Source organism: Crocodylus siamensis, chromosome 6 (assembly GCF_052110815.1).
Source record: "Crocodylus siamensis isolate JL-2025a chromosome 6, ASM5211081v1, whole genome shotgun sequence".
Lineage (NCBI taxonomy): Eukaryota > Metazoa > Chordata > Crocodylia > Crocodylidae > Crocodylus > Crocodylus siamensis.
Genome location: NC_143400.1, coordinates 17,921,419 through 18,197,164, shown reverse-complemented (window position 1 = coordinate 18,197,164; position 275,746 = coordinate 17,921,419). Strand labels below are relative to the sequence as shown.

Below are 275,746 nucleotides of genomic sequence, written 5' to 3'. Positions count from 1 at the left end.
AGAGTCTGCCCGGCAACTAGTGATGTATTTCAAATTGGTTGGCCAACAGCCAACAGGTGCTGGCTGTGGCGGGCCAGTAGGGGGCGCTCCTGCATTGAGCCGCCCACCTCCCTGCGCCCGACCACCTTCCAGACTCCGAATGCCTCCCTAGGGGCGCCTTATGCTTGGCCGACCCCTCTCCTGGAGCACACTCGCTAGTCTGGGGGTAACGTGCCGCCACCACACCGAGAAGGGACTGTCTCGGCCCTGTGTCCTCAGGGAAACACAGGCCTAATAGTCCGACGGGTACTTGACCCGGTACAGGCACTTGGGGCACTTCCTCAAGTCAAGGGGGCAAAAAGTAAAGTCTCCCTTAGTCTGCAGACCTAAGGGGTCTCTCTGGCGTAATTTAGACCCACCCCTCAATAAGTCTCCCACACCAGTCACAAAGGAGAACTTTATTGATTACAGGGGGTAGGGGAAACTAGGGTACAGGGTTGAGTAATATCTTAGGAATCCTAAAGAGCAAACAGTGTGGCTGCGGTAGCCTTTTGATCACGCATCTGTGTTACTGCCAGCTAGATATCTAATCCGACTGAGCAGCTTCCTCACATGCATCTTCCAGAGTTCTTCCGTTTCCCCTCTGGAGCCTAGGGGTGAGAGAGAGAGCTAGGTCCCGATGGCAAGGCTCCTCTGTCTCCCCTGCTTGGCTGCTGCTTCACCTCATGGCCGAAGAGAGAAGAGCGAGCCTCCTCCCCCTCCCAACCTATATAGCCCCTGTGACCTCATTCACCTGGGCCAGTGGAAGTCAGCCCCAGTTGGCTGTCAGCCAGCCAATTTGAAATGCATCACCTGTTACCAGGCAGATTCCAGCTCCCCAGGTAGAAACCCCCCACCAGGTAATTGATGCAAGTCACGTAGGCAGAGGGAGCAGGTTCCCCCTCCCTCAGGACTGCAGCCAGTTCAAGTTACCTAAAGAGACCCGCCAGGGTGTGGTCCCCTCCGTGCTGGGCCCACCCTCATCAAATGGTGTCACAGGGCAGAGATTTTGGGGAGAAACAAGGTGGCTTTCTGCCACACTTCCCCCCCCTGCTTTAAAAGCTTGTATCCCTGGCTTCACAGAGGTATGGAGACAAGCGTGCTAGTTTGCAGGGGTCACCTGTTAGACCCTACAGAGAAATTACACCCCACACGATAAACTTATAAAACATAACAGCACATTCAGGAACTTCCCTGCCCGAGCGCTCTCAAGCACGTCTGAGTCCATCCGACCCACTACCCCGAGTCCTTTCGTGACAGGGCGTCGTTCTGGCTTCCCTTGATGTGCTCGACGGTGAAGTTGAACTCCTGAAGCCGCCAGGCCCATCGCTGAAGCTTGGCATTGGAGTTTTGCATCGTCTGCAACCACTGCAGCGGGGCATGGTCCATTAAAGACAATTACCCTGGGAAAACCTCCATAGGAGGTCTATATTGAGCAGATTCTTTTTGGTATTGGGTGGTGGAACCGGAGCGTGCTCCATCCACTCCATGCATTGACCTGGTATTGCAGTGCTTCCAGGACCGGTGCAAAAAAACAGAAAAAAAAAAAAGGGGGCATGGTCCATTAGGACAGTGAACTGCTGCCCCCATAGATAGGGCCTCAGCTTGTTCAGTGCCCAGACGATTGCCAGACACTCCTTCTCGATAGACGACAGGTTTTGCTCCCGAGGGATTAACTTCCGGCTGAGGTACACCACGGGGTGTCACGTCCCTTGGTGCTCTTGTAGGTGTACAGCTCCTAGTCCTGCGTTGGAGGCGTCCGTGGCGATGGGCCAGCACACAGGCTTCTTGGCACCCCGGCCTCCAGACCACTGGATCAGGGCTGCCCTTCTTGGTCAGTTCGTGTAGGGGTGCCGCCGTCGCCCCGAATCCCGGGACAAACCGTCTGTAATATCCAGCCAGGCCAAGGAAGGCTCTGACTTGCTTCTTGGTTTGTGGAGGCGGCCAGTCCTTAATGGCCTCGATCTTGTCCCACAAGGGAGCAGGGAGGAGCTGTAGGGGAGCCTTTCTCTTGTCCCCACTTTTGCCCTTCCGCTGGCATATCTCGCAAGATCTGCAATAGTCCGTCACATTCTCGGCAATTCGGGGCCAATAAAAGTTTGCCTGCAGCCGCTGGCATGTCCGTTCCCTGCCCATGTGACCAGCACACGGTAGATCGTGAGCCATGGAGAGCAATCGTTGTCTGTATTTGTGAGGTACTATGATCTGGCAATGGGGTTCCCAGGTCTGGGTGCAGTTCTTGGGCACCCACAACCGGTAGAGAAGTCCCTTATCCCAGACCACCTGTTCCCTCTTCTCTGGGGTAAACTCACTCTCCTGCTCCTGAGCTATCTGCCGGAGGTCCTCCAAGCTGGGGTCCGCCAGAACCCCCTGCTTGAACTCCTCTCGCCCGGCTAAGCTGTCTGCAGAGAGTTCGTGGGCTCCTTCAGGAAGTGTATCTTCACCCTCAGGGACTTCGCTGGACTCCTCCCTGAGAGGCTCTCCTTCCTCTGCCACTGACGGAACAGACACTTCCCTGGGACTGTTACTTAACCCACCCTCGGGGTTGCTAGTTCCCTCAGGAACTGGTGGGCTTTTATTCTCCACTGGGGACTCTCCCAGTGCAGCCAATGGCGTGGCTGTCTCTTGGGGAGTTTCTAACCCTCCCCGCCTAGCCTTTTTGCTCTGCAGACGTGTCACCGCGTTAACGCTGTAGGGCTCTAGCTCTAGGGCCTGGTCCGTCTCTCTGTGCAGGATTTCTCAATTAAGTATATCCCGTCCCACCAGGATGGGAGCTGGAGCCCCTTCCATCACACCCATTTCTACATGCATCGCGCAGCCTCTCCACTCGATGGGTGACCGGGTTACTGGTATCTGGAATGGGGGAGACCCCACCCCTTGAATGGTAAGGGTCTTCCTGGGGATTATATCTGCAGGTGAAACTAAGTTGGCAATGATTAATGTCACGCTGGACCCCGTGTCCAGTTCCCCAATAAGGGTTCTCCCATTGTCCGTTATCTTGTTCCGGTGAGGGGCCATCACCTCCTCTGGGTTTGTGATCCTGTAGCAACAGGCACACCCCTCAGAGGGGCTCGGGCCTTCCCCCTCACTGCGTACAGCTGTTGCATGTCTGACGGGCTTGGGTTTGTTGCTTAACTTTGGGCAGTTGGGCTTGATGTGGCCCGGCTCTCCGCAGTTATAGCACCCCCTCTTTTCCGAATTGGGGCGTTTGGTCCAATCAGGGGCCTCCTTACGCTCGTTCTGGGATGGCCCCTTTTCCCCTTTTGGACCTGGCCCTCCCCTCCCCCCTCTTTGGACCCCTTTATGTTCCTTCCCAGAGTAGGGAGGTTTTTTGTCTGACCCTTCACAATTAAGCAACAGCTGATCCGCAATTTCAGCGGCCTCTTGGACTGTTCTGGGGCCCCTGTCCTTGACTAGGGTTTTAACCTCCCTTGGACAGCAATGATAGAATTAGTCCAATGCCATGAGTTGGTACGTTTTCTCGGCAGTGTCAGCCTTGGCTCCCCCTACCCATTTAAGGAAACCATCCCACATCAAGGCCACATAATCAGCCATTGACTTCTCCGGTTGTGGGCGGAGATTCCGGAATTTTTTCCGGAAATAGTCCGGTCCCAACTTGAACCTTGCACCACGGCCTGTTTAAATGTATCATAGTCATCAGCTGTATCTGCGGGCAGGCTGTTCAGGACCGCCGCCAGGTCGCCATCTACCAGAGCTGCTACGTGCAGCATGTACTCCTCCTCAGGCACCTTCAACCGTCGGGCTTGCTTTTCAAAGATGCTGAGGAATACTTCGGGGTCATCTCCGGGTCAGTAGTGAGCGAAGGCTGAGGAGTTCGGTTTGGGGCGTTCCCCGGGCGCTCGCGGAGGGCCCGCATCCTCCCCGTTGGGCCGCAGACGGAGTACCTCAAGTTCGTGCTTGTGCTTGGCCTCTGCCTCTCAGGCCTCCGCCTCGCGCTTGGCCTCTGTCAGCTCCATCTTCCGCAGCTCCATCTCCATCTCCATCTTTGCCTTCTCACACTCAGCCTCCTTCTCCGTCTTTGCCTTCTCATGCTCAGCCTCCTTCTCCATCTTTGCCTTCTCATGCTCCATTTTTTTCAACTCTAGCTCCATCTTTTTCAGCTACTCAGTCGGATTAGATATCTAGCTGGCAGTAACACAGATGTGTGATCAAAAGGCTACCGCAGCCACACTGTTTGCTCTTTAGGATTTCTAAGATCTTACTCAACCCTGTACCCTAGTTTCCCCTACCCCCTGTAATCAATAAAGTTCTCCTTTTTGACCGGTGTGGGAGACTTCTTGAGGGGTGGGTCTAAATTACGCCAGAGAGGCCCCTTAGGTCTGCGGACTAAGGGAGACTTTCCTTTTTGGCCCCTGACTTGGGGAAGTGCCTGTACTGGGTCGAGTACCTGTAGGACTATTAGGCCTGTGTTTCCCCGAGGACACTGGGCCGAGACAGTCCCTTCTCGGGGTGGTGGCAACTACTTTACCCGCAGGCTAGCGAGTGTGCTCCAGGAAGGGGGTCAGCCGGATGCGAGGCACCCCCAGGGAGGCACTCAGAGCCTGGAAGGTGGTCGGGCGCAGGGAGGTAGGTGGCTCAAAGCAGGAGCACCTCCTACTGGCCCGCCACAATCCCAACCTATTGATCAACTGAGTGAGTTTTAATTGGGACCTGAACACGCTGATTGTATTGCTCTGCCTTCAGTGAGCTTTGTAAGGCTGTAGCATATTAGCAGAGTAATGGTTTTGCTTATATGACTATTTGCTCACTTGTCCCTTTTTATAAGATCAACAAAAACTCAAGGGAACCCATTTAACCTGTCCAGCTGCAGCCTGGGTCCAGCCTGGGCAGCTCCAGGACAGAGTCTGTGTCCACACTTGGCTCTGTGTCTAGATTAATACCTGAGCTGCCTGCAAACCCTGTGCTGGCCATAGACTCATGTACCCCAGTGCTGGAGAATGGCTCCAGTACAGGGTTAGTCACAGTGACGGATGTCAGGGAAAGATATTAATGTAGAAGGGAAATCACAGCATGGGCCTTTCTTTATATCTGGGGGCAATGGGGACAAGCCTGTAGGTGGAAGGTCTGCTGGGTGAAGCACACAGGATCGGGCCATCAATCTGATCCTGGGTTGATGGCCCAGAATTGACCCAGGATTGGAGGTGCCATGAGCTGCTCCAGAGTCACTTGCCTGCATGTAGTGCACACCAGGGACAAATGTCCCTGTTGGCTGGGTGGGCAGGGAGGCCATGGGGAGCTGGGAGAGCCCCTGGGCTAGGCTGGGCTGGGTTGGGGCTGTGAGGGCTTATCTACACCACTTTGTTTTTTGTTTGTTTTAGTCAATTTTTTCATGTTCCAGGCCAAATCAGTTCGAAATCTGTGAGTCATTCAAGAGCCATAGGTGGCCTTACTACCGGCAAACATCAGCCACCCTCCCCTGGGGTTTCACATGTTTTCAGATCATTTGGCGGGGATCCTATGTGCAGGCCCAAGCCTGGAGGCTTGGAGTTCGAATGCCCCCGGGTTTCACTCGCCCTCAGCCGTACGGCCTCAGGAGCAAGCTAGGGAGGAGTATCTCATTTCCATAAAGCGGGCGTAAAGCCAAGATCTTCCCACGGGAAATGAAGATGGGAGGTTAACTATACATTACCTCTATGAGTACATCCCCCTGCTAGAAAGACGGTTATCCCCAGAGACTGGGAAACCTGCCTTAACGAACACTGCATTTCCCGTGTAATGGCAGGGGCCTCGCCCTCAGCACAGCTCCTGGCACGTCCTGGCATCCGGCCTTGCCCGAAGGAGCCAGCCCTTCCCCAGGCACAGGAGGTAAAATCTGAGCACCCAGGCCAGGTCAGCATCCCAGCCCTTGGGGGCACTGCGCCTAGGGGAGAGCCCGCGGCTCCATTCAGTCCTGGCTTGTTGAGCGACCTGGGCAGGACAGACGCTCCCTGCCCTGGGTTTCAGCCCCCCCCCGCTGGGAGACGGGTAGTGCCAGGTCTCCGCGAGGCGCTGGCAGCCTGTGGGGATTTGCAGTGCGCAGCAGCCAGGTGGTTGGGTTAGAAGGGCTGGAGAAGGGGCACGATGGCCCAGCTGCCAGCCAGAGGCAGCCCCACCACCCCACGCTTGTGCCAACGCCTCAGCACGTCCTTATCAAGGAGGCAGGAGTTGTCAGCAGCAAGCAGGGCAGCAGTGATGGCGGATCCTCACACGCGTTTATCTGTCTGGGTGAAGTGAGCCGGGATTATCGGCTCTCTGCTGACGGGTGGAGATAAACGTCCTGTCAGAGATCAAGCGGCAGGGATTAGGTACAATATACATGCGTGTCACTCCCCTGCCCTGGGATTCAGGCCGCATTTCCTGACAGGTGCTGAAAAGTGCAGGGACAAGGGGACTCGCGCTGTCTGGCTACATGGCTCCCCCTTTAATAATTTGTCAGCTGCTCCGTCACCCATGAAATAGCAAATGGCTGCATGATGTACTGCCAGAAATACCAGCAGACACTCTTTGCACGCGCACTCGATGAGAGCGGGGAGATGAGCAGCGCAGCAGGCATCCCACCTGGGACTCGTGCTCTGAGCTGTCCTGTGCGGTGCCTGTCACCCCAGTGTCTGGTCATGAACACTCCCAGGAGCGGACCCCAGAGCAGCCGTGAGCCATCCCATCACCCCCGCCATCTTCCTGGCTCTGACAGGGGGAGAGGTGCATGGGGTTGCGCTGACTTAACGTGCAGTTAGCTCCATGTCTCTTATTAAGCAAAGAGACCTAGGCATGAATTGCAAATCACTCACCACAGAGGGCTCCTAGAATGGATTGAACACTGATGGAAAAATTCAGGAGTGTGGAAAGGAATGAAAATGACCCTGCGAGCATCCCGTGTGCTTAGGCAGGAGGCTCCCGGCGTGGCGTGTTCGCTCTGGGACCACACGCTGCCCTGAGGGATCACCCCGACCTTGGCCAGGCAGCCTCTTTCCGAGCTCACTGAAGCTAACCACAGCTCATCTGTGCAGCGGGCCCCCAGGGTCGCTCCCTCTCTCCCACTGGGGCCAGGCCTGGTGGAGCTCCCAGTATCCAGCCTGGCCCCAGCACAGTCCAGGAGAGGCTGGGAGGAGAGCAAAGGGCTGTGCTGCCTGTACATAGCACGGTCCACTGTGGGCCGCAGAGGCAAGGTTGTGTCGTCGGAGAGGAAGAGTGGGAATGTTGCTGGGCAGGAAGATTCTAGAGAGGGGGCGGTCCCACTGCCGGAAGGGAGGCGGAGCTCTGCAGAGAGCAGTAAAGCTGCCCGGAAGGGCCCGGAACCTTCCTATTGTTTGTGGGAAGAAGGAGACCCCCGAAGAACGCTGAAGCTGCGGGTCAAGGCCACTTTGACTCCAGAAGGGGTCAAAGGAGAAACAACTATGTTGAGAGCAGACTTTATGACCAGGGTGCTTTTTGAAGAGTTGCATGTGAACCCTAAAGATTTAAGTTGCATGGTGGCTTTTGATAACTTCCGCCACTGGAATATCACCTTTTGGAGGCGAGAGGCGTACGCTGCCTTCTGGGCCCGCTACGCAGAAGTAGCAGACAAGGAGGACTTACGGGGTCTGCATTTTGAAGCAGGCCAGAAGGCACGGGAGAGAGTTTTATATTTTAAAATGTATACAGATGACCTAGAGCATGCAGATGTCAGAAGGTGGCTGGAGGGGCGGGTCGAAAAGATCCTTGATATTCAGCGGGTCCTGGATCAGTGGCAAATCTGGACCGGGGCATGGAGAGCCAGAGTCCTCCTGGACGAAGACCCCAGACACCCCGGCGGGGTGAGACACTTGCCCTCTGTCGTGTCCATAGGGCCCTACCGCGGATACGTGACTTATCACGGCCAGCCGAAACTGTGTAGCAGGTGTGGCTTGGCGGGGCACCTGGCTGCCTTCTGTAGCCTGACAGTCTGCTACCGGTGTGGTGGCAGGGGGCACCGGGCACAAGCCTGTAAAGAGGAACTGAAATGTACCGTTTGTGGAGGTGAGGGGCACCTGCAGCGCCAGTGCCCCCGGTCCTACGCGAACAAAGCCCGAGAGGCCTACGCAGCAGAGGAGAGGGATCAAGAAAAGCCAGAGGAGGCGGAGTCCACCAACCCGGATGTAGACACCTTCCTAGTGGAGGAAACACCGGAAGCGGAGCAGAGACACGACGTGATCGAGGCGGCTGACCAGCTTTTGGAGTCGGGAGGAGAGGAACACATGGAGGAGGAGCAGAGCGAGGCAGCGGGAGAAGGGGCACACGAATCGGATTCGGCAACCATGGACTTGGACCTGTCTGGGGAGAAGGGGAAAGAACCCTCCCCTGTAAAAAGAAAGAAGAAGCGGAGGGTTAAACCTATGAAAAAGAGACTAGAGGAGGAAGGGGGAACGGTATGGGGGACAGAAGGGACTGCACAGAAAGGAGACAAGGGGAAGAGCGGGAAACTGCTGGTGGAGGGACGAGAGGTTGAGGAGTCTGGGAGGGCGGATGTTTGTGGCTACCTCAGCCCGACTGCTATCGAACATCTGGCTAGGGCCACGGGGATGCGGAAAGTGGGGGAAGACAGCTCAGATCCCAGTAGCGGATCAGATGTTTAACGAGGTAGGCTTTGCCTGAAAAATAGCCATGATGGCGTTGACTATAGCATCCTTAAATGTAAGAAGTGTATATGGGAGGCAGAGATGGGAGTCAATGTATAGCACCTTACAAGGTCTGGACGCACAGGTGTTAGGCCTACAGGAGTGTGGGATCCCCTGGGGGAGAAATTATGGCTATCTGGAGAAGCGCTGGGAGGTGGGACCGTCGTGGTGGGGGGGCTCAAACGAAAATCGAGCGGCAGGAGTAGGGTTCTTGATGAGGGAGCGGGGTTTGAAAATCAAAGGGCAGCAGGTCCTGGAAGAAGGGCGACTGCAAAAGGCAGTGGTTGAGGTGGAGGGTGTGGAGGTGACGTTGTACAACGTCTACGCCCCGGCCGAGAGAACGGAGAGGGTGCGTTTCTTCCGCAAAATGGGGATGTGTGTGGGGGGTGGAGGGCCGCGGATCGTGATGGGGGATTTCAATTGCATACTTGAAGAGGGTGGGCGGGTAGGGGTTGGGGAGAGAGTCGGGATGGATAGTACAGGGAAGTGGTTGCGAGGGTGGATTCAAGATGAGGGGCTCCAGGATATTTGGGCAGGGACAGGAGTCTTTACTAGAGTGGATCCCGGTGGGCGGGGCCAATCGAGAATCGATTTTGTGCTGGTGTCGGAGGGACTGGCAATCCGTGGCAAGCGACTGATAGATGTCAGCTTCTCGGACCACCGCGTGCTGTGGGTGGAAGTGGGCATCGGGCAGGGGCTGAAACAGGGCAGAGGGGTCTGGAAATTAAATGTGTCCTTACTGGACGACCCAGAGGAATGCATGGCCTTTCAAAGGGCGTATCGCCAGTGGCAATCCTTACAGCCCCTTTTCCCAACACGCTGGGACTGGTGGGCAGAAATCAAGCAACGTGTGCGAGAGTGGTTCACTGCGGTGGGGAGGAAGCGGGCGTGGCAGAGGAAGAAGGATTTAGTGCGTTTACAAGGGGAAGTTCAAAGGTTGTGGGAAGAGCGGAAGAAGGGGGCAGCGGTACAGGGAGAATGGGAAAGGGCGAGGGAGGGAGTGAAAAATTGGTTCCGGACCAGGATGCAGGAGCGGATGTTCCTGGCCAAGGCGGAGTGGGTGGAGGAGGGAGAGGAATGGGGCAAGTTTTTCGCCTTGCGGGTGAGAAGGAAGAAGCGGGTGATGGGGGCGGTCCGCACGGCCGAGGGAGGGAGGGTAGAGGCCGTGGATGGGGTATTGCGGGAGGTGACTAGGTTCTACGGAGATTTGTTTCATAGGAAAGCGGGGAGGCGAGAAGACCTGGAGGGGCTGGTGGGGATTTTGGAAGCCAAAGTGGGAGAAGACGGGAGACAGGGGCTGATAAAGGAATTGACCGAAACCGAGATGCTGGGGGTCTTGAGGACAATGCCTTTAAAGAAGACCCCGGGAGGCGATGGTATCCCGGTGGAATTTTATGGGAAGTTTTGGGAATTAGTGAAGGGGGACCTGTTGGCCCTGTTTAAGGAAATTATGGATCGGGGTCAGGTAGGGGAGGGCTTTGCCCAGGGAGTCGTGGTCTTGATCTATAAGAAAGGGGGACGGGAAGACATTAAGAACTGGAGACCCATCACCCTGCTGAATTCGGATTATAAATTATTTTCCAAGATCCGAGCGACAAGGATGGGGGAGGTGTTACCGCAGGTGCTGGGCGGGGAACAAATGTGCGTGGTAGGGGGGCGGCGGACGACACACGCACACTGGCTGCTCCGGGATACGCTGTCGTACATTACCGACCGGAAGTGGAACACGATAGTGGCGAGTCTGGACCTGCAAAAGGCGTACGACAGCATCGGGCACGAGTTTCTGTTTGGGGTTCTGGCAGGCATGGGGATGCCGGGGGAATTTGTGGGGTGGCTGCGGGCGCTCTACGGGAGGGCAACGAGCAGGGTGCTGGTGAGGGGCTTCCTGGGAGAAGCCTTTGCAGTGGATTCGGGGGTGAGGCAAGGGTGCCCGCTGTCGCCGGGGCTCTTTGTTTGTGCCATTGAGCCGCTGGCACAACGAATTAGAAGCGATAGGGAGATCAGCGGGGTTCGAGTGCCGAGGGGCGGGGAATTAAAAGTCCTCCTGTACATGGACGACGTGACATGCGTGGTGAGGGACGAGGTGTCCTTAGAAAGAGTGGTGAAGCACGCTACCGAGTTTGGGGAGGTATCTGGAGCGAGAGTGAACACAGACAAGAGCGTAGTCCTGGCGGTGGGGAACTGGGGGGATTTGGGGAAATTTGGATTGAGGGTAGAAAGGGAGGAACTGAAAATCCTGGGCGTGTGGATGGATACCCATGGAAAAGGGAAGAGGGCTTGGGAAGTGTTAGAGACGAGAGTCAACCAGACGGTGGGGTTGTGGAGCACCCGGCATTTATCCGCAAGGGGAAAGGTGCAAGTGATCAAACAGTGCCTGTTGCCAAAGATCTTGTACACGGCGATGGCGTACCCCCCGTCCTGGCTACAGGCCCGGCGGGTCCAGCGGGCTTTGTGCCTCTTCTTTTGGGGGGGGAAGACAGAGAAGGTGGCCAGGACAGAGTTATATAAGGAAGAGGGCTTGGGGGGATGGGCTCTCCCGAATATAGAGGTTTTTGTTTATGTGCACTTTCTGAAGATGGTCGTGAGGGAAGCGAGGGGCGCAGCGGGACCGGTTTCCAACCTTTGCGTTTTCTGGGGGGAAGGCTCCTACAGAGGCTGGGACTGTTTGGGAGCGGGTGGCGGGGGGCGTGGGCTTGGCGGATGTCACTCCCTTACGCACGCCTTGGATCCTTTGTCGCCAGGGAAGGCTTGGCAGGGTTAGGGATGGAAGGACTGGCGGATGCCAGGAAAGTCCTCAAGTTCCTCAGGGGGAAGCAGAGAATGGCTGATGTCGGAGAGTTGAGCACGGACAAGGTCAGCAGGGTGTGGAGAGGGTTGGTGGGGAAGGAATGGAAAGGGGAGCACGAGGAGCTGGCCTGGAGGGCCGTGAGAAACGCACTGCCAGTGCGACAAGTACTATATCGATGGGGACTCACACGGTCCCCCAAGTGCCCAAGAGAACTTTGTGATGAACCTGAGTCCGTGGCGCACGTTTTGTGGGGTTGTTTTTATGCACAGAAGGTGTGGGGGAGGGCAGGGGTTTTTTTGAAGGAGACAGGGAAGGCAACGGGGATCACGAGTGAAAACGTGCTCTATGGTTTGACAGAGGGGACGGATGGGTCATGGGGTGTGAGGGTGCTTGACACATGTATTAAAGTAGCAATTTGGAAAGTGCGTTCCCTCCTAGCACTAAAGGGCTCGTGCTTTTCAACGGTAGAGTGTCTGCAATTAGCTATGCACGAGTTGTACTTCTATAGAGGAAGAGGAAAGCAGAGAACGCAAGGAGGGGATACAACGCCCTGGGAAGGGCTGGACTTCAGAGGGTTGTTTCAGCCCCGCGTAGGCATAGGATAGTTTAAGGGACAGCATATTTGCCAGCAAGGGTGGCGGGGGGGCCTTCAGCAGGTCGTTTGCGACATTGAATATGTGAATATTATGTAATAAGGTGGGATTCTGGTTCCACAATGTGTTTAATAGTGCCTGTTTTTGTTTTTTTTCCCCTCTGATAAAATGGATAAGGGGCTCCAAGAGTGGGTGAAGGAACTTGCAATTATATAAGAAACAAGTCAAATGATTTCTAAATGGGTTTTCAGGATTTCACAAGTGATTTTATTTCTTCTGTGAATGTTAGGAAATTTTGTAAAAGTGATTTTGTATTAACTTTGTGAAACCTCAGGTGCGTTTTGTTTACTTGAAGTTTTTTTTATTAATGTGTTTCATAGTGACAGCTTTTTCTAATAAAATGATTTTAATAAAAAAAAAAAAAAAAAAAAAAGCCTGTACATAGCAACTCCCACCGAGAAGAAAGCACAGGACAGGGGAGTCCTGGGCAGAAATGGGGGAGATGGGCCTGGGACGCAGCAGCAAGGGGGTCCCCAGGCAGTGTATCAGCCCCTCCTGGGCAATTTAGACCAGCGCCAGGCTCCACACAGGGCCATCGAGTGCCCAGCTGGCCTCCCCTCCCCACACCAGGACACAGCAGCAGGACCCACGCCGCCGGGGCTGTTCCAGTGGCTGGGAAGTCCAGCCCCGGGAGCTAGCGAGTGCAGAAATCGAGGCTGCTGGGACCCCGCACTTCCCTGCTGCTGCAGCTGCGTTACAGGGCAGTTGGCCCCGGCAGGACCTCATCCAGGGAGCAGGGGTGCCTTATTGCCCTGCCCACCCCCTGCGCTAGGCCTCGGACACGTGGTCCCAGAACGACTCATTCCATCCCAGACGGTCACCATGGAAACAGAGCACTTTGCAGGCCCTGCTGGGAAGCTGAGGCCGAGGTTGGCGGCTCACACCGGGCCAGAGATTTTGGATGTTCTCAAGGGACCAGGAGCCCGGTGCGGACTGTGCTAAGGGACAGGGACCAGGACAGGGACAGGGACAGGGGCGGAGGGCAGGGGGCAGAGCCAGCCTGGGCCGAGCAAGGTCAGAGGTGTGGGCTGTGCTCTCGGTGAAGGGACCTGCCGTCGGCATCTCCGCAAACGGGCAGCGCAGGGCTGGGCCTGGGAAGGGAAGGGGGAGGCGCTGCCTGGCGGGGGCAGCAGGCCTGGGGGACACCGGGGGAGCAATTGTTACACAAGGGCCGGCCCGCGGTCTTCGCCCGCTTCAGCCCCTGGGCAGAGCTGTGCAAAGCTTTTTATTATTTTTTTTTAAGGGACATTTTTCTTGTCCCAAGCCAAATCAGTCAAATCAAGTCCAAATCCAGGAGTCAGTCCAGAACCGTAAGTGGTCCTACAACCAGCAAACATCTGAAGCCCCTGGTGGGGGTGGAGGATATTTCCAACGTCTTTTGGCCGGCATCCTATGTGCAGGACCATGCCTGGAGGCTTGGGGTTCAGATGCCCCCAAGTTTCACCTGCCCTCAGCCGTATGGCCGCAGGAGCAAGGTAGGGAGGTGCCTCCCATTTCCATAAAGCGGACCTCACTAGTGGCCTGAGCATTAGGACCCAGTGCCCTCTGCCCTCAAAGTTTGCATCTCAGCATTGCTCGGTGCTGGGGGCAATAATAGAAGAAGCTCCTCGCCCCAGCAAAGAGGTGCCCCCACCATAGTCCAGCGGCACAGACAGCAGCTCAGCAGGCCCAGCCCCTTCCCTGCCCCGCAGACGTCCGTCCCCCTTCAGACGGCGCGCGCACCCTGGCCAGGGGTCACAGCTTGCTCTGCTCCCGGGCGCAGCAGCATCCTGCCTTTCGTGACTGCTCGGACGCTTGCAGGCTGGTCCCGTCTCTTGGAGGGCTGCTGCTAATCCCCAGAGCTGCCCCTCCGCATCTCCAGCGGGGCAGGAACCTGCTGATCTCTGCCTGCTCAGGGTGGGCAATGGGTGCGGGAGAGGCACCGCTTGAGGTTTTCCTCCCTGTTTACTGGAAGAAAGGGAAAGTCCTGAGGCAGTGCCGTGGGACACGCTGCTAGGTGCTGTGTTAGCCGCAGTGGAGCAAAGCAGCCGTGCCGCGTGCCCTCTGCCCACCCAGCAGCCCCTGAGGCCGCTTGTCTGTGGGTGACCTGCTGCTGCCCTTCCTGCAGCTTCCCTGTCCTCGGCCGAGTGCTCTGTGTCTCTCCCTTGTTGGCCATCCTGTGCTGATTAAGGCTCCCAAGGGCTCAAATTAGAGGGAAATTCATCATGGCAGAGCAGCTTTCCAGCCGATGAGTAGGAAAGGCTGCTGGCCAGCTCTTCTCTGTGCTGGTTAGGGCAGCACCAGTCCCCGTCACAAGACACACAAGGAGAACCGGCACCGCAGAACGACCGGAGCCTGGGCTGGGTCGTCAGCCGCGTGCAGCTGAAGTCAAGCAGACGGCAGGCTGGATTTGCACCTTACAGACTCACCAAAGGAGGTATAGGTATAGCACAAGCTTTTGTGGGATGAAGCTCATTTCATCAGATGCTGTGAAAGGATGTGCACAAAGCAGCATGTAGGAGAGAGAAATTAGACTGCAAAAGAAAGGGGGGGGATAGGGAAAGAGATGGGGTAGGGCTCCAGGACCCACAGCAGATCTGGGGCCTGCTGGAGCATGAGCCTCCATGCGCCTGGCAGGGTGAGCCCAGCCCTGGGGAGCCCGGTCCCCTTTGCAGGGCTGCAGACAGACAGGAGAGGAGCGCCCGGCGCTGAGGCCTGCAGTCAATGCTGTTTGCTGCTCTGAGCACTGCAAACCGAGGCAGCCCGGGCACCGCCCATTTCCAGTTCACTGAAGGAGCTGCCTGCAGAGAGGCAAGCTTGCTTTTGATCCTGCTAAACCCCACAAGCCTGCCAGCGCCCGCCACTGAGCCCGCCGCACGGGGGGCTGCCTCTCTAGGCTGGAGCAGGTCCTCTCGGTGGCCCAAGGGAGCAGCCTCCTGCAAAGCCGAGATGCACGGTCCCTGGAGTCCGGGCCTCTCCCACAGGTACGCACTGTTGATGCTCTGTTCTTTCTCACTCCAAATCCTCTCTTCTTTGGCCCTTTCGGCTATCTGTAATGACCAAGTTTAAGCAATGGATTGAAAAACGAGGGAGATGCAGGTATGAGTACAACAAGCTGTGGGTTAAAGACAGGGCTGGGGTCTACCACACAGTAGCTGCTCCGTGCGCCTACATTTACCCCATGTGCATGACAGCTAGCCCCTGGCATCTTCAGCCTGGCTCAGCTGAGGAGTTAGCCCCTGCCGCACGGCTTCTCCTTCTGCTTAGCAGGAAGCTGCTAGCTCGTTTGTGCCCAGACCTGCCATTGCTGATACATGGGAAGTGCCAGTATCTCTCCCTGGCCTCCAGTGCATGCAGGCTGACCATGGGTCTGTAATGAAATTTGTGTTATCGCCTTCATCCCCCTGTGAGGTGATTGCTGAGTTTTTAATCTCAGGGATTAGTCTGGCAGCAGTGACCCGTGCTCCCATATCCCTGCCGCCAGACAGAGACCGGGGCAGCCTCCAGCTTGGCATCCCTCCTAACAAGCCTGACTTATCTCCACGTTCACATGCTGTTGGCCGCAGCCCTGGAGGCAGGGGAATTAGCCACGCTTCTGCCAGCTTCCCCTGCGTGGCCCGATCCGTTGCCAGGCGGGTGCTGCCACGGACCTTGTTTCAGCTGTACAGCCCCCAAAACAGGCACTCAGTTACCACTCTGGGGGCAGGGGAAGGGGATGCTGCCTCCGCCCAGGGCACAGCATCCTTCCCTGACTGGGAACCAGTCCCTCGCCAACAGACTCCTGCACCGGGTGCTGCTCCCCGAATGGGCTCCCACACCTCGGGCTCCTTCAGCTGGGGCTTGCGGGAAGGTTCAGCTCAGTGAAACTTGGGCACGTCGGCGAGGGCCCCCTCCTGCACCATCCTGGGGTCTCCCAGGCCCCCCCACACAAGGCGGCATATTCAGCAGGGTTCAGCTCCAGCCCTGGGCTCTCAAGGGACCCACCGGGGAGAGGGGCTGCAGGCAGTGCACACAAAGGCAGGTCCCAACCCTGGTTGCTCCTGGTCTGGGCAGGGCTGTGGCTCACTGACAAGCTGGGGGTTGTCCTCCTAGCCTGGTGAGGCTGGGGTTTCCCTTTGACCCCAAGTCTCTTGGCAGCGGCTGCACCAGGCCCCCACGGTGCCAGCACCGCCTGCCTTCATCTGAACTGTCAGCCACGTCTCCCAGTGACCAAGAAGGAGGCAGCTGGCCTCTGCCCAGGGAGAGATGGAGGGGGAAGGTTTTGCTGGTGCATGGGGAAGGCAGCAGCACATCTGGGCTGTGCCCGGGGTGGGCAAGCCAGCTGTGGATGGGGACCACAGAGTTAACGCCCTGGAGCTGGTGCTGCTGTGAGCAGCATCCTTGGGCAGCAGCAAACCCAGCAGACACCAGCTCCCCAGCTGCAGCACAGAAAGTGCAGGCTAGGAGCAGCCCCTCTTGACATCCCTGCCTGCAGCCCAGCCCCAAGGAAGTGAGTGCCGGTTCCCTGGGCCAAGGCCCTTTGGGGCTCCACCCTGCAACCGTCAAGCTCCCAGCTTCTCCCCAGAGCGGGCGCTGCCCTTCCAGCACCCCAGCCTGCCCACAGCTGCACAGGCCAGCAGCGTGGGCTTGGCAGAGTTGGACCGGAGGGTACGGTGCTCGGGGGCACAGGGCTGGGCCACAGGGTGGAACCCAGGACAAGTGACAGACAAGCCACCTGCAGACTTGGCTTCCCCCCGCACACCCAGGTAATGACACGGGCCTGCCTGTGGGCTGGGAAGAGCCTCGGGAGGTGGTCGCCCCCAAACTGCACCCTGCCCGCTCCAAGGCAGGAGCAATGTGGCCTGCGCCTGCCCTTCCCAGCATGCGTTTATCCATAATGCTTGTAAATATGCCTGTGCAGAAATCTCACAGCACTGCCCTTCCCCAAGGGGCCTCCCCCTGCACAGGCCTCTCCTGGCATCTACAAGTTTTTCCTTGTCTTGCCTAAACCTCCCCTGCCTGGCTTATGCTCATTATTTCTTGCCCTATCCTCCCTTTTTGCATATCGAAGGACTGTTGATCTTTCTCCCCTTTCTTGGGCCACACACACTGAGCCCTAAAGCATTTCCTCATTGGCCAGCTGCCTCTTAGTTGGCTAGTCAATGTCTTTGCTGAAATGTGGTGCCAGGAGCTGGGAGGGTCAGCCCCAGAGCCACGTGATGGGAGCAAGGGGGTCAGAGGCAGCTGGATGCTGCCAGAAACGCCTTGCTGCTGCCGCCTCCCTGCACAGCTGTGCTCAGAAAGGCACCAGCATCTTTCAACTCTGGGCAGGGGCTGCGGCAGGACTGGGTTTGAAGGTGGTGCATCACTATTAGCCAGGGCAGAGAGACCATGCTCCGGTTCTCCAAAGGGCACGCATTCCCCACGCCTGCCTCCAGATGCTCTTCATGGCTCTGAGGCCAATATCCACCACCCTGTGCTGCTGCAAGCACTCAGGGGGTCTCTCCCTTCCTCTTGTGGCATCTGGGCAGTCGAGGGCAGCCAGAATGGGCTTCCTCACTCACAGAGCCCAGGCCTCTTGCCAGCCAGGGGAGAAGCAGAGGCCCTTTTCTCCTGGGGTTTGTCAAGAAGGAGCTGAAATTCAGATGCGCATCACTTATCCTGGGGTCTCTCCCTGCCAGACCAGGCCAGGCGGCAGGGGTGGGAGTGATGCACACACAGTCCATGGAATCGGGTTGGTTCCTTAATGAGAAAGGCCAAAAACACACAGGAGGCTGTGTGTGTGCGTGCGTGCATGTGTGCGTATGGAGGGTCTCTGCATGTGGGCAGAGCTGGGTGCACAGGGGTCTGCCCTGCACAGGAAGGGGTTAATAGTGGTTGCCACCCCATGACAGCATGACATTGGCATGCATGGGCATGTCCCAATTCTGTCCCGAGACGGGATTGGGGGAAGGTGTCCGCCCCCTGCCCACCCCTCCATGCGGGGATAAATGGGCCGGTGCCAGATCCCTGAGCCTTGTCTGGAGCAACACAGGCCAGGCTTTCCTCTCCCTCCTCCATATCCCAGCCCTGCTTTGCCCAACAGCCCTGGAGCATGGAGATGCAGCTGCTGTGGGTCATTGTCCTCGCCGGGCTCTCAGGGACCCTTGCGCAGACAGGTAGGGCATAGGGGTGCAACTCGGGGTGCTCCAGGCTCAGCATCCACCCCAAGGGAGGGCACAGGTGGGTGAGCAATGGCTGGCACAAGGGCAGATCCATAGAGCAGGAGTGGCCAACCTGCAGCATGGGTGCCACAAGTAGCACGAGTGGCCTGTGTGTGGCGCGTGGCAGATGGAGAAGGGGGCAAGCAGCACAGTGGTAGAAAGGGAAAAGAAAACAGAGCAGCTGATGAGGCAGGGGAAGGGGATCGGAGTGGCCCTGGGGGAGGGCACAGGCTTAATTTGTTGCAGGCCTGCAAAAAAGGGTGGTCCCCACTGCCCTAGAGCACCTGCAGGAAGATGCCCTGTGCGGCAGTGGAGGAGCCCAGGATCACCTGGTTGTCTCCAGCCCCAGCCCATCAAGGAGGCTGGTGTCCCCAAGTCACAGCCATCACGAGCCAGCTGACCAGGAGGGAAGAGGCTAAAACACAGTTGTGAACAACAAGGGGATTCTGGTGAGAGCAGTTCATCAGACCCCCAGAAAGCCCCCATGGCAGGAGCAGCACCCGGCTCCAGGGGAGGGGGAACAGCGACCAGGGTGCTTACTGCCATGTCATGGAGGGGTGCAGGCACGTCCTCACCAAGGTGCGCAGCGTGGGCACTCCTGGCGCTCTGCTCCATCCAGACCCAGCAGCACAAATTTGGGGGCCCTCAGCCAGGGGCGCCAGGCCAGGGATCGCCCACCAAGAGAGTGCTGTCATTGCATGACGTTCTTCACACGTGCCATCAGCTCCGACGCTGGGCCTGATGTGCACTGAATTCACCTGATCGGTGGGGACCTCGTCTAACATGCAGCGCCCGATTCCATGTCGATATGGAAGCAACAGTTACAAAATCAGTGAGCAATCAGCAGACACCCATGGCAGGGGCTGGGCCCTGCACTCACATACTGGGGTGAGGCAGGTCGGATGGGGCACTGCCTAGGGGACAGCTGGGCTGAGCAGACCGGCTCTGGGTGCAGGGGCTCGGAGCACCTTTCAGAGGCTGCTCCTGTGCACCTTTCTACTCCGACCATGTCCTAGGAAGCTGCCAGGACCTGCTTTTGGACTCTAATCTCCAGGTGGAGGCAGGGCCAGCAGTAGCAGCTCCTGCCCTGCCACCACTCGGGTTCAGTCCAACTACACGTAAATGCTGATGTTGCAAAGCGCTCTCAAAATCCACGCACAAGAGCCCATTTGCAAATGGCCGTGGCGCTAGGGGTAGGGAGTGTGGAGGGAGCTGGTTCTCCACAAGAAAGTGCAGGTTCTCTGTGCGCGGCTGTGATATGCTGTGGGAAGTGTGGGATCTGAGGACGTTTTTGAAGAAAATGTGTCAAAATGAGTCATTCTCATGTCTCTTCACTATGGGGAAAACATTTAGCTTAGATGCTGCCATTCCAACTCTCCAGGTACAGCACTGAGTTTAACATTGTATTTATAGATGCGCTGTGATGCTGGGGGTTGGATGCAACCCTGCTGAAGCTGGTGGGCAGAGCAGCTGCTTTCCCTGTGGGATCAATAGAAGCAGCCTTCTGGAGTAGGGTGACAGCAAGTGTGGGAGCCCCATCACATAGCACAGACCGCACACAAGGCAGCTAGAAGCAGAGCCGGAGGGGGGATGGGAGGGCTTTCACTTGGAGCTGGGTCTTGTCTGGATGCAGCAAGAAACCCCAGCTAAATACTCCTGGAAGCGCTGCGGGTAGCCAGGAAGTGCCAGACGAGGCCCCGTAGGAGGACGCTGAGAGCTATGAAGCAGCGCTCTGGTTAGAAAAGGAGCTGGAGATGCTTTGCAGACACCCTGAGCCCTGTTCATTCCTACAGTGGCAGGGACCCAGGGTGCTGTGTACGTTGTTCAGGAATAAAGAGCACTGTGCCCAATAAATGCCCAGCTCCATTAGCCATTTCTCCCCCTAACAGCAGCACGGTGCAAGACTCCACCAGGGGCCCCGGTACCCGCACCTGTGCATGCAAAACCAAATCCCTGCACTATTTCTGACTTGGCTCCTCTCAGAGTTTCCATTCCAGGGGAAAGCTTCATCTGCCTGTGACAGTCCAGAGACACGTGTCCAGACCTGAGACCTTCTCTTGGGGTGGGAGTGGAGCCCCCTCCTGACCAGCCCAGACTGACCTGGTACCCTGGGCTCCTGCCTGATGCAGGTGCAAACCCTGTTCCCTTTCACGTGCCTACATGGCACTGACATGTTTGGCACTTCGTCAGCGTGGGTCTCAGCACAGCTCTACTCACCCTGTGCATCCCGGCTGCTCACATGCAAAAGGCAGCACAGATGCCTGGGAAAGCAGAGCTGCCAGGCCCACACATCACGCTGGGGAAGGCCCACCACTCCAGCTGCCGTCAAAGCACAGCTTGCTGGTGTCGGAGGCTTTGGGGGGTGCTGCCCACTCCAGCTTAGTGGCACAGGCACATGCCCAGGAAGCATGGGACCCCACGTTCACCCAGAGAGAGTTTGAAGCTACATCCTAGCAGAGCCCTACTCACTAGGCTATGGGCTAGGTGCTGCCCAGCCTTCCCTTGGCACTTACTGGGCAGCCTGGAGGCAGAAACAGGTGGGGCACAGAGAAGGCAAGCAAGGCGAGGGAGACAGAACTGTGCCCTGGCAGGGAGGCAGCTTTGGTTCTAGCTGGCACCCCTGCTCCTCATGTGCTGCACCCCTCTGCCCCCCCAGTGCTGTTTATCTAATGACCATTACAGGTGCAGTGGGGCAGCTCCAAGGGGGGCTGGTGGGGGCTCTGGGCAGGGCCTAGCTATTGCATGGGGTCAAGGGTCAGCTCCATGCAGGTCCAAATCCCATGTGGGTAGGAGGGACCTGGGCATGGGGACCTGGGCATGAGGACTCCTGTCCTCTCCAAGTGCCGGAGCTCGCAGGTAGAAGTTGTGGGCCCCTTGCACTTCCAGCAGGTCCAAGCACAGGGAGCTCCTGACCCTCCCCAGGCCTGGCCAGGGAACAGGTGGTGGAAGTGCAGTTGCAGAAAGGTTTGGGGCCAGGAGGCGGGTGCACTGGTGGCAGCATCGGGCTGTGTAGCTGGCTCTGGATGGGCGGGCTAGATGCACTGAGGCCCCTGCCACTCATTACATGTATTATGCAACAAACTGTTTAGTCATACAATACATTTAGACTGGCTACACATGCCAAATAATCATGATGCCATTGCCATAAGAAGGTTTATCCAGCTACAAAATGAGCCGACTGTTGCTTGCAAATGCGTAACCATGCTAGAGTTGGTTTCTGTCCAGCTTCCATCTGAACGTGGGGCACAACCTTAAAGCTGGGAGAGGCCCCGGTGCTTCCTGCCCCTGGGTAACCGCCGGCCATCTCTCCTCTCCCCCAGACCTGTACCAAAAGGTGTTTGTCTTCCGCAATGACCCGAGCGATGCCTATGTCTGGGTGCGGACGAAGCCAGAGCAGCCGCTGCAGAACTTCACCGTGTGCCTGAGGTCGTTCAGCGACCAGACCCGGCCCTACGGCCTCTTCTCCTACGCCAGCAATGCCCACGACAGTGAGATCCTCATCTTCAAGCCGAAGTCCGGGGAGTACCGGCTGTATGTGGGGGGGGAGTTGGTGACATACCACGTCCCAGAGAACCGCATGGACTGGGACCATGTCTGCGCCAGCTGGGAATCCGATACGGGCCTTGCTACCTTCTGGATTAACGGGAAGCCCCTGCCCCGGAAGGGGCTGCAGAAAGGCTACTTGGTCAGTGCTGAGGCTATGATCCTGCTGGGGCAGAAGCAGGATGGCTACGGGGGCAGCTTCGACCCATACAACTCACTCACAGGGGAGATGGCTGACGTATACATGTGGGAGTATGTGCTGTCACCAGCACAGATGAGGGCTGCCTATCTTTCCCTGCGGCTGCCTCCCTGTGCCCTGGGCTGGAGGAACCTGCAGTATGAAATCAAAGGGGACGTGGTCGTGAAACCCAGGCTGAGAGCGTCCGTGGTGCTGTGAAAGCAGGATGGGCCCAGGGGCTTTGCAGCCTACCCCCTCCCCTTCTTCCCCAGTTCTGCCTCGTTCCAGAGGCTCTGTCCCCGCCAGATGTCTGCCCGCCACTGCACCCTGCTGCAATCAAGCATAAGGGAGACCGTAAGAAAACAAGGAGCGCTGTGCTGCATTAGACCAGCGGCCCATCTGGCCCAGTATTCTCCCTCCGACAGCGGCAGATGGATGCTCTAGAGGGAGAGCACTGAACTGGACAACTCTGGAGTCATCTCTCCCCTTTCAGTGTCCTCCCTGGCATCCAGCATTATTGGGTTAAAGATGCCAAAGGAAACATCTCCCACCAGTCTGTTCAACAGCCATTAATAGATCTACCAGCCATGAATTTACCTAGTCCCTTTTGAACCTGGCTTTGCTCTCTGCCTCCACTGCCTGCTGTAGCGACGGATTCCACAGGGTAACTGTGTGTTGCATAAAAAAGTCTTTTCTCTTGTTAGTTTTAAACCTGTCACCTACTCATTTCAATGGGTGCCCCTGAGTCCTAATATTCTGGGACTTGGAGAACAACAGCTCCCAGTTCACTAGGTTGATACCCATCGTGATTTTATAGACCTCTATCATATTCCCCTTCAGCCTTCTCCTTTCCAAACTAAACAGACCTACCCATTTTAGTTAACAGCCTTTACAGCAGCAGGATGTCGGCTGTTGTGGTCCTCCTGCTTTACTTGTGGCAAGTTTGGGTGCGCTGTCTTGTGTCAGGGTTGACTGCGTTGTTCAGTTAAGATGGTGGATGATGGATGTGTCTGGGCAGAGGCAATGCACAGGCAGGGCATGGTGGGGGCCCCCCCCGAGATTGCCCGCCACTGAAGCTGCCTGGCTTCTGCGGGTGGTCACCATTCACCACCCCCCCCACCACCAATGCAGCCATTGGCATCTCTGGGTGGTCCCCACTAGCTGCTCACCACCCCGTGCCCCACTGCTGCCAATACCTGGGTGCAGGTGGTCCCCACTTGCCACTTGCTGACCATGACACTGAGGGCACATGGTCCCCACTTGCTGCTGCTGACACTGGTGCTGGCAGCTGCAGGTGGTCCCTGCTAGCTACTCGCTGGCATGGTGCCCCTCCAGTCTCAGGGGACACCAGTCGTTCATGTGTCAGTGATGGTTTGGACAGGGCTGATCCTGCCACAGGCAGAAGGCTGGACTAGATAACCCATGGAGGTCCCTTCCAGCCTGACGTCTCTATGATCCTCTAAAGTAAATCAGTTTACATTTGGATGGACATCAAATGTAACATTGCTGTAGCCTGAGGTGACCAGTCCAATAACAACAGCCCCCAGCTCCCTTGGGCATCCCTTTCTAATTTTGCTGTTACTTTAATCTCCCCCGCATTCCCAAGGCTGCATGTGAGCATCCGGTCAGATGTGAACAACAAGTGCAACAGCTGTTCATTTGGCTCAGCCTGGGGCTGCTCTGGGGGATCAGGGCCTGAGCCAAGTCACTGCTGCTGGGACTACGTGGCCCCTGGGAAGCTTGCTGGGAGGGAATACCTGTGCCGCAGGCATGAATCCAGCTCCTTGTTGCTGCAGGTCCTGGCCAGACTTGGGTCTTGCCTGGCCCCTGGCCCCACTCACCACAGGCTCTAGCAGCAAGCTGCTCTGGGAGGGAAGTGCCTGGCACTTCCAGGTCCTGCAGTGCCCACTGGGATTTTTAGTCTCTCTTGGTGTGGTAAGTGCTGCAGGATCCTGATCATTATGGTTGCCCTTCTCTCTACCTCTTCGAATTCTGCTACATCCTTTTGGAGATTTGGAGACCAAAACTGCGTACATTCTTCAAGATGCGGGTGCACCATGCATTCGTGTAATGGCAGGATGATGTTCTCTGTTTTATTTTCAGCTTCACTCTTAATGATGTCCAATATTTTATTGGCATTTTTGGTCACCACTGCACACTGAGCTGATGTTTTAAAAAGACTGTCATCTATAGTGACTCCAAGCTCTCTTTCCTGAGCCATGACAGCTAGTTCGGAGCCCAGCGCTGTGTATGTATAGTTAAGCTTACTTTTCCCCAAGTGCATTATCTTACACCTGTCAACAGTGGAGTTCATCTGTCATTTTTTTCCCCATTCACTTAGCTTGGTGAGATCCATCTGCAGCTCCTCTCCATCACCTTGGGACTTGATTCCCTGGAATAATTTGGTATCATCTGCAATCTTGGGCAAAAAACCTTCCCTGCAATTCTGTGGCAACACGTGGGGTTTTTTTAAAGCCCTTGGTAAGGGACCTTGTCAAATGCTTTCTGAAAGTTCAAATATATTATGTCAGCTGGATCCCCCAGGCCCACATGCTTGTTGACACCCTCAGAGAACGCCAGCAGATTGCTGAGGCAGGATTTCCCTATATAAAAACCATGTTTGCTCCTCCCCACGTGACTGTCATGGCTGGAGCTCTGCCAGCTTGCAAGGGAAAAGCCACGGTTTTCTCCTTTAAAGGAGAATCCCGTTTTTTGATCCATTTTTACAGTTTGTTCGTCAGCCTTTTGTATATTCTTGCAACCCACTTCTGGGTCATGACCCATGGGTTGAGAAAAGCTGCTCTGGAAGAATCTGAAAAACAGCAAGTCATTGACTGTGGGGCTTCACCTCCCTCTGCAGCCTGGGCAGGGCTTTTCCTGGGCATCTCTGAACCAGCCCTCCCTGTATTGGAGGGGCAGGCACTGGCAGGGCCTCGTCTCCCTGCTTTTTCCCAGGGCACAGGAGAGGGTCTTCTTGGGGTTGCATCCACTACACCTTGGAGGTGGGGGGAAGGCCAAGAGTAGTGATCTGGGGATTCCTTGGATGTGTGGCTGCTTGTGAACAAGCAGCCAGACTCACTGCCTAGGGGCCGCTTCCTGCATGTGTGCCATGACAAGAGCATGCCCAGCAGCGATGCTCCTGAGCACAGTACTCCCCGCCCTGCCCGGCCCTGGACGTGCTCCAGCAAAGTGGCTCTGGGGTCATGGGTGCACGCAGGACTGGGGTCTGGGGAGTGACCCCAGAGGACGTCCCGGAGCAGCTTCTCCCATGTGTCTGAGCTGGGGCGTGGGGGCATGGTGTGTGTTGAGAGCCTTGCAGAGGCATGCCTCCCCAGCACATGCAGGCCTGCAGGGGGGCTGTAGTGGGAATGTCGAGCTGCCTCTGCCATGGGCTTCCCTGCCAGCCCCCTGCTCACGGCAAAGCAGCTGGGACTCAAGGAAGCAGGGAGCTTGGTCCCAAAGGCGACCCAGACTGCCAGGGCCCCACACCTGCCCCTAGCTCTAAGAGAGTCTCCCTTTCCCACCGTCCTCCAGCCTGTGTTTTCTCTCTGTGGACTGTCTGTGCTTCCCAAGCCTCTTACTCACCTCCCCACTGGGCTTCCCTGGGCTCCTTCAGAGGAGCTTGGCCTCATTATTTGATCTCTTTCTGCTCCCCAGGCCACGTTGGTCCCATCTCTGCTGCCCAGTGCTCCTGCTGGCTCCCTTGTCCCCCTCCTTGCTCTCTGATCTCTCTGGACAGGCTGCTGGGTCATGAGACTGGGGTGGCACCGTCTCAGGGCTTTGTATGTGACTTTACAAACCGCCTCTGTGCCAGAGGACCGGTAGGCTGCCAACGTAACACACATCTTCAAAAGGAGTCTAGAGCCAATCCTGGGATCTACAGACCAGAATCTCACTGCCACCCCTGGCAAGTTGGTAGAAAATGTAATAAAGAAGAAAATCAGCAGTCGCATGGACAAATAGAAAATCAGGAGTTCTGTGATTCTAGAAGAGTCTGAAAATAACAAGTCATTGACTGTGGGGCTTCAATTTCCTCTGCAGCCTGGGCAGGGCTTTTCCTGGGATCTCCTGGGCATCTCTGAACCAGCCCCTCACTGTGAGGAGCTGCTTGGGGGCCCCTGCCCTGTGCACCCACCCCCGCCCTACACACCAGGGTGCTGGAGCTTGGGGGTGGGAGGAGGGGCACTGAGTCGGGACTGGCCATCAATGTTTACAAATGGGTCCTGGTACAAAAAAAGGTTGAGAACCACTGCTCTAGAACAGGGTTTAACCAGCATCCTGCAGATCGTACCCACCAGCGAGGGGGCACCTCAGCCTGTGGGCTCCCGCATGGGTGCCACTCTCCCCATCACTCTGGGTGCTGGTGTGGCTGGGGTCCCCCTCCCTCCTCCAGCTTCTGCTTCCTACCCCAACCTCTGTGGGGTGGGACAGCACAACCTGTGATGCCCAGGGTCTGGAGATCCCACATGGTAGAGGAGCCCATGGGGGAGGAGCCAGGCAGTGGGGGAAGCCCACGTGGCATGGGGCCAGGGAGCTTGTGGTATGCACAGGTGCAGCCCATGTGGCATGCAGCCCCCAGCTTCTGGGATCAGGCAGCCCTCCATTAGATCACAGACGATGATGGATGTCTGCAGGAAGACCCAGTGAGCAGCATGTTTGAGCTGCACCATCAGTGGCATGACAATGGGAAAATGCCAGAAATAACTGGCTTCTGGCAACACCTTTACTCCTTCCATCAACGGCTAGTCAAAAACTGCAGCCAGAGGACTCCCACTGTGGCCCAGCCAAAGACAGACAGCTGCACCTTTTTTTCTGTGGGGAAAAAAGGCATTTTCTACTCTTTGTTGTGGCACAGACTGGATCACACAATCTCATCCCAGTGCTCAGTGCAGGGGACACAGTGAATCCAGCCAAAAGCCACAAGGAGGAGTAGATGAGGCTGCTGGGTTTGAGGTCAAGGACTGGGGTCAGGGGCTGGGTCTATACTTGGCTTTGGTGCTCCATGAGAGAAGTTTAGGGGATGAGGTGGAAGCTGTGCCATGCTGGTGCATGAGTGCAGGCTGCCTCTGGGGTAAGTGTCCAAATCCCAGTGGGCACTGCAGGGCCTGGAAGTGCCAGGCACTTCCCTCCCAGAGCAGCTTGCTGCTAGAGCCTGTGGTGAGTGGGGCCAGGGGCCAGGCAAGACCCAAGTCTGGCCAGGACCTGCAGCAACAAGGAGCTGGATTCATGCCTGCGGCACAGGTATTCCCTCCCAGCAAGCTTCCCAGGGGCCACGTAGTCCCAGCAGCAGTGACTTGGCTCAGGCCCTGATCCCCCAGAGCAGCCCCAGGCTGAGCCAAATGAACAGCTGTTGCACTTGTTGTTCACATCTGACCGGATGCTCACATGCAGCCTTGGGAATGCGGGGGAGATTAAAGTAACAGCAAAATTAGAAAGCGATGCCCAAGGGAGCTGGGGGCTGTTGTTATTGGACTGGTCACCTCAGGCTACAGCAATGTTACATTTGATGTCCATCCAAATGTAAACTGATTTACTTTAGAGGATCATAGAAACGTCAGGCTGGAAGGGACCTCCATGGGTTATCTAGTCCAGCCTTCTGCCTGTGGCAGGATCAGCCCTGTTCAAACCATCACTGACACAGCCATCATCCAACCTCTTGAACTACACAGTCAACCCTGACACAACCCTGGTCAGCCAAACCAACAAGACATTGCTCCCAAACCTGCCACAAGTAAAACAGGGGGACCACAACAGCCAGTGTCCTACTGCTGCAAAGGCTGTTATCACAGGCACAAGAGAGTCCAGGCAGAGGCCATGCTCTCCACAGCAGGAGAAGGCACCCTCCCCCCAACTCCGTACTGATATCACTAGTCGGTAAAATTACTTTACGACCTCAAATACTGCATCAGTCTCACCCTGAGCAGAGGGGAAGACCCTCAAGCCAGCAACCTGTGGGTTTGAATCCCAGCAGAGGCAGTGGTACAGCCCAGTCAAAATCTCCACCCGTGGCTGCAGCCAATACCCAGTGCCCTTGAGGAATACTTTCATAGAGTCGTAGAGTCACAGAGATGCAGGGCTGGAAAGATCATCCCTATCCAAGCCATGCCACGCAAACCATAATCTAAACTCTACATCAGACTGCCAGCAGCCCTGATACAACACCCGAACTGGCCACAGGTAAAGCAGCAAAACTGTGGAAGCCAACGTCCTGCTTCTACAAAATGTTGTCAATATACGCTCAAGAGGTCCCAGGCAGAGGCCACGTGTGACGGGCCTGTATGGAGCGCTCCTGCGTTAAGCCACCCACCTCACTGCACCCGACCACCTTCCAGGCTCTGAGTGCCTCCCTGGGGGCGCCTCACGTCCGGCTGACCCCTTTCCTGGAGCACACTCGCTAACCTGGGGGTAATGTTGCCACCACCCAGAGTCTGGACTGATCTGGGACCTGCGCCCTCTGGGAAACACAGGACTATTAGTCCTTGAGGGTACTTAACCCAATGCAAGAACTTGGGGAGCTTCCCTCAGTCTGAAGCACAAGTAGTGGTGTCCCTTAGTCAGCCGAACCAAGGGGACCCTAAGGCACAATCTAGACTCTCTCCCAATAAGTCTCTGACACTAGGTACAGAGCAGATCTTTATTGGTTACAAGGAGTAGGTTTGGACCAGAGTACAAGGTAGAGCAATATCAGAGAAATCCCTTAGAGCAAAGTGGCATGGTAGCTTTTGATCACGCATTTGAGTTACTGCAAGCTATATATCTAGTTAGAGCTTAGGTAGTTTACTCACACGCTTCATCCAGAGGCAGGTGAAGATTCCCTCTGGAGGCAAACAGTTGACTGATCATAAGTTGAGAGAGAGAGAGGGTTTCAGATGGTCCAGCTTCTCTCTGAGTTTTCATCATAGCTACTGCCCCTCCTCTTGGGCAGTCCTTAACTTATATAGACCTTATGACCTTATTTATTTGATCCAATGAAGGCCAGCAACTGCTGGCTGCCAGCCAACCAATTTGGTATGTATCACTGGTTGCCAGGTAGACTGGCAGGCTCTTTAGCCCCCTCCCAGTCATGCTGGCATTGCTTAGAGCAGGGGCGGGCAATTATTTTGGGCGGAGGGCCGCTTACTGAGTTTTGGCAAGCCGTTGCAGGCCATGTGACTGGCAGCCAGGGGCAGATTAATATTAATTTTTTAAATCTTTTAGGGGCCCCGTGGACCGGATAGAGTGGCCTGGTGGGCTGCATCCAGCCCACAGGCTGCATTTTGCTCACCCATGGCTTAGAACAATAGGGTGTTTAAGCCCCCACGCGGGTATGTGATGCCAGTCATGTAGGCAGAGGGAGCAGGTTTCCCCCCTCCCTCAGGGATGTCTCCAGCTCAGGTTACAACCCAGGGTTACCTGAAGAGATGGGATCAGAGGAGTCTGCCGTTCGCAGTGACCATGATAACCAAATTGTCAGATAGCAGAGTCTGGGGAGAGACAGAGATGGTCTTCTGCCACACCACGACCCTGCTCAGAATAAGGCAACCCCCCCTACAGTCCACACCAACCTGACCACAGGGTAAAATTCCTCCCTGACCCCAAATATGGCATCAGTCTGACCCTGAGCAGAGGGGCAAGACCTTCTAGCTTTGGCCCCAGCAGAAACATTGGCACAGCACAATCAGTCCCCAGCCTTGGCTGGAGCCAATAGGTCTGTATGAAGTGGCTAGTATTCACTTCGGATTCAGATTCAGCCGATTCAGGGGACAGTGTTTCGATTCGGTGATTCGAATCACTGTCCCGATTCGATTTGGCCGAATCTCCAAATCAGCCAGGCCAGGCCCATCCCCCGCCCCTCTCCCAGCGCAGCAATGGCTGCCCTGCCTCCCCCAGCTCCCGGCACTTGAGGAAAAAAAGCCCTGGCTCAGTGGGTACTGCCAGGTGGGGGGGGGTGATCCCCTCTGCCCCCCATTGCCCAGGCTGCATGGGGGGCTCTGCATGAGCCCCTGGACCTCCCCTCCTTGCTCCCCCCAGCCCCCGCCCACAGGTGCCCTGCCTGAGCCAGCTCCAGTCCTTTAACCCCCCCGAAAAAACCCTGGGATTCACCGCTTGTGCCAGTGGGGGTGATCCCTGCCCCCCATTGCCCCGCACCATGTGGGGAGCTCTCCACAAGCCCCCGTAACCCCAAGGCCACTGCAGGAGCCTGAGTCCCGGGGCTTTTCTTGGCTTTTTTTTTTCTTAAAGGGCTGGAGCTGGCTTGGGCAGGGCACCCGTGTAGGGGCTGGGGAGCAAGGGGGGGTCGGAGGGCTCGTGGAAGAGCCCCCCATGCAGCATGGGGCAGTGGAGGGGCAGCAGGGATCGCCTGCCCCCCCCCCAGCAACACCTGCTGAGCACTGGAGCTTTTTTTTAAAGTACTGGGAGCTGGGGTGGTGGGGGGCATCCATGGGAGGCTGGGGGACCAGGGGAGGGTTGGGGGGGCTGGCAGGGGTCCCCCCATGTTCCCCTTCTCCCTCCCCCATCCCTAGTACTTACCAGCTTGGAGTTGGCTGCATCTCTCTGCTGCAGCCATCGAGGACTGCCCGAATCATCAATGCTCTCCGAATCTTTTCCGAAGATCTGGAGAGCCTCGAGTCAATTCGGACCTTTAAATTGGTCCCCTGATTTGATTCGGATTCAGAGATTCAGCCACTGAATCGGGGCAAATCTCCTCCAGATCGAATCACCACCCGAAGCTTCACACAGTCCTAGTAGCCAACATTTGATGCCTCTAAGGAAGGCTTATAAACACCTTGATGTGTAGCAAAAAGGCAGGGGCAGGGCAACCAGCAAAGCCCAGAATCATGGGAAGTATCTATAGGAGAATATAGGTATCACCATGCCTAGATCATCCCCAACCAGTGTCCTGCAATCTCTTCTTGAACAGCTCCAGTGATGGAGAGTCCACAACTTCCCTCAGTCTATTCCACTGCCTCCCAGCTCTAACAGTGATGTTTGCAAGCTATTGTTCTGATAGGTGTGTTTCAAATGTGTTGCTGGTTAAGAAGTGGAGATCTTCAGTGGCAGGCTCGAGCAATGGCAATGTGAATGGCCGACCAACACCCACTACTGTAAAACCTTGAAGGGTCAGTGAGAGGCCAAGACTAAGACTCTTGGAAGCTCAGTAGCCCTTCGAGGTCAGTTGGATTCCAGGTCAGTGGATGAGATGCACTAGACAATGGCATAACCAGAAAGGGCAGCACCAAAGATATCAGGACACCCATGAACTGTGAATCACCCGTGAAGTTGCCCTAGCTGGTGCTTGGTCTTCTTGAGGCACCAGGGAGCGCTGCACTGTAAAAGCAGAAAACAAGGAGCAAACTATGCATCTCGCTTAACCTAAGTCCTGCCAAGTGTGACCTAGGCTCATGCAGGCCTCTGTCAGCTGGAAGGAGGCAGGTCACCGTGACATTTTCCATGGAGTGCTGGTAGATGGGTTGCATGGGGGGGCTCAGCCTCCAGCCCAAGGAGCCATGTCATCTGGTCTGTGGGGCTCCCCATGGGTCTGGAAAAGTGGCAGCAAGGAAGCAGCGGCACTTAACACTGGCACTGCTGCCCTGCTGCCAGATTTCCAAACCTTGCATGGCTGGATCAGGCCCCAGACAGGCCTGGGCCATTGCCTGGTAGCTGGATAGGGCCTGGGTCTGAGTCAGCCCATTGCCATGAGGCCAGATTTTCTGTTGCTGTGCAGCCAGATCAGGCTCCTCCTGCGCCTATCCAGCACTCTGGATCAGCCCTATGGACCGGATCTAACCCATGGACAGACCTAGTACCACTCTTCTGGCCCACAAAGCAAAAAGGTTGAGCCCCACTGGGTTAAAAGTCTACCAGCAAGGTGGCTGCCACAACCAGGGAGGCTTGGTGCATGTCCAATAAAAAAGTCCATGCTGGCCTGAATGGCCATGTCCAGAGATCCTGCATCACCACAGACAAGAAACAAGCAACAAGAACAACACCCAGGGACCCTTTCCTGCCCCCATAAGGTCACTCTGGATGCCCTGAGGCTGGTTTCCTGGTCTTAAACCACTGGGATCTCACTTCCTGCATGCCTGGCTTTATACCAGTGACAAAAATAGATGCATTTCCCAGAGGACATGTAAGGTCCTTCCGATTTCCATATTAGAACAAACCTGCTTCATATCAATGATGACAGGGGATACGCAGCACCACGTCATAGCATTCAGCCAGCTGCAAAATAGTCAAAAAGGGCTCCAGACCACCTTAGGACCTCAGCTTCTCAGCCCTGCAACTGGGCTTTGTTGACTCACCCAACTGCAGTGACCCACGTCTGTGCTTCCTTGAGACTTCGGCTCCTAGACCCTGGTAAGAAGCCCATTTCCCTGGCCCATCAGCCATCTCCTAGTAATTTTTGAGAGTTTAGGATTCAGCACATTCAAAGCCTATTTGAGCTCTCTGTTTGGCTGGGATCAGCTCCCTGAGCCCCCTCATATCCCTTGGCCCCCAGAGCACTTGGGGTCTGTGCAAGAGGCGTGCAGGATGGGGCCAGGCTGCCAGGGGAGCTGGGTGGGGCATGAGGAAATCTCTCAAGACCAACTTTGATTGTCCTAAAAGAAATTCCTACAGTCCTGTTGTGGGGAAACTCCCCTTGTCTTGCACTACAGCTAAGTCCCGGGCACCCTGGGGGGAGGCGCTATATTGGGACTGTCTGTAGCTGGCAGCGTTGTCCCACTGTGGTGCTTGGTGCTGTGGCAGCCCATGGGGGCTCAGGCAGCTGCAGTCTTCCCCTAGCACCAGGTGGACACAGGTGGCACGTGCTGCTCCCTCGGCCAGCTGGCCTAGAGGGCAAGGGGGCCATACCTCTGCCCATCTCAGACGGGGCAGCCCAAGCATCTGAGGTTGGCAGTGACAGGGCAGATGGCAGGCAGCTCTGGGGAGGAGCAGGTTTCAGTCCTGCCCCCACCCCTGGGGCCAGTCCTGGAAACCTGCAGCCGGCTCAGGAGCCTGCGCTGTAACAGGGGCATTGCAGAGCAGGACAGGAGGCGTGAAAATGCTGTGAGGAAGGGCCTGGCAGTGAAATGCAGCAATGCACACAGTCGGGTTTGTGCCCTGGGCCTTCAGCCAGCAGTGATGGGGTTAACTTGCACTAGCCTGTGAGTGAGGGACATGGAAACCCTTATTTTGGCAGTGGGGATAGGCAACTCAGCCCTCTGGTTGCTGGCTGTGCTGACCCGGACCGCTCCTCCTGCAGCAGTGGTGTCTCCCCCAGGATGGGGTGGGGGATGAGGAGAGAGCCCCTGGTCCCCTTGCCTCTTCCAGCACCCCTTTACCCACGCCCCGTCGCCTACTGCTAGAGACACTGCTGGTGAGACTGGAAGAACTCAGTCTGTTTAGCTCGAGGGTGTCAGATCCGGTGCAGAATTGTTCTGGCCCCAGATAGTCTGCCGGGCTGCTGGAAGTTGGAGTGTGGCCTGCCGCAGAGCTGGGGGTCCCTGGACCGCCCTGGACATGGCCAGCAGGAGCAGCCCCATGCAACCGCGCTGCTGCCCAGACATCACGCCACTGCCTGAGCACACCTTGCACTGCTGCAGGCCCCGGACCTGAGCTGCCTCCACACTGCTGTCCAAAGGCAGCTGTGTCCTGCCCCCCAGCCCCTCACCCATGCTGCTGCTCAAACGCAGCACCACCACAGTGGCTGCTGGCCCCATGGATCCAGCCCGGGAGGAGCCCCCGCAGTCTGGATCCAGCCCAGGGTCCATGGTGAGTAAGACCCCTGGCTTAGCTCATTAAGATGATGCGGGAGTGGCTTGATGGCTGCGTTTATGTTTCTTTTTTTCTTTTTCTTTGTTTTTGTGGGGGGGAGGGGACACCCAGTACTAAGGGGAACTTTAATCCAGCAGAAAAAAGCAGAGCAAGAGCCCGTGGCTAGCAGCTGAACCAAGTGAGAAATGAGGCAGACACTTTTAACAGCGTAGGTTGGGATCAGCAACCTAAGCCACAGGATGGAGCAACCCAGCCCCAGTCCCTGGGCCCCCACCAGACCCCTGCAGCTGGGAGCCGTGCCAGTACTACCACTGCTTCTCCCAGCCCTCCGCACCACAGCTGCAGCGTGAGCACAGCTTGTACCCGGTGGGCAGGTGCCCCAGGGTCGGGGAGCTGGAAGATGTCTGCGGCCTTGAGGAAGTGTGGGGGGAGAGAGGGGAGTGGAGAGAAGCAGTGGGGCAGCATGGGCACAGCTTCCAGCACGGGCACCCGCACAGCCAAAGCTCTGCAGCTTCACGGGCCGGACCAGCCACGGGCTGTACGTTGCTGACCCATGATGTAAGTGATGGACCTTTGGAATAGCCGCCAGGCTTGAGCTGCAGCCTGCACTCTGGGCCAGATGGGCTGCATTCAAATTGGGGCCATGCTCGAGCCAGTACTTGGCTTCATGCTCCATGCAGAGGCGAGTGGGTGGCATTGTTGGACCTCAGAAGACCAGAGGAAATGATGTGATTGTGCCCGATAGCCCCCTGCTCTCCATCTCTGAGAGCACAGAGCCACACGCTGCTGAATGCCTTCCAGCACGTAGGATCGTATCTGGTCGTCTGAGTACATCAGGTCCGAGGCTAGCACATCAGGTTGGTGTCAGCACCACTGTAAACACAGCGTCTGACCTCACTGCAAACTAGACTGAGTCTCCATGACCCCTGGCCCTGGCACAGACCATGCTGATTTCCTCTCGTTCCCCATGTCTTTCCCATGAATCAGCCTGTTTGTGATATTTCCCTGGCTGGCGGCCAGGCTAATAGGTCTGGCCTTTCCCAATCCATCCTGTTTATCCTTTTACCCAGGGACACCACACCCATTTTTCCAGGGTTCAGGAGCACCTCCAAGACTCTGTGCTTTGTTAACAAGCAGAAGTACTTTGTTTGCATCATTCCTAGAGATGGTGGAAGCAGGAAGCGGCTGTGAGGCCCGAGTGCATGACAGCCTCTTGCCAAGGACAAGGGCAAAGTCCTGCACTTAGGACAGAACGATCCCATGCACCAGTGCAGGCTGGGGACTGACGGGCTGGGCAGCAGCTCTGCACAAAAGGACCTGGGGGGTACAGAGGACAATAAGTTGAATATGATCTAGCAGTGTGCCCTCGTTGCCAAGAAGGCTAATAGCATCCTGGGCTGCGTTGGTAGAAGGGTTGCCAGCAGATCAAGAGAAGAGATTCTTCCCCTTCATTCAGCAGCAGGGAGGCCACATCTGGAGTCCTGTGTCCAGTTATGGGCTCCCCACTACAGAAAGGATGTGGACAACTTGGGGAGAGTCCAGCGGAGGGCAATGAAGATAGGGGGCTGGGGGACATGTGAGGAGAAGCTGAGGGAACTGGGCTCATTTAGTCTAGAGAAGAGAAGGCTAAGGGGGGGATCTGACAGCAGCCTTCAACTACCTGAGGAGTGGTTTGAAAGGATGCAGCTGGATTGGTCTCAGTGGGGGCAGATGACAGAACAAGGAGCAATGGGCTCAAGTTGCAGCAAGGGAAGTTTAGGTAGATATTAGGAAGAATATTCTCACTAGGAGGGTAGTAAAGCACTGAACAGGCTACCCAGAGAGGTGGTGGAGGCTCCATCCTTGGAGGTTTTTAAGACCCACTGGACAAAGCCTTGGCTGGGATGATTTAGTTGGTGCTGGTCCTGTTTTGAGCAGGGAGTTGGAAGAGATGTGACCTCCTGAGGTCCCTTCCAACCCTCGTTGTCTACAACTCTGTGATTCAAGGACACAGCGGGAATGTTTAATGAACACTCCCACCCATCTGCTCAGCCCAGCAGCCTTGCACCCAAGCAGCGGGCAGCTCACTCAGAGGGCAGTAGTGTAGCAGTGGGTGGGAAAGTCCCCAGGTGCTACCTACGTGGGGGAGGATACTTGAATGGAGTTATGGGGGCCTCACTCTCCTACCTCCCCTGTACTCCACTGCACCTTGCACCAGCTCCAGCTCCAGCAGCAGGGCAGGTGGAGCAGAAGTGGTGCCACATGGTGTCCTGGGCAGTTATGGTGCATGGTACAGGAGCAGGCACCAGAGGTTTGCTGCTGCTGGGAGGTGGAGACAGCTACGCTTGTGACAGGGGCCTGGGGCTTTGTTCCTGGGGTCAACACAGAATCATTTTACTGTCCACAAGTCTCTCACTATCACACCCCTTTTCCCTGCAGCCGTGGCTCTGGCCTCAGCTTCGGTCAGCGAGCGAAGAAGATGGAGAGGATGCTACTGTGGCTCCCTGTCCTTGCTGGCCTCTTAGGCGTCGTCTCCCTGGCAGGTAGGTGACTGAGGCAGCCCTGGCTGTGACATCCCTGTGCTGGGTGAGGGGTTGCTTCTCCCTCTGGAGCTGAACGGCAACGATTGCCACTTGCTCGGAGGCTGCCCTGTCCCCAGCCCCTGCCCCTGCAAGGGGCTGGCTGAACCGACCCGGAGCAGCGTGTGAAGCCAGGGGAATCCCCTAGAGCTCAGGGGACACCGCAGGTGCTTTGAGAGCGGGGTCCCAGGTGCAGCCCACAAGCCGCAGGCACAACACCTAGCACCAGCTGCTGCTCCGCGCAAGAGTCCCGTGCCGTACCAAGCATGTCCGGTAGGTGCTGCCAGTGACCAAGCGTTGGAGCATCAGGAGCATGGGGCTGTGCTGCGGGATGAGGAACCCCCCCTCAACCAGGACTGTCTTTTCCCCACTTCAGGTCTGCCAGAAGCAAGGATCCGGGCGCACCCGCCCCACCCCGGCCTGGGCGCAGAGATGGAGCTGATCTGTGAGGTGTCAGGGGGGCTCGGGTGAGGAATCTCCCCAGCCCCGACGCCTGCAGCTGGGCAGCTCTGGCTGCACCTCTCACAGCTGCTCGGCCCCCACTGCTCCCCCCCACACTTCGCTCCCCCCTGTGCACCGAGCCCCCTGGGCCCAGAGCACTCCCAGGGCACGTGCCTCAGCTGCTTTCCCCACCAAGCTCATGCTCCACCTGCCAGCAGTGGGGCCCGGGGGCAGTGGGACAGCTGGCATGGTCTCTGCAGAGCCCCAGGGGATCCCAGACCCACTGCGGCCAGCCTGCTCCAGGTAGCGCCACCGTCTGCATCTGCCCCACCACTCGGGCGCTCCCAGCCTGCCCTGCCCATCAGAGAAGGAGGGCGAGGCCCATAACGGTCCTGCAACTTCCCCAGCCACAGCCCCGGTGTCCAGGGAGTGCTGCAGGCTTCCCTGTTACCCTGCGCCCCCGTGCCGCCAGCAGAGGCCTTGGCACTGCACTTCCCGGGCACCAGCCTCCTCCCTGCAGAGCTCCCCTGGGCTGAGCAGGGGCCAGCCAGCGGGATCGGGAGCAGGCGGGCACTGCACCATAGGTCCTGGCCCCACTGCACCCCTGGGAGGGGCTGCAGGTGCTCACAGCTGGTCCAGAAACACAGGGCTGGCCCTCACCCCCAGTGTGAGCCCACAGCCCCTCCTGCTGCGCATGGGAGCCAGGAACCCCAGGCCCCACAGCCCCATGGGCCGGGGCTGGCTGCTGGGCCAGGGCAGAGGTGTGGGGGGCAGCAGCTCCTGCATTCGGGGGCTCTCTCAGAGCCGAGCTTCTGCCCCTAGCGCCCAGCTGGCCTGAGGTGTGGCCCTAGCCCAGCAGTTGCTGCCGCATGGGCTGTCTCAGCGGCTCCAATCTGTGCCCCCACTGATAAGCCCCTGTCCTCTGCAGGCCATGGGAGTTCCTGTGGGAGAAGGAAGACGTCCTGCAGAGGAGCTTGGACAGTGTTTTCTTCATCCCCTCCTACGGCAAGAATGACACTGGCACCTACACCTGCACGGCCACCAGCCCCACAGGCAGAGCCATCGCCAAGTACGACCTGGAGACCACAGGTAGGTCCCTGTTGGCTGCAGCTGCCACTAGGGCACATAGCCCTGCACCCTGGGGCTTTCACTTATCTCCAGCAGGGCTGAGGTGCCGAGCTGGGCATGTCCAGGGGCCTCGTTCAGACTGTCTCTGTGAACAAGCCTGTCCGTGATGGAGCATGGGGGCAGCCAGGGGATGGAGCAAGCTCGCCCAGGTCCCCAGAGCTGTCTGGCATGGATTGCAGCGGCACCGTTCCACGTTCAGCACTATGGGGCTGCCCATTGCTGCTCTACCCACCTCTCCTCCCCATGCCAGTCCTTTCCTCGCTACCGCTGGAGCAGGGGCTGCTTCTGAATGGGACTTTTTAAGCGAAGGGCTGATGCCACTTCCCCATTCCTGAGCCACATGGTTCATACCAACCACTGTCATCCTGGGCCCAGATGGAATTATGCCTCCTCTTGTTAAGAGCCGGGCTTAGGGCACTGGCCTGGGAGTGGGGCTGGACTAGACGTGATTGTCTGAGGGCCCAGCTAGCCCCACTTGTCTGTGACTCCATAAGCAAGATCACCCTGTGCGCAGGAAGAGGAGGTGCCCTCCCACCTCCCAGCCCAGCAGCCTGAGGGCCAGCACAGGGCTTGACCCACCAGCACCTGGGCTAGGTACTGCCCAGGAGACCCTCCCCACTGACCCTTGCATTTACTAGTCACTGGATAAAGAGCCTGGGGATGGTGCTGCTCAACCATGGGTGCAGGCAGCTAGGGCAGAGCCTCAGGTCCCCCCTTCCAGGGCCTCAGCGCCAAGCCACTCAGCCCCTGGCTTGCCCCTGCCCTCCCAGCCCCAGGTCTCCTTTGTTTGGCTGCCTGGTGGGCCAAGAGGAGGGTGGAGGAGAGGCTTGGGGGTGCCTAGCTTGTTGCCTACTGGTCAGAGCACATTGCTGGGACACAGGGGTCTCAGAAGCTGAGTCTCCTGCCTGGCAGAGGAGCCTATCTGTGCCCCTTTTCTCCCAGACCTGAACCAGCTGGCCTTCATCTTCCCCAGAAGGAGCAAAGACTCTGCCGTGCTCGTGAAGATGGAGGTGGATGAGCCGCTGCGAAACTTCTCTGTGTGCCTGAGGTACTTCACGGAGCAAATCAAGTCCTATGCCCTCTTCTCCTATGCCACCAGGGGCCAGGACAACGACATCCTCCTCTACAAGCACAGGCTCCAGAATTACCGCCTGTACGTGGGTGGGGAATTTGTGTCCTTCAATGCCCAAGGCAAGGAGAGCACCACCCAGGGCTGGGTCCATGTCTGTGCCAGCTGGGAGTCCAGCACGGGCATTGCTGAACTCTGGGTGAATGGGATGCCTCTGCCCCGGAAAGCTCTGCAGGCAGACTATGCCATCAGCCCCGAGGCTGCGGTCGTGCTGGGGCAGGAGCAGGACTCCTATGGGGGCAGGTTCAATGCCAGCCAGGCCTTTGCCGGGGAAGTCACCGACGTGTATATGTGGGATTTCCGCCTTTCACCTAGTGAAGTACGTACCGTGAGTGAAGGCTGGGATATCAACTCCCCCGCCATCCTTGACTGGAGGAACTTCCCTTATGAAATGATAGGCCATGTGTTTCTGAAGCCCAGGCTAAGCTGAGCCCCACTGGTGCCAGGAGCTGTGCAGACCACCCCAGCCCTGCTGCCCCATTGCAGGGGGTGCTGCCTGCCCAGTGGCCTCTGCCACTGCGCACCGCCATGCCTCATGCATCATATTTAAAGTTCTGGGACCGGTGTCATTCCCAAGCATACATCTCCTCCCCTCCTACCCCAGGGCCAGCTCGGGCTTCTCCCCCATTTAGTCCAGCCAGCTGTGGATGTCCCCAGCCTCGGGGCATGCGTGGCTTTCACTTGGCCAATATTGCCCACAGGAAGTCCCACATGGCCTGGCTGGGCCTCCTTGTGCTACAGTTTAAGGGCATGTGCACATGTTCATGGTACCCAGTCTATGATCATGTGGCTTGCTTTAACCTGCGTGGTCAGAGATTGAGTGTGCCGTGTACACACGTTCACCAGTGCCAGGAGCTATGCCAGGAACCTGATCTCAGTACCATAAGTTGAGGTGGGGGGAGGGGGCTAGCAGGTCCACAGGGGGGTCGGCAGGATCCAAGGTGCTGGTGGGTCTGCAGGGGGTCACCTCCTCAGGTGAACTAAGATGAGGCTAGCCCTTTTTTACCCAATCTAACCTCCCTGCACATCTGTACAGTTTGGTACTTAGATCGACCCTACCCTAGTTATGTCTCCAAGTGTAAGGGCTGCATGTACCTAAAGTATTTTACATATAAGACCACAGGACTGGCCAGAGTTCCTGGGCCAGCTGTGCGTGCTCCTGGGCACTGCAGCATAGACTTGTGTTTGTGTCCTGACCCCTCTTCACCCTACAGGACCACTCACACTGAACCTCCAGGGTCCTCCCACCACTCCCCTCAGCTCCAACGACTGGAAACCTCCACTGTTTCAAACCCAATTTATTCCTGAGCAGTTTCTGTCCATTTGCTGGCGAAGCCCTGGGTGCACACAGTTGCTCCACCTAGCAGGTGCCTTTGGTCTCGCCCTCCCTCCCAAAACATCTAGCGCCACACTCCCCCATATTCACGCCGCTTCGTAGTCCATCCCCTCTCTGCATTGTTCCACCAGCCACAGTCATTAGCTGTGATTTTCGCTAATGCCGTTCATTCATCCTCTTGTTTCATGCCCCTGGGGCATTCTCCATTGCTTAGGGACTGGTCCAGATTTTTGGAGCGTATAGGAAGGTCTGTAGACTACAGCTCTTTTCTGTCTCAGCCAAGTAAGTGCTTGTGACTGCATCATCTGAGAGTTGGGGGATAGTTTCTGTGTGAGGACCAATCTTCCTGATGCCATAGCTGGGTACCCCCACCCAGCACCAGGCCCATATTTGGCGTCTCAGAGAAACAGTGATGGAAGGGACGTCCAGACATCATCTAGTCCACCCCCCTGCTTTAAAACCTCCCAGCTCTTCCCTATCCTGCCTCCCAGAGTCTCTGGTGAGCAGTCACTGTGAGTTTACCACTTGCTGCCCTGTTGATGTGCGGGACCCACCTACTCAGCACAATTCATGATGGGGCTGGAGCTGCTCCCAGCTGGGACTGTCTGAGGGGCTCCACACCTAACCATGGCTGCCCCCATGGTCTCTGCTCAGCTCTCCCCTGGTCAGGGGGCAAAGCTGACACTCTGGGCTTCTTGACTGCTCCCTCTCAGTGTTGTAGCTGTAGGGCACTTGTGCAGGGCACTTTGCCTGCCAGGGATGAGCACTCAAGTGCATTTGCTGTTGCGAGCTGATCACAGGGTGCATTGTATCGACACCGGCATGTACCTCCATGTGACTCACAGGTATTGCAATATAAAAGAAACTGCTTGCAAAAGGAAGCAGGGGTGTTTGCTGCCTCTGTCTGTTCTTCCTAGAGCCCCATGCTGTGCAGGGGGCAGGGCCAGGAGGCCTCTCATGCAGCGGGGGAGAATCGCAGTCCTTCAGCCCTTCCTACCTGTTGCAGACATCTGTCTACATAAGTGTCACCTCCCTGGGGCTGCGCTGGCTCAGAGGGTTGTGGATGGCTGGTGCCATGGCCCTCTTTCACCCCACCTTCAGGCACAACCTGAACACAAGCCTGGGTAGTATCAATACGTGAGGCTCTCGTAAGAGCCAGATGGGACCAGCTATTGGACTAGCCAAGGTCTCCTGTTAGTAAGTGAACTCAGAAAATACCGGGAGCAGCAGAATGGAGAAATTAAATTCCTCTCTGAGTTCAAGCTCTCTAGAAACGCGGGGGCTGACTGGGGCCTGCTTAGCAGCACTTTGCACCATACCTGGCAGCAGCCTGGCCAATGAAAACAAACCCAGTAGGTAGCTTGATCCGGACCTGAGCTAATGCTCAAGCGCCCAATGCTTTGATTGTTTTAGTTAACTCAGGTAAAGGAGGCTGCGCGTGTAGGACAGCCCCGCTAGCAGCACTGCGTTTTGCTGGCAGTCAAACGAGGGCTTGGAAACAGAGCGCAAGGGAGGTGAGAGCAGAAAAGCTGCTGACTGCTCCAACCCTGCAAACCACACTGGCCATCAGGACCCCTTCTGTAACCCTCCTTATGTTGTATGTCCTCCGTCATGCTCGTCCTTGGGACAAGACCCGAGTTATCCACAGCCACAAGCATGCAAGCTCCTGCAAGGTGAGATGCCGAGTTGCAGGACAGCCACAAGAAACCCAGCTTTACTAACTAGGGAAAAACCCTGCCACAGAACTGGGGAAGACAGAAGATAAAATGAAGGTTCGAAGCACACTAACTCCTCACACCTCTCTCCTCCCCCCGGCCAGGGCTCAGTGCCCAGCTGGTTCCGGTGGCCGGCAGAGATCGCCACTGTCTCTGCATCGAAACTCCTCTTCCCACAGGTCTCAGCTTCTCTGTTGCCCTCCGCAGGTGGCATCTGCCCCACTACCCCAGCCTTTCCAGTCACAGTCTGCACGTGGCAGACTCCACTCTGTGGGGCTTCACGCCAGCAGGCTTTGTGGACTCCAGCAGCCTGCAGGCTAGCAAAGACTCCCACATGCACACTCACATGCACTCTCTGGCTCCCCTGCTTCTAGCTCCTTCTCTCCCACCAGAGACAAGAAAGAGCAAGAGTTCTCAGGAAAGGGCCTTGCCAGCACCATCCAGAGTGCAAATAGCCCCTCACCTCCCTCCCTGCAATCCAGCCATTAATCCTTTCCCCACCAGAACAAAACCCATCCAAGAAACACTTTCAACAGGGAACATCAAAGCAAACAATACAACCACATAGCCATCACAGTCCGTCTTGGCACGCCCTTCTTGGTATGTGTGTTCGGAGGTGGAGGGGCTTGTGCCTTCCTTTACTGTTTGTGAGCAATGGATTTGAATGTGAAGGGCAGAATGACCCAGAGTCCTATGTTCCCAGGCCCTCCTGCTTCAATGGTACGATGGAGAGGGGTGCAGAGGCACTGAGAGTTGGGCAAAGGGCACTGAGGGACCAGCACCGCCGTGCCCACACAGAGGTCTGCAGTGGAGGTCTGTCTTGACATGGGCACATGTGTGAGGCAGCAGAGGCACCAGGCAGCTCAAGGCCCACAGGCTCACAACTGCCCCAGGGGCCAAACTCCACTTGCTGCCCCCGCATCCCTTCCAACTGCCAGACACCTCCTGCACTCGCCTGCCACACCTTAGACCCTCAGCTCAGCCAGAGGCAATTGCTCTAGGTGCTGCTCCTCTGTCACGTCATGGGGCCCTGGGCCCTGGCCAGCTCTTGCCTTCTCATGTGTGCAATAGTCACAAGGGCCAGCTCGCAGACCTGCCCTGAACAGCTCACCCAAACGCCATCAGAAAACAAGCCTCCCAGGAAGGAAAACAGCCCACACCACTCACTGGTCTCAAGCAGTCATGGAGTGTCCTAGCTGTACCCTCCCTCCTTGCTTGCAGCCACCCCCTGCCCCTTGGCTCAGGCCCCTGCTGCCAAGTTGCCTCCAGGTTCAGTCAGGTTTTGCTGGACCCCCAGCTCCAGCGTTCCCCCAGGCCTCTTCCATCTCTGCTGGGCTCTTCCCGCCTCCAGCTCTTCCTTAGGCCCCTTCCCTACTGCAGTGTCCAGGGTCTGGCCTGCCTAAGCACTTGCCAGCAGATCCCACCCGTTCTGCCGCCACAGCTATTCTGCCAAACTTTGGTGGAGCTGCGCTTATATAGCCACAGGCCCCGCCCCTTCTGGCAGATGCAGCCCAGCCCTTAAAGGCCAAGGCCCCTTCCAGGGACTCCCATTACAGGGTGCATACTGCTGCAGCCAGCAGGACTCTGGGGCTGCCTTTCAGGACCCGTGGCTGCCTGAGGGCAGAGCAGGAGGGCCCTCGCTGGTGAGGAAGAGCAGCAATGCTGCCTTCTGGTGCCTGCTTCATACCCCACAGAAGCAGAGGCTGTTGGCCAACATGGCACTGCAGCCCAGGCTACGAATGGCCAGGAGGGCAGGCCACTGTGGGGAAAGCTTGTGCTCCGCATGATCACATCCTGGGGCTTGCTGTGCTGCTGCCAGAAGCTGGTAGGACTGGGCTGTGCCTGAGGGTGGCAGGTCACATGCCAGGAAGTCATGGCCGTAGTGGCAGACTGGGCAGAGCAAGTTCTGGGCTGTGTTACTCTCAGTTGCATGAGGAACAGGGTGTGTTGACGGTCAGACAGTGCCCTGTGTTCCCAAGCAGCAGCGAGGCAGGGGGACGCAGCAATGGGGACTGCTACAGGATGAGAGGACCTTCTGGGCATACTTGTCCTTAGACATGGAAAAACGAGACCCACAGCAGCCAGCCCACGGTGCTCAGAGCCCTGGGATAGTGCCCAGGGAATGGCAAGAGAAGACAGCCTGGCAACAACCCTCCCAGGGAATGACAGGCCCCCTTGGGGGTGCGTGGAGGTGGGCACCCATCTGCACTGGGATCTGCAGCCTATGCCTCATGCCCGGAGCTCAGCACCTACAGGAGCACCCCCGAAGACCTTCAGTGCCAGTCCCACCTCCCAGGGCAGTCTGCTCCTCTGCCTTGCTGCTCTAGCAGGGTCGTCCTGGCCTGAGTCCTGCCCAAACCTGCTGTTTCATGAGAGTAAAGCCTCTCCAGGAGACATGCGATCCAGGCAATAGTTTGGAAGGAAACACTGAGAGACACGTTTCAGTCAAAGCTGTGAAATTTATTCTATGTTCCCATTTACACTTGATTTCAATCTTGCGATTCCTTTGAATTTAACTTCACATTTATGTCATGATGAGCTGCAGCTGCTGTTAATCCTGATGATGATGAAGGCCTTTTTTCCCCAGTAAGGTGTGTATGTGTGCAGCTGGGCCTGGCATGCTTGGAGGTGCACTAGGAACACGGGTAGTTGAGACCCAGCTGCGCCCCATGGATTTTCCATACGGCTGGTTTGTAGGAAGAGCACTGGGCACAACACAGATGCATGCTGCAGCACAGAGACCGCAGGGACACCGCTTGTTGTACATATGAAATTCAAGCACGCATGTGCATACTAGGCCCAGATACACACAGTCACACACCTCCAGCCCTTTCACAGTTTCCCATTCTGTGCAGCTCGGAGGACACGGTACATTGAGGACAGACTGGGTTTAAGCACTACATAATGCTTGATTTCATAGGCCAGGTTTCTCCAATCAATGGCGTGTGGAGGCAGGGCCTCGTTGTTCCTGACCAACCGAATTTCAGCTGGGGTGAGAATACGGTCCCACATGTGCACATCAGTGATTTCCCCTACGAAGGACTGCGTCTCGTCGAACTCGCCCCCATAGGTGTCCTGATCCTGCCCCAGAAGGATCATGGCCTCAGCCTTCACAGAGTAGTCCTTCTGCAGCCCTTTGCGGGGCAGGGGCTTCCCATCCACCCACAGCTCGGCGATGCCCGTGGCAGACTCCCAGCTGGCACAGAGGTGGACCCACTCAGGGATCTCTTTCTCCTGGCAATTGTAGGCCACAAAGTCCATGGCCACAGAGAGTGTGTACGTCCCGGGGTAAGCTCTGAAGAGGAGGATCTCATTGTCATGGACCTTGCTGGCGTAGGAGAAGAGGGTGTAGTTCCGGGTCAGGTCAGAGAAGTATCGCAGGCAGATGGTGAAGCTCTGCAGTGGCTGCTTGTTCTTGGTTCCCAGGAGGACGTGGGCAGTTGCAGATGTTCTAGGGAAGACAAACACCTGGCCGAAGAGATCTGCCAGGGCACAAGAGCAGCAGTGAGCTTGGCTGTGAGCCACGGTCACTGCTTGACCTCGCCCAGCCCCTCACACTGCAGGAGGGCTCTCAGCAATGGCAGCGTGGTGTAAGGGTGCAGGGGGTGATGCATGCGCTTCCCACTGCCCCCCTGCACCAGGAGGGGACTCCAGCAGGGACAGGCGTGTTCCCCCAAGAGGATGCAGAGAGCCGGGAAGGGACAGGGTGTCAGGGGCATGGTGCAGCGAGGCTACCCTAGTGACAGTGTGTGGTCCTGACAGTACCGCTCCACGTTTGCCGATCCCCAGAGGAGCAGTGGCTCTGTGCCCCTAAGATTCAGCCACTTCCTGAGCCAAAAACAGCTCCTGAGCTGCCGGCACTGCCCTTCCAGCCACTTCCCTTCTTCGGTGCCATGCTGGCGTGTGGAGTAGGCAGCAATGGGGGGTGCAGGTCCCAGAGTTTTTCTGGGACAGGAGCCAGCTCCCACTCTGTCGCCTGCCAGGGTCCAGGGCTTTCTCTTTGGCAAGCACACCTGCACACACAGCAGCACAGCTTGGCTTGTGCCCATCAGTCCCGTTCCTCAGCCCCCAAGACACCAGTCCTAGGCTCCTGTAGCTCTGCTGTTGCTCCTTCCTGCAGCCCTCGGGATCTCCCCTCACACAGCTCTGCCAGCGCCCCTCACTCCAAACCCACTGCCTCCACTCTCCCTCACCCCAATGCCGTGAGCTGGCTGCTTCACCCCTGCCCCAGCCCCAGCCCCAACTGGCCCAGACCCCTCTGTCCCCTACCTTGCTGGGCAACAATCCCCGAGAGGCCAGCGAGGACAAGGAGCCAAAGCAGAAGCTTCTCCATGTTCAAGTGCAGGATGAAGCAGGGACAGACTCTCTGCAGCAAGGAGGAGGAGGGAATGGGAGCTGGGCCACTCTGCTGGGGGATGTGAACCCAGTGATGCCAGTCCCTGAGTGCGGGGCCCTCCAGACTCACCCACTTTATATCTCCAGCAGCAGAATCAATGTGTAAATGACCTCCCAGTCAGGTGGAGCCAGGAGCTGCTGGGGCACGGGCACCCAGGCAGGTGCTGGCACTTGCAAACCGATGGAGTTGATTACCACGGCTTGGCATGAGCCTCCGCCCCTCCACTCCGAGTCAGACTACCTGTCACCACTGGGACCTGACAGAATTGTACCCCGCGGTCACAGGCACGACAGGCTTTGCCTTCCTTGGTTGCTGAAGCATGGTCCTCTTCCTTGGATCTCTCTTGGATTTCTAGCTCTTAGGAGAGTGAAGATTTGGGATGGTCTGAGCGGAGTGGTTGGGGGAAAAAACCCAAATCACTTCCAGATAGTGCTTGCCAAGTCAGCAGGAGGGGACCTGTGGCAGGACGCCTGTGCCTGGACACGTCGAGTAGCTGCCGTCCCTGTGTCAGAGTGGCGAGGCAGCTCTCGCTGGTCACCACCGATCATTTGCCCCCTGAATGCATTGGCTTCTGGGTGTGTTTTGTTGTGTGTTCTTGATCCTTCCCCTGAAGCAGTGGGCTTTGGCCACAGCTAATGGGGCAGAGCAGATTGGGATGTGCTGCGCTCTTGCTGGTACTTTGAAACCTAAGTTTAGGGTGGCAGGCACCTGCCATGCTCCTAAGGCAGACTCTCCTGCCCCAGAATGATGATTTGCTATGATCTAGGGGTCCTCACACTGAGTGAGCCACTGGGGCCTCCAATATCCCGTACTACCATCTCCCACATCGCAGCCCATGCCCCACTGCCCTGCGTGCAGGGGGTAGAGAAGGCCGGCCCAGATGACTCATGGGTACCGGGCCTGGAGTCTTGCACCTTTATGGTCTCCCGCTGCTCCGGGGCCTCCAAAATCGGGGGGGGGGGGTAGGGAGAGCCCAGCTGCACAAGAGTCTCTCTGACCCCAATCCTGGGGACAAGGGGGAGCAGAGTGGCTGCCCCTTAAAGCACCTGGGCAGAAAAACCAGGCTGCAGCCAGCGTGGGTCTGGAAAAGGTGCAGACAGCAGGTGAGAGGGACCCGCTGTGTCCCAGGTGGAAGGCTTGTGAGAGCTTCAGCAGCGCAAGGAGGGAAGAGGAAAGGAGGGAATCTGGGGGACAGGGAGGCTGACAATGGGCCCTCCTGGGACAGAGAAAGGCAGGACATTTTTTGTTAGACTTCAGTTTCTTCTTATCTGGGAATAAATTGTGCTGAAGAAGCTGCCAACAGAACCAGAGCGTGGCTGTCTGCTATGGCCTAGGGTGGAGTGCCAGCCCCCGGGATCCATATGTGGGGAACTGTACCTCGAAGGAATCCTAGAAGAGCCAGCCGGGTCTTGCACAGTCCTGGGCCTCCTGTTACCGCTGGATGGCTGGTCGCAGCTCACAGTGAACCAGCAGCGCAGACCTCTCCCACTCTTGGCTCTGGACAAGCAGCAGTGCCAGGAGCAGCATGAGCTAAGAAAGTACCCACATGGGTAGGATGGAGACACTGAAGCCCCCCAGAGCTGGAGCTCTGCATCATGTGGAGGATGAAGGGAGTGGGCTCAGCAATGTTTCACACTGCACCTCCCAGCAAGCAGGCCAGAGAAAAGAAACCTGGCAGCACCTGACTTCAGCTGGTCTCAGGTGCCCGATGCTAACCGCTGGCCTCGTGCCCATTATCAGGCACTCCTCGGCTGGGTAGGCTGTGCCTGTGAAAACAGGTGATGGACGTACAAGCACCTGTTTAGTTACTGTAGCCTCCAGGAGAACGAGCTTAGAGATCGGAGATGGGCTGCTAGGACAGGTACTTGGGGTTTGCAGCCAAGGAAAAGCTTTGCCTGCTTTACTCCAATGGGCAAATATTTCCTGGGCTTGTGCTTGGCTTGGTCTGCTTTGGCATCAGTAGCAGGCCAAGAAGGTATTAAGAAAAATAGAATTGCTCCTAGGCCATAGCTTACAGAATATAGATTTTAGTGAAGCAAAGGATCTGGGCTGAGAAAAAGCCATCCTAGGCCTAAAAGTAGGAATACTGAAGACAAAGGTATTATGAGTTAGGCTGCGGATATGAAGCAAAGGTAGGACAAGGCATGCAAAAGTGTAAACGACTCCAGGGTTTCCTCAACAAATGAAATGAAACAGCTGACATGTTGTTTCTGCTTTGGGTGCAAACTGCTGCTGGTTTTTCTTGCTTGGATTGCTGCATATTTGACGTGCATTGACACATACTGAAAGTCTTGTTTTCAATATGCCACAAAGCTAAGTTGTGATAGGCCAAGAAAGTATGTTGGGAGATAAAATAAGGAGTTACTTTGAAATCAGAGTCTCCGATGGAAGTGTCTCCTGACCCTATCTGACTCGACTCTTCTCTGTTTGCAGCAGGAAACACTCACCGGCCTGCACTCCTGGGCTTTGCTAAGGCGATGGATTACTCTTCATGAGCTCATCATCAGTCTTTGATTTTGCTATAACCATGCAGAAACTGGGATGTAGCAGTAGCAGTGATCTAATAATGAGTCTCAGAAGCATCTTTTCCCCAGGGCTTCTGTGGCTTTTCTACATCTGGCTTCTAAGATTCACTGGAGGACCAAGCAGCGCAGGGACAGCTTCTGCTCCTTTGAGAGCAGGCTGCATGGCCAGCTCCTAGGGCCCTTTCTGGCTGGGGAGCATCCATCGCACTGAGCCACGCTCCTGGCTTGGCAACTAATTCCTAGCCCCTAGGAGCCTTCCCCTCCTGACTGCCCAGTGGGCCAACTTCAAGAGGAGGGCTGGGCATTGCCTAGCCTGTGATCTGGTGCTTAGAGCACTTGGTTGGGAAGTGAGACATACAGCTTCAAGCCTCCTCTGGGGAAGGTGGGGCTAGAACAGGGGCAGGGAAAATACAGCCCACGAGCCCGCAACTGCCCCTGCAGTGCTCCACATGGGGCTGAGCCCCACCACTCCCACCCGGGGAGTGCATGCCCACACTCCCGCCAGCCCCAGCCCCAGCCAGCACAGGTCCTGGCGGGGCTGTTCCCAGGGCGGCTGCAGCAGGAGACTTCAGCAGGAGATGGGACAGGCAGGGCTGTGGCCAGCCCCCACCATAGTCCCAAACACCCCCCCACCCTCCCACAGCCCCCACCAGCCCCACCATATCCACACATCTACAGTTGTGTTTGGAGCTTGGAGACAGAGCAAGCCCATGTCTGACTCCCTTTCTACACTCCCAGGGCATCTTTCAACCTCTCAAGCCACCCCTTTCCCTTCAGTGCGGAAGAGCCGTGACAGATTCATCACAAGCCTGTTTGCACAGAGCCCCAAACAAGGTGCGACTTAGGGAGCGCAGCAGACCAGCCAGCCACAAACAAGGGGTGTTTGCACTGAGCTGGGCTGTGCAAACAGAAGGCAGTGCGAAGGAGCCTGGCTAAGCCAAAGCAAACATGGCCGAGGTGCTTGGCAAACAAGCACGTTCAGTCGGCTAAGGCAGGGTTTAAGGAACAGGCTCAGTGCCAGGAGAGGAGGCAGGTGGAGCAGCACCAGCACTGTGTGCCCCTCTGTGACCTGCTGCTGTATGGGGGCACTCGCCCTCCCAGCACCGGGCCATATCCTGCTCCCTTCTGCAGCCTTCTGCTCCCGACCCTGCTCCTGCTCCTGCTCACGCAGCTGTCCGTGGTTGTCCTGCTGCCAGGGCATGCCACACCCTGTGTCAAGATTGCATCATGTGCATCCTTCATTTTATTTAATTTTATGAATTTCCTGAGCCTTTTTTGGGGGGGGTGGCATAGAAATCAAATAAAGAAATAGGAAATTTCTGGATAGTGGGGTGCGCAGCTCTGCTCAGACTGTAACAGTGAACCACAACGAATTGTTTCCAGCGCTTTATGGCAGCCCCTGGGTGCTGTGCCATGGCCTAGCAGCAGCAATGCTGCCAGGCTCACTGCTCTGTGGGGAGCACGTTCCCTGGGGTGAGGTGTGGCGCAAGCCCCTGGCAAGGTAAGCCAAGGCCAAGCTCCACCCCGACCTCTTCCTCCCTGGCCAGCCACCAGGGACCTGGGAGCTGCTGGTGGCTGCTCCGGGCCCCGGGAACCTGTCTCAAGGGCTGTTGGACCATGCAGCCCTCCAGTCCAGAGCGTGAATGACCATGGGATCAGGCCGCCGTACAGCTTGAGGACACAGCAATGGGGGGACAATGGCCTGAAGGGCTGCTTCCACCTGAACTGCATAATGTGGGGCGACTGCCCTGCAAGCTGTGTGTGTGCAGAGCAGGTCACAGGCTTGGAAGGGGGCAGTGCTGGCTAGCCTGGCTGGATGTGTCCCTGATGTGAGGACCAACTGGGCAGTGAAAATACTGGGGCCAGTTCTGCACCTGGCCCTGCACACACCGAAGCGCCAGGGGTACCACAGCCAGGTCACAGTGCTGGGAGTCCCTGAGCCAGCACCCAGGGAATACCACAAAAGCAGGGTCTGGCCACAGCCCCCAAAGGGACCCACACAGAGCTGCGGGGAGGTGCACGTCCCCAGTGGGAGCCACAGCCTGCACCCAGAGCCGGCACCTGCCTACTGCAGCATCTCCTTGGAAACATGGGCAAGGGAGGAGGCCACCCCCAGCTTCTGGGATCAAGCACATGCCCTGGACATGGGAGGTCCATGGTGTCCCTGGGCCTGACTGCAGCGCAGGGTCAGGGCCCTCAGGTGGTGGCAGTCCCTGATCCCCTGAGCAGGTGAGGGCTTCGCAGCACCAAAGGGACTCCCAGCACCCTGTGCCTGGCTCTGGCCAGTGCAGGGCACCCGTCTGGTGGGGTGGACAGGCACTAGCACAGGGGTGGGCAATTATTTTGGGTGGAGGGCCGCTTACTGAGTTTTGGCAAGCCATTGAGGGCTGCATGACAGGCAGCCCAGGGCAGATAAATATTAATTTTCTAAATTTTTTAGGGGCCCTGAAGGCTGGATAGAATGGCCTGGAGCGCCACATCTGGCCCATGGCTGCATTTTGCCCCTGCACTAGCATCATCAGATCCCAGGTTGGAGGCAGTTGCACAGGCCAAGGAGCGCTCCTCCTAAGCCAGCCTGGTTCAGCACTTCTCCAGCCTCCCCCGGAAACCCCCAGTGCCCGTTCCATGCCCCCCGCGCCCCACCCAGGGCAGGCAGCTCCCCTGGCTCTGCTCTAGCAGGGCCAGCTTGGACCAGGCCAGACAGCGATCTCTGCCTGGGTAGCCTCTGGAAAGAAACACTTCACAACGCATTCAGATCAGGCCAGTGGCATTTATTGCGATTCTGCACCATCATGTCCTTTGGGGTTTTACCCTTCATTTCAGCTGTGATTTACCCTTGAATTTCATTTTACCAGGATGCTGAGATGCACTACTGCTGCTGACGATGACGACGATGTTGATGGAGGCTTGTCTCTGATAAGATGAAGCTTCTGCTAAGATGTGGGTGTATGTGTGAGTATGTGTTTGAGTGTGGGTGTGCATGTGCGTGTGTGTGTCTGGGTGCAGCTGGGCCTGCAATGCTTGGATGTGTGCAAGGAGTATGGGCAGCTGAGACTCAGCTGTGCCCTGTGGCCTTTCCATAACGCTGGTTTTGTGCAAAGGGCACTGGACATGACAGGGGCACAATGACAGCTTAAATACTTGCATAAGCTACATACAAACACACACCTGCACACTAGGCCCAGCTGGACCCAGCCATACATGAGCACACAGACAAACATCCCCAGAAAGGCCATGGGCCCAGACCTCCGGAGCTGCCCCATTATATGGTCACACTGGCACAGAGGAGCACCGGCTTGCCTGGCCCTTTCACAGCTCCTCTTCCTGCGCGGCTTGGGGTGCCCGGTACATGGGGCACAGGCTGGGTTTCAGCAGGACATAGCCTTTGATTTCATAGCTCATGTTCCTCCAGTCCAAGGGGTGCAAAGGCAGGACCTCGTTGTTCTTGATCAGTCGAATTTCAGCTGGGTTGAGAACACGGTCCCACATGTGCACATCAGTGATCTCCCCAACAAAGGACTGGTTCTCGTCAAACCCGGCCCCATAAGAGTCCTGATCCTGTCCCAGCAGAATCACAGCTTCAGCCTTCACAGAGTAGCCTTTCTGCAGCCCTTTGCGGGGCAGAGGCTTCCCATTCACCCACAGCTCGACAATGCCCGTGGCGGACTCCCAGCTGGCACAGAGGTGGACCCACTCAGGCGGTGCCTTCTCTTTCTCTGGGACTCGGAAGGACACTGCTGCCCCCCCCACATAGACCTTGTACACGTCAGGGAAACTTCGGAAGAGGAGGACCTCATTGTCGCTGGTCCTGCTGGCGTAGGAAAAGAGGCTGTAATCCCGGGTCAGGTCAGAGAAGTATCTCAGGCAGACGGTGAAGCTCTGTAGCGACTGCTTGTTCTTGGTTCCCAGTGGGGTATAGGCAGTTGGAGAAGCCTTAGGGAATACGAGCACCTGGCCAAAGAGATCTGCCGGGGGAACAAGAGCAGTGGTCACTGCCCAACTTCACCCAGCCCCTCTCCTGCACTGCACTGTGTCCACCATCAACACCTTGAGCCCAGGTGGCTGGAGCAGCCCAGGACCAGGAGCCCACAGCAGCTGAGCCGAGCAGTACGGGATCTCCAAGTGCAGGGGGCTGTTTCCAGGTTGACCCTGCACTGTTGGCACGGCCCCATTAGGGAGGACTGAGCCCAGTGCTGGCCCTTTGGGCTTGCTGCAAGGCCCCAGAGCCAGCTCCTCATCACATGTCAGAGGCCTCCCAACCCTGGATGGCACAAGTGCTCATACGCATGCACATGAGCAGCCCAGCTGCTGCCCTGCAGCCCTCTGCTACCCCCAGGCACAGCTCTGGCTGAGGTCCTCACTCCCTACCTTCCTGGGCTGCGATGCCGGAAAGAGCAGTCAGGACCTGGAGCAAAAGCAGCAGCTTCTCCATGTTCTTCTGGCCTTTGGGAAAGCAGCAGCAGAGTCAGGGCAGCAGGGAGGAGTAGGGATGGGAGCCGAGCTGCTCTGCAGTGGCCCAGTCGCAGGGCCCGTGATGCTGGCCTCCTTATATCCCAGCTGTGATGGCAGCAGCAGGAGTGTGCAAACAATGTGCCAACACTTCCTGGTCAGCTTGAGCTGGAGATGCTGGGGCAGGGGCACCTAGTGGTGTTGACAATTGGAGATCGATGGAGCTGATTACAGCTGCCTGGCAAGAGCTGCTGGTGGGGGGGGGGTCAGGGTCAGAGACTCCAATCTGGGCAGCAGGTAGGGTGGCCCCCCGTCCCTAATTGGGCGGGACAGTCCTGAAATGTGAACATCAAGTCCCAGTCCCAGGCTGAATGACTCCGGGACAGCATTTGTCCCAGATTCGCCTTGACACAGTCAAATCATAGTAATTATCGACCCAGTATCATGTGCAAGGAGCTGGGTTTTCTGTTCACCACGGAAAAACCTGAGTAAATGCAGGTTTTCTCCTTTGAAGGAAAAAAACACGAGAAACTATTGGTTTCCCCCCAAAGGCTGGACGTTACATCCTGCAAGAGGCTGCTTGGGGCTGGGGGTGGTGAACGCAGGGCGTGCTGTTAGGGTTACCACCCGTCCCTGATTGGGCGGGACAGTCCCGAAATGGGAACATCAAATCCTGGTCACTTGCCCCTAGCAAGTGGCCAGTTTCCCCTGGCAGGTGCTTGGGGCTTCTGGGAGTGGTGCTCAGCGGGTGCATGCACATTCCTACCCACGTGCACATGGCCAGGAATACAGCCAGGCAGTGTGGAGAGCAGTTCCCTAAAGGTAAGTTTATGGGGGTGAGGGGGCTTAAGGGTGAGAGTTAGGGCACAGATCAAGCCCCCCACGGTGAGGGAGGCAGAGGGGCTAGGGCAGTATATGGTGCCTGGGGCTGGGGTGGGAAGAAGGACTGAGCCATGGATATCTTGTCCAGGGAGCAGGGGCAGTTCCTTGTCTCTGTGTACACTTCCTAAAGAGGGGCTTGTGGGGGACCCCCCCACCAGATTTGTGCACAGGGTGGATGTCAATACGGGCTGCCCGCAGTGGGCTCAGTGCTCCTTGCCCTGCTGCCCTCCCCACAGGGGCCCTGCACCACCATGGCAATGTGCCTCCTGCCTGCCCAGCCTCAGCAGCCCCATGGAGTTGTGCCCGCTGCCCCCGCTGCTGCCAGGCAGGCAGAGGTGCAAGGCCAGTGCAGGGCTCCTGGGGGAAAGGCAGCAGGGTAGGGAGCCTCAAGCCTGCAGAAAGCAGCCCACATCTGCCCCACCACTGTGCTCAGATCTGCTCTGGCTGTGCCACCAGTGAAAACTGTGGGGGCTGTGGCAGGAAGCCACCTTTGTTTCTCCCCAAAATCTCTGCCCTGTGACCATGTGATGAGGATGGGCCCAGCAGAGGAGACACACCTTTGCCCTATCTCTTTAGGTAACCGGAGCTGGATACATGCCTGAGGGAGGGGAAACCTGCTCCCTCTGCCCACGTGACTGGCAACAGCTACCTGGGTAAGGGGCTCCTACCTGGTGGGCTAGAGTCTGCCTGGCAACTAGTGATGTATTTCAAATTGGTTGGCCAACAGCCAACAGGTGCTGGCCTCCATTGGACCAGGTGAACGAGGTCACAGGGGCTATATAAGTTAAGACTGCCCAGGAGGAGGGGGCAGCAGCCATGAGGAGGACTCAGAGAGGAGTTTACCATCTGACACTGGCTCTCTCCCCCATAACTCATGAGCGAGGAACGGCCTGCCTCCAGGGGGGATCTCCAACAGCCTCGGGATGATGCTTGTGAGTAAGCTACTCGAGATCTGGTTAGATATCTAGCTGGCAGTAACTAAGATGTGTGATCAAAAGGCTACCTCAGCCAGACTGTTTTGCTTGATGGGATTTCTAGGATATTGCTCTGTCTTGTACCCTATTTTCACCTTACCCCTGCAATCAATACAGTTCTCCTTTGTGACCGGTTTCATAGTTTCATAGTTTCTAGGGTGGGAAGGGACCTGAGCAGATCATCTAGTTCGACCCCCTGCCATGGCAGGAAAGAGTACTGGGGTCAAACGACCCCAGCAAGATGTGCATATAACCTCCTCTTAAACACCCCCAGGGTAGGGGCCAGCACCACTTCTCTTGGAAGTGGGTTCCCAATCCTAGCCTTCACCCTGACCGTGAAGTCGCACCTCCTGATATCTAACCTAAACCTACCCTCTGCCAGCTTGTGACCGTTATTCCTGGTCACTCCTGGTGGTGCTCGGGGGAACAGTGACTCCCCCAATGCCTGCCTTGGGAGTTTACTGCTCCCAAGTGCTGCATTTGCACATGCGCCCAGGACATGTTGAGCTGGTGTGGAGCAGCTCAACATGTTGAGCTGGTGTGGAGCAGCTCCAGCTGGCACGGGGCCCAGGGGATCAGCTTGCCAGCCTGGGGCTGCTCCATCCTGGCTCGATGTGCTGCAGCGGGGCTGGCTAGGGCACAAGGGAGCTCTAGTGTGGGGCTAGCTGTCAGGCAGCCCCCACACTGAAGCACCCTCATGCCCCAGGCAGCCTGTCACCATCTACACATGCGTTGCAGTGCACTAAATAATGCCTCCATAGGATAGTACTTGTGCTGTGAGCTATTATCTTAGGGCAGCGTTAATGACTTTACTGGGTGTGTCTACATGACACGCTACATTGCTGTAGCTATGGCAGGCCCCAGCCATGACATTGACACTACTGTGCACAGTAGCATTGGAAATGACCCATGCAGCGCAGGGTAGATGTGCCTATTGTGGCCTAATAGGGTTGCATGTATAGATGCTAAGGCTTTACTGTGGAGCTAATTAGTCAGGTCATTAGTAAACATCTCATGTACACATGACCCATGTTTATTAAAGCCAATGATCACTGCACACATGAAAGGAAGAAAACAATCCAAGGGCCACTGTGAAGCAGCAGACAGTGAGCAAGGCAGTCGTGTGGTCCTGAGAGGGCATGGAGATAATTCTGGGGACCCTTACCTGGTAGGAGAGGCTGGTCGAAGTACCAAAAGCAGGAAGCTGCTTCTGGGTGCAGGGAAACAGGACTTTGGGCTTCCTCTAAGCAGGATTGCACTGGAGAAAACTGCCTTGTGACAGGGCCTTCTCCTAGGCCCGGCAGCACCCGAAGCTCAGGATATGGTGGGCTGTTCAGACCCACAGCCTCATTCTCCTAAACCCTTGGGCTTCCACTAGACTCTGCTAACTTCTAAGTCTTCTCCACGTACGAGGGCCGGGCTCTGCCCCTGGGTTCCTGGTTGCAGACAGCTTCAGCTGGAGCTTGTCCTGAAGCTTTTGATGTCATGCATCCAGAGGGTTTTATGAGGTCAGTAAAATGAGGGGAAATGACCAGAATATTTGGTTGAGCGAGCAGGGGCAGGGCACCAGGAATGCACCGTGTCATACCCAGCAGGTCCACTTGGGCGCTCTGACCCATGTGCTGTGGGGTCCAGACCAGCATACCTAGAGCAGAAGCCTGCAGTCGCTTCGGTCCCATGTTGCTCTCCTGGAGTTTCCTGACAGCAGCCGCAGTCCTAAGCGGGAGCTGATTCGAGGTGTGGGAAGGAGTGGGGCCTTGCTCCCCTCCTGTGTGCAAACAGCCAGGAGCTTATTCCCTGTTCCTGACTGCTCACCAAAGGAGCTGGGGCACAGGGCTAACTTCTTTCCAAAAGCAGTTGTGGGTGCGATGCCCCAGGGGCCCTTCCAAGCCCATGGCACTAGGCTGCGGTGGGTTCTCAGCTAGTAGACTAGGCATTTGGATTGCATTGGCTGCAGTCCAGCGAGGGTTTGGCCCAGATGACCCTTGGGTTCCTTCCAGCCCAATGAATGAATGAATTCAGTGTGGATACATGAAGCTGTGGGCTGGCCTGTGCAGCAGTGGGGAGTGCGGCAGGAGGAAGTGCTGGTTGCAAGATCAGAATTTGTTTTCTTCAAGGAGTTTCTTCCACTTGCCTCCACCAGCACTGGGTTAGTAGATCAGGCACCAACTTAGACACCGAGCAGAGGATAGGAAGGGACTTTCTGGATGCTGGAAAGGCCAGTCAAAGGCAGGACAGCAAGTTCAGCAGCACACTTGCTGTCAGTGGGGAGATCCTCAGCTGTCCCTATGCAGCGAGTCCTTCCTCCTTGCAGTCGAACTGGAAGAGGCATCTGCACAGGATCTTAAGCTCTCAGTGAGCCACCGGAGCCGGCACCCATGCCCGCTCCAGTCCCAACATTGATCCAACAGTGTTATCAGTCCCTCAGGGCTGGGACACAAGGTCCCTGTAGCAGTGACACAAGTCAAGCTTTGGGGAAGCCAAGGGCAGTGCACCTTCTGGCAGTAAGCTGGCATTGGCAGCTCATGTCAGGACCACACTGACATCTGCACTGAACTTTGTGCAATCGATTGATCAAGGGATCGCTGTCCTTGGCTGAGAGAGAAAGCGTCTGAGCACTGGGCCATAGCCTGGATCCACTGGGGGCTCAGAAAGGCCCCCGGGGAGGTGCCCGGCCCACGTGCTGTGCTGGGCACTGCCCTGGATGGCTCCTATTCAGGGGCATCAGCCAGAGCAGATGGACAGAGAGGAGCTCCGCAGGGTGGGACATGTCACAGACGAAGGCCTAGGTAGGGTTGGGTAAGACTCAATAGGGACCTGAACTCACCGGAGGGGGAAACTGATGGTCACGTGCACCTGGAGAACGTGCCAGGGCAGGACGTGTGTTGGTGGTGTCAGAGGTGCGCTTGTTGCTGGCAAGGGAGGCCATGGAGCTCGTGGCCAGGGAGGGGTGGGAGCCCAACCCCCAGGGCTTCCACACTAGACTCTACCAAGCACACCGAGCCGTGCAAGGGGTAGGAATTGACCCTCACCCCGGCCCTGGCCCTGGGAGGTGGAATGACCGCTCTTGCACATGGCGGGTCCCATGCAGGCCCTTTGCATTACTTCTGCTCCTGGCTGCCCGGAGAGAGATTTATCTCCAGGACATGGTCGCCCAACCCACTCTGCGGTTTTAACGTTTTAACTTTTTAGAACCGCAAAGACCAGCAGTGCCGGACATCATGTTGTACCTCCGGCCCAGTGTTTCTTTTTAGTTGATGTCTGAACGCCTGGGCCGCTGAGACCGACAGCGGCCCCTAAGAGACTGCGGCATTGAGCCACACACCTGATGCATATCAGATAGTCCCCTCTGGTCCAGCCGTCCCAGTCTCCATCTGAGGGAAGGGGCACTGGCTTATACTGCATGAGCTTTCTGGGGCTAGATCCTAAGGTCCTGGAGCCAACAGGAAAATACTGATGACAGAGGAGCCCAGGAGTGTGGTCACTGAGTCCAATTGCTTGCAGTGACTGACAGCTGTGCAGCAGGCTTTGGGCTGGACCCTACTGGCTTTGGAGGAAGAAGGGATTTGCCCTGGGGGAACTCTGGGAGCATCGGCTCAACATCGTTCAGGATCTCTCGGCCTACTCTGAGCCTGGCCCTGGGCTCAGGAAGCCCCCAGGCTGGCAGTACTTGGACCCTTCATGGAGCAGTGGGATGTGCTGGGGGCTCAGCTTGGCACATAGGACAGGAGGGTAAAATACAGCTCCACAGGGCATGGGACACGGGCTGTGTGCGTGCCTGGGGCCAGATCTGCAGGAGTCCATGTGCCTGGGAGGTGACCCCGCCACTACAGCGGTGACCCAGACCCCTAGGTATGAATGTGGCCCTGTTCTTTAGATTCATAGACAACGAGGGTTGGAAGGGAGCTGAGGAGGTCACATCTAGTCCAGCCCCCTGCTCAAAGCAGGACCAGCCCCAACTACAGCATCTCAGCCAAAGCTTTGTCTTTGTCTAGCCAGGTCTTAAACATCTCCAAGGATTGAGATGCCAGAACCTCTCTGGGCAACCTGTTCCTGTGCTTTAGTACCCTCACAGTGAGAATTTTTTTCTTAATATCCAATCTAAACCCCCTTTGCTGCAATTTGAGATTATTGCTTCTTGTCCTGTCATCTGCCACCAGCCCTGAGGGCGCAGAGGACTGCATTTGAGATCATGTGCCCTACACAGTTGGCTGGTTTGGTTTGCGTATGACACATTTGCACACACAGCTGTGCAGGCACAGACACACACCTGCACTTGCACCTGTCCGGTACCGAAGCTTGCCAGGCTGCCTGAGGCACTTGGCAGCCTTTGGGAGAGGAAGCAGCATCTGCATATCTCTCTGGCCTGGAGCTCCTTGCCTTGGGCACCCTGTAGTAACCTGCACCTTCCCTTGGGGTGAGCTCCAGCCCAGCTGCCAGCAGTCTGCTCAGAGCAGGCCCAGTCCCCCACACTTTTCCCTGCCTCCCCACAGAGCCTGCAACTCCACTGGCTGCCTGCAGACAGGTTAAATATTTGCTCTGAGAAACCCTTACTTATTAACTACACTGGCCATGAAGGGCCCAGCAGCCCTGCAGGGCTCTGAGCAGGTGGAGAACGTGCAGCCCTGGGCCCTCATCCTTGTCAGCCTCACGGGAGCTGTCTCTCAAACAAGCGAGCAATGTGATGGGCTGAACTAGTGGGGGGCTCAGCCTGTGGGCTGTCTGCCCATCCGTCTGCATCTCCCAGCTGGCAGCCGTTCTTCCAAGTCATAAATGACCGAACCCCTCACACTGATGAGCCTGTGAAGCAGACTACGTGCCACCCCTGGGTTCAGGCCTTGGGGGGTTGTTCTTAGTGAGACCCCCCAAGAAGTGTTTTCTCACCACTGGGGAGGTTGGTGAGGGGCAGAGCGTCCTTAGGGGGAGTGCTCCCTCCCTCCTGCAAAGGGGCCACGTGGCAGGGGAGTGCTGGTTCAGCTGAAGCAGGCAGCATCTGGCTCCTGCAGGCCAGTGGCTCAGGGGCAGGCCCTGCTTGGGGCGAGGGCTGTAGGAAGCACGTGCCCAACACAGTGCAAAGATCCCCTGACCCTTCACAGGTGCTGGGGCAAGCCTGTTCAAGGCAGGGTGTGAGGGAGCACTGGCAGGGAGCACTGAGCAGGCCCCTTGTCACCGCAGTGTGGCCGGAGCTACGGTAGTCCTAGTGGGGTGCAGGGCAAACCGCCTGGCTGGCTGGGTTCCCCTAGGGTTGCCACGAGCACTGCACCCCCTTGCTGAAAGGGGCTGGGGGCTGTTCCCTGTGGGGCAGTGGCCTACCCAGTCCCATTCTCAGGAGTGCATGTGGCCTCATGGTGGGGGGAGGCTACTAGTGCTGCAGGGTCTGGTCTGACTGGCAGCAGGTCCCCTGGGCAATGCAGAGCACAGCTGGCTGTGTCCAGATGGGTGCTGTGTTGTTCCCCAGACCTGGCTGTGAAAGTCTTCATGTTCCCAAAGCAGCTCCTGATGCCTACGTGGTGCTGAAGCCCCGGCTGGGCCGCCCACTGTGGCACTTCACTGTGTGTCTGAGATTCTTCACAGACCTGGGACAGCCCCATGCCCTCTTCTCCTATGCCAGCAGGGACCAGGACAAGGAGATCCTACTCTTCAGGGAGAGCCCCACCAAGTCCAAGGTCTACATGGGCAGGGAGGTGATCTCCTGGGTGCCCCACGTGGCAGCCACAGTGGCCAATGGGAATCTGTCTGCCTGGCGTGGGAGTCAGCCATGGGCCTTGTGCAGTTGTGGGTGAATGGGCAGCCCCAGCCCATAGATTCATAGATTCATAGATGCTAGGGTCGGAAGGGACCTCAATAGATCATCGAGTCCGACCCCCTGCATAAGCAGGAAAGAGTGCTGGGCCTACATTACCCCAGCTAGATACACATCTAGCCTTTGCTTGAAGACCCCCAGGGTAGGGGAGAGCACCACCTCCCTTGGGAGCCCGTTCCAGACCTTGGCCACTCGAACTGTGAAGAAGTTCCTCCTAATATCCAATCTAAATCTGCTCTCTTCTAGCTTATGGCCATTATTTCTTGTAACCCCCGGGCGGGCCTTGGTGAATAAATACTCACCAATTCCCTTCTGTGCCCCCCTGATGAACTTATAGGCAGCCACCAGGTCACCTCTCAACCTTTTCTTGCGGAGGCTGAAAAGGTCCAGTTTCCCCAGTCTCTCCTCATAGGGCCTGGCCTGCAGGCCCTTAACCATACGAGTGGCCCTTCTCTGGACCCTCTCCAGGTTATCCGCATCCTTCGCGAAGTGCGGCGCCCAGAATTGCACGCAGTACTCCAGCTGCGGTCTGACCAGCGCCCGATAGAGGGGAAGTATCACCTCCTTGGACCTATTTGTCATGCATCTGCTGATGCACGATGAAGTGCCATTGGCTTTTCTGATGGTTTCGTCACACTGCCGACTCATGTTCATCTTGGAGTCCACTAGGACTCCAAGTTCCCTTTCCACTTCCGTGCCACCCAGCAGGTCATTTCCTAGGCTGTAGGTGTGCTGGACATTTTTCCTCCCTAGATGCAGCACTTTGCATTTCTCCTTGTTGAACTGCATTCTGTTGTTTTCTGCCCACTTGTCTAACCTGTCCAGGTCTGCTTGCAGCTGCTCCCTGCCCTCCGGCATGTCCACTTCGCCCCATAGCTTAGTGTCATCTGCAAACTTGGACATAGTACATTTCACTCCCTCATCCAAGTCGCTGATGAAGACATTAAAGAGTATCGGTCCAAGGACCGAGCCCTGCGGGACCCCACTGCCCACACCCCTCCAGGTCGAAACCGACCCATCCACCACGACTCTCTGGGTGCGCCCCTCCAGCCAATTCTCCACCCACCGGCCTGTGCGGTCATCCAAGTCACAGCCCCTTAACTTGTTCACCAGTATGGGGTGGGATACCGTATCAAAGGCCTTCCTGAAGTCCAAGTATACGACATCCACCCCTCCTCCTGCGTCGAGGTGTTTTGTAACCTGGTCATAAAAAGAGACTAGATTGGTCAGGCACGATCTGCCTGCCACGAACCCGTGCTGGTTTCCCCTCAGCATAACTTGCCCTGCCGGGCTCTCACAAATGTGAGCCTTGATAATTTTTTCAAAGACTTTGCCAAGGATGGAGGTGAGACTAACTGGCCTATAGTTGCCCGGGTCCTCCTTCCTCCCCTTCTTGAAAATGGGAACCACATTGGCCCTTTTCCAGTCCTCCGGGACTTGACCCGTGCGCCACGAGCATTCAAATATTCCCGCCAGTGGCTCTGCAATGATGTCAGCCAGTGCTTTCAGTACCCTCGGATGGAGCTCATCTGGGCTTGCCGACTTAAAGGCATCCAGTTCTTCCGAGTGACCCTGCACCACCTCAGGGTCCACGCATGGAAATCTGGTGCCTTGCTGCTGCCTCCCTACACTCCCAGTGAGAGACTTGTCATGCCTCTCGCTTAGGAACACTGAGGCGAAGAACTCGTTGAGGAGTTCAGCCTTGTCCCCTCTGTCCGTCACCAATTGTTTCTGCCCATTTAGCAGGGGTCCTATTCCTCCCTGGGCCTTCCTTTACTCCCTATATATCTAAAAAACAATTTCTTATTGTCTTTTACTTGGGTTGCCATCCTCAGCTCCATGGTAGCTTTGGCCTGTCTAACTGCCTCCCTACAAGCACAAGCAGAAGAGGTATATTCCTCTTTGGTGATCTCTCCCTGTTTCCACTTTTTATGTGCTCCCCTTTTGGCCCTTAGTCTGCCCTGGATTTCTCTGGTCAGCCAGGGAAGCCTCCTGGCCCCTTTCCCTCTTTTACCTCTCACGGGGATCGTCTCGCTTTGTGCTCAAAGGATAGTTTCCTTAAGGCACAGCCACCCTTCTTGGGCTCCCATCATTTCAAAACTACTACTCTGTAGCGCGTCCTTCACTAATCGCCTGAGTTCACTGAAATCAGCTTTCCTAAAGTCCAGCACGTTCACCCTACTGGTTACCTTACCCACTCGACGCCTTATGTTGAATTGTATTTTTAGGTGATCACTGTCCCCCAGATGGCTACCGATCTGTAGGTCCCCTACTATGTCATCCCCCGTTGCCAATACCAGATCCAGTAAGGCATTCCCCCTAGTGGGACCATGTACCTCCTGCGTCAGGTGGAGGTCCTGTACACAGGTTAGAAACCTGCGTGAGCGGTGGGACTTTGCTGTCTGTGTCTCCCAGCAGATGTCCGGGTAGTTTAGGTCCCCCATGACCACCGCCTCTTTAGCTTTTATGGTCTCCGAGAGTTGCCTCAGGAGCCCCAAATCTATTTCTTCCCCTTGATGTGGGGGTCTGTAGCAGACCCCTACCACCAAATCCTTTTCTCCTTGCCCCCCATGTAGCCTAACCCACAGTCCTTCTACTTCCTCATCCTTTGATTTTGTCTTGATGAGGGTTGATGTATATTGCTCCTTAACATAGAGCGCAACCCCTCCCCCCTTTTTCCCCACCCTGTCCTTTCTGTACAATCTATAGCCCTCGATATGTACCGCCCAGTCATGGGATGAATCCCACCAGGTTTCCGTCAGCCCCACTAAGTCATAGGCGTTTAGTGCAACCAGGAGCGCTAGTTCATCCTGCTTGTTCCCCATGCTCCTAGCATTAGTATATAGGCACTTGAGCCCTGCGACTGGTGCCTTTGCTGCCCCCCCGCTCCAAGTCCCAAAGGGCTCTTTGTCTCTTACCTTCTCGTTCCTTACCTGTGCCGTATTGCCCCCAGGAAGGGGGCTGCCATGGGTTGCATGCTCATGGCAGATCCAGTCGTCATCTTGGGCCAGGACAAGGACTCCTACGGGGGCTCCCTCAAGGCCAGCCAAGCTTCATGGACTCCCTCCTTGATCCGGTGCTGGACTGGACTGCGCTCAGCTACGAGGTCCAGGGCTATGTGGTGAAGGAGCCCATGCTATAGCAAGGCCAGGGCCCGTCTGTGCAGCCCAGCCAGCTGCTTGCACCACACTGCTGGACACGTTGCAGATCCTGTCCATCAGTGCCCTCTGGTCTGTGCAGTGGAGTTTATCCAGAGAGAGGCAGCAACTGGGTGGCAGCTGCATTATAGTGCTGGGGAGGGCTGGGGAAGACATCACTGGCACTTGCATGTGTGGTACCGCTGCCAAGACCATGTGGACTGAAGCAGGGCTTGGGAGCGGTGGGAGGGTGACATGCCCGTGGATGGTGGAGGAAAGGGGATGTTTGTCCCTGGCCACGGAAGACTTGGCCTTGCTGGGCCGCTATCACACACATCACAGGTACAGCACTCAGGGAACATGGCTTCTCCTTCGCCACTGTGGCCCCACACAGCTCCCCACACTATCGCTGTGGCCCCGCATAGCTGTCCCCCTACCACACTGACCCCCCACAGCTCCCCCCCCACTACACAGCTCTCTTACTACAGCACTGACCAAACAGCTCCCCTAGTAGGTCATTGACCCCACATGATGCCTTCCCACCTCCCCCCACCACTGCCCTGTGGGACGTGGCAAGCTGGCTCCCTCTGTGGCAGGCTGTGCCTCACTGAGCCAGCCCTGTGCCTTTCCCTGGCCCCGACTGCATGTCTAGTGGGATGGGGGTCCTTCTGCTCCCTCCGCCCCTATACTGAGCATGGAGCCAGTGCTGTGGCAACATCTGGCGGCCACATGCAGAAAGGCCATGCCTGGGGCAGCTTGGGGGGCCTGGCTGTGGTGGCCTGCATCTCCTGGCAGTGTGGGCAGACAGGACAGCTGGCCCCTGAATCCCAACCCCCTTCGTTGGGGCAGGGAAGGGCCTGGCACAAACAGGCCCCAAACCTGCTTTGTGCCCAGGAAGGCAGCAGGATTAGCACATTGCCCATGTGCCACTGCAGAGCCCAGCTCCAGTCCTGGGGACAAGCAGATGGGGATCCGCTGCCCCCATGCCTTGTTTGGCAGCACGTGCATGAGTGCATCAATCTACCCCTGCATCCCCAATACCCCTTCTCCTCCCACTGACTTACCTGCAGGCTGCTGGGGGAGCTGCTCTCCACCTCTGCCTGCAGCTGTATTTCTGTCCATGAGCATGTGTGCTCACACACATGCACGTGGCATACGGTGACCACCATTTCAAAATGGAAAGGTGAAACACATACCCAGCTCACCCCCATTCCCCTGTGGCAGGCCAGTAGGGGGCGCTCCTGCATTGAGCCACCCACCTCCCTGCGCCCGACCACCTGCCAGGCTCCGAGTGCCTCCCTGGGGTGCCTTACGTCCGGCTGACCCCCTTTCTGGAGCACACTCGCTAGCCTGGGGGTAACGTAAGCTGCCACCACCCCAAGAAGGGACTCTCTCGGCCGTGTCCTCAGGGAAACACGGGCCTAATAGTCCTACGGGTACTCGACCCAGTACAGGCGCTTGGCCCCTGACTTGGGGAAGTGCCCCAAGAAGGAAAGTCCCTCTTAGTCCACAGACCTAAGGGACCTCTTAGGCATAATTTAGACCCACCCCTCAATAAGTCTCCTACACCAATATTCTGGTCATTTCCCCTCATTTTACTGACCTCATAAAACCCTCTGGATGCATGACATCAAAAGCTTCAGGACAAGCTCCAGCTGAAGCTGTCTGCAACCAGGAACCCAGGGGCAGAGCCCGGCCCTCGTACGTGGAGAAGACTTAGAAGTTAGCAGAGTCTAGTGGAAGCCCAAGGGTTTAGGAGAATGAGGCTGTGGGTCTGAACAGCCCACCATATCCTGAGCTTCGGGTGCTGCTGGGCCTAGGAGAAGGCCCTGTCACAAGGCAGTTTTCTCCAGTGCAATCCTGCTTAGAGGAAGCCCAAAGTCCTGTTTCCCTGCACCCAGAAGCAGCTTCCTGCTTTTGGTACTTCGACCAGCCTCTCCTACCAGGTAAGGGTCCCCAGAATTATCTCCATGCCCTCTCAGGACCACACGACTGCCTTGCTCACTGTCTGCTGCTTCACAGTGGCCCTTGGATTGTTTTCTTCCTTTCATGTGTGCAGTGATCATTGGCTTTAATAAACATGGGTCATGTGTACATGAGATGTTTACTAATGACCTGACTAATTAGCTCCACAGTAAAGCCTTAGCATCTATACATGCAACCCTATTAGGCCACAATAGGCACATCTACCCTGCGCTGCATGGGTCATTTCCAATGCTACTGTGCACAGTAGTGTCAATGTCATGGCTGGGGCCTGCCATAGCTACAGCAATGTAGCGTGTCATGTAGACACACCCAGTAAAGTCATTAACGCTGCCCTAAGATAATAGCTCACAGCACAAGTACTATCCTATGGAGGCATTATTTAGTGCACTGCAACGCATGTGTAGATGGTGACAGGCTGCCTGGGGCATGAGGGTGCTTCAGTGTGGGGGCTGCCTGACAGCTAGCCCCACACTAGAGCTCCCTTGTGCCCTAGCCAGCCCCGCTGCAGCACATCGAGCCAGGATGGAGCAGCCCCAGGCTGGCAAGCTGATCCCCTGGGCCCCGTGCCAGCTGGAGCTGCTCCACACCAGCTCAACATGCTGTGGTCCTGGGCGCATGTGCAAATGCAGCACTTGGGAGCAGTAAACTCCCAAGGCAGGCACTGGGGGAGTCACTGTTCCCCCGAGCACCGCCAGGAGTGACTAGGAATAATGGTCACAAGCTGGCAGAGGGTAGGTTTAGGTTAGATATCAGGAGGCGCGACTTCACGGTCAGGGTGGCTAGGGTCTGGAACCAACTTCCAAGAGAAGTGGTGCAGGCTCCTACCCTGGGGGTGTTTAAGAGGAGGTTATATGCACATCTTGCTGGGGTCGTTTGACCCCAGTACTCTTTCCTGCCATGGCAGGGGGTCGGACTAGATGATCTGCTCAGGTCCCTTCCGACCCTAGAAACTATGAAACTAACTATGAAACTATGAAACTCTGGCACAAACTGCACCAGAGTTTACTGCTTTGCATTAATAGCATGTGTAGACGTGCCTACTGACATGTGAATGAGAAGCACTAAATAACGGACTTTATTGTGGAGCAGTAGATAACTTATGCAGACCCTTGGCTTCTACCTAGCTAACAAGCTGGCTGTTCTCTAACTGAGGGGCCACCTCCCCATTTCCAACTCCTTCAGTCTACTTTAGGTAGCATCTGTAAACTATAACATCCCTCGGTGCAACATGTGATGGATGCAGCTAGTACTAGTTGATACCCCAAATGCCTGGGCTTGTGCAGTAGCATAACTGAGTGGGTGGGGGGGAGGGAGGGGGCAGTCAGGGCAGCAGCCCCAGGCACCAATTTATGAGGAAAGGAGCAGAAAATTAACAGCTACCACTGCAGGCGCATAGCCACGCCAGTGGCACTGCAGCAGCCATGCTGTCCCCATGCATCGCTGCTGCCCCGCAGGCCTAGATGGCCTGTTCCACCTCTGTGCCAATGACTAGCTTCACTTCTGTAGATGAAAGATACATTGATTGAGAAGTGCCAGTAATACCTCCCATATACCAGGATGGTGGAAATCACTTTTTAGTGTAGCCTAGACCTCAGTGGCTGCTCCAGGGACTTGGCTGCAGAGCTCACAAGATGCCCAATGGTTTGTGCTGTAGAAGACAGTGGGGTCTGGCACTGAAAATCACTGGAGGACATGTGTCCAAATGCTGGGGCTGAAATGGCCCATCCTTAATAGGTGGTTCCACTGTGTTGTCATAAGGTAGCACTTAATGAACAGAACACCCTCAGGAAGAAGATGGTCTGGCTCTCACCTGCCTCCATGGCAGAGCCAAGAGCCCAAGTATTTTACTACAATCACTGAAAAGATTTGGCTCGTGCTGTTTGGTAAATAAAGTATACTTTTCGGTTGGCTCCTTGCCACATCTCTGGCCCCTGCCTTCTTTGCCAGCACAAAGCAGAAGCATTTATCGAGACCTTCTGCATCTGCTGTGTCATTTCTGCTTTTACAGTTTCTTTCTAGTAATACACCCAAGCACCTTGTCCCTGCTCAACTGAAAATTCTTTCTAAGTCTTCAGTCCTGTTGGCCGTATGTTTTTTGCTGATACCCAGCACTTCATGGTTATCTGCCTCTGCTTATTTCCAGTTTTTATATATTGTTTTCTAAATTGTTTTTGCTGCTTCTTTAAGATGGATGATTTTTTAAGTCTAGGTAGCTTAATCAGAGGACTTAAGATGGTTGCAGCTGTAAAGTCTGACGACCATGGATAATGAAATCTGTAACAGATTGTAAGACTTCCAGATACAAATCCCACTGAGAATTGTCTGGCCATGTGAATGCTGAACTGGGGCTTATGCTAGTCACAAACTTAGCAATGACAAACCAAAAGCCACATGTCCCTACTATGCAATACTATCCTCACTTCACTGCTCCACCTTTCTTACCACATGATGCACTGCAGCTCCCTTCAGAAGAACGTGGGACCCTTTGCCAGCACTGGATGGCTACAGGAAAGGCCAGGCTCAGACTTAGTGGTTTCACACAACAGCTCTACCTTGGCCCAGACCCCAACCCAGAAATGTGGGAAAGACGTTCCCCTGGGTGCTCCAGAGTGAGCAGGCTTCCCCTCCTGCAAGCAGTAGTGAACTGCAGTCGGGTTTATTAATGGGGACAAACAAGCAACCTTAGGGAAACCTTAACAGCTAGTTAATAACTGGTCCCAACTAGTTGCCATCAGTCTATCCCAGTCACCACTGACAGTCTCTCCCAGTTCCACCCTGGGAGACCCTGGTGGCTGGTGAGTGTGGCTGGTAGCCCCAACCTGTCCCCTGTCCCTTGGGATGGCACCGCTCCCCCCAGAGCTGGGGCCAGTCCTGCAGCAAGGGGCTCTCTGGCCAGCTGCAGAGAAAACCCAGAGGTGCTCCACTACCTCACCCAGCCACCAAGGGTGGCCACTGCTCTGTGGGGACTCAACTGCCCACATCAGATGAAGCCCACATCAGAGGCCACAGTACTCACCAGTACCAAGCCGTGCACCCCTGGCCACTCTTGCTCCTTGTCACTAGGGGCGTTTTCCCAGCTGGAGCATTGCAGCCACTGCATCATGGCCACTGCTTCCCCCAGGTTGCAAGCATGAACCCATCAGCTCTTCTCAGCCTTGTGCTGCTCAGGGCCAAGCTCAGGAATAGCAGAGCTTCTAGGAGCCAACAGACCCCAACCCAAACCTGCTGGTGGCAGCACTTAGCGTAGAATCACACAAAACATGGGCTGGAAGCAACCTCAGGAGGTCACATCTAGTCCAAACCCCTGCTCAAAGCAGGACCAGCCCCAACTAGCCGGTGGGCGCTGTCCGGGGTGCTCTGCTCGGTGTCCCCCGGGGGAGCACTCATTTTGAAACTATGATCCGCATGAGCACACCCTTTCTCTTTTGTTGTCCTGTAATTTATTGGTGTTTTTACAGTGCTGGTCGCCCTACCCAGTGGCGGCCCCGTGGCAGTTTTAGGATTTTAGCTTTTTATGCTTTTAAGCTTTTAGCCTTTTTAGAACCACCAGAAGACAGCGAGTGCCAGACGCCAACAAGGATCCCCGATCCGGACTGTTTTTAGTTGATGTCTTCTGGTGCTGGTCGTCCCTCGCCACAGCAACAACTGACGACGACAATGACCAGCAGGACCCACCCCTTCGGGGGTAGTTTTACCATCAGATCCCTCCCCGCACGCCATCAGGGATGCGGGCACTACGTTCACCGCTGGCTGCCATCTGCAGGCGGCCCAAAGAGACTGTCAGCACATGCCGTGACATTTTGAGGACATCAAATAGTCCCAACTAGATCATCCCAGCTAGGGCTTGTCTAGCTGGGTCTTAAACCTGGTACTGGCTACGGGGGACAACCTAATCGGCGACCTAGTGATCGATGGGAAGCTGGGTGACAGCGACTGCGAGCTGATCACCTTCACCATCCTCCGTAAAGCTGGCAAGTCAGGCAGCAACACAGAAGTCCTTGACTTCAGAAAAGCCGACTTTGACAAGCTCAAGAGGCTAGTCGGTCAGGCCCTCAGGGACCGTGACCCCAGGGAGATGGGAGTTCAAGAAGAGTGGTTGCTTCTCAAGGAAGCGATCCTCAATGCACAAGCTAAATCTGTTCCAACACGGAGGAAAGGTAGCAAGAAGGCACAGCAGCCCTCCTGGCTCTCCAGGGACCTAGTGGACCTCCTGTGGCTAAAAAGGAAAGCCTACAAAGGATGGAGGACAGGAATCACCTCCAAGGAGGATTATTCTGCGCTGGTCCGGTCCTGCAGGGAGCAAACCAGGAAAGCCAGGGCTGCAACTGAACTCCAACTAGCTTCAGGCATCAAGGACAAAAAAAAGTCCTTTTTCAGATATGTGGGGAGCCGGAGGAAAAGCAAGGGCAACGTTGGAGCCCTGCTAAACCAGATGGGGCAACTGACAACTGACGCCCAGGAAAAAGCCAACCTATTAAATAGGTACTTTGCGTCAGTCTTTCATCAGTCCCATGGGACGCCCATGCCTGCTATGGGACAGGGAAATCTGGGTGAGGGGGATCCCCTACCCTCCATCAATGCTGACCTCGTGAAGGAACACCTTGAGAAGCTGGATACCTTCAAGTCAGCCGGCCCTGACAATCTGCACCCCAGGGTACTCAAGGAGCTGGTGAGCGTCATAGCCCAGCCCCTGGCATGGATCTTTGAAAACTCCTCGCGCTCTGGTGTAGTGCCCGAAGACTGGAAGAAGGCCAATGTGGTGCCGATCTTCAAGAAAGGGAGGAGAGTGGATCCGGCTAACTACAGGCCCATTAGCCTGACTTCTATCCTGGGGAAGATCTTAGAAAAGTTTATTAAGGAGGCCATCCTTGAGGGACTGGCCCAGGCTAACATCCTAAGGGATAGCCAGCACGGGTTTGTTGCGGGTAGGTCTTGTTTGACCAATCTCATTTCCTTCTATGACCAGGTGACCTATCACCTGGACAAGGGAGAAGAGATTGATGACTTCAAAAAAGCTTTTGATCTGGTATCCCATGATCACCTCTTGGCCAAACTGCCCAGTTGTGGCCTTGGCTCCACCACGATCCGCTGGCTGGGAAACTGGCTCCGTGGTCGGACCCAGAGGGTTGTAATTGATGGCAGTCACTCATCATGGTGCCCTGTGACCAGTGGGGTCCCTCAAGGCTCTGTCCTGGGACCCATACTGTTCAACATCTTCATTAACGATGTGGACATTGGAGTCAGGAGTGGACTGGCCAAGTTCACCGATGACACCAAACTTTGGGGCAAAGCATCCACGCTAGAAGATAGGCGGGTGATCCAGGCTGACCTGGACAAGCTCAGCAAATGGGCGGATGAGAACCTGATGGTGTTTAACACCGAAAAATGCAAGTTTCTCCACCTTGGGAGGAAAAACCTGCAGCATCCTTATAGGCTCGGCAGTGCTACGTTGGATAGCACTACAGAAGAAAGAGACTTGGGGGTCATCATTGACCACAAGATGAACATGAGCCTGCAATGCGATGCTGTGGCTAGTAAAGCGACCAAAACGCTGGCGTGCATCCATAGATGCTTCTCGAGCAAATCCCGGGACGTCATTCTCCCCTTGTACTCGGCCTTGGTGAGGCCGCAGCTGGAGTACTGCGTCCAGTTTTGGGCTCCACAATTCAAAAAGGATGTGGAGAAGCTTGAGAGAGTCCAGAGGAGAGCCACGCGCATGATCAGAGGTCAGGAAAACAGATCTTATGATGACAGGCTGAGAGCCATGGGACTCTTTAGCCTGGAAAAGCGTAGGCTCAGGGGTGATCTGATGGCCACCTATGTTTATCAAGGGTGACCACCAGGATCTGGGGGAACGTCTGTTCACCAGAGCGCCCCAAGGGATGACGAGGTCAAACGGTCACAAACTCCTGCAAGAACGTTTCAGGCTGGACATAAGGAAGAATTTCTTTACTGTCCGAGCCCCCAAGGTCTGGAACAGTCTGCCAGCGGAGGTGGTTCAAGCACCTGCATTGAACACCTTCAAGAGCAAATTGGATGCTTATCTTGCCAGGATCCTATGACCCCAGCTGACTTCCTGCCCTTTGGGCAGGGGGCTGGACTCGATGATCTCCCGAGGTCCCTTCCAGCCCTAATGTCTATGAAATCTATGAAACACCTCCAAGGATGAAGATTGTACCATCTCTATGGATAACCTAGTCCAGTGTTTTACTACCCTCCCAGTGAGAAAGTTCTTCCTAATGTCTAACGTAAACTCCCTTTGCGGCAACTTGAGCCCATTGCTCCTTGTTCTGTCATCTGCCCCTACTGAGAACAGCCCAGCTCCATCCTCTTTCAAACCACCCCTCAGGGAGTTGAAAACTGCTATTAAATCCCCCCTCAGTCTTCTCTTCTCCAGACTAAATAAGCCCAGTTCTTTCAGCCTCTCCTCATGAGCCATGTCCTCCAGCCCCTGAATCATTTTTGTTGCTCTCTACTGGATGCTCTCCAATGTGCCCACATCCTTTCTGTAGTGGGGGCCCAAAGCTGAACACAAGACTTCAGATGTGGCCTCACCAGTGCTGAATGATGGGGAAGAATCACTTCCCTGGACCTGCTGGCAACACTCCTACCAGTGCAGCCCAGGATGCTGTTAGCCTTCTTGGCAACAAGGGCACACTGCTGGATCGTGTTCAGTTTATTGTCCACTGTCACCCCCAGGTCCTTTTCTGCAGAGCTGCTACCCAGCCTGCCAGCCCCCAGCCTGCATTGGTGCATGGGATTGCTCTGTCCTAAGTGCAGGACTTTGCCCTTGTCCTTGTTGAACCTCAAACATGAGATTCCTTTTGGCCCAATCCTGCAGGTCACTCTGAATCTCAGCCTAACCCTACAGCATATCTACTATTCCCTCCAACCTGGTGTCATCTGCAAACTTGCTGAGGGTGCGCTCTGTGCCATCTTCCAGGTCACTGATGAAGACATTGAACAAAACCGGTCCGAGGACCAACCCTTGGGGCACTCCACTTGATACCAGCAGCCAAGTGGACATTGAGCCATTGACTACTAGCCTCTGAGCCTGATGCTCCAGCCAGTTTTCTATCCACCCTACAGTCCGCTCATCCAGCCCAGACTTCCTTAGCTTGCCTGCAAGAAAGTTGTGGGAGATTGTATCAAAAGCCTTGCTAAAATCAAGGTGCACCACAACCACCGGTCTCCCCACATCCAGAGCCAGTCACTTGGCCAGGCATGACTTGCCCACGGTGAATCCATGCTGACTGTTCCTAAGCACCTTTTTCTCCTCCAAGTGCTTATAAACAGATTCCTTGAGGATCTGCTCCATGATTTTTCTGGGGACTGAGCTGAGGCTGACTCGTCTGTAGTTCCCTGGACCCTCCTTTTTCCCCTTCTTAAATATGGGCACTATGTTTGCTCTTTTCCATGCATTTGGTACTTCTCCTATTCACCATGAGTTTTCAAAGATGATGACCAGTGGCTCTGCAACCTCATCAGCCAGTTCCCTCAGCACCCTCGGGTGCAGCCCATCCGGCTCCATGTACATGTACATGTCCAGCTTTTCTAATAGTCCCTATCCTGTTCTTTCACCACTGGGGGCTGCTCCCCTCCTCCCCAAATTGTGCTGCCCAGCGCAGTGGTCTGGGAGCTGCCCTCGCCTGTGAAGGTGGAGGCAAAAAAGACATTGAAGGGTTCAGCCTTTTCTGCATCCTTTGTAATGACGTAGCCTCATCCATTCAGTAAGGGACCCACACTTTCCCTGATCCTCCCCTTGCTAACAGTGTACTTGCTACTGGTACACGTATCACATCTACCCTCATAAATTTCACAGTTTTTCAGGGGAGAGTCTGGGGAATGCAGAGACCAGGTTACCTGGCATTTTACCTGTAAACATTTTTGTCTCAACACAGCTAAAGCAGGCATAGGGAGCTCCCAACCTTCTGTCCACGTATACCTGATACAGGGTGCTGGGCGTGCAGATAAGGGACACTCAAAGTGTGTCACATGCAATGCAGATCACACCAGCAAGGTTTCAGCCAGCTCCCAGCAACATGCCATGAGCCCTAGAGAAATCAGCACGTTTCACAGGGTTCATCCACAAATCATCTTTATTCCCAATTCCAGTGTGGAGGGCTGAACTTTTGTTGGTAGAGACACTTGCCTTGTGCTTCAGGGATGAACATCCGGTATCCCCATTTTTTTTTTTTGCTTTAAAACCTGTGAAGAGAAGAGAAAGCCCATTATCCCCATAGAGGCAGCTGGCTCCACGCAGGTTAAGGTGAAGAGCTCTCAGTCTACCTGCCTGCCTGTTCTCATACAGCCCCCATTGCTGGAGGATCTGAATATCTTTCAACTAGTTAAAGCTACAAGCAATAAGAATGGCCTCTTTTTCCTTTCCAGCCTGCAAGAGAAACCACGCATTGTGTATAGTTAGTGTGTGTGAGCAAGTGCATGCATGTGTTTGTGAGCGAGGGTCTAAGGTCCTGGGCAGAGAGGCCAAGGGTGACTCTGCTCAGAGAAGGAAGCCTTAGGGGACATGTTCAGAGCAAGGTGCAATGGGACATGGATGAGCTGCTGCATTTGGTACCAGCTGGAGCCCTTGTGGGGCTTTTCTCTACACACCCCTGCAGGCCACTGCTCTGCATGTCCTTACCAAGAGGGAGAGGATGAATGTGAGGCCTGCTCTCTCAGAGAAAATGGGCATCAATCACACAAGGCCCCTAGTGCAGAATCCAGCTGTTTTGTGGCTGGAAATGTTCAGGGCTTTGTCAATTAAAAACAAAAAACCTAGAAAAATGTTTTTAATTATTTTTGAGAGAAACTTGAACTTCTCTGCAGAAAACCTAAGTCTCCTCTGCCAGGTTTACTATGAGCAGCTTATATAAGTAGGATCAGCTCAGTGTCTGCAGCTGCTCCAATATGAGGCTTTTATGATATCAGAGGAACCTTAACAGATCACCAGTCTGCTAATTTGCCCAGTGCAAACTAAGAGCTAATTTGCCCAGTGCAAGTCAATGGCATGAAGAGGCTGGCACACGTGGGTCGAGCCTTCCCCTTGGCAGATCACACTCTCCCAGCTGGCTGTGTTAAAAGCTCTGTGGCTGTGAGCCTGCTAAACAGAAGCCAGACTAACAAGCTCCCTTTGCTGCTTTTCACCATCCTAGTTTCGCATGTAGATACAAATGTGCAATCACTGCCGGTGTTGTGCTCCTCGGGGGCCCTCACAGCACCCTGGTGAATCTGGCCTTACACATTAAAAGTTGTACAAAAATTATTCCAGGCAGATACTCCATAGCTCCAAAGGCACAAAGGCAGTTAACCATTGCCTCCAGATGTTAACTCATTCATCTCAGCTGATTGAGGCAAACCACTTATTACCTCTTTTAGCCCCTCTTCTTATCACTTTCCCTTCTACATATAGAATCATAAAAATGAGGGAGGGAAGGGACCTCAGGAGGTCACATCCAGTCCACCCCCCTGCTCAAAACAGGACCATCCCTAACTATATCATGCCAGCCCAGGTTTCATCAACCAGAGTCTTAAACACCTCCAGGGATGGAGGGTCCACCACCGCTGTGGGTAACCTGGTCCAGTGCTTCAGTACCCTTCTCATGAGAAAGTTTCTCCTAATATCCAACACAAACCTCCCTTGCTGCTACTTGACACTATTGCTCCTTGTCCTGTCATCTGCCCCCACTGAGAACAGCCCAGCCCCATCCTAGTTCGAAGCCCCCTGCAGGGAGCTGAAGGCTGCTAGTAAATCCCTCTTCAGTCTTCTCTTCTCTGGATTAAATAAGCCCAGTTCCCTCAGCCAGTCCTCCCAAGTCATGTGCTCTGGGCCCAAACCATTTTTGCTCCCCTCTGCTGGACTCTCTCCAATTTGCCCACATCTTTTCTGTACTGGGGGGGAGGGCAAAACTGGACACAGGACTCCAGGTGTGGCGTCATCAGTGCTGAATAGAGGGGCAGAATCACTGCCCTCAATCCGCTGGGAAGGCTCCTACTAATGCAGCTTAGGATGCTGTTAGCCTTCCTGGCAACAGGGGCAAACTGCTGGATCATGTTCAGCTTATTGTTCACTGTCACCCCCAGGTCTTTTTCTGCAGTGCTGCTGCTTAACCAGTCAGGCCACAGCCTGTAGCAGCACATGAGATTCTTCCATCCTAAGTGGAGGACTTTGCACTTGTCATTCTTGAGTACAAACCTGTCTTTCTGCCAGTTTATTCTTGGTTTTGATAAATTATGAAAGCTCATGCCTCTAAGGTGCTCCTCTGCCCTATCCTCTTCCTAAAGTCAAAGGCAGCGTTCTTTTTGGAGTTTCTGTCTAGTGTTTGTGCATAAGTTTTTAACAAGAATTAAAAAAAGAAAGTCCTAGCAAAAATATCCCTAGGTTAAATTCTATGTGCACATCTCATCAATAACCCTGACCCTAAGGATAAAAGGTTGTGCAAGAATATCATAATTCTCTCCCAAAACAAGCAGCACATACTTAAGGGTAAAGGTAGAAGAAAGCCAGACCTGCTCAGTACCACAGCATGCACTTCTAGCCCCAGGCTACCCTCTGCAGCAGTGCCACCAGAGGAAACAAATTTGCTGCTGTTTGTTCTGGTTCTGGGATGATCCTTGGCCCTGCCAGACAATCCTGCCTCTTCTCTGAGAGAGCTCCTTCATTTGGTTGGTGCAAATGGAAAGGGTCCAGCACAGGGCAACACAAATAATGAGGATCCTGGGAGGTACGACTTATGAGGAAAGGCTGAAAGAACTAGGGCAGTGGTCACCAACCGACTGGTAAATCTCAGAGCCTCTTGGAGTCATCCCAGGAGGGGTGGGAGATCCCAACCCCAGCCCAGCAGGTCAGTCCCTGGGGGGGGAGGGGAGGGGAGGGGAGGGGAGGGGAGGGGCGGGGGCCAGATCAAGATCAGGGACAGTGCTGCAGAGGCAGGAGCAGGGGTAAGATGAGTGATCCTCCCAGCCGAGTGGTGGGAGGATCAAGCCTGGGTGGCTTGATCAGGGGTGTGGAGGGGCTCTTGCCACTGAGCACACCCTGGTAGAGGCCTCGTGGGGCACATGACCCCCCCCCCCCATCTGTGGACAGAGGAGACAGTCGCTGTTGTGGGTTGGGCTTTGTGCCTGAGCCCGGCTGCAGCCCACCCAGGAGCGGCCTGATACCATGTGATTCCTGTCACTGGGTGGGCAGGGGACAAGGCTCAGCCCAGCGGCTGGATGTACGTGGTGTCGGTTTGCTCTTTGGTGGGCTGCAGCCAGGCTCTGGGCACAAAGCCCAGCCTGCAGCAGCAGCTGCACCCACCACGCACAGATGGGGGGGCACATACCCTCCCCTCCAAACGCTGGGCAGCGTGGGCAGCTGCTGCAGCGGTGAGAGAGGTAAGGAGAGGAGCTGGAGCAGGGGCAGGCCCTGCACAGCTAGGGCAGGGGATGAACCCACGAGCGGCTTGTCCAGGGACCATGAGGGGCCATGCAGCCCAGCAGGGCATGAGGGGCATGTGCATGTCGACTGGGCTGGCTGCTGCTGCAGGCTGGGACCAGGTGTTGGGGGGTGGGCGCAGATCGAGGCCCCAGCGGTGAAGGAGGAAGTGCGGCTAGGGCTGGGGCCTCAGTCTACCTCTCCCCGCCCCAGGCCCTTTCCCCAACAACTTACCTGCTGGAGTGGGGGAGGGTGCACAGAGTAGAGGTTGCTTTTAAATGCCAACGGTGATCTCCAAAAAGGTTGGAGACCACTGAGCTAGGGTTTAGTCTGCAGAAGAGAAGTTTGAAGGTGGGCATTTGATAAGTTTTCAAATACCTGAAGGGCAATTATAGAGAGATTGGAGATGGGCTTTTTTCTGTGGCTGTGGGGGACTGGCCAAGGAGCAATGGCCTCAAGCTGCAGCAAGGGAAATTTAGGCTGGAGATGAGGAGGAGCTTTCTGACTATGAGGATGGCCACTCATTGGGACAGGCTACCTGCTCCCGAGCTTGGAAACTTTCAAGAGCAGGTTAGACAGACCCTTGGCTGGGATGGTTTTAGTCATGGATGATTCTGCCTTGAGATGACCTTGTGAGGTCCCTTCCAGCCCTGCTTTCCTAGGATGCCCGTGATTTCCCTGGACGCATTGTAACAAGCAGGGCCGCATGTGTTAAGCTCGCCGAGTGAAAGCTTGGGATAAGGGAAAGAACATGCAGAAGAGACCAGGCAGTGTTTAAAGCACTGACTACAGGGAGCAGGCAGGTGCTTATGGTGGGGAGGTGCAGGAATTTGGTGCTGTTTCTCAGCAAGCAGCAAATGACCACCCTGCCTGGAGCATGGATGGACACACCGCGGGCTCTTCTCAAAGGCTCTGCTGCGCTCCCCCCACCACCATGGCCTCTGCCTTTGTGGGGTAGAAGTCCAGGGTCTCCACCAAAGGATTTGGAAGCATCTGAAGGCCCAGGTGGGGTCTTGAATGATGCATGAATTTAAAATTGATTTGGATGATTTGACTAAAGACACAAAAACATTTCTTTAAAAAAAAAGGCGGTCAGGGTCTCCCAGAGCCAGTGCCGGTCACTCTGCAGGGCCCACACACCAGCTAGGCTCCTGCCTGGGCACTTCCACATGCACTGGTCTCATTAGGAAGCCAATAGTAGAAAGGGCTGTGCAGCTAGGGCAGGGGTTTAGTTCCCTAGAGCTGTCCCTTGGAGTGAACCAAGCCTGAATCACCTACCTGGATTCGACTGTGAGTTTCCGATTTGAGCTGTAATTTAGAGTCAAACACATTTGTTTTGAACCAGGTGAGCTGGAGTTTGTCGCCCTCTGCTGCTTTTGTATTACCCACAGCACCAAACGCCATGACTTCTATTTCTCCTGTGTCATCTGTCACTGTAAAACGGGTGTAATCTTTTCCTTGCCATATCTGCAAAACAAAGCCAGGCAAGCCTCACATTTCCCAGCTTCCTATGATCCAGTATAAAAGCATCAAGCTCCTAGCATGGGCTACCTGTGCTCCTGGCCACACAGGCTTCTGCCCCTGAGTAGCTCTACCTGCCTCAGGTTGTGTCTGCACTCAGAGTGCAGAGCAGGTGGGGACAGGCAACTGGTGAAACCCAACCAACCTCACTGGGGCTACGTAGGATGGAGAGGATGCTGGGGTAGCACATCTCGCACCCCAGCAACAATGAAACCCCCTCCTTTTTGGCCAGGTACCTGCAAAACATCACTCAGTCGACTGTTCTCAGCAAAACAATGCTACTGCCCCATCACAGTGCTATTAAAAAAATGAGACTGCAAAAGCTCTCCAACAATTGTCTAGGGCTGAAGGGACCATTCTCACCATTTGCACTGAATTCCAGGCAGGGCTCCAGGATGGGCTAGAAAGGGGTTGGTAAACCATGGTTGGGATGGCCAGAGGGTTTGCTCTCAAGGATGCTAGACAGCAAAGCCAGAGAGAGAGGTGAGCTGGACTTTTCAAGTGCTGGGGTATCATTTGAGGAGTCTACTATTGTTTTTTAGCTGTGTGTTGTTTCCCATTTACTGTACACCACTCTGAGCCTTTCTGGATAAGGCAGGATCTAAATCTAAAACTAAATCTAAATCTAAATAATAATAATAATAATAATAATAATAGAAGTGTATTTGAATAGAGACACTCAGTGCCTGGTAAGTTGTCCAGACCCTGCTAAATCATTTCAGAGATGAATTGTCTTCACTGTTAAAAGCATGCCTCATATTTCTAGTAAGAATGTTCACTGAAAACAATGGAAAACTTTGGTTCTCAAAAAACCAAAGTTCTTTGAGAAAAAGTCTGAAGTTTTTGCAGCATTTTTCCCTCCAGGTGATAAGCTTATGGTAAAAAATAGCAGTCCTCTCTCAATTATAATGCAATAGGCCACGATTTTGTCTTTGAAAAAATAAAATAAAATAACAAAGATGCTAAGTACAGGCTTGAATTTATGGAGAAAAAAAGGTACTTGCCTCTGTGACTTTACCTGCTTAACTGTAAAAGTTCCATCCACATAGGACTGTTCTGGCATCTCCTGTATGTCTTTAATCCTGGTTCTTTTCATTGCATTTTTATGCATTTTCTTTGGAACGACACAAGCAGAGACACAAGTTTCTCTCTCACAGACTGAGTGTTTCACTACTTGCAAATACCCCTCTTTTTTATAATAATTTGATATTTTAATTGTTTCATTTTTTTTAAAAAACTGGTTTTTTTCCGCATCAAAAATTTTAATCCGTGTTATTCCAGATACATTTACCACAACAGCATGAAACATCTTCTTATTTTTATCAGCCGAACCTCTGTACTTCAACGGTTTTGTCACTTTTATTACTTTGGCTACAAAGGGCTCTTTGATCATCTTTTCATTTTCTGTACATTGATTTTTCCAGGATCCAGTTTTTTTTCCCTGGACAAGACAAAGAATAACAATCCAGAATGAGGAAACAAAGCCCCCACTGAGAAAAAATATAGAGTTTAACATCATTAAGTTGGAGAGGTATTCATTTTTTTACACTGAAGTGGGAGAGCTGGGGAAAGTTTCTGCAGCACCTGTATGAGTCTTTCCTTTGGGGAAACTCACAGTGCATCTTCTGTGGACAGAGGGGGAGACGGTTTCCCAGAGGCTCTATCCAACACCTCTCACCAACAGGAAAGGTGACAGGAATAGGGACAGATGCCTCGTCAGCATTATGTCATTGCTCAAAAAGAGACGTGACATATTTAGCCCCTCTTGGCGGCATGCTGCTCCTGGGGTGCTCCTGCATTGCAATCAGAGCTGTGACTGCAACACGTGTGGGTATTTCCAAGCTAACTGCAATCTAGCTGGCAGGGTGCCTGCAGTAGTGGCCAGGCCACTTACTCACTTGGAGACATTGATACACACTGGGCATGTCTACACATATGCCTTAATGTGCATTAGCCTATTCTAATATGCATTAAAGCATCACAGAAAAAACACAGACTTTCACTAAGACACATTAAAATAGGCTAATGCACCTTTTTGTAGTACCTCACAATAGGCACTTTTACATGTGCTGCAATGGTAGGGGGATGGCAGGGGCTCCTTGTTCGACAAGCACCCCCTCTGCCATTTTGAAGCGTGGGGACACTGATACATGAGATGCAGGAGGCTGCTGGAGCGCGGTAATCAGCACACTACAGCAGACTAGATTAATTGGAGGATGGGTCTGCTGTGACGTGCTGTAATTACAGCGCATCAGAGCACCCTCCACGTTCCTATATAGGCACCCCATAGAGGTACTAAATTTAATGCGCATTAGCAAAAGCGAATTAATGAATGTGTAGACGCACCCACTTAGGGCTAAATCCTGTTTCACTTTATGTACCTAGCACACGGACATAGCTGCACAACTGCCGTTTGTGGCACCAGCACACCGTCTGGGATCTGCTTTCTCTTGAGGTGAAAAAGAATCGCTCTGAATGTGGAGCAGTCAGCAACTATGTGGAGGAAAAGGGACCTCCTTCCTATATTACCTGCTCCCCAGCACAATACCACAGGCACTGGGCTTCAGGCTCCCTCTCCAGCCTCCTCTTGAAGCTGGCCCACTGCACCTGGCATTCAATCATTGGGTAAAATGGGCAAACAGCATGGGGAAAGTCTCTGCTCTGTAAGGAGCAAAGATCCAGGCTGGAACTGGGGCCATGTTGCTCCAAGAGAGCGGCTACCTTTCAGAGCCAAACATCTCCAGCCCAGCTCTGCAGGGGTCTGGGCCACACCTGACCCAGGGCCTGGAGGTTGCAACACTTCTCAGGGAAGCAGGAGATACAGCTTCAAAGACCCTCCAGGTGAGGGAGGTCTTGAGCCATGGTCTCTTGCTGTCTGCACCAATGCCCTATCCCCTAAGCTGGGCTAAACAGTGGGAGGACATCTCTCCCCACCACTGATCATGTAGTTTGTGCAACTAAAATTTCAGGAGTCACTTGGCCTTGTGCGCATCCTAGGACGAGCCTGTTCTCCCTCCCAGCTGGCCAGGCAGAGCACAGCCCCGCCGAACAAGGTGGCATGGATAACAGTGAGACACAAGCTGTGCCAGTAGTTATGCGGTGTAAGGGGGTGGACAGCCCTAATAAGTTATGTCTGCTGTGGGGCATTTGGGTTACGAGGGAGTGCCCCCAGCACACAGAGGCAAGCTGTGGAGAGAAGCAAGGTAGCTGTGCAAGGGGAGAAGCTAGAACAGCAAGTGGCTCTTCTGAGCTTGGAAGAGGATTGAGACATTTGTTTTGTTCTGGTTCTTGTTAGACTGATGTTTTTGTGGATCTAGCAATAGGGCTTGCTCTTGCACATGGCAGCGGGGTCAGTGACTGGCTTACATGCAGCTCAGGGACAGCAACGTGGGTTGCAGCCCTTTGTGAGTCTGCAGCGGATTCGGAGCTGGGCAGGGAGCCGGCACTTTGGAGGATACGGCTGGGATTCAAAATCACCTTGACAAATTGGAGGAAGGGTATGCAAGTCATTGGATGAAATTCAATAAGGATGAGAATAAAGTCCTGCCCTTAAGACAGACCAATCAAGTGCATAACCACAGACTGGGGATGGGTGGCTTGGCTGCCAGGGGCCAGTAAGCCAAGCACGAGGTCAGCAGTGTGGCAGCATTAGACAAAAAGCCAATAGCATACTGGGATATCGTAGCAGGAGTGCATGGGCCAGTCGCAGCACGTCATTCTACTCAGTTTAATGCGGGAGAGGAGAAACATAGACAAACTGGACATAGTTTGGAACAAAAATGATTAGAGAGGTGGGAAGCATGACACCCAAGGAAAGGAGGGAAAACTGTGATGATTTAGTCTGGGGAAGAGAAATTGGAGGTGAAATTTGATAACACATTTCAAATGCCAATGGGGTTATTATACGGAGAAAAACAATTGTTTGGTCTGTGCTCACAGAAGACATGACAAGGAGCAAGGGACTGACGTTGCAACCAGGGAGATTGAAGCTGGATCTGAGGAAGAATATTCTCACTCGAAGGGTGGGTCAGAGCTGCGACAGAGCCTGGGGGGTGACAAATCTGGCACTGGAGGTTTGTAAGTTCAGGTCAGATAAATAGATTCATTAAATGATCCTGCCTTGAGCAGGGACTTGGACTAGATGTTGCCTGAGAGCCCAGCTTGCCTGATTTTACTAGGATTCCTTGAAATCTTTGAGCCTGAAAATTCCCCGGCACAGACGCCAGTACAGAGAGCTGGCTCTTCACCAGCGCACTGACTGGCGTGTCTTACCCACATTGGAACGCAGTTACCGTGTTCTTTGCTGGATGGCTCTTTGGTTTCTTCTTCAGAGGCTTGTTTCCTTTTGCCTTAGCTACTCTTAGAAGAAGGAGAATACGGTTCAGTGAGCTCCCCAGACAGCATTCCCAGCCCAGAAGCCAGCAAACACATCTAAGGAAGCAGGTCAGGGATGCACTTTCCCTACACACAGCACGTGTCCACTTCCAACAGCATACACCCAAACCCTCTCCCTCTGGCACACTGAAATCATAGAAAAGTTGAACTGGAAGGGACCTCCGTAGGTCATCCAGTCCAAATCCTGCCTGAAGCAAGATCATCCCTATCCAAACCGTCCTATACAAACTATAATCTAAGTCCTACGTAAGCCTACCATCAACCCTGACACAACACAGACCTAACACCCACAGGGAAAGCAGGGGTACCACTATTCCAAATGCCAGCAACTGAGCATATATTAACAACCCTTGACAGAAGCAGGAGTTGGGGGAGGCATGGGGCAGTGCACTCAGGGACCCAGGACTGCGCCCCCAGCCCTGACTCCGTCCCCAGAGGGCAGAGCTCTGGACCAGGCCTGCCGGGTCACCATGGGTAAGTCATTCAGCCTTTTTGTGCCTCGGCTTCTAGTCCTGTAAAGTGAGGACCATGGCACTGACCTCCCTGTGAGTGGCAGAGCTGTGTGTGGCTATTAAATTACCTTTCTCTTTCTCAATCATTGTGTTAAGAGCGTCTTGTAAATGGAGGTCTTTTAGGATGCGCTTTGCTGTTGTCACTGCTGACTTCTTGCCGAAGCGCTGAATCATGAGACTGGCTAATGTCGCGGCATCAGCATTTTGCAGTTTGCTTCGGGGGATTTTCTCAGAAGGCTCTGCATCAGACAATTTTCCTTTGAATTTTTTGAAATCACTCTCTACCAAGTCTTCCAGGCCACAGAGCAAGATATCAAAACAATGCTCTTCTCCTACTTCCATCCTGTCCGGGAGTGCGCTGAAATAATGACATGAGGAGCAGAGTTGAGTCAAAGCCAGAGGCTGACTGTATTGTATCTGTTGGTCACATGTAGGTGGACAGGGAGAACCCAAACATTGAAGACGTATGCATATTTTCCCAAAGGCATCAGTTGAATCAATCAGGTTCTTACCCGGGGCATCACTGATTCATAAATGACAAGGTCAAGGAAGGGCCACTGTGATCACCTACCCGAGCGCCTGTAGCAGCCCATTGCACTTCCCTGGCAGGGCTCCTCCCAGAAACAGAGTGTCTCTTTTAGAAAAACATCCCAGTTTGATTTAAAATGGACAAGCCAGCCCCACACAGAGATGCACAAAGAGGTGAAGACCCTGCTCAGAGGGCCCCTGGTGACTGCAATGCAGTGGGAGACAATGCCCTGTCCCTGGATAAAGTGGGCAGTTGGGACCTGCCATTCATATGCATCCAATCAGCCCAGGGACAGGCCACAGATGGAGTGGCTGGTGCTGGGGCTGAGAGCTGAAGCTAGATACAACCCAGTTAAGAAGAAGGTACAGCTGTTAACTGGGAACAACAGACCAAGTCTGGGGGAGTTTTCCGCTGCAGGCAGCAGCTGGTGCTTGAAGCTGGCCAGTCAGACACTGCATGGGGTTCAAGTAGTGTCCCCCAAGCAGAGCACAATCAGCTGTGGATTCGCCACATCATGGCTGCATTGCACCTCAGACTGTCAGCTGCATGGGCTTGGGGCTGGCTAGCTGTCTGGAGCAGAGGCTGATCACGGGGAGACGGGATGGGAGAGAGAGGTCGCAGTATGCACCAGAGGGAAGGGGCTGCTGCCTGTGCTCCACTGTGCAGCAGTGTCAGTAGCAGGAGAAGGGCTAACTGGGCATGGCATGGCGCTGCTCTGAGCTCTCCTTCCAGCCCATGCCTCCCATCCCTCCACAGCACCATCTCCACCATCGGCAGCTGGGTGCAGCTGCCCTGGTGTGAGACAGAGGGGTAGCAATCTCTAGGCAGTGGGTGGGATGCTCTTTGCAACCCCTGGTACCCTGAGCAGCCAGGATGGGAAGGCTGTGAGGTCTGAGGACGTCTGGCACAGTGAGATGGTCTTGCTCCCACTCAGGGGGAGCAGTTGTCTCTCTGCTGCCACTCCATTTGACACAGTTCCCTGTTAAAAACAGGAAGGATCTCTTCTTTTTGCATCCCCCATCCCCATCCAGACGTATGGCTCAGCTCGCAGAGCAATGCCTGCCCACCTAGTGACTGCTGTCTCCCAACAGCCTCAGTCCCTCAAGCCTGTGCAGCACAGATAAGGCTCAAATTGCTTCCTTGTTCCCAGTTCCTCAATCCCAGTTCCTGTTTCCTCTCTCAAAACTAATCTTTTCAAAATTAAAAGTTGTTGGCAATGACTTAGATGTGCTAAAGAGTTCAAATTTAATCAAAAATGTATATTTCCTAATTAAAAAAAAATATTGTGTGTCAGGTACATCACCCTGAATAAAGATCTGAGATAAAGCTGGGATTACAGGGCAACATCCTTTTCAGGTCACCCCAAACCACACACCCCTATCACTGGGGGACTCTTCCAAAGAAGACTGGACAGGCACATCCCAATACCAAGCTAGGTTTTCGCATGCCAGTCTGCCAACAGACAGCCCCCACAGACCTGTGGGTCATGTACATTGTCCTGAATTGGGAGCTGTGTTTGGGCTGGGATTATGGGGCAAGAACCTTTTGGAGTCACCCCAAAACATACTGCCGAAGAAGACTGGGCAGGGTGCTGCCAAACTTGAAGCTCAGTTTTCTAGACCAATCTGCCAATGTCACCCCTAAGGAGCTAAGTTTGGGCCTTGGATTATTGGGCAAAATCCTTTTCAGCTCACCCCAAACCACCGCCTCCACCACCAGAGGACTGTCTTGAAGAAGTCTGGGCTGGCTGCTGCCCGACCTGAAGCACAGGTTTTGCATGCTGACCTGCCAACTGGCAGCACACCAGGCCTACATCCCATATATATAGCACCATGCAAGGAGCTGAGTTTCGGATGGGTGCAACAGGGTGAGAAAGTGAGGGGGAAGGATGCAGGGAGCTGGCTTCGCAGCTGCCAGCATTGTGGGCGACCCAGCCCTTCATGCCAGGCACAGGGACTGCATGCTGTGTCTGGCAGGGGAAACCCCAAGCAGGGGCTCAGAGGACGTCGGTGGTGGGCCTGAGCTGCAGAAGCCCCAAGCTCCCGGCATTGCTGGGAGCTCCCCTAACTACACTGAACTCACTTGCAGGAAACTGGAACGTCACACGGAGGAAGCCGTCACTGATCGGCCGAGTTCCCTGGGAAGCTGCAATGAAAGAACTGCAGAAATAAGTGGTAAGAGCTCTGGCTGGAGACGGAAGGACACACCAGGAAATGGAGAGGGGCAGACATCCTGCCCGTGTTTTCTTTTGCTCATGGAGGACAGACTCTTGGGGATACTGGGTGGGAAGCATGGAGCCTATTGCCAAAAAACACCTCCAGACTGAGACTGGAGGTCCAGTGAATTCTCCCAGCCAAAGCCCAGGAACTCAAGTGACTACATATAGATATGGAGGTTCATGGCAGGAGTGCAGGGGTGCAGGAGCTCCTAATAGTACCCCCATCTGGGGTTGTGCCAGCCTGTGTGGAGTAATGGGTCTCCAGACACTGTTTTGAGGTACCAGTGTGCTATACCCTAAACTGCTATAGTCTGGACTAAGACCGCAGAGGATTTAGCAGACTTTGGGAAGCCAAGAGAGGCTAGAGAAATAAGCCAGGCAAGGTGGAGGTCCCGCTGAGAATACTGCACCATTTTCAAGCAAGATGTGGTGAGCGAGTCTTAAGTGGGGACCAAACCTTTGCCCAGAGAAGATAACAGGCAAGCTAGTTTGACCCCAGCTGTGGCCCCAGTTACAATGAGATTATAAAACAAATCTTTTCTGGGTCACCCCATGTCTGTGCCACCAGGGGACGCCCCTGAAGAGGCCTGGGCAGTCCCCTGTCTGATCCAAACCAGTCTGTGTGTGCTAGCCAGACTACTGCCGGACCCCCAGGCCTGAGTGCTAAATACATTGCTATGATTAAGGAGCTGATTTTGGGCTGGGATTATGAGGCAAAACCCACTCTGGGCAAACTCCTTTTTGGGTCACCCCAAACCTCACATCTCTGTAACTGGGGGTCTCTCCTGAAAAAGTCTGGGCAAGCTCCTGCCCTGCTCAACCCAAAGCTCAGTTTTCCCGTGCTAGATTGCCAACAAACACCCGTCCACCCAGGCCTGTGCTATGCACATAGCCCAGAATAAGGACTTGAGTTTGGGCTGTAATTACTGGGCAAAATCTGCCTCAGGTCAACCCAAACCACATATCTCTACCCTGGGTCCCAGAAAAGCCTGGGCAGGACACTGCATGACCCAAAGTCAAATTTCTGCATGCTAATCTGCCGCCTGTCAGCTCCTGAAGCCTGTGCGCCAAGTAAATTGCCCCAAATCAAGACTGAGTTTGGGGCAGGATTGTGGGGCAAAATCCTTTCCAGGTCACCCCAAGCGGCACGTCTCTGCCACTGGGAGACTCTCCCAAAGAAACGCGGGCTGCGCACTGCCCAACATGAAGCATGGCTTTTGAGTGCCAGCCTGCCAACTGATGGCTCCCCGGGCCGTCATGCTATGTGTGGCAAAGCTGAAGAAGGCTGCAGAGCAGCCTGCGGGTGCGGGCCAGGGCTGATGGGAGGGAGTCGTCTGACCCAGGAGGAGGGCCAGGATTCAGGTGGGGATGAGTGAAGACCCTGAGCAGAACTAGTAGTACAATCGTGGAGCCTGCTGAGAGAATACCACCTTGGCAGGATGGATGCAGCTTCAGAAAGTCAGCATGGAGGGCAACATCTTAAGCAGTCTGGAGGAAGTAAAGGGCTGGATGAGGTTCCTGGGGGCCCACTGAGGGGTCCAGAGCCCAGAGAGAGGGGCTGGATGCATGGGACCTAATGAGGGGTTCGGGACCTAGAGCAAGGGTCGGCAAAATGGCAGATCCAGCTGGTAGCCAGACTCCATTTCCTAGCATCCCCATGGAGCCCCCAGTAGTGGTGGGGCCATGACAACATGGGACCACAATGGTCTCACGCTCCCAGGGTCTCCATGCAGACCAGCCTGGAGCAGCGCTGGCAGGGTGCTGGCAGGGCATGCGGTTAGGTGGGGAGCTGCTCTGGGGCTGGGGTCTTGCAGTGCTGACAGTGTGGGGCCAGAGCCAGGGCAAAGCTGCGATCCACTGCCTGTGTGCCCCTGCCCATGCAGCCCGTGCTCGTTGGGATGACCTGATGAGAGGTCCAGGACCTGAAGAGTGGCCAAGAGTGCAGGACCTGATGAGGGGTCCAGGGTCTAGAGGTGAAAAGTGTGGGACCTGAAGAAGGATCCAGAGGACCTATTGAGGGGTTTGGATGAGCCCAGAGAGCTCGGAGGCCGGGAGAGCTGCAGCCAGGGGGGCTGGAGGTGAGAGCAATCTGGGGCCAGGGGGCCCAGAGGTCTGTAGTCCAAGATGGGCAAGGAATGAGGCTGGAAGCCCATGGCCCAGGAGGAGCGGGGGACATCAGTGACAAAGCCTAGGGAGCCTGAGATTAGCCATGACAGGCGAAGTGCCCATGCAGCACAGCAAAGCCCTAGGGACTGAGGCCAGGGCCCAGGGTTAGTCCTGGGTAGGAATAAAAACTGCCCCACCCCAGAATTCACCTTGGAGCTGGAAAATAGCATGAAATCCTTTCCACACCAGTGTCAAGAAAACTGCTTCTACTTATCCCCCCACTTTGCCGCCCCAGGAGTTTTCTATATACTCCCAAAGATCCACAAGCACGGTAACCCTAGCAAACCCATGATATCCGATGATGGTACTCATGAAGATGAAGAGCGAACAGGATTCATAGAAACCATCCCGAAATCACTCATCAGTCCCGGCTGCCCACGACCTGGCATGACACAAGCTTTCTCTGGAACACAATCCCATGCTAACGCCAACCTGGGTGCAGGAAGAAGTGCAACTCCCAGCTGTAATTCAGGTTTCTGCAAAGCGTGCTGAGTTACAGCGTTACCCCCGCCCATGCAGGAGTTCACTGCTGGCTCCAGGGTGCAGGGGAACCTATCTGAGGGCTGGGAGCCTGCAGGCGGGATCCCTGAGCAGGATCCCAGGGCTCTCTGCCAGTGCTCACTACTTTCAGAACGGGAGGGGAAAGGCAGCGGAGGGCTGGGGTGGGTTAACTGAAGCCTCCTCCCCCACCTCAGGGGGGCTCCAATACATCTGCCCCACCCTCGGGGAGGTTGAAGCCCCCCCAGACTGAACTCCAGCTGCTCCCTTTCCCCCTCCTGTTCTGAAAATGGGAGCTCAAAGACACAAGGTACAAAAGATGCCACATTTTGAAACGTCTTTATCTGCTACCTCAGGCGATGAGGGGCCAGAGTTTCACCCAATCAGATCGGCCATTTTTTAAGCTGATTTTTTGTCTGTGGCCATGCACTTGTACATAGACTTCTTTCTGTGGCCAGATGGAGAGAAAACCATCACTCCTGTCTGCACCCCTAGATACCACAATCCATATCCAGAATGATGCCCTACAAACCACTATATGCAGAAAACACGGAGACCGCCATACCTATGTCCACAAGACCAGCAATCTTCCCAAGTGCACACAAAAAAAGCTGTAATCTAGAGCCAGGCCCTCAGATACCACCGTGTCTTCTCTGAGAAGAACATGTGCGATTGCCCCCCTGCCCGGCCTAAAATCTGCCTTTGTACAAGGACACTTCAGTAGAGAGAGAGACACAAGATTTGAAAGAGCTACCCAAATACCGCGCAGTAACCTGCCACAAGACAAAAAGAAAACCCACTGCGAGCACACACCCTGGTGCTCACCTCCACCCTGCACTGGCACCAGTCAGAGGAATCACCAAACAACTACAACCTATACTTGACAAAAATCAGACCTGGAAAGAAATATTTCTGGCTCTTTTGCTCCTGGATTTCAAATAACCCCCTAACTTTGACCAGCTCATCATCAGAAGCAAACTCTTCACTGCCCAGCAGACATCAAATGGGACACAGCCTTGCCTTGGCAAGACATGCTTAACCAGCCAGCAATTCTCCACTGGCTCTACTATCAACGCCCCCATAAACACCCCATCAGCATCCGTGGTTCCCACATGTGCCTTTCACAAAATGTGATATACCTGGTCCAGTGCTCCAATTGCCCTCGTGGAAAATATGTGGGTGAAACGAAACAAGAACTAGACACCAGAATGAACTCTCACAGAAAAAAAAATAAAGTATGGAGACGCGCGCGCACCACCAGGAGCCTGTTTCTCCCAGAACGACCACTCCCATGCCGGCCTCGTTATCCTCGTTCTCAAGGGAAATCAATCTAGCACCTTTAAAAGGCAAACTTGGAAACAGAAATTCATAAACTGGCTGGGCACTAAGAACCAAGGATGAACATTGATGCCGGTTTTATGGCACGTTATATTTTACCCAGCTCCTGGATTCTTTCCACACAGACAAGGTGAGAATGACCCTCCTAAACTTTTGATGAGGCTTGATATTCCAGTAATCAGTTCTTTTTTTTACACTACTTGTGCGTCTGCTGCCCCTGCAAATTTATCTCCACCCCACCCCCACCACTGATTTTTGCTTATGCAGTGCCTGGCTCCCTGCAGTCAGAGACCTGAGGGAAAATGTCTTGCATTGAAAAGCTTGTCTAATGTAAGAGAAGGCTGAGAGGAGATCTGGCGGCCATCTGTATCTCAACAGGAGGCACCAGCGGAAAATAAGTGAGGCTCTGTTCCCCCAGGCACCACCTGGGATAACATGGAATAATGGCCACGGATTGATTGAGAGCAGGTTCAGGCTTGATATCAGGAGAGATTACTTTACGGTGAGGGCTGCTGGGCTCTGGAAAAGGCTCCCAAGGGTGGTGGTGCTCTCTCCTACCTTGGGGGTCTTCAAGAGGAGGTTGGATAGATATCTGGCTGGGGTATTATGATCCCAGCACTCATTCCTGCCCATGGCAGGGACTTGGACTTGATGATCTGTTCAGGTCCCTTCCGACCCTAGAAACTATGAAACTTTCTCCCAACTACACCGTTGGTCCAATACAAGAAACCACCCTAAGAAGCCCTTGCCTCTGGCATAATTTCTGCACCGTCATGGCTACAACATCACCATTTTACCAACATTTATTATAACATTTTATTTCAATTTTATAGTATTTTTTTTATTTCAGGTTTATTTATCTCTGTTTTATTTCAATTCCAAGTTATTTTCTCTCTTTTACTTCCATCCTTATATTACACCTCACTACAAACATTTTCCATATAAAATCCACATATGTTCTGGTGGAACTTAAGAAAGTCATCTCACTGGTGTCCTTATAGCAAACAAGACTGATGACATTTCCAAGGAAGAAATTTTAATTATGGTCTTTAAAAGGGTTTTTCCTCAGTGATTGAGACAAAAAAATAAATGGAAAAGACCTAATCTGTGTGTGTCTCTCAGCCCCAAGATGACTGCATTACCCCCATGTCTCCCGCTGGGTGCTCAAAGCACCTCTGACCAGAGACCAACTACTGTGCCTGCACAGGCTGGGCTCAGCTTGGGACAGTGACAGCAGATGGGTTTCCTGCCTGTGGTGGGTGCACCTGGACCAGGTGCTGGGAGGGTGAACACCTCCTGCACCACTACTGCTACCACTATCCCCAGGTTTTGGCCACTGTGTAGCGCAGCTGGAGTAAGTGGAAATGGCTCTGAAGCTTTCCACACCCCTGGGACAGAGGGGAAAGCAGCAGCAGGGAGGATAGAGGAGGAATTGTGTCACTGAGCCTGGATTCTTAATTGTGTTGGAGACTTTAAAAAGTCCCCAGAGGCTCTCTCGGTGCGGTCATCCACAGAGGTGGGTGGGAGGAGGTTTGGAGTGGGGTCTAGCTACCTCTGCAATGTTTGCTGCTCCTACACCCCACTTTGGGAAATCCTGGATCCTCCCCTGGAAGAAAGTACTTGACACCATTGCTGATCTAAGACCTTCAGAGCTTCTTACTCAGCAAGAAACACGGAATAAATGTCCACATTCAACACCCACACAGCGCTCTCAGTATTCGTAGGCTCCTCCAGAACAGAAGGAACACAAATGTTGGTTGCTCCGTCCTCCTTGGAGTGGCAGTGTCAAATACAAGCAAAGAAAGTTTACATTCACCAGTAAGTGCACAATGGAACCTTTTATACATCATTCATTTGATATTTTTAAAATAGCAGGCATGAAGAACTGAGATTAAACTGCTTCAAAAAGAGATGAAGTGCTACAGCATTACCTCAGAGTGAATGAGGCATTTAGCAGCAACAACTGGAATGAAGGGAAAGGGCTGGCAATGGCTGACACAGTTTAAAAAATGTGCTGGAAAGAGCACATGGGACTGCGATGGAAATGAGAAGATACAGTGACATCTCTCCTCTCCTACCTTTACATCAGAGGTGTCAAAATCATCTGGTCGCACAGGCTGGATGTGTGGCGCAGGACCAGTCCATGGGTTGAATGAATGGTGTGAAGCTGGCCCTGCAGGGCAGATCAAGCCTATGGATTGCTCGATCGCATGTCAAATCCAGCACACGTGAGGCCTGCTCCAGCCAGTCCAGGAGCTGAACTGTGCACGGTGCCCTCCCCAGCTGGCCCAGGCTGGCTGCCATATGAAGCATGGGTCCCAGACCAACTGGAGTGGGTGCCAGGCTCAGTGCATATCCTGGACAAGCTGGGGTGGGTACCAGTGTGGCACAGCCCCAGACTGGCTGGGCTGGGCACTGCATGTAGTGCAGGTCCTGGACCAGACAGAGTGAGCACTGCATGCAGCATGGGACCCGGACTGGCTAGAGTGGGCATTGCATGTGGTGCATAAAGAGAGTTTTTCCCCATAATCCCAGCCCAAACACACAACTTTATTCAGGACTATTTACATAGCCCACAGGCCTGGGGAGCAGTCTTAGTTTCATAGTTTCTAGGGTCGGAAGGGACCCGAGTAGATCATCTAGTCCGACCCCCTGCCATGGCAGGAAAGAGTGCTGTGGTCAAACGACCCCAGCCAGGTGTTCATCTAACCTCCTCTTAAACACCCCCAGGGTAGGAGCCAGCACCACTTCTCTTGGAAGTCGGTTCCAGATCCTAGCCGCCCTGACCATGAAGTCGCGCCTCCTGATATCTAGCCTAAACCTGCCCTCTGCCAGCTTGTGACCATTATTCCTAGTCACTCCTGGTAGTACTCAGGGGAACAGGGACTCCCCCAATGCCTGCTGATCCCCCCTGACTAGTTTATAACAGGCCACTAGATCCCCCCTCAGCCTTCTCTTTTGGAGGCTGAACAGGTTCAGGGCCTGTAGCTTCTCCTCGTAGGGCCTGCCCTGCTGCCCCCTGATCATGCAAGTGGCCTCCTCTGGACCCTCTCCATGCTGTCCACATCCTTCCCGAAGGGCGGCACCCAGAACTGGACACAGTACTCCAGCTGCGGCCTGACCAGTGTCGCATAGAGGGGGAGGATCACCTCCTTGGACCTGCTCGAGATGCATCTGTGGATGCACGACAAGGTACAGTTGGCCTTCCTAACCGCATCCCCACACTGCCGGCCCATGTTCATCTTGGAGGCAATGATGACCTCAAGATCCTTTTCCGCCTCCGTGCTGACAAGAGGGGAGATCCCCAACCTGTAGGTATGGTGCCGGTTGTTCCTCCCCAGGTGCAGCACTTTGCACTTGTCAGTGTTGAAACCCATCCTATTCACCTCCGCCCACCCTTGTAACCTGCCTAGGTCTGATTGTAGCCTGTTGCTCCCTTCTAGCATGCCCACATCCCCCCACATCTTAGTGTTGTCAGCAAATTTGAACAGGTGCTTTTCACCCCTCATCCAAGCCACTGATGAAGATGTTGAACAGTGCAGGCCCAAGGACCAAGCCCTGCGGGACCCCACTGCCCACATCCTTCCAGGTTGGGAAGGACCCATCCACCACCACTCTCTGGGTGCAGCCCTCCAGCCAGCTGGTGACCCATTTGACTGTGTGGGTGTCGACACCACAGTCCCCCAGTTTCTTAATGAGAACGGGGTGAGAGACAGTGTCGAAAGCCTTCCGAAAGTCCAGGAAGACGATGTCCACTGCTACCCCTGCATCTAAGGATTTGGTGACCTGGTCGTAAAAGGCCACCAGGTTGGTCTGACAGGACCTGCCACTGATGAACCCATGTTGGTTGCCCCTAAGCATGATCTCCCCTGCTGGCCCCTCGTGGATGTGTGCCAGAATAATTTTCTCAAAAAGCTTGCCCAGGATCGAGGTAAGACTAACTGGCCTGTAGTTTCCTGGGTCCTCCTTCTTCCCCTTTTTCAAGATGGGAACCATGTTGGCCCTCTTCCAGCCCTCTGGCACCACACCAGAGCACCATGAGTGCTTGTAAAGCTGTGCCAGGGGTCCTGCAATGACCTCGGCCAATTCCTTTAGAACTCTAGGGTGGAGATCGTCCGGACCGGCTGACTTGAATACGTCCAGTCCCTCCAGAAGTTCCCTAACTAGTTCCTCACTGACCCTTGGCCCAGGTGTGCCTCCCCTGGGGCCCGAGGGGGGCCCAGCAGGGAGGTGGCTGCTCTGGTCCCTACTTAGGAAGACGGAGGCAAAGAAATCATTAAACATGTTAGCTTTGCCGTCTGGTGTGACGACCAAATTTCCCAACGCGTCCTGCAGGAGCCCCACAGTACCCGGAACCTTCTTTTTGCCCCCTTAGTATTTAAAAAAGGACTTCTTATTGTCCTTAATCTGGGAAGCTAGTCCCAGTCCCATCTCTGCCTTGGCCTCCCTGACTGCCCCCCTACATCCCCGAGCGACTGCAGTATAGTCATCCCTGGTGATGTCCCCTTCTTTCCATTGGGTGTAAGCCTCCCTTTTAGCTAGGAGACATTCCCGGATGCTTTTGGTGAGCCATGGAGGCTTGTGTGCCCTCCTGCTCCCTTTGATCCTCATTGGGATTACCTTCCTTTGGGCTTGGAGGATCGCCTCCTTAAGGAGCAACCACTTTCCTTGGACACCTGGCTCCCCTCCCCTCTGGGACCTCAGCGCTTCCCCAACTATCCTTAGCTCATTGAAGTCTGCCCTTCTGAAATCTAGGGCTGCTGCCTTGCTGTAGGCCTTTGCCACCTTGCGCTGGATGGTGAATTCCAGCAGACGATGATCGCTGTCACCCAGGTGGTCGAGCACCCGCAGCCCCCTCACCAGGTCATCACCCGTGGCCAGCACTAGGTCCAACAAGGCATCCCCCCCGGTGGGGCTGTGCACCTCCTGGGTTAGATGGAGGTCCTGCACTCTGGCTAAGAACCTACATGAGCGGTCAGACCTGGATGACTGCTCTTCCCAGCAGATGTCCGGGAAGTTCAGGTCCCCCATGACTACCACATCCTTAGCCTTGACTACCTCTGTGAGCTGACCCAAGAAATCCTGGTCAAGCCCCTCTCCCTGGTTGGGAGGTCTGTAGTAGACTCCCACCGTTAAGTCTCTTTCCCCTCGACTGCCTTGTACTCTAACCCAAAGCACTTCAGAGTGCCCTTCCTCTGACTCCTTGCTAATTGACGAGGATGTGTATTCAGTCAGCTGGCTGGCTAGTATATGAAATCATGCTTTGGGCCAGGCACCACCCTGCCCAGGTTTCTTTGGGAGATTCCCCCGGCAGCGGGCCAGCAGAGGGTGCTCCTGCGCTGAGCCACCAACCTTGCTGCGCCCAACCGCCTGCCAAGCTCCGAGTGCCTCCCTGGGGTGCCTCACGTATGGCCAACCCCCTTTCTGGAGCACACCTGCAAACCTGGAGGTAACGCTGCCACCACTTGCGAGTCTCGGTGTCTTAGTGGCTCCGTGCCTTGTGAGGTACACCGGCTTTATAGACCTGAAGGGGGTACTGAACCCACAGAAAGAACTTGGGGTCCTTCCCTTAGTCTGAAGCACAAAGAGTGGTCTCTCTTAGTCAGCTGAACCAAGGGGAACCTAAGGCATAATCTAGACGATATCCCAATAAATCTCCCATGCTAGGTACAGAGTAAAACTTTATTGATTACAAGGAGTAGGTCTGGAATAGGGTACAGGGTGGAACAATATCAAAGAACAACCTTTAGAGCAAACAGTGGCATCGTAGCCTTTGATCACGCATCTGAGTTACTGAAAGCTATATATCTAGTTAGATCTCAGTAGCTTACTCACAAGTATCATCCAGAGGCAGGTGGAGATTCCCTCTGAAGCCAAGCAGTTCATTGCTTAGAACAAAAGGGAGCTTAAGCCCCCTCCCAGGTGTGTGGGGCCAGTCACATAGGCAGAGGGAGCAGGTTCCCCCCTCCCTTAGGAATGTCTCCAGCTCAGGCTACAACTAAGGGTTACCTGAAGCAGATGGGGCAGGGGTGCCTGCCCTCTGCAGGGACCATAGGAACCAAATTGTTAGATAGGTAATAAGCCTAATAACAGAGTTTGGGGAAGAGATTGAGATGGTACTCTGCCACACCCCCTATGGTGGAGACATGCAGCTTGGGGTGACCTGAAAACAATTTCACCATAATCCTAGGCAAACTTGGGTCCTTATTCAGTGCTATGTACAAAGCACAGAGGCCAGGGGCTGACAGCTGCTATTCAAAAAATGATCTTTGGGTCAGGCAGCGGCCTGCCCAGGCTTCTTCTATAGTCTCATGATGACAAGGACTTGAGTTTTGGGGTAACCAGGGGCTGATTTTGCTTTGTAATCCCCACTGAACCTCAGATCCTTATTCACGGAGATGTACATAGCACACAGGCCTTGGGGGCTGTGGGTAGGCATGCTAGCATGCAAAAACTACACTTCTAGTCAGAGACGGGACCACCCAGGCTTCTTCTGGGGAGCCCCCCATTGATGGTGAGGTGTGGTTTGGGATGATCTGAAAAGGATTTTGCCCCATAATCCCAGCCCAAACTCCACTCATTTGGGGCAATGCCCAAGCCCCTCTGCTCCCCCTGCATTTAGAGCTGGCTTTGCCAAAAATGTGGGGTCTTCTGAGCACAGCACCCCAGCACAGGGATCACCTGGGAGACACAAGAAGCCAAGCCAGTCTAAATGGGGGAAGGGAAGCTAAAAATACTTTGAAAAACTTGTGAGAATAGAAAGTGAAACCCTGGTGCGAGACGTTGGTGTTCCCGCCTTGGAAGCATTCAAATGTTTTTCTCCATCTTGGGCGGCACTCCAGTGGCAATTGCTGTTTCTAGTTACGCTGCATGCTACCAAAAGTGGCCTCCAACAAAGTCACACAGAGGATTGCACAAACTACATCCCAAATCCCAAGAGCTCTGATTTCCCCTTTCCCCCTTCCTCCAACCTCCACCCCCCACCCACACAAGCAAACCAAGGCGAGCCCACCTCCCCCTTGCATCCAGCGGCAAAGAGCCCTTTTCCCACCCCATGCACACACCCCACTGCCCTGCCTTGACCCCCAGATTGCCCCTCGCCCCCCAGCAGCCTCGCCTATCTCCTCCCGCTTCCTCAGCGAACACATCTCTGACTTCCAAAGTCCTTAACAAACAACACTGCCTTTCTGCGGGAGACCCAAGTGTCTTGAAGACTATCACAGGCACGCAGGGTCCAGTGCAGTTGGGAGTCAGTCGGGCTCCATCCCAAACCTCCACCTCCCTCTTACCGTCTACAGCTGACCAGATAAAACAGACTTCCCTCTCTCCCCACGGCTCACTCGTGGCCAGGCTGTTCTTGCGTGGCCAAGCAGCGGCAGTGTTCGGAATGAGAAACCCCGGCAGTCGAAGCAGCCTGTCCCAGGGAGCTGAGCCCAGGCAGCAGAGCTGAGCGGGGAGGGATGCTGGGGGCAGGAAGGAGGCGTGACAGTGCGAGAGAGTTTCATCTTTCCAGTCCAGCCAGGCTTGGGTAAGGTGTCAGGATGGTTTCAACTGTGTCCTCAGTGCTTTATTGCAGGTGAGTGAAGACCGTTTCTGTGTCTCATGAGGCTTTCCTTCTGGGGCCAGTCTGCTGCCTCCAGTCTTTCAGTTGGCATGGGCAGCTGGGCCCTGGCCCAGATATGGCAGCTCTGCAAGCAGCTCTGCCATGCCACATGCTCTTAAAGCAGTGATGAGTATCACACTACACGCACCTCCATTTCTGCCTGCCCTGTGGCAATGCTGTCCCTGCCTTGCACATCTGTTTTGCCCAGGCAGTCCTGCCTGGTCCTCAGTCCTGCCCCGCGCCACTGCTTCCCCCACCCTGAATCCTGCCCCCCTGTCCCTTCACTCCTGCCTCACCTCCCCAGTCCTTTCCCTGCCCCGCGCCCCTGCCCCGCGCCCAGTCCTGCCCCAAGCCAGTGCTACCCCCGCCCTGAATCCTGCCCCCGTCCCTTCACTCCTGCCTCACCTCCCCAGTCCTTTCCCTGCCCTCCTCAGTCCAGCTCCCAGCCCCTAGTCCTGCCCCCACCCCCTCAATCCTCTCTGCCCCCTTCAATGTTGTCCCCACTCCTGCAGTGCTGCCCCAGTCCCCTCAGTTCTGACCCCCACCCCCCTCAGTCCTGCCCCATGTCCTCGGTGTTGCCCCTCACCCCTCCTGCAGCCCCCCAGGTTCTTTGCTCTCTGACCTTTCTTGCAGACAGTGGGCGGCAGCAGGGATCCCTCCCCTGCCCCCAGGCTTCAGAGCTCCTCACCCCCTTGACCCTGCCCCAGGGAAGGGGCTTCTGGGATGGAGGGGGAGTAGACCTGACACCCCAGAAGCACGGGCCAGGAGGGTATGAGCTCCCTTCCGCTGATGGGCTCTCCCTACTCCTTCAGGCCAGCCCCACCTTGAAGGAGGTGCCTGGGCTGGCCAGGACGCAGGCAAGGAGAGAGGCTTAGCTTCAGCTGCATGCTTAGCTTGAATTGCAGTTGAGACTTGCACCCAGTGAAAAGGAGCAGTTGAAAAAAAAAACTGTCCCTGACTTAAACTGAGAAATTGGCTAACCAGAGTAAATGTAGCCCGAGCAAAAAGGAAGTCAGCACAAAACCTACCCCCCCCACGAATGAAATGATTCTAGTTAAGGGTGACCATATTTGGCAAACAAAAGCAAAATTATTAATATGCATTAGGAGAAAGGCTGGAACTAATTGTATGTATGAAGAAATGCAAACTATATGGTGTATAAAGAGAAGACGTACCTGTCAGTACCTACTCCTGAAAGATACGGTCATCGATCCAAGATGCAGAACTCAGACAAGGAAGTCGGGAACCCCGGACAAGACCGCCTGATCAACCCAGGACATTCAGTCTTGGGGTGGTGAGCATGTATTGCTTTTGACTAAGTATGATATTAAAATTGTAACTGCTAAAGGCTTAATAAATGTATCGATTAAGGAGTAACTGTGTCCTGGTCTTGGAATTAACAAGGCCCAAAATAAAGCTACTGGATGTTAGAGTGGGGTTTCCCCCTAGGCCTCACAGGAGGGCTGCCCATGCCAACAGGCCAGACCCCAGGCAGACGGCAGGGGCTGCAAGCACCCCAGCCTCTCTCTCTGGCCTGCTGGAGATGCTGCTGCTGTGAAAAAAGTACAGGTTGTCCCTGGAGTAGCCTGCTGAGATCAGCTGGACTGTGGGGACCCCTCCACTGTCCAGGCAGTAATGGAGCCTGACCAGGGCTCACTTCTGTTTGATTCCTTAACTGCTGAGGACCCAGTGGGAGCATGGCTGCAGCCCTGACTGCCCTGCCTAGTCAGAGCTAAAGGTAGCTCATCCCACGAGAGTCGGTGCTTCACCCCTCTTGCTGCAGCTGGGCGTTGTGGAGGGTTGGACAAACTTGTGGCTGTCCCGCTGCCCACAGCCCACCTGGGCAGGGCAGCTCCTGCATCCAAGTGGCCCTTTTCAGTCACCCATGGCTCTGGGTCCTGCTAGAGTGACAGGGTTTCTGTACTGAAGCAGCAGAGAAACCCGTTGATGGTTTCAGAGCTTCACACAGCCCAAGGGCAAGAACAGGGGAAGCTGGCAGAAGGGATGCCAGGTCTAGGCTCTGCCTTTGTGAGCCAAGACAGCCCAGGCTGTTGCACTTAAAAACTGAATTTCTAACCTAGTGCTTTATGAATTGACACACCACTCAGTTGATGAATAGCAGAAAGGCTTGCTTTAATAACTACCGACAAGTTACAAAACTAAATGACGGAAAAGACTCTTTCCCAACATAAAATAAGCTATTAGTCCTTAGTATTATCTTACCTGCACCAAGATCTTTACCCAATGCAGGGAGGAAGCAGTTCTTGTACAGCCTCAAAGCCTGGGCCCTTCATTTGTTGGCTGGGTGGCTTCTGGTCTGGACTGCACACCACCTGCTGACAAATCTCCTTAGTTCTTAGACTGTTTCTTCAAAGCATTTTTCTTGATGGGTGGCCAATTAAAGTCCGAACAAAACAGGGAGGAAAAGGTTGATCATCATATCATAACTGCTAATTGCCTGGGTCCTGTTCTTGATTGTCTAGGTGTAATGACTGTGTGTATTTGCAGTCTCTGCAATCGTAGCTCAATCACAGATGATGGGCCTCGAGTGTCAGACAGGATACTTAGAGGTGTCACCAAACTTGTTTTGGGGTATTTGTGTATCAGTGGAGTATATTTGCAGTAGCTCATAACTTGAGACATACACTGAATGGTTCAAATATTTTTAACACCTCAAAGTGACGTTGGATGCCTATTTTGAGGCATCACAGAGGCCTCCTCTACCCGGAAGTGAGCAGAAAAGTGCAGATCAACAGTTTCCTGAGTGCCTGGATCTCGGTGGAGTTGGGGGTCCAGCAGGGCTGCCCACTCTCCCCGATCCTGTTTGCCTGCGCCATCAAGCCCCTGGCACAGCACCTGAGGCAGGACCGAGGGATCTGCAGAGTCCACATCCCAAGCAGCAGCAACCGAGAGGACAAGGTCCTGGCCTACATGGTGTGGCGGGCCAGTAGGGGGCGCTTCTGCGTTGGGGCACCCACCTCCCTGCACCCAACCACCTTCCGGGCTCCGAGTGCCCCCCGGGCCGCCTCGCATCTGGCCAACCCCCTTCCTGGAGAACCTCGCTAGCCTGGGGGTAACGTGTGCTGCCACCACCCCAAGAAGGGACTGTCTCGCATCCCTGTGTCCTTGGGGAAACACAGGCCTAATAGTCCTACGGGTACTCGACCCAGTACAGCCACTTGGAGCACTTCCCCAAGTCGAGGGTCAAAAAGGAAAGTCTCCCCTAGTCCGCAGACTTAAGGGGCCTCTTAGGCATAGACCCACCCCTCAATAACTCTCCCACACTGGTCACAAAAGAGAACTGTATTGATTACAGGGGTAGGGTGAAAATAGGGAACAAGATAGAGCAATATCATAGAAATCCCATCGAGCAAAACAGTCTGGATGAGGTAGCCTTTTGATCACACATCTGAGTTACTGCCAGCTAGATATCTATCAGATCTCGAGGAGCTTACTCATAGGCATCATCCTGAGGCAGCTGGAGGTCCCCTCTGGAGGTAGGCCGCTCCTCGCTCATGAGCTATGGGGGAGAGAGCCAGTTTCAGACAGTAAAGCTCCTCTCTAAGTCTGAGTCCCCTGCATGGCTGCTGCCCCCTCCTCCTGGGCAGTCTTAACTTATGTAGCCCCTGTGACCTCATTCACCTGGTCCAGTGGAGGCCAGCACCTGTTGGCTGTTGGCCAACCAATCTGAAATACATCACTAGGTGCCAGGCAGACTCCAGCCCACCAGGTAGGAGCCCCTCACCCAGGTAGCTGATACCAGTCCCGTGGGCAGAGGGAGCAGGTTCCTCCCTCCCTCAGGACTGTAGCCAGCTCAGGTTACCCAAAGAGAGAGGGTAAAGGTGTGTCTCCTCTGCTGCGCCCATCCTCATCACATTGTCACAGGACAGAGATTTTGGGGAGAAACAAAGGTGGCTTCCTGCCACACATGGACAATTTGAACATCCTGTGCCAGAACTGGTGGTCGGCAGAGAGAGCCCTGGCACACATGCAGGTATATGAGGCAGCAGCGGGGGGCTAAGCTCAATGTGACGAAGAGCACCTGCCTGCTGTGGGCAAGCTCAAGGACCTGGAGTCCCTAGGGGTCTCTGTCCCCCGTGGGAGTCAGGATAGATTTCAACCCCAAGCTGAGCAGCAGGACAGCGTGGGAGAAGACAGAGGCAAAGGTAAAGCAGAGACTGGGGCTGTGGCACATACGCTCCCTTTCCATGTGGGTGTGGGGATGCATCACGCTCAGGAAAGCAATGTTGTTACTGGTGCTTCTGTACACCGCACTGGTCTTCCCCCCTTCCGAGCATGTCACCCAGAGGGCCACGTGCATTTTCTTCTGGGCCTCCAGATGGGAAAAGGTCACCAGGAAGACCTCGTACAAGGACAAGTGGGCAGGGGCATGCCAGACATCCTCCAGTTCCTGTGGGCCAAGTATACAAGCCAGATCTGCAAGCTGGTGACAGACACAGAATCCAAAACTGCCTGCCCGGTGAGATATTTTGTAGGGGACATCCTGAGATATTGGGGGGTGTTCACCCTGACCAACCTCGGATCACGGATCATGGGCTCACAAGAACAGACAAGTGGAACCGGGGACAGCGACAGCAGCAGCAGGTCCGCCAGTAGGAGCTGGAGCGACAGCAACATGAACAACAGGTGAACTGAGTATGTGACCTGGCAAGCGGGGTGGGGATGAAAGGAAGGTTTGCCCGGTCTGAGAGACCAGAAGTTTCTAGTGTGCAGCACATGATGCAGATATTGTAACGGGTTTTGGTGGCCAGCAGGCGTGCAGGATGAGCGGGTACAGTTTTGTAACAAGTTAAGGTTTTCTTTGTGGAGTGATATTTGGAGCGTGTATATATATATATATATATATATATATATATGGACATACATTTTTACCAAAAAAAAAAATCCTTATCAAGGCCAAATCAGTTCCAATTCTATTGGGGAAAGCCCGATAGTCACACTCCAAAATTGACTGAGTAGAACTTAGTTGTCAAGTCCATGTGGCTTTACCCCCAGGCAAGTATCCTCCCTCCCAGACCTGTCCATCTAGGGCTTCTGATAGTCCCCAAACCCAGGCACCCCCTGCCTTGCTTGCTCTTAGCCAAAAGGCCAAGAAGCTCCTAGCTGAGGTTGTCTTTTTTATTAATTGTTTTTAATTGCGTGTTTCCAAATCAGTTTTGAATTCTATTGACTAAACAAAACTCCATCGTTGAGATCTGCATGGTGCGACCACTGGCAAGCTTCCTCCTGCCCAGACTCTTCAGACACCCCCAGATCCATGGTATCTTCCTACAAGCTTTAGGGTTCAGATGCCCCTGAGTCTTGCTTGTCCTGAGCCAAAAAGTCAAAGGAGCAAGATAGAGAGAAATCCCCCATCTCCATAAAAATAAAGTGTGCAGCGGAGCTCTTGCCATCAGAAGGCTCCAGTAGACTCTCAGAGGGAGGGTTGTGCCCAGTGCACTGGACACGTCTCCACTCTTAACCACACAACAGCATTCAAGGTGATCCCGGCCTGGTGATTGTGGTATCTCCCCTGCCTGAACAAGGACTACACTTGATGTGAGCCAAAAGGCCATCCTTAATTACACCAAAATACTGAGGTCTTCTGCAGCCAAAGCTTGGGTACGTACCCAGTGGCAGGAGCCTGCTGGGTGCCCGGGCACTGCCCAGTGCACGCTGAGAAGGGATGTGTAGGGTGAGCGTCGCAAGCAGCGAGGACCAGAAATGCAGCTACAGCTCCGTACGACTCCAGACATGTGGCTCACAGAGCATGAGCAAAGGGATGAGCCCAGCCGTCCTGCCCGGGGACAGCAGGACTCCCCCAGGGTGGCTAGGACGAGCGCCAGGAACCGTTTCAGCCAAACAGGAAGAACTAGACGGCTTCGGGAACCGGAGGCCGACTGCCACCTGCCGCAGGGGTTTGCATAGTGGCTTCACCCAGGGACCTGGGAAGGGGCAGGCTGCAGCGACAGGCCGGGGTTTTGGGGGGCTGGGGTTTTGGGGAGAATATATATATATATTTCCATACATAAAAATAAAGGAACACATCCACCTACACCTACCACAGACACCCCTGAAGCACGGACGAGGCCGAACTTCAGCCGGTTTGGGAGGATAAACTTCACTGCCGAGCAACCGAGGAAGATTCCTCCGCCGGGGGAGCCCTGCGTGCTCGACCCGGCAAGGCGGAACCGGAAGTGCGTGCGGGGCCGCGTGACCCGGCGGGGCGGGGCGGGGCGCCGGGGGCGGGGGCGGGGCTCCAGCACCCAGCGCCGGCGGCGGGGGGGGCCCGGGTGCCGCGGCGGGAGTGGGGCCGCTCCTGTAAGCGGTGCGTCGTTTCCTCGTTGGTGCTGCGGGCGGCGTCCTGTGGCGCTAGGCCGCGGTGCCGCAGCCCCGGCGCGGGAGGCACGTCTGCCCTCGGCGGCACGGCTCGGCGTAGGCCAGGGTCCGCAGCGACCTCTGCGCCCCGGGGAGGGGGCGGCCGTGAGGCGCAGGGGTGCTGTGGCTGCTGTCGGCTCCAGGCCGTTTGCCGTGAGTGAGGCTGGGGACTCGGGGTGGCTGGGCAGCTGTGGCTATCCTGGGCCCCGCCAGAGAGCTCTGCAGGGGCTGCCTCGCTCTGGTTGCGCTGCTGGGCCTTTTCCCTGGGCTGGGACCCACCAGCTCCATTCCTGGCAGTGCAGAATTGGACACCAGCCTGTTTTCCAGCTCCCCTTGCTGCTGTCATTGGTCGCAGTGTTTCTGCCTCTCCTCCTCCCAGCCCTGCTGTCGTGCAGGCGTTGCAGTGGATGCCGTGACAGCAGGTTACACAGTGGGTTTGCTCTGGCCTCGAGGCTGGGCTGGGAGGAAGGAGCCAGGCTGTGCAGCTCTGGGACAGGGCGGGGCAGCATGGGGCACATGTCTCGAGGGTCCCTGACCAAGTCTTCTGCCTCTTCCCAGCCTACAGGGAGCTGCTGGGCCAGCCCCTTGGCCAGGCAGTGGGGGCTGCAGTGTGCGTGCAGTGGGGTGGGTGCCACCATCCTTTCCACCCCAGCAGGAAGCAGCAGGAGTTGGAGCCACTGGGTTGTGATACAGGAGCCAGGGAATGGGAATCGCGGCCGAGCCCTGGGGGAGGGGATCCTGGTGAGAGCTGGGCTGGGACTGTGGTGGGAGGACCTGCAGAAAGTGTGCACTCAGCGGCTCGGTCACTTGCTTCTCTCTTGCTGCAGCTGTGATGGCATCAGCCGTCCCTCCAAACTTCTCCTGGGTGGTGCCTGATAAGCTGGCAGGGCTGGCAATGCCGCGGCTGCCTGCACACTACCAGTACATGCATGAGCATGGCATCCGGCACCTGGTGTCACTGAGTGAGCGCAGCCCTCCCTACCACGACACCTGCCCTGGCATCCAGGTCCATCGCCTCCGCATCCCTGACTTCTGCCCCCCGTCCGTGGAGCAGATCCAGCGTTTCCTGCAGATCGTGGAGGACGCCAACACCAAGGGGGAGGTGCGTCCCAGCCAGGGCCTCGCACACATGCACAGGCAGCAGGGCTGGTGCTCAGGCACTTCCCCACCAGTTTCAAAACAACATGATCTATCATGTCATGATTATGCAGGCTGGTCCTGTCCACTACGCACGTGCACAGAAAGGCACCTCGGGCCAATCTCCTTACCGCCCCAATGGTGTATACGTAGTGGAAACACTTGACCAGTTTGAATAATTGAAATAGCTACTTGTTTAAGTGGGCAGTGGGGTGCTTGTATTGATGCCCCAGCCTGGGTAAAAAGCTATTAGGAGGAAGGCGGAAGACAGGGCGCCATGTGCAGAGACATGCAGCAGCCCCAGGCAGCCTGCAGAGCAGTTCCAGCAGGTGAGTGGGGGAGAGGGGGATTGAGGCTCCTGTAGGAAAGGAGCTGGGCAGGCTGCTGCCCAGCCAGGTGGGGCTTGGGGCTGGGGCCTCAGTGTGCGGCTGCAGGGAGGGAGCAGGACGGGGCCGCAAGTGGCTCGTCCAGGGGTGGGGGAGGGCCAGCTCCCCGCTGCTGCATGCATAGCAGGGGAGTTGGGGCACATTTCCCCCCTTTTGCTCCCCTGCGCCATGGCCCTGGATGACCCACGGGGCTCTCATTGTCCCACAGCCCAGCCTGGCGGAGCTATGTTCACAGTGAATGGAGCCCCGGCCAGGTCAGGTCATGGGACAGTTGGAGCCTGGTGGCACAGGGCACCAGCGGGCTACAGCTGCAAGCTGCGTTCTGCCTGCTCCATGCCTCGCTACTGCCTTTGAAAGTGGTGCGGCTCGGCGCCATGTGCCTCACTGCCCAGCCCGCCCAGCAGTGGGACTCACGTGGAGCCACATTGCTTTCAAAGGCAGCAGCGAGGCATGGAGCAGGCAGACTGCAGCTCGCAGCTGTAGCCCACCGGTGCCCCGTGCAAAGATTGGGGGACAGTGGGTCCCCCTTGGCTGCTCAGTGTTGTATCCCCAGAGGAGTCCCTCTTCCCAGGGACAATGTGGGGCAGGCATGGGGGTCCCACGGGCTCTGTCCCCTCTGACCTGGCAGTACAGCTGAGGCTGGTCCCGTTCTAGGCCCCCCCGGCGGTGTGGGGCCAGGGCCAGTGCGAGGCAGTAAATTCACAGGGGCCACCAGCATCAGGCAATGACTCCAGGTGTAGGAGAAGGGACAGGCACAGTGGGCCCTGGCCCTGCTGCAATCCCAGTCCCATTCTCCCCACAGCCCTTCCCCCCCCTCCCCCTGTAGACTTTCTGGGGGGAGCATGCATGCATGCACACATGTGCATTCAGACCCCCCCCCCCCAATGTTTTTTCTCCCTTGGCCTATTCCACCCACTCCACCTGTCTCCAAGTTCACCAGCCACGCCTGCCCCAGCCCCAGCTGGTACAGACTCCGCACTCCCTTGCACCCACTGTCCAGACTGAGCGCTGTGGAATAGTGTCCTTGGCTATCAAAGCTTATGAAGGGCCGCTGTGCTATTGTTGTCCCACTGGAGAGAGGGCTGCAGCATGGCCCTGCCCGGGGGTTGCGGGCAAGGCTGGGGAATCCCCAGGGCCAGGGCTGGCAGGGCCGGGTTTGCCCCCATTTCCTGGGAAGGGCCTTGTGCTGTCCTTCTCCAGAGCCGAGCACGTGTAGATGGCACAAAAGTGCCTGCCTGTGTGGGACAGCTCAGTGCCTGCCTTGGCCACTGCCCTGAGTGCCTTAGTAGCTACTGCCCCAAATGCAGCTTGTGCAATGAAAAATGCTGGGTAGGATAGGGGGGTTGGTACAGCTTCGGCCTGTGCCTGAGCATTTCATGCTGCTCCCTCCCTGCAGGGAGTGCCAGGCACAGGGCTGGCAGAAGGCAGTGACAGCTTATGGGCAAACCCTGCCAGCTGCACACAGCAGCAATCGTTAGGGGCCAGGGCCAGTGCAGTTATGTCCTGGCTGGCCAAGGCACTGGCTGCAGAAAGCCTGGCCCTCCTCTAGGCTGCTGCATCACTGAGGCCATGGACAGGCCCCTTCCCCATTGATCCTTGCTCTGGGGAAGCTGCATGTGCCCTGTGGAGCCAGTTTAACTCCCACCTATGCTCCTTCCCCAGGCAGTAGCAGTGCACTGCTTGCTGGGCTTCGGCAGGACAGGAACCCTGCTGGCCTGTTACCTTGTGAAGGCCAGGAAGATCACAGGGGTTGATGCCATCCACGAGATCCGGCGGATTCGGCCCGGCGCTATCGAGACACATGAGCAGGAGAAAGCCGTGATCCAGTTCCACCACCGCATCAAATAGTGGACGCTGTGGGCCTGCCCAGCCCACAGTCCTGCTGCATTGTGGGCACCAGAGACACTGAACTGCTCGGGCACTGGCACTGCAGGGTGGGCTCCTAGGCTGGGGAGGGTGGGGGCCCTTCCCCATGGCTGTGGCAGAGATGCTGGCCTGTGGGTCTTGCTGAGTGCCTGTGCCACCTCCAGCCCCTCCTGGCTGGGGGGTGGCACCCCAGCCTGTGTGCTCTGGACAGAGCTGAGAGCAGGTGCTGAGCACAGCTGGAGAGGAAGGGAAAGGGGAACTGTAGGGCAGCATCTCCCCAGCCCCTTGTGAGCACCGTGCTGCATGAGCCAGACAGTAGAGCCCAGGACAGTAGGACTTGGCAGTCCCCTGCACTGAGACCTGCCCAGATCCTGCCATGAAGCCCTTGGAGAGAGAAAGCCATGATCAGGAATCACGAGCTGAGAGCTTCCTGCATAGAGCAGGCCCTCACGGGGAGCTGAGCCAGACTGGGCTGGGCAGTGTGGGGGATCTTGAGCTGCTGCAAACACTCCTGCCCCACCCTGAATAAAGACAGCTGTGTGGTCTGCACTGGTGTCTGTGTAGGGGCCCCTGGCTGTGTGGTCTGCTGTGGGTACTGATCCCTCTGCACCCCCATCTCATCCCAATCCAGCTGGCACCAGCCCCTCAGCTGCCCCCGGCAGCTATTACTAGGTGCCAGCCATTCTCCAGCCCTGTTATTTGCCCAGAGTCCCAATTGCTGGTTCTCCTGGACAAGGCACTCAGAGTACTTGCACCAGGCACCACCACTCTGCATAGCTACTGCTGTCCCAGGATCCTAGTGACAGATCATGTCTGGGTATGGCCGGGAGATGTTCCCAAGGCAGCCTGGGGCCTAGGCAGCAGGGAGCGCATGTGGGCCTGGCCTTGGGGAGCAACACTGGCTGCAGGATGTGGCAAAACTGCAGCATGAGGGACATCCTGCCCTGGGGCCTCCTGAGCTCACTGCCCAAAGGGAAAGGGAGTAGGGCCAGGTTTGGAGAGCACTGCGCCCTGTCTGCTGGGAGCGCCCTTCTCCAGCCTCCCTGCATGTGAGCAGGCGCTGTCCTGACCTGCAGCAGGCCTGGGCTCTGCTCGCCCTGGTCGTGCCACTGCCCAGAGGTGCTGTGATGCAGTGGCCTCCACAAAGAACAAGCTCCAACCTAGGCTTGGGAGACAGGCGAAGTCCTCCTGGCCCAGAGCCCTGGGAGAAGGGAGGCTCCTGGTCCACACTGCTGCAGAGAGCAGCATCCCATCCTGTCCCCCCCGTGCCCGTTGCATCTGCACTGTGAGCGTGTCCCTTGGACCCCTGCCTACCGACCTGGCACAGGGCAAGGGCAGAGCCTGTTTGTCAGCAGCGTGGCCCTGTCTCTGTGGGAGGGATGCCCCAGGCACAGGGAAGGGACTGCCCTCTCCTGTGCTCCCGGTGGTACTTCTGCCATGCGGCTGGGGTGGAAAGGCCCATCCCTGCCCCACCCTGTGCTTGGCTGCAGGCGGTCCGTGCCGGTGCATCCTGGCAGAGGCTGCGCTTGCTGCATCTGGGCTCTCAAATCCAAGGGAGTGGCTCTGGCTGCTGGGCTGAACAAATCAACAGGAACAACAAGAGGGGAGGCCAAAGGGAGGGCACAGGGGCTGCCTGGGCGAGGGTATGTGCACTGCTGCTGAAGATCGGTGCTCCACCCAGGGGATTGCTGGAGCACTGAGCCCCCGCCCCTCCGTCCTGGGCCTGGGTCTCCAGCCTGGCACAGCCAGCCAGGCAGGGCTGGGCCTCCCCAACCACAGCCTGGGCACTCAGCCCTGGGTGCTGTCTGGAGATCAGAGCCTGCCTGCATAGGGGCTCAGGCCCTGTCTGCGGGTGACATCCCTGCAGGGTCTGAGAGACCCACGTTCTTGTGTGCGAGGTCCGCGGGTGCAGATATTGTAACGGTTTTGGGTGGCCAGCGGGCCTTTGTACGGGTGCATATATTGTAACAGGATTGTGGTTTTCCTTTTGGGGTGTTGCTAAGAATGTACACATATATAACCTTGTGTGTGTATGTGTGTGTGTGTGTGTATAAATATATATATGTGTATATATAGATAGACAGATGTTTAATAATAACCACGCCCCCCCGCCCTGCAGGGGCTGTGGGCTGGGCTGTGCAGTGACCTATGGCCAAGGCCTGGGAACAGGTGTTGAGCTCTGGGGCCACGGGGCCACTGGCTGACCGGGCACGGTCTCTGTCTGCTGCATGTTCCTCCAGGGAGGCCTTCTGCTGGCTTGTCCAGGAGGCAGGTGCCAGCTGCACACGGGCTCTTTGGGCCTGAGCAGCCCCCAAGCTGCGCCCACCAGTGCTGCAGTGCTTTTCTCTCCTCCCCTGGTGTTGTTCTGGGGCTCGGAGTTATCTGCCGCCCTGGGGATGTCCCACTCGTGGCCTGTGCTTTTTGTGCATTGCTGCTGAGCCTGCCCCTCCCTCCCCCATGCACAGCTCAGCCCTTGGCTGGAGACTGGCAAGTGGCCTCTGCATCTGGGAGCTGCAGGCTGGGCACCAGCAGCTAAGCCATCCATATGACTGCTGGGGGGGTACACTGGCATTGTAGCTCTCTCCTGGCGATGTCCCTGTCCTGGCCAAGAGCCCAGCCAGCTGCAGCTGCCCCTGGGTCTAGGGCTAGGGCTGGGAGGCTCAGGCTGCACCCTGGGGCAGGCAGGCTCAGCACCGCTCTCGGGCTCAGCCATGGGCAGGGAGGCAATCGCAGAATCCCAGAGCAGTGGGGCTGGAAGGGGACTCCAGAGGTCACATCTGGGGCAGGATCAGCCCTGTCTAAACCCACCCAGACATCACAGAACCATAGAAAATGAGGGCTGGAAGGGACCCAGGAGTTCACATTTAGTCCAACCCCTGCTCAAGCAGGACCATCCCCAACTAAATCATCCCAGCCAAGGCTTTGTCGAGCCCGGCCTTAAAAACCTCCAAGGACGAAGATTCCCTCACCTCTCCGTGTAACCCATTCCAGTGCTTTACTGCCCACCTTATACCCAACCTAAACTTCCCTTGCTGCAACTTGAGACCATTGCTCCTTGTTCTGTCAAATCTATAAGCTAAACTCATTAAAACTATCATCAGCCCTGACACAATACAAAACATCATGCCCAAACCTGCCGCAGGTAAAGCAGGGGAACCACAGCAGCCAACATCCTGCTTCTGTAACAGGTTGTTAGTATACAACTCCTGGGTCCCTTCCAGCCCTTGTTTTCTATGGTTCTGTGATGTCTGGGTGGGTTTAGACAGGGCTGATCCTGCCCCAGATGTGACCTCTGGAGTCCCCTTCCAGCCCCACTGCTCTGGGATTCTGCGATTGCCTCCCTGCCCATGGCTGAGCCCGAGAGCGGTGCTGAGCCTGCCTGCCCCAGGGTGCAGCCTGAGCCTCCCAGCCCTAGCCCTAGACCCAGGGGCATGCCAGGTACTCAAGAGATGCCAGGTAAAGGGCTGTGCCCCCACTGCAGAGGAAGGCAACCCACTCTCCCCAGTCAATAACAATTCAACCAGAGGATAAAATTCCTTCCTGACCCCAATGCAGCATCCATCTGAGCCTGAGTGGAGGGACAAAACCAGTGCCATAGCAAGTGGGGGGGTGGGGAGGGGGGAGCAGGGCAACCGCCCCAAGCACCAGAGCAAAGGAGCACTAACCAGCACTCCCCAGACAGGGCAGGGCATGGGATGGAGCTCTGAGCAGCTCATTTCAGGTGGTTTGGGGATGGGAGAAAGGTGGTTCCACCGCTGCATGCACCCCCGGGATCTGTGTGCAGGGCAAGTGCAGGCTGCTGCTGCGGGCTTTGCCCCGGGCACCAAACTTTGTTGCTACAGCACTGGGCAAAACCCTGTAGTTAGGAACCTCTGGGTTTGAGTCCCAGCAGGAGCATTGGCAGAGGCCAGTCACAGCCCCCAGCCCGGGCTGCAGCCAACACCCAGTGCCTCTGAAGAAGGCTTAAGAAAACCTTGAGGCAGGGAGGGAGCAGCCAGTGAGTTGCAGAAAACAGAGGGAAGAGCCAGACCAGCCCAACCAGCCGGGTGAGAACCAGCCCGGGCAGGGGAGGGGAGAGGCCAGTGGGGATCCACTGGAGAGCAAAGTCTGAGGGTGCAGCTGTGTGCACTGGGGGCAGCCTGTGTTTGTCCAGCACCTGGCCATCGCCCAGCTGGCAGCTCTAGCAGATGCACCTGCCTCCCCAGGCCAGGAGGGGTCAATCTGCAAGGGACGGAGGTGGCATCTTGGGCTGTCACTGGGATTCGCTCCTGATTCCCCCATACAGACCAGCAATCCTGGTGGGCTTGGCTGTGAAGCCCCCAGTGCCATAGAGCCGCACCTCTGTACCTGCCCAGTGGCATCTCAGCTTTCCCAGAGCCAGCCATCTTACTGGCCTCACATGCTGTTTTTGCTTGCACAGCACATGCACCTTTCCCACGAAGCCAGCCCTCAGGAATTGTGGGGTGTGCCTTAAGCAGGGAAGGTGATTTTTCTTCACCTTCAATTTGGGGGTGTTGGGCTGCATGTAGTATGTGAGCAGGCACAGTTGACAGCAGCCTCCAGGTTCAGGTGTGGGATGTAAGGGTTCAATCCTTCCCTCTGCCTGCAAGTATCAGACCCCTTCCCCGCCAGGGTCCTAACCTCCCAGCTAGGGCTGCTCGGGCTGGCGAATCAGCAGACTTTGTCCTCCCGGTGAAACTGTTTGTCTGCTCCCAGGCACTCCCTAGATCTCACAGGGAGCAGTCACTGGAGACAAGGCCCCAGGAGTAGGGACCTGTTTCCCCTCCGCTCAGCTGGGACCTGGCCCCCACCTTGCAGAGGGACACTCCTTCCAGGACTTTTCCTGGCCCAGTGAACTTTGCACTTTTCACGACACCCTGGTGCAAGTCCCACAGGAGGGGGGCTGCCTTCCATCGGGTGGCAGAGCACTCTGGGGGAGCTGTAGGTGTGAATCCCCCGAGCCCCAGGAGGACCAAAAACCTGGGTTTCCCATCTGCTGGGTGTCTCAGGAGGGGTGGGTGCCTGCTCCCGCTGTGTTTGGGCAGAGGCAACCCCTCCGTGTGCACTGGCAGCTCCCTTGAGGAGAGGGCTCTAGGCTGCAGTCCTGGTGGAGAGAGGTACCTCCCTACTGTCCTGTCTGAAGTACAGAAGCCCCAGAGCAAAGGGAGGAAAAGACAGCCCCACCCCACCCCTCCCCATCACAGCTTATAGTGGCTGTGCGCTGGCCTGCAGCTGTGCTTGGTCTGCAGCTGCCTGCTGTGGGCCCACTGTGCTGCAGCACTAGCTCCCCACGCACAGCACAGCGCCGCGCACCGCAGCGCAGTGCAGCACAGGGCACCTGTATCCCTGGTTCAGACTCTGTCCTCCCTCTAGGGCAAGGCACCTGGGAGCATCTCGGACCTTGGGTGCTGAAGTTGCTAGGCATCCTGGGCCTGCCCCAACCAGAAAGCACTGCCAGGGCCTGGTACGCCGACAGTGGGTGCCTGCCCCCACGCCCACAGACCCAGAGGGGCAAGGCCCAGTTGGCAGAGGGCCACAGCTGAACACTGAGCCCATATGGGGCTCCTCCAGCCTTCTCCCACAGAGGTTGGGCAGCCTGGGCACACAGCCTGAGGCTGGCGGGGCAGGGCTGCCAGCCAGAGGCAGCGTCTGGGAGCTGGCTGCAGAGGGAGGGCAGGGGAGCTGGCAGGTGGGCCACTGGACTGAGAGCCAGCAGACAGCGAGGGGTAGGGCTGCGTGTGCCCACACCCCCAGCGAGGCACCCTCTGCTCCCCAGTGCCAGGTGCCCTGCTTGGGCCAGAGGTGCCCAGGTCTTACTGGGCACGGCCTGGCTGGTATTGCAGGAGGCACTGCCCATAATAGGCAGATCCCGTTGTGTCCCATGATAATGGACCTCACAGCCCTGGCCCCCATTGGACAGAGCAGCTCTCAGCAGTGCTGCCTGCATGCCCACTCGCACCTCCACGCTGCCAGTGGTCCCCTCTGGTCCTGACTGGCTGAGGCATCCCACCTGGTTTCACTCACTGGGGTCTCGCCCCACAAATCAAACTAAATGGGCCTAAGCCTTCAGGGCTGGGTGGGGATGCCACCCAGCAGGGCAGCCAGGGACCCTGTCCTGGGCTCGGACTGACTGGCCAGGCTCTCATGGGTCAACATGGCTCTTGTAGCAACTGTATTCGTGTTCAGACTGCGACAGTGCTGCCCGGCCCTTGCATCACAAAGGATGTCACTGAAAACAGCCACCAGCCAGGAGTGGCCAACAGGTGTGGGGGATGTGTCTGGGGCCCAGACCCGGTAGTGGGCAGCGCTGCTGCAGACTCCAGAGGTGGTTCAACAGGGAGAACCGCACCAGGCCTTTCTCGGGGGGCGACTGGGATCAACCGTCTGGAAACTGGCCTGGCCTGCACCTCCTGCACCCAGAGACTAATTTGTGGAGGCTTCTTCTCTTCCATGCAGGGGTGCCATAATCAACCCTGGGGCAGAACATCACTGTGAGGTCGCAGGTTTGGGCCCTGACCCTACCGAATGGACCCGGCTGGCTGTGTGGTCTGTGCTCTCTGCTACCAGGGCTGGAGCCGCACCATGGTGGGGAAGCAGAGGGCAGGACCCGGGCTCAGGGGCAGGGGCCGTTCCCCAAGGCATCCTCTAAGCCCGGCAGAACCCGTGACACACATGGTCAGGAGGGACAGGAAAGCTGCTTATCCATAGTATTATTTCCTCTTGACTCATCTGACTTCAGCTTTGTCCTTAATACTCTTCTGGGCTCAGAGGGACGGGCAGGGCCATGGGGCCAGGCGGGTGGGGGGCTCTCAGCCACAGTGAAGGCAAAGCCCGAGGGATGAGGCTGGATGGGCTCTGTCGGGTACCAGCTATAGGAACTGGATGAACTGGCAGGATGGGACGGGGTCACAGCGGGATCACAGGTTTGGGCTGTAGGGGCCAGAGGAGCAGGGTGCTGGGTCGTGGTCATGGGCTGGGTGTGAGCACAGTCTTGTTACTCAACATGTTTCATAGCAGCTTTCAGCTCAGCCTGAATGAAACACACCTGCTCCCACCTGATCACCAGTCCCTGCCACAGAGACAGGCTGAGCCTGGTGCAGAGGATGGGCACTGTTATCAGGTGTCCCCCCAGACCCTCCCCCCGCTACATGCATGGATAAGCAGCCAGCCATATGCATGCATCTGCCCCTCCTGCATACACGCAGCCCTGCCAGCCACAGGCACCTGCAAATACCCCTCCTCCACACATGCAGGAACCCAGGCACACATCCCCTTCACATGAGCACACCTCCACACACAGCTCTGCTCCATATGCACGTAAGAACCCTGGCTTGCACACGTGAGAGCTCACGCTCCCCAGCACAGACATCCTCTACACGCATCTCTGCCCTACACGCACACATGGGAACCCAGATGCAGGCACGTGCACAGGCTCCGTCTACACACATACAGCAACACGCACATCTCTGCTATGTGAGTGCAGATGCACACACCTTTCTCACACTGCCTTGCTGGCTCCCACTCTGCTCCCCAGCCTTCCCTCTCTCCCTTTCCTCATTTGGCTTTGGCAGGAACAAAGCCTGGAAGTGGCTGTGCCAGAGGAGTGCCTGTAACCTGGCACCCGCCTGTCACAGGTGTGAACTGCACCGGGAGTCCAGCCCAGGGTGGGGAGGGGGAAGCTGTGCTCAGGGTCTGCCCCAAGCCCCCATCCCGAAGGGGAGGCCTCACCGTGGTGGCACTGAGGCCTCGCTCAGCTTGCAGGGCCCAGGCAGTACTGCTCATGCCCTGCCCTGGCTGCCAGCCCAAGGCCAGCTCAGCAGGCGACTGCCCAGTAGACAGGGACACTATAGCACCCCTATCCCATCCCCCAGAACCATTGAAGAGGGGATTATCCAGGAGCTTCCAGAGCACAGTGATTTGTGGCAGGCAGGGAGGTGCCTCAAAGGGCAAAGCACTGCCGTGGGGCCCAGCTGTGGGGCTGCACAGAGCCCAAGGGGCAAGGCAGGTCACAGCTGAGGGGCAGGGATGCTCATAGCCCCTGGCTGGACTCAGCATGGTCCTGGAGCCCAGGTTTCCTGATCCTTATCAATGAAGGGATCCCCTGCCCAGTCTCCAAGTGCTTTGGAAACCTCCCCAAACTGCATGTGCCCCTGGGTTCAGCTCCTTCCTCTCAGCCCCAGATTGTCTATCCACTGCCCCAGACATCACCCTCACATCCCGGGCCCCCTGCAGACCTGGCCAGTCAGAGCATTGGCCCCTCTCGACTTGCTCCTTTAGGGCAGGCTGGAAAGCTCTGCAGATGCCAAAGGCCCCCACCGTGGAGCAATCCCCTCTACTGGAGATGAGCGAGATGGGCAGGACCCCCGTGATACCCCATGGACCTCTGTTCCTCAGAGATCCTCTCTAGCTAAGCAGGCAATGCGGGGAGGCAGGTACCCCAGGAGGCCTCCCACAGCATTGGGGAGAGATACTCAAGGACACAGAGAGCAGAGCATTTGCACAGGGTTGTGCCAGGGCTGTTGAGGTACAGGGCATGGCCGACAAGGAGGCTAGCATGCCCTGCGCCTGGGCTTGGACTCAGCACAGCACTGCCCCGTGCCACACATGACCCTGACTGTCATCGGTGAGCTGTGAATGGCCCAACAGACATAGGCCTGGAGTCCAGCTTCCCGCTGATGCCCTGCAGGCCACAGGACGGGTGTCCCCCAGCAGCAGGGCATCCATAGGGACTGTCCCAAGCCCAAGAGGAAAGAAGTCTGGCCAATGCTCTGAGTACTGAGGGCTGCTGCAGCACAGGCCTCATGGAGACAAGTGCAAGTCTCCATGTGTCAGAGCACCCTGCCCTGCCTGCTTGAATCCTGCTCTGGGAGGGTCTGTGGAGTGCATGGGAGATAGCTCTCAGCTCCCTGACCTGGTCTCCCCAGGCCATGAGGCCTTGGGCTGGAGGAGTGAGTGGTGTGACACTGTCCCTCAGATCCCCTGCCTCCCACTTAGCCATGCTGCAAGATCCTGGCACAGGGCACAGCCCTCAGCCAGGCAAGGGAGCTATGGCAGTGAGGGTGTAATGTTGCAGACAGGTTACTGAGCCCTCCCAGGCTGGGCACAGCCCTGTGCCAATGCACCTGCCTGCTTTCACGATGTGGCCTGCAGCCTGCATCATTTCGCCCTGCCAGCCCTGTACTGTCGTGCACCTCAGGAGGTCTGCAGGGGAACCCTGATCCAACAAGCATGGGCACACTGCTCCTGCAGAGCACAGCAGGGCATCACAGCGGTGAATGAGTCCCTGCTGCTCTGGCCCCTTTGCTCCCCGCCTGCGACAGGGCCTGGCAGAGAGAGGGCAGGGCTGACATCTTCGCAGCATGGTGGCTGAAGCAGCTCCATTGCACCTAGCTTTGCTGCTTTCTGAGCATCACCAGCGAGGCTTGGCACAGGATACTCACTTCCTCGGAGCAGCTGCTTTAGAAAATTGCCTCTAGTCCCAGCTGCTGAGACCGGCTGGCACTGCCAGGAGGGATCCTGTCCCAGAGGCACCAGTCCACGCTGGCATGTTCCACCAAGGTCTGGCCTGGCCCAGTTGAGCACCAGAAGCCACTCCACCTCCCACCTGGAAAAGCCCTGCCAACCATGTCCAGCCATGTGACATTTACCTGGACACACTGGCACCTCTCCAGCTCTGTGCTACCTGGGGAAAGAGGGCTTTGCGGTGTGCAACTCCTGATAGGTAACTTCTGCCCACTGCCTGCCAGTTGTTGTTTGGTGGGAGCCCCTGGGATTTGTGTGCTTGAGTCTGCTGACAGGAAGAGCCCAATCCTGCCTTTTACTTGGGGGCACAAGACCAGGATCATGTCACTCCTCAACCTGCTCTTTGGGGACCTAAGCAGGCCAAGTTCCCAGAGCCTCCCACAAGGACGGCTTTCTGATCTTTGCATCGCTCCAGGCCCTTTCCAGGCCCTCTCTGATTTATCAGAGCTAAGAGCCAAATGTTGGTGTTAGGCACCAGTAGCAAAGCAAAAGGTCATGTAGCAAGTCCAGGTGGGTTTACACAGGGGCCACAATGACCTCCCAGCCAACTGGGAGGCATACAGGCATGGCCAGCCTGATGTGCCTCCAGTGGCTCCTGGGAGCTGGCAGCCCTGGGACTCTCCTGGCACTGTCTAGAAATCCCTGCTTAGTGATGACCCCCCACGTGCACTTCTGTACATTGCAACCTGAGCCCTGCCAGTTAGCCACTTTTCAAACATTTAATGTTGATCTTCTATCCTGGTATTGATCTATGTGGCATTCGCACCTTGTCAAACAAATTTATAATCTCATCCAAATAGGAGACCAAGCTATTTGGATCAAGTCTCCTCTCTGTTAGTCCATGCACTTTTATTACCTCCTTCAGTGATTGAGTTATACCAGGCCTGTATCAGGTGTTCCAGGGTTTCACTTGGCATCTCTGTCAGGCTGAAGGGACGTTGCTGGGCCTTCATGTTGAACCTTTAAAAATGCTGGCACCACCGTAGCTTTCCTTCAGTCCCCAGGAACCTCCCCACTGCTCAAAGACTTACTCAATATCAGCATGGACAGCCCTCAATCTCCTCAGCCAGCTCTTTTAAAACACTTGAACTCAAGTGTCCTGGACCTCCTTGTATTAAAACTAGCTTAGTATTTTCTTGGGTGATTATTGGCAGGAAAACAATTGCATCCTCATCTGCCAGAAGTCCATCATCTGGCTTTTCCCTGATTTACTGAATACGTCTGATTTGGTTCTTATTGACACTTCTACCAAGCCCACAACATCGCCGGGTTTCCTTTTGTTTCTGCTTGAATAACTCCCCCTTCTTCTCCTTCACACTGCTGACTACTTGTGTTGCATTGCTTCCTGTATTATGCTTTCACTGCTCTTAGCTTCGGTCACATTTATCACTAGCAATGTTGCCCTGTTTCCTGTTTAGTCATACTCTCTTCTCCAGCTTACAAGTTGACACCGCCTATAATGTGAGCGTTTAGGAAAGAACACCTTTCCCCCCGCAGGACATTCTGCACAAATGCATTTGGTGTTTCTGCTAGGATTAAGCAAACCCCAGGCATTACACCATGGTTTCCAGGGACCTGATTAGAGACTGACTTTTCATAGTTTCATAGTTTCTAGGGTCGGAAGGGACCTGAGCAGATCATCATTTGTCAGCCCTTGTGTAAGTCAGGGGCAATTTTAATGGTTTTTTGGGGAACAAAGGTCAACTTCACTTTAAGAGCTGGCCTCACTTCTCAGCTGGGCCTTTTCATAACATCCCAGAGCAGTGGGGCTGGAAGGGGCTGCGCGGGCCCCTGGCCCAACACCTGCCTGAAGCAGGGTCAGCTCTATCCAAACCCCCCCACAAAGCCCATCATCTAAACTCTAGGTAAGGCGGCTCTCAGCCCCGATGCAACACAGACCTAACCCCCAAGCCCGCCCCACGAAAGCAGGAGAATGAAGCAGCCTCCAGCTACTTCTGTGAAACAGCAACGCATCTGGGGGAGGGCCGGGGGTAAAACCCCTTCCTCAGCCCGCGCAGCCCCAGTCTGGCTCTGAGCACGGGGCAAAACCCTCCAGCCGGCCAGTCAGCCCCCGCGAGCCTTGTCCTCAGCCGGGGCTGGACCCATGCGGCAGGTGGGAAAACTGAGGCCCCGCCCCGCTGGCGGCCGGGCCGGGCGGGGCGCTCCCGGCTCCGGCTCCGGCTCCGGCTCCCGCCGCTGCCATTGGAGCCGGCGCGCTCGCGGCGAGAGGCGGCCGCGGCCCTGCCCCGCCCCCCATTGTGCTGGGCCGCGCCGGGCCGCGCCGGGCCCCGCCCCGGGCCCCGCCCCGCCCCGGGCTTTGTGCGCTGCGGGCACCGGCACCGGGCCCCGGACCCGGACTCACTCGCCGCCGCGGGCCGGAGCCGGCGCCTGTGCTATGATTTGGTGTTTCTGGCTTGTCTCCCTCAGCCGGTTCTCCAGCCTCTTTGCTGAAGGTAAGGGGCGCGTGCCCCGGCTCTGCCCCGCAGCCCCGTCCGCCGCGCGCTGGCAGGGGCTGCCGGGGCTGCGGGCAGAGCGGCGGGGGGAGGAGGCTGTCCCGTGCTGGAGGGCGGCCGGAGGCCAGGCTTGCACACCTGTGGAGCCCCGGACCTCCCTGCGCTGCCAGGGCTGACTTTCCCCCTGCTACAGGGGCGAGCTCCACCTCTTGTCTCGGCAGGTGAGCAGCTTGGGGGTGCGATTCCTGCCCTGGTGCTCCAGGGCTTGGGGGGGCACCCACTCCTCTGTGCTGGTGGGCGCGGGGGCCAAGACAAGGTCTCTGAGCAGGTCTCCTGCTGTCCCTCAGCCTGGCACAACTCCTTTCTTGCCCCTACCCTCCCGGTGCTGCTGGGCTGCTGGGAGGCTGGGTGTGCCAGCGAGTGCAGCGCAGGTCTGAAAGGGCAGAAAGCTGGGACCGGGGGTGGCCTCGGACAACCGTTTCTGCAGGGGGCAACGATGGTCGTGGCTGTTCTCTCTGTCGGGGGCATGGTGGTGGTGTCGGGCACATGCTGGCGGGCCAGGACAGGCAGGGCTATGTCCTGCTGTGCTCTAACCAGTACTTTCTCTTGGCTCCGGGTGGCTTCCTCACATGGCAGCAGGATGGGGGCAAGATGCTCTGGGGGGGTTCCTTACATGTGGCTTGTGCCCCTCCTTGCTCCCACCCTGCAAGGCAGAGGAGAGGGCAGTCCCGTGCCCAGGGCTGTGGCTGTGGGGGCCCTGCCACCCTGCACAGTGGCTTGGCTGGGGTCTGACCGCATGGCCTCTCACTGAGGCGCCTGTAAGAGCAGCTGAGAGCAGGGCTGGGGTGGCAACACAGCAACTCTTCTGGTTACGCCTGAGCCCCAGGCATCACTGTGGCTTTCCCAGGGAGCCTGGGGGCCCAATCCGGCTAAAACTTTCCTGTGGTGGCTCCTGCAGGCAACGGCAACAGCAGCACCAAGGGCCAGGCAGAGTCACAGGCTGTGGTTGGGCGCATTGGCGAGAGCGTGATCCTGGGCTGCGACCTCCTGAATGCACATGAGGCACGTCCCCCGCTCTACGTGATCGAGTGGGTCCGCTTTGGCTTCGTCCTTCCCATCTTCATTAAGTTTGGCCTCTATTCCCCACGTGTGGATCCAGAATATGTGGGTAAGTCAGCACCAGCGCAGCTGGTGAACAGAGGAACCGGCCAGGAGGGTGGATGGGGCTGTGGGGATGGAGCAAAGGGTGCAGGGAAGTTGCTGGCATCATGCAGCAGTGGGGGGCATGGTAGCCCACCCTGCACCCGGCCAAGGGGAACAGTCATTCCCTCTGTGGTCCCAGTGTGCGGGGGCTGGCCTTGACCTCGGGGTGCCAGGCAGTGGCAGGTCCTGGCCAGGCTGGCTCTGGTGTAGCGCACTAACACACTGGTGCCTGCTGCGTGGTCTCCTCCCCTCTCCCCGGCTGGGCCCCAGCCAAGGGCTGCTGCTGTCAGACAGCATTAATCATGCTTCACTGCCCTGGGGAGGTGTGGAGCCACATGGCTGGGCTCTTGCCTTCCGCTGGGCTGGGCTGAGCGCAGGAGAGGCCAGGCCAGATCGAATGGTCCAGGCTGTGCTCCGTGCCCATGGCTGGCTGGGCAGGGGGCCTGGAGGACTGGGGTGTCTGGTTCCTTCCTAGCAGGGACCCCAGTGCTGGGATGAGGCCCCCTGTTCATAGGCAAATCGTTCCCAGCTGCCCTGAGTGGAGCAGTGGGGATGGACCGATGGGGGGCCAGCAAGGAACAGGTTGCACACGTCGATAAGCATTGGGGCAGGGTAGGGACAGTGCATGCCAGGGGGAGAGGTGCATGTCCCAGCTCTTTGCAGTGTCTGTGTGGCTCTTCAGGGCCCCTCTGCGTGGGATGGTGTGCATCGGGCATGTGCCGGCGTGTCTGGGTTGTAGGTAGCTGCTTTGGTCCCATGCACAGGGAAGGGGAGTGCTGCTTGGCCCACCCTTTTGTCAGTGAGATGCAGCAGGCAGCATCTTCCCTTCCTCGGTGCCCAGACAGTCCCTGGGATGCACGTGGCTGTGACTTGGTTCTTGGAGCACATGGCAGCGTGTGGCCCAGAGCACAGGCAGAGCCCCGGGCTGGTGGGACAAGGCAATGTGATGCTGTTGGCCCCGAAGCTGAGCAGGGAGCAGGCGATGGTGCAGGTGCAAGCGGGGCTTGGATGCTCTGCGCTGCAGAGAGGAGCATGGAGGGCTCAAGCCTTGGCTACACGGAGGCCCTTTCTTGCCAGGGTCAGAGGTCGGGCTGATGCTACTCTGGGCTCCCTGTCTAATCTTATAATCCCACCTGTGGGCTGCTGCTCCGGCAGGCTTTGTTTGGGCCCGGCTGGGACCTGCTCTGGCTCTTCCCAGGAGGCTGTGGAGCTCAGTGCAGGCGTGAGCAACCTGCTGTAGCAGTTGCCCTGTGCTACTCCTTTCACACGGGCCCCTCGGCACACACGTTGGTCTTTCCTGAAGCCCATCTGTTGGGTGGCTTCTCCTGCTGGAGAGGGCCAAGTCCCACTAGGGCACTGGGGGGCAGCTTTTTGCCCTGGAGTCAAGCGCTGTGACGTGAGGATGGACGGAGCTGGAGTATCACTGAGGGACTCGGCTGGAACCACCCAGGCCTCAGTCCAAGTAACATGCAGAGCAGGTGGCCCCATGTGCCCACTCCCCTGCCACAGACCAGCCCCAGGCTGGGACATCAGGACATGTACTGTGCTGAGGGGAGCTCCTGCTCCTGCACGTGCATCTGCTGCTGGTGCCAGGCCAGGGGCATTTCTACACAGAGGATCTGGGAGCCCCCAGGATGGAGAGGCCGGGGGTTTCTGGGTGCCATCATCTCAGCCCTGCAGGGTCACTTGAAGGTTGCGCTTGGGCAGAGGATTTCAGGGAAGCCGGTAATTGGCAGTACTGGCCTGAGTGGGATTTGGAGCGAAGCTGTCCCGGACCTGGGGCCGCAGTGTGGGAGGGGGATGTTCTCCTGCTCGCAGGGCATTTAAGGAGGCACAGCGGCAGGGCTTTGGGGTGCTCAACAAGTGTGGAGGCGGCAGCAACACATCTGATCTTAATTAAGAGACAGGATTGGCACCAGTTGCAGGAGAAGCTAAGGAAGTGGGGGAGGAGGCTGGAAACTGGCAATCCAAGGCAGAGCTGGTGGCATTAACACAAAGCAGGTCCCAGCAGGATGTGCCACAGCAAAGTACTGCTGTTCCTCGGGGCAGGCCAGCCTGGTGGGAGGGGGCAGCTGGGGAGCCCAGATGCTACTCAGGCGAGGGCAGAGCTGGTGTCCCTCCAGTACCAGCAGAGCTGGCTGCGCACAAGTGTGTGTGTGTGTGTGTGTACACGCACACGTGCATGTGAAATCGCTGGAATGGTTTCAGAAGAGCATTGTGAGCAGGGGTTGCCCCTTCCCATCAGCAAACTTGGTCCATCCACAAGCAGTACATTGGGCACCAAAAAGCAGGGCTGGCTGAGCCAGTGGTAGGTGGGCCTGGATGCTGTGTGAATCCTCCAGGTCAGGATCAGAAATATCTTGACTTTCAAATGCTTGAGCTGAAGGAGTTGCTTAACCAAAAAAAGGGAGACCAGAAGTAAGGGGGTGTTGCTGTTTATATCATCTCTTCCAGCCCTGCCAACTGGGAAGGGGCTGGAGCAGGGCAGGGCCTTCCACTGCAACTCTAGTGGCATCACCCGTCTCCCCACACAGGGTCCTGCTCCTAAGCACACAGAGAAGGCCTCTTCCTGCTGTCCCGTGTCAGTGAGCACCTGGGGGCTCTGGCTGGAGCCTTGCAAACCTCCCACCTCACAAATCACTAGCCGGAAGGACCAACCCTGACGGTAGCTGTGGCACTTGCCTGTCTCCGAACGCCCTTATCCACATATCTGCGTGCCACACCCGGTGGCACGCAGATACGTGTGCCAGGCTCAGCTCCAGGGCTTCTGCACAGCTCTGCGGGTCCAGGGGGAGAAATGGCACCAAGGCTCGCACCTTCCCTTAGCTGTGCAGGCAGCTGGCGGCCCTCTGGCAGAAGGCTACCTTTAGGGACCACTAAATAAGAGCTGTGTATAGGGCACAAGCAGCTGTGAACTCGAGCTGACCAGGGGGTGCCGCCTCTGAGCTGCCAAATGTCAGAGCAGACGTGTGGTCAGCTCTGGGCTCACTCCCAGCACGGGCTGCCCTCGCACCTGAGCCTCCCTTGCACAAACAGTGCTGCAGACGCCCAAGTCCGGCATCCAGCCAGAGAAGTGCTGTGCAGCCCAGTGCCAGCCACATAGCCCCTGCTCCAGCTGTTCATCCCCAGTGAGAGCCTGCCTCTTGGAGCATGTGGAGAGTTCTCCAGGGCAGATGTAGTCTGCCCGCCTGGCTGGGCAGAGCGAGGTCAGGTCCCGGAGGGCAGCATGGCCGGAGAATGCCCAGGATCCCCATGCTGGGCAGGGGCTGCCTCCTGGGAGCCTCCACGGGGGTGTGGAGCATGGCATGACGCTGCTGGCCTCTGCTGCCTGCCCGTTCCCAACCTGGCCTGTGTGCAGGCGGTCTCCCTTGCGTCTCCTGGACGGCCCCAGGCTGTGCACGGTGCTGCCTGCAGCCTGTCGCTGGGCTGGCTCTTTGTCTCAGTAACCCTGGCTGCTGCTGCTGCTCTGTTACCTGAGCTGCTAGTCCCGAGGCCTCGCCAGGGAGCAGCCCAGCATGCCCGAGTTGCAAGCTGCCCACAGGTGGCTGCGGGAGCGGACGTGAGGGGCTCCCTCCCTGCTGCCCAGTGCCCGTATGAAGAGGCTGGCTGCCTGAGGGTCCCTTGGGGGAGACTTTTGAGCCCTGGCTTCTCTGTGCAGCCTCCAGGCCCTTCCTGGAGGCACCGTGGATTTGCTGTGCTGCCTGTCCCTGCCTCGGAGGTGGCTGCACCTGGGCACGGCCGTATTGGGTACGGCATGGGGCATGGCGCAGTGGAGGGGAATGTGAGAAGGGAACAGCCTGCAGGACAGAGCTGTGCTGGGGCATGTGGGCAGCTGCTGAGGCCAGGGCATAGCCTGCAATGGCCCCAAGCGCTGGGGTAGAGCCCAGCAGGCTGAGCCGGGCAAGTCTATGAGTGTCCATGTCTGTAATTAGGGCGAGGGGGTGGCTCAGCTGTTCCCATGGCAATGGGCTGCTTATTTTCAATCCTCCTGCAACCGGGGGCTGTGCATGGGAGAGAGGACAGGGTGGGGAGGGGCTGCCTGGGCCTTAACGGGCAGGGCTTTGGCTCGGATTTAGCTCGTTGCCATAATTCCCAGGTGTGCCGAGCCAGTCGTGCTGTCCAGGGTGGATCAGATGCACCCTGCCATGCCCCGTGTGTGCCCGGGGCCTAAGCCCAGCTTCCCGCCCACCCCTGCCACCTCCACCAGCGGTCACCCCGGCCACCTGCTGTGCCCCATGAAGCCCACCGGGTGCAGACCCCGCACACCCCCCACCCCGATTGTGTGTGCCATCAGCTGCAACCCACCCTGCCTGCTGGGACCCTTCCCCTCCCCGCTGCCTGCCTGTGCCATCAGCCTCCTGTGCTGTGGGGCCCACCGCCCCTGCCTTCACCCTGGCTCCCTGAGGGGGCCTGGCCAAGCTCTCCACCCCGGCCCCCCAGCTTCGAGATTTGTGCAGGGGATGAGATGTCTTGCGGGCCCCCGAGCAGGCCGGGCAGGGCCAAGGGGCAGTCGCTGGCAGGTGCGTTCCCACCCCTTGCTGTGCCCTGGCTGGCGGGTGCGCATGATACGGGGAGCAGCCTTTTGGGGCCAAAGCTCAGGGCTGGATGCTGAGCCCACAATGCAGCAGGGCCCCGGGGCCTGGTGCTGCCTGGTGCATGGGTCTGCCGGGGTCAGGGGGCATTTTGGGTGCAGGCAGCAGTGTGCATCTGCCAGCCCCGCTGCGCCCACCACCAGCAGCCGGGCAGCCCAGTAGCCAGTGGGACGGGCCCCAGCCTCTTTTGTATCCCTTTGAAGGGCGGTTGCTAGGCAATGGGAGGTGGCGGTTGCTACGGACAATGCTGTTTTGTTACCCGCTCTCCTTGAATGGGGAGGAAGGAGTGGGTGGGGCCGCGCAGGGGATTAGGGGGCAGGGGCTGTCCCAGGCTTTCTCTCTGCAGTTTCATCTCTTCCAATGGGGCTTTGTTCAGGAGGTGACTGCTGCCCGGCTGGGGGAGGGGTGGGACTGCCACAACGGCACAAATCCGGGGACTGCATCCCCCCCATCTTGCATCAGGCCCTGCCCCATGCATGAGCGGGGCAAAGGTGGCAAGTGCTGGCAGGGAGGAAGGCCAGCCAAGCCATCCCAGTGCCGCCCTTGTCCAGAGCCCGCCAGCCCCGGGGGCCGTTCCAGCAGGGTTGGGCTCTGGGCCGCGTCCCCATCTGTCGTGCGCTGCAGGTGTCCTCGCTGGTCGCTGGGGCAGAGGTGGGGCAGTGGCAGGCGCCACCATCACCCGTCACCGCCAGCCTTGGCCGGTCGGCAAAGGGCAAGTGCCGTGTGGCCAGGCAGGGGGGCAGCAGGCAGCACCTGCTGCTGCAGCAGGAACAGGCGTAGCTGATGGGTGCGGGCCCTGGCGCAGCATCTGGTTTTTCTTTCTGAAAAAAAATTAAAGATGTTGTGTGCCAAGCCAAATCAAGTCCAAATCCAGGAGTCAGTCCAGAACCGAAAGTGGCCCTACAACCGGCAAACATCCTCCACCCCCACCAGAGGCCTCATATTTCCAAAGGTTTTTGGCAAGCATCCTACGTGCAGGCCCCAGCCTGGAGGCTTGGGGCTCAGATGCCCCCAAGTTTCGCCTGCTCTCAGCCATTTGACCACAGGAGCAAGCTAGGGAGGAGTTTCCCATTTCCATAAAATAGGCATTAAGCCCCAACACCTCCGCGGGTACTAAACCCCGCCAGAAGAACAGTTATTCCCTGGAGGCCTTGAGGAAAACTGCCTTTGTGGACCCAGATATATGGCGTTTACCCTGCCAGGGGCAGCATCTGGTGCCTGAGTCTGGGGGTCTGTCCTGGCACTCTGGCAGCTAGGCCAGCTGAGAGTGTCTTGGGAGTGACTGCGGGGCGCAGTGCGAGGCCCCTGTGTGCTGCAGGTCAGTCCTCTCATCTTGCAGAGGATACAGTGCGGGGCAGAGACCCCGAGTCTAGCTGCAGAGGGACCAGGGAGCTCCCGCAGCTGGGAGCTAGGCAAGGACTGGCACGAGTCACCCAGGGATGTGGCTGCTGTCGGTGTTATGCTGAAAGCAAATTGCACATTTCCATGCGTGATAGGAGAGCAAGTTGCCTATTTGCATGTGTAATAAGAGGCAGCCCGCAAGGTTCCCAGCCCAGGAAGGGCCCTGCCTCCCCCTGCGTCTCTCTCAGAGAAGTTTTATTGAACAAAACTCAGGCAAAGTTAAACCAGGACTGTTCAGCTTCTGAGCAGCCCTGGCCACCAGCCACACACTGCATGGGCCATTTGTGCCCCCCACTGCAATGTAACAGCACCCCCACCACATGCCATGTCCTCCCCTAATGTGCCACAACGCGGACTCGAACCCGCTGCACTGTGCCAGCGCTCCAGTACTGCTGCACAGGGTCCTCCGAGTGACCTGGTCCCTGACGCCCTGCCCCAGGGACAGGAGCCAGAAGAAGGAAGAGGATGGGGGAGCCTGGAGACCCTGGCAGCAGCAGCTGGAGCTGTGGAGGTAGCTGCACCCAGATCAGGAGCCTGGGGGCTGCACGCAAACCCCTTAGGGGCCAGATGGACAGGCCTGCGTTAAACCAGACGCTCCCACAGGTTCTTCCCTGCCCTCACTTGATACAGGGTCTGCTGCTGCCACTCGAGGGGAAACCCTGGCAGCTTACCACCAGCTAACTGCATAGGGCTTGCTGGACCCAGGCCCCAGCCCTTGAAGAGGCAGTCCCCGCTGTGGCATACCTGTCTGCGAGTGTACCTGTTGGGCATTGGGGTGGGTGGGACACACGTCTGACCTGGTAGTGCTCTTGGGGTTCAGGCAGGTATAGAGATGTGGCTGTGAGTGTTGTGCACACATGTGGGTGCTGTTCTGTGTGCTGATGTGTAGGGCAGTAAGCGTGTGTGTTACCTGTGACTGTGCATGGAGCATCATCGGGTTGGAAGGGGGCTCTTGGGTCGCTGAACCCAGTGCTCAGCTCTCACGGATGGTCACAACCTGTAGCCCTGGTTGTAAAATTACACAGCCCCAATTTAAGACCAGTTCAGTTTCTTGCTTCCACTGCTCTTATCATGGGGAGGGGAGGGTGCTTTAGCCCCTCACTCTGCATAGGGTTTGAAACCTCCTGCTACGCTCCAGCTGAAGCACACTCCTGGCAAGATCCTGCCTGCTTGCCCTTGTGCAGCATTGGCCTTTTCACTTCAGCAACTCTTCTGCCTCCCTATGTGTTTCTGTCTCAGCCGTTCATTGGCAGCAGGTGCCCCTCCCAGCGACTGCTCTGTCAGGCTGAACAAGCCACTCTCTTTTTTTTCCTTCCCCTTCCTGCAGGCTCTCCCCTCCCTGGCTCATGGGTGCAGTTGTTCCTTGCACCTGTCCTGGTCTAAGACTCTTATAAATACGGGCGCGGGAATATCGTGGTCCAGATGAGATCTCTGGACATGTGCATTGCACACATGTCCGTGTAGGGAGGGGGGACATCCATGCAAGTCCTGAGCAAATCCCTTTAGCAAACAGCAGAGACCTCTGTTTCTGTTTTACACTGTAGGAAAACATACTGGGCCAATAAACACTATTGAATTGCCTTACTTTCTTGCAGGTAATGTGACCCTGTGTGTACCACTCACCTTGTTTTTGCACAGCATTAAAGAAAGAAATCTCTTTTTTTGCAGAGAAACTGAGTAGCAGCAGCTGGGGAGTCAACCCCACATGCTGGGTGGAGGCTGGTAGGGCTGCACTGGGTTCAAGGCCACATGCTGGGTCTGGCTTGGGGCACTAGGTCCAGGTGCTGGAGTTTACCCTGCACGCTGCCTCAATCCTGCACATCAGCATGATCCTGCACACGGGATCTGGGTCAGCATGCTGGTCCCAATCCCACATGCTAGCCCGATCCCACATGCTGGGTCCAAGCTGGTGCACTATGTGCCATGTCCCAGATGGCATGCCAGGTCTTTGGTCACTGCAGAGTCCAGTTGGAGACTGACCTTGCATGCTAGCCTGCTCTGGCACACACGATCATATCATTCAGATGGCAGCTCCCACAGGTCCAGAAATATGGGGGCAGGGGATGATGCCGCATTATTTGCCAGCAGCTCATATGCACCAAATTTCTGGACCTGTGGGAAATTCATATTTCTTTCATGTAATGCATACCCTGATTTCCCCAAGCTGGTTTTGCGGGGGAAAAGTATGTTATGTGCAAGAAATCATGGCACATTGCATGTACATGGGTGTGTGCCTCTTGCAGTGTGCATGCATACATGTGTACCTGGCACTGTCAGTGGAGCGTGTCCAGATACGTCTAACAGGTATTACATGCTTGTCGGTTTACCTGTGAGCATGCTGCCGGCTGTACATCAGCTCCTGCCTCCAGGCTGGGTATGTAGGTGTGTGTGTCTGGGAAGTCTGGCTGTATCGCAGGTATTTCTGTAGAGGGGTACCAAGAAGATCAGGTCACGTATTTCACAGCGAGGGATTTTTTGATCAGGAAACAGTGTCTCCCTGAAATGCTCTGTAGGAATGTGCTGTGCTCAGCAGCCTTGCCGGTGGAACAAGTGAGGCCAGAGGCTGGGGCGCTGCGATGGAGGTGCTTGCACTCCCATCCTCGCTCTGCCTTGTTCAGAGCAGGTCTCTCGCATCCCAGGTGAGTGCCCGACTGCCTGCTGAGCTGTAGAGGGCAGTCACTTGGGTGCAGGAGACCCAGGTTCCAGCCCGGCTCCAAGACTATCGCGTTGTTGCACCAAGCGGAGCAGGTGAGGTGAAGGGGCATGATACAGGAGAGCCGATAGTCTGGTACCTGGCACTTGTGCGCAGGAATGGCAGAGCAGGGACGCAAAACGGGGTCTCCCTCAGCATCTGTGCCTGGGGTGCGCGCGTGTGCTCTCTGTACCCCAGCCCTGTGCTGAGCCAATTGTCTGCCACGATCCTGAGCCGATTATGTCTCTGATAATAGCTCTGAGGATTAAGGGGTTGCATTTGCAGCTGCTTTAGGTTTCTTATCTTCCTCCTCATCAGAGAGCCTACATGGCGCTGGACCAGGAAATGCCCCCGCAGCCCGGGGCTCTGGGCTGGGTGCCATGCAATTCCTGAGAAAGAGCAACCCTGCCTGCAGCCTGGCCTCTGGCTACTGCCAAAGTCCGGCACAAGCCCCATCTGACCTAGCCCCGGCATATGCTGGGGGCAGGGACACTGGGCCTAGCATGGCTTTAAACCAGTAACTTACACAAGTGGGGGTCTAGTGATGGGGAGCGGCACTCGGGGGAGATCAGGGGCTGGGGGGTCCGGGGGAGGCAGCAGTTAACGTACGTGCATGGGGGAGCTCGCAGGGAGGAGCACGCCAGAGGGAGTGCAGGGTGTGAGGAGGAAGGAAGGGGCTCCTGGAAAGGAGGCACTGATAAGCAGAGCCCGGGTGTGCGCATGAGGGACAGTGAGGTGAGTGGCAGGACTTGGTGTGAGCCCATGGCCTGGGACAAGGGCCACACGGGTGGGGGGCAAAGCCTGAAAGGGGTCTGGGCTTCTGATGTTTCCCTCCGCACCTTGCGGCCCCGCTGCCTGACCGCAGCCAGTGTGTGTAGCGCTAAATGTCTGTTTAACTGACCTCTGCCCCGCGTCCCTGCCCTGCCTTTGTCCAAGGGGCCGTTCCCAGCCCCCTGCTGAGCAGCGAATGGGAGGCAGGGCCAGGAGGCCGTGTACTGAGCTGCAGGGTCTCAGCCAGGGCGTGGGGAGCCCGGTGGTCCCTTGGGGTGGGAGGCCTGGCAGCAACGGGGGAGGTTCTTGGTCAGCGCCCAGGTAGAAGTGCAGGCAGGGCCCAGACCCTTGCAGGGAGGGCCCTGGGTACGCCGAAGGGTGACAGACCTGGGTCTACTGCCCTGTGTTTGTTTGCTGCTGGCAGCCACGGGCAGGCATGAGCTGGCACCGTCCCGGTCCGGCTGAGCCCTCAGCCCACTTGAGAAGCAAGCGTGCACAGCATGGCCGTGCCCCCAACCAGGCTTAGAGGCGCACATGGGCAGATGCCCCGGGGCGTGCGGGCGTTCCCAGGCGTCGGAGCGCCCCGCTGACACTGGGGCAGCTGCTTGCCGCTGCGCAGGCGGCCGTCCGCTGAGCAGTGCTGTCTGCGGGCAGGTCGCGTGCGGATTCAGGAGGGCGCTTCCCTGCGGATCGACCTGCTGCGCGCGGAGGACCAGGGCTGGTACGAGTGCCGCGTCCTCTTCCTCGACCGGCACAGCAACGACGACGAGTTCGAGAACGGCACCTGGACCCACCTCACTGTCAACTGTAGGTACCGGGCCCGCTGCGCCCTGGGCTGTGCCGCGGGGGTGGGCATGGCGGGAGGAGAGGGTGATACACAGTGCTGGGTGGGAGCAGCTGCCTTGATGCTCTGCCCTGCCTGGCTCTGCGAGGAGGCTTTGTCTGCCCTGCGTTGCTGTGTCAGGCGGAGGCGTCCCAGGACCTGTGGCTGTGCCAGGCCGAGCCACGCCTGCAGGGGCAGTTATGCTTTGTGACCTGTGCTGGGGGTGTGGGCTTCTGGCACATTTGGGGGTCAGTGGGGTTGTGGGGCAGGCTTGTCTGCCCTGTGGGCAGAGGGGCCAGCCTTGAGTAGCACCTTCCCCTGTTGTATGGCTTTGCAGCTGGTGGCACAACTGGCTTTCCAGTGCCAGGGCAAGGTATGGCTGAGGCAGTGCTTAGGAAGGCTGTGCAGGGGCAGTGGGGCAGGAGCCTGGCTCTGCTCAGTGTAGTTGCTCTAGCAAGCCCGGGGCGTTTTCTGCAGAGCCTGCTGGAAGCTCAGCCAGCCTCGGCGAACTTTGCCCCATGCAGCAAATCCTCCTTGTACCAGCTGTGCTTGTGACTCGCAGCCTGAAGGCCCAGTAATCCTCCCTGGGAGCCTTGATGCTGGGCGTGTGCAGGGGAAGCCCAAGCAGCTTACCGAGAAGTAGGGCCGGAAGCCAGCATTGGCAGAGCAGCTCAGCTGGGCAGGACAGGTGGGGTGCCCACGTCCCGCCTGCCTGCCTTAATCCCTGCGCCACTCCCCTCGCATCCTCTTCTCTGCCCCCAGGGACTCCTGACCTCTTGCCTTCTCGGGACTTAACCAGATTCCTGCTCTCAGCCTGTGCAAGAGCAGCCCGTTCCCCAGGCGCTGCCCAGGGCGGCAGGGAGTGAGCCAGGCTCTCTGCAGCAGGCTGGTGGAGTCCTAGCAGCCGCCTTCCTCGAAAGCTCGGCTTTCCCCCTGGGTGCCAAGCCTATTAGCAGGCAGCAATGGACGGCTCAGGCGGAGGGGAGCGGAGGGGAGCTGTGTCCGGCTGGAGCATGCACGCGAGAGGGAGGTGTCCTGCTGCAGCTTGTCCAGGAGGGGCCTGGTTACCTGCTGAGCTGTGGCTGCAGGTGTAGCTGTGGCTGCTGAGCTCCAGGGGTGTCCGCGGAAAGCTGGCCAGGGACCCTGCTCTGCTAGAGTGACAGGAGCTCAAGGGCCCTTGGACTTGCACCGCCTTTGCCCAGCATTGGGTTTGGAGATCAGCTCGCATCCCACTGCATCCCCCCACCAAAGAAGCCCACCCTCTTTGCTGCACAAGACAGCTTCAGGCTCCTGGCCAAGATGAACCCCTGAAGCAGCCGTAGGTGTTGGGGCTGGGGCTTTTGGGAGCTCAGTTTCAAGTGTCTGAGGGGTGCCAGTGTGGCAGTGTGAGCTGAGACCTGGCTACCGGTGTTGGCCAGGGTGCGGCTGGCCGCACTGCTGCTAAAAGCCCCAGGTAGGGCTCCAGCGCTCGGCGGGTGAACTGCACCGCTCTGTGTGGCCCAAGCAGATCAGCCCATGCACGGGGCTCGTTGACCCCTGCAGCCCCACAGTGCCTCGCCCCCAGCCCAACCGTCCTTGTGCCAGCGGGGCAGGACCAGGCCCACCCTCCCGAACAAGCTGTTTGTGAGAAGCCCAGTGTTAACTGTTAAACCCCAGGAGGAGCTGGCCCTTGACCCGCTGGTTGGCATGGGGGCTGGCCATGGGGAAATCTCCCATTTGGAGAAGACCCCTCTACACACACCTGCCTCTTGGCACACGCTGTACTGAAGGGAGACGTTCGCGCACTCCACCCCTCGCACGCCATACGGTACGGCCTTTCCACGCTATACTGAGGGGAACTCATCCAGTCCGCACCCACAGATGTGCTGTATCAAGAGGAGGCCTTGTTTGGTCATCCCACACAAGGTGTACCAGGAGACACCTTCCCCCTTTGGACATACACTGCCCGAGAGGAGACCCCCCCACATCCCAGCCCTCTCACGCCATGCCAAGGTGCTTCCCCTTCAACCTCCACCCCACTTGCACGTGCACTGTGCCACGGGGAGACAGGCTGTGTTGAGGGGAGAGCCTCCCTCCTTCCCCTCTTGCACACACAAGCATGCTGTTCGGAGGAGCCCCCTTCCCCACCAGTCTGCCCCCTCCACATGCTGCCAGCACAGCTCCGTGCACCCCTCGCAGTTGCTGTACTGAGGGAGACCCTTGCCAGCCCACTGGGGGCTCGCAGGTCATGCCTCCTCACACATATGTATAACCCTCTGCCCTCTGATTTACATGCTGCACCAGAAAGACATCCACCCAGTCCCTTCGTATACATTGTACTGAGGGAAAATCCTCCCCCGTGCCCCTCTGAAACAGCCTCTGTGCAAGGGGGACTCCCCCATGCCAGCCTCACACATGCTGGACTGGATGGAGGTTCTCCCCAGACCTGTCCCCCACCCTGCTCATGCACTTGCCTGCACGTTGTACCTTCCCCCAGGCTGTCGTCCACACCTGCCCTGTACCAAGGGGGAGACCTCCCTTTACATGGTCCTTCTACACCTGCCTTGGTTCCCTCCTCTCTGCCCATCCACCCCTGCCATGCCACCCCTTGTAGCGCTGTGCTAGGGGCTGCCAGAATCACTGTGAGGAAACTGAGTCAGAGTGGCAGGGATTTGTCCAGTGCCGTGGAGTTAGGCAGCAGCAGATTTGGGGTTAGTGCCAGCATCGCCTACCCCTGCCCCTGTTGCTAGCTGTACCTTTCCAGAGGACTAGCTCCTTCCACCTCTCCCAGCCAGGAAGGGAACGCAAGAGTCCTGGCTCCCAGCCCCAGCTCTGTTCCTCCGATCCCATCCCTGCCCCATGCTGCTGGCCAGCCAAGACTGAGCAAAGCCAGGGCAAGGCTCGCGAGTTGTCTCCTGCAGGGCTGGCAGGTGTCACCGCAGGAGGAGGCTGGCGTGGCGTGGCTTTGGGGCCAGCAGCGTGGTTCTGAGGGGCTGGGTCTGTGTCCTCTCTGCAGCTCCTCCGACCTTCCTAGAGACCCCGCCAGCCTTTGTCGAGGTTCGAGACCGGGACCCCCTGAGCCTCACCTGCAGGGCTGTTGGCAACCCTCAGCCCATTGTTATCTGGAAGAGGAGTGACTTGGTCATCGAGAGTGGGGACAAGGTGCAGGTAAGGGAGAGGCGGGATATGGGGGGGAAGGGAGAGTAAGTGGCGTGGGCTTGGCAGGGGGATAGGGCTGCTTGCAAGGCCACCCAGCCCTACTCCAAACAGGGCAGTGATGTACAGGGAGAATACCTTGCCCTTTTGCAGAGCGGAGACCAGGACATGGACCTGGTGCAGTGTCTCAGACTGCCCCTGCCCCCAAGCTAGTGGGTAACATGAGGAGGGTTAGCTGGCCTATGCCCCAGAGCTGGGTCTACAGGGCCTGGAGGACCAAGAAAGAGTCAGAGCCACAAGCCTTTGCCCCTACAGGACAAGGGGTGGCACTTGGGATGGTCACCAGGGCAGTCACTTTACCCTGGAGCACTGTCCTACCAGGGCCAGGCCAGATGGGGAGGGAGGGAGCCCTTCTCCCTGCCCAAAGTGGTTTCATTCCTGAGCAGAGAGGTATTTAGCCATGCTAGTCTGAAGCCAGGCAGAAGGCAGGGTAGATATGCACCTTATAGCCTAGCTAACTAGTTAGTCTACCACGTGCAATTCATTCCTGAGACTGGCCTGCCCCCTAGCCACCGCTCCGGGTTGCACAAGGGAGGCATTTGCCTTTCAAGCTGGGCAGAGGAGTGGTGTGCGATGGGGACTGGTGGCTCAGTGCTGGCCAGCCCTCCAGGGTTGGCAGGCTGTTCCCAGCCGCAGCACTGCAGCACTGGGCCCTCCCCAGGGTGAGGGGAAGGCGTCTGAACCAGTGCAGCCGCAGCCTAAAGGGGCAGGGCTTGAAGGGCCACCTTTTTTGCATCAGGAAGGAGAGATGGCAGTTCCTGGTTAATAGGGAAACTGCAGGTCCCAGCGTGCACTGTTCTGCCATGGTCCAGGGGGCAAGGGGGCACAGCTCAGCAGGGAGCACTGCTTATTGATTTATTTCTGCATTAGATGCATGTGCTGTCCTTCTCTGAAAGGCTCAGGGACGCTTACAGGAAGACTGAGTTATGAAACAGAAATATGAAAATCAGGAATAACAAAATGCCACAACCACCCCCCAAGGTCAAAAGTCATCCACCCCACCTTCCTCTGCACCCCTGGCCAAGAAGGGCACCTCCCCCTGCCCAAGCGACCAGCTTCTCAACCCACATTCAATACCTCTGTGAAAAGAAACAATAGTCCCTTCCTCACCACACACACACTCCCTCCCATCCCCACCCGCTCCCACCCCTCTACCTTATGCACCGGGGATCACTGTACCCCTTTACTGTCCCTCCCAACCCTGCAGAACTGGCCTTCGGGGTGGGCGATGTGGGAGACCTGCCTGGAGTGCGACACACGCACACGCATGCATATGCACACGTGCACGTGCGCATACACACACACACACACACACCAGTGCTCTCCCACTGTCCCACCCCGGCCAATCCCCACCCCTGACGGGAGGAGCAGAGCCCAGCCCACCCCTGCTCCTCTGCTCTTGCGCCTGAGCATGGGTCCAGTTCTTAGGGACAGTGCATGGTGTTTGAATTCTAGGATCAAACCCAGGCACGTGAGGCATCAATGATCCAATGGGGAGAAGATGATTCCAGTGCCACATTTTTCCTTTCCTGTGCCCTTGCTCAGACTTCACCTGCTAAATGGAAGATTGGGCTGGTCCACATTGGCGTCTGGGGCAGCTCCCCAGCAGTTTCCAGGGAGGCCCGAATTCTGCAGCAAGGTCCTGTCATCAGGTCTTGGTGTCGCACCCACTGGTCATATCGAGACTTGTTTTTCATGCCCGGCCTTGCAGTGGCCTTGAAAGCAGTAGCGCTGAGTCTTCCTTCAGCCTCTTGGTTACTGGAGGCAGGTTTCTGGGAGAGCACCATCAGCTGGAACATAGAAGCAGATTCACGGGCAAACGAGCTGCCTTCCCAGACATTAGCATATAGGAAGAGCAGCCGGTGGCATCATGCTTGGTGTAATTATAGGCATGAACCAGGCATTTGATGTGTTGAGTCCAGTGACTTTTTGACTTGGGTCCATTGTTGCAAGCATGTCCAGTAGGCTTTAGCTGAACCATTCAGGAACAGCAACGGACTGCAGCTTGCCTTGTCCTGCTGTGTAACTGTTAAACAATCCCCAGGTTTCATCCCAGATGTAGACATAACCCCCTCCCCCCATCCCCACCCATTCCCACTCCTCTACCTTCCATACGGGGGATCGCTATACCCCTTTACTGTCCCTCAGCTCACACGTTGCCCGTCACATGCAACGTGTGAGCTGAGCCCCGGTCAGTCTCACAGTGCTGCTGGGGCTTGCCCTGTGCATGGAACATGCTCACTATCCAGGACCCAAGTTCTCCCTGCCACACTTCTCCCTCCCTGCTCTAGTGCCTGCTCCAAAACAAAGCCACCTTGCAGCTCCTTCCCTGCCTCTGCTGTGGGAAGCCCAAGGAGGCCGAGTCTCCCTTGTGCTCCCAGCTCTGCTGCCTTGTGCCTTTCTAGGTGAGGAATGGGACCCTGAGGATCACCAGCGCAGAACGGACCAGCGCTGGGGCCTATACGTGCCACGCGTCCAGCGAGGAGGGCACCGTCACCCATACCACACGTGTGCTGGTGCAAGGTGAGGGCAGGGCAAGCATGGCAGGGTCGTCACTTGTGGGCACCTCTTGCTATGCACAACACAAGTTGGCTTCTCAGACCTGGAGCTGCACGTGGCAAATACAAGCATCCACTGGTGCATGTGCATGCAAACAGTCTCTCGGAGCCAGAGCTGTACGCACAAGCACACACGTATACACGCACACTTCTCAGCCAGTCAGAGCTGCACCGGGTATGCAGGATGCCCATGTACACACCCGGTGAGACTTGGCTAAGCTTGTCTTCTCTCAGCATGCACCATACATTGCAGGGATAGACCTCCCCTTTATCTCGGGGAGCACCCGGTCTCAGCCGAGCTACAGAGCCAAGTTCTGCCAGTAGTCCTGGGCCCCAAACAGATGTGTCCACTTCAGCACTGCCAGCAATATCAGGACTCTAGTGGGGCCAGTCCAGACCCTTAGCATCCCAGGCCCTCAGCTCCCTATCCTAATGCTGCCAGGGAGCAGTGGCAGTGGAGCAGCATTCCCTTTAAGCTGCGTGGCCATGCGTGGCAGCGTGGCATGAGCGCGCCTGCACAGCTTAGAGGCAACGCTGCAGTGGAGGGGCCTGATTTGGGCACTGCCAGCCAGAGGTTCCTCCGTCCCTTGCTCTGCTTGGGCATGTGTGGGGCCTTTGCCTCAGGCCCCCCCTCTCCCCCCACCCCGCCACAACTGTGGCCCCTTGCTATTTTATCTGGGGGACGCACCAGACAGTGAAAGCATGCTGTGATGACAGCAGGTCTGGTCCTGCATGATGTGAAGCACCTCCAGCCCGCTTGACTCCAGAAGGACTTGGGGGGGCTGACCCTAGAGGATGGGGCCCAGGGGAGGGTGTGTGAGTGTCCCCCAGCAAAGACCTACCTGAACCATAGCTGGGTGCCGTGAGGGGAGCAGGACACTGCTTCATCCAGGGGGTGACCTGCCTTCCTCTCTGCCACCTCCCCTGTCTGCCCAGGGGTCCATCTCCTGCCCAATCCTCACTCTGTACCCTTTGCCATTGTATTTTCAGGGCCCCCAGTTATTGTAGTGCCTCCCCAAAACATCACTGTCAACCTCACCCAGGATGCCTTCCTGGCCTGCCAAGCCGAAGCCTACCCTGGCAACCTCACCTACAGCTGGTTCCAGGGCAACAGCAACGTCTATCACCTCAGGTATGGAGCAACCAGGTGGTGGGGGCATTGGCACAGCAAGACATTGGTCCCAGACACAGATGGGCATGGGTGACAGCAGGGAGTCATGGAGTGAGAACCAGGGACTCCCCTCTAATTGAGAGAGATTTAATCACACTTGCTTTTACACATATGTGCACTTACATGCATTTGCACAGACTTGTAGGCTTATATGTACATGCACCCAGCTCCATATGTATTCCCACTAATCCAGATATACAGACATGGATCCGCACGTGAATTCATTTGCATGCAGATGTGTGCATCCATATGTGCTGACATATATACCTATGTTTGTTTGCCCATGTGCATAGAGATACATGGGTATATGCGCACATGTATAAATATGTATACCAATGTGTATGGATACACTTGTGTACGGATGCATGCACTTGCGCTTCTGCACACTTGCACTCACATTGAGGCACACATGTGCGTGCACCCAGGCACCTGCTGACACTAATGTGCATGCATATTCACACAGGTGTACTCACACATGCTCAGAGGTTTGTACTCTCATTTATGCACTAGCACTCACATATACGCCACTCAGAGGTGGCTCTCGCACCTTCCCTCACGTAGAGAAGTGCCCATGCACATACACATACAGGCATGCCTTTACATGTCAACACACCTATATTTTGTATCTTTATGTGTCTACATACTTGCTTGTACACACATATGCTCAGATGTAGATGTACCTGTACTTAAACATACCATGCATACACACATCTCTGCTCACACAAATATAGACTTCATAGATTGAAATCATAGAGGTAGGGCTGGAAGGGACCTTCAGAGATCATCTAGTACAGGGGTTCCCAAACTGGGGTACGTGTACCCCTGTGGGTATGCAAGTCATCTCTAGGGGAATACGTGGGAGACATTGTATAATGGCAGCTTTAATTTTCATTATAATAATTGGCATTTAACAGGTTAAAATATAAAATGTATTCTGGAAGGGGTACGTGGGCAGCTGGTAAATCTGGAAGGGGGTACACAATCGGAAAAAGTTTGGGAACCTCTGATGTAGGACACCCCCCTGGCTGAGGCAGGATCAGCTAGCCCTTTCCAAACCATCCCATAAAAACCCTTGTCTGACCTATTACTAAAACTACATAGTCAGCCCTGTCCCACAGCCGCAAGATTTAACACCCAAATCTGACACGGATATAGCAGGGGATCAACAGCAGCCAATGTCCTGCTGATCCAACTGTTCTTAAATATGCTTGAGGGATCCCAGGAAGAGGGCCACACCACCCACTACAGAGGAAGGCAAAACCCCCCACAGTCTGTACCACTCTGACTATGTGGTAAAATAACTTTTAGACCCCAAATATGGCATCGGTCTGACCTTGAGCAGAAGGACAAGGCCCTCTAGCCAGGAACTGCTGGGTTTGAGTTCCAGCGGGTGCATTGGCACAGCCCAGTCAAGATCCCCAGCCTTGACTACAGCCAACAACCAATGTTTCTGAGGAAGGTGAAAAAAATCCTTGACAAGTGTGGGAACAGGAGGGGGAAAAAATGCCTTCCTGGGCCCATGTGACAACCAGTAAACACTGGAAGCATGGGAAATACCCATAGCATAGTACAGGCATAGCAACTCCTAGATCAGCCCTAACTAGTCCTTGTCCAACTTCTTCTCAAACACCTCCAATGATAGAGACTCCGCAACTTCCCCAGGCAGTTGCATCACATTGCAGACTCATATTGCATTTGGGATCCATCAGGACTCCTAGATTCTTCTCTTGTTCTGCCATCCAGTCTGTTGTCACCCATTTTGTATGAGTGTTGTTGATTACTCTTCCCAAGGTGCAGCACCTTGGATGGTCAGCACTGGACTTCATCCTGTTGGCTTCAGCCCAGCTTTCCAGTTTGTAGAGATCCTTCTGACTTGTGCTGCCATCCTCCAACATGTTCCTAGTCCTTCCTAGTTTTGTGTCATCTGCCGGCTTCCTCAAACAGCTTTCTATGCCTGCATCCAAATAATTAATAAACACATTGAATAGCACTGGGCTGAGGGCAGACCCCTGTGGTACTCCACTGAAACCCCCCTGCCATTCTGACATGGACCCATTAATAATTACCCTTTGCTTGTGTCCATTGAGCCAGTTGTCTATCCGCCTTGTAGTAGTTTTTTCCAGCCTATGTTTCTCCAATTTGTGTAAGAGAAGAACATGCAGGACCTTGTTGAAAGCCTTGCTGATGTCCAGATGCACGATATCCACAGCATTCCCCTCATGCACCCAAGTAGTGGTGTTGTCAAAGGAGGATATCAAGTTTCTTTGGCATGATTTGTTCTCAGCAAAACCCTGCTGGCTGCTTGTGATCAGCTTTTCCTTCTCCAGATGCTTGCAAATGGACTTCCTTAAGATATGCTCCAGTAACTTTCAAGGTGTCAGGGCTGAAGCTAATCAGTCTCTAGTTCCGTGGGTCTTTATTTTTAAAAGTGGGGTACTGTGCTTGCACTTTTCCAGTCTTAGAGTACCTAGTTCATTTCCCATGACTTCATAAATATTATTGCCAAGGGCTCTGAGATCTCTGCCAATTCCTTCAGTGCCCGGGGATGAAGTTCATCTGGCCCTCCTGATGTGAATTCTTTCCGACCTATCAGAAGACTTCCTTTTGCTGTTTCAGTCCTTGGCTTGTCCCCATCCTTTCCAAATCATCTTTATTAGGTATTTAACTGCAGCTCTGGGGTTTTTTTGTGAAGACCAAGGCAAAATGGCTGTTGAGTAGCTTTGCTTTCTTTGCACCTTTTGTTAAGGGTTCCCCTTGGCTAGTTAACTGTGGACTCGCAGCCCCGTTGGTCTTTCTTTTCTAGCCAATGTGCTTATAGCCTTCACAAGAGAAGGCTGAGAGGGGACTTGGTGGCTGTCTACAAACTTACCGGGGGGACCAGCAGGGAATGGGAGAGACCCTGTTCACCTGTGCACCTCCCGGACTATCAAGGAATAACGGCCACAAGTTGTTTGAGAGTAGGTTTGGGCTGGACATTAGAAGGCTCTACTTCAAGGTCAGGGCGGCTAGGATCTGGAACCAACTTCCAAGGGAAGTGGTGCAGGCTCCTACCCTGGGGGTTTTTAAGAAGAGGCTTGACGATTACCTGCCAGGGGTCATATGAGCTCAGTTTTCTCTCCTGCCCAGGGCAGGGGGTTGGACTTGATGACCTACTTAGGTCCCTTCTGACCCGACTTTTATGAATCTGAGTAGAACTTCTTGTTGTCTTGAGCCACCCTGTCCAGGTGCAGCTCCTTCATTCTTTACCTTCCTGATTTTATCCCTGAAGGTTCTTGCTATTTCCTGGTATATGCCCTTGATGACCTGCCTATTTTTTTCCATTGCCTGCATGCTTTGCTTTTGTATTTGAGGCCACATAGTAGGTTCTCATGCAGCCACATTGGTCTCTGGCCCTTCTTCTTGTGCTTCCCAAAGTTTCTCTTTGGACTACCACTACTGTGCCCTTGAGAAGCTTCCAGCTCTACTGGGTGCCATTATCCTTCAGTCTGTCTTCCCATGGCACTGTGCCTAGTAACTCCTCAAGTCAATTGCAATCCATCTTTTGAAATCCAGTGTCTTAGTTTTGCCAGCCTCTTTATTTCTGTGTCTCAGGATCTGGGATTCTGATGTATTGTGATGGTGTCCTCCTAAATTGCCCATCACCTTCACATCCTCCACCAGGTCTTCCCTCTTGATCAGGACAAGATCCAACATAGATGATCCCTTAGCTGTACTCTCTGCCTTTGGAAACAGAAAGTTGTCCCTTACACAAGTTAGGAACTTGCCCAACATTGCATGTGTGGCTGTATTGTTCTTCCAGCAAGTGTTCAGAAAACTGAAGTCTCGCATCAGTACCATCCCAGAGCATTTGGATAGATTTTTCACCTGCTTGAAGCATGCCTCATCCACCTCCTCTTCCTGATTTGGTGGCCTATAATAAATCCCCAACATTACATCAGTGCTGCATCTTTCACCTTTTGTCTTCACCCAAATCATTCTGATCTGCTGTCATCTTCTTCCTGAACCACGGAGTAAGTGTATGTATTTTTGACCTACAAGGAACATCACCACCTTGTCTCCTCAACCTGCCCTTCCAAAACAGAGTGTCACCCTCAGTGTTGATGTCCCAGTCATATGAGCTGTCCCATCAGGTCTCCATGATACTTTCACGGGCAGCAACTCAGTTTGTTCGTTCCCCATACTTTTCGCCCCTGGTGCCCAGGCAGCAGTAGAGCTGGAAGAATAGGGAGGTCGGGAGGATGTCACAGCAGTAATACAGGTCATACGTGTGGTGGGCCAGTATTGAGCCTCCCACCTCACTGTGCCTGACCACCTTCTGGGCTCCACGTGTCTCTCCAGGGGCGCCTGAGCCCGGGCAGACCCGCTCTCGAGCCCCACTGCAGAGTCTGGGGGTAACGTGCGCTGCCACCACCCCGAGAAGGGACTGTCTCGGCCCCGTGTCTTCGGGGAAACACAGGCCTAATAGTCCTACGGGTACTCGACCCAGTACAGGCACTTGGGGCACTTCCCCAAGTCGGGGGCCAAAAAGGAAAGTCTCCCTTAGTCCGCAGACCTAAGGGGCCTCTTAGGCATAATTTAGACCCACCCCTCAAGAAGTCTCCTACACCGGTCACAAAGGAGAACTGTATTGATTGCAGAGGTAAGGTGAAAATAGGGTACAAGACAGAGCAATATCCTAGAAATCCCATCGAGCAAAACAGTCTGGCTGAGGTAGCCTTTTGATCACGCATCTGAGTTACTGCCAGCTAGATATCTACCCAGATCTCGAGTAGCTTACTCACAAGCATCATCCTGAGGCTGTTGGAGATCCCCTCTGGAGGCAGGCCGCTCCTCGCTCATGAGCTATGGGGGAGAGAGCCAGTGTCAGATGGTAAAACTCCTCTCTAAGTCTGAGTCCCCTGCATGGCTGCTGCCCCCTCCTCCTGGGCAGTCTTAACTTATATAGCCCCTGTGACCTCGTTCACCTGGTCCAGTGGAGGCCAGCACCTGTTGGCTGTCAGCCAACTGATTTGAAATACATCACTAGTTGCTGGGCAGATTCCAGCCCACCAGGTAGGAGCCCCCCACCCAGGTAGCTGATACCAGTCCCGTGGGCAGAGGGAGCAGGTCCCCCCTCCCTCAGGCATGTAGCCAGCTCCGGTTCCCTAAACAGAGAGGGTAAAGGGGGGTCTCCTCTGCTGGGCCCATCCTCATCACATTGTCACAGTGCAGAGATTTTGGGGAGAAACAAAGGTGGCTTCCTGCCACAATACAGTTATGGCCAAAGCTTTCACGACCATTAGCAGGGTGATTTCACCACTAGCAGTGTGGTGATGGTCAATGAGATCCTCAGCAGGGCCGCAGAGAAAGGGGATCCTTGTGATGATGATGGTGGTAGTGTTCTTTGGTGTGCAGAGCGCTGGAGCCCTGCTGGTGTGGGAGCTGGAGCAATGGTCGTCGGGTACTGGTGAGGCTGTGCCCTACGAAGGATGCCTGAGCCCTGCCGGTGGCTTGGGTGCAGGATGTTGGGGTAGTCCGTAGCATCCTGATTACACTCCCACCCTCTCTGCTTTCCTTCCAGCCACCTCCAGTCTCGAGTCCGGGTCCTGGTGGATGGGAGCCTTCTTCTCCAGAAGACCATTCCAGACGACTCTGGCAAATACACTTGTGTTCCTAGCAATGGGCTGTGGAGACCACCTTCTGCATCGGCCTTCCTTACTGTGTTGTGTAAGGATTTCCACTGGACCGTACCCTACCATGCATCCCTGAGAGACCCCCAGTACCTGAGTGCCTTGGGGGCTTTGCTGTGTCATGCCAGAGCTGAGTCCCAAAGGCACCCCTCACTGAGAGAAGGCACCTCTCTGGCCTGCAGCTGCACTCTTTGCAGCTTGGGAAGGCATTCACAATCCTCTGCGCTGACCTTTGTCCTGCCTGCCCACCCCTCCCCACACTGGCTAGGGATGTATCTGCCTCATAGCTGGCCCATATCTCTGGGTGGAGGTGCCCATGTCGCTGTGCCCATGGACAGGATGTTCAGGGCAGCAGCCTGAGCAGTGGCAACTGCATCTCTGCTCTGTAGGCTCCACTTGCTTGTTGGGGGCGCTGCCATGGGCTGACCCATCTGCCCTGACAGGCCCATGTTTGAGACATGACGTTGTGTGGAGGAAATGCTGTGGCTCAGCTCATCCTGCCCGGAGAGCTGCCACTGTCTGGCTCATGCTGCCGCAGTGGGCTGGTAGCATTTTCATGCGGGCCTTGACCTGTCCCATCCAATCTGTGCCCTTGCAGATCCAGCCCACGTGACCGCCATGCCACTGGAGACTCACCTGCCCAAGGGGATGCAGGGCACAATCCAGTGTCCTGCCAGGGCCAACCCACCACTGCTGTCTGTCAGCTGGACCAAAGATGGGTACCCCCTGCAGCTCAGCAAGGTACCAGCTGGGCCACACTGTGCCCCTGCCTCAGTCTGCCAGGCAAGGGCACTGTATCCTGACCTAGTGCCTCTCTCTCCAGTTCCCTGGCTGGTCCATGAGAACCGATGGCTCCATCGTCATAGCAATGGGGAACGATGATGCCCTGGGGGTCTACACCTGCACCCCCTACAACAGCTACGGCACAGCCGGCGAGTCAGGGCCCACGCGGGTCCTGCTCAAGGTGAGAGGGAGAAAGCCCCTGCACTGCCTGAGAGCAACAGGCAGCACATCCTCCCCATAGACCCCACTCCACTCATCTGCACCCCTGCACACATCCCTCCACCCATCCCCACTCATAGTGCACACCAGCCCCACCATCCGATCCCCTGAGCCCATTGCCCCATCATGCACACCAGCACTGTCCATGCACACCATCACCATTCCTGCCCATTCCCCACCTGACCCCCATCCCTGCTCACCCACCACCCCCACACATCTACCTACTAACAGGCACATCAGCACTTTGCTCCTCTGCTCACCCCACTCCATACCAGCTTGTATACACCCCCACGACAGCCTGAGTACACTTCCAGAGCAGGCTGTGTATACTCCCATAGCTGCCCATCCCCATATAGCTCTTTCCCCAGGGACCCCTCAAAGGGCTGCTGGCTGTGCCTTGCTCCCTTGGCTTCTGACTCCACTGCTTGCCCAGGGTACAAGCCAACCTGCTGTCCTGCCTCCCTCAGTTTATGCCTGCCCATATGGAGCAGGCAGAGCCCTGAGGCCTCCTGCCCATGTGCTACCTTGCAGTGTGTTGGTATTCCAGGATCCCCCCACCTTCAGCGTGCGCCCCAAGGACGAGTACTTCCAGGAGGTGGGCCGTGAGTTGGTGATCCCATGTGCTGCCCAAGGGGACCCCCTGCCTAATATCACCTGGGCCAAGGTAAGGGCACTGGAGCCTAGATAGTGTGGGGAAGGGATGCTGACCTCACCGTGGGTTCACCCACTACCTGGAGAGCTCATTTCTCCCTGCACTCACCATGGACTCCCAGGTGCTGAAAACCCAGGCATTCCTCCCCTGGCATCTCTGGGACTCCCCAGCTTCATGCCTTCACTGATCTTCAGGTTAGGTGCAGCCTTGGCAGCCCCAGGTTGTTGAAGCAGCTTTGGCCGGATGCTCTGGGAGCAGCAAGAGGCCTGCCCATTTTATCCCCCTGGCTGCGTGGACACGAGTACCCAGATGAGTGTGCCTTTGGCACTGCTGAGAGCGTCTAGTGTCAGCCCCTGGCATGTGAGCTGCCCACCAGGGCTCTGCCGTCACTGCAGAGGAGCAGCCCCCCACACTAGGGACACAGCCACGTTCCAGCCTCTCCCACAGTCCCTCTGCAGGTCTGACGGGCTGGGGGCCCAGGGGCTGGTGCCCTGCCTGTGGGCTCTCCATTCCTGCAGTGTACCTGGGAGGCACTCCAAGTCTCAGGCCCTGCAGAAAGCAGGCAGAGTCTCCCCCTCCCTGGGATCAGGATGCCATTGGAGCAGGGGCATAGAGCCAGGTTTCTTGCCCAGATGGTTTGTGAGACCCTGTCCCAGCACTTTCCCCCGTGGGGCCCAGCCCCGCATCTGCCTCAATGGCAGGTTTGGGGAAGCAAACTTGTGCATGCGCAGGGTGGCCACTTGTGCATGGACTGACTGCAGATGTTCCCCTTGCTCACTTAGCCTGCCTCATGCTGTGCCGCCCAGCCTGCACTTTGTCCCTCTACACTCCCAGTTGAGTCTCTGCTCTGCTCCCATCCCATCCACCCCCCGTCACTGCAGTCTGCTCTCTGCCAGTGCGGGACCCCGCAAGGCCTGGAGCTAGGTGGCACCAGGCCAGGTTGGAAGTGTGGTGTGGCTTTTTGCTCTGCAGCTGGGGAGCACGGAGAAGAGCAGCGCCCAGGTGGATGGGAACGGCAGCCTCGTCTTCCACCCACTGGTGAAAGAGCAGCACGGGGTCTGGCGGTGCACGGCCAGCAACCAGGTGGCACAGATCAGCACCAGCACCTCTGTCTACGTGCTAGGTGAGTGCTTGGACTTACTAGCACTGTTGGGCCATGGTGAGGGGGGTCCTGGCTGGATGTGGGGTGGGGAGTGTGAGCGGGAGGACACCCCCAGCTCAGCACCCCTGAGCCTACCCCTCTGGGATCCAGGTTGGATTCACTCCATGCCTGGCCTTTGTGGGAACACCTGCTTATCCCAGCATGAGCTACAGAGAGGGCTCTGGACCCAGGGCAGTGTAGTGCTGAGCCATGGCCTGCAGCTCGCCCCTGTGCACAGCACCTGCCCCAGGACACATGGAAGATTGCATGCCCAGACCACATGCTGTGCTTGTCCCTGCCCAAAAAGCACATGGGAGGAAGGCCACGTGCATGGGTGGTGAATGCTTTGCCTTCTGTGTCAGCTGCAGCCCTGGGAGGGTGGGAGGGGTAGATCAGAGACTCCCACCACATGCTGACACCTCCCCCCCACCCCCCCGCTGTCTCCACTAGGCACCAGCCCTCACGCTGTCACCAATGTCTCGGTGCGTCCCCTGCTACTGGCAGTCAACGTCTCCTGGGAACCAGGGTTTGATGGAGGGTATTTCCAGAGATTCAGCGTCTGGTACACCCTGCTGTGAGTCATGACATGCAGGGCCTGCATGTCCCTTGTGTCCCCATCTGTTGACCTGAGAGTGAAGGCAGGGGTCAGCTGGCATGGCCCCAGCCTGGGCAGTGACACAGGACTCAAAGCTCATGGCATAGGCCAGGCTGAGCTGTAGGGATCCTGCTGCAGGCAGGACAAAGGTTGGACACATGCAAGGGACATCTGGGTCTTAACACGTCAGAGTGAGATGGGGTGAGCCTCCCCTTTTGAGGGTAGGATGGGACCGGGCAGAGCAGCTAGTGGGCAGGAGTCGGGTCAGCACTGAGGTCCTTTTCCTGCACCCTGGTACCAGCTTCATGGCCCCCTAGTCAGGCTATGCCCCCAATGCTGGCTCTGTGCCTGTTGGTCAGGCTGTGTCCCTGGGTCAGGCTGTGCTCTCAGCACTGGCTCTGTGCACCTGGGTTGGGCTGCACTGGCTCCAGGATCACCTGTCCCATGTCTCTTCAGGATGAAGCGCCCGAACCGGGCCCATCATGAGTGGGTGTCGCTGGCAGCGCCTGCGGGGGCTGAACACCTCCTCGTGGAGAACCTGCAGCCAGACACTGGCTACCAGTTCAGTATCCTCGCCCAGAACAAGCTGGGCAGTGGCCCTTTCAGCGAGATCGTGACCTCCTTTCCCCTGGGTGAGAACTGCCCCGGGGACAGCTCCCACAAAGGGCTGCCCTCTGCCCAGGCCCTCCCCTTGTGCACTGGGGAAGCCTCCTCCTGTGAACTTCCCTGCCATCACCCACCAGCCCTCTGCTGCTGTGCTCCTCTACACACTCCACTTTCCTATCTCCTCGCCTGCTGCTCCACCCAGCGGATTTCCACGGCCTCCCCATAGGGAGAAGTCCCCATCTCTGCACACTCCCAGGAATGTCCCCCCAGCTGGGGTTTGGAGAAGCTCCCAGGCTTTAGGACCACCCTTCCCTTGCCAGCCACTGCAAAAAGAAACCTCATGTACCCCAACGAGATTCTCCCTGTCAGTCCCAAGGACAAGCACCCTCCCTTGTGTGCCCACCCCCCAGAAGCCCCTTTGGGACTCCCTGCCGTGCTCTCACCCACCCCTACCATGCTCCTTCACTGGTGCCTCCTTCCCCTCAGGTGTCCCAGTGACCACGGTGCCTCCGGAGCCGCCCCCCACAACTGTGCGCATCGTGCTGTCCCCACCCCAGTCGCTGATAGCCAACGAGACTTTGCGTGGGGTCCTGCTGCAGTGGGAGCCCCCGTTCCAGCTCTCGGTGACCCTGACGGGCTACGCGCTGGAGCTGCGGCAGGACCAGGGGGGCTGGGAGGTGCTAGACAGCTCCATTCCCAGCACCGAGACCCACATCCTGGTGCCCGGGCTCATCAAGGTGGGCATGTTGGGAGGGGCGGGATTTTGAGCCTCCAGCTCAGCGTCTGCCTCGATGCACCCTGCCGCCTGCGCTGTGCTGTGCCAGGAGCTGACTTGGCCCTTGGCCCCCTGCTGCGCAGCCTCTGCTCTAGCTGCTAGCCATGCCATGTGGCCAGCTGGACACCCCCCAGCTCTGCAGGCTGGGAGACACTGGGCACATGAGGTACCTAGGGTGGCTTTGTCCAAGCAGGTGATTGAGAAACAGTGGGGCAGTGGGGCTTGCCAGGGCTCAGCAGAGCGGGACCCATTGGCCTGGTGGAGGCTCAGGGTAGTGGCTGAGGCTGGAGCCTGCTTCTCAGGCTGTTCTCCTAGGAGAACTACATGTCCCCAGAAACTTCTTGGACTGAGCTTAGCACCAGTCCAAGGGAATGCTCCCCAGCCCCAGTGTCACTGTCCCATTGAGGTGCGGGTGGTGGTTGTCCAAGCTGCCCAGCTGGGGGATTTGGCACTGGGAGAAGCAGGTGCATCAGGGCAGAGCCCTGCTGGGGCCCTGTGTGTCCGTGTGTGACCAGGCAGGCTGCAGGCCCTGTTGCCAGTGCCCCATACCGGCTGGCAGATGCTAAGCCCATCTCTGCTCCCCCAGGACGCCTTCTACGAGTTCCGTTTGGTGGCCTTTGCTGGGAGCTACATCAGCGACCCCAGCAACACGGTGAACGTCTCCACAGCAGGTGAGGCTGCCCATACCTCCTGGCAGCCAGCAGGCACTGGCAAGGAGGTGTCCGCTGGCAGCCTCATATTGGGCAGCTCCTGTTGTGCCCCCACTTCCCCCCCAACAAAGCTCCATGTACCAAACTGAGCCCTGGCAGCATGCAGTGCAAGGCAGTGCCGTGCATGTGTGCTGCAGCTCTGATGGACTTTCCCCATCTCCCTGGCCAGGCATGGAGGTGTATCCGTCTCGCACACAGCTGCCAGAGCTCCTGCCCCAGCCTGTGCTGGCTGGGGTCATTGGCGGGATCTGCTTCCTCAGTGTAGCCGTGATCTTCAGCACTATGGCAGCCTGCATCATGAACCGCCGGCGTGCTGCCCGCATCCAGAAGCGCAGACAAGGTGGGCTTGCCCACGGTGCAGGTGCTGGGGCTAGGAGCAGGGATGCCCGAAACATGAGGAGGCCGGGTGCTGGGGGCAGGAAGCCCAGGGCCAACCCCAGCAGTGGGGCAACAGGCTTGTACCCAGGAGTGCAAGCAGCAGGAGACAGGTTGGGGGCCAGTCCCCTGTGACTAGAGAGGACCTGGTCAGATGATGGGGCTGCCTGGCTTAGAAGATCATCAGGGATTGGGGCCGAGAGCTTCTCGGGGCTAGCGCCAGTCCTTCCCCGGCGCAGCAGGGACCCAAGGCTTTTCCCATCCTGGGACCTCTCGCCAAGAGCCAGAGGATCCCCTCCCTGCTGGGCTGCCCCACGAGCAGGACACTGAGGCCAGGCTTGGGGCAGAGGCGGGGCGCTGCTGGCTCCTCATCATCTCTTTGTGTTGCTTGCATGTGACCCCCTTGTGTTCTCATGACCTTCCAGAGCCACCAATCGTCTTCTCCCCCAACAAGAAGCTTCCACCTCCACAGTAAGTCGCACCATCCCATGCCATCCCCCTGCCTGTCACTCATCCTCCTGGATCCTTCCTTGTCCTCCGCTTCCTCATTCACTGCTGCTGGCTCAGGTCGGGGGGAGAGCAGGATGCCTGGGACAGGTGCTCCCTGCAGCGGGGCTGCCCTGTCCCGTGGAACCGGCAGGGCAGGTGCAGAGGGGCTGAGGCTCACGGGGCAGGGCTGGCTCCTGCTCCCCGGCAGCTGGCCTTAGCCCTGTCTCAGACGGGGAGGAAGTGCTGCGCTGAGGCTGGAGCTGAGCACACCCAGGTGGCGGCTGTGGGGTGTCGGGCAGCGAGGGGCACGGGGGCAGCTGGAGCTGGCACGCAGCAGGGAGCCAGGCCGCCCTTCAGTCACCCCTCTCCTCCCGCAGAAATTCTCACAGCTCTGGTAGCTCGGACAGCATTGTGAAGCTGAAGCCGCAGGCCTCCCCCTACCACAGCCTGCGCCGGACCCTGCAGTGGGGGGAGAAGGCAGGTGCCAACCTGGGCCTCACCATCACAGGGGGCGTGGGGACTAGCGCCAAGTATGCCATCTACGAGAGCCACATCGGGGAGCCGGAGCCTCTGGAGCGCATCTGCCGAGGCCCCGACGGGCGCTTCGTCGTGGAGACAGACAGGAAACCCCAGGAGCGGAGCCACCGGGCCCTTCCCTATGTCCCGGAGCTGGCGCTGTACACTGCGCTGCCGCAGCGGGACCCCTCGCCTGCCCCCTCTGAGGGAAGCCAGCACGAGCCCTACCTGCAGGTGTACTCGCCCCCCAAGGCAGAGGAGCCCGTCTGGCAGAGGGGTGTCCTGTTGCGGCCCCAGGCCACGGGGCAGGCCCGCAGGGAGGCGAGGGCCTCTGGCTACCGGCAGGGACGCTACTTTGGCTATGGCAGCAGCAGCCCCACCGATGAAGCCAAGCCCCTGTGCATTGTCAACATCAGCCCCGTGGCCTCCACCGGGACTCTGCGCTACAGCACCGTGGAGCAGCCCCGGGATGGGACGAGCAGCGAGGGGCCCTGCGAGGGCACGGCCAGCACGCTGCAGGACTCGCCCTGCGCCCTCCCCGAGGGCTCCCCTGTACTCGGCAAGCTGCTCAGCGCCCGGCCCGCGGGGGCCCAGAGCAGCCAGCTGAGGCCCAGCGCCTCGGTGCAGAGCGGGATCCTGCAGTACCTGAGCCTGCCCTTCTTCAAGGAGATGAGCGTGGATGGGGACTGGCCGCCACAGGAGGAGGCTCCTGCGCAGGACCTGGAGGACAGCCCCCACTCACCCCGCAGCAGCCCAGAGCCCACGCTGCAGGGGCACGAGAGCTCCCTGCCCAGCGCGGACAGCACGGTCTGCCCCGACTACATGGACACGTGCGTGCACCCGGAGTCGCCGCCAGGGGAGGCGCCAGGCAGGGGGCTCCTCAAGCCGCCCGAACCACAGGTGGGCCCCGCCAAAGCAGCCCTGCCTGGGGGCACCGTGTGGCCGAGCTACCTGAGCTCAAGTGCAGACCAGCTGGCAGCCAAGGACCAGGCCCCGTGGGCCCAGGGCCTAGTGCCCCTAGAGAGCAGCGGGGCTGATCTGGCATACACGGCCATCTCCGAGGGCAGCTGTGCCCTGAGCCCACCTGGCCAGCCGCTGCACGGGGCACTCCTGGAGGCGGAGGGGCTGGATCAGCACAAGCCCCCAGAGCCCTTGGGCCTGCCAGGCGCCCCCACTGAGAAGCTGCTGCGGGGCAGCCTAACCAGCCAGAGCAGCGGCCGAGGCAGCGTGTCCTTCCTGAGACCCCCATCGCTGGCGCCGTCTCTCGGGGGCAGCTACTTCAGCTCCCCTCTTGGCGAGACTGGTAGCTGGCAAAGCGGGGCTGGGTCGCAGGGTCCCACTGAAGAGGAGGGGAAGCCAAGGAAGGAGCCAGCCATCGCCCAAATCAGCAAGAGGTGAGCGGCAGGGAGGAGGGCAGGGCTAGTTCGGCTGGACTCCCGGGTACCATTCTCAGCTGCGCCTTGTGATGTGACGGGGATCCCAGCACGAAGGCTGCGGGCATCAGGCAGCAACTGCAGGGAGTGCCCAAGAGACGGTGCAGGAACCCCAGAGCAGGCCCTGCTAAGCCTGGGCTGACCTGCTCCCCACAGAGGTCCAAGACACCCTTAGCTGTGGCCCAGGAAAGGTGAAGGGCTGAGGCCGTCCCAGAAATCAGTGCCACAGGACCACGAGCCCTAATCACCCCCGGTGGCAGTGTGGCATGCTGCCAGGGCCTGGCAGGGCTGAAAGGCTGTTCTGGGCTGGGCAGAGCACTGCTGGCCTTGCTCTCGTGCATATCCTTCACGCTCAGTGGCCCAGGGGGCATGCGGCATATGCCTCCCCATTGGAAGAGAAGCTCTGCACCCCCCAGCATGGCTTCCCAGCAACCCTGCCTCTCCCGCCAGCTTGAGCACCAGTGCACACAATGCCAACTCACAGCCCAGTCACCTCTGTGCCCCCATGCCAGCCCTGTCCATGCACAGAGCTTTCCCAGGGCATCTGCTCAGTTCTGCCATTGCAGGGAGCTGAGGCAGGCCGTGCCCATGGTAGTGCCAAGCTCAGGGACTCTGACCACAGAAGGTGGGCCTGGATGGCACCCTGCACTGGAGTAGCACAGGGCAGCCCACAGCCGGCTCTCGTGGCTCAGCAGGGTTACTCGTGCTCAGCACGGGGTGACGAGGCCACCTGGCTGCCCAAGCGCCCAGTGCACGCCTGTTGGCTGGGCGAAAGGGGCCCGGTGCTGGAGGACCAAGGAGGGAATAGGGCCTGCGGGCGAGAGCTTTGCGGCCTCAGCGGCAGCGAGCTGCAGTTCTCGGGTCTGCCCACGAAGTGTCACTGCAGCCTGCGGCTGGGGTGGAGCAGGAGTCCCCTGCCTGGTCCCTGCCCCAGCACTGCTGGGGCCCAGGGGTGCCGTGCCAGCACCTCTGCAGGCAGCAGGGCCAAGGTGCCCTGGGATGCTCCCACCAGCAGCCTGCGCGTGGCCGCTGCCGTGCGCCCTCTGCCATCGTCCCCGGGTCAGGATGGGACAGCTGCCCCCATCCGTGCCGTCCTCCTGCCTGCCGGGCGTGCGGGGAGCCCTGCCCGCTCACGCCCGCCGGGCGCTCTGCCCCGCAGGAGGAACACGTCTGTGGACGAGAACTACGAGTGGGACGCGGAGCTGGCGCTGGAGTCGGACATCCTGGAGGCGCTCCAGCTCTACCGCAGCGGCGACCCCAAGAGACCCGTCTCCACCATCGCGGTGCGGGACCTGGAGAGGCAGAGTGAGTGGGCCAGGGGGCTCCTGCGGGGGGGGGGGTCCCGCAACTGCCCCGCTCCGCTGGGTGCCCCTCGAGTCGGCTCCAGGCCCCCCGGAGGTGGAGGGCCGGGCAGAGCCCTGGGGCCTTTTTCCATGAGCCCGAGAGCCCTGCCCCAGGGCAAGGGCAGGGAGCCCCGCGGCCACGCGGGGCGGGGCGGGGCGGGGCGGGGGGGCCGCGGGCCGGCGCTGAGCCTCTCTGTGCGGCCGGCAGGTGCGCGGGCGGCCGGCGACAGCAGCGCCTCGTCCGCGAGCTCCAGCCGGTCGGCGGAGGCGCTGGAGGCGCGGGGCGGCGCGGAGGCGCGCTGCGCCGCGCTCAAGGAGGAGTTCCTGGCCTACCGGCGCCGCAGGCAGGCCGCCCGCCAGCGCCGCAGCCGCCGCCGCGACGAGCGCTTCGAGCTGGCCACGCTGCTGTGACGCGCCGGGCGGCCGCGACTGCGCAATAAAGACACGTGCACGCACGGCCTGGGCAGCCCGGCACCCGCGGGGTTAACGGCGCATGCCGCCGCGCCACCCGGCGGCGGCTTCCTTTCTTCCCATATATGGGCATGCTGGGGCGCGTCACGTGGGAGGCGCGGGGGCAGGCCCCCCCAGCGGTGCAGTGCGGGGGGCTGCGGCGGGGCGGGCAGCAGCCGGGCACCGAGCCGCTCCCGGGCTTCCTCGGTGAGCCGGACGCCCGCGCCGTTGTGGGCAGCGGGGCCCGGCGGGGTGGCAGTGAGGCGCCCTCCGGCCCGGGAAGGGGGAGCAGGAGCGGGGTGCTGCGGCTGGAAGCCCCGGGGGGCACGCCTCCTGTGCCCCGGTCTGCGGCGCTGGTGCGCAGGCCCGATGGGCTCCCAGTGCCCGGCGCGGGCTCGGCGTTGGCAGCTGCGAGCGCGGGGAGAGGAGCCCCGGCCGGGAGGGCAGGGCCTGGCTTGCCCGGAGCAGCTGACCTCCCTTGTTATCCGAGGCGTGGCTGGGCTGCTGCCCTCGAGCTGCACAACGGGCCCCAACCTGCAGGCTGCTGCGTCCCGCTCCGCCTGATCCGCACCCTCCAGCTCCTCGGTGCGCCTCCGCGGGCCTGCGGCCGGCTCTGCTGATGCCCCCAAATCCCCTGCTGGCTCAGTGCTGCACCCCGCATCCGGCCTGCTGCCCTGCCTCGCCCCCGCTCGTTCCCTGCCCCACGCTGCATCCAGAGCTGCTCCGTGGCCTCGGCCGAGCGGTTGACAGAAGCATTGGCGGTGACCCGGGGTGAGGCCGCCTTGAGCTGCGTGCGGTGCCTGCACCCGCCGGGCCCAGCGCCGAGGGGCTGCAGCGCGGGCTGCCCTGCTGAGGGGCACCGCAGCCTTCGGGAAGTTGGCGTGAGGACAAGCGGGGCTCTGCCTACTGGTCTCTGGCAGGGCCCCCCCCACGAGTCCTGGGCTGTTCAGCTCAGCAACCAGGAGCCTCCGGTGCAGGGCAGCAGACAGGCCCCAGCCACCGTCATACGGGAGCAGTAAGGCCAGCTCCTCAGGCCCCAGGCTCAAGCCCCCCACCCCCAGTGCACCAGGGCCAGGCCCCAGTCTGCTGCCCCCCCCAGCCTCAGCAGGTACAGGCACCCCTCAGCCCCCTCCCTAGGGCTGGCAGGCTTGCCAGGAGCACGGACAACAACCGGGAAGGGGTGGACCTGTAGCTAGGGGGGAAATACCCTCTAAGAGGCACCCACTCCCTCCCCACCGTCACTGCAGCGTGTTCCCCTGCCAGGTGTCACATGGGGCTCTGAATGGCACACGTCAGCTTGGCAATCTCAGCTCTGCCAAGTGTGCTCCAGCCCCCAGCCCACCTCAGCAGCCAGCCACAGCCTCTCTTGCCAGCCTGGTGACCTGAGACTTCGGCACTCCCAAAGCAAACCCAGTCCAGGAGGGGAGGAAAGCAACCAAGAGCTAGGCCTGCCAGCAGCCCCCTCCCCCATGCAGCAAGGTGCTGCCAGCTTCCCTGCCCCCACCCCTGCTGCTGCCCCGAGGCAGGGGTATTTGAACACAGCTCCTAGGCCCATGGCAATCCAAGGTGATTGTTCCCCAGCACCTGATCAATAACAAGCACATGATAGCAAGCCTGACTTTTGCTCCAAAACTGCACTGGCCCCAGCCAGCTGAGTGGGCTGTGCCTGTGCGCACCCTGCCATTTGCTGGGGGATAGAGCAGGGGTGGGCAAAATGTGACCCACAGGCCAGATGTGGCCCACCAGGCCATTCTATCTGGCCCACAGGGCCCCTAAAAAACTTAGAAAATATTTATCTGCCCCTGGCTGCCTGTCACGTGGCCCTCAATGGCTTGCCAAAACTCAGTAAGTGGCCCTCCACCCAAAATAATTGCCCGCCCCTGGGATAGAGCCATATCCTGAGGGCATCCCAGCACGGCAGGGCCTCCTAGTGCTGTCCAGGCCTTGGATCATCAGGCCCAAGTCTTTACCTGTCCCCAAAGCTACCTGGTACCTAGCCCCCTAATATCAGGGACCCTTGTGCAGGGGTCTCTGCACTCCATGGACCTGCTTTGCTGGCTCCCTCCAGCACCCTGGGGCTACAAAGGCACTGGTGCCCAGATCCTTAAAGGGGTCTGGGCACCTAATACCACTGGTTCCAGTAGGAGTTTGGTGCCGTGAGGGGCCTTTAAGCATAGATCAGATCTAGGCCATCTGTGCTGGCCAGGCGGAGCACTCCCGTACCCTGGAGCAAACCTCACAGCCCCAGGGGCATGGTTTCTGTCTCCAAAGCAACTCCTGGAGCAGCTGGAGAAGTAAGGGCAAGTTCCACTTCTGCCAGCTGGCCCCAAATGAGGAGGCATGGCCCAAATGGGGACACAGCACAAAGAGGTGGGGCGTGAGCCCCACAGACCTTCTGTCACAAGGGAGCAGGAGCCAAGCCTGGGTGGGGCCATGAGCCCAGCGAGATCCAGAGTCCAAACACGCAACAGCGAGGTCTGCGCGCTTGCTGCCCATCAGCTGCTCCACAGTCCCTGCCCGCGGGCAGGCTGTTAATCCTGCGCAAAGCAAACACTAAGCCAGCTCAGTTTAGCTGCCCATGAATCACAGCTATTGTGCATTGGTTCTCCTTCTGGGGTTAAGGTGGTTTACCCAGCGGGGTGCACATCCTGCTTCCTACAGGTGCTGTACCTCTTCCCTTGTCACTATTAGGTGCGTCCTCCCCCAGCCACTGCCTGGGCCCTGCACATCTGTCCCCCCCGCCTCAGCCCTCCAGCTCTTTCTTCCTGCTACTTGCCTAGCCCTCACTGCAGCAGGATCGGAGCCCATCAGAGCCCCTGAGAGATTTTTTTTGCAAAATATATATGTGCGTGTGTGTGTGTGTGTGTGCGCGTGCATATATCAGCAGCGACAGTGATCCCACATGGTAGAGGGTCTCAAGCTGATGAGTAAGGCCAATCCTAGAGCTGCAGACTTTCAGGCAAACGCCACTGGTGGTGGCTAAAGCTAGGGTCAGACCAGGGATTTCTCCATGTGTACACCCCCCTAAACTTGTACTGTCCTATCTCATGGCAGACATGGTTCACTGGACAGTCCATAACACACCTACAGGTAACTGTCATCACCCCTGCATCTGGGTGTCTGTCTCCCTCTCCTCCATCATGCAAACACTTCCCTTCCCCCGTCCCACCCCCATTATAACCCCCTGTCTCTTTCTGCAATTTTCACGGCTCTGCCACTCCTGAGTCCTTGTGTTCATGGTCCTCTCCTCAGCCCCGTCTTCATCATCCTCTTCCTCCTCCTGTCTGGTGGTCTCGTTCTCCAACAGCCTGGCCTTTCTTTCCTTGCCCCTGTGTCTTCCACCGGCTTCTCTTTTTGTTTTGCAGCACAGCTCCTGTGCTGCCAGCGCAGGGCTGATAATGTTGGGACACAAACTGGGACAGGTTAAACTGGGGTTGGCCTGGTTCAACCGGCGCACGGAGGGAGAGGCAGCAGCTAGGCCAACGCTGCAGCGCCCATGTGCAGGCAAGGCCGGAGCCAGCGGCTGCGTTGGGCCTGAGCTGCATCCTGCCCGGCGGGAGCCTTCCCCCATCAAGAGGCTGCCTCTGCATTTGCAACTCCGAGAAGTCTGATCTTATCTGGGAGCCTTTTCCCTTAGTGGCACATGGGCAGTGCCACCCCAGGGGAGGGCAAAGCTGGCCTCGATTGCCCACAGTGGGAGTATTCGTAGTACTTGGGGTCGGAAGGGACCTAAACAGATCATCAGGCCCGACGCCCAGCGACGTCCTGGGTTTGGCTGCTCAGCCCCTGGGAACATCCGGGCCGAGCAAGGCCCCTTTTTGCCCGGGGCTCCGGCTGGTTTGGGTTTCAGCAGCAGTTGATCGGCCAGGCTCTGCCCCCCCCCCACCCCCGCTGCTGCGCGGGTCTGCTCCCCGGGCCAAGATCACGTCAGGGACTGGTGTCGTGTCGCAGCGGGCGCAGCTCGGGCCAAGGCACTGCGCACCGCAGCCTCCCGGCGGGGGGGACGGGCTGCCCGCTCCTTCCTAACGTGGGCAGTGAGGCCGGGGCTCGCCCGCGACCCGGCGCCGCTCCGGCCCCGAAGACGGAACGAGAGCAACCCCGGCGGGAGCAGGCTCGTGTGCACGGGGGGCCGGGCCCGGCCTCCAGCGGGAGCGCGGCCCCGCCCCGCCCCGCCCCGCCCGGCCGCCAGCGCTGACATCAGCCCTCAAACGTGCGGAGCCGCCCGCGGGGACAGCCGGAGCGCGAGCCGCGGTCGAGGTAGGGCGCGCGGCGCGGGCACCGGGGCCCCCATCTCCGGGGGGCGCCGGGACCGGCCGGCCCCGCGCGGGCTCGGCTCGGGCAGCGGGGCCCGGCCCCGGCCCCGGCCCCGGGGCGCGGCTGAGCTCGGCCGCCACGTGCGTGCGCCGCGCCGGGCTGCGGGGTGCCGCTCCTCGCCCGGACCGCGGGAAGGCCGCCCGCCGGGCCCGCCCGCCCGCCCGGCGGCGGCGGTGCCCTCTGCCCGCAGCGCTTCACGGGGGCGCCGGGCGGGCCGGCCTCGCGGAGACGGGCAGATGCAGCCGCAGGCCCGAGCTCCGGGGCTCAGCTCTGCCTGCCGCGGCCCGGCCCCCCCGCAGCCTGCCCGCGCCGTGAATGCCCCCGGCCGGCACCGAGCGCCCTGCGCCGCGCCAAACCTGGGGGTGCTCCTGGGCCAAAGCAGCTGCAGAGCAGGGTGTGCTGGGGCGGGGACCTGCTGCGCTGGCAAATGTGGACACCCCTGGCACCTCGCCGGCTTGGGGCTGCGTGCCCTGCCCGGTGTGGGCGTCGGGCCTGGGCTCCTGGGCAGGAAGGGCGGGCAGCGTGGCTCTGTGCGAGGGGGCTGGCCCCCCTCTTCGCTGCCTGCTGCTGCCTGGAGGTGCTGCCCAGATGGATGCGCTTCTTGCATCAGGTTCCTGTTTTGGTCTGTTGCTGTGTACTGCATCCATGGCAATGGCCCCCGTGGCTTGCTCCACATCCTGGGGGTTTCCCACCTGGGGGCTTTTTCACCTGTGCGGGGCCTGGGGCTGCCTCTGAGGGTCTCAAGGGCTGTGCCCCCAGGCTGCCCGGCGGTGGGTCTGGGGGGCTGTGTGCTGGACTGGAACAGTGCCTGGGGTGCTGTGCAGCCCTCCCAACCCTGCCCTTCTCAGCCAGCCCCGCTGTGTTGAGGAAACGGCCTGTCTACGCCCATTCCCGTTCCTCCCGGTTTCCTAATCCTCCCTGGCCCGGAGCCTGGCTCTCCAGTGGCTCCTGGAAAGCTGCCGCCTGTTTCCAGGGCCGCCCAAGGGGTGGTCCCCTCTGCCCCTGCAGGCCCAGGGAGCCAGAGACCAGTGTGGGATGTGGCCCATCTGCCTGAACGCCTCTTGTGGGGCGGGTGGAGGATGCTGCCCTCTGCTCCTGTCTGTGTGAGCTGGCGGGGGGCTCTGTGTGGCGGCTGGATGCAGGTCTGGGTTTGTGTCCCTGTTTGCAGCCACTCTCTGGCCTCTGGCAGGGCAGACCAGGGCCCCTGGGTGTTGGTGAAACCAAGCTGAGCCCTGGTGACTGAGGTGCCCCTGGCAGCTGCTCCAAGGCTGCGCTGCCCAGCACCAGCCCAGGCTTGGCAGGGGGTGGGCTTGGCTCTCTGTTGCTTTCTCCGGGCGCCTGCAGAGTCCTGCTCTGGGGCCTGTGGTGCCTGGGAGAGCAGCCAGGAGAGGCCCCTGGTGCCTGCAGGCCTAAGTGATCTGTGCCTGGCCAGCTCCTTCCTAGGCAGCCGGGGGGTTGGCAGGGCCTGTCTGCAGCAGTGCAGTCCCTCCGTCCGGGGCTGATCCGTGGGGCCGGCTGCCTTCCCAACCCCTGCTGCAGGGAGCTGCTGCTTGCTGTCCAGGGCAGGGCTGTGGGAGAGTGCTGGCAGGGCAGCCTGGTGCTGTAGAGATGACGAGCTCCTCCTGGGGCTCAGTGCAGCAGCATGTCACGGCTCAGCTCCTGCGTGGCCCGGGCTGGAGCCTCCCTGGGGACATAGCGCGCAGCCCGTCACTTGCCACCGGACTTGTCTGGGCCCCCCTGCCCTCGCTCACCTGAGTGCTGGGCTCCTGCAGTGCCTTGCTGCAGCCTGAGCCCTGCAGCCCCGCCGCTAATCCTTTGTCTGCTTGGGCTAGATGCCGGCAGCACAGGATGTCTCCTCCCCGGCGGTGACTCATGGTCTGGGCGCCTCAAGCTTTGCACAAGCCTTCCTAGGGGCGTAGTGAGGAGCCTCCAAGTGCTTGGTCACTCTTGCGGCTTTGCCTGGTGCCTGCTGCAGCTCTTCTCAGCCCGCAGAAGTGTGGCTGGAGGCACCTTTCCCGCTGCCGCTCTGCGCTGCAGGGATCCCCTGGTAGCACGCTGGCCTGGGCGGGGGAGGAGCTCCCAATGCCACACGGCCCTGGCAGACGTTCAGTGGGGCATTGTACAGGGGCTGCGTTCTGCACCCTCCCCTGCCCCCTGAGCCTTTCTTGCCAAAGCCATGGGCTTGTAGAGCAGAGCCAGGCTCCACCATCCTGTGATCAGGCCTATAGCATGGGACATGTGCGGGAAAAGGGCAGCTCCCTGCAGTGCGGACGTGGGGGTCATTGGGACAAGGAGGGTGCGAGAGCTGATCGCATGGCACTTGGCTAAAATGGCCCTGCTCTGCCCCTGCGTCTGCCCCGATGCCAAGCCAGTTCCCCAGGCGGGCGCTGGCCCTGTGCTGCAGACAGGCTCAGCCCCGCTGAAGGGAAGCCAAGCCGCAGCCTGCCTCCGGTCATCCCTGACCACTGCCTTCAGGACAGGCTAGAGCTCGCAGCTGCTGGCAGTGAGAGCACGAAGCGCAGGGATGTAGGGCTTGAGCCAGTTTCTTCTGAGGACAAGCAGGGCCTGCCTGGCGCCTGGGTGGATCACACCCGTGTGGTTGAGGCAGCTGGACCCCATGTGCCCCCAGGGAGGGGCTGGGCTCACAAGCCAGTGCTGGCTCTTGTGGAGGGAGAAGCTGAGTGGCCGAGAGAGCAGACCAAGGCAAGCCGGTTCATACGCCATCCTGGGGCATGCCTGGTGCAAGCAGTAGTTTCACAGTGCCAAGCTCACCCCGCAGGGCAGGTGCTTGCTGCCAGCCCAGGCCTTGGGAGGGAGCTGCAGCTGGAGTAGTAGCCATGCTGCTGCCTCGCCCCAGCCCTCCTGGGTCCTGTGTCCTGCAGGGGGGGCTCCAGGAGCCGTGCTCTGGCTTTGGGAGCTGCACTAGAGTGTGCTGGGTGGTGGGGACCGCCTGGACCTGGCTGGAGATGCTGCAGCGGGTGAGGGCAGCAGAAGCTCAGTCCTCAGTGACCAGCTTTTAGTGCATTAGGGACCTCTGTGATAGCGCCTGACTCTTGCCCTGGGGAGCGGGAGGGCCTGTTCTCTGCCCAGTTAGCTCTGGCCCATGGCCGCTTCTGGTGCGGGCTTCTCCCGGACTGGCAGCTGCCTGCATTTCCCCTGTGGTGTGGGCGGTTCTGGGCAGCTGTGCCGAGCCGGCAGCAGCTGCACAGGGTGAGGAGCTGGCAGGCAAGGGAGCTGGGCCAGCCTCCTGGCAGCACCAGCCCCTGCCCTGGCTCGTGGGGTTCACCGAGGGCTTCGCCTGCCCTTGGCCCGGTTCCACCGTGGGGTCTGTGCTGCAGTAGCTGGGTGGCTGCAGTCAGCCCTTGGGGTTAACCAAAAGCGCCACACTACGTGCTGCTGACACTTCCCACACACCCAGAAGGACACGGGGTCACAGTCTGTGTGCACACCCTGCGAGGCAGCATGTCTTGGCGTCCTTGGAGGGCCTGCCTTGCCCTGCCCTGGTGAAGGGAAGCTTGGTTGGGCCTGTGCCCAGTGCACAGTCATCGACATCTCTGCACCTTCACACTGCTCCATTGGTAGGGAGCTGCAGGAAGGGCAGCCAACACTGGGGCAGTAGTTACCCGCCCCTGGGCAGGGCTAGGCACACACACTGGGTAGCTGGGGCACAGTGAGCCCCTCCTGGCTCAGGCAGGTGCCTGCTGCGCTCAAGGTCCTGGATCAGGACCCTTGCTTAGCTCCCTCGTGGTGCTTCCTGAGCCCCAGGGGAGCAGCCAGCTGGAGGGAGGCCTGTGTGGCAGCTGCCCTCCCTGGCAGGCAGGGGCCAGCTAGGGGCTTGCTCCCTGCCCCGAAGGCTTGCAGATGGGTGGGCATTTGGGGGCAGGGGTGGGAAGTAGTGAGACCTGCTGCCAGGCTGGTGAGTCTCTGGGGTAGGGACTTTGGGCTACAGCTTCCTCTCCTTGCAGGCTAAAAGCCCTGGGAGGAGCATTTCGGGCAGCATTGGCGATGGGCACCAGGGCCAGGGGTCTCGGCCTACTGCTTCCCCCTCCACGGCCAGGCCTTATAGGACATGGGTCCCCATGCCCCCTCCAGCTTCTCCCCGAGGCGGCGGTGCAAGGGGGCACTGGGGGAGGCTCCCATGCTATTAATAACTGGGATCCCTGGCAAGGCTGCATGCTTACTCCCACGTGCTGGAGGGCAGGAAGTGGTGGCTGCTGATCACTTCGCAAGAGGGGAGGGCCCTGGAGTCTCCGTGTCTGCATGGAGGGGGAACTCCCCGGGCTCCTTCCCGTGGCAGGGTGGGTACTGGGCAGGGCCTGCTCTGGTGGAAATGCCCTGGGAGGTGATTGCTGTCGTGTGGAAACGCTGGGCACTGTATTGCAGCAGGATCGGGTCCTTATCGGGGCTGGTGTGTTTGAATTGGGACCTGCCTGTGGTCAGTATCTAATCCAGAGGGTGGTGGCCATGCATGCTTTGCCCCATGCAGGATGCATGACCCCTATCAGGGTGGGTCCATCTGCTGCCTGACTTTCCTCCTTCCCTGACCAGTACTGCCCTTTCCCGGGGCCTCCCAAGGCCTGAGAACAGGCAGCAGCCGCAGCAGAGGAGAGCAGCTGTGGAGGGAGCAGATCACCAGATCCCAGAGCAGCGCTGCTCTTGTGCACAGGGCTGTACGGCACCCCCTGCCCTCTCCCCAGGTGGCAGCGGGGTCAACCCTTCTGCCTTGCTGTGCCTATGTGCTGGAGCAGCTGGAAAGGCCGGGGGCTGATGCTGGGTAGCTGTGCTGCAGGCTGAGGCTGGCAGGGATCTGGCTGCTCCTCTGGTCCTGTGCTGTGAGGCAGAGACTGAGTCTCATGCAGTGAAGGGGCTTGGCCAGATGCACCCTTGCTGTGGGGCGTCCAGTGCAGGGGAAGAGGTGTCCTTTCCTGGGTAGCTTGGCAGGGATCAGGGATCCGACTGTGGTACCAGGGTGGCCGTTGCTGGAGCTGCAGCTCGACTGTCAGCAGCGTGGGCACTGGGAGCAGGCAGCCGTGCAGAATGGGACTCGGCCACCGCCTGCCCCCCGCCATCCCAGGCTGCAGCAAGTGGATGCTGGCGGCTCCGGCCTGGCCCCGGCATGGCTGCATTCCTGAGATTAGGGTGGGAATGCGCAATGCCCGGCCTTCCCTGCAGCACATCTGGTGCGGGTGCCTGGTACCGCCGGCTGGGGAGGGGCCGGGGCAGGTGCTTTCCCACTGGTGGGAACTGTCCCCTGGTGGGGGGGGGCCTGGCCACCTCCGCTACAGCCTGAATGTGCCCCATGGCCACATCTGCAGGAGGCCGCAAGGGGTGCTGGTGCGTGTCTGAGCTGGGTGCTGCTGGGACTAGATAGAGCCCCAGACCTGGGCAGCACGGAGGGGGCTGTGGGGCTGGAAGATCTCCTTTCTGCTTCTGGGGCAGGTGCTGGGGCAGGGGTTGCTGGAGCCTGCAGGGAGGAGGCCAGCTGAAATTTCTGCCCCTGAGCAAGGGCTGGGCAGGTGCATGCACTTGAGAGGCTGCTCAGAGAGGGAGCTCCTACCCTGGGGCAAGGGAGGGTGGGGAGGGCAGTTGCCTGCTGAAGTCCACCCCTTCCCAGGCAGGCCCAGCTTGCACCCTGCATGCAGCATGAAGTCTAGGCGTGTGGCTCCTTCAGGCTCACGCACCCGTGGGGTCAGTTGTGGCACCCGAGTCCCTGCAGGGCAGGCAGGTCCACGGGTGCTTCCGAGCACGTGCAGGAGCAGAACCCAGATGGGCCGGGGCTTCGCATGGGGCAGGTCCTGGATGACAGGTGCTGGCTCTCCGGGCTGTGGCGGACTGGCCTGGGGATACAGTGGGGGCTGCTGGGAGTGGGTGGAGGGGTGCGTGGCTAGTGCTGGCTGGACAGAGCTCCTGCTGGCATCTTCCAGGAAGAGATGGTGGGTGGGGGGGTCGTGAGCAACCCTGCCCTTGGCTCTACCCAGACCTCAGTGACTCTGTGCTGCTGTGGCTGCAGCAACCCCAGAGGAGAGTAAGGGCCAGGTCCCACCCTTGCTGTGTGTTCCCAGCCAGTCCCTGTCTAAGCCATGGGGAGGGCAGGGCAGCCTGGCATGAGCGGAGAAGCAGGATGGCTTTAGCCATCAGTCTAAGGCCGTCCTGGTTGGAGAACACCAAGGCACCCGAGGGAGACTAGGAATAACGATCATAAACCGAAAGAGGATCGCTTCAGATTAGACATTTGGGAAAAACTTCTTTACAGTTTGTGTGTCCAGAGTCTGGAACGGACTCCCCCCAGAGGTGTACTGTCACTTTTCCTGGGGATCATCAAAAGGCATCTGGACGTACACCTTGCTGGGGTCATCTGACTCCAGGAGTCTTTCCTGCCTTGAACAGGGGGGCTGGACCTGATGATCTCTGGGGTCCCCTCCGGCCCCTAACTTCTGTGAATCTATTAATTAGTCCTGGGCTCAGCTGCTGGAGCCCCAGGGCCCCTCCTGGCTGGTGAGACCTCTGCAGAGCCATGGTCCTGCCCTAGTAGGTGGGGGCATGGGCCACAGAGCTGCCTCTGGTCAGGACGGAGACAGGAGGGCATGGACAGCTCCCCAGGCTCCTGGGGCAGCTGGCCAGGGAGGAGACCCCATCCCTAGCTGCACTGGGGTCTTTTGAACAGCCCTTTCCTCAGTGGGTGGGGGCTCTGGGTCCCTGGTCGGGCCTGCCAGGCTCTCCCAGGGCAGCCTCCCAAACAAAGCCAGAGATCCCCTGCTGGGCAGCCCCGAAACCAGCCTCTGCCAGAGGCACTAGCTCCTGTGCAGCTCCAGAGGGTGCAGGCACTGGGAAGGGTTCCTGTACCTCTGTCCCATGCTGCTGGCCAGATGCAGGACTCCACAGGGCACCCGCACTTACCCAGTGCCCCTGTGCCCTGCAGACACCCTACTGTTACCATGGCCAACCGGGGACCAGCCTACGGGCTCAGCAGGGAGGTGCAGCAGAAGATCGACCGGCAGTATGACCCCGAGCTGGAGCAGATCCTCACCCAGTGGATTGTGACGCAGTGCGAGGGGGCAGGCGTGCAGCAGCCCGGGCCGGGCAAGGATAACTTCCAGCAGTGGTTAAAGGACGGCACTGTAAGTAGCAGAAACCCAGAGCAGTGGGGCTGGAGGGGACCTCCTGGCGTCATTCAGTCCAACCCCCTGCCCAAGGCAGGATCAGCCCTATTCAAACCATCTCAGTCAATCCATCATCTAAACTCTTTGCAAAACTACTGTTGATCTGGACGCAATACAGACATCACTGTACAGACCGAACATACCACAGGGAAAGCAGGGGGCCACAGCAGCCAGCGTCCTGCTGTTGTAAAAGGTTGTCGACATATACTCAAGAGATCCCAGGTTGAGCCTGTGCCCCTGCTACAGAATAAGGCAAAACCCCCGGAGTCTGTACCAATCTGACCATGGGTTAAAATTCCTCCCTGACCCCAGTGCAGCATTGGTCTGAGCCTGAGCAGAGGGGCAAGACCCTCCAGCCAGGGTCTGCTCTGCTCCCAGCAGAAGCATTGCCACAGCCCAGTCACAATCCCCAGCCTTGGCTGCAGCCAGCACCCAGTGCCTTTAAGAAAGGGGTAAAAACATCCTGACACACAGAGCACCAAGTGAGGGAGTGGGGCAACCAGGTAAGTGGTACTGGGCCAGGAACACCCACTGCTGTCTTCTGGTGGGGCTGTGATGTGCAGTGGCCTGGCAGCCTGTATCCAGAGTCACAGGTCCTCCCTCCCACTCAGGTGCTGTGCAAGCTCATCAACAGCCTCTACCCCACGGGCCAGGCGCCGGTGGCCAAGATCCAGTCGTCGAACATGGCCTTCAAGCAGATGGAGCAGATCTCCCAGTTCCTGCAGGCAGCGGAGCATTATGGCATAGCTGCTACTGACATCTTCCAGACCGTGGACCTCTGGGAAGGTGAGCAGTAGCAGGGGGACCAGCTGCTTCCAGCCACGAGCCCTGTATCGCAGCATGGAGAGGGCCAGGGAGTCCCGAAGCTGCAGCTGGGAGGCTTCCTGCTTGCCCAAGCCCAGGCAAAGCTCCAGACTCACTTCTCTTCTTGTGGTCTGTCTTTGCCTACCAGATCCTATGACTGCAGGACCCTTGGGAGGCATCAGTGGGACTCAACCCAAACACTCACCCCCCTCCCTAGCTAGCCCATACCAGCTCCCTTCTGTCTCAGGGCTGCCCCTTAGGGACCAGCACTGCCCCCCTGGCCCTATTAGCACATGTGCAGCCTGTGGGGAGAAGTTCAGGGGAGGTATGGCCAGCCAGGAGCAGGTGAGGGGGCTGCCCATCCCAAAACACCCCTACTTCTGCCCACACCTTGGGGTGAGAGACCCTGTGGCTGGTGGGGGGCCCTGCACACTGTGGGCCCGGGGGGAGTTCAGCCCCCAAGGGGCCCTGGGCACTATACCTGTATCAGTCTGCTGGGCCACACTCACTGCCTCCTGCCCCCAGGGAAGAACATGGCCTGCGTGCAGAGGACCCTGATGAACCTGGGCAGCCTGGCTGTCACCAAGGAGGATGGGCTCTTCCTCGGAGACCCCAACTGGTTCCCCAAGTAAGTGACCGGTGCTGCCCCAGGGACACCGGTTAAATGGGCAGTGGTCAGTTCGGACTGGAAGGAGCGGGGCAGGGCAAGGTCTCCCTGCAGCCCTAGGTGACCTAGCTACAGTCATGTTCCCTGGCCCAGAGGGGATATGCGGGCAGAGCTGGCCTTAGGGGTGGATGACATGGGTGACTGCCCAGGGCACACACAGCACCACTCTATCCCTGTCCTGACAGATCCCTGCACACCCCCACCCCATCCCGGGGAAATGCACTGTGGATATCTCCCCTGCCCTCCAGCCACTGCTCAGGAGGAGGTGGGCAGGGCAGGGCAGTGCAGGTGGCTGTGGGAGCACATTTCCCCATCTGCCACTGGGGCCTGGGAGATGCCCATAGTGCTGGGGACTGGACCATGTGCCTGGACAGCCGTGTGCCCTGCCCCTTCCATCCCACCCCCACAACCTTGCCTGGCCAGGCTGGCTGCTGCACCAGGAGTGTTGAAATCGCTTCTGGCCTCAGCCACAGCTCCACCTGGGTGCTCAGGCAGCAGCAAGCTTCCAGGTGGCTGCAGCGTGGCGCCCAGTGATGAGATGAACCTGGGCTGGGAGCTGCCTGGGCAGCCCTGCTCTCTCTATCCCTTCCCCGCATCTGCCTCCCTGCCTGCCTCTGCCTGCAGCTGCACCGCTGACTTCCGGGGGGTGGGGGGACAAACTACAAGTTTGCCCAGGGTGCCATTTTCACTAAGGTCGGCTCTGCACGCGAGCACTGGAGGTGGCACTGCTGCTTCCAGCAGAGGAGGGGGAAGGGACCCAGAGCAAGGGGTAATGAGTGCCTGCCAACCCTGTACTAATGGGCAGGACCCAGGGCCAGTCCTGGGTCTGTCCCAGGCTGGCTTGAGGGCCTGGTGATATGTGCCAGCCCTTTGTGGCCTGAAGGGGCATTGGCATGTCCCCCTAAGCCCTGTGGATACTGTGACAAAGGTGGGGCCAGCCCTGCGCCCTGCTGTGCTCTGCCCTCTGCTCTGACCCTGCTTTGCTCACCCAGGAAATCCCAGGAGAACCGCCGTGCCTTCTCAGATCACAAGATGAAGGAGGGCCAGAATGTGATCGGGCTGCAGATGGGCACCAACCGGGGTGCCTCACAGGCAGGCATGACGGGCTATGGGATGCCACGCCAGATCCTCTGATCAGACCATGCTGCTTTGCTGCCTCCATCTTCAGCGTCATTATCATCCTCCTCCTCCTCTTTCCCCACTGCCCTCTCCTCCTCCTCCCCCTGCCCAGGGTTTTACCTCTGTCTACAGTCTAGAGCAACCCAGCGACTTGCCCGACCGTTCCCCTGTGAGACGAGACCTCCCTCTCCAGCTGGAGGGGAAGGAAGGGCCTCTGCCCTGAGTTCCCCTGCCCCTCTGTGCAGCCTGGAGCCTGTCTCCTCCACCCAGGGGGTCACAGGCAGCACATGCTGCTGGAGACAGGACACAGACATCCTCCCAAATTGTCCATGGCCTGCACAGACCTGAGCTTCCACATGGACCAAACCCTCTAGACTGACACTGGGACCAACTGAGGCTGCCCCACCCTGATCCCAGTCTTCGAAGCTACGTGCCAAAGCCATCTCTGCTAGGCAGCTTCTCCTCACCCGGGCTTGGGGCTCTGCTTGTTTGCTGAAGTGCCAAAGCCACCACACCCTCCCATTCCAGGCACAGGGCAGCCGCACTGCCCGGATGTCCCAACCCTAGGACCAAACCCCTCGTGGGCTCTTCCCAGTTGCTCATACTGGGGCAGCCAGTGACTATCTGGCCAGGTGCTCCCTGCTTTTCCTGCACTAGGCAACTGCAATGGTGCCTCCTGCTTTGGGTGTTGGCGCAGTCTTGCCAGCCAAGTGCTGGGGGTGACATCTGCTCTTTTCCAAAGGATGTGGCCCTAAGGGCTTGGAAGAGTCAGTGTTGCCTCCTGGTTCCTTCCAACCCCACGGGGTCAGAGCAGCCGTGGGCTGCTTGAGGGCAAAGCAGTCTGGTGCTGTAGCAGGGCTCCCTCCCCAGCCCCCCACTACAGCTTCCTGGGTGCCTTATTGTTCAGTCTCAACCCTGGTGCCTTAGCAGTTCCCCTGGGGAGCTGTCACCTCCCAGGAGCTCCCAGTTAGCAGCTTTGCCCAGGGCTGGGCTCGCTCCATGGGGTTGCCCCAGCCTGGAGCTGTCACCTCTGCTGATTGCTGTACCTGTGGTGTTCTGCTGTGGGATGTGTTCCCAGGTCCCCAACAAGAATAAAGATCGCCCAAGCCTTGTTTATACCCCTGTATCCAGTGTGGTGAGGGAAGGGATGGGGACACCTGAGCAGCTTGCACAGGGCTGGCTGGGCCTGTACCCTCTGCCTGATGGTGAGAGCTAGGGGCTGCCTTTCCCAGGGCCTGGCACTGCCTCATGGGCTGGGTGAACCAGAGGCAGCAGCAGAGACCAGCTGGCTGCTGCACCAGCCCTTATGCCCCATCAGCCAGGGCCCTGTTGAGGGGCCTGTAAGAGACCCTGGCACTGCTGGGAACCAGCCCAAGCAGCTTTCCCACCAGGGACAGCTCCAGGGTGGAGTGCTGCGCTGCAGATGTGTGCCAGGCCCATGGCAGCAGTACCTGCGGTGAGGAGGAAGGCATGGGCACGACCCTCGGGGATGGGGTGGGAGGGCAGTTCTGCTGGCTCTAGTAGAGGATGCTGCCCTAGAAGCTGCAGGTGAATGTGGGGCCTGCTTGAGGGCCCAGGAACAACCAAGGGGCACAGTCTGGGTGCTACAAGACATGGCCCCTGCCTGAGTATAGGGCTAGGAGCCATGCATGGTGCTCCAAGGTTGCTTCTCCCAGCAGGTTGGCACCACTGTACTGGGAGGGATGGTGTAACCTGCCCCCAGTGAGAAAGGCACCTAGTGCCCCTGAGCCTGGCTGGGGACGGGGGTCTGCTCCTCCAGGGGTTTCTGCCAGAGCCCAGCTCTTACTGTCAGGGCCGAGTGGCTGAGCTGACGTGGGCGGGTGGCTCCTGCTCCACACTTTGCCCTGCGGGGCAGGCAGCCCCCGTGTGGACATGGGTCTCAGGTGGGGGCAATGGGAGCAGCAGGTGGTGCTGCCCTTCGCCACGCTGGCATCAGGCTGCATGGGAATGCGCTGCTGCTGCTGCAGCCAGGACAGCCCTGCCTCTGCAGCTCCAGGAGATGCAAGTAAAGGCCCTGCCACAGGCCTGGGGCACTGTGGTGGTGGTCCTGCAGCTGGGGGCACCCCCACTCCCACAACTGTCCCTGCGCTGGAGCAACCTGTGCGCTGAAAGCAATCTGTGGCCAGGGCTAGCTGATTGCAGCAGGACCTGGCTCCAGGGCCAAGCGGGCAGCCCAGGGCCTTGTTCAGAGGCAGCATGTTCAGGACATCCACGCAGCCTCAGCCCGCGCCCTTGCTTCGGGGGGGGAAAATGGGCCATCGCTGTGGCTCGGGCCCTGCCCTGGCTGGGGTCTGCTCCCATCTGGGCTGGGGGCAGCAGTGGGGCAGGAGGCCAACCTTGCACCAGTGACCGCAGCCTGCTCCTTGCAAGCACTGTACAGCCCCTGCTCATCCCCACAGCCCCTGGGCAGCTCGGGGGCCATGGCTGGGTCAGCCTGGTCCCTCCTCCCCAGAGACGCACTCATCTTGCCCCAGGCCAGCAGAGCCTTGTCCCTCAGAGGGGGAGCACAGGACCCCGGCCAGCCTGAGGGACCTGTCTGGATCCTCTGGGTGGTCCCATGGGCTGTGGTATCCCCAAGCCACAGCAAGCACATCCCGCACATGGCCTCTGCTTTCCTGTCGGGGCTGCGCATGGCTTCAAGGCAAACTGAGCCATGCCAGTCCCTTCACCATGCCCGCACCTGGGCAAGGCCCTCTCAGCAAGGGCAAGTGGGTGCCCTGATCCCCACATGCAGCAGCCCCTTCCCTGGGGCGCTTGCCTGGCAGTGCCTGTGCTGCATGCTCCCCCTTCTACTCAGCACCTGCTGTGCTGCTTGAAGCTCGGTGGGCCCAGGTGCCCAGAGAGGGCTGGGCAGATGGGCATGGGCCACCCCCAGAACAAACACCCACTGCCCAGGGGTGTGTGTCATGCTGCTGCCGTGGCCCTGTTGCATGGAGCTGCATGCCCGGTGTTTGCTGGCAGGTTTATAAATACCCTGTGCACTGCCCCAACACCATGCCCGCTTCTAGGGTCTGCCCAATATCTGACGGCAGCGGCTGACGACTGTACTGAAGGACGGTGCCCACTGGCTCCGGACCACGAACGTCAGCATGCTGGGTGCTCAGGCCTGTCTAGAGCCTCAGGCCTGTCCCGGAATGACTTTGAGTGCCGGACGGCAACGAGATACCCTGATCCAGACTGTTTTTGGTTGATGTCTTCTGGTGCTGGCTGTCCTTCGCTGCAACAACATGCATGACTGACAACGACGACCAGCGGGACCTACCCCTTCGGGGATGGTTTTAACATCGGATCCCTCCCTGCACCTCATCGGGGATGTGGGGGCCGCATTCACCACCAGCCGCCATCCACAGGTGGCCCACAGGGACTGGCGGCCTTTGCCGCGTGACTACGGAGACATCAAATAGTCCCGTAGGGACACCAGGTAGTGGGAGTCCAGGTGTCAGTGACTTTGCAATCGCGGTCCGTGCTGCCCGGTGGCACCAGCAGAGAGGGACTGCAGTGCCCTGAATGCAGTTTCCCTCCTTGACCCACGGCTGAGAGTGAAGGCTGAAGCCCTGAAAACACAGGCTTGGCTAGAGCGTAGAGCCACCTCCCAGGGCAAATATTTACCTGCTCCTGGAGCCACCGTGTTGCCTTAACGACAGGTCTGTCTGATCAGACTCACTGCAGCCACCCGTCCCAGGAGCCCCTGCCCAGTCCCAGCGGAGAGAGCCCCCCCCCAGGCTGTGAGAACAGGGGCACCCAGCCCCACTGCTGCCCTGGCGGCACCTGACGCAGGTGTACCCCACAGCAGGAGGCAGAGGATGGGTCAGGAGCCAGGCAGGGAGGGCCTAACCTGGTCATGTCCCTCTCTTCCTCTCACTTCTCGAGTCCTGGATGAACCATGGATCCCAGACTCCTGTCCTAGATGCAGCCTGTGCTGCAGACTGAGGGAGCTGGGTGGGCATCCAGGTCCTGATGGGTCTATGCAGTGATGGTGCCTCTTGGCCAAGATCAGAGTGAAACCCGTGCAGCCGGGTGGGCAGCCCTTGTGCAGACATGGTGAGACCAGATTAAGGGGCTTCCCCAGGTGCCAGTCCATGGGACATGAATGAGACCAGCCAAGGGCACCCCTGCCACAAGATACAGGGTTTGGAAATGAGGGACAGCTCGTGTGTCCCAGCCCTGCCCCAAGCAGGGCCGTGCTACGCCTGGACTGGCAATGCAGGATTAACTGTGGGAGAGGAGACGCTCCCTGGGCTGCAGCAGCCAGACGGACCCTGCCCCAGGCAGGCCCAGCCAGGCCTCAGTGCTGAAGTGGGGGGATGAGCTGGGGGTGAGCCAGGCTGGGCAGCACAGGGGTACAGGGAAGCAGGGGGCTTGCAGCATGCTGGGCCTCCCCACACACACCTCTCCCTGGGGGGACCGTGGGGTGCTGAGGCATACATTTGACTGTGGTCTTGCTGGAAGGGCCAGCTGGCCCCCCTGGCTGCAGCCAGGGAGATGGTGGCAGGCACCGATGCAGGAGCCATGGCCCTGTACAAAGCTGCCTCCCCTCCTCAGTGTGTCTGGAGCCCGGGGAGCAGCAGCAGGGAGGTGGCACAAAAGCCAGTGAGTCATTTCCGCCATTCACGTAGTGGAAAATCGATGTTGGGATGAGTGCAGGGGCGGGCTCATATCCGAGCACTGGAGCGTGTCGGGGGGGTGCAGAGCGGTCTGTGTCCATGAGGCTGACACAGAGGCCTGCGTCCGTGTGGGCGGGTGCAGCGGGGTCTGCAGTGCTGTGTGCGGCTCTGCATGTGCCCCCCAGTCCAGGCTGCCTGGGGGCGGCCAGCTCTGCTCCCCCCTGCGCAGCCAAGCAGCAGCTCTTCCTCCCGGCACGAAGCAGCACAGCAGGCCTGTCCCTTCTCAGCTACAGGGTTTCCTCAGTGGTGGAGAGACCCCCACGGTCCCACCCAGCACAGCATCGCTGCTCAGGCCAGAGGGGCACCGCTCCTGCCCACCAGTCCGGGCCAGGCTGCGGTGGCCGCGGCTTTAGGGCCTGTCGGTGCTCAGGCTCCTAAGCTGGATGCAGTCTGGATGGGGAAGATGCAAAGGGTTTGCAGGCAAACCTGGCTGAGGGTTTGTAGGCACATGGCGGTTTCCTGGGACCCTTTGGCAGTGCCTTGTGCCGGACGCAGCCGCTGGCCTGTGTGGCTCCGCCTGTCTGGCCTGCCCACAGGAAAACCAAGCAGCAGGGCAGGCCCATGCTGGGGTGTGCGCTGGGGCACGGCAGCCCTCCCTGGGGTTTCTGTAGGGACTCTCCGGGGTCACCTCGTAACAGCTACAGGAGTCAGCAGAGAGCCCGGTAGGGTAGGAGCAACTGAACTGCCAAGAGGAATCACAAGCCTGATGAGAGACCACGGGGCGAGGGGCAGGCAGGGCGTTACAGACCAGGTGTGCAAGCACCCGCAAGGTCCTGACTTCAGAGGGAGCCGCATGCTCATGTGCAGCCCACAAACTGCTTCGGGGTTCAGCATTGCTCCTGCTCCCATGACGGGCGGGGGCCAGCGAGGCCCTGAGGTCCATGCTGCAGCAAGGGCAATGGGCGGCGTCAGGGCTGTGAGGAGCCTGCTGCTGTCCCACGGAGGGGAGCTGCACAGCTGTAATGCCACCGCAGCAACGGGCGGAGACCTGCGCCAGACAGGAACTGGGCAATGCCTCAGCTCAGCATCTGAGCCCAGCAGAGGTGCGCGGGCAGGAGCCCTCCCACCCCATCCTGCCCTTCTCTGCTGTCCGGGACATACGAACCCTGCTTCCCTCTGACCGGCAGGGCAGGGGGAAGGGGTCTCGGGCAGGGGGTCTGCCGGGGGAGGGAGGCAGCCTGGAAACAGCCCCTTACAGCGAGAGCTCACCTGATCACGGGCTTGAAGGGCTGACACCGCCCTGCGACCTTCCTGCGAGCTGGCCAGCAAGGGGGGACAAGAGAGAGGGCCCAGACAGAGACCAGCCGGGTTCAAGGGACCTGCTGCTGCGCCCTGGGCTCAGCTCAGACCTTGCCACTCGGGACCAGCCCTCCTGCCTCGACCTGCCCTTTGAAGGAGAGAGTTGCTGCAGCTTCGCCTGGGCAGGACCCTCCCCTCCCGCAGCGCAGCCGGAGCCGGGCGTGTGGCCTGGCTCCAGCGCGGCCCTGCCCCACCTCGGGGCAGCGCCCGCCCCCCCAGAGCCGGGTGATTCGTGGAAGGACCTTTACGAGGCGTCACCCAGAACCGGATTCCCAGGCCTCGGCTCTGCTTGGTCGCTGGAGCAGGCATCAGGGTTGCCAGCCCTGCCCGGGAACGAGAGAAATCTCCCGACCCACGAGAGGCACCTGGGAGATAAATACTTGGGCATTGGTGAAAATAAATATTAAATGTTGAACCCGATTTGTACACGGGCGGGTTTTTTAAATGAACAGCCATGTGTCTTTGCCTTCAGGACCTCAAGTCACTCGTGTCCCTACGACGCAAGACACGGTTGGCAGCCCTAGCGGGCACGGCCGGACCGCGTGGGATCTGCATCGCCAGCCCGGCCCCGTGGCTCTCGGCCTGGGGTGTCGAACCTATGCCCGGAGCCGGGTGGCCTGCCCACACTGCTGCCACGGGCCCACGCTGGACCGCACGCGTGGGCCCATCCAGCCTGCGCCCAGCCCGTCCCAGCTCGGCAGGAGCTGCAGTGCGGCGGGGCACGGGGAACTGGGGGGAGCAGCTGCACACAGGCCTGTACCCACGTGACCCTGGGGTCAGTGCACAGGGATGAGCCAGGAGCCCTGGGGCAAACCCCAGCCCCGTGCGCATGCGCGCGCCCCCACCCTCCCAGCAGGGGGCGCTGTCGGCGCAGCTCGCGGGCCCCTCCGCACCATAGAGACGCGCACCGCCGCGCTGCCCAACGCGCCCCCACACCCCCTGCAGAGGGGCCACTATAGCCCCAGCGCGCGCGCTCTCCCCGGCTCCCTCCTCCGCGGTGCGGAAGCGTGGCAACGTCACTTCCTCCTGAGATAGTTTGTTGCCCGGGTACGGCGTCGGGCTGCCGGTTGCCATGGGGATGAGTCAACATTGCGCCAAGATGGTGAGAGTCCCGGACCCTCCCCCCCACTTTCCCCCCGGGGCTGCGGGCTTCCCCCGGCCGTGCCGGTCCGCTTCGCCATGTGCCGGCGGCCCAGACAGGGGGCTACCGGGGTCATTAAGCCCAGAGGAGGCCGCGTCCTTCCGTCCTGTGTTGCAGCCCCGGCAGCGACCGCGCCTCGGCAGCCCCTTGGCGACGCCCTGGGAGGTGCAGGAGCCGCCGCGGGCCCTCGGCCGCCGCCGCAAGCCCGAGACCATCCGCCTAATCGGCAAGGACCTCGTCCGCGACCTCGTGTAAGGCCGCCCCCGCGCCGCCCCGCCAGGTCACCCCGGCCAGGCGCTGCAGGTCCCGCTGCGGGCAGGATGCTCCGCTTCCTGCCTCGCGCTGTCGTGTAACGTCCCTGCGCCCTGGCGAGCACTTGTCCTGTCTTCCCTCACGCGTGGCTTCATTTTCTGGGAGGTGGTGTGTCCACGAGTGCTTGTGGATCCCAGGGGCTGCAGCTGGTCCGTTCCTGCTCTAGACCCTGGGGCGGTGATCTCCAGAGGTGCTGAGCAGGTGCTTGGCCCTCCCGCAGATCAGACCCCGGTGTCTCAGGCTGGGCTCCCAAATGTTGAGTCAGCCCTGACGTCAGAGATCACTAATGCTACCGCCACAGCCCGCGCCCCACTTCCCCCCCATTCCCGGTGTTGTGACTACGAACCCTTCTGTAAAGCGTCCTGGGATCCCATCCAGCAACGCTGTGGCTGCAGTGGTTGTTTGGCAGGTATCTATGAAACGAGTGAATGCATGGTTGAAAGGTGACACACGCACATAAAATTAGTAATAATCTACTCAGTCCATCATCCTGACTCTCTGAGAAGGGCTTGGCGCAGTCTTTCTAAACCACTTGTACGTCCCCAGGTGTCCGAGTCATTTGTTCCTGATGACCTCTAAGGGGAGCGGGTCCAGAGTATTAGCCCCGTGTTCAGCTGGGGAAACGGGGGTGCGGGGAGCCTCCGTGACTCTCCCCATGATACCCAGCCAGTCAGTGGCAGCATGGGAGCCACGATTGCTTTGTCCCTGGCCCCTTGTTTTGTGCTCGTGCAGAACCACGCTACCTCCCGCGCAAACATGAGTGTCGTTAGGGGCCATGGAAGGAGCGACAGGGTCCTGTTTTTGCCTGTAATGCAGTTTGTGTGCGATACACTGAGGTTCTTGGTTAGGACAGCAGCCTGGTTTTCCCAGGAGACACCGTATACTTTGCAGTCTTAACAAACCACGATGTAGTTGTCATCATTTGTATTACTATAGTCCTTAGGCATCCGCTTCCAGGGCAGGGCCCCGTAGTGTTAGCCTCATACCAGCACAGAACACAAAGGCACTGTGCTAGGGATATGATGAGAGACAACAGGTGCCTACAGGCCATCGAGAGATACAAGGAAACAAGCGGTCCATAGGAGGGTTTGGTTAGAAAGTTAAGGTTGTAAGGGACCTCAGGAGGTCACATCTAGTTCAAACTCAATTCCAGCCAAAGCTTTGTCTAGCCGGGTTTTGATGGAGCTTCCACCTCTGGGACAGGGCTCAGCTGTTTGACAGTGTGCAGCATCGGTGATAGCAGGTGGTGAAGATCATTGTGTTGTGCTGAAACCATGGGGTGTTGGGACCCCAGGGTGATGGGAGAGCTACCTTTGGAAGAAAACTCTGAATGTTGCTTTGTCTCCGGAGCATTTGACCACATTTTTCCAAGGGCTGGATCATTCCATGCTGTGTGTGTTGTGACCGAGTAATGTCCTCGATATTCAGGGACCTCTCTGCAGGCTCCTGCTCTTTCTGTGACCTTGAGCTGCTCTGAGAAGGAAAGCTGAGCCCCGATGCAGGTATCCACAAGTAGGGCCTGGCGTAGCTTAGCGCATGGCAGCCTGGTGCTCATCTCCCTGGGGTTTCTTTTTCTCCTCTCACAGGCCTGAGGGACTTTCTGTGAAGTACCCTTTGCCACTGTCCACATTACTGAGGCTGGGCACTTCCTGTGTTCATCCCTGCTGACTCCTCACAGTCTTGCTGGGGCTCCCATAACCCCTGTCCTAGGTTGCCCAGCAGGATCGACGCTCTAGGCAGGAAGAGGGGCAGTTTCCAGGCTTACACCTGGTTCAGGGAAGGGAGACTCCATGCCACTGACTCAGACTCTCTCCATGCCTGTCTTCCTGTTCCCAAGTGTTCCAGCAGAGAGACCGCCAGGACAATGTCTCATCCTGAGCCGAGAGGAATTCCAGCGCATTAAGGAATCATCCCGGGTCCTGACCAAGGAGGAGCGTGAGGCCAAAATGGCAGCCCTCAAAGCAGAAAAGGACACCATTACAGTAGGAGCCTCCTTTTGCTTTCTCTGCACTAGCTGGTTTCGAGGCAGGGTCTAAGGTGTGGTTTGAAATGGTGGCCCTTTGCCAGGGCTGAACTGATGGGTAGAGGACCAGTGGGTAGGTAGAGGAACTGGTGGGTAGAGGACCATGCCTACCATGGGAGCCCCCATGGAAGGCATATCGCAGTGCCACATGTGTCCCAGGGGGCTGTCCTTGACGTGGGCTATGCAGACGGTCCTGCCAGAGGACCTCTGAGCTAGAAAGCAAAGCATGGAACACCTGTGATGGTGGTGGCCCTCTTGAGACCCTCCCCACCTCTCCAAGCCTCAGCTTGGCTCCAGTCCTTGCTGTGTCAGGCACAGCAGGATTAAAGCGTCTCACTCAGGAGCTGGGCTGTCTCCTGCAGCAGACGCTGGCCAGGCGCATCCCCCAAAATCCTGTTAGTCCCTGGCCAGTGTGACAGGATGCTGCTGGCCCAGGGTATGTGAGCAACTTGAAGCTTGGGCTGTAATGCTAATCCAGCCAGGCTCCCTGAGTTCCACAGTCTTCTTGCAGCCTGCTTCTCTCCTCCAGGCTGCAGTAACTGAGCGCAAGAAGGCCATGAAGCAGAAGTTGATTCAGAAGCAGAAGGAAAAGCTGGGTGATATGGAGAAGGAGGCCCAAGAGCGATCTCAGTACCTTCTGCAGCGAGCCAATAGGATGCGCTTGGAGCAGGAGGATGAGATCAAGGAGCTCAGCAAGGTGGGCCACAGGCACTCTGCTGTCCAGCCTGCTCTCTTACCTGCTCATCTCCCTCTGCTGCCCCTTTGTCCCAAGGCATCAAGTGAAAGGCAGGTCACTGGTGCACCTGCTTCCATTGGGTTTGGGAATGGGCTTAATTAGAGCAAGCAGGGCATGGACCATGGTCACATGCAACACTGCCTTGGATGGATTCCAGTGCAGAGGGGAGCTGGGGGATGAATCTCCTTAGCCCAGGACTTTCACTCTCCACAGAGGACCCTGTGGTGATGGTACAATCATGACATACCTGCCAGGAACTGGGCTTTGTGGATCCCCTCCCAGCTTATTGCAAAGGCATCACTCACCAGTGAGGGCTACAGTCACTCCAGTCCCAGCTGGATCAGGACTGCCCACCTCCAGGCCCAGCCTCCTTAATCTAATTCCCACCCCTGAGCCCTACACTCCCTTTTGTGCTCAGTGGAGATGTGCAGACACAAAGAAGAAGGGTAAGTGACTTCCCCAAGGGCACATACAAAGTCAGTGGCAGAGCCAGGAATAGGTCTGACCCCTGCTCACCACTGGAGTCATAATGGCCCTGTGTCTCTTCCTCCCTACCTCCTCCTTGCTCCAAGTCTGGGTCTCTGCTGTCACTGAGTGCATCACAGACTCGGCTGGCTCTCTGCCTGTGCAGCTGATCCTGAATACAAAGTGCCACGCCATTCGTGATGCCCAAATCTTGGAGAAACAGCTGATTGGGAAAGAACTGGAGGATGAGGAGAAGCGCCTAGCCCAGATGATGGAGGTGGAGTGTCAGAAAGCCAATCAGGTGCAGGAGGAGCTGGAGCAGAAGAGGAAGCAGGAGCTGATCCGGTGAGCGGGAAGGGCCTGCCCCAGTGCTGCCAGGCAGGGGTTTCCTACACTGTGCTGTGCACAGGCTGTGGGGCCTCATGCAGCCCTCACATGGAGGCAGAAACAGGCACCTCCCGGGTCAGCCTCACCTATTTGGCCATTAGAGGGTAGTTCTTCAGTCCAGCTGGCCTAGCAGGGGTTCTGCTGGCGGTGGTGACTGGGGCCAGCAGGGAGCTGTATGCATAAATTCTTGTGTCTCACCCCCAGGGGGAGGCGCCAGCTGGTTGAGCAGATAGAGAAGAACCAAGAGCAGAGGGCCTTGAAGGCTGAACAGCAAGCCCAGGAGGCCCAGGAGATGCTGGATAGCCTGAAGCAGCTGCAGATGGAAGAGCTGAGGGTATGGACGGCACAGGCAAGGAAGGGGAGGGTTCATTCTACCATTCCATCAATGTGGGCTTGGGCTCACCTTACCAGACACACGGAGCTGCACTGCTGTAAGCCCAGCATGCCCAAAAGCAGAATTGTGTCTCCAGTCCCCAGCGTCCCACGAATGCCATGCAGCAGGAATGCCCTTCACACCCAGTCCAGGGGTGGTCTGGCAGGTTCATGCTGGGCAAAGCACCATCATCCATCAGAAAGCTGCCAGGGAAAAAGAACAAGGATCCATGCTGGGATGTCCCCTGGCCTCTCTCATTCCCACCCACTTGTACCTTCCTCAGGAACTGGAGCAGAGGCAGGAGCAGCAAAAGAAAATCCAGGCTGAGATTAAACATATCAATGATGAAAATCAGAAGCGCAAGGAGCAGCAGCTGGAGCAGGAGAGGCTGGCTGATCAGCGGGTGCTGGAGTACCAGAAGCAGAAAATGGTATGGTGCAGGGACAGGGGCCTGCAGAACCTGAGTAGTGGCTGGAACATCCTCTGGTTTCAGCATCTCTGGGCCTGGAGGAGAACACGAGAGAGACCTGTTTGCTGATGTGCATAGGCAGCACATACCTCTACATGGAGCAGGGATTCTGCTCCTGGACCTTTGTTCAGCAGAGAGCAAAGGCAGGTTGTGTTGGGGGAGAAGGTCTCTCTTTTTGCCAGCTCCTGCAAGGAATCAAACAACACTGTGTAAGTGTGGATGTGGGGCTCTGCACAGTGTGATCCGTGTGTGCAAACATGGCGTGTGTATATAACACCATGTGCATGCATGTTGCACATATGAAGGCTGTGTAGGCAAGTATGTGACACCGAGCACTGCACTTAGGAACCTATATGTGAATGCTGTGTAGGTGGATGTGACACAACACTGCACACAGGAGCAGTGCGTGTGAGTGCTGGGTACATGTGTTTGACACTGAACACTGCACATAAGAGCACTGTGTATATGGGTGTGTAACACTTTGTATGAATGCTCTGTGTGCACCAGTGTGCGAACACTGCATACATATGTTAATGCTGCACATGGCTGTGTGTGGCTGCTGGGCACACGTACATATGACACTGCCTGTGTGTGAATGCTGTGCATGCATGAGTAACACAGCATATGCACACGTGTGATGCAATGATGGCTCGGCCCATGTGTGCTGGTGCTTCGGAGGGGTCAGTTGGTCAGGGTGGTCCAACAGCTCATGGATCTGGGCTGTGTTGTGTGCAGGCACGGGAAGCAGAATTCGAGGCTGAGCAAGAGAAGGCCCGTCGGGAAAAGGAGATGGAAACGGCCCGCCTGAGGGCCTTGCAGGAAAGGGCCTGGGACCACCAAGAGGAAAAGGTAATGCACTTGGCAGCATCTGCCCCATATTCCCTCCCAGCCTCTGGCAGCTGGGGACCCAGCAGAGCAGGAGGGAATTACACCAAGGCACCCAGTAGGAATAATGGGGATGCTTCCTCCGGAGCCTGGGTGGAGGTAGAGCAGACTGAACCCTGGCTGGAGCCCGAGGGGTGAGCAGGACATGGGTGGGGTACATGATAGCCTGACCTCATGGTGAGGGCACTGGATCTCCAAGGCAGGCAGCAATCCCTGGGCTTGAGCCAATGAGCTCCAGTGAGCCCTTCGGTCCAATGAGAGCATGGAGGGGACAAGCAGGGGGCAAGAAACTCTCTGTGTTTCTTTTACAAGAGGTGAGTGGCTGAGAGTCCCACTTCAGTTCCCCAAAGCAAACAGCTTCCCTAGTGCCCAGGTGCAGCCTTCTCTCTTGCAGTGTCTATGGCTTGTCAGCTGTCATGCCAGGATCACTGCAAGTTCCTCACTCCACTGGCACTGCTGTGAGGGTCAAGGTAGTTCAATAAGGCTTGTGGGGAGATGAGGGAGCCGTTGGTAAATCTGTCCTGCTGCTTTGCTGAGCCAGTGCAATGCAAAGCAGCCTTCCCTTGCTTGGCCATGCACAGAGAGGCAGGTGAAGATATCTTGCCCTTGCCCTTTCTCCCAGAAAGAGCCAAGGAGCTTAATGTGAGCCCTTCTGGGATCTTCTCCCAGTGTGAATGGAGAATCCCAAAACCCCCGGGGATGAAGGTCCTGACGAGGTCTTCTGTGGATGTCATAAGCAGAGAATCCATGTGCCAGGAGACCATCCATGTGCACAGCCCCGACAGCAGGCACAGCCCCCAGGCCATCTTCTCTGCTGAGCAGTGATGCCTCTCATCCTGCCCAACAAAGCAGGCCAGGCTAGGAATGAGTAGCTAAGGGAAGTCACTCTTGCAGGCCTGACAGACTTACCCCTGGGCTGTGACAGGGCAAGGGCCCTCTGCTGTGCTATTCCTGAGAGGCCAGCTCGAAAGCATAGCCAGGCCTGGCTGCTGGCGGGGAGTAGGGCTTGGAGGTAGGAGGCAGGTCTGCTGGAGAGCCAGGGCAGAACTAGGGCTGTCTGCACTCCCAAGAAGATGGAGCCTGCTGAGCTGCCCAGCTCTCAGTCCCCTGTGTACCTAGCTGCCTGCCCCACACAGGCTCAGCAGTGGAGAGGAAGGATGGTTGAGTCCTGCCACCAGTCGCTGGCCCTGAGGCCTGCCTTGCTCCTTGGCTGGCAGCTGCAGGTCCTGTGAGCTCTGGGACTGCTGTGTGGCAGCATCTGGCCCCCACAAGGTGACACACACCCAGCTCATGTGTCCCTGTAGCTTGACCCAGCTCAACTCAGTTTGCATCTAACATGGTGTCTGCAGCTTCCGACTGCTGGCTTCACCCAGGCTCTGCAGGTCAGCTGGGTTTTTCCTGCTTTGCCATGGAAGCCAGCACTGCACATGGACAGGAGGTGGAGGAGAGCCCATTCAAGTCTACGTAGCCCTAGAGAAGCCAGGCAAAGGCAGCCCTAGGGTCTTAGGTTAGCTCCCTGGTGGAGAGTAGGGGCAGCATCTCAGCTTAGCTCCTTGCTGCTTCCCTCCCGGCAGGATGCGCTCAGGGCCAAGCGGAACCAAGAAGCCAAGGACCGTGAGTGGCGCCAAAAGGAGAAGGAGGCTGCACAGAGGAAGGCAGAGATGGAGGCCATGCTGAAGCAGGGCTTACTGGAGCAGATCGCCCAGAAGGAGCGTAGGCTGGCTGTGCAGGTGCAGCGGGACCGCAGCGAGTTTGAGAGGCTACTCAGGTAGTATAAAGCACGCAATGTAGTCCCGACAGGGCAGCAGGGTCAGAGGCACTGAAGAGTGTACCTGCGGGGGCTGGGGCCCAGGGCTTTTCCCAGTGGTTGAGAGTGGGGCTGGGGGTTTTCCCAGTGGTCAAGGGTCTAGGGACAGGGACTGGCTGGGCAGGCGAGTCCTGTCCCCTACAGTCACTGTCAGCAAGCCGGGATGTATGCAGTGTCCTGGAAGGGCTTGAGAGCCCTGGGCAGGTTCAGCACTGAAGAGGTCTAGAGAGGTGAGTAGGTGCAAGGAGGCTTTGGCCTGACAGCCTCCCTCTGCTCAGCACTACAGTGCTCTGAGGCCCCTTTGACCATTCTTTTTCCAGGGCCTGTGCTTGGGGGCTGCCTGGTCACAGGCTTTGCCCTATCTCTGTTGAGTCCTTCATTCTGATTGGGGTGAGGCGCACTGGGGGAGGCAGTTCTGTCTCCACAATCCAGGCTTTGGGGAATATAGGAAATTTTTCTGCTTTTGGGCTGCTTTGTCCTGCAGCAGGGGGAGCACAGAGCCAAAGCCAGGTAGGTGCTCTCTCAGACTGTGGTCAGACCTTGGCCTGCACTGGGTCCCTGCCCCAACAAGGACCCTGCCAACCTATCTGGTGCATCAGGCCTGCCCTCTGCAGCTCTGGCTGAGCTTGGGTCATCATCCTGCCAGCCTGCAGCTGGAGAGGACAGGCACTGCCCGTGCACGGGGCTGGGCTGGACCCTGTCACCAGTCCTGGCATCTCCCACAGAGAGCAGCAGGAGCTGATAGAGAAGGAGCAGAAGCACCAGGAGGAGAGGGCAACCCAGCAGCTGATGCACGCGAATGAGTTGCGGCGTCAGGTGCGCGAGCACCAGCAGAAGCTTGTGCAGGAGAGAGCCATCATCTTTGAGGAGGGCAAGCAGCTGAAGGAGGAGACGCGCCAGTGCAGTGAGCGCATTGCAGAGCTCAAGAGGCAGAGGATGGAGGAGCTCAGGTCAGGGCCTGGACTGTGGAAGCTCTGAGGGTTGCTGATTCTGCACAGCTCATACTGTCTGTCCCTTTCCTGCCCCTTCACCATGTCTTGGGGCAGGCTGAGGCTCTGAAACTTGCTGGGTGGAACTGGAGTAGGGCAGTGGGCCCAAGCCATGGGTTGGGGAGGGCAAGGCAGCTGCAGCAGGGCTGGTCAGGCCAGTGGTGAGAGCTGGTTAGAAGGGCCAGAGGCAGTTCACTTTACTGTGCCCTGAGCTTCCCTTCCTGCCACTTACTGTGAGCCTCCCTTCTGCCCTGTGCACTCCCATGCTCACTGGGGGCTGGGTCTTCCTGTGGGAGCAAAGCTGGAAGCTGGGGTCAACCACTGCCTTCTGGCCTCTGTGTTGTGATCATAAAGCTGCCCCAGGCAGCAGGGCCCTGGGGAGAGGTTGGAAGGGTAAGCTTCAATTCTTTAGGAAGGAGCCAGTTTTACCGAGTCAGCCTGGGGGCTGAGGTGCCAGATGTGTTGCTGGGCCCCTCATAGCTGGCTCCGGGCCCTGGCGTAGCTGGAGATCCCATGGTGGGTGGCCCCATACCGTGTCCTGCTCCATGGCAGTGGTCTGGGTCTCTTACCAGTTTTTTTTCTGTTTCCAGAGCCACTGGCCTCCCTGAGAAGTACTGTGTGCAAGTGGAACGTAAGGCCTTTATGAATCCAGCTGCTAAGTGCTGAGGGTCTCCACGCACTGCCCAGCGTACTCTGGTCTGGCCCAGACTTCGAGGGGGCCACACGTGGCCTCCCTCCAGCCTAGGTTGTCTATTTTGTTAGTTCACAGTGTTTATGAATAAAGCTATTTCTGGAGCGGCCATTTCCACTGCTGTCACTCACCTGAGCCAGCCTGGCATGCAGAGCGGGGAGCTAGCTGGGACCCCTGCTGCTCCACACTGCACAGTCTGCCCTGGTGCATGGAGTCTAGGCTCTGGCCCACTTGTGCTCCCCAGGATGGGGGTCTGAAAGTGCGTTCGTGTCTACAAAAGCCTGTCCCTTCATGTCCACAGAGAGTCCTAGCTCTGCCAGGCTCCTGGATGTCTGCTGAGTAAGGGGGATTGTTTCCCTGGGCCAAGGTCCATAGATGTACATCAGTGTAGATGTTAGCTTCTTGGTTTTTGGGGCAGGGCCAGAGCAGCCAGTCCCTGGTGCTAGGGAGCACCCTGCCCAGCTCCCCATCATGCTTCCCCCTCCCCACTGACATGTCCTGCATGAAGAAGCTGCTGGTGCCCATCAGGCAGCCTTAGCTCTAGAGAGGAAGTAGATCAGAACCGCTCCCCTAGAACCATTGCAGTGCTGGAGGCTCTGCCATGCCTTGGTTGTGAGCATGAGGCTCTCATCTCTGCTCCTTATGTTCAGCACCACCAGGGTGCTAGGGGACTGATTGTCACAACACAAGCTGGGCTAAGAGCATCGGTAAGCTGGCTCTCCTGCTGTAGCTGTCCCTCGTGGAGGTGCTGATAGCAGCAGTGCAGTCAGGGCTGCTACAGGTTTTCCTTTGCAGCCTGCTGCTTAGGTTCTGTCCTAGAAAGAGCCCGCAGTGGCTGCTGAGGATGGTGAGGAGTGCCCTCGTGGACCCTCTGGGTGTCAGGGCAGTAAGCTGTGGCTGGGGACCAAGCATCCCAGATGCTGAGGAATCCTGGAGCATGGCTGGGAGCTGGGGCAGCTCTCGCACCAGCCCGTTAGAGCAGCTGGGCACATCCTCTGTGGCAGCTTGGGGCACAGGTGCATGGAGAGTGCATTCTTTTGGCATCGGGGAATGCTGCTCTGGGCTGCAGGCTCCACCCTGGATGCAGCCAGGCGCCAGCTTGTTTCTCTAGCTCAGCCGTCAGCTGATTCCCAGGTGCTGACACCAGCTGGGCAGTGCAGAGTCATCCCAGTTCAAAGTCAGCACTGTGGAGCTGTGAGATGGCTGCAGCCAAGGGGAAACCCAGTTTTCCCAACCTCTGGAGTAGCAGCATTCCCCCTGAGAGGGGCAGGCCTTTGTAGCAGGGGGGAATGTGCAGTTCACCTGTGGGAGTGGGACTGCCTTCAGTGAAGCCGTGTGTGGGGAGGAGCGGGTGGCGGGCTGGACTCTGAGGAGTTTGACCAGAGGGAACATAGCCAGGCAGTGCCTGCCAGCGTGGACTGTGGGGCCTGGGGCTGAATGTCCCTTGGGCCAGCTAAGGCAATGTGGGATGGGCTTCCAAACCCTTGTGGAGCCCGTGCCCCTGTTGGCTTCCTCCATCGCTATCCCTCAGAGTACTGCCAGCCCAGAGCAGCCATGAGGTTGGAGCTCTGGAGAGTGTGTGAGTGAGCTCCCAGAGGCTCCAGGCAGTGCTGGTCCTGGGGTCCACAGGCACCAGGGCTACGAGCTCCCATTCCTATGACTATGGCCAGGAAATGTGGCAGAGAGGGCCAGTGCCGCAGCCTGCCAAGCCCTGGGGCAGAAGCAGCACACACAGGCCATGCATCTTGAGATCCAAATGCGACGGCTTGGTGGGTGCCCAGCCAGGACAGGCCACGGAGCTCCGGTGCATTTCTCTGCACAAAGAAGTGTCCTGCGGCCAGCCAGGCAGCAGCTCTAGGAGTGCAGGATGCTGTACACCCTGCCGTACCCATGGGGTGACATTGTACAGTGGCTAGAGCTGTGCCTATGGGAGATGACGGGCAAGTGGTCTGTGTGGAAGAGGAGGTGGCACCACCTGAGGAACACAACCATGGCTAGTGGGTGAGAGTTTCCCACGCACCGGGTGACAATGATGAGCGTGAGGTACTTAGATCCTGCGGCCAGGGAGACGTGTCTGACGCAGGCCTGTGTGGATGGAAAGTTGCACCGTTTTCAAAGAGGGAGAAGGACTCAGCACTGGGGACCAGCTGTTTCAGTGAACCTGCTCCAGGGATGGATCTAGGTTTTGAAAGGAGGGTGCAGCTGGTGAGGTGTGTCACCACATATGGAATGGCACACACTGCTCTCCAGTTAAACCTAACCAGAAGCTGTGCTGATACGCTGGGGGCTTGGGGCTGGATTATTCAGTTTAAGATTGAAGCAAAAACAAATAGTACTTCATTGGAAAGAGGTCACAAGTCTGCAGGGCTGTGAAATAGGAGCTTCGCTGCCAGGAGCAGGGTCCAGGCAGCAGCACAGCAGAACAAAGGCTGGCTCAATCAGTGGGAAATCAAGACCATTCAGAAAGGAAAGCGGCTCTTCGACACCTGTGAAATGAAGAGTTTAGAAGGGATCAGGGAGATGAAAATGCAGTGAAGTGACGCCCTCAGCGCTGCTGGGCTAGAGCTGCCAGGCAGCTGGTTTAAACTTTGGGAGGTGCATGTGCACCCATGCTCCCCCCAGACCTACCCCTGAACTGCTTCATCTGTCCACTCCTATCCTGCAAGGAGGGAAGCGAGCTCCCGGGGGTTTTATTCCTGAATGTGATCAGGCAATGACTGCAGTCTGGCTTCTCCTGCAACACCGGAGCAGAGAGATGGAGCGGCAACACTGGACTCTGCTGCCCCACGTCTTCTGTCCTTGCCTGAAGTGGAGGAGCACCCCCAGCTCACTTGGAAGCGGTGAACAAGGTGGACCTAGTGGCCTTAGGGGGCCAGAGGTGCAAGCTGTGCTTTGAGGCTGAGCTGGCCTTGCCTGGCTGCAGGGTGATTTCCTGGAGGGCTCAGGGCAGGTGTTTGGGGTGTAGGGCACAGGCTGGCCAGCTCACTGCTGAGCTCAGGGCCCCAAAACTGTTAAGTGTCTCAAGCAGCAAGAGCCTCAAGGTGAACCTGGAGCTGGTGGGCATGCAGCAGGGGACCTGCCACAACTGGCACAGCCTTCATCTCAGAGCCTCTCCAGTGTCTACACCAGCCCCTCCAGCCAGCCAGGGTCACTGCCAGATAATTAACCACTGAAGAGGAAGTGCCTAGCCCACCGAGGGGTAATGCACGGCACAGGTCAGTGACCAGCGCAGCAGGTGACCCAAGGAGAGGTAACAGCCAGGCGAGCAGAGGCGGCGCAGCTCGTCTCACCCAGCCTGCGCATCAGAACCAGGGACACCAGACCCAGGCCGTGCCCTGTGCCCCAGGCAAGAGCTGTGGCCAAGCTGGGCCTGGCTGTGTCCTTGGACTGGGAGCTAAGGCAGCCTTTGCTGTCACATCCAGGCTGGCGCTTTCCTGGGCTGGCAGGGGTTGCAGTGCATGGTTTGCTGGGGCCATCCTGCGTGGCACGTGGCACAGCTGGGGCTCTGGAGTCAGGGCCCTGCCCCTGGGGCTTCTCCTTGGGGGGCATCTTCAGCTGCCTGTAAAGTCAAGGCTGTGATGGGAGGGCCCAGCCTTGGGTGTGATGAAGTTGGCTCCTCCTGCCCATGGGGGCTCCAGCTTGGGCTGGATCCAGGGGGTGAGTCCTGAGCTGGAAGAGGGGCTATGCTCAGGGGGGAAGGGGATCCTACTGTGGCGGGGCAGAGACTGCTGGCCAGCGGCAGACCGCTGCACTGGGCTCCGGCCGCTGTCAGGGTTGGCCCTCCACTGTTTACAAAACCCCTGTGCACTGGGGCTTGGTGAGGTGGTGGTGAGGCCACGGGGCTGGCACAGCACCCCACATGCAGCCCAGCACTGCCAGGCTGAGCAGGGAGTACAAGTCCCTGGCAGGGCCGTCCTGGTCCCTTCTTGGCCCCAGCTCCTAGGCAAAGCCATCCTGTCTCCCTCCAGTCAGGTCCTACACCAGCTGGCCCCCCACCTGCCCCCCTTTGTAACAAGGCAGAGCACCACTGAACCCATGCCAGCTGCAGCCCCATGCCCCCAGGACATGGCAGGGGCTCAGCTACATCCGCCCCACTTTGCCGGGCTCAGTTCAAGAGCTTCAGTCTTGGTGCAGGCAGGGGTTCGTGGGTGCCACAGACTGGCTGACCCCTCACCCGGGTGCTGGGGCTCACCTGAGCTGCAAAGTGGAGGGTTGCAGCCGCCTCCAGTGACCAGTTAAACACTGACATGCAGCAGTGCCCCTGGCACCCAGCTGGCATGTGCCCCCTCCCCGCCCAGCCAGCACCTCTTGGTCCAGAATAGGCACAGGGGAGGGAGGCCCCACACTGAGACTGAGCTGGTGCCTAATTACCAGGGAGGGGCCGAGGCTCAGCCCTTGCTCATGGCGTGGCGGCTGCTCTCTCACACCCCACTCACCCCACAGGCATCTGCCCGCTGGGAGAAGCGCCCAGCCCAGCATGTAAAAGCAGCCCCGAGCACGGCTGCTCTGTCTGGTGTGAGCCGTCTCCAGTCACGCTTGCCTTGCCCTGCCTTGCTCCAGCTCCAGCTCCAGCTCCAGCTCCAGCTCCAGCTCCAGCTCCAGCTGTGCCACGAGCAACTGTGGGATCATGGCCCAGCAAAGCGCTGCCCTGCTCCTGCTCCTGTGTCTCCTGCCAGGTAGACCCCTCCTGGAAACCCTCCTGCCACCCTGCAGGCGAGGCAGTGGGTCCTGACCGGCACATTGCAAGGGGCCGAGGGGCTGGGCCAGCTGTGGGTTGCAGCGTGGGAGCCACCAGGGAACACGGCATTAAACAAGGCCCCCCCCCCGCCCCGCTGAGCTGGCTCTGGGCCCAGCCAGCCCCTCGCACTGCCTGCCCAAGCGGTAGCGAACACCTGCTGCTCCCATGTGCCATGGGTGGGACCGGCCAGGGCTCCTGGGGCTGGGCACCCCCTGACCAGGGCAGGACAGAGGTCTGTGCATGGGCACTGGTGGGCTCCTGCCGCCCCTCATGCAGGCTGCCTGGGCTCAAGTGTCTGTCCTGCCCAGCGTGACAGCGGTCTGTCCCTCTGCCAGCCCTGCCGGCGGCCGTGCAGATCAGCGCGAGGGGCCGGGAGGTGCTGTACCTGGCCAAGGGGGAGTCAGTGAAGCTGGGCTGCCCCTACACCCTTGAGCCTGAGGACAATGGCCCGGGTGCCCTGGGCATTGAGTGGATCCAGCTGAGCCCAGACACAGCGCACCCAGACAGTGTGGTGAGTGCCAACCTGCCCCCCCCATGAGCCCCATCCTGCCTCCGCTCTGCATCCAGCACGCCTGGCTTCTGCTCCTACCTCAGCACCCGCCTCCCCAGCAGGCACAGGCGCAGTCCATGCCCCTCACTGCCTGTCGGGCACGGCCTGCTGGGAGCTGGCTCAGACCCCCAGCCTGAGGGGCCCTGCACCCCTGCCCCCTTCCTGCCCTGGATGAGTACATCACACCCCCTTCCTCAGCCATCCACTCCCTGGCAGCTGCCCACCCGTGCCTAGCCAGCCCCTCCCCAGGGCAGGGCCAGCCAGTGTCCCTCGTTCAGTGTGGTCTTCACCCACTGCCCCCACAGCCTCCTCCTGCCCCAGGGCTGCCTCCTCCGGGACCTACATCCACCCCCCGGTGACACCTCCCCACGGTCACTCATGGCGGCTCCTCCCTCCAGTTCCTGACCTACCGGGACCAGCAGGTGAGGTACCCGGGCACACCAGGCCTGCAGCACAGGGTGGCGTTTGTGCAGAAGGACCCGAGCCAGCACGACGCCTCCATCCAGCTGGAGAACCTGCAGGTGTCAGACACGGCCACCTACCAGTGCCGGGTGAGGAAGCACACGCTGGCCACTCACGAGGTCACCATCACTGTGCAAGGTGAGCCCCACACCCCATGAGGCACCGCAGCTGAGACCCTCCTGCTTGCACGTGGTCCCTTCCCTGGCCATGTAGTCATGCCTCCCACTCACTTCCACTGGGAAGATCTCAGCTATACGCTGACTTTTTGGAAATGGAGACTCCTTCCTAGCTTGCTCCTGCAGCCGTATGGCTGGGAGCAAGTGAAGCTCAGGGGTATCTGAATCCAGGCCTCTGGGCTTGGGCCTGCATGTAGGATGCCCCCCAAAGGATTTGGAAGCATCTGAAGCCCCAGGCAGGGGTGGAGGATGCTTGCTGGTAGTAGGGCCACATATGGGTCTTGAATGATGCATGAATTTGGAATTGATTTGGCTGATTTGACTTGGGACACAACAAATTTTCCTCAAGAAAAAAAGGTCAGGGGCAGGCTAGGCCCTCTGAGGAGGGCAGCTGGTGGTAGGATGGGTATGGAGATGGGTGCATGGGTGCGAGGATACGCGGTGCAATCTGTGTAACAGGTTTTTATCAAAGTGTGCTTTGATCTGCCAAGAGAACCACAGGGGCTGCTTGGTGGAGTGTTGGAGGTAAAGTGTTACATATAAATGTTATATATAATTATATATCATTATATATATATAATTTATTTATTTAAAAAATGGGCTCAGGCCAGCCAGGCCAGCACCTCCCCAGTGTCTGGGCACCTAAAGCCACAGAGCCGCTCCAAACGGGAGTCCTTAAACCAGCCAGTGGCCGACCCCTTCCTGCCTCGACCCTGCCAGCTCCCTGCAATCTGGATGCAGACCCGGCCCTGCCTGCCCCACGACTCCTTGTTCCCCTCTGGGCTCTTGAGGGGACCCTGCCACCCAGCACCTGCCTGGCCTGTCCATCTGCAAGGCTGGGTCTGTCCGTCTCTGGGCCCGGCTGGACTCCCTTGGCTGACGCAGTCTGTTTCTGCCCCGCAGAGAAGCCGGTGACCCCGCAGTGCTGGACAGAGGGGGAGCAGGTCGAGGGCAGCAATATTATCCTGAAATGCTACTGCCAGGGGGGCTCTGCTCCGCTCTCCTACCAGTGGTCCAGAGTGGAGGAGGACTCTGCTGTGGGGCGGCTGCCCCTGGGCACAGGGCAGGGTAAGTGGTGCGAGGCCCCGTGGGGAGCTGGCGGCCCAAGGCCATGCGTGGTGGAGGTGGGAGCGCTCCCTGTGCTGAGCTGGGAGTGTTTCTTTGGCTGTACCAGGGACACGAGTGTCTCAGGCCTCAGCTCCAGCCTGTCCAAGGGGTCTGGCTCTGAATGGAGCAATGGTTGACTTGGGAAGCGGGCGGGGGGCTGGCAGGGACCCCTCCAGGGGCTCAGGGGCTTCTCAGGGCACAGGGAAGCTGCAGCTCCCACCTCCCAGGAGCCGCACTCAGGCCGAGTCTCTCCTGGGTAGGGCACATCCCCGGGGAGCTGTACATCCACAGCCTGTCGCAGCAGCATGCCGGGACCTACCAGTGCCGCGTGGCCAACAGGGTGGGCTACTCCCAGTGCTACGTGACCATCTCTGTCGGCTCAGGTAGGGTGTTGGGGCACCAGGGTCAGGGTGCCGGGGGGCCACGCCAGGACTTTCAGCTGCACACCCACCTGTCCCAAGCATCTGGCAGGAGCCCCTCAAACGGGAGCTGATGCCAGGCTGGGCTATGAGCAGGAAGGACCCAGTGCCACAGAGCCCCGAAGGCATGTATTTACCTGCAGCACCTGAGCAAGGCACAAAGGAGCTGGACCCTGAGCTCAGCCCCAGCATTTCCAACTAAGGACAGGGGAGATGCCCCCTTCCCACCACCTCACGTGGGGCCTGAGTCCCTTGACCAGCTGCCACGAAGTCCACATCCCTCTGACCACAGGCAGGCCCGGGCTCCCTGCACAGTCTGTGCCATGCTGGAAGGACACAGCCAGAGCTAGTCCCAGGGTTACTCACTGGGATGGGCTGCCCAGGAGGCAGGGCTGCACCCGGAGCAGGGGGGCTCTGGGGTGAGTGATATGAGTCCTGCCCTGTGCCAGGGTGTGCACGGGGTCAGCAGTCAGGGTGTCGCAGGGCACCTGGGAGGAGGCAGCCCCCTGCTCCCTACATGGCCCGTGGGAGGAGGTGACGGGTGTGCTCCTTGCCTGCAGGTGCAGCGCAGGTGGGGGTCATTGTGGGCTCCATCCTGGGGTCCCTCCTCTTCCTGATCCTGCTCATCGTGCTCATCTGGGGCTTGCTGTGGTGCCACAGACGGAGATGCTGCTGGCGAGAGGTGCCTGGGGACAGCAGGTAATGCCTGTGGCGGCGGGGCAAAGGGGTGGCAGTGGGGGTGGCAGTGGTGGGTGGGTGGAGGTGAGGCTGCACAGAAAGCATCACGGTAGAGGATCAGCCCGTGGTGCTCTGGCACGACCCACAGTCAGACCATGGGCTGCATGCAGCAGGGGCTGGGGAGAAGGAATTGGGACCTCACATGGTCTGTATTACCCACAGGAACAGTGCCAGTGCCACCCCAGGCAGAGCCAGCCCCCAGCATCCCTGCTATTCACCTCACTCCATCAGCTATCTGCAGTGCCAGCAGGGTGAGCAGGGCGACCTCGGCCCCTGCCCTGCCCATGCCCTGGGTCACTAAGGCAAGCGCTCCGAAATGGGCTTGGAGAGCTAGGGTCTTGTGTGGCCCCATCACGGCACGACCCTGGCCCACCCAGCACATAGGCACCAACACCAAGGGGGTTGAGGTGAGGAGGTGCTGGGGGCAGCACATGACACGGAGCATCATCGAGCAGCACGCGGGACAAGCAGCCAGAGCTTCTCCAGGTCTCTGCAGAGAACGGCTGGAGCTTCCCGCTGTCAAGCAGCTGCTGTTGCTGGGGAGGGAGGAGCAGCTCCTGCAGCTTGAGGCTGAGCCGTGAATCCACCGCTCTCCCTGCCTCCAACAAACAGGCTGGGGGGCAGCTGTAGGGAGCAGGGTGGCTTGCTTTGGGCTGTTAGTGGGACCTGGGGTGGCTGGCTTGTCCCAGACAGCAGCTTGCAGCTGACAGGTGCCCACAGCAGTGACTGCCCCACACCCTGGCATGTTTCTGGGTCCAGGATGCCACCTGGCAGGTCTGGGCTGATGAGGTCCCCTCTGCTGACCTGTGCCAAGCTTCACATGCTGTTGCCACACAGTGCAGCTGGCCTGAGGCAGAGAGGAGCCAGAGGAATAGGATTTTAGCCCAGTGCAGCACATGGGTTATGTCAACAGACATCCTGTGTTGGGCTAAGTCCACGTGTGTTACCTTTTGCTGGAGTAAGCGTGGGCCCCTTTCTAAAACATCCCTGCCCATTGTCCTGCCCATGGACGCTGCCCCACCAGGCCTGCTCTTCCTTTCTTCATCGTCAGTTTTGCTCGGTGCTCTGCGGTTGTTCAGAAAATCATGATCACAAGCCGCTCTCACAAAACCCTCCAGCTAAACCTCCACTTCGAATGCATTGGTTATGGATTGGCTCCAGGGATTAGCATTGATGTTCCTCTTGATATAGGAAGATGATCTCAGTGCAATTATTAGCTTTTTATCAAATGTGGGAATAAACCGAAATGCATTCAACTTGGCATGTGGTGCATCTTTGACTCAGAGTCATCCCTGCACTAAGATGACCCATTTTGGTGAGACCTGAGCATGAAAGCACTGCCCTGGCTGGCTTACCCATGCTGGTTGCATGTCACAGGCTAACTCTGCTTTGCTTCTCTTGCCTATTTCCAAGTTTGCCCACGGAAAAGTGGGTTACAGTGCTCCCTGCCGTGTAGCCAACCCGTCAGCTGACAGCAGGTGACAGGCCGCAATCTCCCAGGAACAGGCTGTAAATAGGAGCTGGGAGCCCTGGAGCCCTGGCCCATTTTTGGTCTCCTAGGACTGCCCCCTCCCCAGGAAATGCTGAAGGGTCCAGAGTGACCACAGTTGTCAGAACTGGTTCAGGGAATCAAGACAAAGAAACAAGTCAGCTGAACCCTGCTCCTGTTTCTCCCCTAAACCAAAAGCAGTCCACAAGCCTAATTCTGATCCTGTCCTAGCACAGCATTCATCTCAACTCCCACAGACCGAGCCCAGCCCTGATCCACGGGTGATCCACCCCGGCCTGCAGTTCAGACCCAGTCCATGGAGCCATAGCATGTGGCCCACGGGGCTTCCCGTGGGTTGGGAAATTTGGTGGGGGTGGGGGCATTAATACTCCCCTTCCTTCCCCTCTGCCAAATCCCCAAGCCCGGCATGGCCAGGTCAGAGCTGAGCCATACCTGCTTCCCCCCCGTACAGCCCAGTTGGGGTCAGGCCGTGCCTCCCTCCCTCAGCACAGCTGGATTGGGCCCCAGCTGCCCCCCACCCCTCCATATGGATGGATTGAGGCCTGCCATGCCTGCCCCACACACTGGATCTGGCCTACGGATGAATCGGGCGCTGCCCATCCGACTTGCAGAGCAGAAAGCTGGAGTACCACTGCTCGAGCCCTGTCACTGAACCTCACCCAAACTGCACAGCTAGTGCAAATCCTAAATTTAACTGCAGCCCAATGCTAACTCCAAGCCCTCAGCATAACCCCGGCAACAGCTTGATCCTACTGCTAATCCTAAAGACTAACCCTCACCACTACCTATCAGAAAACCCTAATCCTAACGTTAATCCCTAAAACCCTCAGACTGTCCTTAGCGTTTCCCACTGCCCATCATGGGGCTGGGGTGACAGGCAGACGTGCCGCTCCCTGCTAGGTCCAGCTGCATTGCACAGCTGGGATCAAGGCACGCACCTCACTTCCCCAGGCAACTCTCCCACCACAGAAGGATTTTATTTAGTGAGACCTCAGCTGGAGCGGGGTCGTGCCAGGGGGCTGCAGAGCTCCCCAGCTGTTGGCTCCAAGGAAAGTCCAGCTTAGCGGGTGTCTGTCTCCCTGGATCCAAGCCCCCCCGGCCACAGTCTGTCCAAGGCAGGCAGCCTTTCCCGAGGTGGCATGAAGGCCTTTGTGGAGGTTTGTCAGCTGGGGCATGTGGCATGCGACACAGCTCTGCAAGTAGTTGCATACCCTCATACCAGGCCGGCAGGTCAGGAAAGCGCTTTAGGCCTTGTGTAGGGAGAACTTCTCCATATCATGTCGCGGTACCAGCTCCAGCCAGGAGGCTGCTGTCACCGGACCACGGGGCTTGCCACTTTTGGTCTTTACTGCCAGCAGCTTCCACCTGGTGCCAAGTCCAATCGGCCTGTTGGACCCCCACAAATGGATATATATTCCAGCAGGAAGGAGCAACCCCATGCCAGCCTCACCCAGGCAAAGTGACCAATCAGTCACCCTTGTTTGGGGTGCGCACACGCTAGGTCAGGCTGCACAGGCATCTCCTTCCACAACGCTGTATTGAAAAGCCTGGAGAACAATAACAGCACCTTTGCCTTGAGGATTTTCTTGACCTCAGAGTCCAGGCACTGATACACTGAGTCGCCCCTTTTGCTCTCCACAATTGCTTGTCTTGCACCTGCCCTTTCCCTTCTCTCGCCTGAGTGCAGGAGATCAGGCCAACGCTTGGCCCTTTGCTCTCCACTTTTAAAGGATTTCTGAGAATGATGGTTACACGCAATGAAGACCACTTCCCCACTGACAGCGTGACCAGAGTGGGTGAACCCCAGCAAAGTGCTGAGGGTTTTGAATGTTTCTACTGTGCTTCATTTTTCATTTCCATTCGTTACAACATGAGTCTTACTTCTTGCTATAAGCCAGCACTCATGCTCTGTCCTGCCCAGGCAACCACAAAATAAAACCTTCCACCTCTTTGAAGGTCAATTAAGAAGCAGCTTGACACAGTTTTGTCTTTAGCTCATGGCTGGGCTGATCCTGTGCATTTCCCAGCTCCACTCCCTTTGCACCCTTTGAAGTTTACTGGGAGGTCTTGGCACAGTCTAGACCCTGTTGCCTACAATTGCTGCAGGATCCCCAAAACACTGTCTGACTGTGGGACCTCACATTCACCAGGGCTTGTTCTCTCTGAGGCTGGGGGTCCAGGACCTGGGGCAAATTTCACCCCCCCTCCCTTTTTGTTCCTCTGATGTGGCCCTCTGATGGTTTCACTTCTGCATCCTATAGTGATTTCAGCACATATACAAGGCCTTCGCGTGCTCTTCCCGAGTTGTGCTAGAAACAGGAACACCAGCTCCAAGAACTGCCATGGCTCTTCCCCTTGCCTCTGCCAGGCCTGTTAAAGTCCTCTGAGAAATCCTTGACCCCTGTGGGACTCTTCCCCCAGCTTGTGTTCACACAATCGCAGCCCATCTGGCCTGGCAGGGGCCTTTGGAGGTCACATCTAGTCCAAACCCCCACTTGAGGCAGGATCATCACCACCAAACCACCCCATAGAAATCCTTGTCTAACCTATTACTAGACCAACACAATCCCCCCATCACATAACCAGAAGGCACGTTGGCCCAAAGCATCGAGCACGGGTGACCCCCACCCCAGGCCTTGGCATTGAAGGGAGGCATAACAAGCCAGGGGCACTGGCACAATGCAGTCAGGTCCCCAGGCGTGGCTGAAGCCAATCCTCAACGCCTCCAAAGAAAGCCAAAAACACCTTTCACCAGAGGGTGTCAGGAGGGACGCTGCTACAATCTTTCATCCAAAAAGATGGAAGATGATGGCTGCTAGCAGCTGTGTCTCTGCCAAAGAAACACCTGGTGTGGGCGCAGTCTGCCTAGTGGAAGCGTGCTTTCACCAGCTTGGTTTGTCATGCTCAGACGGGGTGCCCCACGCCAGCAGACCCCCTCTCGCCAGAGGACGCTGCGTCTCCCCGGGGGGCCCTGCCTGCTGAGCTGTGCTGGAGGTGCGGTGACATGCAGCCCTTGGACATGGGGTGGCAGCATGTGCCAGCCAGGGCTCCTGAGCTTGTCCTGCCCCCAGCACCCCCAGCCTGGAAATACCAACTGCTCCAAGCCTTCCTCTGGGCTCAGCCTGTGCCCTGCCTGTGGGTGGCTCCTGGGGATGGCTGCAGAGCCATGCTGTGATGGACTCCGGGTTAGGCACCTGTGAGTGGGGAGGCACCGCCTGGCAACTGAGGGGCCTCAGGGTTGCATTAGGCACCTAAGCCCCAAATGTAGGTCCTCAAACCCCTGCTCAGTGGCCGGGGTGGCCCTGTTGCCACCAGGAAGTTTCCCTGTCCACAGCGTGCACAGCCCCTCCAGCTGGGTGCAGCTCAGTCCGTAACTGGGGTGGGGTTCACACACCGAATGCCCATAGCCTCGCTTGGGAGGGGAGCAGGACACTGGTGCCAGGCTCCGATTCAGAGCGGCACCAAAACGGCAGCGCTGAGGGAGCTCACGCTGCTGCAGCAGCCACCACGCAAAGAGGGGAGCACTTGATTCTTCCCTGTACCCCCAGAATAGCGGCTGCCTCCTTCTGATGTGTTTAGCCCCATGTGCCTGCTTTCTTGGCTACCTCCCTGCACTGTTGCTACGCCTCCTGCACCTGGCACCCGTCGGCACGGCCCCTGCAGCCCCAGGCCTGGGACAGTCCCATCTGCATTCACAGCCTAAGGAATGGGAGCCTCGGCTGCCTGCACCCACTTCCTCTGGGCAAGGGCACCCTGCCAGCGCTTCAAGCCAGCCCATGTATCTCTCTGCCTTTCCCCAGAGAACTGGTGTCCTCGGTGCATGGCACATGCCCCAGAATAGTGTGACGGGCTGGCTGGCAGTGACCTGGCCCAGGGGTTTTGAAAGGGCAGAAGGACTGGAGGACTTGGGATTCTCTTTCCGCACCAGTCAGGCCCCAGAGGCTCCCCCCTGTGTCCCAATTGGCCCCTTGGGTCACCTGGAGGGGGATAAAAGGGGCAGAGTGGCTGACTCAGGGGAGAGACCAGTGAGGAACAGCAAGGAAGGAGCTTCACAGAGCTGGCAAGAGCTGAGCCAGCAGGGCAGGAGCAGTGCCCCAGAAGAGCCTGAAAGAGCAGGACCTGCAGGCAGCAGTGGGACCCTCAGCAGTGCGGCCGGCAGGAGAGCCCCCCTTCCCACTGGGCTCCAGGATCCCCTGGGAGAGGCTGCAGCCAGGAGGAGAGGCTCCCCCACTCCTGCAAGGATCTGAGCAGTGACCTGAGAGGTTTCCAGCTCCTCCAATCAGGGGCCAGGCAGCTCGATGTGAGGCCGGGCTCCAGGAAGGTCAAGACCCCTAGCAGGCTAGAGCAGTGTCACCAGGGGTGGCTGTGTGGCAGTGTTTCTGTTTACCAAGTGGGATATTTCAATTCAAGTCCCAGCTAAGGTGACTTAGGGTGAGTGAGATAACAAGGAGCAAATCTTCTTGCAGTGGAAAGGAGCCATTGTGTTTTCCCCCTTCCAGGTGCCAAGGCCCTATATTTCTTTGACATTTTGCATTTTGTGCCTTTTTATATTTTACTGACCAGTATTGTTTGTTCTGCTGTTTGTGTTTTATATTTTATTAACCTTGTTTTCTGTCAGTGATTGTAAGTGTCTAACCTCTGTTGAGTCCTGCCCCTGTGGGGCACTATAGTGTCCACTATACCCCCTGATTTATGTCTGTTATGTTCCCAGTATTAAAAGGTATATGGTTAAGTCGCCATTGGTGGTCTGGCTCTGCTTCCAGGGGGAGGAGAGTCCCTACACCTCCCACAGCGCTTGTGTACCTGCTTTGCTATTGTAACCCAGACAGTACTCTAAGAGGCACTCCATCTCCAATTGAAGGGATCAATATCCCCCCCATGGGTCTGCCAGGGACAGCAGCAGCAGGGAGTGAAGTGGCCCACAAGGCATGGCCTAAAGCAGGCCCCCTCTGAGACCTGGGTGCCAGCCGTGCCACGAAGTTCAAGCTAGCACCATCCCCTGGGATATTCAGGGCAGGACGAGAGCCCTTGGCAAGGCTTTGCAGCAATTGACCACTGCTGCTAGCAATTATGCACAGCGTACACAAAGCCCACAGCATTGGTGCCATGTTGCCATCAAACTGCTGACAAGAATAGAAGCACCTGAGCCTAATAATTAGCTAATAAAAGCTAAATACAGACAGCACACAGTGTTTAATAGAAAGAACAAAGCACAGCTGCAGCATGACATGCAGGGCACACTCAGACTCATGGGCACGCAGTGACATTCTTCCCAACCCTGTCATTCACCGCATCAAGCAGGCGGACCTGCCAGAGTACAGGTAGCATGCGGTGTATGTGGAAGGACCCTATTATGGCCTGCCTGAGTGCACCTGGGTGCCCCTTGGGTATTGGGTAGAGCAGCCATGCAGAAGTGCCTGCTGGCCGCTTGCTTCCTTCTGCATCTCCTGCCCGTTGTCAGCTCAGCAATTTTGCTGCAGAATTTGTTATCTGGTTTCAGAAGAGGAACCAGCGGAAATATTTATATCTGCTCTGGCTGTATCTTCTAGAGGAGGAGCCAGCTTTCCAGATGAGGCATTTGCCTGGGCCTCCATGTCTGCTTATTAAGGTGCTTTTAACCTGGCAGCACGTGCACCCCAGGATTCAAGCAGTAGTTCTCACCCAGGGTGCTCTGGGGCCTGGGGTGCCATGAGATCCTTTTAAGGATGCTGCAAGGTGCCATACAATGTCAGCCCTGTTAGAGGTACCAACAGCTACATATGGTTCATGAGGTAACCCCAATACGAACCGGGGTGTCAGAAGATCTCGACTGGCTGTGGGTTTTCTGAGTTCTTTGCAGCAAACGAATTACTCCAGTATTTTTACCATAGTCAAGGAATCAGTGAAAGCGAAGAGCTGGCATCTTCCAAGGCGGCCCTTGAGTGGAAAATGGGTAAGCATCCCTGATGCAGAGGCTGGGAGCAGCTGTCGAAAGAATGGAAGGTGGAAAACCAACATTTCCATTAAAGACAGAGGGAGTCTAGACACTGAAGCTGGTGTCTTGCTGAGCAGTGCACCCATTCAGCCACAGGCCCCTGCACGCAACAATGAGGAGGGATAATGGCTCTCCTGTGTGAATCCCCCGGGGAGAGGTTCTCCAGGCAGGGCTCAGGCCACATGGCCAGAGTGCGCCTTCCTGGGTGTGGGATCCAGGGCCGAGGTCCTCGCTGACCATGTTCGTGCCTCTGAATCTTCTGGTTACTTGTCATTACTTCCAATTAGGCATTTCATGCCAGGAGCATCATTAGAAGTTGAGAGGAGTGGCCTGCTCATAATACTTCATTTATGCAATGATAACAAACCATCTACAACGGGTGGGCAAAATGCGGCCCGTGGGCCAGATGCGGCCCTCCAGGCCGTTCTATCCGGCGCGCAGGGCCCCTAAAAAATTTAGAATATTAATAGTTATCTGTCCCTGGCTGCCTGTCATGTGGCCCTTGATGACTTGCCAAAACTCAGTAAGCGGCGCTCTGCCCAAAATAATTGCCTGCCCCTCATCTACAGTGATAACAGATTTTAATGTACTGATTATATACTGATACATAATACCACTAAAACCTAAATGTATGAGTATTAGAACATGTATAAAGCCCCAAAGTAAGAAGCCCAAAGTTTTTACAGGTGTCACTGCCTCAGTTGTGTTTTTCATGCATCTCAAGTGGCATTTCAGTCGCTGCTAATTTCTGCATTGGTTTGCCTTGGTTCATAATCCTAAATTCTATCATTCTAGTATTAGTATGAGGTAAAGTGAGTCTCAGTGGTTACTACAGCCCTTTTTATAGCTAAAGTCAGTTCCTTTACAATCTGGTTTTGCAATTTAGCATTCTGGTGTTGGTGGTACGATAGCACATTTCAATTCACACTCCTTGTATTCCCATGCTTCGGCACCACACTTACTGCGCTGACTACTGGCAGCTAGGGGGACATCTTCTGGGTGGCCCACCAAGGTGTCGGGCACCTTCTGTTGGGGTACCTGTTCCCCAAGGAAGAGCTGGTGGCCACCTTCTTCTGGGGCTCATCTGAGACCCTGTACCAGTCCCGTTTCCATGGCTAGAGCCAGCTCCACAAGAACTTCACCCTGGAGATTGGCCAAGTTTTTTTTTGCACCTGTTGTATATCCTGGATTTGTTATTGCCACCGAACTAGCACCCCTAGTTCATTTTCTTAACTGTCACCGAAAGGGGCCTGTGGTTGTTTTTTAAGACACAGTTGGTGTTCAAATCTTCTGGTTGTGACTTGTTGTCACTGGAGTTCCTGAGATGTCAACACTGACAACACATCAATACCACCAGACAAGGACAGTGGCGATGCCAACGCTGATAACCCCAGACAACAACTTCCCTCTGTGATGGAATGACTGAGTCTTCTCAGAAATGACTAATGAAGTTGGGGCAACGCTTGTTGTGCAATCCCAAACAGGACTGCAGATGGCTCCCAAAACTGCATGGACTCTCAGCCACCGCCGGGGTTCAGCGGGCAACTTCCAGGAATTTGGCACGGGCAGGGGTGTGCTGCTCCAGTGCTGTTAACACAAATCAAGGAGCCAACCAAACAGAAGCAGCTTTAGCTGCCAGGGCCTGGCCCCTGTTATGTGACAACATACAGCAAGGGGGTTCAGCCCCTGACCCACATCATCCAGTTGGGCCGGGGGAGCAATGGCGGACGGAGGCCGAGAGGAGGTAGTGCCAGGTGCTCAAAGCCAGCACATGGGAGGTGGGAAGGGGAGGTGTTGGGCGCCAGGGCCCCATCCAACCTGTGGACTGGTCCCAGGCAACTCATCTGGCCCATAGGGTCAAAAGATTGAGCACCACTGGCATACAGTGTCTGTATGGACCCCCCATGCCTGGTGGCTGCTCAAACCCAGTCCAGGGTGCCATGCTGTCTCGTTAGTGGTAGCAGTAACCACAGCTGGCTCCAAAGTGCCCCAAGAGCCACTCTCACACCCCCACATCCCTCTGCTGGCACTGGGCAGGCATGTGCAGGGGTGAAGGCAGCAGTGCACAGTCATGAGCTTCAGCCAGGGTGGAAGGGCACGGTGCGGGCTGCCGAGAGCATACTCGAGGCACCAGGTTGGAGGGCCGGGCTGTGTCTTCCCAGTCAGACCTGGACCTGAGGGATCTGAACAGCCTGGAGCTCCAGCGGGAGGGTGGCAGTCAACAACCCTGCTACCCCGGCCCCGTGGGACTTTCCACTGCCAGGAGACGTAGCTTCCCCCAGGGCAAGACAACACCCAGGGCTAAACACTATCCAGACCATCCTGCTTTCAGTGCCAGTGCCAGGTGCCCAGCCCAGAGCCCAACTTGGAGCCTCTGTACCCCATTATAAACCTAGAACATGGGGGTCTTTAAGACAAAGCTAGATGAACACCTTGCTGGGGTCATTTGACCCCAGTACTCTTTCCTGCCGTGGCAGGGGGTCGGACTCGATGATCTGCTCAGGTCCCTTCCGACCCAACCAACTATGAAACTATGAAACTATAGTCGTGGTGCTTAATACAGGGCTGTACAGGGCCAGAAGGTGCCTGGCTGGGGTAGAAGGCAGTACAGGACTTGGAGCTAGCTGGAGTAGAGGAGGGTCCTAGCTCAGAGCACCGGCTGCGTGATGGGCCTCTTCCTTCCCCCCCGGGCCCAGCATGGGCTGCGCAGGGGTCCACGGGGCAATGTGGCTGATGCCTGTACAGCACAGCCTGCCCCCAGCCCTGTCCTGGGGCTGGGGCTGGGGTGAGATCAGCTTCCCACATCTGGCCTGCTGTTCCTGAAAACCCTGGCTGGAAGGCAGCTGCTCACTTCTGCTTTCTGCAGCAGGCTGAGTGACGCCTCCAGATTCCCTCCGGCCAAGAAGAGGGGATTTCCTGTGGGAAAGCCCAGCCATCCCAGGCCAGCAGGACTTTGCAGTTTCTCCTCTTGCTGCACAGCAGGCAGCTCGGGACCAGTGAGATGGCAGTGTGGCTCCTGCTGACCCTGCTTCTTTGCCAAGGTAAGCGCTGGCATCGCCTTACCCTGCCCCAGGCTCTGCACTCGGAGCCCCCATCGCAGGCACGGCTGAGAGCGGTGGCTGCCCCGGCTCAGCCTGGCCCAGCTCCTGAGTCAGCCACCGCACTTGCGACCACACCGCAACCAGTGACTGGGGAGAGCGGTGGTGACTCACCTGCCACCGCTGCAGGAAAATGCCCCACCTGGATGTGTGCGTGTGCATGCCAGCTCTGCCGCTGGCACGTGTGGGATCTAGGTGCTGACTGCCGCTGGGACCAAGTGGAGTGGGGCAGGGGCAGCTGGGTGTGCTCTGCGGGGCTACGTACACCCCTCAGCAAGCGTGCCCTGGCCAGTCGGTGTGTACAGGCTCACCTGGATGTCTGTGAGCCCCTGGCTGTGTGTGCAAGGTGTTGCTTTGACCTGCCCTGTCTCCTGCTAGCATAGGACATGTGTGTTATGCTGGTAACATGCCAACATCATGCTCCCCACGGGGGAGAGGCTTAGTCACCCCATGCAGGGGCCTGCTGGGAGAAGGCAGTCCCCCACTGCCAGGACCAGCATGCGCAGGAGCAGAGCGGGATGGGCTCACTCACAGGCTTGTACAGGGTCCCGGGGTTATCTCCCCCTTTCCCTGTCTGGGAATGGTCTCAGCAACAGGACTCTGCTCGCACAAATGTTTGCAAACTGCACGGCGCGGGTGCTGCTGAGGGCAGATCCCTCTCTCCAGACGCTTTTGCGGAGTGGATCTCCGAGTTCCTGTCCCGGGCAGCAACAGAGAGACGGGGGCAGAGAAGCATGGAGGTTCGGGGAGGACAAACTAGCAGAATGGCCGAGTGGGATGGGGTGGGGCTTCAATGGGAAATGGGGAACGGGTCTTATTTCACAGTGCGGCTGTAACTGGGGAAGAAACTTCTGGCTAGGATTCAAAGTACGATGCCAAATTCTGTCCCTCTGGGGAGACTGGAATTTGTCTTTAGCAGGGTTTAGGACATTTTAGCTTTAAGAGGATTGGTGAGGAAAATGCTCAAGCATGGCATGGTTGAGAAGCGAAGCAAGGGCTGCTCTTCTGGTTCCTCTGCAATCGCAGCTGCTGCCAAGTGCCAGAGAGGCATCTTCAAAGAGACCTGCAAGTGTGTGCGTGTCCTTCTGAGGTCCCCAGTGATGGAAAGTGCCCAAGAGGTTAAGAACGGGCTGGGGAGTGAAGCAGGCTCTAAAAGGTGTTTTCTGAGTCACAAGGATCTTTGTGGGCAACAGTGTTTATTGGACCAGCTGCACGGCTGGGGCAGGTTTGAATGTGCTGCCGACTGCAGTGTCTTCTTCAGGTCTGCTGACATTACTCTATGAGCTGCTCATGCCTTGAGAAAGCCTGATCTTGCATGGGTCTGCAGGGCTGATAGGCATTTGCTTGCCCCGTCCCAGGGCAGGACTGGCTGCAGGGGAAGGCGCCTGCTGACCCCCTGCCTTTGCTCTGGGCAGGCTGCGAAGGCGCAGCATGTGGGCAGGTGGAGAGAGAGAATGGGAAAGGAAGGAGGCAGCTGGGAATGCCAGGAGGAGGGATGGAAAGGGCCCTGAGACCAGGGGGAAGCCCCCACAGGGAGATGGTGTGGGTGTCCAGGACAGTCATCCATCATAGTTCATGGAGGACCTGTGGATCTGGGGAGACAAGAGTTGCTGGAGACGCTGCTTCGGAGCTAGTCCTTCCCCCCCCAGCCTGTTATGAACGGATCTTCTTGTTTCCTCGTCCTAGCACTGCTGGCTGCAGCCCACGGCTCCGTGCAGGTGACAGGCATCGTGGGGAGACCGGTGCTGCTGCCCGTGGACGTGCCGCCGGGCTTCCAGGTCAGGGACGCCATCTGGAGGTACCTGTCCCCCAAGGAAGAGCTGGTGGCCACCTTCTTCCGCGGCTCATCTGAGACCCTGTACCAGTCCCGTTTCCACGGCCGGAGCCGGCTCCACAAGAACCTCACCCTGGAGATTAGCCAGGTTGAACTGGGAGACAATGGGACCTTCTCCGCCCTGCTGGTGAACACGAGGGGGCATATTGAGACTCACACTCTTCACCTCGCTGTCTACGGTACCGTGGCACCTATGCCCTGTCACAGGAGGGTAGAGGGCTGGGACTCGGGTTGTGCTCGCTGCTGATGCCCAGCTTCATCTTCCCTGTGTGTGTGCTGGTGCCACGGCAGGCCCCATCTCCCAGGCTCCTTGCCCAGTACATGGCCCCACCTTAGCTTCTGCAGTTGCAAGACAGACAGCCCTGGGTATTTGCCATCACAATACTGATCCCGGAGGTCAAATCCCAGTGACCTGAGCTGAGCTCACCTGGGCAGCGTGAGCCAGCCCAAGTGTGACTGGCAGGGGGCAGCACCCGGGGCAGAGATGTCCTGCGGGGGAGGCCTCTGACAGGAGCTGATGCTGGGAGGGTGAAGAAGCTGTGGCCCAGACTGGGGGCCTGTCCTGAGCTCTGCTGCAGGGATGGCAGCGATGGCATCACCCATTGGGTTGTTTGGAGCGAGAGAAAGTCCCCAAGCACCCAGCACTGGGCCCTGCCCAGGCTGCCAGCATCCCCCCAGGGGCACACAGCACTTCTGACACTGCCAGTGCCCTGGCCTCACGTGGGGACACCTCCAGGGATGGGCTGAGCCCACCCTGCTGTCGCCAGGAGATAATCCCTCTTACAAGCCTGCGCTTGGGGAGCATCGGGGAACCTGGGGCCATGACTTCCATCCGGCCTTCATTTCTGCTGTCCTGAGGCTCCTGCAGCCCCCCTCAATGGGCCTTCTGCTGGCCCCAAGTGGCTGGGAGTCCCAATGACATGGTGAGAGGACACAGGTGCCTTTGTGACCTGTCCCAGCCCTGCTCAACCCCCGCCCCCTTCTCCTCCTCCCCAGATTCAGGGTTTCAAGGCCAGAGCTGGAAGCCATGCCCAGCGGGGCACAGCACCCCCTGCCCCACACTGCGCCGAATTTGGGGCTTGAATCCAGGATGTGAGCATGCATAAGTGTTCACCCCTATGGGGCGCGTTGGGGCTGCTGTGGTCCCCCTGGTGTGCATGTGGGTGTGGGTGCGGGCTCGGCCTGGCCAGTGGGAGATTGCTGGCTCTGACCCCCACTATCCCCCGCCCCCCCGTGCAGAGGTGGTATCCCAGGTGGCCGTGCAGGTGTTCACATCGACGGGCCAAAACAGCTCTGCTGGGGCCTGCGAGGTGTTTCTGACCTGCGGTGCCTCGAAGGGCACCAACGTGACCTACAGCTGGAGGCGTGCGGAGGCGGCACGGCTCCACGCAGGCACCCACTCGCTCTTCGAGGCTGGCCACGTCCTGCGAGTCCAGCTGGGTCCTGGAGACAGGATGGCCTGCTACACCTGCACCGCAGTCAATGCTGTCAGCCAAGTCTCCGTGACCATCGTCCCGTGGAAGCACTGCCACAAGGAAGAAGGTACGTGGCAGTCGTAAGCTCGGTGCACCCCTCTGGACCCAGGGGATCCCCAGGCAGGGCTGGGACTTGCAGTGGAAGCTGGCTGCACATCCAGGTAGCAGGAGGGGGCTTGTGCATCCGGCGGTCCCCTGCTGAGGAGCCCTCCCAGGGCCGTGTCTCCGGGAGAGCCCAGGCTTTCCCCGCACCAGCAGTGTGAGACTGCGCAGCACAGTAGTGAGGCAGGGCGCTGGCTGGTGCGCAGGGCTCAGCGCCCTCCTCAGCAGCATGGATTCCACCCTGCTCAAGTCCTTGGGAATCTGTTAATGCCCAAGGTGGGTAGGTCCTCCTCCTCACCACCTTTCTGCAAGTCAGGCAACCAGGTGTTACAAAATCAGAGGAATTTGTGGTTTCGGGACTTGAGCAGGGTAAAATCGAATTGCACCAAAGTCCACTGAGACGCCAGAGGTGGACCAGGGCCCAGCCCCATGGCTACCCCTCTCTGTGCCCTGGGGTGGTGCTGGCATCTGCAAACACCAGTCTCGCTTGTCATGGGGAAAGCCCGCGGAAGAGGCCACAAGCACTGCACGAGGAGCCCTGCCTGCCTCTGCTCGGGAGGAACTCGTTTCCCCTGCCCTTCCTGCCGCCCCAGCTGGCTCCTGGCACTCCAGGGAGGGCGGGGGAGACTCCTCGGCGCCGTCTGCAGCTGCTTTTCCATGCCTCTTGGTGACTGGCCCAGCTCAGCAGCGGGGGGCTGTGGGAGGGGAGGGCTCTGGCTCTGTACCTGGCAGCTGGCAGTGCCAAGGAAAGGCTGAGGTCAGGTCCTGGTGCCCACCTGCCCTGCTGAGCTGTGAGGCTTTCAGTGCCAAGTGCGACTGTGCCACCCTGTACAGCCCCAGCACCCGCGCATTTACAGGCTCCTTGCCCATCCGCCCTCGCGGCACTGACCATGTGGGTCTCTTGTCCCCAGGTGTGGGGGCCATCACGCATGACTACAGGGACATCCTGCTCATTGCCTTGCCCCTCGCTGTCCTCGCCATATCCCTGGTCGCCATGGGGATCATCCACTCTTGGAAGCACTCAGGTAGGAGCCACCTGTGGGGACAGCAGCTGGGCCCCGGCACAGCCCCGCGGCGATGGGCAGGGTGCAGATGCCGGACAGCAGGAAGGGAGGCACGGTGCGCATGCCGCTCTCCCACACGGAAAGCAGCTGCTGCTGTCAGCCAGAGCCTCAGAGCGCGCAGCTGTGCTCCGTGCATCGAAACCGCGTCCTTAGAAAGCGGAGACAAGAATCGTGCCCCTGGATGCACGGGTTGCGTTCCCAAGGGCCAGGACACAGCCAGGAGCCTGGTGGCTGGGGCTGACATTGCCACCCAGACCCTGGCCAGAGTCCCCTGTAAATAAAACCATGTGTCCTCCAGTCACTCAGGGTCCTTCTCCCACCAGGCTGGACTGCAGCCCCCACAGCCCTTGCCCCATCCCCACAGCGCACTAGTGCTAGCCTGCTGCTCCGTTCCCACCCGACACCTTTCTCCTGCCACCAGTCGGCTGAGTCCAGCCACACCACGGGGCTTGCAAGTAAGGTTCTTGCGGGGATTAGAGCTCACTTGGAGGCACGGACCCATCCACAAGACTCAGTGCCCTGCTCGGTCAGCCATGAGGTTCACTGGTTTGGCCCAGGAGCATCTTATTCCCTGCCCGAGGCCAGCAGACACTTCAGAGGAGTCTCTTGGGGCCCCATTTTGTTCTTTCCTGGTTATCCAAGAATCCAAATTTGGTTGTCTCTGTGCCCTAGGGTGATCACCATTTCAAAAGGGGAAGGTAGGACACAGCCTCCTGCCTGCTTTCCCCGCCACTGGACCCGAGCGGAGTGGGAAGGGGGTGGGTGCAGGCTGCCCGATGTGGGCTCAGGGCTCCCACCTGCCTTTCCCTCAGGAGCCCCACACTGGCTGTGGGTCCCCTGCCTACCTGGCAGCACCAGGGGGCACAACTCCACGCCATCCCTGCCAGGTGGGCAGGGGGCACCTCACCATGGTGCCATGGCTGGTGTGGGACCCCCAGGAGCAGGGCAGCAGGCCAGGACACCCACATCTGCCCCTGTTCCACGCATGAATCTGAGGGGCATGCACCCTCCCCCAATGCTCTCCACCCCCTGGATAAGACACCCATGGCTCTGTCCCACTCCCTGCCCTGGCCCTTGTACTGTCCTGGCTGGGCAGTGCCCCCAGCCCCTGCCCCACTCCCTCTCTCACAGTAGAGGCCTCGATCTGCCCTCCCTTCCATCCCCTGCAATGGCCCCCATAGACTTACCTGCAGGGAGCTGTTCTCCATGCTGCCTTATAGTTTCTAGGGCCGGAAAGGACCTGAGCAGATCATCTATTCCGACCCCTGCCGTGGCAGGAAAGAGTACTGGGGTCAAACGACCCCAGCAAGATGATTGTCAAGCCTTGTCTTAAAGACCCCCAGGGTAGGAGCCTGCACCACTTGTCTTGGAAGTTGGTTCCAGACCCTAGCCGCCCTGACCGTGAAGTCTCGTCTCCTGATGTCTTGCCTAAATCTACCCTCTGCCAGCTTGTGACTGTTATTCCTGGTCACTCCTGGCAGTGCTCGGGGGACCAGCGACTCCCCCAGTGCCTGCTGGTTGCTTCTGACTAGTTTGTAACAGGCCACAAGATCCCCCTCAGCCTTCTCCTGTGGAGGCTGAACAGGTTCAGGTCCCGTAGCCTCTCCTCGTAGGGCCTGCCCTGCTGCCCCCTGATCATATGAGTGGCCTCCTCTGGACCCTCTCCATGCTGTCAACATCCCTCCTGAAGTGCAGCGCCCAGAACTGGACGCAGTACTCCAGCTGCGGCCTGACCAGTGCCGCATAGAGGGGGAGGATCACCTCCTTGGACCTGCTCGAGATGCATCTGTGGATGCATGCCAAGGTGTGGTTGGCCTTCCTGACTGCCTCCCCACACTGCCGGCCCATGTTCATCTTGGAGTCAATGATGACTCCAAGATCCTTTTTTGCCTTTGTATTGACAAGAAGGGAGCTCCCCAGCCTGTAGGTATGGTGCCGGTTGTTCCTCCCCAGGTGCAGCACCTTGCACTTGTCAGTGTTGAAACCCATCCTGTTCTCATCCGCCCACCCCTGTAACCTGTCTAGGTCTGATTGCAGCCTATTCCTCCCTTCTAGTGTGCCCACATCCCCCCACATCTTAATGTCATCAGCAAGTTTGAGCAGGGTGCTTTTTACCCCCTCGTCCAAGTAATACCTTGTTGTATTCCTGGCCAGGTGCATGTGCGCAGGAGCACACGTATTGTCCCCTGCATCCTGCTCCCGGCAGCCCCTTGCAGGCTGGAACGCTGCCAGCCTGCCAGGGGAAACCTACTGTTTCTCAATCCCTGCACGACACTGTGAGTCCGGGACACGTGCTGTGCTGGGGTCATGCTTCCTAGGACTGGGACTTGAGGTTCCCGTGGCAGGACTGTCCTGCTTAATTAGGGACAGCCTGGTCACCCTGCCATGCCCACAGTACCGTTTGCACACTGGCTGCAATTCTGACCCTGGCTACATGATCCTGCAGGACTATGTCTCCCCCAGACTGGGCATAGGAGGGAAGAGACCTCCTATGTCATCTCCTGCACAGCGCAGGCCGGGCACTCCTTTAGGAAGTTGGAGGTCCTGCCCCATCAACCTAGAAGAGGTTTGAACCTGGGTCTCCCTGACTTGTCTGCACAGCACTAGACCCTCCACACCACAGAACAGCCACTACCAGCCCCTCTCCAGCTCTCCTTTTGAAATGGCCCTCTGGGCAGCCAGGGCAGGAAGGCCCGAGGGAGCTATATGGGACCAGGAAGAAAGGCATAAGCTAGAGGGCCTGTAGCTCAGTGGGGCAGCTGCTGGCTTGAAAGGAAGAGACGCTGGATTTGAGCTGGGGCCCTTCTTCCCAGGGAGGCACGAGATTCTCCTTGCATTGCCCCCACCCTTTCCCAATGGCTGTTGTGGCTCAGCTCCAAAAGGAGGGCTGGGCTGGGGAGGAGGCCGAGCAATGGCTGGTGTGGGCTGGGAAGCCTCAGACAGCTCAGTTCAAACCCCTTCATCGAAACAGGGGCCAGAACTCAGGACCTCCAGCTCCCCAGGTAAATGCCCTGGTCATTCAGCCACCAGGGTAAGGGGACACACAGTTTTTTTTGCCTTCCTGAGGCTAAGCCCAGTAGTTATGGCCTTGGATGATTCTCTTTCTTGGTGTCTGAGGCTACTAAGCACCCACAACGGGGCTGTGTCTGTGCCCCCGCTGCTGCCCAGATTGTGCGACTGTGTGGCCAAGCATGGTCATGTATGTGTACAGGCCAGTGGCTGGGAACAAAGCACCAGCCCGTGCTTAAGTAGCTGCCTGGGCACTTAGACAACCCAAATGCCATGTACATCCAATACAGAGATGAACAGAATGTCACCTTTGCTGTCTAGCAACATCTCCGTCAGCGCACCCGTGGGTGCTGTTCCTCCCACAACACTCAGAGCCCGATCACCAGGGTCTCTGCCCAGGCCAGTGCTTGTCCATTGGCTGTGCCCCCTGCCCGTGGAGGGAGAAATGGCTCTGCCAATGCAGGGAGCAAGTGGAATGATGCTGGCTCTTTCTGTCCACAGGGAAGCACAGAATAGCGTCACTGGCAGATGCCCGCGAGGCAGAGCCAGTCCCCGTCTAGGACCCAGCTGCAGTGCGGGAGCAGGGGGACCCGTGTTCCCAGAAGAAGCAGCCCCCCGTTGTGTTCACTGAGGAAGCAGCAGAAGGCTCCTGGGGCATGCATTACTGTATCCTCCCTGTTTCCTGCACAGCTCAGAGGGAGGCTGGCTCCTTCCTTCACCTTCGGGATGAGAGGCGACTGGGATCAGAGGTCATCATCCCGGCATGGACTTATTTGCAGCCAAGGCAGCATTATTCAGGGCCTGGGGGATCCTTCTGCCTCCCAGCAGCCACTGCCATCACACACACTTCTTGTGCAGTCCTTGCTCCCCCACATCTCACAACAGGGGACATTTTTGTTGAACTGCTTTCCCCCCCCATGTGCCTTCATGGGCTTCTGTCAACATCTCTTGGCTGTGCATATTCTGAATAGCCTTCTGCCAAGCGTGCTCCGGGGCACTGCTGCCAGCAGACGTATCTGTAACTCAAGCAAGCCAAGGCAGGAGACCGACAATCCTGGAAGACAAGGCAGTCGGTGGTTTCATATGAGTTAGCAGATCACAGTCCTCACCTCCCTCTGCCGGCTCCTTGGCTTCACAAGGAGTCTGCTCGGGATCAGCTCTGTGGAGCCAGAGGACTTATTCTGTAGCAAAGGTAAGGCCCAAAGGGCTACGGGGCCATGCTACCAGAAAAGCTTGGCCTTTTGAGGGTACACTGGGTCCTGAGTGCTGCTGTTGATCTGGCCCCAATTTAAGTAACTGGTACCCAGGAGTGGACACTGAGTCCTTGGAAGTCTGAGCTTGTTGGTAAACGCAGGCCCCAAGAAGTAGGTGATAATTGAGGGAGAGCCATGCTGCCCAAGACTCCCCGCTTCCTAAACACTTTCAAAAGACAAGGGCATCTAAGAATTGGAAAATATTGCCTGGAGCTGTCCAGAAACTGCTCTGGGATTTCCTCAGGGCTTTGGGATCTACCCCAGTAGCTGCGCAGTAGAGCTGCAAAAGGACTACATGTACTCACACAGCTGCACACACCTGTGCCCCCCACCCCTTCTCTACAGTGAATTACGTACAGATATGTCTCGGTAACTGCAACCTGTAAAACAAAAACGTTGTCAGAAGTAGCTGTTCGTGTTGTAAATAGCTAATTTAAGACAATCCAAGTACACCGGTGAGATCCATGCAAAACCTGTGTAATTGTGTATTAAAATCAAAGTGTAAAAACAGATCCGTGCTGAGTGTGTGTCTGCCTTTTCAAGAGGGCAGCGGGTGCTCCCTGTGCTGCTGGGCAGGGGTCTGCTGCACATTCAAAAGCAACTAGCCAAGTGGGACAGCATTTGTGGGCTCTTTAAGGATGTGCGGTGTGCCCAGGTCTGCAAGACAGGGCCATGGGAGGCAGGGGAATGGTGTTCTCAGCACAGGGCGGCTGCAGGGAAGCCACCGAGCAGCCTTCATCCTAGTCAGTGTAAAGGGACCAGGTCCTATGAATGCCGTGGCTGACAGAGGTCAATTTGTTCCTCTGTGTGTGTGGGCTGTATTGCCCTTATAGGTGTGGACTACTGCAAAAGCAGAAGCCCAGCTGGTTGCTGGGGCAGACAGACCTGCACATTCCCAAACCCATACTGGCCTTGGGGTCCTTCCAGGGGTCCACTGCCCCAACCACGGGCACGAGCCACTTCTGACCCTCTAGGGTCCTGCACCATCTCTTGGCTGTCCTCAGGCCCAACACCCAACTTCATCACCGTTCCTGCACGTCACGGCCCCTGGAGTCAGACCTCATGGGAGTGCCTGCAAATTGCTGACGTCTTCCATGTCCTGGGTGCCGTGGATGGGATGGACATTACCCTCGAGTGGCCTCTGCAGGATGGCTATTTGTCTGTCAGCAGGCACTGCTCCTATGCCATGAACAAGAAGGGGCAGCTGTGCCCACTTACAGTTCACTCATGTTGTGGCCTGGTTCCCCAGGGCCAGCCATAGAGGCGCTGGGCTCTCCTACTTGCAGCCTCCTCCACTGGCACTGTGACAGAGGCAGGTGAGGCCCTGGGAGGAGCAGCACCTGCCTGCACCATTGGCACCTGGGAGGGCAAGTCCCCAGGGCCCTCACCCTGCTTCAGGGTCCGCAACCCCAGGCATGGCAGCTGGCCTCACTGCATGGACTCAAAGTCCTCTGCACCTTTCAGGTGCTCCAGTCTGTGGCCAAGGACTCCCCCAGCCCCTCCAAGCTGGGATGACAATCTCTGGTGTCCCAGGCCTCTTCTGCATAACCACACATCTCTGGCAGTGAGGTGCATAGTGAGAAGTGGGGTGAGTAACTGCTCTGAATAAAGAGATGTGGCAGGAGGTGGCAGCCCAGCTCTGGGACAGCAGGGACCTAGGCCCTGTGCTCTCAGAGGTGCCTGATGCCATGGGGCCAGACAGGACTTGCAGCAGAGAATAGTCCAGACCACCTCTGTAGTGTCGCCCTTGCTCCATGACATACTGAGGATGGTATCAGTGGTGGCTACAACCTGCCAGCAGTCTGAGGAGGGATCTCTTCCTCTCCAGTGCCACCAGCTCCATCTGCTGCTGCTGCTGGAGCAGGTATCCAGCTTCTGTCCCCCTGGAGCACCCCACCACCAGGACTCTCCCAGCCCTCCAAGAGCCCATCTGCTCTTCCATGGGCTAAATCTTATGCAGTCAGGGCGGCTAGGATCTGGAACCAGCTTCCAAGGGAAGCGGTGCTGGCTCCTACCCTGGGGGTCTTTAAGAAGAGGCTTGGTAATTACCTAGCTGGGGTCATATGAGCCCAGTTTCTCTCCTGCCCATGGCAGAGGGTCACCTACCATGCCTGTTGGGATTCACACAGCCAGGCTGCCTGTCCAGAAGCCTTGTTTTGTGGATTTTTTTTTTAAGGACTGCTTTTCACATCCCAAGTCAAATCAGCCAAATCAATTCCAAATCCGTGCGAGTCATTCAAGAATCATATGTGGCCCTGCTGCCAACCGGCAAGCATCCACCACCCCGGCATGGGGCTTCAGATATTTCCAAATCCTTTGCGGGGAATCCTAGGTGCAGGCCCAAGCCTGGACTTGAGGTTCGAATGCCCCAGATTTTCACTTGCCCTCAGCTGTGCGGCTGCAGGAGCAAGCTGGAGAGGACTTTCCCATTTCCATAAAGTCAGCGTATAGCCGAGATCTTCCCACTGGAAGTGAAAGTGGAAGACTAACTATGCATTTTTCTTGGTCAGGGTACTACCCCTGCCATGTTCATGGTTTTCTCCTGCTAATAGAAAAAACACCTTGATGATCATGGTATTTCCCCTGCCAGTTTTTTTTTTTTTCAAATATATGTCTTTATATTAATTGTATATAGCTCTCTCTCTCTCTCTCTCTATATATATATATATATATACACATATATATATAAATATAAAGGCATATATATATATTCACACACAGACCTTCTGGTCACTGATCATTGCCTCCTTAACCCACCATAGAAACATATTGCACACCAGTTACAATATACGCACCTGTCCACAAGGCAGTGTGTGTCCCTCCAAAACCCCTTGACTCTATCAAAACCCTGAATACGGGGCTTAAAACTCAGTTCATAGAAAAGTAGGGCTCCAGAGGTCATGTCATCCAACCGCCTGCCTGAGGCAGGGCCATCCCTAACCGGAGCGATCTCCCAGTGAGGAGATCTCTATTTCTCTGGGCCCTGCCATGAGCCGCCTGCAGTTCACCTCCCTCCACTCCTTGGGTGCTCCCATGCCTCGTGGCTCAGTTATAAGCATCCATGAAAACGTACTGTGACCAGAGACTTACTCTCCTGACAAGCTCCTTCTCCTGAGCGCCTTCTGTTACCACAGCCTGGGCCAGCCTCCCTTTTCAGCCCATCGCCCTGTTTAGATCCCATGTCCAACTCTGCCCCTTCCAGCCACTGGCCTGCCCCCTGCCTAAGAGGCACAGGGATTCCTCCTGCACCCATCGGCAGGCTTCCTGCCCTGATCTTTCCCTGATGGGCCACAGTCTCTTAAGCTGCGCTGCAGCCACTACTTTACTGTCTGGCCAGTGCTCTGCCCTTTGCTGACCACTGCCATGCAACTTGCTCCCTGCAGCCCCTGTCTTCCCCTGGCTGCTTACTCCCCTGTCGCCGGCTTTGACCCAGCTGCCTGCACCAGGCTGCAGCCCTGTAATGCTCCCTGGCCCCACCTCCAGTAACAGGGGCTGGAGTCCCTCTTGCACCTGGCACTTTTGCATATTAGGCTGGGCAGGGGTCAGGGCACTGGCTAGCACTTTGCTGGGAAACAGAAGATGCAGGTTCATACCTCTTCCAGGTGGGCAGGGCCTAGCCTCTGGGTCTCCTGTTCCCTGGACAAGGGCCTGAATCACTAGGTTATCGGGCTAAAAGGCAGATGGCTTGGAGCAAGGGCAAACGTTGAACCTCGAGGGAGCCCGTTCCTTTGCAATCTTCACTGCCTTAGTGTATTTCCCAGCTCTGCCCAGACATTTGTATCATGGAGCAGCATCTTTGTTGTAATGACTACCCAAGGGAGCTATATATATACATTAGATGTCTTTGCTAGGTACACAGTGTTCTTACAGGCTCATAAATTCAGCCCCAGCCTTCCCATTAAGTTGAAGGCAATTCTCTTTGTAAGTTGTGAGCGATGACATATGAGCACAGATGTTTCCAGTTGTTCCAAAGCCTGGCCATCTATCAGGCTTGCTTCTGCTGTGAGTGGGATTCTCGGTAGGATCAGCAATTCCAGGAGCTTGTAAACGCAGCGTAGGGGGCTACAGGTCAAGAGTTTTCTGGCAGTGAGTCGTCCTTCCCTGTTTTGGGAGCAGTTATCACTTTGGCTTTCCATCAGACCTTTGTATTTTGACTTTTTGTAACACTACAGGGCATAAATATAGAGAGACTTTTTAATGCTCTTTTCCTCTAAGTCATGGATACATAGAGTCATAGAAAAGTTGTGCTGGGTGGGCCCTGAGGAGGGCATCTAGTCCACCACCCGCTCGGGGCAGGATCATGCCCCTTTCAATCATCACAGAAACGATTGTTGAATCTATTCTTAAAAACTCCTGGACTCACCTTGTCACACACCTGCCAGGCACAGTGGTGCCCAAAACATCAAACCCCTCTCTAACTTGTCCCAGGTAGGGCCAGGGGATGAGGAAGCTGCCATTGTCCTGCTACTGCAAGGACAGGAAGGAGTTTGTTGAAGTGTTTGAGCATTGCCAGGACATGGTCCCTCCTGGTTTCCATGCACTTAAGGGCTCTTCTTACTTTCTCTCTGAGAAAGCCTGAAAAAGACCTGGCAGGCGACGGCCAGAAGTTCTGTACTTTGCTTAGTGCTTTATCCAAAGGCTTGCCCTGTCAGCCTTGGCTGTGCTAGTGCCTGTGCAGATATTTTGTGAGGATGGACATGGTGGACTGTGCTGGTGGGTTGTTGAGCAGCATCTTGTTTCCAAAGCAGTGTCCGCACTTTCCAGCTGGATCTTGCCACATTCATGTTAGACATGGTTACCTCCCACTGTGGTCTGCGTCACTTACTACGCTTATCTGCAAGGGGCTTGGCAAAGCTTTGGAATAAGCATAAAAACTTTTTACATTCCTTACCCATATTGGGTGTATCGTTCCCACAGTGACCATGTGGGATTGATTTAGTGGCTGCCTTGAGCACTGCTGTAGAAAACTGCTCCTTGGCTGCATGGGTAGAGACAGCCTGTGGTATGTGCACTACATGTACAAGACAGGGAAGGACACAGAGAGGCAGGTGAGAGTGCAGAAGCAATCAGAGAGAAAGGGGCAGTGGCATGAACAGAGCCTTTGGGATAGCGGGCATTTAGGGCAAAGAAGATGGTGTATACTGAAGTTAACAACTTCCAGCATATTTTCTACTCCCCCGGCTGCAACAGATGTAGGAAAAGAGAGCTCTACTCTATGCTCAGCCAGTCTCCAATTTTCTTTTTCTTTTGAAATGCTGTCTCAGGCCAAATCAGCCTAATCAGTTCCGAATTCTATGGACTGAGCAGAGCTAATCACCCAGGTCCGTGTGGCACGACCACCGGCAAGTCTCCTCCCTCCCAGACTTTCAGCCTGGGGCTTCAGACACTCCCAAATCCATGGCAGGCATCCTGTGTGCAAGCCCTGAGCCCAGAAGTTGTGGGGTTCAGATGCCCCCGAGTCTTGCTTTCCCTAAACCAAAGGCTGAACGAGCAAGTGAGAGGAAAAGCCTGGGAGCAATCCCTCATCACCATTAACTGTTTTGCCAAGATCCTCCCATTGAGAGGCTTTAGTAGACTCCTGTGGGGGAGCAGGAGGTGGGGCTGGCTGCAGTGCAAGGGACAGGCCTCAACTATATCAAGTCATTACAGGCTGAGAAGAAGGGGATCTCCCCTGTCAGGTCAGTAAAACTACCTGGGCCAAAACCATCTCATGGTAGTACCACTTTCTAAATCATGCTATCTCCCCTGCCAAGTGGTCCAAGCCCCAGATGTCTGCTACAGCTGTAGCAGCTGTGGGTAGTGCAGACTCACCCCCAGGAAACCCTAGGACAGGCCAGTGAGGATGGAGAGCTAAAAGGAGACCCAGGTGCTGCCCAATGGATTTATGCTCTGGTCACAGGGTGCTCAGCATCGCTCACATGCACAGTGCCCCAACACTGCACTGAGTGCCAGCAGCTGCACATTGTGCTTCTCCGCCTGGGCTTCTGCCTTGTGAATATCTTGCTGAGACTAATGCCTGCTGGGGCAAGCGTGAGATCCAAAGACAAGCTCTGGCTCGTTAAGCCAGTGGGTGCTGCTCCTCTCAGATTAAACAGGAGGGCAGTCAGGTGCAAAGAGCAGAGGCAGCTGACCAAAGTATTAGGCTGCACGGCAAGTCTGGCTAGCTCATGTGGGCCGAGGGGTTCCCTACTTACCGCCTGTGACCTGGAGGCCAAAAGGCAGCCCTTGAGGTGGCAGACAGTGGTTCTCAGGCTCAGGCTCTCGGGGGGCAGGGAAGGGGGTTTCTGCCCATGTTAAATTCCAGTCTGACCAAACACACCAGGAAAACCCCATCATTGCTCCTGCAGGAAACAGCCTGCCCGGCCCTGTGTTTTGGCTACCTCCTCAGGTGCCAGGGCTGCCATACAGGCTCTCTGCTCCATGTGGTCCCCGAGATGCAGGGCCACTTGCTCACTGACTTTACCTCTATTTTGGGGAAAAAAGTAGGGCGAGGGGCAGTTTGGAGACTAACTGGGTCAGAGGGGCAGTCCATTCCCAGCATCTGATGAAGTAGGTTGCTGCCTATGAAGGGTGATGTGTCTCTGAACCAGCTAGTCTCGTAGGTGCCACCCTGCCTTGCCTTCTGCCTGGCTGCAGTCTAACCCAGCTAACCACCTCTAACCCCCCTTTCACAGATCCACAGAGCTCAATGCCATCAAAGGCCCAGCATGATGATCCTGGGGATGCACTGGTTTGTACTCTGCTAATTGTCACCTGTGGCATGTGATGCTCAGTTACATCCTTGTACATCATCAAGGAGAAATCACAGGCACAAGCCCAACAAGGAATACCTGGGGGTGACAACATAGCAGCAAATGATGTGGGAGTTAGGGTTGATCTCAGTTTGCATTTAACATGATGCTGTCACAAAGGCAACAAATCCCAGGCTAGACTATGAATGGGGGCACTGCATATTAAGATATGGGAGGAAGCTATTCCTGTCTCCTCTGTGTTGGTGACATCTTAGCTGGAGAAGCTCACTCAGGGTTGTGTGCTCTGCTTTAGGAAGGCTAAGAACAAATAGGAGAGAGTCCAGGCAGGAGTAAGAAAAATGGTGAGAGGCAAGTAAAACACAACCGATTAAAAGAGTTATTATAACAAACTGAGTTCGTCTAATCTAATGCTCTTCCATTACATAGAAGTTGGCAATGAACAGGGCAGTGATCACTTGATCTCTAGCCACTGGGGGAAGGACAAGAAGAAATTAGCTTAATTTGCAGCAGAAAGATTTACATGAAGTAAACTAGGGTAGTGAAACACTGGACCAGCCTCCCGCGCCAGAGGCATGTGAGCAGGTTAGACAAGTGTTTGTTGGGGGTGGTCTCGGTGAATGTGATCACCTAGCAGTACAGGGGTCCAGACCAGGTGGCCTCCTGAGGTCTTCTGCAGCTCCCCAGTTCTGTGGCAATACCCCTCCAGTCATCACCCAAACGTGTGATCTCAGAAATGACATTCAGCGTGTTTGACAGGACCAATTTTCTATATAATCATGTCCATTGCCATTAATTAGAATCAGAGACAAGTGTCACGCCGGTGTGCGATCGCAGCACAGGGGACCGGAGCGGCAGGGTGAGAAGGGCCGGTTAGCTCTCTACGGGATGGTTAACGCGAGTCCAGCTCACGTCGCCGAAGAGACTGGAGGTGAGGCGATAGTCATGGAGGCGGAGAGTAGTTGAAGGTAGAGGTTTTACTCACAGTGAGCGCTGAGGAGAGAAGTAGGCTGCTAATCACGTCAGGCCGGCAATGAAGCGGCGTTCGGCGGTTGCTAATCGCGAATGGGAGGCGGAAGCGAGGTGATCAGGCTAGTCTCCCTTGTGATAATCGAAGCGGGTGATGAATGACCTCGCCTGGGTGAGGCTGTGCGCTCCCTTATACCACTCGGGTGATGCGCTCAGCGGTGAGCTGGCTGTTTTCACCTATCACCTCTCGGGGCCCCTTATTTGGGGTTGCAGACCGGCCGACCACACCTATGTCGGTGACGCTCTGATAACAAAAGTAGTGGTACGGCAGCGTTTGTTTTACCCTTTCGTGATGGTTGCGGGGAAGAAGGGCGGGGCTTGCCATCTTGGTGCCTCGCGCATCCATGCCACCATTATGGTGTGCGTGTGACAACAATGAGGGTTGGAAGGGACCTCCGGAGGTCACATCTAGTCCAACCCCCTGCTCAAAGCAGGACTAGCCCCAAGTACATCATCCCAGCCAGGGCTTTGTCTAGTCGTGTCTTAAAAACCTCCAAGGGTGTTGACTCCACTACCCCTCTGAGTAACCTGTTTCAGTGCTTTACTACCCTCCTAGTGAGAGTGTTTTTCCTAATATCCAACCTCAATTTCCCTTGCTGCAGCTTGAGACCATTTATACCCGTTATTTAATTCTTTCTGATTTCTCCTCTTGCCTTTCCTATGAATGATTTTGCCCAATATCAGTATTAGTCCAACTGAGCTATAATCATGCAGGCCACCCCTGGTGACCTTTGTAATCATGGGCACAGTGTTAGTTTTCTCCAGTCTTCTGGAACTTGCCCGTGTTTGGGAAAAATCAACGATAATGATTCCTTGGCCAATTCTTTCTATACTCTTAGGTGTGCTAACCAGTCTTGCCAGTTTACTGTGCTGGAAGTGAAAAGGGGGCTTGGAAATGTGTGCAAATGTAGCTGATGTCCAGTTTGCACTGCAAAGTGGTGTGAAGGGCCCTTCTTGTGCCTGAGAAGCTGCCTTTCAGCAACAAGCGTAACAGCATCTTGCCAAAAATCTTTAATGTACTTAGTGTAGAAGTCACTACCTCATTTTGGACCTGCCTGCTTCCCCTTTCAGCCCGTGGCAGGAACAAGAAGAGAAACTTTCTCCGTCCAACATCCCCTGCTTTTTCTAAACGAACAGGCCCGTGATGAAGTCAGCAGGTTCACGTCAGCAAGCTGTTTCCAGTTTGTGAGCAGTCAGGAGTGGAGTTTGCTGTCCCTCCACGACGAGGGTGTTGCGTGAGTCAGTGGTGTGTGTCCCACACTGCACAGAGGCCGGGGGGGAGGTCTTTTTCTACAGTGCCTCGGATCTGCCCTGGCAGCAGTGGGGAAGGCCTGCGGGGGGGGAAGCAGAAATGACAAAGACGTGAGAATCAAGGGAGGTTTTACATGCCCATCCAGGCCCTGCATAGAGCTGCTGTCCTCTCTACACACCACCTTCCCTTCCCTTATCTTTGGCTCGGGGAGAGGCCCCATATCCCTATTAGGGCAGGGATGGGGAAGGGAGGCTGCAAGCGGTTTGTCCACATCCACCTCCCTGGGGCTGTGCTCACATTCTCTGTACCCCAGATGCACTTCCTCTTGCAGGCGACGTCCTCCTCTGGTGTCTCACACCTGCCCACGCTACACGGCCGCCCACACTTCTGAGCCTGAAGCCCGGGCTGGGACCTGCTGTCATGATGTGCTCCTTCCTCAGCGAGGATGGAGCCAGCAGGTCCGGAAATGCAGAGAAGCCCCCTGTGGGACAGCCTCTCTCAGGGTCCTGCCGCACGGTCAAATTGAAGCTGGGCAAAAACCAGTTGTAAAGCTGTCACACATTGGCAAGCACTAACTCTGTAGCTGGTTGGCTCATTTTGTAGCTGGATGGACCTTTTCATGGCACGATAATTACTTTGCATGGGTGGCCAGTCTAAATTTATTGTGTGATTAATCAATTTATTGTGTAATTAATATATGTAACATGTCGTAGGGGCCTCAGAAGCCCCAGTCTCCTGCATAGAGAGTAACTGCCCCCTCACAGACACAGGACGTCCCTGCCCTGGTCAGACTGGTTGCAGGGGCTGTGATGTGCTATAATGTCTGACAAACCAGTGGAAAATGAACCTTCCCCAGGCAAACTGCTAGTCTGGCCTGAGAGTCCTTCACACCCCCTCTCATAGAGTCTCCTTGGATTTTGCCATCCTGCGCCCCCAGTACATCACTGTCAACTGCGTGCTCTGGCACTCGGATGTCCTTGTGGCTGAGCTGAAAGCAACCTCTTGAGCACCCAGGCCTCCAGAGTTTCATAGTTTCATAGTTATTAGGGTTGGAAGGGACCTATTAGATCATCGTGTCCGACCCCCTGCCCTGGGCAGGAAAGTGCGCTGGGGTCAGATGACCCCAGCCAGGTACCTGTCCAATCTCCTTTTGAATATTTCCAAGGAAGGGGACAACACCGCCTCCCTTGGATGCCTGTTCCATATTTTGGCGAACCTCACTGTAAAGAACTTTTTCCTGATGCCCAGCCTGAATTTGCTGTCTTTTAACTTGTGTCCATTGTTTCTAGCTACCCCGACTGTCACCCTGGTAAACATCGTATCCCCCACTTCCTGCTGACCCCCTCGATGAGTTTGTAGGTGGCCACAAGATCATCTCTCAGCCTCCTCTTGTGGAGGCTGAAGAGGTTCAGGTCTCCCAATTTGTCCACATAGGGTTTTTTCTATAGGCCTTTAACCAGATGAGTGGCCCTCCTCTGAACACTTTCCAGGTTATCTACATCCCTCTTGAATTGCGGCGCCCAAAACTGGATGCAGTACTCCAGCTGTGGCCTGACCAGTGTCGCATAGAGGGGAAGTATCACCACCCTGGACCTATTTGTGATGCGCCTACTTATGCAACAAAGAGTGCGATTAGCTTTACTCACTACCTCATCACGTTGGTGACTCACGTTCATTTTAGAGTCGACTATGACTCCGAGATCCCTTTCTGCACCTGTGCTACTTTGAGTCGTCCCTCCCAGACTATAGGAGTGTTGATTATTCTTCCTCCCCAGGTGCAACACATGGCATTTATCCGTGTTAAATGGCATCCTATTCTGTTCTGCCCACCTCCCCGGCCTGTCCAAATCAGCCTGGATTTGCTCCCTGGCCTCTAGTGTGTTTACCTCCCCGCATAGTTTTGGGTCATCAGCAAACTTGGGCAAGGTGCTTATTACTCCCTTGTCCAAGTCACTAGTGAAGACGCTGAATAATACTTGTCCCAGGACAGAGCCTTGAGGGACTCCACTGCCTATGTTTCTCCAGGTAGAAAAAACTGACCCAGCCACCACTACTCTCTGCATGCGTCCCACAAGCCAATTTTCCACCCACTGGACTGTGTAATAATCTACATTGCAGTTTTTTAGTTTATTTATAAGAACTGGGTGTGACACTGTGTCAAAGGCCTTTTTAAAGTCTAGGTAAACAGCATCTACCTCTGTTCCCTCACCCAAGCATTTTGTGACCGGTTATAAAATGAAACTAGGTTGGTCAGGCAGGATCTGCCTGCTCTGAACCCATGCTGATTGCCCCTTAGCTTACTTTACCTGCTGGCCTCCAGGAAAGGACAGAATCCAACCCCCTTCCCCAGCAACTTGGCCCTTACATCACCACCTGAAGTTTCTACCAGGTGAATTTTGTGTAAGTCACAAGTTAACAGAAGAGTTTGCTTTACCCGGGATATAGATCAGTCTGCACTTCCTTCTTCCCCAGGCCTGAGAAGGGGCATTTTGTGTCCGAAAACTTGTCTGGCATCTCTCCCGACTGTTGGCCCAAGAAAAGATGGTCAAAAAACCCCCTTTCCTTCTGGCATAGGGCCTGTGGCAGGAAGCCACCTTTGTTCTTCACCAAAATCTCTGCGCTGTAACAATGTGATGAGGATGGGCCCAGCAGAGGAGACACCCATTTACCCTATCTGTTTAGGTAACCGGAGCTGGATACATGCCTGAGGGGACAGGAAACCTGCTCCCTCTGCCTACGGGACTGGTATCAGCCACCTGGGTGAAGGGCTCCTACCTGGTGGGCTAGAGTCTGCCCAGCAACTAGTGATGTATTTCAAATTGGTTGGCTGACAGCCAACAGGTGCTGGCCTCCACTGGACCAGGTGAATGAGGTCACAGGGGTATATAAGTTAAGACTGCCTGGGGGGAGGGCAGCAGCCATGCCGGGGACTCAGAGAGCAGTTTTACCATCTGAAACTGGCTCTCTCCCCCATAGCTCATGAGCAAGGAGCGGCCTGCCTCCAGAGGGGATCTCCAACAGCCTTGGGATGAAGCGTGTGAGTAAGCTACTCGAGATCTGGTTAGATATCTAGCTGGCAGTAACTCAGATGCGTGATCAAAAGGCTACCTCAGCCAGACTGTTTTGCTTGATGGGATTTCTGTGATATTGCTCTATCTTGTACCCTGTTTTCACCCTACCCCTGTAATCAATACAGTTCTCCTTTGTGACCGGTGTGGGAGAGTTATTGAGGGGTGGGTCTAGATTATGCCTAAGAGGCCCCTTAAGTCTGCGGACTAAGGGAGACTTTCCTTTTTGACCCCCGACTTAGAGAAGTGCCCCAAGCGTCAAGTACCCGTAGGACTATTAGGTCTGTGTTTCCCCGAGGACACAGGGCCGAGAGAGTCCCTTCTGGGGGTGGTGGCAGCTACGTTACCCCCAGGCTAGCGAGTGTGCTCCAGGAAGGGGGTTGGCTGGACACGAGGTGCCCCCAGGGAGGCATTCGGAGCCTGGCAGGTGGCTGGGTGCAGGGAGGTGGGCGGCTCAATGCAGGAGCGCCCCCTACTGGCCTGCCACAGGGCTTAGGAGACAGACAGGCTGTTCTGAGTCACCCAGGAGAGGGCAGAGCTACCCTGCTCCTGAGCTGGCCTGTGCCCCGGGACATTTCCTAGCTGTGCTTTCCCATATTCTAGCTTGTTTGTTTTAGCCCGGTAGTTTGACTGCAGACTAGGGAGTGGATCCATCTCAGCTCGTCTGAAATGGGAGCCAAAGCACTGATATACCCAATGCCCTTCAGTGTGTGGGATGGTGATGGGGTGTGCTCAAGCCACCCGGCGCTGGACCCTTGCAGGGGAGAGAGATCCACACCCAATGAACAGACTCTGACTGTCAAAGCCTGCACAGGGGGTCTGAACTGGCACCCCCAAGTATTTGTGTTGGAAGAGACCTCAGGAGGTCACATCTAGTCCAACCCCCTGCTCAGAGGGCAGAGACCATGTGGGGAGTGATTTCTGCACAGCCCCTTGCTGAGCTGGTGGCAGAGCTGGGGGGAGACCTCCTGGCTGCCAGCTGTACCTACCTCACTGTCCACGCCCTCCTTGCCAGCTGAGCATGGAGAGGAGCCAGGCCAGGATGGCCCAATGCGGGCACCTTCACATCTGCCATGGCCATCAGATCCCTGGATGCAGCACATCCCAGCTGACCCAGCATCGCCACCAGGCTGTCTGTGCCTAGATCATCACAGGAGTCCTTCCCTGGCTCTGCTCCAGGAGCCGAGCCCCTCAGTCCCACAGCTCTCCAGGTCTTCCAGAGCCTGGCTGCCATGCCCAGAAGATCTCGCCTGTGGACACAGGGACTGGTGGGGAGTGAGGCAGCACTCCAGCTCCACAGTCCTCTTGTGAATCCAGCCCATCACCATCCCCCAGCTCCCTGCCTGGCCCTGTCCAGCTGGGTCTGGGGAAGTCTCTGGTGTTCAACCTCCTGGGACTGACCCCAGCGCTCTTTCCTGCCCAGGGCAGGGGCTCGGACTCGATGATCTAATAGGTCCCTTCCGACCCTAACATCTATAAAACTATGAGTGTCAGCCCCTGGGCTTTGCTCTCCCCTGGGGTCATTGGAGGGACTAGGGAGGGATAAGTATGGGCTGGGAGCTGGAAGGGCTCTCCGCTCCCAACTTAAATCTCCCTTGCTGCAACTTGAGCCCATTGCTCCTTGTTCTATCATTTGCCACCACAGACCAGTCCAACTCCATCCTTTTTGCAACCTCCTTCAGGGAGTTGAAGGCTGCTATTAAATTCCCCCTCAGTCTTGTCTTCTCCAGACTAAATCAGCCCAGTTCCTTTGGCTTTTCCTCGTAAGTCATGTGCTCCAGGCCCTGAACCATTTTCGTTTCCCTCCACTGGACTCTGCAATTATCCACATCCTTTCTGTAGTGGGGGCCCCAAAACTGGACACAGGACTAGGACTCCAGATGTGGCCTCGCCAGTCCAGAATAGAGGGGAATAATTACTTCCCACGGTCTGCTGGCAATGCTCCTACTAATGAAGCCCATTATGCCGTTAGCCTTCTTGGCAATAAAGACACATTGCTGACTCATATCTAGCGTATTGTCTGCTGTCACCCGCAGGGCAACAACTGTTTTCAAGCACTTTGTGGTCCAAGACATCTGCAGGCATGATGCGGGGGACTCAGCCGCCTGGAGAACAGGAAGGGCAGAGCCCCAGGGGCAGGGGCTCCAGGGCCACTGCAGCAAGGAAGAAGAACAGAGTGGTGGGGGTTGGTGATTTCCTGCTGTAGGGGACAGAGGCACTAATTTGTTGTCCAGATTTGGGGTCCAGGGAGGTGTGCTGTCTACCTGAAGCCCAAATTCAGGATGTCACAGAGAGACTGCTAAAGCTCATCCATCCCTCAGACCACCACTCTTCCCTGCTTGCCCATGAGGACACTAAGGATGCTGCCAGGAGTGACACCAAGCAGATTGAGGTCACCACAAGGCTCTTGGCAGTAGGGCTAAGGAGCTTGGAGAACAAGTGGTGTTTTCATCGATCCTCCCTGTGGAAGGCAAGGGTCCAGGCAGGGACCATTGCATTCTGGAAGTAAATGAGTGGCTGTGATGATGGTGTGAATGCTTTGAATTCGTTGCCAATGGGCAAATGTTATGCTGAGGAGAACTGCTTGCAAGAGATGGGGTCCATCTGACCACAACTGGAAAGAACATCTTTGGGCATTATCTGGGCACCCTCATAAGGAGGGTTTTAAACTAGGGTCCAAGTGGGGAGGGACTGGAGGAGGTCGATCAACTCTGCGAAAGGGCCAGAAAGTCACAAGGCTACAAGTGGTGCAAAAGCGAAGCAAGCAGAGTAGGTCAAAAGGCAAAATATATCTGATGTAATTATACAAATATGAGAAGTATGGAGAATAAACAAGATGAGCTGGAAGCTGCAGCCTATGAAGAAAAACTCAGTGTGAGTCTGCAGTGTGATGCAAATCATAGCATCACAGGGCTGGACGGGACCCCGAAGGATCATCTGGTCCAGCCCCCTGCATGATCAGATGACCCCAGCCAGGTGCCTGTCCAGTCTTCTCTTGAAGACCTCGAGGGTGGATGGTTGCACCACCTCCAGGGGGAGCTTGTTCCATAGTCTGGACACCCTAGTTGTAAAGAAGTTTTTCCTAATGTTCAGCCTGAAAATATCTTCCAGGAGTTTGTGGCCATTGTTTCTAGTTTCCCCCCCGGGCGCCTTGGTGAACAGTTGTTCCCTGAGCCCCGATGCACACCTCTGATATAGCAGTAAGCCACAGTCAGGTCCCCTCTCAGTCTTGGTTTCTTTAGGCTGAAGAGTCTGAGATCCCTCAGCTTCTCCTCGTATGCCTTGCCACAGAAGTCCCTGATCATGCGGGTGGCCCTTCTCTGGACCCTCTCAAGCTTTAGTACATCCTTGTTGAAGTGCGGCACCCAGAACTGGACGCAATACTCCAGCTGCGGCCACACCAATGTTGAGGAAAGTAGGAGAATCACTTCTTTGGATTTACTGGAGATGCATTGATTGATGCATGCCAGACTTTTATTGGCCCTAGCAGCTACTGTGTTGCATTGCCGGCTCATATGCATGCTGGGGTCTATTGTTACTCCCAGATACCTCTCATTTGTACTTCTGGTCAGGTTAGCAATGCCCAGCCTGTAGGTGTGCTGGGGGCTCATCCTTCCCAGAAGCAGCACTTTGCATTTCTCTATGTTGAATCTGATCTAGTTATGTTCTGCCCAACATGCCAGCCTGTCTAGGTCTGCTTGTATCTGCAGCCTATTTTCAGATGTGTCCGCACAACCCCATACCTTGGTGTTGCCCGTGAACTTGGCCCACAGGCTTTTCATCCCCTCATCCAGGTCATTGATGAAGATGTTGAACAGCACGGGGTTATTGTCCAAAAGGTAGATGTAGTTTTGGGATGCTGTAACGGGGAGCCCGGGGGTGCTGCTACTTTAAGGGGAGAGTGCATCTGGAAAGCAAGTAGCCTAGAGGCAACAGGGATAGGAGCTGTGCACTGGAATAGGCATCAAGGGACAGAGCTCAAAGCAGCCAGGAAATAAAGGCTGCAAGAGCCGGACTGGCTGCAGCAGAGGAAACAAGGCTGTTCAGTAAGCAAAGGGACCCCTGCGTGTGGCTGGGAAGACACGTGTCCTGAAGTGGGGGATGCTTGGGGGCATAGAATCCCCTCACTTGAGGTAAAGCAGGCAGCCTAGCCCTGCCCTCCGCAAGGAGAGGACCTCCCGGGGAGCGAGGCTAGAGGAAACAGGGTCACAGGCACCCAGGCTGCCCCGAGAGAGATGGAAGGAGACAGCTAAGGGGGATATGAGCTGCTATGGGGGAATGACCTAAAGTTTAGTTTGCAGCTGGTCAGGCAGGCTGGGTGAAGAACAGCCCTTGGGGGTGCTGTGGGCTGCATTAGGGACAGAAGAACTGTTTAACCCTTTCGAGGGGGCAAAGGACCTCTGGTCAGGCAGCCTCTAGTGAAGTGGAGCTGTCTGTTTGCTGCTTGGCACTTTGGGCCGTGCTTATTCTCCCCACCAAGCTGTGAGCGGACCTGGATGCTGCTCCTTGAGTGAGCACCGCAGAACAACCAGGGAGGGTGCGGGACTGAATGGCCGGAGGATCGGACTGAGAAGGAACCAGTCCACCTCCGCTGTAAAACCCAGGCCTGGGCTGGCTTTGGGGGCACTCAGAGACCAGACCAGGCCCGGTTCCAAGCAAGCACCCCTGGGGGACCGTGTGACAGGTCTTTCTCTGCAAACCCATTCATCACCTCTGACAAAGTCCATTGCTGCTCATGGACCAGCCCTGCCTCCTGCCGGATTCCTGCCTGACACGGCTCTGCTCCACCCTGTGGGAGCCCTCTAGTGGCATGTGCTGTGCCACGGTTACGGCTGAGGCTCCCAACCGTCCCAGAGGAAATCCCCCTTGGTAAATGCCAGCTTTTCATTTCAGATAATTGCGGATCATTTCAAATAATCCAGCTGATTATAGGAAAACAAACTAGAGCAAATTTTCTGCTGCAAAATGTTGAGCACGACCACAACAGCATGTTTCTTGCAGTGTGGATTCGTAGTTGAAACTTCTGGTTTATCTTGCGACTTGTGTTTGCACACCTGACAGTGCTAACAAGATGTGGCACCCCACAGCACCCTTGGAAGGATCTCTTGGCAGCCCAGGGTGCCGCAACACCCTGGCTGAGAAGCACGGGGCTATAGGAGCACTGCTCTCTCTGTGCGTTCATTCATACCATGCACATTTTATTGGTTTTCAGCCAGTTGTTCTATTTATGGGCAAAGTCCAGTACGTAGATGTAAAGGGAGAAATTTGCCCTCAGCTCTGCCTGGAGGATCTTGTGGTCAGTTTGCACCAGGAGAGGACCAATCTGAGTTGGCTCCTCACAAACGTCCCAGGAGCGGTGCCTCCCCTTCATGAGCCAGGGAGGGCAACTTGAGACCAGGCCGGGACCCCAGACACCCATTCCCCCAACACAGAGCCACTGCCTGCCCCATGGGATAGGATGGCAGGGGCAATGCATACCCCAAAGGGGCTGGCCTGGGGCAGGGCAGGGCATGGCCTGCGTGGGGAGGGCTGGGCCGGCTGTGACCTCACACAGGAGCCTGGGCAGGACCCAGCCTCTTCAGCCAATGGCCAGGGGCTGCGACCTCACAGAGGCTGACCTTTGACCTCACAGAGGCTGACCTTTAGGCAGAGGCCTGCAGGCAGAGGCCAGAGCCTGGACCAAGGCCTCAGACTTCAGACCTCTGAGCCAACAGGTCTCTCCTCGTTTGGGGTCTCCCCAGGGAAGACGGCATTCACGCTGTGCTCTCAGGCAGCTGAAGCCAAGCGTTGCTGTTCAGGTGACGGAGAATCTCACTGCAGGCGACACCAAGCTGGGGGAGCAGTAGATACGCTGGAGGGGAGGGCTAGGATTCAGAGTGACCTACAGACAAGTTGCAGGATTGGGCCAAAAGGAATCTCATGAGGTTCAACAAGGACAAGTGCAAAGTCCTGCACTTAGGACAGAACAAACCATTGCACCCGCAGGTGTCTGTGTCTGGAGCTATTTCCAGGGCAAAGCCATTGGGAGCGGCGAAGGAGCCATCCCTGGTGACTCACCTGAACTAGTGCCAGCACTTGAGCAGGTAAGAGAGTGATTCCTCTTCCAATGCCAGGAGTCTGGTGCTCTGTCTACGCCACCCCTGTCCAGCCACAGACACCATCTGGCCCTTGGAAAACCCTTCAGTGCAGCCCTCTGTCCTTGCACCACCTGCTTCCTCAGCTCATTATCAGGGCGAAGCTGTTTCAGGGTCTTCTCCTGTCACCCTAGTGCAGCACTGACATAGAAAGGAATTGGCACATTGTGCAAAGGCCATTTCAGTGCCGCAAAACCCTGAGCCAGGGCAGCAATGCCAGCCGAGGCTCGGGGCAGTGTTTCCACCTCACTGGGGCAGCTCCGGTCCCTCTAGAGGCCCAGAAGAGGAGCGTTTCAGCAGGGACAAAGGCAGGGACCTCTCTAACAGCCAGTCGGAGTGGGGCGATCTCCCTGGACTCAGAGAATTGTTTAGGGATCACTGTGAGCGTACGAGTGTGGCCCCTCAGGGCTGAGAGTGCCCTGAGGCCCCAGTTTTCAGGGTCTGAGCACTGTGCGGTGGGAGGCAAGACACCTCCCAAATGTTATACAGTGAGAGACCAGGCCCTCCCCTCCTGGTCCCACACCCCGGGGCTTGTAGCCCATTCCCGCTTTGGACCCATAGCTCCCCTCGTTTGGCCCCGCAAGCATCCCTCTTCCAGGGAGCGCTGGGTCCAGGGGGCCCTCCGTGCTTGCTCGTCCAGGGCTGAGATGGGGAAGCGGGGCTGGAGCCGCGTGTCTGGGGTGCCAGCCCCATGCCGTATCCAGGGCAGCTGCACCCCGGGCTGGGACAGCAGGTGTCTTCTTCTCCCAGCCAGATCTGTGGACGTGGAGCACACCAGGGAGGATCATGTTGGACTCGTCTGGGCCGAGAGCGAGCAGAGGGCTGTTCTCTGGGGCCTCGGGTTGTGCCGGAGGCCCCCCCTCCCCGTACAGGTCGGTGGCTCCTTGTACAGGACAGTTTCCCCCCAGCCAGGGTGCAGGGCACTCTCCTCCCTGCCCCATCCCTGCTCTGCTTGCTGCTCCATTCCTGGGGGCAGCTGCTGCCCCTGTCCCCAGCCCTGGGCAGGGAGGCTCCATCCCTGCCCGTGGGCATCCCCAGGCGCTCTGGCACCTGGGCTGGTGAGACCCCGCACAGCTCGGCAGTGGGATTAGGATCTGCCCAGGGTGCCGGGGCTCACCCGCTCCTCCTGTCCCATGCCCAGGGCTCAATCATCTCTGGGGCGAGGACGAGGTCACCCCAAGCGGGGCTGTGCCGGGTACACTGGTGAGCATCAATCCATGTGGGGATCCCAGCGGGGCTGGGCGGGTGCCTGTGAGGGACACGTTGGGACCGGGGGATATTGTCCCACAGGGCTGCCATGCCCCAGCGGTGTAGGTGGGGCGGCAGGCCCTCTGGAAGGGGCGGCGGTTCTGGGCCTGCAGGTCAGAAAGGGGCCGTGGCTCTGGGCCCGCTCCGAGCCGGGGCTGTGATGTGATGTCTGCTGGGTTGCAGCTCCCGAGGGTCCGTGCTCGCCAGCCCTCCGTGGCGGACACCGTTCCCTGGAGAGGCACCAGCGGGAGCCCTTGGAGGAGGCCACTCTCCAAGCCTGAGGTGAGTGCCTGAGCCGTCCATCCCTGGACTCTGGTCATGGGCGTCAGAGACAATTCCCCTGGCTTGGCCCCACAGGAGTCCCCCTCCCCGTGCAGGAGCGCTGGGCCTGAGGGCTCCTCCCTGCTGGTTTGGGGCTGAGACGGGGAAGCGGGGCTGGAGTCCGGTGTCCTGGGTGCAGCCCCGTGCTGTGTCCAGGGCAGCTGCACCCTGGGCTGGGTCAGCAGGTGTCTTCTGCCCCCATCAGATTGATGGACGCCGTGGGCACCAGGGAGGATCATGCTGGATCACTGCACCGTCTGGGCTGACAGGGTGCAGAGGGTCGTGCTCTGGCCCCCTGGTTGTGCCGGAGGCCCCCACTCCCCATACAGGTCGGTGACTTGTGTCTCGGGGTGGAAATAGCAGGTTCCCCCCAGGCAGCCTCTCCTCTCCTCTCCTCCCCACCCCAGCCCTGCTCTGCTCCCTGCTCCATTCCCAGGCTGCAGCCCCCGCCCCTGCCCCCTGACCCCAGCCCTGGGCCTGTCCCCAGGCCAGGAGGCACCACCCCTGCCCTTGGGGATGCTCAGAGGTAACGGCAAGCAGCAGCCTCAGGGGAGGTACAACTCCCCAGCTCACCCCACAGCTGTGCAGCAGCCCCGATCAGCCCTGTGTTGGGATTGAGATTCGCAATGTCCCATGTTGCTGCAGCCTCTGAGTGTGTTTGCAGTGGCAGGTGGGCCGTCCAGGGTTAGGAAGTGTCCATGGGATGAGGGAAGAGTCTTCTCTCCGCAGACTGAATTCCCGAACAAACCCATCTCGGGTACGTGGCAGGTGGGGCTGGTCCGGGGTCTCACGGCCTGGTACTTACCACTCCCCCAAAGGGCCCTTTGGGCACAGAGGTGGCCGTTTTGTGCTGCTCCCAGACTCAGGCCATGGGGGGTGAATGGGGCCTCCAAGCCTGTTTCAAGCTGGACAGGGGTGGCTCTGGGTACAGTTTTGGGCAGGTGACAGGTAACAGCAGCCCCTGGGCAATTCAGGAGTGGTTTTGCTAGGGCTCAGGGTCCTTCCCGGTGCAGGAGAGCACTCTGGCTGCTTCATCCCAGGGGTTCCCACTTCCATGTTCCCAGGGATCCCGGCGCTCGGCCGCGCTCCCAGAAGGGGAATCGTGGCCAGAACAGCCTCTGCGGGCAGGGCTCCTGGGCTCCGGGAGCCAGGCGGTGCTCGTCCATTCCTGCCCTGCTTGTAGTGGCCTCGTGGGCAGCTGGGCGAGGGCCTGGAAAGAGGACGTGAGCTCTGCCAGGAAGGGGAGCACATGGGGGAGAGCGCGGGTGAAAGGGGAGACCGGGCTCCAAGTGTGGAGGACACGGGGAGGTGATCTCTTGCGCTTCCCCCGGGCCAGCAAGCAGGAAATAACCTGGGACCCTGCACGTTGTTCTAGGTCAAGTGGACAAAATGGCAAATCCAGGCAGGAGCTGGACTCCGTTTCCTAGCAGCCCCTGTCTGTGGCTCCTGGCAGGTCTTCCTGGAGACCCCAGCGTCTCAGGGCCGAGACAGTGTGGGGCCGCAGAACCGGGCCTTGCCCCAGCCCTGCACTGTCACGGACCCGCGATCCTGGGGTCTCTATGTCGACCATCCAGCTGCGAAGTGGGCAGGGCACAGCCGGGCGAGGACCCGCTCCGGGTCGGTGGCCAGAATCTCGCGGCAGTGACAGCCAGGGGGGGCCGGGGTCAGGGCAGAGCTGCGATCTGTTGTCTGCATGCCCCTGCCCGTGGACCCGCACTCATCCTGAGCACTGGATCGCGGCTCAGCCCCAACTCCGGCTTCCTGCTGTCACTGCCCCAAGATCCCGGCCCTGCTCACCTGTGTCGCTCCTGGCCACAGCCCCATCCCAGCCTCTTGCCCATGTGTCCTGCCTGCACAGGTCCCACCCCCTGCAGTGGGCGCAGGACAGATGGGCCAGGGTGCCCGGACAGCGGGGCTGGGCCCAGCAACAACAGCCAGAAGGAGCCACTGCTGCAGGGGCTGCTGAGCCATGGAGTCTGTCACAGGCCCAATCCAGCCCAGGGACCAGATTTTGCCCACCCCCGTTTTAAGGCGAGAAGTGGTGTGGGAAGACAAGGGGTCTGCAGCACTGCCAGAAGCTGGGAGCAAGGGGCTGCCCACCCAAGCAGGGCTCCTGGAGTCGGCCAGGCACCACGCTGCAGGCATCGCAGCCCGGGGGCTGTCGCACATCAGCACTGCTCGGGGATCCCTTTCCCAGTGCCTCTGAAGAGCAGCAAGGAGGGGTTTTGATTCCTGTGTGTGCAGATGGGAGCTTGTTCTGCCCCTGCAAGAAGCTGGACATGCCCATAGGGACTTGCTGCATGTTCACACCCTGAGTTCATGGTGGGGAAGGAACAGAAATCCACCATGCCTAGGAACGAAGATGCCAGTAGCTCAGCAACGCCTCGGATAAGCACAGCAGCACCCAATGCTTTGCAGGGTTCAGTCCCTTACCCCTGTGGGGGTAGACACAACCATTGCACACAGATACACGGGACCGTGGCTGAGTCCGGCTGACCCAGCCCCGGGGAAATAAAAGCTGATGCAAGCTGTTGAGTGGCTCACCCTTCATTTGGGTACTGCAAATCAAGGGCAAACGTGAGACAAAAAATGGGCTTCTGCAAAGGGACAAGGGGAGCAAACATGCCTTAAGGAAAAACTCACCTATTATCCCATTGCTATTCCTCAAACCGGGTCACAGTCACTAGAAGCCAAACCGTGGAGCTACCACCCAGCCCAGTGTGTGGGGGAGGGAGACACAACCAGGGTTGCCACCCAGGGGCTCTACCACTGATGCCAGCCCAAATACCGAGGGTTGGGTAGCGAGGCCCACCCCGCAGGCCTTGTCACTCCTCACTGCCAGGGGCTGCTGCTCTGCTCCAGTGGTTCCACCATCTCCACCAGCCAAAGTAGCAAGGGCTGTGGAGGGGGGCTTACACCCGCATTCCTGCTGCTTCGAGGCCTGCGTGCAATGGCTTTAAACCAAAGAGGCTTTAAGGCCAAAAGAAATCTCATGAGGTTCAACAAGGACAAGTGCAAAGTCCTGCGCTTAGGACAATCCCCTGCACCGGGAGAGGCTGGGACTGACAGGCTGGGCAGCAGCTCTGCAGGAAAGGTCCTGGGGGGACAGGGGATAATAAGCCGAATATGAGCCAGCAGTGTGCCTGTGTTGCCAAGAAGGCTAACAGCATCCTGGGCTGCATTGGTAGGAGCGTTGCCAGCAGGTCCAGGGAAGTGATTATTTCCCTCTATTCAGCACTGGTGAGGTCACATCTGGAATCTGGTGTCCAGTTCTGCCCCCCCACCTCCCAAAAGGATGTGGGCAAATTGAAGAGAGTCCAGTGGAGGGCAGTGAAAATGGTTTGAAGCCTGGGGCACATGACTTATGAGGACAGGCCGAGGGAACTGGGTTTATTTAGCCTAGAGAAGACAAGAGGGGATTTAATAGCAGCCTTCAACTACCTGCAGGGGGGTTCAAAAGAGCCAAACCATTCTCAGTAGCAGCAAATGACAAGGAGCAATGGTCTCCAGTTGCAGCAAGAGAAGTTCAGGTTAGACATTAGGGAGAATTTTCTCACCAGGAGAGTAGTAAAACACTGGAATAGGCTACCCAGAGAGGTGGTGGAGTTGCCAACCTTGGAGGTTTTTAAGACCTGGCTAGACAAAGCCTTGGCTGGGATGAACTACTTGGCGCTGGTCCTGCTTTGAGCAGATGTTGGACTAGATGTGACCTCCTGAGATCCTTTCCAACCCTCGTTTTCTATGCTGCTATGATGCTAGGGACTGCTGATCCAGGTGCTGACTCCAGGGATCTCTGCCCCTCCTCCTTGCTGCCAGAGTCCCCCTGCTCTTCATTTTCTCCTCTTCAGATTGCTGTGTGCTTTCAGACCCTACCCTACATCAATAGTGGGTTCAAGGATTTTTTACAGCTCTGTTAACTATAGCAATTTCCAGGCTTTTCCCTAAACCCACTACAGAGTCCTGTGCTCTGAAGCCGGTTCCCTGCCATCCAGAGGCTGACTCCTCTCAGGAGTCTCCCCGCTCCTCTGCTTTTTGAGATTTGTCCTAAACCTGAGGGCCACCCGGCTCTGGGTCTATGATTCTACAGAACAGGGAGGAGAACCAGACATTGGGTTTGGTTCAGGTTTGGGTTCAGTTGTATTCACTCTGTTCAGGCTCAGGTCAAGTTCAAGCCACACCCCCCCACCCCCAGAAAGAAAGAAAAAGAGTGGTTTTCTACCATTTCACATTTATTTTATGCCACAGAAGTAATTTACTGATCTCAGAATAGGAAAGAGGCTTGAACCCAAACATTCTTTAATGTGTAATATTTATTGAAAGCTCATACAAGTGAGGTCCATTTTTACCTTGACTACACTTGGCTTCAACTTTGCATGACTTTGCCTGGGATTCTGTGTTGTCAGAACAATGACTTCTTCCTGTACAACCTGTTTGAGCGACTACAATAACATCGTCTAATATCTGCCCTGTGCTGCTGGCCCTCTGTGCTGATAGAATAAATTCCCGCCTGGAGGCTGCAGTCGAGCCCCCAGCTCCACACGCCGAGGATGTGCACCTGTCGATGCAGTCGCATGACCAGTCAAAGCTGTCATTGCCGCTGCCCTCATCAGGTCCTGCTGATGTGTTGACAGTGCTAAAGTCTCAGGGACTGTGATGCTGGCAAATAGTCACAGTCAGGACATCCCGACACCAATCTTGTCTTAACAACCACTATAGGCTCACTTTCATGGCAAAGGCTCAGCCAGGTTCAGTGTTTGCAAGGCACGGCCCTAACATGCTTGTGCTCTGCAGAAAGGGTGCTAACCCATGTATGCCCCTGACATGGTGCTAGCACAGCACTACATAGGCTCCCCTCGGTCAGTACAAAGTTCCCATCATTTCCAATTCTCCTTTTATACAGTGCTCCAAACAAATGACTTGGGACATTGCAGCAGTACCCTGAATATTTTGAGCCATCCTGTGGCATGGACTTGTTCCACACCCTGATCTAGGTGTTCCCGTGCCAATCTTGTCATCCCGGTGCTGGACTGCTCTTCACCTGGGACAGCCATCTTCCCCTCCCGTCTCCTGGCAGGAGTGCACATCCGGCCCACACGCCGAGGTTTGCTGATGTAAGGAGCTCCTGCATCAGTCAGGTTCACTGATCAGATCAGGCCTAATCTGGCCAATGCTTTAGCAAGGCCTTTCTGTGAGCAGTATATATCTGGATCTATGTTCCAGGCAGGCCTCCAGAAGGTAAGTCGGGGCCAGGCACAGGGTCATAAGGTGCCAGAATGACAATCGTCGTGGAGCCTGTGCCACCACAGCAGCACCAAAGGTACAAGGACAAGGAGCTGCAGGAGCAGGAGCAGCACCAAGGGCCTTGGAACCTCTGGGGCAGTGAACACAGACACCCGCACACACCCACACTCACCCATGCACACCCATGTGCACACTGTGGTGGGCCAGTAGGGGGCGCTCCTGCATTGAGCCGCCCACCTCCCTGCACCGGATCACCTTCCAGGCTCCCAATGCCTCCCTAGCAGCTCCTTATGCTCGGCCGACCCCTCTCCTGGAGCACACTCGCTAGTCTGGGGGCAACGTAGCCGCCACCACCCCGAGAAGGGACTCTCTCGGCCCTGTGTCCTCGGGGAAACACAGGCCTAATAGTCCGACGGGTACTCGACCCGTACAGGCACTTGGGGCACTTCCCCAAGTCAGGGGACAAAAAGTAAAGTCTCCCTTAGTCCGCAGACCTAAGGGGTCTCTTAGGCATAGTTTAGACCCACCCCTCAATAAGTCTTCCACACCAGTCAAAAAGGAGAACTGTATTGATTACAGGGGGTAGGGGAAACTAGGGTACAGGGTTGAGCAATATCTTAGAAATCCTAGAGAGCAAACAGTGTGGCTGCGGTAGCCTTTTGATCACGCATCTGTGTTACTGCCAGCTAGATATCTAATCCGATTGAGCAGCTTCCTCACAAGCATCTTCCAGAGTTCTTCCGTTTCCCCTCTGGAGTCTGGGGGTGAGAGAGAGAGCTAGGTCCCGATGGCAAGGCTCCTCTGTCTCCCCTGCTTGGCTGCTGCTTCACCTCATGGCCGAAGAGAGAAGAGCGAGCCTCCCCCCCGCCCAACCTATATAGCCCCTGTGACCTCAGTCACCTGGGCCAGTGGAGGTCAGCCCCAGCTGGCTGTCAGCCAACCAATTTGTAATGCATCACCTGTTACCGGGCAGATTCCAGCTGCCCAGGTAGATGCCCCTCACCCAGGTGGCTGATGCCAGTCCCGTGGGCAGAGGGAGCAGGTTCCCCCCTCCCTCAGGACTGCAGCCAGCTCAAGTCACCTAAAGAGACAGGCTGAGGTGTGAATCCTCTGCTGGCCCATCTAATCACATTGTCACAGGGCAGAGATTTTGGGGAGAAACCAAGGTGGCTTTCTGCCACACTCCCCCCCCCCCCATTTATAAAGCTTGGATCCGTAGCTTCACAGATGTATGGAGACAAGCGTGCTAGTTTGGAGGGGTGATCTTTCGACCCTACAGAGAAATTACACCCCATGTAATACTGATCCTAACATTAAAACATATAAAACATAACAGCACCTTCAGGAACTTCCCCGCCCGAGTGCTCTCAAGCAGGTCCGAGTCCACCCGACCCACTACCCAGAGTCCTTTCGTGACAGGGCGTCTGCGACCACGTTCTGGCTTCCCTTGATGTGCTCGACGGTGAAGTTGAACTCCTGAAGCCGCCAGGCCCATCGCTGAAGCTTGGCATTGGAGTTTTGCATCGTCTGCAACCACTGCAGCGGGGCATGGTCCATTAGGACAGTGAACTGCTGCCCCCATAAATAGGGCCTTAACTTGTTCAATGCCCAGATGACAGATTTCGCTCCCGAGGAATTAACTTCCGGCTGAGGTACACCATGGGGTGCCGCGTCTCTTGGTGCTCTTGTAGGAGTACGGCTCCTAGTCCTGCATCGGAGGCGTCCGTGGCGACGTAGAAGAGTTTATCAAAAAGCGGTGCCTTCAGGATCAGTTGTTTGACCAGGGCGGCCTTTAGGGTGTCGAATGCTTCTTGGCACCCCGGCCTCCAGACCACTGGATCAGGGCTTCCCTTCTTGGTCAGCTCATGTAGGGGTGCCGCCGTCGCCCCAAATCCCGGGACAAACCATCTGTAATATCCAGCCAGGCCAAGGAAGGCTCTGTCTGACTTGCTTCTTGGTTTGTGGAGGCGGCCAGTCCTTAATGGCCTTGATCTTGTCCCATAAGGGAGCAATATGACCTCCACCCACCCGATGTCCCAAGTATACTACCTCGGATAGTGCCCACTGGCACTTTTTGGCTTTCACTGTAAGACCAGCTTGCTTGATCTTGCCTAACACGGTGGTCAGATGGATCAGGTGCGATTCAAAGTCCTGACTGAAGATGGTGATGTCATTGATGTACGCCATGGCAAACTGCTCGCACCCTTGTAGCAGGTTATTAATCAGCCTTTGGAAGGATGCAGGAGAGTTGCACATACCGAAAGGTAAAACTGTAAACTCATATAGTCCCACAGTGGTGGTAAAGGCAGACTTGGCTATGGCATGCGGATCTGGTGCCATTTGCCAGAATCCTTCGGACAGATCGAGAGTAGAGATGACCTTTGCAGGGCCCAGGTGATCGAGCAAAGTGTCCATCCTGGGCATAGGGTATGCATCAGGGGTGGTGATAGCGATCAGCTTCCGGTAGTCCATGCAGAACCAGATGGGCCCGTCCTGCTTCCAGACAAGTACCACCGGGCTGGCCCAGGGACTCACTGAAGGCCGGATTACCCCCAACTCTTCCATCTTGTGATCTCTCGCATTATTGCTTGCTTCACATTCTCATTAATTGAGTACGGTCGGGAGTGTATAGGGTGATGGCTGCCCGTGTCTATGGAGTGCACCGCCAGGTCCGTCTTACCTGGTTTGTTGGAGAACACTGTTTCAAAGTCTTTGAGTACCGCAAGCAGCTTGTCCTTGTCCTGGGAGGGCAGATGGTCCGGCAGGCGCAGTTCCTCTATTCCTGCCTCTCCATCCCAGTCACCGTACGTGACCGGCTCCTCTGGATCCTCAGGTGATCCTTCTACTGAGGAAATCCAGAACACCGTATCGCCTCTAGCAAAGTAAGGTTTAAGCATGTTCACATGAACAGTCTTAGGCTTTCTCCCACTCCTGGCCACAACATAGGCCACATCATCCAGCTTGTCCAGGACAACATGGGGACCTTCCCAAGCAGCTTGTAGCTTGTCTGTCTTTAGTGGCAGGAAAACCATAACCTTATCACCGCGGTCAAAGGTACGCAAGCGAGCCTTTTCATCATACCAGGACCTCTGCTTCTCCTGGGCCTGCCCCAGGGACTCTCGTGCCACTTTCATCATGTCAGTCAGTTTCTGACGGAAGTTCAGCACATACTCCACCACGGAGGTCTTGGTGGAAGTGATTTTCCCTTCCCACTCCTCTCTCACCAAATCGAGAGGACCTCGAACTCGCCTCCCAAACATCAGTTCGAATGGCGAGAACCCCGTGGACTCCTGGGGCACCTCCCGGTAGGCAAAGAGCAAGTGCGGCAGTTTCTCATCCCAGTCATTGGGGTTAGAGTCCACATAGGCCTTTAGCATCCCTTTCAAGGTCCCATTGAACCTCTCTACTAGCCCATTTGTCTGAGGGTGGTAGGCTGTGGTCTTAAGGTGTCTCACCTCACAGCACTCCCACAGACACTTCATCACCTCTGCCAGGAAGTTTCCACCCCGGTCGGTCAGGATCTCGGGGGGAAAACCCAGCTGACAGAAGATTTTGGTTAGGGCATCAGCAACCACAGGTGCCTCGGTGGAGGTCAGGGCAACTGCCTCCGGGTACCGAGTGGCAAAGTCCACTAGAGTCAGGATGTACTTTTTCCTTCTACGAGTCTTATGCCTCAGAGGGTCCACAATGTCTATCTCCACTCGTTGGAAGGGTTGATCGATGATAGGGAGGGGCTGAAGGGGAGCCTTTCTCTTGTCCCCACTTTTGCCCTTCCACTGGCATATCTCGCAAGATCTGCAATAGTCTGTCACATTCTGGGCAATTCAGGGCCAATAAAAGTTTGCCTGCAGCCGCCGGCGTGTCGGTTCCCTGCCCATGTGACCAGCACATGGTAAATTGTGAGCCATGGAGAGCAATCGTTGTCTGTATTTGCGAGGTACTATGATCTGGCGATGGGGTTCCCAGGTCTGGGCGCGGTTCTTTGGCACCCACAACCGATAGAGAAGTCCCTTATCCCAGACCACCTGTTCCCTCTTCTCTGGGGTAAACTCACTCTCCTGCTCCTGAGCTATCTGCCGGAGGTCCTCCAAGCTGGGGTCCGCCAGAACCCCCTGCTTGAACTCCTCTTGCACGGCTAAGCTATCAGCAGAGAGTTCGGGGGCTCCTGCAGGGAGTGCATCTTCGCCCTCAGGGACTTCCTTGGACTCCTCCCTGAGAGTCTTACCTCCCTCTGTCACTGACAGACTAGACACTTCCCTGGGACTGTCACTTAGCCCACCCTTGGGGTTGCTAGTTCCCTCAGGGTCTGGTGTGCATTCACCCCCCGCTGGGGCCTCTCCCAGTGCAGCCAATGGTGTGGCTGTCTCTTGGGAAGTTTCTAACCCTCCCCGTCTAGCCTTTTTACTCTGCAGATGTGTCACCACGTTAATGCGGTAGGGCTCTCGCTCTAGGGTCTGGTCCGTCTCCCTGTGCAGAAGTTCTCCATTAAGTATATCCCGTCCCACCAGGATGGGAGCTGGAGCCCCTTCCATCACACCCATTTCTACATGCATCGTGCAGCCTTTTCACTCGACGGGTGACCGGGTTACCTGTATCTCAAATGGTGGAGACCCTACCCCTTGAATGGTAAGGGTCTTCCCGGGGATTATATCTGCAGGTGAAACTCGGTTGGCATCGATTAATGTCATGCTGGACCCCGTGTCCAGTTCCCCAATAAGGGTTCTCCCATTGACCGTTATCTTGGTCTGGTGGGGGGCCATCACCTCCTCTGGGTTTGTGATCCTGTTGCAACAGGCATGCCCCTCAGAGGGGCTCGGGCCTTCCCCCTCACTGCGTACAGCTGTTGCATGTCTGACGGGCTTGGGTTTGTTGCTTAACTTTGGGCAGTTGTGCTTGATGTGGCCCACATCTTCCCCGCTGGTCTGCCGATGGAGTACCTCAAGTTCGTGCTTGCGCTCGGCCTCTGCCTCTCGGGCCTCTGCCTCGCGCTGTGCTGTCTTCTCCGCCATCTCCATCCTTTTCAATTCTAGCTCTTACTTGAGCTTGCTCTCATGCTCCTGCTCTTCAGCTTCTAGCCACATCTGGTACCTCCAGCGCTCCTCCGTAGGGGGTGAACCCTCTGGGGACTGCGGACTTGACATGCGGCGTCGTGATTCTGGGGAGGACTCAAGAGTTGGCGTTTGTGGAGGTTGCTCTATGGCTGAGTCGTTGTCACACAGGAGTTTAATTAGTTCCTCCTTCTTTAGTGCTTTCTTCACATGAAGGCCTCTCTCTTTCGCCAGCTCTTTCAGTTCAGGCACGGTCATTTGGACATACCTGTCTGCCATCCTGGCTATCTACACTATCCAGTCGACCCGATGCCCAATTAGAAATTGTTTGCTCAAGGGATTTCAGTGACTCTATTCCTCTTCCCAAATTATGCCTGTAAAACAGCAGGGTATTCGTATCCCACCACTGACACCACGTGTGGCGGGCCAGTAAGGGGTGCTCCTGTGTTAAGCCGCCCACCTCCCTGTGCCCGCCCACCTGCCAGGCTCCGAATGCCTCCCTAGGGGCGCCTTATGCTTGGCCGACCCCTCTCCCGGAGCACACTCGCTAGTCTGGGGGTAACGTCACGCCACCACCCCGAGAAGGGACTCTCTCGGCCCTGTGTCCTCAGGGAAACACAGGCCTAATAGTCCGACGGGTACTTGACCCGGTACAGGCACTTGGGGCACTTCCCCAAGTCAAGGGGGCAAAAAGTAAAGTCTCCCTTAGTCCGCAGACCTAAGGGGTCTCTTAGGCATAATTTAGACCCACCCCTCAATAAGTCTTCCACACCAGTCAAAAAGGAGAACTTTATTGATCACAAGGGGTAGGGGAAACTAGGGTACAGGGTTGAGCAATATCTTAGAAATCCTAGAGAGCAAACAGTGTGGCTGAGGTAGCCTTTTGATCACGCATCTGTGTTACTGCCAGCTAGATATCTAATCCGACTGAGCAGCTTCCTCACATGCATCTTCCAGAGTTCTTCCGTTTCCCCTCTGGAGTCTGGGGGTGAGAGAGAGAGCTAGGTCCCGATGGCAAGGCTCCTCTGTCTCCCCTGCTTGGCTGCTGCTTCACCTCATGGCCGAAGAGAGAAGAGCGAGCCTCCTCCCCCTCCCAACCTATATAGCCCCTTTGACCTCATTCACCTGGGCCAGTGGAAGTCAGCCAACCAATTTGAAATACATCACCTGTTACCGGGCAGATCCCAGCCCACCAGGTAGGAGCCCCCCACCCAGGTACCAGCCCCGTGGGCAGAGGGAGCAGGTTTCCCCCCTCCCTCAGGACTGCAGCCAGCTCAGGTTACCTAAAGAGACAGGCTGAGGTGTGACTCCTCTGTGCTGGCCCATCTTGATCACCTAGTCATGGGGCAGAGATTCTGGGGAGAAACCAAGGTGGCTTTCTGCCACACTAGGCCACCACCTGCACCACACAGTAGTAGGGTCCCGAGTCTGCCAGCCCTGCCTCCAGGATCTGGTACTCGGGGAAGCTTGTTGGCCCTCTCATCAGTGTGCTGCTCTTGTGGAAGGAGTACTGAAGCCGTAGGTCTGATTTCTGGGGGTTGGGCTGTGTGACGCACTGCAGGGTCAGTGGGCTTCCTTCCATGGCTTCAGCTAAGCCAGCCACCCTCAGCTCGGGTGTTGAAAACAGCTCTAAAAAGACACCAGACTGCATCACCCCCACAGTGTTTAGCCTCAGAGTCCACAGAAAGGCACAGGAGAGTCCCAAACTTCATAGGGGCCTGTCCCCTCTTTCCAGGGCTGGCTCCAGCAAATATTCAAACGAGAACTTTGAAGGCCGAAGTGGAGAAGGGCTCCATGTGAACAGCAGTTGAACATGGGTCAGTCGGTCCTAAGAGATAGGCGAGCGCCGTTCCGAAGGGACGGGCGATGGCCTCTGTTGCCCTCAGCCGATCGAAAGGGAGTCGGGTTCAGATCCCCGAATCCGGAGTGGCGGAGACGGGCGCTGCGAGTCTCAGTCCTGGTCACCACATAAAGGATCTCACTGGCAATGTACTGCTCCGTCTGCTACACAAGGACCCTACAGTGGACAGGTGGGACACTGCATGAGCACTCATTGTGCTATTGTCACTGTCCTGTTGTTGTCTGATGCATTTTCTTTGCTTTTTTCATTCTCTAGCACCATGAGGTTTCTCATCTGACAGCTGGAGATCAGGGGCTCTGATCTGGTCTCACCCCCACTTGGCCTGGCTCTGCTGCAGTCAGTGCGGTGGCACCACAGTGAGCCCGGGGCAGACTGCAGAGGGACTAGAGGCACCGGGTAAATCCAGCCCAAGGGAGCCTTCCCCCTCCCAGGTGGTCAGTGCCCTCCTGCCCTGCGTCCTGTGGCTGCCTCATCTCTGCCCAGCCCAACACCCCCAGCATTTCCTTACCTCGGACAGGGACCAGCACCTCGTTAGAGATTCTTGCATAATAAAGCAAACCATTTTTCACTTCTCCTTGACATCAGTATTTGCCACTGTTTGTTGCCTTTGCTTGCTTAATACTATAATTGGCCTGAACATGCCTTGGTGTGATGACTGCTCCATCTCTGTAGTATCTCATCCAATACACTTCAACACCTGTCTGCACACGGCATCTGAGAACCAGCCGGTCCCCCTCAAACACTGCATAAAGCGGGGCCTGGAGAATCAGCCAGTCTGAAAGAGAGACACACAGTGAGCAGGAGCTGCAAAAACCCTTGTACGAGGTACCGCACTCCTCAGCGCGCTCTGCCCAGCAGGACGGGGGCTGCAGGCTACACTGACAAGGCCAGTTTATTACTCATGTGAGAGAGGGGCAGACACCTGGAAAAGTGCCCTGGGCCGGTGAAAATGACCCAGAGACCATGCTAGTACTGGAGCGGAGTCAGAGAAATGTGCCCTGAGGCAGGGGCAGGAGAGGGACAGAGGGGCAACACAACACTTAAAAGGCCAAAGCCAGGCCAAGTGAAGGGGCAGGCAGGGGATGAGTGACAGGTCCCAAGAGTCAGTTACATGGATGGCAACAGTATGACAGGACACAGGCTGCCAGCTCTTGAGGCAGGGGCCATGCTGGCTGCCTGCACCATTGGTCTGGGAGCTTCAGGAGTAAACCAAGCACCGGGCCCTGTCCTAGGGACTTATCTCCCTGCACAGGCACTGCCCCTGCAACCCTGTGGTGCCAGAGCAGAAAATGCCTGCTCCACTGCTGCCATGTGTGTAGCAAACTGGGACAGTATCCCAGAGCCTCTCTCCTGCAGTTGGAGAGGCCTTCTGGGTGGGTGTCTGGAGAGCCCTGAGGGAGCTGGGAGGTGGGGGCAGGACCCACACAATTGTCTCCTGACTGCCACTGCAGGAGCCCTCATCTGCCCCAGCGACTGCTCCAGAACCCATGGGTCCCAGCAGTGGGTGCAGAGCAGGATGGAGCCCACCTGAGGGCACTCACCTGCAGAGACAGTCAGCTGGATGGTGACACTGCGTGTACAGTTACTGGTTTTGCACTGGTATCTGCCTTTGTCTGTGAGTTCTGCAGCTTTCATAGATTCATAGATTCATAGATGCTAGGGTCGGAAGGGACCTCAATAGATCATCAAGTCCGACCCCCTGCATAAGCAGGAAAGAGTGGTGGGCCTACATTACCCCAGCTAGATACACATCCAACCTTCTCTTGAATACCCCCAGGGTAGGGGAGAGCACCACCTCCCTTGGGAGCCCGTTCCAGACCTTGGCCACTCGAACTGTGAAGAAGTTCCTCCTAATATCCAATCTAAATCTGCTCTCTTCTAGCTTGTGGCCATTATTTCTTGTAACCCCCGGGGGCGCCTTGGTGAATAAATACTCACCAATTCCCTTCTGTGCCCCCCTGATGAACTTATAGGAAGCCACCAGGTCGCCTCTCAACCTTCTCTTGCGGAGGCTGAAAAAGTCCAGTTTCTCTAATCTCTCCTCGTAGGGCTTGGCCTGCAGGCCCTTAACCATACGAGTGGCCCTTCTCTGGACCCTCTCCAGGTTATCCGCATCCTTCTTGAAGTGTGGCGCCCAGAATTGCACGCAGTACTCCAGCTGCGGTCTGACCAGCGCCCGATAGAGGGGAAGTATCACCTCCTTGGACCTATTTGTCATGCATCTGCTGATGCACGATAGAGTGCCATTGGCTTTTCTGATGGTTTCGTCACACTGCCGACTCATGCTCATCTTGGAGTCCACTAGGACTCCAAGATCCCTTTCCACTTCCGTGCCACCCAGCAGGTCATTTCCTAGGCTGTAGGTGTGCTGGACATTTTTCCTCCCTAGATGCAGCACTTTGCATTTCTCCTTGTTGAACTGCATTCTGTTGTTTTCTGCCCACTTGTCTAACCTGTCCAGGTCTGCTTGCAGCTGTTCCCTGCCCTCCGGCGTGTCCACTTCGCCCCATAGCTTAGTGTCATCTGCAAACTTGGACATAGTACATTTCACCCCCTCGTCCAAGTCGCTGATGAAGACATTAAAGAGTATCGGTCCAAGCACCGAGCCCTGCGGGACCCCACTGCCCACACTCTTCCAGGTCGAAACCGACCCATCCACCACGACTCTCTGGGTGCGACCCTCCAGCCAATTCTCCACCCACCAGACTGTGCAGTCATCCAAGTCACAGCCCCTTAACTTGTTCACCAGTATGGGGTGGGATACCGTATCAAAGGCCTTCCTGAAGTCCAAGTATACGACATCCACCCCTCCTCCTGCGTCGAGGCGTTTTGTGACCTGGTCATAAAAAGAGACTAGATTGGTCAGGCACGATCTACCTGCCACGAACCTGTGCTGGTTTCCCCTCAGCATAATTTGTCCTGCCGGGCTCTCACAAATGTGAGCCTTGATGATTTTCTCAAAGATTTTGCCAAGGATGGAGGTGAGACTGACTGGCCTATAGTTACCCGGGTCCTCCTTCCTCCCCTTCTTGAAAATGGGAACCACATTGGCCCTTTTCCAGTCCTCCGGGACTTGACCCGTGCGCCACGAGCGTTCAAATATTCCCGCCAGTGGCTCTGCAATGATGTCGGCCAGTGCCTTCAGTACCCTCAGATGGAGCTCATCCGGGCCTGCCGACTTAAAGGCATCCAGTTCTTCCAAGTGACCCTGCACCACCTCAGGGTCCACGCATGGAAGTCTGGTGCCTTGCTGCTGCCTCCCTACACTCCCAGTGAGAGACTTGTCGTGCCTCTCGCTTAGGAACACTGAGGCGAAGAACTCGTTGAGGAGTTCAGCCTTGTCCCCTCTGTCCGTCACCAATTGTTTCTGCCCATTTAGCAGGGGTCCTATTCCTCCCTGGGCCTTCCTTTTACTCCCTATATATCTAAAAAACAATTTCTTATTGTCTTTTACTTGGGTTGCCATCCTCAGCTCCATGGTAGCTTTGGCCTGTCTAACTGCCTCCCTACAAGCACGAGCAGAAGAGGTATATTCCTCTTTGGTGATCTCTCCCTGTTTCCACTTTTTATGTGCTCCCCTTTTGGCCCTTAGTCTGCCCAGGATTTCTCTGGTCAGCCAGGGAAGCCTCCTGGCCCCTTTCCCTCTTTTACCTCGCACGGGGATCGTCTCACTTTGTGCGAGAAGGATAGCTTCCTTAAGGCACAGCCACCCTTCTTGGGCTCCCATCATTTCAAAACTACTACTCTGCAGTGCATCCTTCACTAATCGCCTGAGTTCACTGAAATCAGCTTTCCTAAAGTCCAGCACGTTCACCCTACTGGTTACCTTACCCACTCGACGCCTTATGTTGAATTGTACTTTTAGGTGATCACTGTCCCCCAGATGGCTACCGATCTGTAGGTCCCCTACTATGTCATCCCCTGTTGCCAATACCAGATCCAGTAAGGCATTCCCCCTAGTGGGACCATGTACCTCCTGCGTCAGGTGGAGGTCCTGTACACAGGTTAGAAACCTGCGTGAGCGGTGGGACTTTGCTGTCTGTGTCTCCCAGCAGATGTCCGGGTAGTTTAGGTCCCCCATGACCACCGCCTCTTTAGCTTTTAATCGGGAGGATGTTTGTTTCTGTTGATTTCAAGGAATGTCCCTCCAAATACCAAGAGGTGCGGATGCTTCCAGCAGAGCGAGATCCACTGCACGTCAGAGTGACACTGTCCCCCACAAACACGGTGCTCCGGGGGGGGTCCAGGGTCACACGGCCGTCTGTGCAGCTCCTGGGGCCAGGTAGACGGGGAGGGAGGGAGGGAGCAGGAAAAGGCGAATTCAATGCACAGGTGGGTGTGATGAGCCTGAGCCCTGCACACAGCGGTTAGATCCAGGGCACTGGCTAGGGTTACACTTCTGGGGTACTTGTACACTTGATGGTCATCACAATGTACACATGACGAAAATGTAACTTGTGTGGCTTAATGGTATCATGCAATACACATGCACCAGTTTTGGGTTTTTTAAAATTACTATGCATCATTGCTAACTAAACTACATGTGGATGTACATGTGGATGTGTTCAGTTTGCAATGTTGCAAGTTGTAACAATGCAGATCTCAGCTCACCCCTGGCTGCAGGAGAGGCAGGCAGGCTCCACAGAAAAAGAAGGATTGGGCCCCTTGCCACTTTTGCCTTCATCAAGCACCTGCTGAAGGTAGAAGCAACGAGTGGGCCAATCCTTTCTTTTTTTTTCTTTTGAGAAAGCCTGACTGACTCACCTATGACCAGGGGGCAATCTGCCAGTAGGTCAAGCAGCCCCTGAGCTGCAGGAAGCCCTGGTCCTTCCCTCCATGGCAGTGGTGCCCTCCAGGGCCACCCAAGCAGGCTGCTAGTGGGCTGGCTGCTGCCCCACCTCAAGGCCTCACCCAGCCTGATCCAACACTTCCCTGAGCCTGGCTGCTGGAAGCTCATTGGGCACTGCTCCCTGGGTATACTCAGGTTAAGATTTGCACTGAGCCAGATGCTGCCTCTGAGCTGGGACAACACTCAGACTGCTAGCAGCCTACCCAGGTGGCCCTGAGGAGCACTGCTGCTATGGAGGGAAAGACCAGGGACCCCTGCAGCTCAGGGGCCACTCAGCCTGCGGGCAGCTCACCCTCCAGCAGCAGGCAGGCTTCAGCTCTGACAAAAAAAGGATTGGGCCCCTCACCATACTGTGATGGAAACATTGAAATGGTGGGTTACAATTAAAAACCTAGGCCCATAGGCTTCAATTTCAAAGGAGGTCAAAGGAGAGGGGATCCAGCCTATTGCCAGCTATCTCCCAGTGGAAGGGCGCAGTGGGAAAAAACCACAGCAGTGCCCTTGACTGCCTTGGAAATGTCCTGCTACAGGCATTTAGGGAAGTATAACAGCAGTTCCCCTTTTGGGGGATGGGTCCTATCCATTGTCAGGGGCAAGATGAATGCCTCTCAGCAGCTCCCTTGCCTCCCCACCTTTCGCCTCCCCAGTGCCCAGAGATTGCCAAGTGCCAGGGAGTTGGGAGCTTGAAATTTGAGCCATGATAAGTGGAGACAAGAGCGCTCACCAGCTAGGCCAAGGGCGTGAGCTGCAAAGGTAACAAGACACAACATGGATGCAGGTGAAGTCTGTTCCTCCTGCCCGGCGGTGCCAACAGCAACCCTGAGGCTGCTCGAGGAAGTGTGGAGGCCTGTTCCCTCCAGGAGGTCAGACTGGCTGCCCACGGGGGCCCTCCTGGCCTTGTGCTCCATCTGCAGACCTGGCCCCATGACCTGCCAAGAGGGGGTCAGAGCCCATTACACACGGGGAGCAGAGACCACACCAGGACGGACTTCCCCAGAGCCCCTGCTGGGCTGAGGACAGAGCTCCTGCCCGCAGGATCTCCCCACCCCACTGCACCCCCAGTCAACCATTGACAGGAGCCAAACCATGTTGACCTAACATCAGCCCAAGGATCCCCAGCACCCAGGGCTAGTTTCATGTCTGTCATAGCGGTTGGACACCAGCCTGCAGCAGCTCCCCAATGTCCCCAGCAGGCCTGTCCCCACTGCTCTCACACCTCTTGGCCCCACTGGGGACATCCCAGGGGCCAGTCAGGCACCCCAGAGACTGTGATGCTTTTGCCAGTTTTTTCATAATTTAGGGCTGCTGCAGGCCTGGAGATGAAGATCATTGAGTCTCCAGCAGAGGAGTGTCAGGTGCTGTTAGTTTTGTCTCTCTTTCTGGCTTCGCATTTGAAAGTTTGTCTAACTCTAACCCAACTATACATTTGTTCCAATAAAAGATACTACCCTAAGAAATCCTTGTTTCTCACATCGTGTTTAGTTTACATAAGCCTGTGAAGGAAAACTCAGTTAAAAAGTCTAGAGTGGTTTGAAGGCATCAGACCCAGTGAACTAAAGCATTCACAGACAATTAAGAAGTACCTCATAGGGCTTCCCCAGAGGTCAGAGCTGTACTCTGTAACCTAATGATTTACCACTTCTCTGCCTGAATCAAGCATTTTCTAGGAAATGGAAAAATTCACCTGATGCTCTGAACTCGCTGTCCCCTTGATATCCTTTATTTGGAAGGGATGGGGAGGGGCTTTGAAACCACAAGAGTTTACCCCTTGTTTGGGATACAGGTTCCAGATCATTTTAGCAGCTTAGCTTGAAAGATGTTTCCAGCAACCTCCACACTCAGGTGCTGGAGAGCCTCTGTCCAGCCGACCTAACTCCCCGATCCCTGCTGTTTCCAGAAGGGAGAACTGCTTCTGCATAAACCCGTATTTGCAACCCCATAAACCCAATAGCTTTGCCCAAAGCTATTTTTTTACTGCCATTTCCATATGATCTCAGCCACCACCAAGACTGAGTCCCAAACAGGATTGCCCCTTGTTGCTTCAGTGACTCTGGAGAAGAAATCTGCCAGCTCTCATACTTGGGATCCCTTGGTTCTACCAACAATAGCAGCATTTACTCCCGACTCGACATCTTGGATGTCAAAGGCTCCCTTGATGACACAATTTCCAGCAGCTCTTCTCTCTCTAACAGCATTAGAGAGCCTCTGTCTGGATCCTACCTCAGCATCTGCACCTCGCTACAGCCCTGCCTTAGGGAGCCATGTTTGCTGCCCTCCCCCAAAGCAATGCTGCATCACCCACAGTCTCTCTTTGCACTCTTTAATGTCCGTCTCCCTTCCCTGAAAAGCCCCTGCCCATAGCGCTGGGCTCCAGGCAGGGTGGCTGGGACTTACTCAGCAGAAGAAGCGCTGAACCGCCGGGCGTCCTGGGCACTGAAGTGTTGCTTGCTGACTGACTGCGGCAGAGCTCAGTCCCCTTTGCATAGCTTCTGCTCCAGGGAAAAGGAAGGAAATAACTTGTGTTCACATTAGGGTTTTCTCCCACCCACCCACTGCACAGGGCAGCACCTTTGTCTTGGCTCATGCTGTTGAGACACGCAGGGAAAGCAGGGGCCTTGCTCAGTGCTGGATTACAGCCAGCCAGGACAGGGCAGCTTCCTCCTCAGCCAGGTGCACTGACAAGGACCAAAGAGCATCCTGAATCCCCAGGGCCAGGGGAGCTCTGATCCCGACTTAGAGCTGCCCCCAGGCCCAAGGCAGGGGACTGCAGGTTAACTAGGCCCGACCCAGCAGGCCAGAGCCCAGCTGGTGAGAATTGTCCCTGATATCACGATATTTCTTTCCCCAGATTAGGACCTGGCACAGGGTTTGCTGCTCTCTCTTCAGGTGCCAGCATTCAGTTGCCCACCCTGAATGAGATCTCACAGAGCTGCTTCTCTCTTCCCAACCACCCCCGTACTCCTGCGTCCTGCACTGCCCAGCTCACCTGCCCCTCGTGCTGCAGCTGTAATTGCACTAGGCTCCATCCAACACCTTGTGAGCCAGATCTAGCTCCTACTCGAAGGAAAGTCATGACACTGTTGCCCCAAGGCATCAAGCTGAGGTACTCCTTCCTGATTTATACCAGTGGGCACTGGACTCTGTTCACTTGCAACTTATGAGCAATCCAGCAACACACAGATAAAAACACAAGACCCCTCCGTGTTTGTCTCTAATTTCAGTGCCCCCAGCAATGGCCAGACAGATTGCTGGGTCTGTAACAGTGATTCCCAGCTCGTCTGTAGGGTGCTCCATACAGGGGCCTGGGCTCAGCGCTGACAACAGCTCTGGAGCTACCAGAGTCTGAGCTTGTTTGCACATAATGAAAACTGCACCCATCAGTGCCCAGCACTACCAGTGCTGTGCTATTAGCAACCCAAACAAGCTTGTGGGGTTAAATACCCTTCATCAGGCTGAGGAAGCTGTGTGCTTCGTCAGGCTGAGGAAGCCAAGGTGCAGGCTGCAGCTGGCATGTGCTCTTCCTGGATGGCATGACAAGTAAAGAAGACAGAGGCTGGGCTGGTGTGCATACAAGACAGGCAGTTAGTGAAGATGTAAATTGAGGAGTCAGTGGGTGAGAGACAGGCTGGGGGCAGGGGCGGAGAGAGAAGGGGGATGAATGTAGCAGGTAAATGTAGAGAGGTACCTGGCGAGTCAGATGTCAGGCAGGTTGTAATGTGTCATAAATCCAATGTCTATATTTAGTCCATGATTTGTTGTATCCAGCAGGTTGATGAAATGACGTTCATGGGCTTGCCTGTGAAAAGTGTTTTGTAAATTCCCTTTGAGGATTAGAACTGAGAGATTGGGGAGAGGGTGGTTTTCTTGTGAGAAATGTGCCCCCATGGGTCATTGGGTATTCCTGTCTGTGATAGATGTGCGGGGTGCGCTCATCTTGGTGTGCAGTTGTTGTTTGGTCTCTCCTACATATTTTCCATCAGGGCATTTGGTGCATTGGATGAGATATATTACATTTCTGGAGGTGCAGCTGTAAGATCTGGGAATGGCAATGGCTCTGTTGTGGGGTGTAGTAATTGTTGGGGTGGAGAGACATTGGCAGGTTTTGCATTTCTTGTCATGGCGTGGTCTGGATTCATTCGGTGTGCTCTGGGCCGTAGGAAGCTTGCTTCTGGTGATGAGGATAGTGAGGTTTGGTGCTTGTTTGACGACTACGAAGGCTGGTTGCACCCCCCCCCTCCTTCACACAGCCGTGCCTCCAGCGTGGCTGCTTGCCCGGGGTGGGTGGGGAGGGCATAAAAAGAGTGTCCCCTGCACAGATGGCTCCCACTGCCCAGCAGAGCCAGGGTGCCCTCAGGGAAGATGGAGCCCCCCCCACCAGCCACCCTGGGGCAGGCAGGGCCAGGAGGCCGTGGCAGCAGGGAGACGGGGTGGAGAGGAAGCTGTGAGGACTCGGGGCCGGGGCTGCAGGAATAGGAGGCTCAGCTGACCTCAGTCTGCCCTTTAGCAGTGGCTGGAGCCCGGCACTGGATTTCAGACCCTGTGTCCCCCGCACAGCTGCTCCTGCACAATCCTGCACTTTGCCTTCGCACCAGGACTCTGGACAACGGCCCCGTGCAGACAAGACCCCAGGCAGGAGACCCTGGGGAAGGGGAGTGTGAAGGAGCCGGGGACACAAGGCAGCGCCAGGAGCAGAGCGGGGAGGAGACCCCTGGGCTCCCCACGGGCAGCTCGGTGCTCCTTGCCCTCGGCTCCTGGCTGTTGGGGGAACAGGGGGTCTCGCCCTGCCTTACCAACAAGCACAGGACATTTCCCTGCCTCTGCAGGACGCAGGCAGCAGAAACGCCCGCCAGGCCCAGGGCTCCGGCCGTCGCTGTGGGGGAAGCTGCAGCCTGAGGAAGGGGCTGAGGGCCGTGCACGGCGCTGGGAGGGGACGGGCAGTCTGAAGGAGGGGCTGCTGCTTGCCTTCCTGCTGCCCACTTGTGTCCTGGGGCCTGGCGGCACGGCCCTTTCCTGAGAGCCGGGGCCCTGCCTGTGCCTGCGCGGTGAGGTTACGGCAGCCCTGGCCCCGGGATCTCTCCTCGGCCCCACGGGCTCACCTTGGGAGTTGCTGGCATGGCAGGGATCAGGCGGCAAGGAGGAGTGGGGTTGTTGGGACCAGAGGCCTTCAGGTTTGACCTTTGTGCTTCGCTCAGGCTACATGCTTAGCTTCAGTTGTGGTCAAGACTTGCACTCAGTGAAAGAAGCAGATGGGAGAAAAAAAGACTGTCCTTGACTTAAATTGGAGACTTGCCTAATTAAATTGAATAAATATAACCTAGACAAAAGAGGAACAGTTAAAGCAAAATCTACCCCCACCTAAGAATGAAAAAATTACCTTGCAATAGACAAGTCCAGTTAAAGGTACCCATACATGGCAAAGAGAAGCAAGGTTTTTTATATGCATTAGAAGGAAGGCTTAAGCTAATTTCATGCATTAAGAAACGCAAGATATACGGCATATGATGAGAGGTGAGAGAGTGTACCCTTTGCAACACTCCTGAAGAAAGCATGAAGAGATCTTGTCACCGATCCCAGATCCTGTCTCAACATCAGACGTGGGAACCAGGAGCCCTGGACAAGACTTCATGGCCTGATCAATCGGTGAAGTTGCATTCTCAGCGTTACAGGGTAGTGAGCATCTGCTTTGACTAGCTACAAACCTAAAACTTTTAACTGCTAATGGTGCTTCAGTTCTAATTAGAGTTGTATCTGTAAGAGTTCAGTAAACTTTCTTTTAGCTCAGGACAACCATGTCTTAGTCTCCTTGCCCAGTATACGAGCCATTATAGCATCACAGGCACACAACAGGGAGCCTTCAGTGCATCCAGGCACAGTGCAGCCTGGACATGGTACAGAGCGAGCGCAGGCAGGCAGGCTCCTGCAGGCTGGGACCGGGGGCATGGCCTGTGAGCCATGGGAGGGAGCAACAGAGTGGTCTGTCCCTTTAGGAAGGGGCAGACAGGCCTGAGGAGTTACTGTAGCTCTGGGGAGGATGCTACTAAGACAGGGGATCATGGGGAACTTAAAAGTATGCCAGAGAGAGGAACAGCATTGCTGGGAGGGACCAGCTGTGAGCCAAAGGAAGAAGTGGACTGTGCCGCTTGCTGCAGGCAGTGCCTGGGCTGCTGTGCTGGGGCCAGAGCCACAGAGTCCCTTTATAACCACAAAACTGCTCCTGCACTGCCTTGCATAGCAGCCGAGCTGGCTAGAAAGCTACTAGCTCCTTAGAGCTGAGCAAAGCAGCTGCAAGTTCAGCCCAAGAAGAAACGTTGCCAAGAGTGGTCGCAAGATGTTCAGAAAGAGAGAAAGCATGCTAAGAAAAGTCTGCTGGCTCCGGTGGATTTTGCCAACTGGGTTTTAGAGACAGACCCAGCAGTGATACCTTGGTGATGCAAATAACCTGTAAATGGCCAGTAATAGCAGCCATCATCATGGGGAAAGTAATGAAAGTCTGGGATGGTTTGGAAAGGGCTGATTCTGCCTCAAGCAGGGGTTGGAGGTGAGCTCTGGAGGTCCCTCCCAGCCCCACTGCTCTGGGATCGCCTCATCCGCCCTGCGGCCTGGGGCTCTGTGCCTGGGCTGCCTGGGGGGCTGCAGTGCTAGGGGAGCAGCGGGTGCTTAGTGCAGCCGTTGCTTCTGGGGTTGTCACGGCCTAGGCGAGACCTGGGTTTTCCTTCCCCAGGAGACTGTCATAATGTGGGGGTGAGCTATGGCTGGTGCTTTTGGAGAGGATGCAGACTGAGGCAGTGGCATTGCTCTCCTTTCCTTGCTGCCAGTAGAACTGGAAGCCTCATGCCTGGTAGTTGTAGGAAAGAGGCTGCATCTCAGTTTGAGACATGGGGACTTACAGCTCTCCCTCTACCTGCTCTTCTGCCCCTCCCTGAAGGCTTGCTAGCTGCCTTTCCAGCACATTTCATGGGGTGTTTCATAGTGTGTTTGCCTTGGCGTGCTGGAAAATCTGTGCGTTCTTCTCTAATATAATCTGTATTTATGTAATACATGAAGATGATTGTATGTATGTATGTATACTTATGTGTACTTATGTGATGTATTATGTATTTCTGTAATACATAAAATATCTAAATGTATGTAGTATGTGTTTCTGAATAACTTCTATGTTATAAGATGCAATATATGCTGTGCTTCCCTGCACAGTGAATGGAATGCACAATGTGAGAAAAAGCACAAATTCCTTTTCTGGAGGAAAAGAATCAAAATAGATTAACAAAAAGAAAAAAAGGATTTTGGGGGAGGAATAAATTGAAAGAAATGAATGAATATAATAGTAAGAGTATAGAAAACAAAAGGTATTGAATCCCACTTGCTAGTAACAGGCTAGTAAGTAGGAAGCAATAACCTCCCTCTGATGCTGCTGACACTAAGGCACAGAGGCAGCTCAGGTCAAACAATGCTGCTTTTTATGCTGTTTTTGTCCCGCCCCCAGAGCACTGGGATTGGAAGGGACCTCAGGGAAGGATCACAGTCACTGGCCAGCTACACAGTCAATATGCCAGCAGTCCTCCCCTGCTCTTCCCCCTCCCTCTCCTTAGTTTCTGTTCCCTACAGGCAAGCCTAGCTTTGAAACTCTAAACTTTCGAAATGTTTTGACTGCCCTTATTTCATTTCGAGGCCATTTCAAAGCCTTTCATTTTGTTTTGATTTGATTTTGCTGTTTTGAGCTTGAAACAAATCAAAACAGTGTCGAAACCAAACATACAGCAAAACTTCGCACAGCCTTATTAGACATGGTTAGACAAAGCCTTGGCTAGGATCATCTTAGTTGGGGCTGGTCCTGCTTCAAACGGAGGGGTGGACTTAATGTGATCTCCTGAGGTATTTTTCCACCCTCATTTTCTCCAATCCTATGTGCAGCCCCAAGCCATGTGGCAGGCTGCAGGAGGGCTGCCTGCATCAGCTTCTAGGAGCCCTTGCAAGCATTGAAGTGGCAGCAGGTAAAACCCCAAGCAAAGCTCTCGAGCACTAGGTTCTCTCACAAAAGGGTTTTTTTTTTCCATGCACCAGAGGTAATTATGCAGGAGCCAGTCGCCTGTTGCACCACAGGCCCAGGACTGCACTGCACAAATAGCCGACCAGGAGTGCTCTGAGGTCAGACAGGAAACCTCCACGGGGCAGAGTAACACTGGCGCCCTATACTATGCCCCCAGCAAGGGTTGGGTACTCATCAGCTCTGGGTAGTGTTTTGCAGTTAGCATGCAGTAAATATTGCAAGGAAAGTTGGTGAAAGGTTATCCTTGCTCATGCTGCTCAAAAACATGTTTGCTTCCTCGACTAGTGGTTCAACCACAAGCATCTAAGTTTTACTATCCCAAAGAAGGACAAAGCAGTTTATATGTTTTTGTAGCATAATCATAGTTAACTGAGCTACAATATTTTAAAAATCAAAGAACAGAGGCATCTTGTTTAAAAAGCTACTCCTCTACTCAGAGAGGAGTGGGATTTTTAAAGCGGGATGTCCTCAACTGATCGGTCTTTTCTCCACATGTCTAGAAAGAGAAAACCATCACACTGATATATACCCAGTCAGTAACTCTTAGAGCCACAGCCACTGCATTATCAGATGCAGCACGGATAGAGCTTTCCCAAAAGCTAAGCAAATTTACCTAGTCTTTCTGAACAGTTCAAAATTGCCGGTTTACATCAAGAAACTACTCCCTCCCAACCTAGACTTTTTCTTCTGATACCTCTGCACTGTTGTGAAACACAAGTCAAAGTTAAGTTTTATAATCCTTCACACACCCTTCTCACTACTGTCCCCCCATGCAGCGTTTTATCCTGATGATACCCACATTTTTTTTCTTTAAAGTGGATTTAAAATGTTTAAAGAAGCAGGTACATAAAATATGCTGGGATGTGTAGGGTTCAGGGAAGCTGTCATTTGTTAAACAACCCAGCATAACAATCTCATGATATATGGCACCTGGGCGAGACATGCAAACACACACGTTAAATAGGCATGTTGGGAATTCCTATTGACAGCGCAAAGGCCATCATTCCTTTCCTCCCAACATTTTCTTTAAAGTTCAACTTTCCTAACTGAAAACCTGGTCAGAAAAAGTTTTGGCATTTCTGGTTTGTGTGCACTGACCTCATGCGACCAAACAACACCTATTAGAAAACAGACCTGCCAACACATGATTTACAGCAACTCCAGCTCTGGCACATCGTACATGGTTCCCACTCCCTCAGACAGATTTATAATTGCATCACAGTCTGACATTCAGACATGAAAGAGCACGTATTCTTAAGCAGCCATGGACAAGCAGATACACAATGCAATGCTTCACGATTGCTGAACGCTCACCTAAAACAGCTAAATAAAGGGAGAACAGGTAATAGTTAAGAGAACAGCTTCCTTTAGACAAAAACCTGAAGTATTTGGGTGTGGAGCACAGCTGCAGGCAGGTAGTGAAATAACTTTTTATTACTAATTGCCTAGAGCACACTGCATGTTTCTGGCCTTCAGATAAAGGGAAGTTTATAGCACTAACTCCTTTGAAACACTAGTTTGAAAGACCTTATAAGCCATGACTATGGCCCCAATTTTACCTTTACATTCTTCAGACCTGCAGAAATGCATTACGGTACTATAGCAATTGTAATATTCAGCTTCAAGTTTTCATTTTCAGTTTAACACTCAGTAATCAGTTGGGTTTAAAGAAATAGTGTCACTCTATAAAGCATGACAGTAAACAAAGAAAGCACCAGTCAGGCACTAACAATTATAGAACAATCACTATTTGTGATTGTTCTTTCTCATTTTATTTCTCAAAAGCAGTTTAATGGAAAGCACATGAAAATACGTTGACATACAAGAGAATTAAAATTGTTTTACATTGATCTAGTATTTATACACAGGCCATCAGTACGGGAGTTTCAATTAAATATTACAAAGTGAAAACCTGAGATACATACATAGCAGGTTGTATAAGCAAGTACATACATAGCAGGTTGTATAAGCAACCTACTGTAAGACGAGGAAGAGGGAAACAGTAACTAAAGATGTTGTGTCTAAAGATTTTCAATTTAGATTTCTAAAAGGTGAATTCTATCTAGTGTTGAAATCTGGCCATCTGTATATACAGGATTTTTCACAGGTTTCATTTTAATACAGGCAAGGCACGAATTAAAACTATTCTTTGATATGTACAGATAAGAAACCAGAGAGTAAAGCCAGATATAAGCCAGAAACCAAATGTGTCATTGTGCTGGGAGCGGTTGAGTAATCTGCATATTTGGTGCCGGCATTGACCAGGTATCTTGGTGGGTCTGCAGGAGGCGGTACAGCTGTTTCAAATGGGCAACAATGTTGTCTTTAATATCTGGTGTGGAGATCTGAAGCCGCACACTACCGCTGTCAAAGGAACGTGTGAAGTCGCCTGAAAACATTTCATAGATCATCCGAGCTACAACTGGAATGACCTGTTTAAAAAAGAAACCTCGGTTATTTCATCTTAATTAGGATTATAGCCCCAGCAGCACAGAACATTTGCAGAGTACTCAAGTACGCTGGGCATCTCCCATGTTGGAGAAGCGATCTGCAGAACAAGTTCACTAAACACTAAGCTGTGGTTTACTCTACTTCAGCGAAAGCCGAGTCCATTGTATTCCAAAAAGTTTCAACGCCAAAAAGATCTCTGCCAATTTTCAGTTCAGGTTTCTCACTATCGCATGTGCTGAAATGGAGAAAAACCTGCTGAAACAAAAAAGCCTCCCCTGGATTCAGCTGCTTGTTCCATACGTGCCCTGGCACGTTTGTGTGAGGCACTCACTCTTACCTGCACCACAATCAGCTTTCTCTCTCTAGGTTTGCCATCAGGCCATTCTTCCCCAAAACAGAAGTAGATCTCATAGGGTGGCTGTTTTTCAATCTGTCCTTTCTGATGGGCAATCAGCTCTAGGAAGAAAGGTAATGTGGGAATCATATTCCCAATGTTGGTCAAGTGTTCTCCATCATGTTAATTGAGTATTTACTACACCCTAGGGCAGTACCTCCAAGACCCCACGTATTCCAGAGACAATCTACCTCCGACAACTGAATGCAGTTCTTTTTTTCTGCCCACAAGAGCATTATGCAAAAGTTGTACTGGCCACCAATGTATAAATCAATGAGATAAATAAGGAACCCATTTTTTGGGCAGATAATCTCTTTGCTTTTTCCTTCTCATTCTGTAACTGCACCAAAAACCTGCTGAGGTCAGTGGAAAGATGCCCATTATTTCGATGAGCCTAGAAATGGGTTTTACATGCACAGATCATCACCAGAGCAAGGGGAAAGAGTACCAGTCCTGAACCCCAGCCTGGATTCTCCAGTTAAATGCTGGCCAAGGGGCAGATCCAGTAATTAAGGTTGCTGCTGAGCATTAAAAAAAAAAGTTACCTACCACTTAGAAATGTTTCCAGACAGAAGAGTTTGACTTTTTTTTGCCTCTCAATCAGGTTTGGTGTGGTGGATGAAGGGGCACATGGCCCAGACCAGTACACCTTGCACTGGCATAGCCGGATGGCATAGATGGCATGGCCACTGACCTCCAGAATCAGTCCCCTGTCCATGACATCTAGTAGCCGACTTGTGAAAATCTTTTGCTTTTCATTGGTGATCTGTTCTGTTCCTGGAAACTTTACTTGCTCCAAACTAATAGGTCCAAACAGCTCTTCCTGGTCTGGCATCGGACCCAATTCTCCGTAGAACAGCCTGCATCCCTGGGGGTTGCTTACAGTTGTGGTTGACCCAGTCTCTTTTCCTCGATATTCAAACTTGATTTCTAGATCTGTCACTGAGAGAGAAAGTGGTTAGAATAGCTTTCTTGTTGTTTAAAGACCCCTGCAAGGGAATGCAATTAAAGAAGTACATCCTCAACACACACGGTCCTGTGTGCTGAAGTGTAGGATGTCAAATGTGGTAGAAAACAAAAAACAAGCCCTTTCTTTTCCAGTTCCAGATGCCCCATAAATCCATACACATACATACTTGGGAGAGAGCTAATCCAGAGCTCAGGAGAGCTGAAGAAGTCATGCTGCAGAGTACTTGGGGGCATCTCCATATCTAGTGGTTCACTCTTTGGCCACGCTGCTTCAGTGCTGCAGTTTTCTACGCTGGCTGGAGCCATCGGGGAATCTACAGAGAAGAACCAGGCCAACTGAGCAGCATATTTTAAAAATTCCCACCTTTTTAATTAGCTCAGTAGTTAGTACATGTTTATTACCAGTGGGACAGCTGAACCTATAAGCTTTGGTATGCAACTAGCTAGAAAGGATTTGCCTTTCATTTCCCATGATGCCAAATACAGGCATGAAAAAAAAATCTGTTCTCATTTCTTTGTTCTACAGCTGCTTTGTTAAATACAGCAACTCCCAGCAAGGCCAAACTTGGTGTCAAATCACACATCCACAGACCATGTAAAATATGAACAGCATCCCTTCCTCCAAACTATACCAGAATTGTTGGTATTGACCTGTACTGAATATCATCAAAGAACAAAAAGGGAGTTTATTATTCAGATCCATTCAGGCTTCACTTGATATCACCAAAAGGAAAGTCAACAAGCTGGCTGCAGGGCACTGCTCTGCAGAGAACTGAACTAAATAAACTTGATGCACACAAATTTAAATAGTCCCATTCAATGGTAGCCTGCAGCGTAAATTCTATTGGAAGAGCTAGTCATATGTACTGACCTGAGCCGTAGCTAACACTTTTAAAGCCTTAATTTCAATAAAAGATAGCACCCTTTGAAAAACAAATGAAAAAGCAGCTCAGATCATGGCTTAGCATACTGGAAAGGTAGAGCTCCTCTGCATATCATCCAACCAGCTTGCACAGAAAGCTTTAAACCTCAGTCTGACCCTCAGCAAACTGGTACAAAAGAACATTTAAGTGCTGAGACAACACTACTGTTTGAACTTGTTAAGCCATAACCTAGGTGAAGAAAATATAGCAGCCTGAATAAAAGATGGCTTCATTATTATATTTAAGTCTGACAGGGGATTTCTTGACTTACTTTCACATGGGACAGTTATCCTTTTAATAAGGCGTATTTAGGGAAATCTAATTTACTATAGATACAGTAGACAAAATGATCTGTCCATGTGGCAACCACATTGCTGCTTTAATAGATTTCTGAAAGCAGCCAGGAGTTAAGGATAAGGACCCCTGGAAAGAATTGAGGAATTTTAGTTTATCAAGACCATGATAAAAAACACATACAACACACTGATTACATACATATGCTAATTTATGAAGGCAATACCTCCATGAATAAGTTACACGCTATTGTACTAACCATCAATATTAAGAAACGGAAAAGTGTCCTGTATGGGGACATGCTGAGAGGGGTTTAATTCTTCTTCTTCCTCATCATCAAGGTCATTATCTTTCTCATCCCATGGAGCCGAGCCAGTGGAACCTAGAGAAAGGCAGGCGTTGAAAACAATACTGAACTATCTGAGCACTGAAAAAGAAAATACAAAACACCAGTTCTCTCTCTTCCTGCTGCTCAGACGCAGGAGATCTCATCCTCTCATAAGGAATTTTGTTCAAATTCAAATTTCAAGGTACTGGGCAAAAGTCATTCCTAGAGTAACTCCATTAAAGTGTCAAGTTTCCTCATTTGAAACGCATTTTTCTCCTAATCCATTGTGCTCCATTTACCCGAAATGTTTTCAGGTTCATCATTAAACAGTGAAGCCACCTTCCAACCACCAGGACACATGAGTATTACCAACTGTTTCTGGACTGTGAATTTTTTTGTTGTTCCAAAGGCTCTGTTCGCAGCATTTGCCCAGATACCATAATGCCCTCACTGAGCTATTAGTGTAATGTGTGCATCTGTTTGGCCAGAATTTACCATTATATTAATTTTTTTATTAGTAGTAGCACAGAATGCTATTAAAATAGCAGATGGCAACAGTTGTGAACAACCTGCAGGACTAAGAGCACGCATCCTCCGATGTGAAACTGTAGTACACTCACTGAAAAAATCACATCACTTACAAGCTAGCTTTCTACAATATCAAATATTAATTAACACGGGTGTGGGTTGTAATTTATAAGCAGGAAGGACATCTGATGCACAGCTGTACAAACTACCTACGCTTGATTTCAGAGAGGCAAGAGGCAGGCAGAGAAGCCTTGCCAAGGACAGTGCAGCATTTCACAAACATAGTTTGAAATAATGAGCTAACTCCATTACTACCCATAATGACATGGCCAGTTCTGGCTTTAAATCTTTTAATTGGCTTATTCATCAAAGAGCCTCCACTTGACCTCAAACATTTGAAACTGTTTGCAGAGGTAGCTTAAGAGTTAATATGCAGAGAAAACAGGCACGTGCACCGGGCTGATGCCTGCTTAGTAACCAGCACTGTGTCACCAAGCCCTCACCTGGATTAATGATTGATCCCTGGGACTGTGGGATATCGCACACTTCGTAAATCTTAATAGGGTTCATGGGCACCTCTTTGGTCCCATCATACATCAAGTTGAATTCCCGGCTTTTGTTAAGAGCACACCGGAGCTGGGCCTTCCATTTTGCAGGGTCTGGGTCATCGACTCCTTCCTGATACTTTCCCGTTTCCACGGCCCATGCCTGGGGGCAAAGTATACTCGGCTCAGTTAAATCCTGCTGTTGTTCCAGTTTGATCAAGAGTCACATTTCTAAATGAATCTGCTGTAAAGTACGTAGTCTCTTTCAGGGAGTCTCAACTACAACACTTTTTATGGCAGTAACAATCAAAGCACTTCCCCCCCCCCGCACCACTCCCCCCCCACCCCGTTACCTTTTTTCTAACATAAAGTGGGGGGGAGCGAGGGGGAAGATAAGCCCAACATTTTAAGAGGTACTAGTGACTATGGGCATTCACAATTTGAGGTCCGTTAAGAAAGCTTAATTTGCACGTGGCTAGTGCTCAGAGCTTCCTAGGTACCCAAAAAGATCACTGCTCATTTTAACAATTTGGGTCTTAGTTTGTTGTATTAGAAGGAAATGATTTAAACAGGGGGTCAGAGAACCAGCAGTCGAGGAACTAGTTTAAAAAATACAAGAAAAAACACCCAGCAAACTCAATTCAAACTCTTCCAGCGTAACAAGTGAAATTTTTTGTAAGAGTTGTCTAGGAGTTGTTAGGAGACAGTTAGGGCAACCATGGCAGATGCTGGCAGGGGCAGGAGCACTTGTTAATTGCCTATTCCCAGTTTGTTCAGTATTCAGTTCCAGATCAAATTCAGCACAAAACAGACATTAACTTAAATAGCGGTTTGGTGTCAAACACTTGGAATCCGTCAACCACCTCTTCAACGAGACCAGTAATAAAGAACCAGTTAATATACCAAAAAACTAGTAACTCTTTAGCAATTATTTAATTAATTAGATGTGACAGGAGGCTTTTTAATCATTTAAAGGGAAAAGAATCATTAAAAAAAAAATTGCTGTACCTAGATGCCAAATTTTGCACCCAGATGCACACAACATGATCTCCAAAAGGAATTGGGTGCATTTAAATGGTACAGTGTAGCTACAAACGCTTCCTAGATCGATAAAGCAGCAATCACTCTAAGGACGCAGCTCTTTAGGCAGCAGCTTCAGGGCTGAAAATACGGTGTGGCATAGGCAGCATTATAAGTAGGAGAGAGGTGTGTTCAGTTTGTTTAAGTCAACTACAAAGGCTCCTGTTGTGCTGTACTGCAAGTGTCTGGCTCGACTGATAAACAGCAAGCAGCAGAAGCGTGAGGCACCAAAAGATTTTACTACTACGTCTTCATATTTCCCCCTGCCCTACCTTAAAGATGGTGTTTTCCTCTTCGTGCTGAGGACTGTGTCGTGTTGCATGTTTCCAAGGGATCTGAAATCGTTTTGCTTCCCGATTTAGCCAGACAAGGCCTGGGTACATACCACTGTCTACCTGGGCTACCAGCCAGGGTTTCAAACGAACTCTCCGTGGGTGTAGTGCCATTATCTACAAAATGACACAAAACAACAAAACCAGTTAAGGCTTTGCTTTTCTAATTAATTTAGCACAGTTTCAAGAAAATGAGCACAGAAAACTGAATCAGGAAATATCAGATGAGCTTTCAAGTTTCTTATTTAAAAGCACATCTTGAACAGCCATTTGGTTTAGCCAGATTATGAATTTAGTAGAAAGTATCATTAACCTGTCACTAAAAAAAAAAAAAAAGGCTATTTAAACCCTTTAAAATAGTTTAGGGTAAGTCACTGGAAGAACATCAGCCCGTTACATTAAGAGCTAGAGTTAGCTAGAAGGCAGTCTGTACCATGGCAACAACTATGCAATGTCAGGGATCAGCTCCACTCCAAACGCATACTGTCAAATTTGTTATGCAAATAGCCCGTAGGAGAGACAGCCCAAAAAACCTCTAATCAAATTATTCAGCAGTCACCCTGGTCTTTTCCCTCCCATGCACAATTTAAATACATCCTAAACACAGAAGAGTTGGTATATCGCAAATGGAGCATAAAAAGAAGATAAAAAGAACACATACAAAGATTTTGTTTGAAAGTAATTTCACCTCTCCATCTATGGTAATTTGCAAATCAAAGTCTGTAAATTGAAGTCCTTCACAGATACTCACACCTATATGTCACAGGGTACCCACTTTTTTTTTTAAATTACCCTGCTGTAAAGGCAGTCTGCTCTGCTCTTGCCTACCACACCTTGATGTTGATAGACAGATAGACAGGTAGGAGGCTGCCTTGATCTTACTATAATGACCACCCAACTTGTGGTCATGGCCTTATGGGCCAATCTCATGGCTCCGTACCACTCCTACACCATGTCCCATGCCTCACAGGTGGCATCCTTATCAATACCTATTGATCCTATGCCAATATCTATTGCCAAAACAACCCCTAACTGGGCCCTCTGACCCCTTGGCCTCTCAGCCCCACTCTGGGCCCTCAGACCCCTTGGTCTCATGCAACCATTCCTTGGGTTACCAGGCCCCTCAGTCTCTCTCTTGGCCCCTCTCCAGGCTTCCGGTCCCTCATGCTTGACCCACCTCGTTCTCCACATTTCCAAATACCATCCAGGCCCTTGGACCTTCTGGTCCTGCACTCCATTCCCAGTCCTGTGCTAGATCACTGAACCCCTCTGGATCCCTCTATACATGCTGGGCTTCACTATGTGGCTCAAACCCCTCTTACTGGGCCTCTGCACCCATATGGTCCCAGTCTTCCCTTCATTGTCCCAGCCTTCCTTGGCTCCCCACTGGGCCTCTGGACCCACATGGTCCCAATCTTCCCAGCAAGCACTTTTTTGTTGGGGTGCACTGCCCTACCTTTCCCCTCCACAGGGTCACTCACAAGGTAGTGGGAGCTGAAGCTTTCTGGCACCCCATCCTCAGTTTTCCCTGTAGTGGTCCATGCATGGCATTTCATGGAGGCTACTGCCCCGCTAGAAGCAGCCCCACCAGGGTGCAGTTTTGGGTCTTACCCAGGACCAGACTTCAGGTCTATCAGACCTCACTTGTCCCTCTCTGGGCTCTCCCTAGATGTCCTACACCCCTCTTGGGCTACTAACCACAGGGTCCTCTGGCCCCATTTCAACTCCGAATCATCCATCTCTGGCCCCCTCTCCTTGATCCTTCCTCCTCAGACAACCTAGTACCAGCCATCATCAGCCTGGGATGCCCGCTGCTTGACCCCTCCCTCTCAGCTGTGGCCCACCAACAGGGACCTGTGGCCTCATCTCCAGACCAGTTGTGACTCGAGGCTCCCGGTTCTGGCCATCTCTTGCAGTGGGCTATTTCATCCTTTGGCTCTTTCCAGGCCCTGGCCCCAGCTTGGACCAGCTGAGATTCCCAGGGTCAGTCCTCAAGCAGTCCGCCCTCTCTTCTCCATAGGTCTGCCCTCAGGGGCCCCTCCATACATCACTCCCTCTCTCTGGGCTCTCTGGGCTTACCCAGAGCGCCCAATAGATTTTCCTTACTGGGGCCCCCTTTCCTTCTCTGGGCTCATCTGGGCCCCACAATATGTCCCCATGCCCTGCCACACACACTGGTTTCACCCAGGCCCTCCCCTAGGTCGCTCACATATCTGCCTCACCTCTCAGGGCTCGCCTAGCTCTTCAACACGCCCACAGCTCTCAGCTCCTCTTGCCTGGCTCCTCACCAGGCTCCTGTGAACATAGCCCCTTCTCAGGGCTTGCCTGGCCTTTCAACAGGCCCCTGGACCCCACATTGGGTCCCCAGGAACCTCCTCCATCCCCTTAGTCCAGACCCAAACCTCCAGATGTTGCAGATGTTATTCTCCTTGCTGGCATTCAGGAACTGCAGCCTTCCCGCTGGGGGATGTTCCTACACCAGCTCTCAAGATATTACTGCCAGCCCTGCTCTCAGGCTCTGAGCTTACACCGTGTCTACACCCAGGCCTCTTCCGATCAGGTGACTCCTTTGATCATGCTTAGCCTCACCTGCCAGCCCCCTGTATCAGCTGACTCTTTCTTTAGGCCTGGCCCCACCCGCGGGTGCTCAGCAGACTGCCTGACCTCTCCAAGCAGCGGGCACACCAAATACCCTGCCACACTGTATCATGCACTATTCTGAGCAAATAGACATACTTGTAGGCTTCTTATTAAAGAAGAGAAGAGAAATGCAAAGGCACATCTGTGCTGAAAGGGATATCTGGTCATTTTATTCTGAAGCTTTGGTTTTGTACTGACAGATGTTTTATTAAAATTTGTGAACAGATATACTCCCAATGAATGATTCATTTTTGCAAGTACATTGTAGCCAGATGCAAGTGGAAAAAGCTACCTCGCCTGTATTCACCATGTAAAATGAAACGCTTAAAACAGGGCACAAAGACTGGAAAAGACACAGTTCAAACCATCAACTTGATGCTCATGTAAACATTAAAAAAATAACGTTAAAGAAAAATTCATTGAATCCATAGAATACATGGATCATTCTTCAGGGAAGAAATTCAGAGCACATTAAATATCAGGCTTAAATTACTTGAAAACATTTCTGTAAATGTTTGTGATGTCGTGTGATGCAAAACTGTTCTTTAAAATAATTGTATTTGGCCTGGTTTGTAGCATAAAATACCATCACTTAACAGGAGTGTAATTCATGTATGACTTTATAATCTTAAAACAGCAGCAGCAAGAAATATTTCTCCTAATGGATAGTAGCCGCAAAAAAATAAGTGAATCTCTTGCAGCCTGCTAAAGAAAGAAGCTATCTGAAAAACTAATTGCATCACTATATTTGTTGAAATACCTGCAGGTCCAATTCAAAGGCAGGCAATGCAAGCAATCAGAAAACGTTAATCTGTAACCAGAACAGAGTTTGTTTTATTTATGAGCGGGGGAAAAAAAAACACTCCGATTCACTTGCAAATTCTTGTTTCTTTATTGAGATGTAATATAGTTTTAAAAGATGCCTGTTGAAAGTTCTAGGTGCCCTAGTAGGCAATTAATACTATAACGCATAAAAGATGAATAATCATAACTCTCTGTCTCACTCTAGTTCTCAGAGGGCTTTTGAAAACAATATGCTGTCAGATAAAAGCATTCTGCAGTATGCCTGTAAGGGCACCATGTTCAGGCATAAGTCTAAAAATTAACCTATGTAGAGTTTAGACAAACTGAAAGGAGACATTATCAGAGATAAAGGGGACTGCTACAGATCTCTCTCTATAAATTCACCAGGGCAAGTAGCTCCACTTACCTGCACTAGAGCTAAGCACAAACATTAGTATCTGCAAGATTTACATTTAAAAATGAACTAGAACCTGAAAAGACCAGAAGAAAATCCCAGGCATCTTTAGCAAAATGGAGCTGGTGTGACTTTGGATACAAAGGCTATTACTTCCAGAGTTAGAAATGAGCAATTCCATTGGTAAAAGACAGTACCACCGTGACAGTGTTTTAGTTCCAAATCCTCTGCACGCCTTCCACAAACGTAAGGTCTGCAAGAAGCGCCTCCTGAGGTCCAGCACACATTACTCACCATGGACAAGGATAAAAACTGGCCAACATGACAGCAGGCACAAAGCAATGCACATCTTGTGGCTCACCTCAAACCGTGGGTCAATGTGCCTCAGAAGCCTTCCACCTGAGATCTGTAGTGGTCTATTTGCAAGCCAAGAGTCTCCCAATAAAAAAGGCAGTTCCTTTGTCCTCACTACAAAATTACATCAAGGTATAATTTGAATGTTGGCCCCAACTCAGGTCTCATCCACAACCAAAAGCACTTGAGCACGATGTAGTTTTTAACTGAAGCTGGCTGGCTTGCTGGGGATAGTAACTATGGCCTATGCTCGTACAACGTTGCCCTACCGGGTCCCTGCTCTGCCCTCATCTAATCTTGGTTATAGCCGTGTTGGTCTAAGGGAGGAGTGGGCAATTATTTTGAGTGGAGGGCTGCTTACTGAGTTTCAGCAAGCCATCAAGGGCCACATGACAGGTAGCCAGGGGCAGATTAATATTAATTTTCTAAATTTTTTAGGAGCCCCACAGGCCGGATAAAATGGCCTGACAGGCTGCATTCAGTCTGTGGACCACATTTTGCCCGCCCCTGGTCTAAGGACATAGGCAGACAAGGTTCTTTGGATAAAATGGGATATCTTTTATTAGACCAACTAAATAGCTGGAAAAATTGTTCGGTTGGGGTTTTTTTTTGCAAGATTTAGCCATTCTTCTTCAAGATAAGCTACCTCACAAGGAATTCCCTCAAGTGTTGATAACTCGGATGAAAGCTTCTAGGAAGACGCAGCCCTGGAGTTACTTCACACACAGTCAAAGGCAAGTAAACAAAGGTCAGAAACTCTTAGGCTTCATTATGACAATTACATCGATCCAACAAGCAAAAATAGCAATGGGCATCATCTAGTTAGTCCAACATAAACATTGAAAAGGCCACCCAACATGCAACCCATCTGCATTTAATTAGCAGTAGAAAAAGGTTAGCTGCTAAGCACAAACAATGTGTTGGTGGTTGGCAAAGGGGGAAAAGCCAATAATCCCTGGAGCGTCCAGGAAGCACATGAGGGTCACCATCTGCCCTCTGTTTACAGTAGGGGCAGAAATAAGGTGATAAAAATGTCACTGTCCCCACCCCATCATCATACACCCCTCCCTACACTTGACTTACTTGCTTCAATCAAGTTAGAACATAAAAGGATGATCTATCCAGGATAGCAGCTAACCTGCTCCATTTAACCCTGATTTAGGCCTACAAAAAGACAAGGTCTCACAGCTCCAAACCTAGCCAAAGAAATACTTGCTCTCGCCATGCAGGAATAAGGCAAGGTCCTTGACCCAGCTTTGCTTGCTTGTCTCATGCTTGTACCACAGACATTATGACACACACACCCCTCCAACTTCAGCTGTGTACTTCTATGTCCAAACTTCAGCAACAAGGAAATTCAGCTTCCCCTCCTCTAACTGAAGATGCGCTTAATGCAAGAGGGTGTGCTTTTTCCACTTACAACTCAGCAGTACCACTGAATTTCCCTCCCTAGAATTTCATCCCATTGGTAGACCACTTAGGTGTAAAATATTCCATGCAGTTGGGCTTGTGACTTACCGGCCTTTATTGGCACGCAGAGATGCACACAACTTTCAGGCTGATATCCACTTGCTAATCAGCTCTCTTTTCCTTAGATCTTCAGGTCCCAGGCTACACTGCTTCACTATAACCTTCTTAACAATTTCTGCATTGCAAATGAATGCAACACCAAGCTTACACTTTGAGCGCCCCTGCCCTGGATGAAGCCAGGCACACACTTGAACATGGTCTCACAGTTCATGCTTCTTCCCTCCCCACCTCCAAAACTCAGCTAAGATTCAAGACCCATTACAGATCTTGTGTTCTGTGCTAGAAACCATCAGCTGCCATCTACCACAGCAGGCTCTTGGGGATGAGTTACCTTTGGCCTACCAATACAAAAAACAATAGCCTGAAGTTAATTACAATACAGACCATTTAAAAGAGATTAAAGTTCACATCTCTACCATTACCACTTTGCTAGACCCAATTTGCAGTCTGTCTTCTCTATCAAACAATCATCCTTTCCCTTCTCCAGCACATTTTGCATACGCTTGGAAGACACTGAACCCAAATTTGATACAAGAATGCTTCTCAATTGGTAAAAGGTGAGTGAGTTTCTAAACCAAGACCTACTGCATTGCCAGGACTTTTGCTGCTTTGTTTCAAATTTACCATTTTGTACAGTAGTTAATGCCTGCTCTCTTCAGCACACACAGCAAAAAACCTGAATGGAAATCTCACTCACCTCCAGAGTGAAACTGGCTTGCTCTTCACTGCCAAAACAAAGAAAGGCTAACATTTGAGAGAGGGCATGATACAATACAGATTGAATTAACGGGAGTGGTCACTGCTAACCCAAGTGCTCTGACCTTCCCAACAGCTTTTCCCAGCATAAGAGAAGAGCAAAGCACCTTAAGGTATGTCAGTGGAGTGCTGTACTTTCTGCTTGCCCCTCAATAGCAATGGTTACCAGACCCTCTCTGCACTAAGGACCTTTTGCACCCATTTCCTATGAGAACCAGTACAGTAGTAAGCCAATCCCTCCACTATTAACCATGCTGTGGCTCTTGGTATAGATGGGCCGCTTACTATTACCACTATCAGAAGTACGGATAAATGGGATTAGGACAGCAGAGCTTAAAAAGCCCACGGCCCATCTTCCTCACTTGCTCCATCAGGGCTAGCAACCCCCTCACTTTTTTTTTTTTTGATGAATATTTTGTGTTCCAGGTCAAACCACCCAAATCAGTCCCACATTGCACCAATTGAGCAGAACTCGCAATCGGTCCAAAACCCACGCGAGTCGAGCAGGCACAACTCAGTCGCTCTAAACACCACATAGGGTGCTACAACCAGCGCGCATCCTCCACCCCACGGGCTTCAGATACTCCACCACAGGTCTTGGGATTCAGATGCCCCGGCTTGATCTTAGCCCACAAGAGGCCGAGAAACAACCTGAACAGGGGGGTTATTATTATTATATTCCATGCTCCAGCTCCTACCAGGGCGAGGCAGTCTGCAGACCAGGGGGCTGGAGCTGGGGCTCTCGGGACGCCAGCACCAGGGGCACGGGGAAACCCGGGGGAGGAGGGGGCTGCCTGGGCGGCATCGCAGGAGCGGGGCGAGGAGGGGAGGGGAGGGCGCGGGGCCCTGCCCAGCACAGGGAAGCTGCTTCCTTTCGGTCTGATTTACTTGCAGGGAGATGGAGCGGCCTGGGCTGGGCAGGAGGCTCTCGGGCCTGGGACGGCCGGCGCCAGGCGGGGGGCAGAGGCGGCCCCGCTCGCCCCGTCTGGGCCGGCCCCGCGGGAGCGCTCCCGCTGCCAGGGCCGAGCCAGGGGCAGCTCCCTGCTTCCGCGCACCCCCGGCCCGCGCCTGCAGCCCCACTCACCGCCGCCGCCGCCGCCGGCCCCGCGCCGCCTCACCTGCCCAGGTGCCGCGGGCGGGCGGGACCGCGCAGGCGCAGCCACCGCCCCGCCCCGCCCTTAGCCCGGGGGCGGGGCCGGGGCCGGGGCCGGGGGCCGGGCTCTCGCGGCATGTCGCTGGGGCGCGCTGCGAGGTCGAGGGCAGCTGCGGGCTTCTCGCCACCTGGGCAAGCCCCGGGCTGCAGGACGGCGCCTGCCACGCTCGCGGGTGCGGCTCGACCCCGTGGCTAGCGTGGATCTGGGCGAGATGCTCCCTGCGCGCTACCTAGCGAGCCTGAAGCGCGGGGGAAGGCGCGAAAACCAGCCAGCGCACAGCCGCTAGGGCTGGAAGGGACCCGGGAGCATCGTCGAGCCCCGCCCGGGGCAGGAAGTCCGCTGGGGTCAGAGGGGCCCGGCAGGGGAGACTGCCAGCTGCCTTTTGCAGGCGCCGGAGCAGGTGCTTGGACCTCCCCCGGCGGCGGCGGGCTGCGCCAGGCCCCGGCAGTGCAGATGTTCTTCCGTATGTCCAGCCTGAATCCCTCACGGAGGAGTTTGTGCCCTTCGCCCTCGTCATCCCCCTGGGCGCGTTGCAGGTGCACCTGGAGAGCAGGGGCTGCGCCCGGAGCTGCTCCTGCCAGATCTGGAGCACTAAGGATGGTGAATGAGCCCCAAGTTTGACTCCCAGGGCCAGGAGTAAAGCATGGGATTCGTTTTATTGTGCCCGTAGGTTCCCGACAAGAAGGTGCGGTAGAGACCGACACGATGGTATTGTTCCTGTTCCGAAGATCCCAAAGAGTCCGATGGGGAGTTATTGAGCAACTCGTGTATGCCGTTCTTCAGAGCAGCCGTCCACTTGACCCGTCCGGGTAAAAAGCAGCTTTGAGCACCGTACGTAGGATCAGTGCGGCACTCGAGTTTCTCGCGTGCTTGCCCTCTGTTCTGGTAGTGCACTCCCTCTTAGAGGACTTTGAGTCTGTGATCTTTTTTTTCCCTTGCCTGAAGCAAGCAGGTTTGCGAATAGCACTAAGAAACTGCAAGACGAAGCAGGATTAATCTGAACACAGAGACGGGCAATGCCACTACATCCTCTCATATCTGACCTCCATTGCTACTCAGAAAACCTACCTCTTGCTGTGACCCCACTAGCGTACATTTCTCCTCTCTGGCATAGCTCCGTCTTCAGCTGGGGTCTTGCTAGCAGCCCTTTACAAACCTTCTTTTCTTCTTAGGTGGAGAGTAGTGACTCACAGGTGAAACTTGGTTTCGAGGGAGCCGGCAGTACATCGGCAGTTCGGTTTCAATGAATCAGAAGGACGAGGAGGAAATTCCCTTCTCCCAGCTGCCCACACAGCCTGGTATTAGTCCTAATTTTAGAAAGCTTAGCATGTGCCCTAGTTTTCATCCTGTGCCAAGGTTTTCTGATTGTTTAAAGGTTCAGAAGTTTTTGACAAACATTGAAAATATAAAATACTGCATTCTTTTGGGGCCTTTTAGCCAAATCCCAAAGGGGTTTACACGCTTGTCATACAGAAATCACATTGTTCAGTGCTGAAATGCAGCCACTTCTGGGATAAAACATGGCAACTCTTTGCCTCTGGTATAAACTGAGGAAATGCCAAAGGCTGCTGCCCTCAGCAGCTGCATTCCTGGGTTTGATGGGAAGGAGACGGATGGACCTGCTTTTGACTGGGAACTACAGTAATAAATAAGTGATAACAATAGCTGCTACACTGTCATTTCCCCCCATCTGACATTGTAGTGATGGTCTCAAACAGGTGGAAATTAGACAGATACTGGTGTAGACTGCCCACTGCCCCAAATCTTTTGAAGCACCCAGGGACAGCTTGGTGTGAAGCATCTCCCAGTTCCTCTGAACTTCAATGCAAAATCATGCATGCACTCTTGTGAATTGGCTGTGGCCGTTACCTAGAAACTTCTGGGCTGCTGTAGCTTACTGTGCCATTCTCATTGCCAGCAGAGGCAAAAGAGATTGTGGGTGTAGGTGCCAGATTCTCCAGGCTCCCCGCCCAGTGCAGTTTCCTAACTTTCCACCAAGCATCAGGGCAGCTTGCAGAGGCACGTTCTCTCAGCAGGGAGCTGAGTGAAGGGGAGCCGTATAGCTTTCCACACTCCTGGCTATGAAACTCAGCAGCTTCTCAGCTACTGTCACCCCTGATAACACTGGGATGGCTCATCTGGGTCAGACTTTACCTATTCACTTGCAGCTTAATCACCTAAGAAAGGTGCTTACTATGGCCTTCTAGATCTTCACTCTGTGTCATTTTGTACAGGATTGGTTATTTGCTGGGAGGAAATCATATCCTTCCTGCAGGGAGCACTGCCTAAGCTATCTACTGTATTACAATAGCAGACTTCCCTAGAGATCTAGAAGTTTTTTGTCCATTTAGATCATATCTACTGTACTTACTTTTGCATCCATTTGCACAGTTGAAACAGAGAGGAAAAGTCTTTTGGATTAAATAATAAAATATGCTTCCAGAAAACAATATAATAGGTAACTAGAGAGAACTCTGGTATGTCTCAGTCTGCAATGTAAAAGATCCAAACAGCTGAGAATACGTGCGGCATCCACAAGAGTTTTCATGCCAGGTTCTTAAGCGTCAAATTAACAACAGGTAGTGGGGAGAATATAGCAGTACAGAAGTATCAAGAATAAACACAGGAGAGGCATTTTCTCCCTTGGGAACAGATCACTATGTTCCCAGGAGGCAAAACCAAATTATGCAGTGAGGAACCCTAATATCCCAGGCATGTGCAATCTTGTTCTATGCTCACAGTAGACAAAAACCCAAATACAGCCTCTCTACAAACAACAGCAGACAATGGTGGATTGCCTCATACTAACCACTGGCACCAAAATACTGTAACCTCCTGCTGCAGACTGCGTTAAGCTTTATATTAGGAGAGAGTTCAGTCCTTCCTACCCAGCAAAAATTACCTCACTCAGCAATTTTAGCCATCAGTTAATGCACAAGCGCAGCAGTTAGCAAACTGCTGTGTGTGCCTGGATTGCCAAAGATTCCCTGAATGATTTTAGACAAGTCCCGAGACTCAGTTTCCTGATCTGTGAAAGGGGATTAAGCATGCATCTCTCCACAAGTGGGGGTGAGTTATCACTCTCATTTTGCACACTTGTGACTATATCACGACTATAGCAGTAGTAAAGGTCAACATGTGCTATAGCATCTGCAGAAATCTAGGCTTAAATTTACTGGACCAATTCCATCCCTACATGTGCAGAGAAGTATAATGTGGGTTTCTCTGCATCAGTCCCACTGCACTTCGGAGAGATTTGCCTGAGATTTGGCCAGGGGAAACCAGCTTCAATCTCTCTAGGGACCCCACCTGTACCACTACA

General features: G+C 56.3%; 13 protein-coding genes and 1 pseudogene across 25 annotated transcripts; 10 read left to right on the top strand and 4 right to left on the bottom strand.

The window, feature by feature from the left end:
* Positions 1–1,427: 1,427 nt before the first annotated feature.
* LOC149861360 (U2 spliceosomal RNA) lies at positions 1,428–1,553 on the top strand (annotated as a pseudogene).
* Positions 1,554–18,074: 16,521 nt separating this feature from the next.
* Positions 18,075–22,677, top strand: LOC149861359 (serum amyloid P-component-like). Its single transcript, XM_090050780.1, has 2 exons — positions 18,075–18,208; positions 21,574–22,677. Exons 1-2 carry the CDS (start codon positions 18,145–18,147, stop codon positions 22,191–22,193), a joined length of 684 nt encoding a protein of 227 aa, XP_089906906.1. The 5' UTR covers positions 18,075–18,144; the 3' UTR covers positions 22,194–22,677.
* Positions 22,678–31,354: 8,677 nt separating this feature from the next.
* On the top strand, positions 31,355–41,198 carry LOC149861358 (uncharacterized). The gene is made up of 7 exons (XM_090053749.1): positions 31,355–31,414; positions 32,186–32,309; positions 33,536–33,704; positions 36,126–36,229; positions 36,642–36,732; positions 37,635–37,795; positions 38,777–41,198. The coding sequence occupies exons 1-7, from the start codon at positions 31,355–31,357 to the stop codon at positions 39,391–39,393; spliced, it is 1,326 nt and encodes a 441-aa protein (XP_089909875.1). The 3' UTR covers positions 39,394–41,198.
* Positions 41,199–44,846: 3,648 nt separating this feature from the next.
* LOC149861357 (serum amyloid P-component-like) lies at positions 44,847–46,347 on the bottom strand. Its single transcript, XM_090053546.1, has 2 exons — positions 46,284–46,347; positions 44,847–45,496 (listed from the first exon to the last, which is right to left on the bottom strand). Exons 1-2 carry the CDS (start codon positions 46,345–46,347, stop codon positions 44,847–44,849), a joined length of 714 nt encoding a protein of 237 aa, XP_089909672.1.
* Positions 46,348–51,764: 5,417 nt separating this feature from the next.
* LOC149861356 (serum amyloid P-component-like) lies at positions 51,765–53,440 on the bottom strand. The gene is made up of 2 exons (XM_090053179.1): positions 53,304–53,440; positions 51,765–52,900 (listed from the first exon to the last, which is right to left on the bottom strand). Exons 1-2 carry the CDS (start codon positions 53,365–53,367, stop codon positions 52,245–52,247), a joined length of 720 nt encoding a protein of 239 aa, XP_089909305.1. The 5' UTR covers positions 53,368–53,440; the 3' UTR covers positions 51,765–52,244.
* A 20,807-nt stretch (positions 53,441–74,247) lies between these two features.
* LOC149861355 (interferon-inducible protein AIM2-like) lies at positions 74,248–104,549 on the bottom strand. Of its 5 annotated transcripts, XM_090054482.1 has the most exons (8): positions 104,425–104,549; positions 101,818–101,882; positions 100,586–100,695; positions 84,079–84,368; positions 83,396–83,457; positions 80,122–80,544; positions 78,861–79,049; positions 74,248–74,374 (listed from the first exon to the last, which is right to left on the bottom strand). In XM_090054482.1, exons 4-8 carry the CDS (start codon positions 84,350–84,352, stop codon positions 74,327–74,329), a joined length of 996 nt encoding a protein of 331 aa, XP_089910608.1. In that variant the 5' UTR covers positions 84,353–84,368; positions 100,586–100,695; positions 101,818–101,882; positions 104,425–104,549; the 3' UTR covers positions 74,248–74,326. The 5 variants fall into 5 exon arrangements, with proteins under 5 accessions (XP_089910608.1, XP_089910607.1, XP_089910609.1 ...); XM_090054481.1 differs by having other exon boundaries at positions 100,586–101,882; XM_090054483.1 differs by lacking the exon at positions 101,818–101,882.
* Positions 104,550–104,630: 81 nt separating this feature from the next.
* On the top strand, positions 104,631–110,206 carry DUSP23 (dual specificity phosphatase 23). Of its 5 annotated transcripts, none has more exons than XM_090054442.1 (4): positions 104,900–105,170; positions 105,299–105,481; positions 105,568–105,842; positions 107,926–110,206. In XM_090054442.1, exons 3-4 carry the CDS (start codon positions 105,573–105,575, stop codon positions 108,109–108,111), a joined length of 456 nt encoding a protein of 151 aa, XP_089910568.1. In that variant the 5' UTR covers positions 104,900–105,170; positions 105,299–105,481; positions 105,568–105,572; the 3' UTR covers positions 108,112–110,206. The 5 variants fall into 5 exon arrangements, with proteins under 5 accessions (XP_089910567.1, XP_089910564.1, XP_089910568.1 ...); XM_090054439.1 differs by having other exon boundaries at positions 105,068–105,162; XM_090054441.1 differs by lacking the exons at positions 104,900–105,170; positions 105,299–105,481 and adding an exon at positions 104,631–104,683.
* Positions 110,207–119,865: 9,659 nt separating this feature from the next.
* On the top strand, positions 119,866–154,282 carry IGSF9 (immunoglobulin superfamily member 9). The gene is made up of 20 exons (XM_090051171.1): positions 119,866–120,104; positions 121,063–121,272; positions 131,418–131,570; positions 134,582–134,733; positions 137,187–137,304; positions 138,330–138,471; positions 144,071–144,216; positions 144,778–144,920; positions 145,003–145,143; positions 145,729–145,845; positions 146,806–146,956; positions 147,425–147,548; positions 148,026–148,201; positions 148,662–148,912; positions 149,537–149,621; positions 149,830–150,000; positions 150,461–150,506; positions 150,902–152,434; positions 153,633–153,778; positions 154,025–154,282. The coding sequence occupies exons 1-20, from the start codon at positions 120,047–120,049 to the stop codon at positions 154,225–154,227; spliced, it is 4,266 nt and encodes a 1,421-aa protein (XP_089907297.1). The 5' UTR covers positions 119,866–120,046; the 3' UTR covers positions 154,228–154,282.
* A 4,015-nt stretch (positions 154,283–158,297) lies between these two features.
* Positions 158,298–169,448, top strand: TAGLN2 (transgelin 2). Its single transcript, XM_090051172.1, has 5 exons — positions 158,298–158,523; positions 165,500–165,698; positions 166,352–166,526; positions 167,070–167,172; positions 168,204–169,448. The coding sequence occupies exons 2-5, from the start codon at positions 165,516–165,518 to the stop codon at positions 168,343–168,345; spliced, it is 603 nt and encodes a 200-aa protein (XP_089907298.1). The 5' UTR covers positions 158,298–158,523; positions 165,500–165,515; the 3' UTR covers positions 168,346–169,448.
* Positions 169,449–175,201: 5,753 nt separating this feature from the next.
* Positions 175,202–184,697, top strand: CFAP45 (cilia and flagella associated protein 45). 3 transcript variants are annotated; one of them, XM_090054206.1, is made up of 11 exons: positions 175,205–175,416; positions 175,573–175,706; positions 177,605–177,749; positions 178,320–178,487; positions 179,158–179,336; positions 179,583–179,712; positions 180,035–180,181; positions 180,956–181,069; positions 182,680–182,873; positions 183,638–183,862; positions 184,492–184,697. In XM_090054206.1, the coding sequence occupies exons 1-11, from the start codon at positions 175,387–175,389 to the stop codon at positions 184,565–184,567; spliced, it is 1,542 nt and encodes a 513-aa protein (XP_089910332.1). In that variant the 5' UTR covers positions 175,205–175,386; the 3' UTR covers positions 184,568–184,697. The 3 variants fall into 3 exon arrangements, with proteins under 3 accessions (XP_089910333.1, XP_089910332.1, XP_089910334.1); XM_090054207.1 differs by lacking the exon at positions 183,638–183,862 and having other exon boundaries at positions 175,202–175,416; XM_090054208.1 differs by lacking the exon at positions 175,573–175,706 and having other exon boundaries at positions 175,206–175,416.
* Positions 184,698–189,219: 4,522 nt separating this feature from the next.
* VSIG8 (V-set and immunoglobulin domain containing 8) lies at positions 189,220–193,228 on the top strand. The gene is made up of 7 exons (XM_090054555.1): positions 189,220–189,268; positions 189,666–189,841; positions 190,279–190,480; positions 191,422–191,586; positions 191,886–192,008; positions 192,605–192,743; positions 192,945–193,228. Exons 1-7 carry the CDS (start codon positions 189,220–189,222, stop codon positions 193,081–193,083), a joined length of 993 nt encoding a protein of 330 aa, XP_089910681.1. The 3' UTR covers positions 193,084–193,228.
* Positions 193,229–203,039: 9,811 nt separating this feature from the next.
* On the top strand, positions 203,040–212,611 carry SLAMF8 (SLAM family member 8). The gene is made up of 5 exons (XM_090051970.1): positions 203,040–203,307; positions 205,051–205,377; positions 206,438–206,740; positions 207,687–207,800; positions 211,350–212,611. The coding sequence occupies exons 1-5, from the start codon at positions 203,268–203,270 to the stop codon at positions 211,406–211,408; spliced, it is 843 nt and encodes a 280-aa protein (XP_089908096.1). The 5' UTR covers positions 203,040–203,267; the 3' UTR covers positions 211,409–212,611.
* A 17,663-nt stretch (positions 212,612–230,274) lies between these two features.
* Positions 230,275–234,370, top strand: LOC149861348 (uncharacterized). Its single transcript, XM_090054212.1, has 6 exons — positions 230,275–230,282; positions 231,084–231,205; positions 231,475–231,536; positions 231,765–231,863; positions 232,108–232,231; positions 233,278–234,370. Exon 6 carries the CDS (start codon positions 233,292–233,294, stop codon positions 234,129–234,131), a length of 840 nt encoding a protein of 279 aa, XP_089910338.1. The 5' UTR covers positions 230,275–230,282; positions 231,084–231,205; positions 231,475–231,536; positions 231,765–231,863; positions 232,108–232,231; positions 233,278–233,291; the 3' UTR covers positions 234,132–234,370.
* Positions 234,371–258,674: 24,304 nt separating this feature from the next.
* Positions 258,675–272,439, bottom strand: LOC149861347 (interferon regulatory factor 6). 3 transcript variants are annotated; one of them, XM_090052710.1, is made up of 8 exons: positions 272,355–272,439; positions 264,733–264,909; positions 263,339–263,543; positions 262,239–262,361; positions 260,930–261,076; positions 260,343–260,735; positions 259,737–259,855; positions 258,675–259,380 (listed from the first exon to the last, which is right to left on the bottom strand). In XM_090052710.1, exons 2-8 carry the CDS (start codon positions 264,904–264,906, stop codon positions 259,159–259,161), a joined length of 1,383 nt encoding a protein of 460 aa, XP_089908836.1. In that variant the 5' UTR covers positions 264,907–264,909; positions 272,355–272,439; the 3' UTR covers positions 258,675–259,158. The 3 variants fall into 3 exon arrangements, with proteins under 3 accessions (XP_089908836.1, XP_089908838.1, XP_089908837.1); XM_090052712.1 differs by having other exon boundaries at positions 272,389–272,411; XM_090052711.1 differs by lacking the exon at positions 272,355–272,439 and adding an exon at positions 268,992–269,098.
* Between the last annotated feature and the right edge of the window lie 3,307 nt (positions 272,440–275,746).

Coding starts and splice junctions, on each gene's coding strand:
- LOC149861359 (XM_090050780.1), top strand. CDS start 18,145: ATGGAGATGCAGCTGCTGTGGGTCATTGTCCTCGCCGGGCTCTCAGGG. Junction 18,209..21,573: donor AGGGACCCTTGCGCAGACAG/GTAGGGCATAGG, acceptor CCTCTCCCCCAG/ACCTGTACCAAAAGGTGTTT.
- LOC149861358 (XM_090053749.1), top strand. CDS start 31,355: ATGCAGGCCTCTGTCAGCTGGAAGGAGGCAGGTCACCGTGACATTTTC. Junction 31,415..32,185: donor ACATTTTCCATGGAGTGCTG/GTAGATGGGTTG, acceptor GCTGCAAAATAG/TCAAAAAGGGCTCCAGACCA. Junction 32,310..33,535: donor ACTTCGGCTCCTAGACCCTG/GTAAGAAGCCCA, acceptor GCACTGCTGCAG/GCCCCGGACCTGAGCTGCCT.
- LOC149861357 (XM_090053546.1), bottom strand. CDS start 46,347: ATGGAGAAGCTTCTGCTTTGGCTCCTTGTCCTCGCTGGCCTCTCGGGG. Junction 45,497..46,283: donor GGGGATTGTTGCCCAGCAAG/GTAGGGGACAGA, acceptor GTGCCCTGGCAG/ATCTCTTCGGCCAGGTGTTT.
- LOC149861356 (XM_090053179.1), bottom strand. CDS start 53,367: ATGGAGAAGCTGCTGCTTTTGCTCCAGGTCCTGACTGCTCTTTCCGGC. Junction 52,901..53,303: donor CGGCATCGCAGCCCAGGAAG/GTAGGGAGTGAG, acceptor TTCCCCCGGCAG/ATCTCTTTGGCCAGGTGCTC.
- LOC149861355 (XM_090054481.1), bottom strand. CDS start 84,352: ATGGAAGTAGGAGAAGAGCATTGTTTTGATATCTTGCTCTGTGGCCTG. Junction 80,545..83,395: donor GCCATCCAGCAAAGAACACG/GTAACTGCGTTC, acceptor TGTCTTGTCCAG/GGAAAAAAAACTGGATCCTG. Junction 79,050..80,121: donor GAACTTTTACAGTTAAGCAG/GTAAAGTCACAG, acceptor TTTGTTTTGCAG/ATATGGCAAGGAAAAGATTA.
- DUSP23 (XM_090054441.1), top strand. CDS start 105,573: ATGGCATCAGCCGTCCCTCCAAACTTCTCCTGGGTGGTGCCTGATAAG. Junction 105,843..107,925: donor ACGCCAACACCAAGGGGGAG/GTGCGTCCCAGC, acceptor CTCCTTCCCCAG/GCAGTAGCAGTGCACTGCTT.
- IGSF9 (XM_090051171.1), top strand. CDS start 120,047: ATGATTTGGTGTTTCTGGCTTGTCTCCCTCAGCCGGTTCTCCAGCCTC. Junction 145,846..146,805: donor CTAATATCACCTGGGCCAAG/GTAAGGGCACTG, acceptor TTTGCTCTGCAG/CTGGGGAGCACGGAGAAGAG. Junction 149,622..149,829: donor GGTGAACGTCTCCACAGCAG/GTGAGGCTGCCC, acceptor CTCCCTGGCCAG/GCATGGAGGTGTATCCGTCT.
- TAGLN2 (XM_090051172.1), top strand. CDS start 165,516: ATGGCCAACCGGGGACCAGCCTACGGGCTCAGCAGGGAGGTGCAGCAG. Junction 166,527..167,069: donor GACCGTGGACCTCTGGGAAG/GTGAGCAGTAGC, acceptor TCCTGCCCCCAG/GGAAGAACATGGCCTGCGTG. Junction 167,173..168,203: donor GACCCCAACTGGTTCCCCAA/GTAAGTGACCGG, acceptor TTGCTCACCCAG/GAAATCCCAGGAGAACCGCC.
- CFAP45 (XM_090054206.1), top strand. CDS start 175,387: ATGGGGATGAGTCAACATTGCGCCAAGATG. Junction 177,750..178,319: donor CAGAAAAGGACACCATTACA/GTAGGAGCCTCC, acceptor TCTCTCCTCCAG/GCTGCAGTAACTGAGCGCAA. Junction 180,182..180,955: donor AGTACCAGAAGCAGAAAATG/GTATGGTGCAGG, acceptor TGTTGTGTGCAG/GCACGGGAAGCAGAATTCGA.
- VSIG8 (XM_090054555.1), top strand. CDS start 189,220: ATGGCCCAGCAAAGCGCTGCCCTGCTCCTGCTCCTGTGTCTCCTGCCA. Junction 189,269..189,665: donor GCTCCTGTGTCTCCTGCCAG/GTAGACCCCTCC, acceptor TCCCTCTGCCAG/CCCTGCCGGCGGCCGTGCAG. Junction 191,587..191,885: donor GCCCCTGGGCACAGGGCAGG/GTAAGTGGTGCG, acceptor TCTCCTGGGTAG/GGCACATCCCCGGGGAGCTG.
- SLAMF8 (XM_090051970.1), top strand. CDS start 203,268: ATGGCAGTGTGGCTCCTGCTGACCCTGCTTCTTTGCCAAG. Junction 203,308..205,050: donor GACCCTGCTTCTTTGCCAAG/GTAAGCGCTGGC, acceptor TCCTCGTCCTAG/CACTGCTGGCTGCAGCCCAC. Junction 207,801..211,349: donor CCACTCTTGGAAGCACTCAG/GTAGGAGCCACC, acceptor TTCTGTCCACAG/GGAAGCACAGAATAGCGTCA.
- LOC149861348 (XM_090054212.1), top strand. CDS start 233,292: ATGGCAAATCCAGGCAGGAGCTGGACTCCGTTTCCTAGCAGCCCCTGT.
- LOC149861347 (XM_090052710.1), bottom strand. CDS start 264,906: ATGGCACTACACCCACGGAGAGTTCGTTTGAAACCCTGGCTGGTAGCC. Junction 260,736..260,929: donor CTGGATTAGCTCTCTCCCAA/GTATGTATGTGT, acceptor TTTCTCTCTCAG/TGACAGATCTAGAAATCAAG. Junction 259,381..259,736: donor GAAAGCTGATTGTGGTGCAG/GTAAGAGTGAGT, acceptor TTTTTTAAACAG/GTCATTCCAGTTGTAGCTCG.